Consider the following 288,358-nt stretch of genomic DNA (forward strand, 5'->3'; position numbering starts at 1 on the left):
TTACTAAAAATCGTGGTAGATCACCATCAGTGACATCGTCATGAGGCAGCATATCAGGGGGACGCAGTGTTGACTTTTTTGAATACCAAATAATGGAAAGGGAAAAGGGCAGAAGATCACCTAAGAGTAGAGGAAGAGAAAGTCACAATAGGAAAGAAGATCTAGATAACATAGGTGTGTTGAACATCCTTGAATACTTAAAAGAAATGGGAAGCCAAATTCAAAAGGTTAGTGAAGAAATGGGAAGTAAAATTCAAAATGTTAGTGCAGAAATGGAAAGTAAAATTCATGAGAAGTCAAATTAAAAACGTTAGTGTCGAAATTTAGTTGATAAGACATGAAACGAGAGAAGTGAAAAATGTGGTAGTGACGCTCCGAACAAAACTAGAACAAGAGACTGCGAAGGTCAGAAGAACCGCGAAAGAGGCGCGATTACTAGCGAGGGGCGCAAAGCGGATTGCTTTTGAAACATTAGAGAAGACAGAAAATATGACAAAGATAGGTAGAGGTTCATTAACGAAGTTGTAGAGGCGCGTCAAACAAGTAGAAATAATGCAGCTGCAAAGGTCAGAATTTGCACCAAATAGGGCATTGACCGCGGAGTTCTCCCAATTTAAACACAACAGAGAAAGCGAAATTAAGCAATTATTTCAGGAAGTCAGGTCGCAACCAAGGCAAAAATCAACTCTCAGAAAAGAAACAGTAGGCGATTTGGAAACAAAGAAACCGAAAGAGCCAGTTCAAACTCCTCACGATCATGTCCAAGACCAGACGATATTAGAATGTGCTCGAATGTAGTAGTTGCTTGTCAACTACAGACAGAAAGTGTATCTGTAGAGCAACGAAATATCGCTAGAGATATGGTCCCCGCTTCTATACAGGGCACAACTGGGTCGCAAATTCTGCATATGGAGAACAGCAGTGAGATATGTCATATGCGTAACTGTTACCCGGTAATGCGCACCATGTAACTGTTTTCCAGTGATGAAAACGTAACAGGAGTAGAAGAGAGGACGCCGAAGGCAACGGTAGACAGGAAACGGTAGCGCCAAGTGAGAATGTGATGGGCCGAGTGGGAGGAAACTCTAATGAAATTTTCGATTTTAAGCATTTTATCTCAGAACGAAAATTTCACCATTACAAAGATGAGGGTAATGTTTTACACCCGAAAACCTTTATTGGTCAATTTCATTCATCATTACCTCCCCACTGGCCTCTGATGTACAAACTGGACTTCGTATGTTCACATATCGAGGGAATAGCGGCCGAATGCATGCGGAACATTGCAGAAACGTGCACGTCATACGAAGAGTTTCGTGACGCATTTTTAAACAAATGCTAGTCCAAGGAGACACAGGATAGGATCAAGCAGGAAATAAAGACGAGAACAGACTTGGAGAGTTCAAGGTTCTGAAGTCTGTTGAAGTTGTTTTTCGAAAACTTGACTAAGAAAAATCAGTATTTGGACGACCCATGTACATTGGCTGAGATCATAAGATTAAGTTACATGAAGTTGCCAATTTCCTACTAGCAAATGCTCGTTGGCCTATGTGGAAGTGATATAGAAGGGTTCAAAGGTATCCTTGAGAATTGGGGTACACCTTCAATGAGCAGCAGGCGTGAGAAAAACGTAGGCAGAGAGACATGCAAGGTGAAGGAAGGGAGAACAACGGAGGAAATAATAGAGGCCATAATTGGCAAAACAATGTAAATCGTCCACCTCACCAAAACATGGACCACAGAGATCGTAGTGGGAATAATGGACAGTGGAGGAACTATGGTAGAGAATATAGGCAACAAAATGACTGGAGATGGGAGCCACAAAATAATGGCGGATCATGGGACGACAATAGAGAAACTAGTCAATGGTCAGATCAAGGATGGGGTGGAATGAATAGCAACAGGAATCAGGAACAATCAGTTGTAATTAGACCACCCAACCCTGGGAGAGTATGGCAAAATAGTGTAGAATAAGGAGGAAGAATTAAAAGTGAGTTGGTATGGCGACAGTACAGTATATTGTATCTAGTTAGCAATTCAGTTAAGTATTACACTGAAGGGATCTGTAGATTTATCAAATTTTCTATAATATTATCATGTTAAAAGAGGTACTACAGTACATAAAAGGGCAGGATGTCGTGGGTAAGAAAATTTGAGTATGTTTCTTGGTAGGTTACAACTACGTTCACAGCAAGCTGAGCGAACAATTTTAGAAGGTGTTTAGAGTTCAAGATGTGCTATCTGTCCTTGAAGGAATAAAGTGAAATTGAGAGACGTGTGGTACTGCAAAAATGTTGTAAAGATGTGTGAATAGATAAAAAAATTGTTAACCAATTGGTGTGGAATGTATTAGGAGAGAACATCAGTAAAAAAAATTTTAGAAGTTAGTGTCTATTTTATATGTATAGCAATAGGATCATAAATGAGTGAATTGCTAATATGGTTTGCGGTGATATATAGGTGTGTCGCCAAAGTATGATTTGTCTCCATTCAGAGAAATGGGAGTTCAGTAGGTGGCTAGCTCCACGTGTCTATGCGAGAGCGCTCCGTTATTTGTATGGGAAAGTTGTATTTATATTGTCCACAGAGACGGAATAATTGTGTATATGGTGGCCAGTTCTGCGGAATTCCGTATGAACGCACCGAAATATTATTTGAGTGTTAGAGGGACATGAAATGGAAGTGTAATAAGGGGATATAGACACTTAAAACGTAATAAGGAAAAGGTATGAAGCTTTACATTCAAATCACAGGGCACAGAGGGTAATACATAACGACATGGCAGTTGTGTTGATGAGCAGTGATCTTTATATTTCCAGGTACCGCTAATAGACTAATATGTAACTTTATTAAGATGAAAAGAAGAGACCACAAGAGGAAGGTAACAGCAGCAGATCCGAAATAGGGGGACAGAGAAGAGAGGGTTTTACTGAGTAAAACCATGAGAAAAGGTCGTGAAAGTGAGATTAACATAAAAGATCAGTAAATGCACTAAATTTGCTATGTAGTATGATTGTCCACAGGAAGCACGTCATGAGCATGAAATGAAGAAGAGGCCCACCTAATCATTCATTTGTGTATGCTGTGTGTCCAGATGTGTACTTTATTGTTCACTGATATTCACGATGACAGCCATGACGGAACCAAGAGCCATGAGATTGGACGCTCTTGTGATACTCATGACAGCGTAGTAGTTATGCTAGTATAAACATCCTACTGACCAGTAGTTTAACAACTAGTTAACAGTAGTTTAACAAGTAGTTAACAAATAGTTTAATAAGTAGTATTTGCAACTATTATCATTGGGATTTGATGAGTTATTGTATGAACAACTAACGAACCTGTATTTTTATAGGTATGCAGATGCTGACAGGTATTTAATAATTCACTGACATAGATAGAGGTGTATTACTTTATAATTAACATTAACTTTCTACATTAAATCTTTATTATAATAATAATAGTAAATACGTGTCTTGGGTGGTTGTACAACTCAAACAATAATGAATGTAAAGGTAAATGACCTCACTAGTGAATGCATCTTAAAATTTTATATTTCATAAATGTCAATAAATTGTGTTATGTATTACATAGTACTTGTAAATCGGAAACTAATTGTGCGCATTAGTGCACACAGGATGCGCAAAAAAAAAACTTTTCGAGACACACTGGAAGCAACAACACGGTGTGTGGATGGAACAGTCCAGTTCCAAGGGGCGCCGTCAGTCATGTTGCGGCGGATATGGGCGGACATGGACATGGGCTATTCATCGGCTGCCTGAAGACCTCGGCCGAGTGGCAGACAATGGCACCAGGTAATGTGGCCAGCACAGAAGAGTGGTGTTTAAATGACCACTAATGGCTTGTCTCCACTGTTGTACTACATGATGGTGACGAGATAAATCAATTGCACACATAATACAGTCAGTTAAGCCTACAGCAGAACTCCTAATAGCTGTTCGGAATGTGAATAATATTTGCTTTTATTCTGCGGTCCTCCACCAGACAGAGTCTGATAACATCAAAGCTGTAGGAGTCAGTCACCTGGCACTGACTTCTGAGGAATCTGAGTCACACACAATGACTCAAGTTCCATGTATAGTGTCACCAAACAGATAACCTACCTGTTCACAATTACCGATATCCTTATCCAAAATACAATATTTATATCAAGAGCAAGAACCGACATGAAGAACAGAAGAGTAGGAACACAAACATAGTAAAAGATGAAACATGAAGAACTGAAGACTAGGCACAATTACACTTCTCTTAGCCGACGCAGAAGAATTCTACGTGACCTATAACAATCCTAGCAGACTCTACCTCCCTCATACTGTGTGCAAATTCGACGAAAACTTGGTCGTTTCAAACATACACCCATGTGGCTGTATAATCCGAGGATCCGTCCACATCATCAATTCTGCGAGAGACTGGTAAACTGAAGAGACAAACAATCGACTGAGGGTCCAAAGACTGACCTGTAAAGGCAACAGTCCCATCTCAAATGATCTTTGCATCCTAAATTTCACAAAAAAAAACTGTAGCTTCCATCCCGGTACACAAATGAAGACGAAAGTGTGTTGTGAAATCCGAATCAGTGTGTGACTCTTGATAAAAAAAGGTGTATAATGTAGAGAACACTGAACAGTTATCCACAAACTAACAGTTTCCAATATCTATCATTGTGTAAACATTTTGTACTTATTTTTCAGAGTAGTCTTAAAAAAAATATTTGTGTATGTATTTATGTAAAATTATTGTTTGTAATTTTCTTTGTTAATGATGCTATGTCCTTCACTGTTTTTATATATTTGCGTTTTTCCAGAATTTTATTTGTGTATGTATTTATGTAAAATTCTTGTTTGTCATTTTCTTTTTTAATGATGCTATGGGTTTTTAATGTTTTTATGTTTTACATGTTACACACTGTGAACAAACACATTAGTTAAAATTGGTGGTCGATCTGACCTCTTATTACAAATATTAATTGTCACAGTAAATGTAAATACAGTTTGTCAAAGAACGGTTTGGAACATAAGATTTTGGAAATGTTTAAATGGTATACACGTTAAGGAAAAACCTGTCTTGGTCAATCAGTTTGTGAAATGATGTTTCTTTTGTAATGTAAGCCAAGAACATAAATATGACCAAGTGAAATTATGTAGCATGTTTCACAGAATTTTATATAATTGTATAATGACCAATAGATAACCTCTTGAATAATTGATGTAATTGCATGTTTTGCATATCAATAGCTAAATTAATCACATGTAATTTATTGGACGACCACTTTGGAAAGATTAGGATACTTTACTTTAATATTTCTTGCCTGAACCTACGTCTTAGCGATGGATGAATGACAGACAGCGTGGGCTGTTAAGCCTAAAGAATAATGGGAACTCCCATTTTTTTTTTTTTTTGAAAGAGACTAAAAATTTTGTAATGTTAGTTAAATTTCATTTAATATTGTATATTCCAATTGTCATGTCTCCAAACATAATGGGTAGACAGATTATAATAAATATGTAATAAGTAAATTTATAGCAGTAAACCCATGAATGAATGCGGAATGATGTAGAAGAACATATCATGATTCAAGTGCTCATCTGCCCTTGTATTCTTACTAATTCGCTTGCACAGACATTTGATGGTTATATGATATTGTACTGCATGAGATAATGCTATAATAATTATTCCATCCTACTACAATACAGTTCGTTAGATGGGGGCATTGTAAGGTGGCTATAATTTCGCACCTTACTAGCACTCATCCACGTACTTTGCCATGAACTACAACCACAATTCGATATCATTTGCTAGGTTGGACATTGTATATATGAATATTTAAAGGAGACTGACATTGTCATGTACGCCTTGTAAATAATTGTTAACGCTTATTCCATGAAAGGTGACAGAGTGTCTTTATTATATAAACAGTGTAATGAATGATTGCCTATACTAGTAGAGGTTGGAATGCCAGTGGAGATGAAATGACAGGCAGAACTCAGGCTCTGGGTGGAAAGCCTGCACAGGTGTAGTGGTTCAACTCCACACAGGAAGTGCCAAGACGGACAGTCTGGACACCTGAGAGCGAAGACACAATACAGGGGCGGCCGGCCGCTATTGTAGTAGAGCCGGAAGGATAACTTCCGAACTTTGCAAATCTTGGATGCAGGTGAGAGAAACGAAGAAACAGCACCTCGCAAACCACACAGGCTGGGTTATTTCCAAGGATTTTTACTCAGAAGCGTACCATTGTATGAGTATAGGTACTTCCTCGCAAACTTTCTGCACTGTATGACAAAAGGCAAATATGGTTGGTCAGCATTCAGAAGAATCTGTAGAGTAGGAGAATATTCCGTGGTTTCGGGAATATGATTCGTTTTCGGAATTACGATGATGGGGAGCTGGGCCTTGCTGGTAGGTCAGCAGTGGAGAGACGAGGTCTTCCGTTGTGATCGCCCGTGTGTGACAGTCACTCGATATCAGCTTTGCTGGTACAGATGGACTTGCTGTCTTTGCTCTCAGGAGAGTTTATAGTCAGAACAGTTAGGCACTGTACTGTTGCGAACCTATACGATTCTGGACCTCGCCCCCGGGTTGGAATTCGTCGTTGAATATGCAGTGTTCGTAATTGAGAGCACTTCCTCTGTCTATACTTACGTTGAGACGTTATCTGAACTCCGTCCTTGTGGCTGGGAGTTCGCGTTTCTCGTCTGTAGAACTCAGAGAGGTGAGGACAGTATTAGAGTATATTAGTCAAAGGACCTCCTTCTGCCGTCCTAGTGTTTGAAATTTTTATGTTGTGGCTGCTGTTCTTTCATCGACACAGACGTTTACAAGAACTAGAACACCGACGCACCAGATGCAGTACATACGGTGATATCGCAAATTGCTTGGGCCTATTAGGGCTATAAAGCTAAACAGCTGTGATAATGTTAGTGTTCTCCCACTGAGGTTCCACACAAGCGTAGACCATCTTTGAACGTAGTGTCTTCTAGCGTTTGGTATGTGGATGATGTCAGTCATTTCGCATTATTGATATTAGATCGTGCAGTCACAATAAAGGGCAGAGTTGGGGAATTGATTAGTAATTTTACTTAGGAAATGCAAACTTTGCAATATAATGTTTTTTTTAATCTACAGAAAATATGTAAGCAGAGACAATGTTTATCATTTAGTGTGATTAGTTTCCTTCATCATTCATTTATGTTTAGATTGTAATTTATAGAATAAATAGATCCTAAGATCTGCTTCAGGGGGGTAGTCAGATAGAGCCAAATCTTCATTTTAGCGTTTATTATTTTCTGTTGCACACATTCATTTTACATCTGCCTGGAGTAGCATATTGGAAAGTGAATAACTTACAGACATAAGAATAAGAGCCTAGAACCTATGTGGGCCGTTTATAAACATAATGGTTAGATTTGAAAAATCTTATAAATTCTTACAGTTTCTTTATTTTTTCTTAAATTTAAGAAAATTTTTAAAAATCATTTAAAAGGGGAGTGGGAAATAGCCCCAGCAAAGACACCAAGGAACGGGAGGTAAGGGGTAGAGGGCTGATGAACCAGGCTATTCACTTAAGTAATGAAAGTTGGCCAAAATGGCCTTATGCCTTAACTCAGTTTGAGAATCTAATGTTTGCTTTTAAGAATTTCTTAATGCACACAATATCTCCAGCTCATCCAAAATATTAAGAATGTTACCCTTTGCATTCTGTATGCAAAATTGTAGGATCAGATGTAATCGAGAACCTGAGTGACAGTTGCAGATATATGCAAGCTTAAGGCTGAATTGGAGTCTGATCCCGAAACATGTTCCTTAAACCAAACTACAAAGGACCTTTCAGGTTTGGACTGGTGTTCTTAGACTAGTAATATTCACCAGTGATGATGTAATTACTTGACGACTTGTGGGGCTCCTGTTTTGCCCTCTCCCTGTGTTTAAACCTCAGACCATTATTCTTAAGAATGAAATATGCAAGTCATCAGGTGCTTACAGCTTCACCTCTGAAGATTGGCAGTCTAAGTATATAGGACGAACTGGAAGGTCCTCTGAAGTTAGGTTTAAGGGACATATTTCAGGTTTGGGTTCCAGTTCTAGCTTCAGTTCTCATTTACCTGAAATGGGTCACTCAGTTTCTTGTATTACATCTTGTCTCACAATTTTGCATACGGAATGCAAGGGTAACTTTCTTAATATCTTGGAAGAGCTGGAAATCTTTCCTGTGTTAAAAGAACCTTCAAACCAAACACTAAATTCTCGATCTGATTTTTGGCATCAAGTCATTTTGGCCAATTGTGATTGCTTAAGTGAAAAGCTTGGTTCATCTTCCTTATCTCCATGCCTTCTCTTCATTGGTGCCTTTACTATGGCCATTCCCCCATTTTACATTTTCTTATAAACTTTTCTTAAGTTTAAAAAAATTAAAAATATTGCAACAATTTTTAAGAGATTTTAATTCTAAATGTTATGTTTATAAATGTCCCACAACAGGTTCTAGGCTTTTATCCTTATATCTATTAGTTATTTACTTGACAGTCGCTATTTTTATTAGTACATTTATTTTTGTGCACCAGTTCCCAACCATTTCCTTAAAGATTAATGGAGGTTACTTCCACTGCCACACATGCACCGCTTCCCTCAGGGCCTATGGTTTGATAGCCAGTCTGTCCGTTTATGGCAGTCTAAACATTTCTCGATGTGGCTTTTGCTGTGGTACTGTTCACCCTCCACATGTTTCTCCATTCCCTCCCCCATCTTCTCGGTGCGTTTTGTAATCTTTTCTCCGGTCCCATGGTTGCCAACTCTCCGGTATTATGTGGGAACTCCCGTATTCTTCTGTATTTTTAAATCTACTCACATCTCCCATTTTTCTTTTATACAGGATATACAATCTCCCGTATTTGAGAAAAGGACACAAAAATGGTTCAAATGGCTCTGAGCACTATGGGACTTAACTTCTGAGGTCATCAGTCCCCTAGAACATCCATGCCCGAGGCAGCATTCGAATCTGCGATCATACCGGTCGCGCGGTTCCAAACTGTAGCGGCTAGAACCGTTCGGCCATGCTGGCCGGCAAAAGGGCACAGATTAAGGTTTAAACCTGCCGCATATTTTCCAAATCTCGTTGCTGGACGATCGTTACAACATCGATATGACATAGTGTTATGGATATTGTTACTACATCGATATGTAGAGAACATAAAACGTAACACGGTGTTGCGAGTCACACTGCGATTATCTTGTTTCTTTGTCGTTCCGCCTAATCCGAGTTGCACGAAAAGGAAGAATCCAAAAATCTGTTCAAAAGGGGAGGTTCAAATGGTTCAAAAGGCTCTGAGCACTATGGGACTGAGGTCATCAGTCCCCTAGAACTTAGAACTACTTAAACCTAACTAACCTAAGGACATCACACACATCCATGCCCGAGGCAGGATTCGAACCTGCGACCGTAGCGGTCGCTCGGTTCCAGACTGAAGCCCCTAGAACCGTTCGGCCACACCGGCCGGCTCAAAAGGGGAGGAAAGTACTTCAGTACATATCGGAAGAATTGGGAAGAAACTCATTTATGGGTTAATCCTGTAAAAGGAAACAATTCTAAAGGGTATTGCACCCTTTCCAAGCGTGAATTCAGCGTAGCGCTTGGTGGTAATACTGACCGTCAGCAGTATGTCAACACCAAAGGACACAAAAGCAGAGTTAGAGGAAGTAACACATCTAAGATATCAAGCTATTTTCAGTGCCTAAGTGGTAGTCCCACTAGTGGTGAATCTGACAACGTTGCAGTGGGTGAGTTATCGTTTGCGTATCATATAGTGAAACCCAACCTAAGTTATATTAGCATGGACTGTGTGAATAAACTTGAAAAGAACGTATTTATGGATTCGGATGTGCCCAAAAAAAATACGGACTAAAGCAGAGTCTATTGCAAACAACGTATTAGCACCAAGAAGTGTAAGTGATTTCCTAGATGTGCTAAATGACCCAGATTAGTGTAGCACCTTTTTTCTGTGGCTTAAGATGCGTCGAATTTCAGGTACAGGAAAATGTTTGCTGTACTAATCGGGTACTTTGAACTATTAGATTTAGTGGAACGAGCAGATGAGAGTGCTAGTGGTATTCATGCTTTGATAGAAAACAGTCTTGAATCTCATTCATTAAATGTAAATAACATTTCGTCATCAATTATAGCAAAAATAAATCCATGATGAAATTGGTGAGTGAGAAAAATAATAAAATATTTAAAGTAAACTGCACAAATCACATAATCCCTAATGGCAGAAAATATGTTTCTGATGTCTTAGATGTGGACATAGAAATGATAGTTGTTAAGATTTATGGACACTCTTCAGTGTCAGCAAAACGCAGGTAAGCATTAAGACCTTTTTTAAAATTTTGGTGGCACTGATTGGTGTGAAATTTTAAGGCGTGTGCCTACTAGGTGGCTGTCTCTCACACCAGCTGTTGATAGGCTAATAAAGAACTGGGAGACAATAATAAGTTACTTTGAAAGCACAAATGAAACACCTAAAGTTTTGGAATTTTATTTTAGTGATGAGGATCCAAGCAAAATCTTAATTCTTGAAGTATATCTTCAATTTTTTTCTTACATTGGAAATATTATTTTAGAAACCTCTAAATATGTAGACATTTCAGATTTAACTACAATGGAGTCCTGTAGTGCCATTGAAGATTTGTCAAAGAACATTTAGCAAAGAAAGGATGACGTGTTTCTTGGAAGCAATAGACACAAGATTTTAAATAGCTTAGATCCTGTCAGTCAGAAGAGAATTCAAAATAATCTTGTTGAATTTTATTATACCTTTCATACTTACATTGTAAAAAATTTATGTATTTCTAACAATGCTACAAGTCAGTCCTTGCTCCCACTGTCACTAAATAATTCGGTTAAAGTTAATGATTTGCTGAACATTATTCAGATAGACGTAAATCAGGATAACATTTACAATGAATTTTGTTCTTTGAAAAATATAATGAATACAAAAATTGCCACCAATGGTAGCACAGTTGAAAAGTGGCTATCCGTGATGATTGAGGGAAAGGCCAAAGGAATTAAAGCCAAGGAGATAAATAAGATTCTTGGCTTTGTTCTCAGTAGACCTGTATCTAATGCTCACACTGAAAGAATTTTTTCTTTGATGAACAGGAAATGGTCTGATGATAGGAACCATTGCAATGTAGATGTAATAAAAGCTGAATTACAAATAAGTGTTTATTTTTGTTACATATATGATGACTTTGTCGTTTGTAAAGAATGATCACAAACTTCAGACTGCCGCCAAAAATGTAAACAAATAAAGTAAAAAATTCTGTAAACCTTCAGCTTACAGTTGTTATGAAGAAGTTTTTTGCTTGGTCTACGCAATAAACCTGTTTTAAGATTTAAATAAATTGCGTTAGGTCTATTAATTTTCCTGGTCGAAGTCTCCCTTCTTCTGACAAAGAAAGTTGGCAACACTATGTCCCATTTGTTCAAAGGTTAAAGTTTCATGCCACGTTTTTAAATCCATGACTATCACTTTTTGCAATACTTCCCAAAATTATCAACAAAGAGTTGGTATCAAACTGTAACAGTGGCATGACAGCTTAATGTGATTACTCGGTCTTACGATCACTTTTCGTCACTGTCATGTGGTCTTTGCACAAATTGTTTATAGTTTTTCTTTTTTATTCAGATTTGCACCTGATGATGTAATTTAAAATTACGAAACCGGTAGTGGCTTTAATAAAAGATTTACAACAGCTGCAACAGTTAATATTCAAGAAGCAAAATAATATTGTGTAGTTTTCAGTGTTATATACTCCCAGACAACAATCTGAAAACACAATACACAAGTCCAGTGAAAAATGTTAAGAGACGTTTCCTTAATTTTACATAAATACTGGACTTGTCCAAAGATTAAATGCTCCTTAAGAATTAACTATAGACTTCAAATTTAAGCCAAAACATTAGTGAAAAAGGTGGTTTTATGTTACATGCTATGAATATCCTCAGGGCACTTTCATCCATAAGTTTAAATAGTGGAATGTTTGTTTTAGATTTCTGAGAAATCATAAATTTGAATGTGCCCAGTTTTTGTAATAATTACCTCAATTGAAAGGCACCAATCGATTCACCTTTCATGTAATTTTGTGCTACTATAATTCGGTATTTTTATCAAATTCCATAGAGTGTTTTTTCTCCGCCTAATTTTCTCACATTTTTCCATGCCAGAGACGAAGATCACGCTGGGAACCAAAATGGAGTGTGTTTTATTCTAATTTTTATTACGTTTGATATGCAGCAGACCCTGCCTGTATAACCACCTGTCCTAAACGTGGATGATTGCTGGATTGAATGAATGTAGGTTTAATTGCAAGCGCATGTAATTAGGTGAATTCAGTGGGATTTCCTCAATTTAGCAGCAGAGGCTTGGAAAATCAGTTGTGTTCAACTTTCGAAGCTTCCTTCTGGCGCCACTCAGGCAGCCTATCGTGCTGTTACCTGTATGGATTTTAGTATTGGACGTCCGTACAACTGGCTCTCTTGGGGCCAAGTGCAAGGGATGCATTTGTTCAAATTTCAGATCTTGAACAGATGGAAAATGTTTGGAAACTAATAAACAGTCGTCGTTCCTCCTATCCTCTGCTTGAAGGAGATGGCTGGTACTACTAAAGGAATCGTTTTGTTGATTGGTCAGTTCGCCACCTCCAGGTTTTTTCGCTCTCTGTACTCGGAGGCGAGGCAGACTTGTTTTTTCTGAGAGGTCAGGAAGTTGCGAAAGAGTCGGGTTGCAGATGACTCAGTGTGCTGGTTAGTATTATGTGTCACTTTTGTGAACACTGAAGCGTTTATTTTGGGTGTGAATTAGTTCAGAGTTTTCGAGTGTGGAGTTATGCGTGACTTCGGTCATTTGTTAGAAGCACTATGGAGTGTTCGTGAGTAGCAATTTTGATATCATTCAACTATATTCAAATTGGGCGGAACTTGCTCTCTACCTGGTCATGATTCACTTCAGAAACTCGCGAATTTGGTTACATGGCATGTTTTATTTCCACTGTGATGCAAAAGCCAGTTTGACGACTCAACATTGGCGAGAAAATGTGCATCCATGTTGCACCACATGACCCAAGCAGTCCTCTCTGAATAATAATGATTAATACTATTTATTGTAACGGAATCATAGTGTTTGGATTTTATATGTATTGTATGTTTAATGCGGTTGAGCAGTACACTTTAAATTGTAAATAAATTTCCTCCCAATTTCAATTTAGTTCATTAAACTTTACCCTATTGTGCGCAATCACAAGCTATCCTTCTTCCCTGTGATCACAGACTTCCTATACCCTACAATTACTAGGAAGCACTTAATGAAATTGAATACCTGATCGGTCAATTTGAAGTCTGGTAATTAGATTTTCGTTGCACGTCCTTTCCTTGGGATAGGAGCTATGGGTAAAGTTAATTAATCTTTTTCTGGCTTCAGATGAATAGCACTCAGGGTAAGGTAGAGAATGTTAAGCACAGTAATTCTTCAGTAGGTACCCATGGCTATGCAAGTCCCTGTTATAGCGTGAAAGATCGTCCAGCCAAAGAATTAATAACCAATATTGTGTTTGGGGGTAGGGTCAGACTACAATTGTCCTATTGTGGGTGGAGACACCCCCAAACTTCAGTCACTGCTGATCTTTAAATAAGCTCAAACAGATGAATGAAGAAGAATTGCATGTACTTTGGCAGGCAATGGACTGTCAACAATCTACTGAGACTAATAATAATGACAGTAGGGAGGGCTGTGCCTCAGTTAAAACAAACGAAGGATGAAGAGGAAGAATTTGAGGAATTAGCAATGTCAGTTACCAGGACAGTCAGCGTTTAATAAGGCGAACAATGCAACAGCCACAATTGTTTCTGATGAGAACGAGACACACTGCCATTTTGTGCTGGTACAATAGTACCATCTTTTTCCTGACCTGACAACTGATGCACGTCTCGTTATGTGGCTCATGTAATTCGATGGTGCTCTGACAATGTTGTTGAACCACCTGCTGCAAATGAACAGTGTGTGTGGACATTTACACGATAAGAAAACCATGAGGATGTGTGTTCTTATGAACGACTGTCAGATATGTTCAGACTTTAAACACGCTTTTTTATACAAGTTATGGTCACCAAAGAGAATAAAAGTGAGCATTCTAATGTTAAAGCTGTACAGCACTTCTTCAGTGGGAGATAGTGATTGTCAGTTGGTATTTGGATGACATACACATGTTCCCGTCCTTACTTCAGCAGCTGGGGTGCAGTCACGGCAAAGGGGCAAAAGCACCTGCCACACCACAGGGTATTGTTATGCAACCAGAAAACCGTTCTGATGAACGACCGAAATGGTAACTACATCACCTACACAGAGAAATGAGAACAGGTGGCAATGTAATAACCAGACAAGTCGTTTGTCTCCACAGGGCAGTAGCAGTGGGAGACGAAAACCTTCCCTTTACCCCTTATGAGAACTGGGAGAGGTACAGTGCGCCCATAGAACTTCTGGAGGTATGTACTGTGAACTCAAGGGACAATGGTCCGAGTACAAGTGAAGGCAGTAGCAGAAACTGACTAGGGGATAGTGGGACAGGTAGCGTGGCAAATAGTGAGGAGCCCCCATACATTAATTTTGAAGAACTGAGAGAAACTCTTCTGAGAAAAGAGGATACCTCAGAGATCGCAGGTTATCCTGTACTTAGGATAAAGGTTAACGATAATGTAGTTTACTGTCTCCTCAACACCAGTATTCCAGTGAAGGCTATTAACGAATGTGTTTATGAAGAATGTTTAAAAGAGAGAGTGTCCCAAATTCCCCATGCAGAAAACTAAGGTGAAGGTAGCAGCTACCCAAGAGACAGTAGATTTGAAGAGGCAAGTGAGAATAGATTTTAATAGATTTTATGAGTGAGTCATATGAAAATGGAGGAATTTTCTGCTTGTACCATCCCTCATAGTAGATGTAATTCTTGGTCTCGATTTTATTAATTATTATAAAATGTCTATGGGCTTTGAGTCAAGACTGATCATAGTTAAAACCAGTAATGAAACCTTAAGCTTAAAATTTGTAGACTGGGTTGAAAATGGCACATCTGAGAAAGATTGCTCTGTAGGGTTCATAGATTTGTTTCTCATAGGATGTGTCAACCACCAAGTAGAACATGCTGAAATGGATGTGAATCAGTTGATAAATGATAAGGTAGGACATCTGGAGCCAACCAGAGAGACAGGATAGTTTCTGGAAATTTTAACTTCATATCATGAGGTATTCTCCAAGGCACTCAGCAAAATTAAGAATATTGTGTACCACTCGAAAGTTAAAACTGTATAAGGAGATTTTCATGTGATCATATTCAATCCTGCTAAAGTATAAGAAGCAAGTGAGGGAGGAGTTACGACTAATGGTCACACAAAGGACTATCGAAATCGCAACCAACTCCTACAATAGCCAAAGTGTGTATCTCTAAAAAGTATGGCTCCATTCAGCTGGAGCTCTGTCGTCCTGACGCTCTGGAAGAGTTACTACGTTTCCAAGGGATAGAAGTGCTCGGCTCTGCTTACTCAAAGAAAAAGTTTTGGCAGATAGCATTACATCCTGAGTGCCGCCCCTGCACTGCCTTACTATTCTTTGGCCACTGTTTCTCATTCAGGAAGTTGCTGTTTGGCTTCAACATCTCATTGCCTGCATTTATTAGAGGTCCGAATGATGTCTTTCTGGAAGATCTACGCAAAAGATTAACATTGTACGTTGATGACATGCTAATTGCAGAGAAAACTTGGGATGATTACAATTGTTACAACTACTTAGAGACCACAACTTAATGGTAGACCTTATCAAATCTGAATTTGGTCACAAGCAAGTTAACTTCCAATTTCTCAGTGGGGAATTCAGTTAGACTCTGAGAAACTTCAAGCAACGAGGGATTATAATGTATATAAGAAGGGCAGAAGGACGGATCCTGAAAATTACAGACCAATATCCTTAACATCGGTTTGTTGCAGGATTCTCGAACATATTCTCAGTTCGAATGTAATGAATTTTCTTGAGACAGAAAAGTTGCTGTCCATGCATCAGCACGGCTTTAGAAAGCATCGCTCCTGCGCAACGCCACTCGCCCTTTTCTCACATGATATCTTGCAAACCATGGATGAAGGGTATCAGACGGATGCCATATTCCTTTACTTCCGGAAAGCTTTTGAATCGGTGCCCCACTGCAGACTCCTAACTAAGGTATGAGCATATGGGATTGGTTCCCATGTATGTGAGTGGCTCAAAGACTTCTTAAGTAATAGAACCCAGTACATTTTCCTTGATGGTGAGTGTTCATCGGAGGTGAGGGTATCATCTGAAGTGCCCCAGGGAAGTGTGGTAGGTCCGCTGTTGTTTTCTATCTACATAAATGATCTTTTGGATAGGGTGGATAGCAATGTGCAGCTGGTTGCTGATGATGCTGTGGTGTACGGGAAGGTGTCGTCGTTGAGTGGCACTCGCATGATGATCCAACCTACCAGTAACAAATATAGCAGCCTGCCTCTGAATTGCTTCTATGTCCTCCCTCAATCCGACCTGATAGGGATCCCAAACGCTCGAGCAGTACTCAAGAATAGGTCGTATTAGTGTTTTATAAGCGGTCTCCTTTACAGATGAACCACATCTTCCCAAAATTCTACCAATGAACCGAAGACGACTATCCACCTTCCCCACAACTGCCATTACATGCTTGTCCCACTTCATATCGCTCTGCAATGTTATGCCCAAATATTTAATCGACGTGACTGTGTCAAGCGTTACACTAATGGAGTATTCAAACATTACGGGATTCTTTTTCCGCTTCATCTCCATTAATTTACATTTATCTATATTTAGAGTTAGCTGCCATTCTTTACACCAATTACAAATCCTGTCCAAGTCATCAGGACAAGGATATGATATTATGGAATATAAATACCAGGTGAATAGACAGGAATGAGGCAATGATTAGCAGATACTACCTCAAAATGAATGGGATACTATTCAGCAAGAAATTCAACTTTCAATAATTAGCTGCTGTGCATACTGGAAGAGTTCATTAACAAATTAATATGGCATGTGGACATTAGTTATGCACATTCTGGTATGAAGAAGTGCTTCACAAAACATAGGAAGTAAGCATATTTCTGCAACACAGAGAGAAGAATTCAGAAGGTTTTAGAGAAACTTCCTAATAGATTAAAACTGTGTGCCAGACCGAGACTCGAACTCAGGACCTTTGCCTTTCGCGGGGAAGTGCTCTACCAACTGAGCTACTCAAGCACGACTCACGCCCCATCCTCGCAGCTTCACTTCTGCCAGTACCTCGTCTCCTACCTTCCAAACTTTACAGAAGCTCTCCTGCGAACCTTGCAGAACTAGCACTCCTGAAAGAAAGGATATTGCGGAGACATGGCTTAGCCACACCCTGGGGGATGTTTCCAGAATGAGATTTTCACTGTGCAGCGGAGTGTACGCTGATATGAAAGTTCCTGGCAGATTAAAACACAGATTTAATCTGCCACTCTGCTGCAGAGTGAAAATCTCATTCAGGTTTTAGAGAGTTACAAAGAACGCCAACACGTAAATCCAGCAACGATATCAAAGATTTAATCTGTGCAGCAACAAGATTATGTTGAAGTCATTAATATGAATTTCTGATGTACAGTCGTAACACATCGACTGCACACTGAACAGTGCAGCGTCGCATAACGGCATCAAGAGGGCATTGACTCATGCCAATGGAAAGAGTGGGCAGCGCCACACCTCCAGGAAGACAGAGTTCAGTGCCACCTGTCAACACTGACTTAAGCAGTCGCCAATTGCTGGTTGGCACCAGTTCGGTTGCAGACTTTGGGAGCATAAGTACTAAGTAATAAGAAGACAATACTTAGCCTGCGTTCTGTAAGTAGTAATAATGTATAAAAATTAATTGCACATAGGAGGCACAGGAAGCCACTTCATAATAAGAAGTTAAGTTCTGTTTCTTTCCATTTTAGAAATAAAGTGTTCTATTAATCTGCATTGTACACATCATTTTGGATTCCTGCCACCGGCCATCTCAGCTTCTCTCCATCTTTGGAGAGAAGTAGGCGACACATCTGGTGACGAGGATTCCATAAACAGCTAGGCCTTCGCTCTTTGCCACTCCAACACAGTGTGTCACTAATATTTATCTCTTTTCTTTCAGAGGAGCAGTGTTACTAATTGTGTTCTCCCTTGCAAATTAGTAGCAACGCTTCCGTTATTTCTGTATTTGCATTGCTTATTATAAAAAGTTGCAGCACTCGTATCATTAATATGGACTTTAATCGCCTCCTACACCACCTGCTACTCCACCTCCGGATGCTGATGGCTTTGGTCTAATACAGTTTATTCAGTTTCAAAACCACCAAATGCCAATGCACAAGCCGCTGCTGCATCCACTCCGCCACAATGGTCAGCCACATCCATGGCACTGCCTTCTTGCATTCCACTGCTTTTAGTAAACAACAAGACGGATGGAGTGAGTGATATGTTCAGTTCAACGTTAATTGTACTACACATCAGGTGCAAGGAAGTATGAAACTTCCTTATTTTTTGTCAACTGCCGGCAAAGGAGTTTACCGCCTCACTCAGAACTTATTCCCAACTAGTGGGCTAGAGCTGCTGGTTTTTGAAGATTTGGTTTCTGCCCTCACTAAGTATTACGAGGATCAGGTATACGTTGTTGCAGCTCAAAAAATGGTTCAAATGGCTCTGAGCACTATGCGACTTAACTTCTGAGGTCATCAGTCGCCTAGAACTTAGAACTAATTAAACCTAACTAACCTAAGAACATCACACACAAACAAACTGTCACTGGGTCATTGAACTTAAGGGTTTGACACGATAGTGTCGTTCTCAATGTAGCTGTGGACAGTACTATAGAGACCAAATGACTCGTGATGTAATTATGTACAGTATGCCAGACAGTGGAACTAAGCAGGATCGATTTCCTGTAAATAATGTTCTTGTTTTTGCTTGCAGCCTGTTATTATGAGAAGTGACCATGTTGCTTCAAGCTTGTCTCTATCAAGTTCAACTCCCTAGTTTTCTTCGTGAAACGGGTAGTATCTTTGGCGCGGTAAGTCATGGACTGCCACTTCGTTTTTCAAATAATCGTCATCGAAATTTGTGTTCCATGATTGCGTTCAAAACAAGTGTAGTATATGCGTAATGCTGGAAGGAGTGTAATGTATTGCATATATCAGGGCTGTGGTCAGTGACAAACGAAATCGTATAAAAACGCATAATAAGTTACATAATGTTTCCTCAGTTTAGTTCTTAATAAATTCTCCAGATTTTTTTTCTCAGAGAAGTGAGTTGTCACAAAAGTATATTTCACAGTGCCTAAACTACTTAAACAAAGTCCGCAGTAAGAGATAGGTAACACGCTTTCTGATATGTATCGGTCCACATATACATGCATTAGCGCGTACAGCCTGGACAGTGATAGGCGTTATAATCGACCATATTTCATTTTTTTGTCTTTATGTGTTTCGTGCTACTGTCATAGGATGAGCCAAAATGTTGGAGACGTCCACGTGCCCCAATTCTGAATCTACGCATATCAACTACCGACAGAAAGCACGAGATTGTCCATCTGATGTTAATATAAATGGAAGAAGATCTCTGACATACAATTCTATGGTTTTTTAGCTACTATAGCTTTCACGCAAACTGGTAAAATTTCAGAACTTACACTTTATCGTGTCCTGTAGACATCTACCTTCAGATGTGTCGTGGTGTGTCTTTGAGACAGGGGAAGACAGCACCTGTCCTATGTGCGCAGCTGATATAATTTCTTTCCTCATCAGTTCTTCGAACTTAGGTCCATGTTTTATGTATCGTGTTGTTAGCGATTTTGTATTATTTTTACATTTTGGAATATTGCGTGATTTTGTGGATGTTTGATGATTCTCTTTATTGGTGTTCTTGTATTTTATATTTGTTGTGACACCATTTTGTGACACCTGTGTTTCAGCTAACAGTGACACACTCACATATTTAGGTATCATATATATATATATATATATATATATATATATATATATATATATATATATATATATATATATATATATATATATATAAGTATGTGTGGCCTGAGTGAGAGTTGATTTTTGAGGAACTCTCATGTTTCAATGAATAATGTTAAAAAAATAGTATTATTACTTGAGAAAACTTACACTTTTGATGGCATTTGCATAATTTAGAGGGTAATTAAGGAAATATTCAAGTGGGTCACACTTGCTTAGGGTTCCCTCCCGTGATCTGTACACCAAGAATTAGATGGCGCAAGGAAGGCATTAAATATGAAAAAAAATCTGTTGGTCCCATCATAGCATTTTAATAACAAGTCCAGTGTGATTTTTCTAACCTGCTATGAAAGGTGGATGTCGATATACCTTTCATGTGATTTTGTGCTTTTAAAATTCGGTGGTTTGTCAATTACTGCAGAGTGTCTATTATCTGTCTGTATTTTCTCATGTGTTTCCATGCCAAGGAGGAAGATCACGCTGGGAACCGAAATGGAGTGTGTATTTCCTCATTTTTATCACATCTGATATTCAGCACACCATGCACCAGTAGCCATCTCTTCTAAGGGTGGATAATTGCTAGATTGAATGAATTTCGGCGTAATTGGAAGCTGGGTGAATTCAGGTGGACTTCTTTGGTTCAGATTTGTGGCTTAAGCCTGGAAACACAAGCTGAGCTCAACTTTCAACTCTGGCTTACAGTACTACTCAAGCAGCATGTCGTGACGTTATCGGTAAAGTTTTTCTTCACAGACGCTCTTGCAATTGCCTCTCTTAGAGCCATGTGAGAGGGACAGGTTTGTTCAAATTTCAGATGTTGAACTGATGGAAATTTTTTAGAACGAGTAAACAGGTGTCGTCCCTCCTGTCATCTGATTGGAGGAGACACCTGGTACTGGTATAGGATTCGTCTTGTTGAGTTTTTCAATTCTCCCCCTGCAGGTTTTTTTTCGGTCTCTGTGCACAGACGTGAGGCAGATTGTTGTTTAGTGAGAATTCATGGGGTCACAGGAGAGTCAGGCTATAGAAGCGTCGCTGTGCTGATGAGTGTAATCTGTTGCTTCTGTGCACACTTAGACTAAGTTTAAAATAATTTGTTAGAAGCACTATGGGCTTCTTGTGAGTGATGATATTGTCATCATTCAACTAAATTCAGATGCATAAGATCTTGCTCTTTAGCTGGTTACGATTCACTTCATACATCATGATTCTTGCTACGTTTTCTGCTTTCTTTCCACTGTAATCCATAAGTCAATTCTTTCAGTTCCAAACTGGCTTATTAAACTTTACACCAATGTGCATACCCACACACCATCCTTCCTCCTGTGATCACTGACGTCATGAAACCAGTTTAGAGAGAATTTCTAGGAGTCATTTTGTGGAATTCAATCCCTGATTGGTTTCTGTTGCACCTTTTTTCCTTAGAATAGGAGCTAGGGCTAAAGTCCATTAATATTTCTTGGACTTAAGATGATTTGGCACTTAGAGCATGGTAGAAAATATTAAGTACTGTATTTCTTCCACAGGAAGCTTGTGACTATACAATCCCTGTTATAAGGTGAAAGAGCGTTCCACTAAAAAGTTAATAACCATTATATAGACGTTATGGGTAGTCGAGAAATAGGGAGCATCTTTTAAAATGCCCAAATTCCACATATTAACCATACCTTTGCATTCATCCCAGTAACTGATGCACAAATTTCAAACTAATAAAACAGTAGACAGTCAGACATTCATCTGGATTAGATGGTCTTGCATTACATTTCATAAATGAATGTAGGGAAAGCATACTAATACCTTTAACACATGTGCTGAATGTCGCAACAAAGGAAGGTATAGTTCCAGATTCACTAAATTCAGTAAAAGTAAAGACAGCATTTAAGAAAGGAAATACAGGCTAATTACGAAACTGCAGGTCAGTGTCACTGATCTCCACGTTCGCAAAGACATATGAAATGTAAATAAAGAATATAACTGTAAGTTTTATAAGCAAAATTAAAATAATACATTTGTCTAAATATCGTTTCAGAAAATTGAAATCAACAATAACAATATTAACAGAGTTTCTCGAATATTGTTAGTTTATTCGACAGGCAACAGAGGACTCGCAAGGTCTACAAGGAACTGTCTAAAGATTTTGACTGCATGAGACATTCCAAGCCAATGCAGAAACTCTGTCAGTAAGGAATTTGGGGGAAACATTATGACATGGTCATATTGTATAGTATGAATAGGAAACAGTTCACAAAAGTCAGACATACTAGTGGGGGAAAAATAATTTAGTTAAGATCTGAATTACAAGCTGTCAGACATGGTGTGCCACAAAGTTCTGTGCTTGAGCCAAAACTATTCGTTCTCTGTGGAAATGCTGTCCTGGAATATATAAAGTAGAAATTTAAAATTACGCGAAAAGCACTACAATTATAAGTATAGTTGAGACAACGGAGGAGCTTGAAAACAAAGCACTTCTAAATACTGAAACTGCAAATAAGTAGCTAGTACAGAATAATCTTTTTATAGAATGAGATTTTCACCCTGCAGCGGAGTGTGCGCTGATATGAAACTTCCTGGCAGATTGAAACTGTGTGCCGGACCGAGACTCGAACTCATGACCTTTGCCTTTGATGGGCAAGTGCTATAGCATCTGAGCTACCCCAGCACGACTCACGACTTGTCCTCACACCTTCAATTCTGCTAGTACCTCGTCTCCTACTTTCCAAACTTTACAGAAGCTCTTCTGCGAAACTTGGAGAACTAGCACTCCTGGGAGAAAGGATATTGCAGAGACATGGCTTAGCCACAGCCTGGGGGATGATTCCAGAATGAGATTTTCACTGTGCAGCGGAGTGTGCGCTGATATGGAACTTGCTGGCATATTAAAACTGTGTGCTGGACCGTACTCGAACTCGGGACCTTTGCCATTCACGATAAAGTGCTCTACAATCTGAGCTACCTAAGCACGACTCACGAAACGTCCTCACAGCTTCAGTTCTGCCAGTTTCATATCAGCGCACACTCCGCTGCAGAGCTCATTCTGGAACATCCCCCAGGCTGTGGCTAAGCCATGTCTCTGCAGTATCCTTTCTTCCAGGAGTGCTAGTTGTGCAAGGTTCGCAGAAAATCTTCTGTGAAGTTTGGAAAGTAGGAGACAAGGTACTGGCAGAACTGAAGCTCTGAGGACCTTGTACCTCACAAGAAACGTGTATACACTATGAGTGAGTTTTAAATATCAAATTAAGTATTAGATGTTATATTGTAACAGAAAATATATAGTAACCTCATATGTGCCTCTAAGAAGTAGCCCTGTTTTCTTTATTGTCCATATATTATACACACATTTAATTAAACCTTGTTGTAAAGTAACATGGCAAATGCAGTCAGAACACCGATAGTCATCTGTCTTAGTCCATGTACCTACAAAATTGTATGCCACACACTATAGTCTCAGCTGAGTTATCAGCTAGAGTCTTTGAGTAAGAAAATGTTTAAATGTGTGTGAATTCCTAAGGGACCAAACTGCTGAGGTCATCTAAGCGCTACAGTCTGAAACCGCGCGACCGCTACGGTCGCAGGTTCGAATCCTGCCTCGGGCATGGATGTGTGTGATGGCCTTAGGTTAGTTAGGTTTAAGTAGTTCCAAGTTCTAGGGGACTGATGACCTCAGAAGTTAAGTCCCATAGCGCTCAGAGCCATTTTACTGAGGTCGTCGATCCCTAAACTTACACACTACTTAGACTAACTTATGCCAATAACACACACAGCCATGCCCAAGGGAGGACTCGAACCTTCTGTGGGAGGGGCCCTGCAATCCATGACATTGTGCCTCAAACTGCGTGGCCACTCCATGAAGATCTATGGGTAAAGAATAAATAAATAAATAAACCATGACTTCCTTATAAAATACTTTTTCCTACATTTTTGTTGTTCATAAGAGTTGTATTCAATTTTGAACATGATGTTGTGTGGGGTACTATTCAGCTTTGTATTGTATAGGGCACTGCACACATGTATTCTTTTTATACTATGTATTTTCTGACGAATTTTATACAATGCATATTGTCTCTGAATGAATAAACTACTATTGCTGTTGTCGGTTTTACGTTCTTCTCATCCCACTTTGTAGTACATGTCTTTTAAGGACATTGTATTATTATAATTCCAATTGCACTGCTAGGTTTGATTGCTTTTGTTTTGGCCAAATTGCCATCATCAGGTTATTTGTAAGTAATGGTACATAATTTTGGCACATCATTTCTAATTTTGTAGGTAATTATTAAATCGATTTCATTATTAGCTGCTAAGATGTGTGCTATGTTTGCCTGCTCTCATATCACTTGCTTATTCTGATTTTACTTATTTTTTTGTTGTTTCTCGTTTTTGGCTCTGTTGTTTTATACATGCTGCTGGAATTACTTATTTCTTATATAGTGTATGCTGTTAAAGAGATGAATATGATATGCAGTTTAAAGAGGATGTAAGTTTTGATAGTTATTTGGAAGATGAAGAGGATTGCACAGGATAGAGTAGTGTGGAGAGCTGCTTCATATCAGTCTTTGAACTGAAGATAACAACAACAGTATTATTATGATGATGACTGTCACTGTTTAAATAGTCTGCTATTCATCGCTCATTGCAGTAGTTTTAAGAAACGAGAGTCTCCATACTGTAAATACACAGTTAAGGTAGAATACCTAAACTCTTAAACAGTGTCTTACAGATGTCTTTAGGTTTACTTTCTTCTTTATTCTAATAGTTTTTCTTCTATTCTGAAAACTTGCTTAGCTGCTGAAAATTAACCCTAAAATATGACCCTGTATTGAAGGTGGGAAAGAAAGTAGGCAACTAGGTATTCTTAATTGTTTTTTCACATAACATACATATTTTCATATTGGAGCTGATACTATTTTCATTTTCCATCACAAACTCAGTGATAGAGTCAATAAGTATGCTCAGTCAGATAGCTAGTTATATACCTCAAACTCAAACTGATCTAGTAAGCACACAAATACTAGGTATATAATAAGGTGTTAAAAGTGATTTCATCCTTCACAAATTAGACAACTTTGTAAGTGAAAAACAACTGCTTACATGTTATACTCTCCTCTGCTAACATTTTCCTTTTTTTAATAGTCTCTGTAGAAACTATACTGCACACTAACCGTATACATGTGGCAAAAAAAGAAAAGAAAAGAAAAATGGAGCTAGCAAACGCATATTTAATACCATAGATGACTGAGCAATACAGGCTACCCTTTTCACTGATTTGCAACATGAATTCTGTTACAACTGTTCACTAAAAAAATGCTTTATCCCAAAAGCAGCAAAAGTTGGCCAAGTCATTATCAGAAACATGTGATGTGGAAAGACATGACCCTACATTTTGTAGTGGACAGGATAAATCTTAATAGTTTCAGCGTCGCTGGGATGAAGATGCCGGTGATGTACCTTTATCAGTGATACAAAGATGCCTAGAAAAATATGAGAATTTGGTGTCCTACACCAAGTACTAGCAGAGAAGTTTTTATGTAGTTTGAAGGTCTTTTACTTGACTTAGACGAACAGTTATCACACATTACAGTAATTTATGGGTATAGAGTGGTAATTACATTTAAAGTATCTGTATAAATGTATTTAAAGTAATCCTCAATGTGTCAATAGCAAATGTATGGCCTTGTTTTATTGATTCTGTGGGAAAAACTTCAATACCACAGCACATTTCTCAATATTTAACGCACAATGATATTAACTTGACAAGGTAAGTTACAACAAATGTTGATTACTCTTAAACATGAGTGTACTTGTACAAAGGGGTCATACACATGTTTTATAAAAATGGCAACCACAGCTGATATCTAATTGACACCATGTTTTTTCTGTCTGTAGGAGTCGGCCATTTTAGTACACTTGCAAATTTGTTTAGTGCATATAGATAACTGATTGATCAAAAGAAGGAGAGATTCATGAAATTTATAGCTACAATCATTTTCCACACAATAATAGAGTTCCATGTCAGCTGTTCATCTGCATTGCAGCCAGGGGTGTATAGAAGCTAATCACTTGATGCTGGTTTCCTGTCCGAAACGTCAATGCAGGCTGGCGTTTTACCAGTGCGAGACACTCCCTTATCATTTGCTGTTATGTAGGTAATGCTCTTTGCCACTTTTATACTTTTTCTTTTTCTGTGTGTTATTTGTTCATCTCTATATTTTCTTTTTCGTAACTGTAAGTATTTTTTTAATTTTGGTATTATTTACAATTTTTGCTCTCCTATTTCCTTAGTTATTACTTATTTTACTTATTATTAGCATGTCTATATGACATCGCTGGATACTGGTCCATTTGACATTGCTGGATGCTGTCATTGTAATCTACTTTCGTAGACATGTTTAGTTCTATGTAATTGTATGTATTCAATTACAAAAGGGATTAAACATTTCTTTCTAATTATTTTTGTGCTATACATTCATAAGTGCGTCTTTCTATCTGCTTGTTGATACGTTTTCCAGCGATTCTGTATGGTTACGGTATTGTTTGTTCTAATGTACATCTTGTTGTGAATTTGTGTATATATCTTCTGTCGTTGTCTCGTATTATATGATTTAAATATCCATCCGATGTCCTGATGGATAATTTTAATAAAGTGTTTCAGATCGATTTGTTCATTTAGTATTTTCTGCACGTATAGATTCCCATCTCTTCCAGAATATTCGTTAGTAGTCCTTCAGGTGTTATGTGTAATATTTTGATAGCTTCTTCTATATCCACTGTTTTCTTTTCGACCTTTAGCTGCTGGAAGAAAAGTAGATGGATTGTTGTTGGTTCGTACCATGTAAACAGAGCCGAGAGCCAGTTCGCCGGCACTATCCGAGAGTGGGGTGGGATCTGACTGTCAGACAATTGCGCTCTGTGAGCTAGACCTTTCAGGTAGACCGCAATCTCCATCTCTCGACAGCTGCCCGCTGTAGCTATCAAATAAGGAAAGGCTATATCGGCATTTTCGAGACAGGTGAGAGTTCTCACTGAGTGATAACGGCAATATTGTGTTCCGGATTTTTGCTTTCAAAATGGTTCAAATGGCTCTGAGCACTATGGGACTCAACTGCTGTGGTCATAAGTCCCCTAGAACTTAGAACTACTTAAACCTAACTAACCTAAGGACAGCACACAACACCCAGCCATCACGAGGCAGAGAAAATCCCTGACCCCGTCGGGAATCGAACCCGGGAACCCGGGCGTGGGAAGCGAGAACGCTACCGCACGACCACGAGATGCGGGCGGATTTTTGCTTTAATTAACAGGTTTTACACAACCACATATTGGCATATATTTTGCAGTTCTCATGCACAAATTAAATGAAAGTATTCATAGAAATGTCTGTTTTGAGCCATAATATGTGGTCTTGGCATGATTCGAGCGAAGAAATCGCCCATTTTACTTTCTACAAGAACAGCACTAGTAGTTAGCCTATTTAGAAAATTCTAGACTTAAACAGTGCAACGCAGCAAAAACTTCATAGACATAATTATACAGAGTTAATAAACGAAAAAATTCTCACTGAGGACATTCGATCCTATGATAATATTAATAAGGGACTAGCGCGTTATCCATTGTTCAGTGTAGACACAGCAACGAACTGTTTTGCAAACGTGTACCAGCATTGTCAGAACAGTTGACACTATTGTCAGAACAGTTAACACTACTGTAGCTATGGTTACTCACGGTGAAGTAAATGTCAGCAATGAGTAGGCAAAATAGGTGACGATGAAAGTTACCGGGAAGTGGATTCAGGGTGAAGTTTTGGATTCAGTTACTTTTTATGAGTAAAGGCTAACATTAAGGAATGCACAGGTACTCAACTACAGGAACTGAGAAAGATGCATAGTTTGTGGGCTGAAATGGCTGAATTTTTTAACACCTCTACAGAAGATATTCATCTGAATGTCCTCAACTTAAGTAATCAGGGAAAGTAGTTTTGCAACATAGATTAATTAACACAGGGAAACAAGTGAAGGAACATTTGAAAGTAACCGTTTTGGAACTCGGAAAATTGTCATTTAACAGCTGTATATACAGGGTGAAGCGAAATTCACGCACTTGGGCTTCACAGTGCAACTCCTCACATGCCAGCAGTAAACAAATGTCTCTCACAAAATTTCGTCCTGCGACTACATTCGGCGATTTCCGTAAGAGTTTGGGCAACCTGTGCGCATTCGCACAGACGAAGGTCAATGGCTGGGTAGCCTTCAACTATCTATACGAAGACAGTAACTTATTCTCGAAAGAACAGTTACTGTTGATGACCGTGCAGCTTTTCCCTGGAATAAATGATGACTAACTGACAACCTGTCGGCAGCTGAGGTTGTCAGTTAGTCATCATTTATTCCAGGGAAAAGCTGCACGGTCATCAACAGTAACTGTTTTTTCGAGAACAAGTTACTGTCTTCATATATATAGTTGAAGGCTACCCAGCCATTGACCTTCGTCTGTGCGAATGCGCACAGGTTGCCCAAACTCTTACGGGAATCGACAAAGCGTGCGCGAGTAATGAGTGAGTGGGCAAATGTCTATAATGTACAATACATATGTAGAATTGTGGACAGTTGGGAATGTGAGTCTCACGGGAAGCGTGCAAGGGATAAGTCCCTGCAGTCGCACTATTCATCTGTGTCCTCGGTGGCTCAGATGGATACAGCATCTGCCATGTAAGCAGGAGATCCCGGGTTCGAGTCCCGATCGGGGCACACATTTTCAGCTGTCCACATCGAGGTATAACAACAACACCTGTCAGCAGCTGAGGTTGTCAGTTAGTCATCATTTACATAAGGTCTTGTTGGCAACATTGACTGAAGAAGTCTTCCACAGCTTCCTCACCACATACTGGTCCAACCTTCGCAGTGGGACCATTTCAGGGAAAACACTGCAAAGGCACAAGCATCAAACTCTGATAGACCTTCTTTATCTGGTGCAATGTGTCCAGTCTGGGCGCATATGCTCGTCAACCAGAGTCCAGGTTTGACCCAAGGCACCATTGGAGCCTATTGGGGGCATCAGCTGTTTGAGGTCACAGCCAGTCATAAGTTCCTGACACATCACCAAAATCATCAAAACTCTCAATCAACTACCCCATCTCTGTCATCTCTCCTGACCCAGGGACCTGACAACCCACAACCATCTGCTGTGCATCTAGCCATAACCTGGTGGTGGCTACTCAGGCATACAACCTGTGCCCTTGTAACCCTTCTCCTAACTGAACAAATATTAGGGCCACTGTGTGGGAGTCCGTGTCCACAGAGCTACTCCCATTGCACAAGTTTTTTCTAGTCCTGTTTGTACCAGCACAGCACTTTGCCTTCAGTTTGCTGCCATTCCAGTGCCCCCTCAGTGCCAAGCCAGGCCATCTCAGTTGCCCAGTCAAGATGAGGATATGCCGCTCAGTTCCTCGATGGAGAGCTCAGCCACGTCTCCTACCTTTCGCTGCCAACAACTCACAAACATGGTAATTTTCGAATCCACATGTCGATTTCAGAGGGACGGTTTAATATCCCTGCCTACAGGGGCTCACAGCGACAATTGCCACTAGTAGTCACTAGTCAAAAATCAGAAGCAGTGTCATGTTGGCCACACCTCTCACACAGAGCTAGGGCAGCTGTGTGGTCAGTGTTCCATTGTGCCATACTGTATGAAGCACTCAGTGTATCATAATATCGCTATTACTACAATGGCATTGCTTTTTTCTGGACTGTCTTGGTTTCTATATCAATGTATACCTAGTGCTCAGCTTACGATATCTATTGCTCTGTTTATGGTTTAGGCTTTTGCATATCGACAGAAAAGTAAGGAAATCGTTTGGCCTAATTAACGTCACATACTGCAAATATGGTAAATAACAGAATTATGCTATACACATAGGTGCAGATTCACTTTCAGTTATATTATCTAGTTTTTCATTTACATGACCGAAAAGACTGTGTGCAGCTTTCTTCGACAAATGAAATGTGGTTGTAAATTCCGAGTCGATTCATTTTTCGTAATAACTGCATGAACGTTTTGTCTTTTTGCTCCTTTTGGCAGCTGACCCGAGTTTGTAGAGTCTCCTGAGTGAACTGAAAAAGTCTCAGTGCAGTTTTGTAACAACTTGTGTCTCAGTAAGAATTTAAGTTTTGGAGTGGAATTGCCTATCAGTGAAAAATATAATCTTCTTAGATACTGAACTGAGAAAATAAAACCAAGAAAACGAGTCTTTCGGTTTGCATACGAAACAAATGTGCCATTTGCATCCAGTCTTAATACCTTTATATATTTTTAATCTTCATCCAGCTATGACAAACTATCGCTAACTGTCTCCAATGAGAGATATATTTTATGTCTTTTGATTAACAGATTCCTACTACACTGCCGGAAAAAAATTAGCACAGCTGGAAAGACGACGTCGATTTTGATCCTGTGGCAACATGTGCCATGTGGAGTAGAGTAGGTTTACTGAGAATTGTTTCAGCATCGCCTGCCAACAGATAGTGTAGTGGCATAGCTACTCCAGATTGTGCCAGCACGGCATTCTGCCTTCAGTGTACTGCCAATCCAGTGCTCCCTCAATGTCAAGCCAGGCCATCTCAGCAGGTTTTGTAACATGTGTGTCTACCCTTTAATAGGGAATGCTCACAGTCAGAAGGCTCATTCTGGTGAATACATGTGAAGGAAGCAAGCAGCCATGCCACAGAGATGCACTCGTGCTTCCTAGACCCAACTGAGCAAGTTTGAAAGGTGTCAAATTGTGGCCTTCCGGAGAACTGCCACAAAAATTTGATGTGCTAAGTCATTTGTGTAACGATGATGGCATTAGGGGTCTCTTGAACATTTTCACACCGCTAGACGAGATCCTGGACGTCGACGCAGCACAGACGCCCGCCAGGATCGTCGTATTGTAAGGGCAGCAGTGTGAGTCCAGACGTGTCTACAGGAACTGTTGTGAAATGGTTATTAGCGGTGGGACTGGAGCCATGCACATCTCTAGCCCATCTTCCACTCACGCCATAGCATCGACCACTTATAAACTAAATTTTTTCTCAGTGGGAACAGAAAAGTAGCACTATTTTTACTATGTGTGCTCATTCATGCTATATCTAATATAGTTAAGTTGGCAGGAAAGTCTTTAGTTTGATAAAAGTATCTGTTTTCTCATTTATATTAAATAGATTAAGCTTATCTCCTACGTTTTATTTAGATGATATGTTGATATTTGTCAAAACAGTGCCTACATCTGTGATAATGCAGACTTGCTCACAATCAGCTGAACTACTTGTCATGCAACCCAACTGTCAGCTGCAGTACTCGCATATACAATGTGGTCCATTGATCGTGACCGGGCGAAATATCTCACGAAATAACCGTCAAACGAAAAAACTACAAAGAACGAAACTTGTCTAGCTTGAAGGGGAAAACCAGCTGGCGCCATGGTTGGCCCGCTAGATGGCTTTGCCATAGGTCAAACGGATATTAACTGCGTTTTTTAAAATAGGAACCCCCATTTTTTATTACATATTCGTGAAGTACGTAAAGAAATATGAATGTTTTAGTTGGACCACTTTTTTCGCTTTATGATAGATGGCGCTGTAATAGTCACAAACATATTGCTCACAATTTTAGACGAACTGCTGGTAACTGATAGGTTTTTTAAATTAAAATGCAGAACGTAGGTACGTTTGAACATTTTATTTCGGTTGTTCCAATGTGATACATGTATCTTTGTGTACTTATCATTTCTGAGAACGCATGCTGTTACAGCGTGATTACCTGTAAATACCACATTAATGCAATAAATGCTAAAAATGATGTCCGTCAACCTCAATGCATTTGCCAATACGTGTAACGACATTCCTCTCAACAGCGAGTAGTTAGCCTTCCGTAATGTTCACACATGCATTGACAATGCACTGCACGCATTGACAATGCACTGACGCATGTTGTCAGGCGTTGTCGGTGGATCACGATAGCAAATATCCTTCAACTTTCTCCACAGAAAGAAATCCGGGGACGTCAGATCCGGTGAACGTGTGGGCCATGGTATGGCGCTTCGATGACCAATCCACCTGTCATGAAATATGCTATTCAGTACGGTTTCAACCGCACGCGAGCTATGTGCCAGACATCCATCATGTTGGAAGTACATCGCCCTTCTGTCATGCAGTGAAACATCTTGTAGTAACATCGGTAGAACATTACGTAGGAAATCTACATACATTGCACCATTTAGATTACCATCGATAAAATGGGGGACAATTATCCTTCCTCCCATAATGCCACATCATACATTAACCCGCCAAGTTCGCTGATGTTCTACTTGTCGTAGCCATCGTGGATTTTCCGTTGCCCAATAGTGCATATTATGCCGGTTTACGTTACCGCTGTTGGTGAATGACGCTTCGTCGCTAAATAGAACGCGTGTAAACAATCTGTTCAAAAATGGTTCAAATGGCTCTGAGCACTATGGGACTCAACTGCTGTGGTCATAAGTCCCCTAGAACTTAGAACTACTTAAACCTAACTAACCTAAGGACAGCACACAACACCCAGCCATCACGAGGCAGAGAAAATCTCTGACCCCGCCGGGAATCGAACCCGGGAACCCGGGCGTGGGAAGCGAGTACGCTACCGCACGACCACGAGATGCGGGCAACAAACAATCTGTCGTCGTCCCGTAATTTCTCTTGTGCCCAGTGGCAGAACTGTACACGACGTTCAAAGTCGTCGCCATGCAATTCCTGGTGCATAGAAATATGGTACGGGTGCAATCTATGTTGATGTAGCATTCTCAACACTGACGTTTTTGAGATTCCCGATTCTCGCGCAATTTTTCTGCTACTGATGTGCGGATTAGCCGCGACAGCAGCTAAAACACCTACTTGGGCATCATCATTTGTTGCAGGTCGTGGTTGACGTTTCACATGCGGTTGAACACTTCCTGTTTCCTTAAATAACGTAACTATCCGGCGAACGGTCCGGACACTTTGATGATGTCGTCCAGAATACCGAGCAGTATACATAGCACACGCCCGTTGGGGATTTTGATCACAATAGTCATACATCAATAACCTTTTCCGCAATTAGTAAACGGTCCATTTTAACATGGGTAATGTATCACGAAGCAAATACCGTCAATACTGGCGGAATGTTACGTGATACCACGTACTTATACGTTTGTGACTATTACAGTGCCATCTATCACAAAGCGAAAAAAGTGGTCCAACTAAAACATTCATATTTCTTTACATATTACACGAATATGTAATAAAAAATGGGGGTTCATATTTTAAAAACGCAGTCGATATACGTTTGACCTATGGCAGCACCATCTAGCGGGCCAACCATAGTGCCATCTGGTTTCCCTCTTCAAGCTAGATGGGTTTTGTTTTTTGTAGTTTTTTCGTTTGATGCTTGTTTTGTGAGATATTTGGCCCGGTCACTATCAATGGACCACCCTGTATATAATCACATAATTTATAAAAGGAGTGGATAATTTGGTATGTTTTCAATTTCATGTGTCGAGAGATTACATGTAACTTGCAGAAAACAATCTGTTGCACTGAATGTGAAAATTCCTTACATGGTGTATTACAAAGTGAAAATGAACTCCTGACTAGAGAGAATATGGGAAGTGAACATATTAGAAACACTAAACCCACGGAAAATAATCGTACCGCATATATAAAATCAATTTTGTTTTAATATTTCAAGATTAGAAACCACCATTTGACAAAGATTGTTACAGAAATGGACCTGGAAGGATGTGTAAGGAGATTGTTTGAAAACCAATATTATTTAAGGGGCAGTAAATGGACGGTGCTTCATGTTTGTTGCCTACTAACAAAATATTTGTTCACTGCCGAGTATATTGTAAATACTGTATTATCTTGCAAAATAAAGTTTTCAGAAAAAATTAAGTGACTTGCCTTTGTCATTCCTAGTATGGTTACAGATTGCCTTCGGCAATTATTTGAATGAGAAGGGAACATTAACTGCTTAACACTCCACTTTTTTCTATCCTGCTCCAGTACAATAGAGCGGAGCAAAAGTTACAGCTGGAATTTTACAGTTTCTCAAGTCACAGTTCATGGATTTAGTACAAATTACTGACAGATAGAAATTCATAGCTTATGGATATAAGCTATTCAAACAATGAAAGGGCCTTCAATTAAAAGTACTTTCGATTTCGTGGGAGAAGGAAACAGTTGAATTCATTATGCGAAGAGAACAGATACATTGCAAGTTTCCTTGTTTATGCTGATTAGTGTGATCATGAAGTCTAAATATTGTCTATCGATTTATAACCAACATATTTCCAAACCAAGACTCTACAATATACATTTTATACAGTGCACAATGCGTATCCTAAATTGAGAATGCATCTCGTAATTGGTAATACAGAAATATTCATGGCTAATGTATTGTGGGCTTTATCACTAAGGAAACAAGCACGAGCTGACCACTGAAAGTGTTTTTGCTGTTTGCAAAGTCCATAGAAAAGTAACTGTTGTAAAACTAAATTTGTACATAGTTTAAACATTACTGTTTTCACTACTAGTTATGTGTAAATGAACTGCATTTACCATCATAAAGTTAGCAGGAGTTTATTGAGAAATACTGGAAAAGAAATCGGAAAGCAGGGAGCTGCCTTGAGCTGCTGGCCAACATGTTAGAACCATGCCAAGTGTACAGCTACTGTACTACTTTCCCAGTCTATTAATATCTACGTTTGAAGGGCGTAGGTGGGTCATGCATCATGTTGGTACTACATAGAATGCCTGTTATCCACATATTGAAGACCACTTATCTCAGTCAGTTGTGGATTTCGTACTGCCCAGTAGTACATATTGTGAAGACCTTTCACCCCATGAATTTTAAACGATATTTCATCCATGTTGTACTCCCTAAGTAAGTTTTACAGCCAATATAAAAGTAGTAGGAAGCGAACTTTTATGTACAAAAATGATGAAGAGGATCGATAAAACAATAAAATTCACAAAAAGTAGTTGCTATGTTGAGGTGGCATAGTTGCATGCGGCCACTGACTTGTCACAGAACAAAATTAGACTTAAAAATGTCGGCAGCACAATGGGTACCAATGAAAAATCATGTATTAACAGCAAATCCATTTAAATACTAAGCCTTGTGTGGTGATGATGTAAAGGCGTGGCACTGATATTGAAGTTATGAACACTGGTCTACACAATACGCAGTGAACAATGACTAACTAATACAATATTATGTTGAGCCTGGCTCTGCTGTTGGTGCCAATATCTAAGTCCTGGCTCTGCTAATAACATATTATGCGACACTCAGTGGATACTGCAACACTGTATGATGACTGTGACAACTGCTCAGTGATAACTGAGCGCCAGTAATAACTTGCAACAGTTTGTAACTGACAGTAACTGTGGCAGCTGACTGAGTGACACCGTGTGTCTGCATAAATCCATGGTTGGTGGATGAATGTTCATTTCTGAATTATACGTTTGGCATCAGGTGCAAGCAGGATAATGTATGTGACTGGACAATGTGTTATGCACAGTTTCACAACTTCCGAAAATTCTTAAAAATATACATGCTTTTATTCATGTATATATCTATGGCAATTTGGAGCAAACGATTTTTGTGTGAATGTACTACTACTGAAACTGAATCATTTGTTTTTAAAGAGCCACTTGTCTACAGGAATCAACTTTACAGGAGAGACAAAAACCAGAATACAATTGACATACAACTACTTTTACATTTTATTTTATTTTATTCTGTTTAGAGTATGGTACACTTTTGCAATAATATACATACAAACATAAATATTTTTCTTCGCAATCAAGGGGATTTAAGTCAGTGGATAAGTGTTCTTTAAAAATAATCGAAATTATTTTTCTATATAGAACACAAAAGAGCTCCTACTAGAATCCATGTTCATCATGTTCACAATCAGCTATGGGCCTCGCCAGAATGTCCTTGTAAAATTCTTCATTCTTGTGAGGGTTATATTTCATCACCTTGCTGATGTCTTGCAGTTTCTTTGAATTGATAGGTGTTCCTTAGGTGCCCATCGATGTACATGCATGACACTACAGTTCCTAGGGCTTTTTGGCTGTACATAAATTGTGAAAATTGGCTGAGTGCAAAAGATTGTTCTCCCAAAGCCTCTACAGAAAGTGCATTTGTTTTATAATATTTTGTCCATCATCGTTTATAATCTTTGATATCATCAGTCTACATCAGCGTTACAATCGTTTTATCAGATTTACTTGATTCTGCAGTTTTCTAACATATTCTTCTGATGTGTAGACTTGGTCGATTTTTCACAAAGCTGTTTTTATGACACCAAAATCTCTATCACATGGAAGGAACATGTATCCCCTAATAGGAAGAAAACAGATTCACAGATTCAGATCTGCCAATAACTGTTTGAGCAGTAAACAAACGAGTGATTACAGTTTTGTTCAAACTCCCATCTGGAAAAAAACGTAAAGATGTCTTATTCTGTTTGGAATATAATCATTTATATACTGTTGAATGAAGGTACATACTTCATTTGGGCCTTTCTGGGCATGTCCTTCATGACACACAGATATTGCAGTCTTTTCTGTCTTGAGGTTATTTATTCCAAATGTGTTCACCCACATCTGCCGATAATAAAATATTTCCTGAACTGGAAAATGTGGTAATCCCAAATTTTGCATATAATCCACAACTGTTCCACATGCATAATTGGTATTAGAACAGAGTTCGTTAATTTCTTTGATTTTGGAATGGAACTTTCGAGCACTCTTCTTATGAACTGGTAGTTCAGCTATACTGGTTATCCTAGCCCTTTCATTCAATGAAGCATTTTTCAGTCTTACACTTATTCCTTCACATTCCAAACAAACGTCAGATTGTGGTCTCCCAAACCGGTATACATAGTTACCTTTGAAATACTTGTAGTAGAGGGCATAAGTTACTCTTACATCTGGATGTTGTGACAAAAATAGTTTATGCATTGTTGTGACAGTTAGTTAAGCATCAAGGTATCTCATATGTCAGCGACCATAGTGGATGTCTTTCACTACAAAGGATTCAGTGTGATCTTTCACAGGCTCACAGATTTCACTAGACACTGCATGACTTTTGACAGTCTTAAGTCATTCAGAGATGTACTATGAAGCCAGAGACCAAACAATCAATGAGGTATTTTTGTAGACACATTATAGCTTGTTTACACGCTTGAAATCTACGCCATTTCCTGGAGAGTTAATTTAAGAAAATTAGAAGACCTAGGTTTATGTAATTCCTCGTACGTTTCTTGAAGTGAACATTTTTGATACACCATTTCAATTTCAACTATACTTCGCAGAAATATGTCTTATTCGTCTTTGTAGTCAGGTCTTAGAAATAAGAAAACATTTGCAATCTTTCATCACCACTGAACTGTTTCAAGCAGTGTTTGTTAAATCGGCAAAGAAGAAACGTAAAATGTAATGTACAACAGTTTTATTTTCCGTACGACCCTGAAAACTGTACTGATTATAAATACTACTATCCACAAGTATTCCTTGGTATCTTCTCTGTTACACGTTTTCCTCTGTGACTGACGTACTCTACACCACATAATCTTGGTTTCTTCACAACATTTCCCATATAGGACTCTTCATTTCTAACACCATGTTCCCTTTTCCTTAAAGATTTGCATCTATGCTGCATTATGCCTAAAGGTGAATAATCTTTAGCTTCAATGCAGTCTGCCATGTTGCAAACGTTGCTTCTAGTGGCAGTATCAGGAACTATTCTATCATTCGTTTGTTTTTAAAACGGCACAAATGCGTAAGAGGTGCCCTTTTAAAAACAAACTGTGTTTCACTGTCGTTCACAAACACAGAAGGGATGCTGGTAGAAGTACCATTTCTTTGTAGAACGTGTATTTGAGGATAAAATGCGTGCTGAGCGTAATAACTCAATTTTGCAAAATTGTGAACAAGCGCCCCTTTAAAAGCAAACAATTCAATTGTATAAAGCGCAAATTTAGATTAGTACTGATACCATGACATAGAATACGTTTTTTTCACGGCACTTAATGTTTGGAAATACGCCAAATATTACTACTCACACACGAGTTTTGATACAGTTTTACTTGAAAACTTAGGACCTAGGTTTTTGAAACGAATATAAATAGTGATTTTTCTCAGACACAAAGGAAATACCAGAACATGGCTTATATATGTAAATGAAAGTTAGTTGGTTTTGTCACACCACCTACAATTGTGTGTCGAAGGTTAAAATCTTACTGTCAGTATATCTCACAAAAAGCAAAGTAAATGGTGGAACATAACAAGACACAAATTCCGCATGAAGCAGCTAACAATACAAGTATTGGGCTTCTATGTGCCTTCTAAAAATACAAATCAAAACACAAAGTATACAACTTTGTTGCTGCATTTTGATACAAACATATTTCTACTATAGGTTTTTCTTCATGTGCATCTGTCAACTTCAAGTACACAGAATACTGCTGAAGTGAGCCATGAAAAGCAATTATAGAGTGGAGTCGGTGAAATGATATATGTGAAATGATGTGAGTAGTATTGGTGACCAAACATACATATGTATGAGGTTGATAAAAAAAGTAACATTGTGAAGGAGGTGTTGGTGTTATTAGAATTTGTAATATGATTCCATCTACTTCTATATAACTTGGAAATGGAATATATTTCTCTAAATGATCATAAGAGAAATGAACTTTGTTTAATGCACACAATGAAGTACAAGCACTTGCATCTTCTGCTATCATTCCAATACATGTGCGAATGATGTAACATCATATTTGTAAAGCAGGCAGAATTAGATTCTCAATAAAGTTTGCTGGTGAATGAGATAGGATTTAGCCAATAAAAAAACGCATGTACATAGGTATTTATAAACAGTGCTTTTCTGAGTATTCATGATAGAGTTTATGAACTTCTAAAGCTTTCCTCAATTTTGTGCTCTAAAAATAACAGATCATAAGCAAGTGTGATACTTCAGACGGATTTTTTTAACTTAATAGAATGCTTAAAATATTTTTGCTTGGAGACTAATGAGAATTTACACCTTGAATTTCATGTGGTAAACTCTAGGTTTATTTAAAATTATAAGACCAAATTTCAATGTTTGCCTCACTAAGACAATATTTTTGCATCACTTTAATATTGAGAGATTTATTTACCTGTAAAGGAGTAAAACTGCATTATCTGTACAGGTCAAACAGGTTCACGAAAACAAATCAAAATAATAAAACAAATATAAGAAGTAACAAACATATGAAATTCATTACTATAACATGAGTGAGCACGTGGAAAATAGGTTAAAAATGCTTCCACACTATCATATTTTCTGTTCAACTTTGCACATGCCCTTAAATTTCCAGCAGCCCAGTTACGGATACAAATTTGTGCATGCATGAGTTTCACTAAATGAAGGTTCAGTGGGAATCTCTTGCGCTGCTTGGCAGGCAATAGGCAGCTGGGACGATGTGTATTTCGCTGTGATGTATGTTGAGGTTATGCTGCAAGGTGATTTATGAACAATTATGTTTGTTGACTCCAAAGAAAGCACGCTGAAATGAATGCCACCTCTATATATTGAGGCTAATTCACATTGGCCTAAACGTCACATCCATACCCGTCAAAATATTCTGCAATGCATGGCATGCACATTGGTCATTCCATCACATCACATCACACCATGGCATCGTCAAGGTTTCTGTGGAGGAAAGTTTCGATGACTGATGTCATCTGTCCATTACTGATCACTTGACTCACAAGCTCATTTACTCCCAATACATGGCCATTTGCGGATCTCAAATTTTCGTTTCGTTGTGGTTTTTGCCGTTGATTTCAGTTGTTTGTTGTTCGCTATTTGACATAAATTGATGCATTTCGTTATTTCTTTTGTTAAAATTTATAATAAGTGATGAGAGATTAATTGAAGCCGTGAAACAGCAGCCTGAATTGTACGACATGGGTGTACTAATTTGCTTGTCCTCTACTACATTTATAAAGTGGGTTTTTATACATACTGGTACCATATTTAATACTTTAGAATGAAATGGATTGCAACATGGGTGCAATTTGAATTAAAAAAGTACAGTGGGTAGAATCAGATTGATTAGTTGGTGGAATTTATTTGTATGTTGCCAGGCATTTGTGGTGATACATAAAAAATGCACTGAAACCTTCAGACACTGAAAGTTGTTTGTTTAAATATGTATTTGTGGCAGGCCTATCTATTGTTAAGTAGCTCTCTGAATTGTGTGTGAAACTATTTTGCAAGCATCAGTGGTCAATATTTGTGTGGTTTCACTAGCTGACCCCAGTAAAAATAAGGCACTTGAACCATTAACAGCCACATACAATATGTAAAGGAAATCTATATTTTTAAGGGAAAGGTACTGAGGGAAATACGACTATTGCACAAAAATTTGCAGTAGTCTACAAACTAATGTTAACATTAGAACAAAGCCAATTTTCATGAGAAGAGCCTGAATTGTACGACATGAGTGTACTAAATTGCTTGTCCTCTACTACATTTATCAAGTGGATTTTTGTACATACTGGTACCATATTTAATACTTTAGAATGAAATGGATTGCAACATGGCTGCAATTTAAATAAAAAAGTAGAGTGGGTAGACTCAGATTAATTAGCTGGTGGAATTTATTTGTATGTTGCCAGGCATTTGTGGTGATACATAAAAAATGCACTGAAACCTTCAGACACTGAAAGTTGTTTGTTTAAATATGTATTTGTGGCAGAGATATTTATTGTTAAGTAGCTCTCTGAATTGTGTGTGAAACTATTTTGCAAGTATCAGTGGTCAATATTTGTCTGGTTTCACTAGCTAACCCCAGTAAAAATAAGGCACTTGAACCATTAACAGCCACATACTATATTTTTAAGGGAAAGGTACTGGGGGAAATATGACTATTGCACAAAAATTTGCAGTAGTCTACAAACAAATGTTAACATTAAAACAAAATCAATTTTCATGAGAAGAGCCTGAATTGTACGACATGAGTGTACTAAATTGCTTGTCCTCTACTACATTTATGAAGTGGATTTTTGTACAAACTGGTACCATATTTAATACTTTACAATGAAATGGATTGCAACATGGCTGCAATTTAAATAAAAAAAGTAGAGTGGGTAGACTCAGATTGATTAGCTTGTGGAATTTATTTGTATGGCGTCAGGCATTTGTGGTGATACATTTGACCCCCCATTGGGTCCCATTTGACATAACAAATGAAAAAATGGATGCTTCGACTTTCCAAAATATAAAATGCAGATTCCTCTTCCCCAAACTCCTTGTATGGTGTGTGAAACTCCCCTTCTCTACTATGTAATGACATTCTTTTCGGACCCACGCACTTTCCTTGTACTGTTTTGCACTTCTGTCTCCCTTCTCTAATATACAAGCTATTCCTTCAAGGTGCAAACCATTAGAGTCCAATAAATGTCAATTTCGTACAAATGTGGACTCCAGCTAACATTCCACATTTGTTGTTTCCGTATTTACACTTGCATCTTATGAAGATACTCAGCTTTAGTGACATACTGTATCAAAGATCTCCTCAAAACGCGCCATTTTTTAGTACAGTTTGTTCTCCTGAAGTATCGGTAGAGCTACGCAAATGTGAAATGTGCACTGAATTGAAGTTTCAGTTTAGCATTGAACGTATGTAGGTTGATACTCTATACTGGCTTCTCATTACAATTGAGGAGTAAATTTAAAAGCAGAACACCAATTACTGACGACCAACATAACCTGAAGGAAGAGTAAGATTAATGCTCTTGTCAATAGCAACTAGAAACATATGCATTTTTGTCTGTTTTACGTTTCAGAAGCTGCTATATATGACATCTGCTATATATGACATATGCAGTGACATATGCGAAGCATTTCAAGAATTTTATTAAAGTACTTATGTGAAAGATAGTATCAATAACGTATTATTAATGTAATAAAAATTTACATGCGACCTGTGCTATAGGTTACTTGATAAAACTTGCAGTATAGTGCATTAGAGGGCAGACAGCGTGATACAGAGTAAATCATTTTTACTTATCATAAAAAACTTTCAACATAAAAGTGATACATCAGCAATGTAATTCCAGACAGCTTGAACATGCGCAACGGGTCTTTTGTATATTTTTAATTATAATCTACATAATAAATACACTCCTGGAAATGGAAAAAAGAACACATTGACACCGGTGTGTCAGACCCACCATACTTGCTCCGGACACTGCGAGAGGGCTGTACCAGCAATGATCACACGCACGGCACAGCGGACACACCAGGAACCGCGGTGTTGGCCGTCGAATGGCACTAGCTGCGCAGCATTTGTGCACCGCCGCCGTCAGTGTCAGCCAGTTTGCCGTGGCATACGGAGCTCCATCGCAGTCTTTAACACTGGTAGCATGCCGCGACAGCGTGGACGTGAACCGTATGTGCAGTTGACGGACTTTGAGCGAGGGCGTATAGTGGGCATGCGGGAGGCCGGGTGGACGTACCGCCGAATTGCTCAACACGTGGGGCGTGAGGTCTCCACAGTATATCGATGTTGTCGCCAGTGGTCGGCGGAAGGTGCACGTGCCCGTCGACCTGGGACCGGACCGCGGCGACGCACGGATGCACGCCAAGACCGTAGGATCCTACGCAGTGCCGTAGGGGACCGCACCGCCACTTCCCAGCAAATTAGGGACACTGTTGCTCCTGGGGTATCGGCGAGGACCATTCGCAACCGTCTCCATGAAGCTGGGCTACGGTCCCGCACACCGTTAGGCCGTCTTCCGCTCACGCCCCAACATCGTGCAGCCCGCCTCCAGTGGTGTCCCGACAGGCGTGAATGGAGGGACGAATGGAGACGTGTCATCTTCAGCGATGAGAGTCGCTTCTGCCTTGGTGCCAATGATGGTCGTATGCGTGTTTGGCGCCGTGCAGGTGAGCGCCACAATCAGGACTGCATACGACCGAGGCACACAGGGCCAACACCCGGCATCATGGTGTGGGGAGCGATCTCCTACACTGGCCGTACACCACTGGTGATCGTCGAGGGGACACTGAATAGTGCACGGTACATCCAAACCGTCATCGAACCCATCGTTCTACCATTCCTAGACCAGCAAGGGAACTTGCTGTTCCAACAGGTCAATGCACGTCCGCATGTATCCCGTGCCACCTAACGTGCTCTAGAAGGTGTAAGTCAACTACCATGGCCAGCAAGATCTCCGGATCTGTCCCCCATTGAGCATGTTTGGGACTGGATGAAGCGTCGTCTCACGCGGTCTGTACGTCCAGCACGAACGCTGGTCCAACTGAGGCGCCAGGTGGAAATGGCGTGGCAAGCCGTTCCACAGCACTACATCCAGCATCTCTACGATCGTCTCCATGGGAGAATAGCAGCCTGCATTGCTGCGAAAGGTGGATATACACTGTACTAGTGCCGACATTGTGCATGCTCTGTTGCCTGTGTCTATGTGCCTGTGGTTCTGTCAGTGTGATCATGTGATGTATCTGACCCCAGGAATGTGTCAATAAAGTTTCCCGTTCCTGGGACAATGAATTCACGGTGTTCTTATTTCAATTTCCAGGAGTGTATGTATCTGGACTTGTTTACTTTCTTGGAAACTTATTGTGGTTTTCCTTTTTGAGAAAAGCTAGTGCTTTTTAAGTTCGCTTCTGCTTGGTGCAAGCCTCTATAATGAAATTGATCGTCTTTCGTATACGTCCCCAATAGCACCAAGTTGCAGCGAGCGAAATACACTCCTGGAAATGGAAAAAAGAACACATTGACACCGGTGTGTCAGACCCACCATACTTGCTCCGGACACTGCGAGAGGGCTGTACAAGCAATGATCACACGCACGGCACAGCGGACACACCAGAAACCGAGTGTTGGCCGTCGAATGGCGCTAGCTGCGCAGCATTTGTGCACCGCCGCCGTCAGTGTCAGCCAGTTTGCCATGGCATACGGAGCTCCATCGCAGTCTTTAACACTGGTAGCATGCCGCGACAGCGTGGACGTGAACCGTATGTGCAGTTGACGGACTTTGAGCGAGGGCGTATAGTGGGCATGCGGGAGGCCGGGTGGACGTACCGCCGAATTGCTCAACACGTGGGGCGTGAGGTCTCCACAGTACATCGATGTTGTCGCCAGTGGTCGGCGGAAGGTGCACGTGCCCGTCGACCTGGGACCGGACCGCAACGACGCACGGATGCACGCCAAGACCGTAGGATCCTATGCAGTGCCGTAGGGGACCGCACCGCCACTTCCCAGCAAATTAGGGACACTGTTGCTCCTGGGGTATCGGCGAGGACCATTCGCAACCGTCTCCATGAAGCTGGGCTACGGTCCCGCACACCGTTAGGCCGTCTTCCGCTCACGCCCCAACATCGTGCAGCCCGCCTCCAGTGGTGTCGCGACAGGCGTGAATGGAGGGACGAATGGAGACGTGTCGTCTTCAGCGATGAGAGTCGCTTCTGCCTTGGTGCCAATGATGGTCGTATGCGTGTTTGGCGCCGTGCAGGTGAGCGCCACAATCAGGACTGCATACGACCGAGGCACACAGGGCCAACACCCGGCATCATGGTGTGGGGAGCGATCTCCTACACTGGCCGTACACCACTGGTGATCGTCGAGGGGACACTGAATAGTGCACGGTACATCCAAACCGTCATCGAACCCATCGTTCTACCATTCCTAGAGCGGCAAGGGAACTTGCTGTTCCAACAGGACAATGCACGTCCGCATGTATCCCGTGCCACCCAACGTGCTCTAGAAGGTGTAAGTCAACTACCCTGGCCAGCAAGATCTCCGGATCTGTCCCCCATTGAGCATGTTTGGGACTGGATGAAGCGTCGTCTCACGCGGTCTGTACGTCCAGCACGAACGCTGGTCCAACTGAGGCGCCAGGTGGAAATGGCATGGCAAGCCGTTCCACAGGACTACATCCAGCATCTCTACGATCGTCTCCATGGGAGAATAGCAGCCTGCATTGCTGCGAAAAGTTTCCCCTTCCTGGGACAATGAATTCACGGTGTTCTTATTTCAATTTCCAGGAGTGTATTTAGCTCTTGCGTCTGTTATTTCCGAGGGACCACACAGATACTGGTCAAGATTGTGTCAGTGGCACGCTCAGCTTACTCGAAATGTGCTGCTGGACACGTACGCATAATTTTAATGTCACTTCCGAGTGTACCGTCTGGAGATGAGCAGGCTTTTAATCTCATGCAACTACAACACCGCCACAACTTTCTTCCTGAGAAACCAAGACGGCGACATGACGTGACGGTCAGGTTCGGTACGTTGTCGGCCTATCTGAACGCCGCATCTGAAATGCACTGTGGAATGTTTTGACGTGATGTGGAGGAAAGGATGAACTGGCCTTTATTGCACACAAAATCATATATAATCTGTTTTGTCAGCAATTCGATTATAACATGTTACAAGTATGCGATGAAAATATCAGTAATCAAGATTTTGTACCCAAGATAATGGTAGATTACATAATTCAATGTATACTTTTCTCATGCTGTTTGAATAAGGTGATTTAAAAATGAAGAAGTTAGTTTATTTGTCCTGCTTCCATTCACTAATGAGTTATGGAATCATCTTTTGGGGAAACTCCTCTCACATAGAGTACATTTTCAAAATTCAGAAACGAGTCATTAGAATCATATCTGGTGTCAGTCCTAGATCATCATGCAGAGACCTCTTTAAGAAACTTGGTATTCTAACAACTACTTCTCAGTACATATACTCATTGATGTTCTTTGCTATTTCCAACATGTGTCTTTTTATACAAAATTGTGCAAAACATGATTATAATATCAGAACCAAAAACAATCTGTATACGGACTATAAAAGCTTAACATTAATACAAAAAGGAGTCAACTACATGAGTACTCATATATTCAATAACTTAACAGAGCATATCAAAGGTCTTGTAAGTGATAAAGATCGGTTTCGGAGTGAATTAAAGAACTTCCTGTTGGCCAACTCCTTCTACTCCAAGGATGAATATCTTCACAAGGATTATAGCTCATAACTCTGTCTGCATTAGAACTGTACAATAACTTTTGACTCTTTCCACATCCCAGACACCTCTCAAAGGGATCCATGGGAAAAATATAAATGTAATGTAAGTCCTTAATCTTCTATTAATAATAATGTAAACATAATATGTGCTTAGTTTTGTTGTAAATTTCGATACTCAATCGTACCCAATGATTCATTCACGGTAGTATGTGGGGTGCCGTGATTCATCCCACCACAACGTGTGTTATATGTATGAAGTATTCCAGAGATATACTTTAAGGAGGCCGCTCATCTATGGAAACAGCAGAAGTTCTGGAATGAGGGGTGGGTTTGGATGTTTGACAGTTGTGTGTGGTGCATCGTGGTACTGTGAAGCGTTGCGAGTAATGTGATGATTGTGTGTTTTGTATCGTAAAATTAACATTTTGTTTGCTTTTTGTATACAACCTGAAGATGTTGTCACCGGAAGAGGTAACAATAAATCCAGGTCCTTTTTCTTCGGCCTCAGACACAAGTGTGCCAGTTATAGTACAAAGAGAGGACGCCCCGTTGATAAGCAGGAGGAAATTTTTCTGGAAATGGCCAAGCGCAGCAAATCCGTTCTCCAAGAACAGCAATAACAATAATAATAATAACAACAACAATGGCAGAACTTTAGGAACCTTTGCAGGAGTCTTCAGTCCTGTGGCTTTGTCTATGTTCAGTGCACTGCTCTTTCTTCGAGTGGGTAAGAAATGATAATTATTAATGTTTCTTATAAGCCTTTAGGTTTAGAACGTATTTCTCGATATTAAGACCTTTTACTTTCCTTTCTTCTACCACTCAAAATCCTAAATGACTTTGAACACTGAAAATAATTATGCCAGGTGGCAATACTGTTCTTTGAGCTGTCAGGATGAACAGGTGTTCTGTTTGTCAGTTGTCTCCTCTCTTTTCTTACTGGTTTTCTTTCTAATTAGCTATCAATGAGAGAAACCTGCTACATTTAAAACCTGAGAATGTTGAGTCTATTTTAAGAAAATTTTTGTGTTTTTAGTTTTATCTGTCTTGTAATTAAATTTGTTTTTAGTTTCCTTAGTGTCAAATTGATTCGTTTACATTGCAGTAGGCTACAAATGTAGTGGGAGTTTCTCATTGTAATAAAATATGTTTGAACTCTTCTTTCAGAGTTTGTTAAATAATAGTTTATTTTATTTTATTAACAGGTTTCATTGTTGGAAATGCTGGCTTGGCAGAAACAATATTACAGTTTGTCATAGCGTATGGAATACTGCTATTTACAGTTGTATCAGTGTGTGCTGTGTCTACAAATGGAGCTGTTGAAGGAGGTGGAGCATATTGTATCCTTTAGTCTTTGCTGTATTTCTGTCCAAAACCCACAAATATTAAAAATTTGAATGTTTAGATGCTTTTGTTTCTTTGTATTAAATTTATCATATAAAGGTAATGGTATTTATAATATTTATCTTACAAGAAAAGATGAAAAAGAATATGAAATATCTTTAGAGCATCACGTTTTGGTCTGCTTGTGGTACAGTGTTGCTGAAGTGCACCTTTTCATCGCCCTGTAATATTCACTTAACGCGGCAATACTTCCTTTTCTTTTATATCTTTTCCGAAGCAGTGAAATATACAGGTGAAAGCACCAAATTGCAGCCGTTCATAAGAGTTGATCAATCTTTCACAAATGCTTTCAAATTTCCTGTGTTGGAGTTTTCCACAAAACCATTTGAAAAATTCTTATAGAATTGTCTTGCTATTTTTTTTCATTGTCCTCTTGCAATTATTTGAACTGAGTGTCTTCAAAAGGTTCTTTGGTCTATTGACCAGTGAACAGACTTGCTTTCGGGTTTTTGGAACTTACTGGGAGGATGTTTAGATGTAAATAAGTGAATGCTCAGCAATTTACATTTAAGACTTTTGCAAAATTCTTCATAATCTACTACTTTTAGTTAGTGACTTAAGCAAAGGTGTGGTTAAATCTGTCAGAGTTTTGTGCACAATTTACTAATTTATTTATTTTTCCCTTCCTTTCCTTACCAGTAGTTAATGAGTCTCTCTTCATCCAAATTTTCTGCAAATAGTGTTTGTCCCTAGCACAGCTGTGTCACTAACACAGGAAACAACAGTACTTGATGTAGCTGTATTGCAGTCATAATGTCCACAGACATTCCACTTATATCTTGCATAGTCCCTTCCTGTCGTGATGTTTATCATATTTGAATATATTTACTTTCTGTTAATAGCGTGTACCACATGAAGGAAGGAAAATTGTTACCATTGTGCAAAAGTACTGTTTTTTAAGACTCATCTTCGAAGTGTCGTCATTGAGTTGCCATTCATTATGACTGTGCATCACATTCAGTGCATTCATCTGACTATATATGTCTTTGCAGTACCTGAGATAACCTTCCGTTTAAAGAATTGGTCCAATTCTTTAGTCTTATTATGAAATGTGAACATTTTGAAGGAATCCTATAGATACTTCCACTCTTTTAAATGTGACCCCAAACATTCTCTTTTATTTTTCCACTCTTCTTGGGTGTCATCTTGTGGTTTGAAGAGGACATGCTTGGAGGGCAGTTTTCTTCCTTCAAACTGGGTGGTTTTTTCCATCTTCAATTGAGTATTCATTAGAACTAACAAAAACTGTTTCTGGAGGTGCAAGAACAGGAAATTCTTGATGTGGTGCAGAGTGAAGTGCAGAGCATATATAATACTGTGTACAATTTTTGGTTGTGTTCTTCACGTAGACGCCGAAATAACAGCCATTAGCGTGATTTATGGGCTCCCTCCAAATCATCGGCAGTACAAATTCCATAAAACTTGTTTTTCCACCCATCAATAGGTTGGACGTGGAGAACACACTGTTCAGGATACATGTGATGTCCATCTATTTCCTCTATTTCCTGGTATCATATATTACAAAAAAAGGCATTTTTTATAGGTGGTATAATTGAATACTTAATCTAAGCAAATGAAACTTCGCCGCTAATATAGCAACCATTACCTTCGTGCATTAGTCTATGTCTAAAATTCCCCACAATTACTTTTGTTACTAAATTAACATGCCACATGATGTGTCCTACCTTCCTAGTCACCCACTCTCCCTTTATGACATAAAGTTCTTTTCTCTACAATTCAGTTCTTACCACATAATTAATAACACAATCAATCTAACAAATCTTCTGCACTTTTTTTGTTACATCACATTCCAAAAACAACTGTTCTCTCATCTATACTGCTTATTGTCCACGATTCACTTCCATATAAAACAACACTATAGACAAATACTTTCAGAAAAAGCTTGGCCTCACTTAACTTTACTGTTTCATTTACTAATGCATTTCCTGATTTAATTCTGCTATATGCCATTACCCATGTTTTACTGTAGCAATTTTCGTCATATTTCCTCCATTAATTCCATTCAACTGATCATCCATGTCCTTTGTCATCTTTGATAGAACTACAAAGTGTTCAGCAAACCCAAATGCTTATTAAACATTTTGTTTTATTCCTTCTCCTTGAATTTATTTCCGGTTTTCCAAAGTCTTGTAGTTTCCTGACTGTTTGTGTAGTGCACGGTTTGAATAATGTTGGGGATAGTCTATATACCATATCTCTGAAGTACTGCCTCCTTTTCATGTCCTCTGTTTCTTACTACAGTAGTCCTGGTTGTGTACAAGTTGTAGGTTACTATTTACTGCAAGTAGTTATCCCTACCACCTTTAGCATCCAAAGAAGTGTATCCCAGTCAACATTATTAAAAGCTATGTCTAAATCAGCAAATGCTATAAATGTAGGTTTGTATTTCTTTGACCTGGCTTCTAATACTAGTCATAGGGTGAGTTTTGCCTTGTGTGTTCCCACATCTCTAAGGAACGTAAGTTAACCTCCTTCCTGGTCAGCATCTATCAATTGTCACATTCTTCTGTAGATAATCTGTGTTAATATTTTGCAACCATGGCTAAACTGTTGATTTAGTAATACTGTCACATGTAGGCAAAGCCCAAGGATCTTAATATTTTTGAGGGAATGTCATCCACTTCATTTGCCTTTCAGTGCTCTGTCAAATTCTTGTCACAGTGTTGTATCTCCTATCCCATCTTCATGTACTTTCTCATCCCTTTCCATGATATTGTCTTCAAGTGTGTTTTCTTTATAGCCCATCAGTATATACTCTACACATTTCAACTTTCCCTTCTTAGTACTGGCTTGCAATCTGATCTGACGTTCATACAGCTGCTTCTCTTTTCTCCAAAGGTTTAATTTTCATATTTATGTCATCTGTATGCCCTTTCCTTCTTTTTAATTTTGCACTTTCAGTCAGTATAATTTTTTCAGAATTCTGTAGCCTATTCCTTTTTTCTTCTTAATTTGATATATTTTGCAAACCTTTCATTAATTAAATTTAATTATATTGCATGTTATCCAAGAAGCCCTACTGGCTCTTGTCTTTTCTGTGTTGTTGTTTCTCTCCTGCCTTCACTCTTACGTCTCTCAAAGTTACTCTTCTGCTGTAATTATTTCCCACATTGTGGTATGAAGCTCATGATCACCAAAACTTGCTCCACTGCCCTGTATTAAATGCCAGATCACTTAACATTGGAATGAATGAATGTGACGCTGTCGATGGTGATCACTCTGTGACAGTAAACTGTGAGAGCAAAGTTAAAATGTTGAGGAAATACGGAAGCGTCCGATCCCACCCGTCGGCTTTGACCCATGACGTCACAAATATGGCGGAAACGACCATAAACGACAATTCCAATATGGCGGATATAAAATCGTTGCATACGTATCATAAAGACGAAAATACATCGAAAAACAAACACACACACACGTTTCACAAGAAGCCTAATGACTCTAACGGGACAAGCGTGGGAAATTGGGGGTTTTGGGTGGGGAGAAACTAAATATAAACAAATTTAGCCACCCACCCCCATACAAAACCACGCAAGACGACGAAAAAAATCGATATCACAAAACTCACCAAATACCACAAAACACATTATTATCTGGAATCGGACACTTCCCTTGACCTATATAGATCTACAGTAGCTCCCGATCCCATAAACTGGGATCGAACACTTCCCTTGACTTATAAGCTCAACAGCAGCTCCCGATCCCATCTCCCAATACAAAAATCAAAATACACCTCAAAACATTACGAACAAACACTTCTCTTCACCTACATATATCTACAGCAGCTCCCGATCCCATAAATTGGGATCGAACACTTCCCTTGACCTATATAGCTCAACAGCAGCTCCCGATCCCATCTCCCATTACAAAAACCAACATACTCCACCAAACATTGAGATTGAACACTTCCCTCCAACTATATAGCTCAACAGCAGCTCCCAATCCCATAAATTAGGATCGACCACTACCCTTGACCTATGTAACTCAAAAACATCTCCCAATACGAATACCAATAACAACCTTCACAGCCACAAATTTCAATGAAACACTTCCCTATACCCCAATACACAACACATACGCCAAAAACAAAAAAATGAGAACTTACCACAAGAAAGTTCCAGCCCCACAAACTAGATTGGCCACCACAATCACACACAAATGCACACGCAAACACACACACACACACACACACACACACACACACACACACACACACACACAAACCAACGAAAAAAATACTGAACCAAAAGAAAAACCCAACCCACGCACACCTCAACCCCCTCCCCCCCCCCCAACCTCAAAATAAAAAACCCACAAACAAAAACCAAATGCAACATAAAACACATCTCAATCACACACTACAACTCAACAAAAACTTCAACAAAATAGATCCTCTACAACTAAAACAAAAAACAAACACACTCCCCCTCCCTCCCCCCCCCCCCACCTTAACAAACACTATACAACAAAATAAACCACCCACCCCACCCTGAACTGCAGCACTCACCCTCCTACCCAGCCCACCCTAACTAACCACTTTTGGCCTATACATTTTACCCACAGCCCTTAAGAAAACCCGAACAATACAATAGCCCTCTGGGACACTCTTCCGCCAACAGTACTCATCTAAACGAGGCTGAAGGTTGGAAGAGCGCCTCTCCCCCCTCTCAGGAACTGACTTAACCGCCCCCCACATCCCCTCTATTGTATTAGTACAAGCCCCTGTCTCATAATTCTTAAACTCTAAACTATGGTTCACTACTAAATGATTAAATCCCCTCTCACCCAACCCCCTATAAGAAGAAAAAGCATCAGAAACTATTGTGGACCCCGGCTCTATATATTCCTCAATTAACCCCACTAATTCAGCCTTCGACCTCCCTTCCACAACCCTAAAAACACATTCGGAACCCCCACCCCCCGGAACAACAGCCCCCCACACCCAAAGACCAGCCACAGACTTCCCCCTCCCATACTTCCTTTTCCCAAACTGTGACTCGTCCACCTCCACAACCACCCCATGCCCCCCCCCCCCCCAACTTACCCCTGTACTTAATAAATTCCAAACACACTTCACGACAAAAGGAATACCAATCTAAAACAGTCCTCTCACTCACACCAGTCTCATGCGCGCAAAAACTCTGTGGGGATCTATAACAAAAATAATATGTAACAAGCACAATCTCACGCATGCCCAACCTAGACTTCTCGAACCAGGTACCGCGCCGTATGGAACGCCATATGTCATCTTTGCGACAGCGCCACATGTAACCGTCCCTGGTCCGAGAGGCCGGAACTTTAACCAATTTCATTGGTTCACGGCACACACCGCACTTCACGACCTCAGCAATTAAGCCAAATAGCTGTAGGAATTTAATCAGCTCTAAAGCTGTGTCCCCCATCATAGCCCTCAACCGAGAACTATTAATCTTGTCTTTCATATCCATTCCTGAACAAAAAACCACAACCGATTACACTTAATAACAAACCCACCCGACGTACAGCAATCATCACTACATTAACCATCACACAAAACCGTTAACTCACTGATACAAATTCCGCTTCAAAAATACGCACGCAGCACTCACCACTGAGCAACAGCAAACTGAGCCCAACACACCAAACAAACGAAAACCATGAACATACCACCAGAGGGCACAACAAACAACAACACGATGACATCTACAAACACGCCACACTCACAAACCAAACTCCGCGCCGTAATGACGTCACACACCACAACACCCTTACGTCACGGGTCAAAGCCGACGCGTGAGATCGGACGTTTCTGTCGACCCAATGTTGAAAGAACCAGAGGTTGTTGAATTTCAAGGAGAGTGGTAGCCATTGACTGACAGAAATGGGGAAGAAATAGAGTAGAAGAGAACTGGGTATACAGAATGAGATTTTCACTCTGCAGTGGAGTGTGCACTGATATGAAACTTCCTGGCAGATTAAAACTGTGTGCTGGGCCGAGACTTGAACTCGGGACCTTTGCCTTTCGCGGGCAAGTGCTCTACCAACTGAGCTACCCAAGCACGACTCACGCCCCGCCCTCACAAGGTTCATATCAGCGCACACTCCGCTGCAGAGTGAAAATCTCATTCTGGAAACATCCCCTAGGCTGTGGCTAAGCCATGTCTCCGCAATATCCTTTCTTTCAGGAGTGCTAGTTCTGCAAGGATCACAGGAGAGCTTCTGTAAAGTTTGGAAGGTAGGAGATGAGGTACTGGCAGATGTAAAGCTGTGAGGATGGTGCGTGAGCCGTGCTTGGGTAGCTCAGATGTAGAGCACTTGCCCGCGAAAGGCAAAGGTCCCAAGTTCGAGTCTCGGCCCGGCACACAGTTTTAATCTACCAACTGGGTATCTTTGAAAGGTGAAATAGTGAAGGAAGCAGAGGAACAAACAGGTGGAAATGCAAGACTGAGTAGAAATCCGTGCCTAACACACAAGATATGAAATTCAGCTAACAAAAGGAGGAAATATAAAAATACAGCAAATAGAGCAGGCAAAGGAATACAGTTTTTTTAAAAAAAAGGAGATTGGCAAAAAGTGGCAAATGGCAAAGCAGGAATTGGTAGAGGGCAAATACAAGGGTGTAGAAGCATGCACGACTGTGGGGAAGCTACATGCTACTACCTATAGAAACTTTAAAGAAATGCTTGGAGAAAAAAGTGTGATTACTGGAACAGCATTGCAACAGGTAGGACATTATTTGGTGCTGTTACTTGTGTAGAATGCACATGACACTCGTCTTACAAAGTTTCTCTCTGCATTGTAAGGGCCTGTTGAGGGACCTCCAAGTAGCAGTATGACTCCTAAATTTGTTCCAAGTGTTTGTTATGGATTTTATGTTTGGGTATAAATCTGATTGTTCCATGCACTGTGTTGTTTATTACTGAGGATATATGCATGTTGATCTCTACATGGTTGCACATTGTCATCTTGTAAGATGACATTAACTTTTTCACTGCCACAAAGTATTATAGAAGCTTTAATGATGCCATCTCTATAGATGTGTGCAGGCACAGTTCCATATGGGAGTATCTATCTACATCTTCACCTATACTCTGCAAACCACTGTGAGGTGCATGGCAAAGGGCATGTCTCATTGTACCAGTTTCTTCCTGTCCCATTCACGTATGGAGCATGGGAAGAATGATTGTTTGAATGTCTCTGTGCATGCAGTAATTATTCTAATCTTATTTTCACAATCCCTATGTGAGCAATACCTAGGGGGTTGTTGTTTATCCCTAGAGTAATCATTTAAAGCCAGTTCTTGAAACTTTGTTAATAGACTTTCTTGGGATAGGTTACATGTGTCTTCAAGAGTCCACTAGTTTAGTTCCTTCAGTATCTATGTGACACACTCCTACATATTAAACAAACTTGTGACCATTCATGCTGCCCTTCTCGGTATACATTCAATATCCCCTGTTAGTCCTATCTTGTACAGGTCCCACTCATACGAGCAATATTCTAGAACCAGTCTCGTGAGCGATTTGTAAGCAATCTCTTTTGTAGAGCAATTGTACTTCCCCAGTATTCTGCCAATAAACCGAGGTCTACCACCTGTTTATCCATGACTGAACCTATGTCATCATTCCATTTCATATCCCTACAAAGTGTTACAGCCGGGTATTTGTACGAGTTGGCCGATTCCAACAGTGACTCATTGATATTATATTCATAGAGTACTACATTTTTTAATTTTGTGAAGTGCAAAATTTTACATTTCTGAACATTTAGAGCAAGTTGGCAATCGATGCACCACTTTGAAATCTTTCAAGATCTGACTGAATATTTATGCAGCTTCTTTCACATAGTACTTCATTATAGATGACTGCATCATCTGCAAAAAGCCTGATTTTGCTATTAATATTGTCTGCAATGTCATTAATATATTTCACAGGTAACAATGAGTTGTGGCTGTTCTGATCCCACTTTGTCTATGGTGAAAATTATCCTTTGTTGATCCACAGTCCAGTGTACAATTAGTGCTCTCACTGCAAATATATTCACATGCTAAGAGCAGTGAGAATGGACATGTGGCTGGTCACTTTGAATAATACAATCCTTACGAATCCTTAGACACACTGCTTTCAACATCAGTTAATTTTCCGGCGACATAATGTAGTAAAATCTTAACTCGAATGGGTTTAAATCATTTTGAGGTATAGCCATTGCCCATCACTGGATAAACCACCTGCCCCAATTTAGGTTGGAAATTGTTATCCGAGGAAGCTACACATAAAAAATACCATCAGATATTGTTACCATAGTTTATGAATAACAGTAGAGTGAATGTTAAATGAAGCAGGTGGTTCAAAAATTTATCACTCCACAAGAGACATCATGCAGTGAACAGCACATCTAGTCTTGGCCTCAGTTCGGTTATCAGGAGTGTTTACATATTTCTTTAACTATGCCATATCTAGTTGAAACCATTCATGGATGATTGTATCATTTAGAGCTACTAAATTCTGATGATTTGGATTCTACATTTCAGCCATAATTCAAAATAGTCCCAGAAATTTTTGTTTAAGATAAGCTGATTTAACAGACCGGGAAAAATTGCATGCAGGCCTGTGAACATGGCTGTAGTCATCTTGGAAGACAAGAGGGTCCACATCTTACTCATCGTGGAGATGTAATATGTGTAATACTTGGTCACCACAAATGTTTAAATAAAATAAATATTGCTTTGTGATCACAGTACCTGAAAGATTGGACCGAGGTTGTAGTACAAAATGCCCCCCACAAAGAAAAGAAGAAGAAGAAGATAGAGAAAGATCCCACACTGAAAGTCTCCAGTCAGCTGCTACCCAGTTTATATGTTGTATGACCCATTGGTGATTTGCCGCTGTAAGTTAACATACTCTTAATGTGCATTGCATGGAGTTCCCTACATAACATGATGGGGAATCTTTTTTATGACACTATTTGTACTGTGTTACACGGCTGTGAGTGGTACACCATTCCATGTAGACATGTAGAACAGCCTGTGGTGATACACCAGGAAATCAGGCAACTTCATTCACATTGTGATCTACATCTACATCTACACCCATACTCCGCAAGCCACCTGACAGCGTGTGGCGGAGGGTACCCTGAGTACCTCTATCGGTTCTCCCTTCTATTCCAGTCTCGTATTGTTCGTGGAAAGGAGGATTGTCGGTATGCTTCTGTGTGGGCTCTAATCTCTCTGATTTTGTCCTCGTGGTCTCTTTGCGAGATATACGTAGCAGGGAGCAATATATTGCTTGACTCCTCGGTGAAGGTATGTTCTAGAAACTTCAACAAAAGCCCGTACCGAGCTACTGAGCATCTCTCCTGCAGAGTCTTCCACTGGAGTTTATCTATCATCTCCGTAATGCTTTCGCGATTATTAAATGATCCTGTAACGAAGCACGCTGCTCTCCGTTGGATCTTCTCTATCTCTTCTATCAATCCTATCTGGTACGGATCCCACACTGTTGAGCAGTATTCAAGCAGTTGGCGAACAAGCGTACTGTAACCTACTTCCTTTGTTTTCGGATTGCATTTCCTTAGGATTCTTCCAATGAATCTGTCTGGCATCTGCTTTACCGACGATCAACTTTATATGATCATTCCATTTTAAATCACTCCTAATGCGTACTCCCAGATAATTTATGGAATTAACTGCTTCCAGTTGCTGACCTGCTATTTTGTAGTTAAATAAGGGAACTATCTTTCTATGTATTCGCAGCACATTACACTTGTCTACATTGAGATTCAATTGCCATTCCCTGCACCATGCGTCTATTCGCTGCAGATCCTCCTGCATTTCAGTACAATTTTCCATTGTTACAACCTCTCAATACACCACAGCATCATCTGCAAAAACCCTCAGTGGACTTCCGATGTCATCCACAAGGTCATTTATGTATATTGTGAATAGCAACGGTCCTATGACACTCCCCTGCGGCACACCTGAAATCACTCTTACTTCGGAAGACTTCTCTCCATTGACAATGACATGCTGTGTTCTGTTATCTAGGAACTCTTCAATCCAATCACACAATTGGTCTGATAGTCCGTATGCTCTTACTTTGTTCATTAAACGACTGTGGGGAACTGTATCGAACGCCTTGCGGAAGTCAAGAAACACGGCATATACCTGTGAACCCTTGTCTATGACTCTCTGAGTCTCGTGGACGAATAGCACGAGCTGGGTTTCACACGACCATCTTTTTCGAAACCCATGCTGATTCGTACAGAGTAGATTTCTAGTCTCGAGAAAAGTCATTATACTCGAACATAATACGTGTTCCAAAATTCTACAACTGATCGACGTTAGAGATATAGGTCTATAGTTCTGCACATCTGTTCGACGTCCCTTCTTGAAAACGGGGATGACCTGTGCCCTTTTCCAATCCTTTGGAATGCTACGCTCTTCTAGAGACCTACGGTACACCGCTGCAAGAAGAGGGGCAAGTTCCTTCGCGTACTCTGTGTAAAATCGAACCATCAGGTCCAGCGGCCTTTCCTCTTTTGATAGATTTTAATTGTTTCTCTATCCCTCTGTTGTCTATTTCGATATCTACCATTTTGTCATCTGTGCGACAATCTAGAGAAGGAACTACAGTGCAGTCTTCCTCTGTGAAACAGCTTTGGAAAAAGACATTTAGTATTTCGGCCTTTAGTCTGTCATCCTCTGTATCAGTACCATTTTGGTCACAGAGTGTCTGGACATTTTGTTTTGAGCCACATACCGCTTGGACATAAGACCAAAATTTCTTAGGATTTTCTGCCAAGTCAGTACATAGAACTTTACTTTCGAATTCATTGAACGCCTCTCGCATAGCCCTCCTCACACTACATTTCGCTTCGCGTAATTTTTGTTTGTCTGCAAGGCTTTGGCTATGTTTATGTTTGCTGTGAAGTTCCCTTTGCTTCCGCAGCAGTTTCCTAACTCGGTTGTTGTACCACAGTGGCTCTTTTCCATCTCTTACGATCTTGCTTGGCACATACTCATCTAACGCATATTGTACGATGGTTTTGAACTTTGTCCACTGATCCTCAACACTATCTGTACTTGAGACAAAACTTTTGTGTTGAGCCGTCAGGTACTCTGCAATCTGCCTTTTGTCACTTTTGCTAAACAGAAAAATCTTCCTACCTTTTTTAATATTTCTATTTACGGCTGAAATCATCGATGCAGTAACCGCTTTATGATCGCTGATTCCCTGTTCTGCGTTAACTGTTTCAAATAGTTCGGGTCTGTTTGTCACCAGAAGGTCTAATATGTTATCGCCACGAGTCGGTTCTCTGTTTAACTGCTCAAGGTAGTTTTCAGATAAAGCACTTAAAAAAATTTCACTGGATTCTTTGTCCCTGCCACCCGTTATGAACGTTTGAGTCTCCCAATCTATATCCGGCAAATTAAAATCTCCACCCAGAACTATAACATGGTGGGGAAATCTACTCGAAATATTATCCAAATTATCCTTCAGGTGCTCAGCCACAACAGCTGCTGAGCCAGGGGGCCTATAGAGACATCGAATTACCATGTCTGGGCCTGCTTTAACCGTGACCGTCACCCAAATTATTTCACATTTCGGATCTCCGTCAATTTCCTTCGATACTATTGCACTTCTTATCGCTATAAACATGCCCCCCCCCCCCTTCACTGTCCAGCCTGTCTCTGCGGTATACATTCCAATCTGAGTTTAGGATTTCATTACTGTTTACGTCTGGTTTCAGCCAACTTTCTGTCCCTAGTACTATATGGGCACTCCTGTACATGATAGCTCCTCTCTGCCATTTTTTCACGTCTCCATGTTGACTTGTCTTACTGTGCTGATTCCAAACAATGAGCTTGCTATGATTTAACGTAAACAGTGGAGAGTCACATCACCACGAGGTACCAGTTTTACATTATGTACAGCATTCCAAAGTGATCAATGTGCTCTTTTAAGAGGGATGACTAATATTTTGTTTTTTAGCTTTCTTTAGTTTGTTTTAATACCAAATTGCATCAAAGGGAAGGGAGCATGTAAGTACGGTAAGGGTCTGTGTGGTATTTGATAATCCTCTTTTGCTCCCGCATCATGCTAAATGGGCTGCACCTCAGGGAACTTTGTTGGTTTTGGCTGTGTATGAGTCTGGGGAATGTTGATTTCTGAGCTGCAGACTGTAACCATAAATTCTGTGCATACTTCATTGACCACTGTACAGCATGGTGATGGAGTGTTGTATGCCACGAGGAATGTGAATATTAGCTTAATATCCTGGATTATTAGGATGTTACGAACTGCTCTTGTGAGATGTCCATGAAGTGTACAAGAACCAGTAAAAGCACTGCCAGCAGTTCAGCTGGGCTGTTGAATATTGCTAACATCCAACCTATTAAGGGAAGCTGTGACTTCTAACCCTTCTGATCACACACATAGTGAGATCAGATAACAGAAGTAGAGTTCATATCAAGTGTTAGAAAATTTTTCTAATCATTGAGAGATGAGAAGGTCTAGTAGAAAAGTTGTCATGTTTCTCCATTCAGGAAGCTGTGTGTGGAAAAACAGGATCCCTGAATTTGGTGAAGGACTCCAAAATAGGACATAGCTTGTGGAAACTGCTACTCCACATCAAGCAACAATGGTGCTGAATGTGAAATAATGTAGTGAGTACCCAGTCATCATGGAGCTGCACAGCACCCTAAATTTGAAAAAAAAAAGAAAGTGTTGTGAATTCTAGGAACATAATATAGATTCCTACTTACTGTAAAGAAGACATGTCAAGTTGTAGACAGGCACAATTAAGACACTTGCATAAAGCTTTCGGCCACAGCCTGTGTCAGTAAGAGTGAGTTTCCTACCTGGAGTTTCCACTGTTTGAAGGACATAACATACATAGATACTAGAAAATTAAAGGAAGAATGGTACTCTAATGGCATGACTGTGTGTAATGTCATCAAAAATGTCAGTGGAGAGCTGCAGAAGACACCTGCAGTTGTTCTGATTTCTACTAGTGTGTGTACTGTATTTTAATCTTTACTGTCATCGTGAAATGCTAAGCAGACATAAAATGCAGAGAACATAAAAAGACAGTGTCCAAAGTCATTGGCCTCTCAGCCCTAGTTTTATCTGACAACACGTACACACTCGCTGTGGGTTCTGAAGTGTGTCTGACAGAACCACATAGCCTCTCATCCAATACACCATCAGTTTTAAATTCCCTAATTTGCTGGAACGATAAGGGAAATACAAATGCTCATTTCACCCCTGAGATGGCTTGTGTATTGTAGTGGAACATTGTTTCTCGATGCAAGTGGAGGAACTGAAGCTCCTAGCCCATGTAAGATCCTTGTGCTTATATTTTAATCACCTGGTGCTAGAGATCTATATCATCCACTGCAAGGATGACCTTACTGGAAATATGAACAGGACCAAAAGAGGGATGACTTTGTCTCTCATACCATTGTGGAGTGAACTACCCTGTGGTCCAGTGCAGGTGCATGTTTTGGTTTAAATACTTACTGGTGACAGAAAACCTCACAGCCTTTAGAACAGGAAGGGAAAAAACTGCATAAAAAAGAGGTGGCATAGGTGTCTACAGACAACACCTTGGAACATTGCACAGACAATGGCTGCTGAATGCCAGCCAGAATCCACTATTCTGTCACTGCCTTGTAACCATGGAGACAGTGGGCCCCGGATACAATAATTCTGGTTCATCTAACTGTTCTTTCTCTATTTACGAGCCTCAGTTGGTACTGTCTGACGCTCATAATACTGCGCGTGGACATGACCAAAACCAATACAGCATGAATGGTCGACCATTGCTTGGTCTGAACTTGAGAAACTACTACTACTACTACTACTACTACTACTACTACTACGAGTTTAATGTAATCAGCCAACCTCATGTTCCTGTGTTATTATTTTCTTCTTCTTCTTCTTCTTCTTCTTCTTCTGTTATCCTTGTTTTGGAACATTTGAGGAAATTTATGGTATTTTACAGCTTCTGTCTCTGCTGTCTGTTCTTCTCTCCAGTTAGTAATATTGCTCTCCATCTCAGTTCGTCTGGTAAATGACGATTTGATTTCATGTGACAGTTAATTGTAATACTCTCTGACATAAAGTTGTCTGCTTTGTTAGAATGAGGGTCAGGAATTTTTACGTGCCTTGAGATGACTGGGTGTTTGTGTTGTCTTCATCATTTCATCATCATTCTTGCACATGCCAAAATTGGACTGAGAAAAGATTGGGAATTTGTACGGGTGCTGATAACTGTGCAGTTGAGTGCCCCACAATCCAAACTTCATCATCATTGTTATAATGAAGCACATAGATTGTAGCATCATGGTTTGTATGTTGTTGCTTTGTTATCCTGAGTCATAGCAGTTTTTCATAAAGGTATTAACTGTTATTAAGGATTATTGAAATTTCTATCTGTAAACAGCACAAGGACTTCACTGGAGGTACTGGAGGCAGCCTTCACCAGACTGTCATTACATAAATGGTTATTTATATTGTCTTTAGGACACAAATGTGAAATTACATAGTTTTTACTATCATCTAAATACTGGTTAATAAGGTGACTATTTTTATGAAAGTTCTTTGATTGTACACTATTTAGGGGTCTTGTTTGTTAATTCCATCACAAATGTGCAGTCATAAAGTAAGCAGGAAGAGTTTGTAGGTTAAATATTTTTATTTATTTATTTCATGTAATCAGTTGTCTGTAAATGATTATTTCATGTTCGATGTGATAAATGAAAGATAGTGTGTGATGCAGGGATAGTAGAGTGAACCAAATCATATTGATCAGTAATACATTCTTGCTCATATAATTAAAGACCAAGCTTTCTTCTTAACAGAAATTAAGTTATGATCAGCAGGACACTGGGACCAGAATTTGGAGGTGCTATTGGCACTCTAATGTTCTTTGCAAACATTGTTAGCAGTGCTCTTTACATTACTGGTTGTGCGGAGGGATTGGTTGAAATCTTCGGTCCTTCAGGTAAGTGCCCAAATTCCAGTTCTATTCCCTTTTTATTCTGTGTTGTACCTGCCAGTAAAGGCACCCAATATAATTCTGTACTAATAGATAAAAAGACTGATGACTTAACAAGAAATATATTGATTATTCATTGTGGAGGTCAGCATCCTGATGACTACTGGCGCAGGATATGTATGTGTGTCTACAAAAGACACATTATAAAGTTTGTGATACCCTTGTGCCAAGGGGTTACAGCCACCACGAAAAGGACGTCATCTGCAGGGCAAAATCTAAAAGAGGAGCAGCATTTGCAGTGTCAGTGTCTGGGAATCATAGTGTTGAATTTTAATTCCTATTTGTCATCTCCCCCCAGACCCCTTGAGCCAGTTGTCTAAGAAGCTATCAATAACTTCATATCACAGTCCCACACACTTTCCTACACTGGGAGGATTTTAATGTTTATCATTAGTTACAGGGCACCACTACCCATCTACCTGTGGGATCAAGCTATTGACAGACTTTTGCATGCTATGATCTAGATCTTTCAAACATGGGGCAGAACATGCACTTCAGCACTGCAGTGGGGCCATTCTCTGCCATTGATCTTTCATTATGCTTCCCTGACCTCCTATGCGCTACTCGCAAGAGCAAGGCCTCAGACTTGGCCAACTGATTTGGCTCTTGTTTGCTAGGTCAGTGGTGTATCACTTAATGGTCTTATTACTCCCCTCGTCGCCCCTTTGCCCCCTCCAGTTTCGAGTAAACCACCCATAAAGTTCATGATCCACCATCTACTCAAAGTTGATGGGGTCAGTAGATAATTGAACCCTGAGTATTTTTTGTGAACACTGAGTATTTTTCATAATCACACATGTGGTGTACAAATGCTAATTTTGCGAGGACGCAAGAAAATAAATTCGTGTGACTACCACCTATGTCTCCATAAGGATTATGCCCTTGAATGAAGGTGTTGCTAGGTGAGCCTCTCCATCAGATGGTTTTCTTGGTGCTGACCTCGGTTGGATCTGGTTTGCGATTGGGCCTTAAGTTTTCACCTCTGGTATATTCTCCAACTCTGCATTAAATAAACACATGGTCCCCATTGTTGGGTTTGACCTGCCACCAATTTTCAAAACTTACCAGAGGTGCAGATAGTGCAGGGAAGGTCACCCAGTGTGGTACCTTTGTGCCTTTCCATCTGTGCACCCTTCCATTTAATAAGGTAATATACCCAAAACACATCACAGTAGCCATCCCATTGTGCGGGGGAGGGAGGGGGGGGGGGCTTTTAGTACCTGCGCAGTGGTAGCGCCCTGACCACATGGGGATCACACTTCTGGTGCCTGACCTGAAAACTCCCCATGTATACCAGAGAGTATGTGCCCATTGTGACGGGGGCATGGGGACTCTGAACAATGGATTACTGGCCAGGTAGCTGTTGTTGAGGTCAAGTGGCACCCATGGGGAGAGCAGATGAAGTTATCTTCTGCTGGTGGCTATATGGCCCCAGCACTCTCTATGAAAGGACAGTCCTCTTTCAGTACAGGGAGGTATGACCCAAAAATGTTTCCTTCCCTTGTGATGCAGTGGGAGAAACATAGGGCTAAACGGGAAGCAGAGTAATACTGGTAACACCTCCCTTCAAGGGAGAAGCAGCAGCACAAGCCCAATAATGAGGCTTCCCCGCCATCCTGGGTGGCTTTGTCCCCTCCTGCTCACTCAGTCAGACCCAGTTTTTATGGATGTCACCCCATCCTTGTCAGTGATGGCCACTGACCCAGTGACATGACCTACCCTCAGCTTCTTTATGTCTGATGTGGACCCTCACCTCATGATAATCCAGTGGAATTGCAATGGATATCTCTGTCACCTACTGGAAATACAACAGGTTGTTTCCTCTCCATCTGTGTTCTTTCTTGCTCTTCAAGAAACACACTTCCATGATGACCACTGTTCAATGTTTCATGGTTATTGGGCATTCTGTCAGAACCATGACGGCCCCGAGATAGCATTTGGAGGGGACTGCACTTTGTCTTCCACTGGTGTCATTAGTGACTGGATCCCCATTCGTACCAACCTTGAAGCAAAAGTGGTATGAGTGTGAACGACCCCAGCATTCACCATTTGCAATGTCTCTCCCCCTCCAGGTAGGCCACTTCCTTGTGTTCAACTGCCTACCTTAATACAGCAACTCCTGACCTCATATCTCCTCCTAGGGGACTTCAATGCACATTACCCCCTGTGTGTGAGTGCCACTTTGACAGGTAGGGGCCTTCTAACTGACCAACTTATTACAGACTTTGATTTGTGTCTCCTCGATGATGGTTGTCATACCCATTTCAATGCCACTCATGGCATGCTCTCATCTAAGTCCTTGAAGGAAATGTCCTCCCAGCAAAAGTTAGTTATGGTGTATAGGTGTTCATATTCTGAGGAAAGAAAAAGAAAAATATGAATGCCTGCATCCTGTTGACATGGTGACCAATCATCCAGAAGTCACTGCTGTCACCTCCTCCTGCCTAACTCAGTTTTTTCCAAACCAGTTCTACCATTACTCCTACTCTGTTGGTTCCTGCAACACCATCATTGCGAACCATTTCCCATACCTGGGCAGAGAAGCAGCTTTCTACTTTGGTGTCTACCAGTAACAGGCCTCCCTCTTAGGGCTCCTCTCCCTGGAAACCCACAAATCAGAGGCCCGACACCAGATAATGGCTGAAAAAGCCATGGCTCTTCATCCATCTCCACACCTACAGTGGATAAGCCCACACAAGAATCTGATGATGATGATGATGATGATGATGCGGCGGCTATTCTGGTGGCCCTGGAGGTGCCTGTCTCCACATGCCATCAGATTCTGAGCCACTGTTCATTGACATTGTCCCATCTTAACTGGGACATGACTAGTCTTCCTGGCCCCTTCACACCTTTAGGCCACCCTCAACATGATGATCCAGTGGATTCATAATGTATACTGCTGTCACCTGCTGGAACTGCAACAACTAATTTCTTCTTATTCTGCAGTCTGTATTGCCCTACAAGAAGCTTACTTCACTGATGACCATTCCCCAAAGCCTTATGGTTACCATGCATTCCGTTGGAATTTTTCTGGCCGCCGGAGGGCAACTTGTTGGATCTGTGCATTGGCTCACACAGATGTTGTTAGTGACTAAATTACTCTCCTTACCAAGCCGTTAGCAATAACATTTTGAGTGCAGATTATTCCAGTGATCACCATTTGTAACATTTATCTCCAGGCAGGGCACTGACTTCTCTTGATATGACCACCTTAATCAAACAGTTCTCCCCTGCTTTACTGCTTGGAGATTTTAGTGCTCACCACCCACTGTGAGGAAGTAATAATTTTTATGGTAGGGGTCAACTGATCAAACAGCTTCTTTTTGATATCGATCTATGCCTCCTTGACTATTCCTACCCACTTAAGTGCCACTCTTGACACCATTTTGGCTATCGTTGTTACGATCTATTCCCCAATCTTGGTGGTGATCCTTATGACAGTGACTGCTTCCCAATGACCCTGACCCTTCCTTGTCACCACTTGACTGACTATTTACCATGATTGGATCTTTGAAGAGCCAAGTAGCAGTTATATACCTCTGCTGTCACTTTCACCCATTCTCTGTCAGATTGCATCTGGGCAATCACCTGTGTGCCTCGGGTACTGCTATTCCTCTTTCTACAAGGGACACTGCACTGCCGGTCAGTCCTGTTATGGACCAAAGATTTTTCAGTAGCTATTCTGGATTATCATAGTGTCCTGCAGTGTCTCAAGCAGCATCCTTAACAGGCTGCTCTTCTCACTTTTAAGTGACTTCGTGCTAAGTCTTTCTATGAGAAGGAATGCTGGGTGCTCTATGTCTCCTCCTTGGGAATGTATGACTTTCCTTCCCATGTGTGGTCCAAGCTCCATAGTCTTCTGGGCCATGAAAGATCAACCTTTCAGGGTTGTCTTTGTACTGAGGTGTTAGCTTTTGCTGAACACCTTGTGACCCACTTTGTGACAGTCTCAATGCTCTCCACTTTTCTAACACAGAAAGGACAATTTGAAGAAATTCCTGTATGTTTCACCTCCTGCCAAGCGAATTTATATAATGAACCTTTCACTGACCAAGAACTGCTTCATGTTCTTGTCTCATCTTGTGAGACAATCCTAGGCCCCAATTCAATTCGTAATTAGATGGTCCAACATCTGAATTTTTCTCAAAGGTTACAGTTTCTCAGGGTCTTGAACTGTATTTGGCTTGAAGATGTCTTCCCTCCGAAATGGCAAGATAGTATCATTTTCGTAATCCTTAAGCCAGGCAAAAACCCAATGTCTATTGACAGCTTCCAACCAATTAGCCTCTCCAACATGCTTTGCAAACGGCTTGGAAGGATGATTGTTCACTGCTTATGCAGGACCTTTTGCCCCCTATCAGTGTGGTTTCTGGAAGAAACAATCCTTAACAGACTATCTGGTTAGGTTGGAAACAGCAGTCTGACAGGCTTTTTCTAGATGCTAACACCTCATTGCAGTCTTTTTCGACATATATAAGGCAAAATCACATTTTACTTATCTTCTATGACTGGTGCTTTCGAGGCTCCTTACTGAATTTTATTAGTCAGTTCTTATTCCACCAGGTGTTTCAGATTAAAGTTGGTACTTCACTCAGCTCTCCACAGGTTCAAGAGAATGGCATCACATAGGGCTCTGTGTTGATTGTCACACACTTCCTCATTTCCATCAATGGGTTAGTGACCTCTGTTGGGCCGCAGGTCACACCTGCACTGTATGTTGACGACTTTTGAATTTGGTACAGCTCCAACTTGGTAGCCTCATCTGAATACCAGCTCCAAGGCTCCACCTAAAGAGCCTGCACTTGGACCCTGCCCATGCTTTCCAATACCTGCCTACAAAAACATGGGTGAAGCACTTCTGTCGCCATAACATGGTCCATTCTGACCCAGAACTGTACTTGGGTTCCCAGCACTTGGACATTGTTGCACATTCCTGATTTTTGTACTGCATCTTTGATAAAAAGGTAACTTGGCTACCCCATATTTATCAACTTAATCCTAGCTGTGTGCTGAAGCTTAAAATTCTCTGCTTTCTAGCCCACACTCCTAGGGATGCAGATCATGCTAGTGTTCTTGGTATCTACTGGGCCCTGGTCTCTTTCCAAATAGACTATGGTTGCCAGGTTGGTGGCTTGGTGGCATCTTCGGCTTTGAAAGTGTTAGACCCAATTCGTCATTGCAGCATTCGATGGGACACTGGCACCTTCCGAAATGGTCCCCTAGACAGTCTCCTTGTTGAAGTGGGAATCTTACTGTTTCAGCTCCCATGGTACTAACTGTTACTTATGCAATCACCATGTACATCTACATATGTATTCTAGAAGCCACTGTATGGTGGGTGGCAGAGGGTATGTTGTACCCTTACTACATTTTGCACCATTTAGAAGTTGCTACTATTCATCACAACTACTTGAAATTTTGTCAAAGTCATCTTATATATTTTTACAGTCACTTAACAATGACACTTTCCTGTACACCACTGCATCATTAGCAAACATCCACAGATTGCTGCTCACACTGTCTGTCAGATCATTTACATATGTAGAGAATAAGAACAGTCCTATTGCACTTCCCTGGGGCACTCCTGATGATACCCTTGCCTCTGATAATCACTCACTGTCGAGGACAACATATTAGGTTGTATTGCTTATGAAGTTTTTGAGTCAATCACATATCTGGGTATTGACTCCATATGCTTGTACCTTTGTTTGGAATCTGCCTGTTGCCCTTTATCCGTGGTTCACAGGATAGCATGTAAAAAAAGGGCAAGCAGAGTTTCTCACAAGCGATGCTTTCTAAATCTGTGCTGATATGTGGAGAAAAGCTTTTCCACCTCAAGGAAATTTATTATATTTGAACTGAGAATATGTTCAAGAATTCTATAGCACACCTACATGTTCCTCATCCTCCAACTTACCACATTCTTTTTGCATACTAGAGGCACCAACCATCAGACACATGCCCTTGGGTGGAATTACTAGCTGGGATGCACCTCACTGCCCTCTACTGGGAACTTTACCTTACCTCTTTAGAATGTATTCACCTGTTTTCGGACGCACCCCTCATTGGTTAGTAACCAGGCTATGAATTAGGACCAATCTATTCCATGGCCCTAAAGTTTCAGTTACTCCCATGACCTTTTGGTGCCTGTTCCTTTCAGTTCTATGAGCTTATCTGTTGATACCATCATTTACACTGACAGCTTGTAAGCTATGGCTAGGATGGAGTATGCTTTCATGTCTCCTGTCAGATAGGAACAACATTGGTTACTGGAAACGTTTAGTGTTTCTATGGCAGAGCTGATAGCCATTAATAAAGCCCTGCATTTTATTAAACAAGCCTCCAAAGACTCCCTTGACCATGTTGTGATTTTCTGTGACTCAATAACAGTTTCCAGGCCGTTGAACATTCTTATTCTTTTCACCCTGTGATATCTGCTACTCATGACCTTCTCTCTGACTGCAGTCATATTGCCTGCTCAGTTATCTTTCTGTGGACTCCATGCCATGTCCATATCCCTGGGAATGAACTGGCCAACTGTTTGGCTAGAGAAGCAATTATTCACCCTACATTTGTTTTGGTGATCCCAGGTGCAGATCTGCAAGTGTAAATAAGGTCTCTTCTCAGTCAGAGATGGAAAAACATATGGTGGGCTACTACCCCCTCTAATGAACTCATCTCTGTCAAGGAGATCACTGCTGCTTGGCACCACTCCTTTCGTTCCTCCCAGAAGCAGTTGACCATCCTGTGTCACCTCTACATCAGTTGCACTAGGCTCACGCATAGTTTTGGTTTATGTAATGAGCCACCCCACATCACAGATGCAGAGTCTTACAAGCAAAGCAGAGTCTTACAAGCAGTCACTCCTTCTGGGCCTTCATGCTAACCATGGTCTTCCAAATTAGTTTTTTCTAAAATTAGTGACCATTTATGGACAGCTGAACTGGTTCTCCAATTTATCCCTGAAAGTGGTTTTTATTTGTAGATTAAGGTTTTAAACTACCTTCAGGATGGGGCGGTTGGGGTTGGGGCTTCTACCCCTGCATACAGGTTCTGGGGGATCCTTGGCTCCTACCTCCTGTGCCAACTGCCACTTTCAACCCTCTTTTACTCCATTTTTATTGCTTTTAGATGCAGTTTCTCTTTTTGTGCTGCACCCTGTTTCCATTTTCTGTTGAATAGTGGGTTCCCTTTAATGCCTTGGCTATGATGGATCAGGGATAGGATGGCTGTGGACGGAACGTCTCCCATCACATGCAGAGCTCCGCAGACTCCCATCTGCTGCCTTACCTATTTCTCATCTTGTTTTCATTATTAATGGTCCAGCTGATGTCCATTACATTTTTAGCCTTTTCACTTTTACATTTCTGAATCTCCATATTATAATGCATTCTTTGCTCTGTAACTGTTTTCATCCTTATTTGGACTGGTGGGGGTTGGATGCGGGTGGAGTTTTGATCACCATGGATGAGCCTTAGGAGATCCCTTGTCTGCTCCGACTGATCTACCTGCTTGATGAATATAATTCTCCATAAATTATTTCTCCTCTTTGCCATCAGAGTTGCCTTTAATACCTTGATTTTACTGCTCCTACATACTTTCATCATTTCATCAACTGAACACATCACTAACTCCAGATAAACTACCCCTGGACTGAGGAACTGATAACCTTGCTGTTTAGTCCCTTAACCCCCCATCAACCAACCAACTGGTCCTTTCTTCACTAGCTTCTTAAGAAAAATGTGTATTATTCTGCTGGCTATCAGTTCACACTGGAATTCTGGGAAATGAGCAGGCAGATACAGCAACCAAGGAGATCTACAATGAACATAATGTAACACAAGTGGTGTACCCCCGCAGTGTGTCATCTTTGTATAGAATCGAAGAGTTATACAACTGTTGGGTGAGGAGTGGCTGGTGATGTAGGATAATAGGCAGTGGTTGGTGAAGCCAGCTGTGATGCATCTCATATGAGCTACTAAGTTCTCTTGACATGTGCATAAATTGGGTATAGTCCATTAATGCTTTCAGCTCTGATTTTTTTTTTAACTGCACAAATTTCGAGTAGTAATTTGTTTTACAGTCTACAATTACACCAAGAAAAATTCTAAAAAAAAGTGTTTTTACTAAGTATATGAAAAAAATGACCCACATGATCATGTGGATTGGGGTTTATTAATAAAATATGTGCAGTATGCTTCACAAGTACACAGGACTATGAGTGACAGATGAACGGCATATTTATCTTGTCCTAATATAATTACATACTTATTATTCATCTACATGTCTCCTGGAATACAAATTTAAAAAAAAGTAAGTTAGAGGTTGTCATTAAAAATCATTCTTACTTATGTAATATACTAAGAGAATATTGCTTCTCTGTGTGATACTGCTCGAAACATTGTTATTCATTCATGTGTAAACTAGAACATAAATTTAAGTTATTAATTAATGCCATTGGAAAGCAACACTTGAAAGATCACTAATAATAACAAAAAAGAATGTGATCACATTACTTCTGTCTGTGAAATTGCTAGAAACAATCTTTATACTTCAAAAGACATTAATATGCGGTATACTTTTCACAACAAATTTTCAATTCAATTCAATTTATTGCTCGTAACACATAATTTTACATGCATGTGCGTTTTCAACTAAGTATGAAGTTTTTACCATTACAGTTTTCTTAGTTTACATTATTTCTTATTACATTGTAGTTCATGATAAATTCAAGTTATAAGGGCATTTTTGGATAAGCCACTGTTTGACTTGCTTCTTAAAATTATCCCCTGTCAATATCTTAACTTCATTAGGTAACAAGTTATTAAAAACAGCTCCTTGGACATCTTCTGTTAACCATATGAAAATCTTTTCTATGCCTTGTTTCGCAGTTGTGAATATCCATGTTTCTTTTTTGTTACCTTAGTGTCTTCTTTCACTAGCATTATAGTTTCTAGCATATACATGGCATAAACTATACATGGCATAAACTGTTGTGGTTGGCAGGAGAGCCAACACCGTGTTACTAGAGGAGGCCGAAAGGCACGCGTTTTAGCTCACGCAGGCTGGCGTGAGGTCTGGAACAGGACAAGGAAATTAGAATTTAGAAAAACAGACATAGCTGGTGGAATACTTAACTTTAATCCATTACTGGTGAACGTCGCTCTTGACGATACATGATTCACAATATCAATAGTAACTGAACATGGCGCCTTGCTAGGTCATAGCAAATGACGTAGCTGAAGGCTATGCTAAACTATCGGCTCGGCAAATGAGAGCGTATTTAGTCAGTGAACCATCGCTAGCAAAGTCGGCTGTACAACTGGGGCGAGTGCTAGGAAGTCTCTCTAGACCTGCCGTGTGGCGGCGCTCGGTCTGCAATCACTGATAGTGGCGACACGCGGGTCCGACATATACTAACGGACCGCGGCCGATTTAAAGGCTACCACCTAGCAAGTGTGGTGTCTGGCGGTGACACCACATAAACTGTGAGAATATTGTGTCTAATGAATAGGGATTTGCAAGAAGTTCCTGGTTTTTCTTTTGCTATGATCTTCAAGGCTCGCTTCTGCAGTATGAAAACTCACCCCACTATACCATTACATAAGACAAGAAAAGATACACTGATCCATAATATACAGTCCTTACGGATTCAGAATTAAGATATGGTAATAACCTTCTTAATACATATAGACTGGGTGTTATTTTTTTTTTACAGACAAAATCAGCTTGCTGCTTCCATGAAAGTCGATCATCTACGCATAAACCTAAGAATTTACAGCCTGTATAGGTTTTTGATAGAATTTCATCAATCTCAGTATTTTGTGTGTTTGGACCACTTGGTTTAAAATGAATAATATTAGTTTTTTCTATGTTTAATTTTAGATTCCCTCCTTCAACATGAGCTCTTGCCTTTTCAATAAAGTTACGTATCTCTTTAACTAGGCTGGGCTCATTGTCTGCATACATAGTGATCAAGAGAACTTGAGAAATCATTTACATAGCATATGTATAGGACTGGACCTAAAATAGAGCCCTGAAGAATACCAAAATGTATATTTCTTGTACTTGACCTTCTCCTCTCCAGTATTTCTCCATTAGAGTACATAATCTCCGTGCACTGTTGTCTACCCTTTAAATAGGTTTCTAGCAATTGCATTAGTTTTACAGTGACATCATGATGTACTCTTATCAAAAGCCCTTGAGAGGTCCAGTAATACTCCTGCGGCTTGGGATTTTTCATTTATTTTTTCAAGTACATTATGGACAAATTGCACTGCTGCTGACGTGGTACTTCGACCTCTTCTGAACCATGCTGGAAATCACTTAATATGTCAACATTGTTGTAATGTTCCAAGATTTTTTAAATGTTATTTTCACTATCAGTTTGCTGAAAGTTGGGATTAGGGCAATGGATTTGTAGTTCTGTACACGCTTTATTTTCCCCTTTCTGTGTATTGGTTTCATTACAGACAGTTTCAACTTGTCAGGGAACACACTGTCTTCGAGAACACAGTTTATTAGGTGAACTAGTGGTTTCATTAGTTCATGTATACATTTCTTCAATGGATATAGAGAAATTTCATCTAATCCTGCCGATTTTTTGTTTCTGAGGTTATTAATAAGCTGCAGAATGTCATATGTGCTTACTGTGGGTAGTGTACTGCAGTTCTGTTTGTTACAGGACTCAAATGAGTGCTGTGTATCCTGTTTCATAGAGACATAATTTTCAACAGTATCTGTGACATAATTATTAAAAATATTACTGACTAGAAGAGGATCAGAAATATCTTCATTATTCACACTTAATTGTACATTATTAATTTTAGTTTCGGTTTCATTGTTTCTGATTTGATTTACAATTGACCAGCAAGTCTTTGAAATGTTATCTGAACCTCATATCTGTTGGCTGATTCTTTCTGATTTTAATCTCTTGACTTCTTTGCAGTACTTATATTTGTACTGCTTGTAGAGTTCTCTATATAATTTAGTCAGTCAGTCTGTGTAAGCTACACCTGTTTTTCATTTTTTCTTTCATATCTTTTGTTTTAAAATCTAATGGCACAGGTTTTGATTTTGAAGGTTGATTATTCTGTATGCTCACTTTTTTAATTGTATAGCTCTATTTAAGTGCTCAGTCATAATTTCTGTGAACATATTCCATTTATTGTTGACTCCAAGGATAGTCATATGATTCCCATGATTCCTCGCTTAAACTTAGTGTAACAATGTTGTTTGCAGACAATATTCGCCTGTGCTTGTACATTTTTCTTGGTTTGAATTTGGTATTACATTTTAGCTCCAGTGTTTGATCTAAATGGTCTGAGAGGTGACCATTTATTATGTCTGTTGAGATTATATGGTCATAATTTGTGATAACATGATCAATTGAACTACTATGTGTGTTAGCTATTGTGGTGTGTACTAGGCCAAGAAGATCTTTAGCCATATAATACAGGATACAGTCTGTAAAACGTTTGCTTCCCTTACCATCATGTAAATGTTCAGATCTCCCAGTATGACAAGATTTACACTTCTACAGCCTGACACTAATTTACTTAAAACTCCATCAAGTGATTTCAGAAAAGTATCAAACTTTCCTCAGGGGGATCTATATACACCTATGAGATAGTAAGGAACACTGCAAAATGTGATTTTAAGAATTGCAATTTCGAAATCTTTGTCAACACAGAAATTGTTCCCCATAGCACTTTTTCTGTGGTAGTTATGAAGTTACATTTTCTTGGGTAGATGGCAACACCATCACCTTTATTGTGTGTTCTGCAGTAGAATGTAGCTAGGTTGTAGCCTTCTAATTTGCAATATTGAATGTTGTTCACTGTTCACTGGTGTTCTGTAACTATTATTACATGTAGAGATAGTCCTGTGATAAATGATTCAAAAGCATAAATTATTCTCGTGTGAACTGACATCTGCTTTAGGCACTTACGAAACACACAAACTTGCATCTGGTGTTGCACTGGTGGAAGGTGTTATTGTCTTTAAAAAAAAAAAACATCGCTCTTGTTCTGCCAATATATCGTTTTACTGACCTGGCATTTCGTGGTTGATTCTCCCAAGTATTCATAATTTTTGTCCTTGAGAGATATGGCCTCTGTAGCACAACACTGCACATTCAATTTGCTGTTCACTATTTCTTGGATCCGTTTTATAACTAAGTCCTTTCCTAGTCTGTTGAGATGTAAGCCATGGGATGTATGGAACCTTCTTCCTACACAGCTTATGTCCACAAATGTAACATTTTTGAATCTCGTGCATCTATTTAGGATCTATTTATTTGCGCTTCACACTTTATTAACACACAACCAGATTGGCAAGTCATGTCGATGTGGCTCTTCTCTAACATTATGTTAATCTACACTGGAAAAATCGGGCTATCAATGGCTGAGAAATGATCATAACCATCTACTCTCTTTGTTATTACAAGGAATAGGATGTGGGAGGATTGCAATGTTTTGATCTTTTACCATCCTTTGACTCAGTTTCAGCCCTGGGTATTTCCGTCTCTGGTCTTTCCGTCACAGGAGCTGCAACCAAAGATTCAGCAATTTCCAATCAAAATTTCATCAAGTTCTTTTCCGTGGAATTTCAATTTTTAGCTATTGTGTATTCCATCCAACTATTCACAGTAGTTACGCAAGTGCAGAATGATCTTCAAAGTCCAACACCTTACTTAAACAAAGTGCGGTAGTCCTCCATTTGTTGATAATACCCATTGACTGGTTATATTTGTATGCAAGAGCAGGATATTGCAACTCAGAATTTTTTCCTCTTTTTGGACAAGTGCTCCACCTTGTGTTATATGTGAATTCCAGAACATGTAGATGCAATTGCAACCTGCTTGCAGTCTTTCTGTTGTACTAAAACTATCTTGCCATCACTTGAAACAGTTTGTAATGAATCCTCTGATTTTATTTTGGAAGTATCATGGAAGTTTATCTTGATCATCATAATTGTTCCTCTTCCATGAGACTCCACATCAGCTAATTTCTCCAACATGGAAATTTTAGTGAAATATCTGTCAAAATACAAGCAGTACCTAGGAGGAATGGTCTGTGACAGCTGAAGAACCATGACTAGCCCAAGTCCCAGCTCCATCGAGATTGCTTGAAGCACCTCAGTGTATTTCAAGTTCTGTTGAAAGACCTGAAGTTGGTGAAATCACAAAATTTTTCAAACCTGCAGGACTCTGTTTATTTTTGGCAAGCTGTTTAAAGAAACACTTCTGAAAAAGAAATCATCTGTTCACCAATAGAATAGGATTTACAATTTATAGGAAGGCTAGCTAAGTACCCTTGCTAGGGTATGTATTTATTCCACTCTTCTATTAACCCATCTCCTTCTTCCTCTGTGTCTGTTCACTTCGTCCACCTGTACTTTGTCCATCTGCTCCTCCCCCCCCCACCCCCCCCCCCTCTCTCTCTCTCTCTCTCTCTCTCTCTCTCTCTCTCTCTCTCTCTCCACCTCTTCCCCCCTTCCTTCCTCCCTCCCTCCCTCCCTCCCTCTACCCAATACCCAATATGAAGTTGCTGGTTCTTATCCCCAAATCATTTCTTTCGGGTTATAGCCCAATTAAAATTATTTTACAATTGAGATCTGTCACTTGCTGCTACAGTGTTGCCACATCTACTGCCAGCTGTCACTCAGTTATGGGTGACACACAAACATGTCAGGTCAGTTTACAAATTCTCTTTATGAGTAACACAGAGCAGTGCTGGAAGTGGCCATCACAAGGTATGATGGAAATGGAAAATACCCTGTTGAAAGCTGATTTTAAGTGACCAATGATTGAACTGTGGCAAATGATGAGTTTTGTAGCCCTGAATTTAAACTTGTGTCCTAACCTAACTACAACCTCATCTGCATCTGAACTAAAATCATGATTGCTTTGTTCACAGTGTTTAAGGCTAAGCCGTATGAGCAAACTTTGGACAGAAAAAATTTGTAATATGTTTGTTTTTGTGCCCATCTTCTGCAGTAAAATTTCAGTTTTAGTGGTAAAAGCAAATTGAGTTATTTCTCGCTGTCTTTGGTTATCTGTAATTATTCTCATGCTGGCTACACAGCTGATGAGCAGTCCTAGTGGATGCTTGGTTGCAGGTTATGGATTATACAAGCAGATTCCAAACAAAAAATAATGATTGGAAGAAAAATAAGAGTGAATAAAAAGTCAATATGATGATGAAAATGATGCTACAAAGTATTAGAAATCAAAAAATTAAATTAATTGTACAAGAAAGATACTCAAAGTCCTTTGACTAGACTTACAAAAACAAAAGATTTCATTATATTTGATGAACTTTGAACTTTTGACCTTTTGCACATCAGGTTTATACACTAACCATTATGCTTTGCTATTACACTGCAAAACATTATTGTATTTATGACTCTGGTGTTCCAGTCACAATTATTGACAGTCTTCAAAAATTTGGCTTCACACAATGTCATATGAAGCTCATCTACTGTAGACCGATCTGTGATTATAACAACTATATAAATGACAGTTGAATCACGCCTTGTGTGGAAGGTGGTTAGTGCTGTGTATGGAATGTGTGTATTTCATTACCATTGTGTGTGTGTGTGTGTGTGTGTGTGTGTGTGTGTGTTTGGTGTTGTTGCCACCCTGTTACTTCCCAAGGTGGTATATGTGTACCTTAACTATCTGTAAGAAGTATTAATCATATGAAAATGTGTGAAAGGTTTATAAATATTTATGAATCTGAAGGTGTTTCTTTAATTTCACTCACTGTCAATTGTAACAGACTTTCAACATAGCTTTGTTGTCATCAGACAAATCACTGATGTCACTTGTTCAGTTTAAAATACTAAACATTTATCACTCTCAGGCACAATACATTTTCCAGTTAGCATTTGAGAAGCAATTCCCATGGCAATAAATAATTTTTAACGGGAAGGTGAATTTTAATTAACATTTTTTCATTTCTTAGCTCCTGAGCATGATAATGCTGGTCGATGGTATAAAATTCAAACAAAATGCGGTACTTATGCACATGATAGCTGTTTTTTGTTACACATTAAACAACATAATTTGAAAAAGTGAAGAATGGCTTACAGTTTGGATAATTACATCTTTATTGATAAGAAAAATTAATATTGTTATTTATTTAAGCAATATAATGAAGAAGAAGAATAAAAAAACTTACCTTGCTGTTGTGACAACACTTGCTGACCTGTTGAACTTTCCTTGTAGAGCAGTATGCCACCAACAGTTTGAACCTGAAATGCAATCAAACCAGCAATTGTAGACCTGCATGACCGATGTGAGGTGATGTGAGCCAGTGGAACAAACAAAGAAAATATTTTTACAAACTGAAGTGTTAACATATGGCTTCATAATTATTATTTTGGCAAGAGGAGGTGCTGATGTTTGTGCTCATGGTGTGTGAATCACTGTACGTCACATTTTAATGAAGTGCATCTTTTATTCATACAAGAGGGCAGATTCTGACTTAAGTGGGAAGTTGTCCTCTGTTTGAACTGATGACAACCCTAAACTTTTAGGCTGGAGGCTGTAGTGTGTTTGTAGGCCAGTAATCAGTCACCTTTTTGTGGTATTGTTTCTTATGTTTCTACATTCTATCAGTTTTTATTGCGTGAGTCAGAACTGAGCCATCGTATTATTCTAATGGTTCATCTATCTGCCACATTATAATGGTGTGCATTTTTAATTCTATAAAATTTCCACCAGAACTAAATTATGATATTTACCAAAAACCATGCATTTTTCTGTGTATGTGGTGGGATACATACATAATGTTTTAGGAATATATTGTAAATTAGCTCCAGTGGAATTTCTTTTAACCACAGGCGTGTCCAAATACATTTTTTAGTGTGGAAAATAAAGACCTTACTGTTGTGTATGCAAACATATGCTGCCGCCGCCACCACCACCACCACATTGTATTTTTAAACTCCTCAGTTTTCCTTGAAATCCAAATCACACATATTAATACCAATGTTGTTGATTTGGCTCTTCGGATGCATGTTCAGGAGCGTAACAGCAGATGAATTTCCAATTGACTTTAAATCAACTGTTTACATAGTATTAATTCATCAGAAGGCAGAAAATAGTGCAACAAGCCAGTAAATTAAACCAAGAATTTTAAATGATAGAAGCAGTAAAGGTAACAACACACCTTATAGCTGAGGTACTGAGTCATCGTTCAGGACTACCCATCACATCCAAACCATAAGTGTTTATATAAAACTGTTCTGCCAACATCTCTGATGAACAAAGTAATAGAACAAAACATGAAAACAATTATGAGAGTCAAACATAGGTGATTGGAAACACTGTAGTGACTAGCAGTGAAGATAAATCCTTAGCAAATATGTGAGGGCTATCAAGAAAGTAACCTCTGCAAAGATATAAATAAAATACTATTGCAGTTCAAGTTAATTTCTTTAAAATATTTTAAAACTACTTCTTTTTATTACTTCTCTATATAATCACTATGATATTTAAGCATGTATCATCTCTCTTAATGAGATGACAAATTCCCTCTGCATGGATTTCTGCTGCCTGGGATTGCAGGTAGCCCATGACGGCGTCCTGAACTTCTTCAGTTTGCTGTTAAGCAGTAACTGATTGCCACTTATGTAATTAGATCATCATATTCCAAAGAGCAGTTGTATGATGAAAGCTTCAAAAATGGTTGCTTAACAAGACTCACTGGACACTGCACATGCAACTAGCTGTATTTGAACAAAGGAATGTTTTCATGGACATGGTAGAATGTATCAGAAGTGATTTTCATTCTCATGTGGTACTGTCTGTCTGAAGTATGTGTACACCACATATAGATGGTAACTTTGTTGAATAAGTTGTGCAAATTGACAGTAAAGAATAGGTGATCCACCCTGTTGCAGTTTGAATGCATGCCTTGCAACAGTTTCACTGTGATGACAAAATACCAGAGACTGTGATCAGACAGTGGTAGAACTCTCCAAATGGTAATAATCATTCTTTTTGAATTGCAAGATTATAGGAGACTGGTAGAGTATAAGCAAATATAGCGCTACTGGACCAAGTTACTAAAAATAACTATAAGAGATAGAACACAAAATATTCTGGATTACTGGTCGTTTCAGCATAACATTTCCAGATAGCTGTAAAGTGTTTGCCAGACTGGTACCTAAACATAAGTCCCTGCATTTCATGGGCAATGTGGTGGCTGACAGCAATCCAGACATTAGTTTTTGTCCCACCAAAAATCACTCTTTTTAGTTCCTATTTCTGAAAGGCTTAAGTGATGTCTCAGAATGAGATTGTTCTGTGGTTAGGATACTACTTTCAACTTTGACAGAAGCAGCAAAACATGTTGGAAGTGTTGTGTGGCAATGGAACAAGTCAGTATATGCTTGGGTTGCAATACTATAGCTTGAATGTGGCCAACTACTCCATCTTCTTGTGGAAATTAGGCTATTGCTGTATCTGTACTTCGCGATAAGATGCTTGAATGAAATCTTGTATGTTATGTGGTAAGCTCTTATTCCACAGTCAAAGAATACTTCTGTACTTTTGTTCTCTAATTACATCTGAAAGGCTTAAGTGATGTCTCAGAATGAGATTGCTCTGTGGTTAGGATACTACTTTCAACTTTGACAGAAGCAGACTTTGTATCCCTGCTTTGCCACTCCGATTTTGATTTCCTATGGATATCTTTTAGTTGACTGCCAAGATAGTACAGTGCTTCACAGCTTCCTTCAACTGAGTTCATAACCCCTCTCTAATGACCATGGCAGTACTCAAACCTGTCTTTAGCAGTTTTATGATAGAACTTAAACCTTTCTTGAGCAGTTTTGTGAAGGATGTATTTGACTGTGGCATAAGTAAGGATGCACAGAATTTGTATCAGAACATAACTGATACTCTAGATTGGATTTTCACTCTGCAGCAGAATGTGTGCTGATTTGAAACTTCCTGGCAGATTAAAACTTTGTGCTGGACCAGGACTCAAACCTGGGACGTATGTCATTCACATGCAAGTGCTCTGATCTGCCTGTCACATGAGGATCATACACAGGATCATATTAAAATATTTCCATGACAACTCTGAATGCTGAAGCTCAGAATTAAGCCCTTGTCTTCTAGAAATTAATTATGCTACTATAAATTTCAAATAATTGGTAAACTTGTTGACCCTATTTTTGATTATAAGTTGAACTGGTTACTTTTCATGAGAAACTTGAAAGTGGAAATAAAACCTCAACAGTGTTTCAGTATGTTAACATATATTTGCATCTGGTGATGAAGAACAGCTTTTTTATGACTCAGGCTTTATTAGAGATGTGCAATGTATTGGTTCCAAAGACTTACATGTTTGAAAAGCTCTTGGTGCAATTAGCCATGAAGAAACTGTACTGTATATTGTTGCTCTGAGAACTAGTCTTGTGTTCAAAGCTTGTGCTGAGGTCAGTGCATTTCATTTTGTTAATATGGCAGCTTCTTATGGTGTGACACGTCTCAACCAGTTTCTCTCTTCTCTACATACCTTCATTTACTTTACATGCTCTTTTGAATGAGTTTTTCATCAAAACAGGTCTCTTAAAACTGTGACACCCACATTAAATTTAATCATATGTAGTATCACCATATTGTATACTTAGGAGAGAGGACGATTTTTCGAATTATATAATAATAAAAAAATATAAAAAATGCACTCAGTGCAATTACTGACTAAATTTGTAAGTCGTCATTGTGATAAACTTCAGACTGGGAATTTACTTTAGGTGCAAAGGAGACAAAGTATTCGAGGTAAGATGTCTCTGTGTGTAACAAATGGAACATTATTGTGCTGTTAATGACAAGGTAAGAGTGTGATCTTAATATGTTCATTATGTATGTACTCTGTGTATACAAAACCATGGTAATTTATGTTTTGGCAGGATATCTGGTGCACGATGTGCTTCCAGATGGTCGCTGGTGGAGGTTTTTGTACTGCTCTGGTCTTAATGTCCTCAACTTGCTGGTGTGCTTGGTTGGAGCAAGCATGTTTGCAAAGACAAGTGTCCTAGTGTTTGGCATTGTTTGCATTTGCCTGATTTCAGTGATTGTCAGCTTCCTGTCTGTTGGACCTATGCAGGTAAATACTTTCTCTGTAAATTCCTAAATCTACTAACTTATAATTAAAGTATAAAAATATTTTATGTTTACAGGTGTTCTCCTTTCCTTGCAGTTGAAATAATAATTGATCATAGTTTTTTACTCTTTCATTTACATATTTTCATATGATTGTGAAATGCTTTGCTCTGACTCACTCCTGTCATTTGACAAGCCTAGCCCGTCACACTACCATGAGGCTGTTGTATTGTTGGAAGTATGCAGTTATAGCACTGTGTGTAGATCAAAGTAGAGTGATCATAGGACTACAAATGGTTCTTGGATGCTCTGCAGAACACTCTGCATTTCTTTCTCAGCTCGTGAAAAAACTTCTTGGCAGTATCAGTTTTGTCATGAGGAGAAAGTTGCAAATCTTATAAGCGATGTTTGAAAGAGCAATACTCAATTTAGTGATAATTTATATGATGGTAGCTATTTTTCTCCAAAAGTCTGAGAGAGTGATCATGAGACTAGTAATGGAAATTGTGAAACAGATATGACAGTACACGTATTTACTGCCTATGTTGTGCACTATAAACTCACAGGTCATAAAAAGAAAACATTCATAGACGTTAAGATAAACATCGCAGAGCAGTTATTACAATCAGTACAGATCCCTGGAATGTCTAACAGGAGATTTACAGACATTAACCTCCATTCCTTTGCATTTACAAAGAAAAGACTGAGCCCATTTTTTGATAAACAATTTGGCAGTGAAAAAGAAGAAGAACTGAATAAAAATGCATAGTGTGCTGCAACAGAGGGAAATGAAATGAAACTGTTTGGCAATGTAAAAATTAAAATTAATAAAAATAGTGTCCCTCTGCACTTACCAGAATGTTTAGAAATCTATCACAGCTAAGTATCATTCTAAACCTACTTAGACAGAACTCTAAGAATACTTAACGTTTCTGCACTTTTGCCAGCTGAATGTCCATTTAAATCCAACTCCTAGGGTACCTGCACCACATTTAAAATGGATATGAATTGATTAAAAAACTGGAAAGCACATTGCTGAATTCGTAGTATGCTATATCCTGTGTTTGCAAGTAATGTTAGAGTAATTTACTACATTGTAGAAAAATGAAATGTTTGTTGTAAAAAATAATGTGCAGTGTGTGTGTGTGTGTGTGTGTGTGTGTGTGTGTGTGTGTGTGTGTGTGTGTGGTCAGAAACAGTTTGAAAAAGCTTGTAAGGTTGTTGGTGCTGAGAAATAATTGTTAGGCAAAAATTCGGTACATTTTGCAGTTTCCAAGTTCATTAGGATTTAAGTTAGCCAATCAGCACAGCCAGCGATGGTGTCGTCAAATGTATTCTTTGTTCTTTTTCATAAAATTGAACAAGACAGTGATACAAAAAGTGGACATGGGATGATAATAAGGACTGAACATGAGCCAAAGATTGAACAGTCTCGTACACTAACATCCATGGTATGAGAACAGGATCTGTGCATGCAATTGCCTGATTGACTAACTTCATGCTAATTAACTCCGAAATAGTGCAGTGCATCAATTTTTTTCTTAACAATTATTTCTCAGCACAGTCCACCCTGCAACACCTTTACAAGCTTTTCAGACTGCTGCTGACCACCCTGTATGTATAAATAGTCACATACTCAAGGAATGAGCACCAGCACTTTTGGCAATATTGTAGTGGAGGTGGTTTGCTGTTGCCTTTCTCCAACTTGTTATGAAGTGTCAAGTATGTATCAGTGTTGTGTGGATGACTGTGACGAGTGCTTCTACAGTGTAGAGTTGGATTTGTGTTGATATGGATGAAGGGGATGGAGAGGATAGAACTCAGTGCCGGCCTACATCTCTCAATAAGTTCCAAGTGCGCTGCGGAGCCTAAAATCCCCATCCAATGGATGTGAACACGGTACCACGTGCCCTCACTTCATGAGGTACTGTGGAAAGGTCTGGAATTTAATCCAGGACATTGGCGCAAGGACTGGTGATCAGAAACTTTATGCCACTTCCTCTTCTCCCCTTGACAACCAAATATTGGCAGTGAAAATTTCATCCAATACCAGGATTCGAACCGGCTTACTCCAGAGTCGAGTGTCACTGCAAAGGCCTGCGTTAGTGACCTTGGCTCAGTATTGAAAATGGTGTGTTGTTGGTTAATAGGTAAGTAACAAGTTAGGTTCATGTTCAGTCCTGGTCAACATTGTATAGATAAACCCGTGGGAAATGAACTGTGCATGCGGAAGTTAATAATTTTGTAATGCTCTGAAAGTGATAATTCACAGATGCTTACATCTGTATACTAAGAGACATTGTAAGTAATGTATGTGGAGGAAGGTGGGAGAGTAAAAGAGTAAAGGAGCTAGGCTGACCTTGTCTCTGCCTTATGTGGTCACCATATTGCCCTTTTTGATATGCTTGCACTAAGGCCCTCTGTTTTATAACTTGCCCAGCTTTTCATCCATGTCTGTTATTATTATTATTGTTGTCTCTGTCACAGACCTTGAATACCACTGCACTGAAACAGATGAGTATATCTTCCACTTGTACCTCCTTAGGTACGAAGGGAAGATTGGTTGATATTGAGCCATTTTCAAATAGTGCAAATGATATATCGATAGAACAAAAGTTCGATATGTTGATAGATTGATAGAAGGGCAGATCGGTAGGTCAGAAGACAGATACATAGGTAGAACAATAGATCGATTGACATATCGGTCAATTGTTCTATCGACATAAGGATACATTGATCGACCGACCAATAGCTATACCGATCGATCGGTTGATAGACCAATCTACACATCGATCGAAAGATATATAAACCGAACGATATATCCACAGATCAACATGTCAGTCAATCGATAGGTCGAACAGATGGAAGACCGATCAGTCGATACATCAGTATACACTTACACCGATATATCTTTATTGATACCACGACATATCCATATATAAACATAAATTAATCGATAGATTGGTCTATATACTGACCAATAGAGTTATCAACTTAATAATATGTCGACATATCAATATATCGATAAATCAGTATATGGATGTATTGATCAGGGGTGTGTGGATGTATCGATACATAGGTATATTGATATCTATAAATCGATTGATCAGTCCATCTACATATCGACGGCGATTGACCGATAGACCATCGATCTATAAACAGACATACCGACTTGTCAATTTATCGATATATTGATCTACAGGTATCTTGATCTACCGGCACAGCGATCAATCGATGTATCGATCTAACTACGTATTGGTCTCCAAACGTATCGATCTACCGATCTAATGGTCTGTTGTGTGCACTAGTTGAAAATGGCTCACTATCAACCAATCTTCCCTTCCTACCTGAGGGGGAATACAAGTGGAAGATATACTCATCTGTTTCTGTGCGGTTGTTTTCAAGGTCTATGACAAAGACAACAATAATAATAATAATAATAATAATAATAATAATAATAATAATAATAATCCCCGTGGAGGCCCGGGAAAAGAATAGGCCTCCGGTATGTTCTGCCAGTCATAAAAGGCGACGAAAAGAATAAACCACTAATAGGGCTAACCCCCCTTTTAGTGTGATGAGTTGGTTCAGGACAGAACTAAAGAAGCCTCGGACAAGCGCCGTCATGGTCGGTGACGACGCTTGAACCCTATGCCCGCCCACAATGGTAACGACGACACTGCTAGCCAACTGGAAAATGATTTAAATCCAAATGGAGGTGTTTTGCAGGATATGCTTCCTACAACCACCCTAGAAGGAAAACAAAGGCAGAGGATGAGATGGTCAGATGAAGTTAATCGACACCTCATGTTCTGTTATTACCAAGCAACAAACCTAGGAACCAACACAACTGGATACAGATCAGAAGTATACACAACATTTATTACCAGATACCCAGAATTAAAATTTTTAACAGAACAACGACTAGCTGATCAGACCCGTGTAATAATCAAAAATAACAGGATACCCCAGTCAGAATTAGAAAACATCAAACAACAAGTACAACAAATACTGGAACAAAATAATGTGCAAACAGAAGAAGAAGAAAATAGAGTAATGGACTCAAACATCCTAGACCAAACAAACAAAGAACAACACGCATCAATTAAACAATCAGAGGAAAACGAAATCTTGCGACAGCCACCAGAACAAGCACAAATAGAACACGAAGTGACACACATGTTAGATATAGAAGAAAAATTTCAGCTGACATATATAGAATACAAAGACACAAATACAGACATTAGACCATTCTTGCATAGACTGCCAAGTAACCCACAAGTCGAAACAACAATAAAAACTATCAACACAATCATACACAACAAAATAAATGAATATACAACTATGGAAGAGTTACAACTACTGGTTTATATAGGAGCACTCACTACACTAAATATACACACTAGGCAGAGATCAGAACCAACCAACACACAGAATAAACCCACAAAACCAGCATGGCAACACAGGCTACAGATCAGAATAGAAAAACTGAGAAAGGACATCGGACAGCTAACACAATTTATAAGAAATGAAATGTCAGAAAAAAAACGAAAAAGGTTAGGTAAAATCTCACAAGAAGAAGCGATAGAGCAATTAGATGAGAAGAAGCAGAAATTACAAGCATTGGCCAAACGACTTAGGAGATACAAATAATTGACCTACTCATTTGGAGTAGTGAAATGGAGTAACACAGACCTAGAAGCACTCAATACACTTACACGATCACAATGCCACAAATATAGAATACATCACATACATTCAGCAACAGAAAGATTCACATTAAGCAGAAAGGAAGGAGGAAGGGGATTTATCGACATAAAAAACCTACATTATGGACAGGTGGACAATTTAAGAAAATTCTTTATAGAACGAGCAGAAATCAGCAAAATACACAAAGCAATCACTCATATAAATACATCTGCTACACCACTGCAATTTCATAACCACTTCTACAACCCTTTAGATCACATAACATCAACAGATACGAAGAAAGTAAATTGGGAAAAGAAAACACTACATGGCAAGCACCCGTATCATCTAACACAGCCACACATCGATCAAGACGCATCCAACACATGGCTAAGAAAAGGCAATATATGCAGTGAGACGGAAGGATTCATGATTGCAATACAGGATCAAACAATAAACACCAGGTATTACAGCAAGCATATTATTAAAGATCCCAATACCACAACAGATAAATGCAGACTTTGCAAACAACAAATAGAAACAGTAGATCAGATCACAAGCGGATGTACAATACTAACAAATACAGAATACCCCAGAAGACATGACAATGTTGCAAAAATAATTCATCAACAGCTTGCCTTACAACATAAACTTATAAAACAACGCGTTCCCACATAAAAGTATGCACCACAAAATGTACAGGAGAATGATGAATACAAATTATACTGGAACAGAACCATTATAACAGATAAAACAACGCCACATAACAAACCTGACATCATACTCACCAATAAAAAGAAGAAATTAACACAACTAATCGAAATATCCATACCCAATACAACAAATATACAAAAGAAACAGGTGAAAAAATTGAACAATACATCCAACTGGCTGAGGAAGTCAAGGGCATGTGGCATCAGGATAAAGTTGACATTATACCAATTATACTATCAACTACAGGAGTCATACCACACAATATCCACCAGTACATCAACGCAATACAGCTACATCCAAACATATATATACAACTACAGAAATCCGTAATTATTGATACATGTTCAATTACCCGAAAGTTCCTAAACGCAATGTAACATATACCGTACAGTTAAAAGGAAGTCACGCTTGATCAAGGTCCGCGTCACTTTCATTTCGAACCAGACCTAAGGTCTGAGAAAGGAAAGAAATAATAATAATAATAATAATAATAATAATAATAATAATAATAACAGACATGGATGAAAAACTGGGCAAGTTATAAAACAGAGGGCCTTAGTGCAAGCATATCATAAAGGTCTATATGGTGATGTCATCACCTATTCAGTGTATGTATCGTCTGTGTTCGAATTGTTGTGTAAATTGTTTCTATGTTGGTAACTGAAAAATGGCATGGTGGGGTAAATCTGACCGCTAAATGGTGGGGTAAATCCGATGGCATATTTTTTATCGTTTATCTTTATGGAATTATTTATTTATGTAAACAAAGTGAATTTTTGTTTATTTTTAGGAAAATGGTACGACATTACAAATGAGAAACAACAAAGCGCAATCAAAACGATATTCGCTGAGCAGTTGCTGCAATGCTAATAGGAATGATTTTACGAGCTGTTCCTCGTGATTTTAACATTCCGAGATCGACACTGCTGTTTCACTGCTGTGCAATGAAATCATCTGTTTTCAATTGCAATTTACATTCATTTAACTTTCATATATGTATCGATTGAGCGATGAATTGTGGCCTTCAGTTTCTTGTCTAGAGCAGTACTTTACTTCACTGTGCACACTGTCTTTCCTCTCTAGCATGTGTTCATGAACTGGTGCACTCATATTCCAGTATAATTTCAGCATGAATTTTTTAGAAGAAGCTGTTGAAACTTTTTTATTTGCAAGAGATGGTATATTGTTGCCATTCTGTGAATTGTCTTTTGGATTGTAGATCATGACAATTGAACACAGATGTTCTTTCCATTGTACTAGATACGGGAAATTTTCTGCCTTATGTGTCATAATGCAGTAAACTTGCCTAATACAAGACAGACTTGAAATTTGTTTCATTACTCATCTGCTTAGCATTCAATGAAATAATGGTACATTATGGATAATGCAGGGGGTAGGATTAGATCTTACGTTCATTGCCTTAGCAACAGAGACCATTGAAATCATGGTTCTTTACATGATCTGTAATTTTCATGTTATGGCTACCTATGAATTATCTGAAAGCCAATCGTAATAAGTCAATGTTTGGCTTTCTTCAAAACACTACCGTATTTACTCGAATCTAAGCCGCACCTGAAAAATGAGACTCGAAATAAAGGAAAAAAAAAATTCCCGAATGTAAGCCGCACCTGAAATTTGAGATTCGAAATTCAAGGAGAGAGAAAAGTTTTAGGCCGCACCTCAAAATCGAAACAAAGTTGGTACATTGTAATATGAGACACAATTTAGGTCGAATGAATGACGATACAGCTACAGTAGTTTGGTTCGAGTCGTAAGCTTAGCAGTTAAGCTTTACCAGGTAGCCATTGCTATGCGTCAGGCGCTCCGTACGTATTTATACGGGTACCCTTCCTTTTTGACGTGCTTCGTCTGATTTGAATCGATTACTTATTTTGCTTTGATCTGATAAGTGCCGTTTTCTTTGTTATAGGTGTTTACGTCACTCTAAGCTGAAAATGCATTACTGTGCTGTCATGCATTGTTTGTCGCATTCTGATAGTGCTTGTTTACGGCCTGTCGCCACTCGCAAGAGACTGAATTTGTTGTTACTTACACTGCTGCTTTCTTTGATAATGATCAACAAGAACCAAATAATAGAGTGCGTATGATAGAACATGTTCTGAACGAGAGTTAGGAGAAAATTTTTCTCCGTTTGAAAATCTTTGTGGCCGCTATTTTAGTACATCAAATTCTGCACAGAAATTAGTCATCTTAGATTTAAAAATCTAGTCAGTTGCCGTGCTTCATTTCTGACTGTATCACTATTAGGCATAAGAATAATACGAATATAAACATGACACGATACGTATATTCTTCCGCGTTTGCTGTTGTCTCACTCTAGTTTCGTAGTTTATTATGCAGACAGGATTTAAATGAGATAGCAGCAAATGCAGTGGTCGAAACTCGGGGCGGAGCAAAAAAGCTCGTCTCCCACCTTTCTTTTTTTTTTTTAATTTATTTACTGATGCAGAAGTTTTGGCGCCAGTATTTATCTTTGTGCCTACAAAGCATGCCTGTGCAGCGCTACATGTATTCGACGGCAGAAGTTAGTTGTGGCGGCACCTACCAACATTTTTCCGAACTTCCGCTTCCTTTGCACTCGATTCTAAGCCGCAGGCGGTTTTTTGGATTACAAAAACCGGAAAGAAAGTGCGGCTTAGATTCGAGTAAATACGGTATATCCCATAGTAAATTTTCCTATCACTTAGATAGCTTCCACTATATCACCAGATTATTTTTCTGTAACTCTCACTTTTTTACTTTCTCAAATGACAGAAACTTTAATCAAATGCTGCTCTGCTACAATGTAAATTTGCAGTGACATATATGTTTCTTTTTGTTTCAGTTTGTTCTTTGTTAGGTGCTTGTGCAGTTTGTTTTTGGCTTATAAATGCATTTTTGCAGTGTAGAAGTCCAAATAAAGTATTTGAAATCCTGTTAAATATTGTAGTGTGTTGCTTTTGCTTAAGGAACTATGTCTATAATCATAATATTTGTTAAATGTAGCATATTCCATTTATTGCTACATGTTTCATGTTTATGGTGAGGATGTTGTTAAATATATATATATTATAGTGGTGGTCTGTTAGTGGTGATATGGCAAAGTTAAGATTTAGGACTTGTGGCACCACTGTGCACTTTGATGAGTTGTTTCAACATGGTGCCCAACAATGCTTTAGGGGTAATGTTTAATGAATTGATAAGTGGCTAGAAATATCATCAGTGATGGTTGGCATAGCGTACATTGAGCTGGGACTTATCCACAGTCTTTGTAGTTGTTATATGTGAATTTATGAACAAAAAAGCAGATAAGCAGCATTATAATGATATAAAATTTTCAATGAGCTATGATTAGTAAATAGGTGCATTGTGAAAGGGATGGTACTGGATTATCTGACCATCAGACACAAGTCTTAGTACAAGATAGTATTAAAACACAAACAAAGAGATTACAGACATGCAAGAAATTCAGAATCCCATCCTACTTGCAGTATAATCATTCACACAACTAATAAAGTGCAGTCTTTGTGAAGAGGTGTACAATGCACATACTGTGATTGATAAGTATAATGTGTTTCTACTCAGATTTATCATGTTTTGTGAAGGAATCTTCCTATTGATCTAAACACCTGATGATTGTGTTATTGATGGGTTGTCTGTGCAGATTACAAAAGTTTTCAGTGTGATATGCAGCACCTTATTACAGACAATACAGTCATGTTCTAAGAAAGGTTATGAAAGAAGTTATACTGATTGGACGTAACAATCAAATTTGTATAGCATGTGGATGTCATGAGTTCAGTGTCATTGCAGTAGAGAAAAGGGTTAGCTATCAAATCACTGAAATGAGGACGCTAAAAATGTCAGTTAAGTTAAACAAAAATTGAAAATCTTCTGTGGTAATTTCTTGTTCATTGCATATAAAATGAATCAATTTCTCTCACATGATCTAGTATGTAGATTTCTATGGATGAAGATGGATCTGTAGTGGACAAATAGTAAAGGAAGCAAGCAACTGTTAAATCACTAAAGTGTAAGGACTTCTATAAATTGGATGGGATATGAAATAGGATATTAAAAGTTTGAGGTACATACGTCACAAGAAAAGGCGTGGTGAGGGAGAGTAGATAAAATGAACAAAGACACACAATTATCTTATTAGTTATGTGCTACAATTTTTTTGAAAAGGCAATTTACAATAGAGTACATATTTATTTCGGGAAGCGTAACTTATTAACAGACCCACATTTCAGCATTGGGAATGGGTCATATGCCAAGACATGTTACTACTTTTTAGATGAAACATTTGAAGATTTTGATTTAAAAAAATGTGCCCATTGGCTACCTAACTGTGATTTTACAGAGGCTTTTGTTTGACTGGGCTACAATATACTGCTGAATGAATTACAATAATATGGAAATAAGGGAAACTAATATAATTCACTTAACTCTTAATGAAGTGAAGTGGCAGGAAGTAGAAAGCTGGTTTACATTTTACAGAACAGAAAGTGAGTTTGTGTCTGAATGGGCCACAGTAACTTCTGTTGTTCACGGATTTCCACGTGGGAACCACTTACTTTTCTAACACACATTAATGACTTACCACTGAATGTACCAGATAGGACCACAACTTTTTCAGTTGCAAATGATATAAACACATTGTTACACAGATGAACTAGGAACTGAATAATACCATAAAATAATCTATTGGAATGAATCAGTTCTTAATCTACAACTTGTAAACTAAGTGAATGCAAACAATAAAACTTGATACACTTTTCTCACAGGCAATTTTATTAGGTGTGACATTCTACTCCCTTATTGGTAACAATATTAGTGAAATGAAGACCGTTTAACTTTTTTGGGTCCTCTCATGGAAGGCACACAGTCATGAAACCCAGCAAAAAGTTAAATGATCCTATGCATACATATTATCGTAATGTTGTCGACCATCAATACGTATGATGCATGTAATATGTTAGGACAATTGTAACAGGCGTATTCTCTATTCACTGTTTGTATATCTCAATTTACGTTGTATAGAAATTGTTCTAAAGAGTTTTTTTTCATTAAATGTATTCAGTCATTAGTTACTAAATGTAGTGTGTTCCGTGATCATGTGCCAGTGACAGAGATTTTATGCAATAAAGAAGTACAATAACAAACAAATAAAAATAGATTTCAGCTTGGAGCTCCTGGAGGTTTGGTAAGCCGCCTATTTTAGTTTATGTATTTTCACGTCACTCTCCCAGTCTAAATTAATTAAATAAAAATGAATACTGTATGTGAATATTGAAGAGTGAAAAAGGAGGTATTTTGAAATGTTTTATAACAACAGTGTCAGAAGATGCTTATTTGCTTCTGTTTCCTCTGTCTTTTTTTCGCAGATTCCATTTCCCGAGGCCAATCATCTTGTCAAGAATGCATCAGAACGAATTGGAATGTACACAGGCTTGTCAGCAAGTGTCCTCCATGAAAACTTGTTTGAAAATTATGGTAAAGATTATACAAGAGAAGGGGAAATAGTGACCTTTGCATCATTGTTTGGTGTGCTTTTCAGTGGTGTAACTGGAATAATGGCAGGAGCAAATATGTCAGGTAAATACCTTGTGTGTGTGTGTGTGTGTGTGTGTGTGTGTCTCTCTCTTCATTCCAGGAGGAGTTGGATTTTAATTCCTCCTGCATACATATAATTTCTTAAATTACATTGGTGGGAACATCACAGAAATTCAAGCTCATGTGGAAGCTTACCAACAATCACAACAATCATTCTCGCCTGTTATTTGTGAATGAATAGCAAAAGGGGGGGGGGGGGGGAGTGGTAGTTATATCCAAAGTACCCTTTGCCACATGCCATAAATGGACTTGAAGAGCTTAGCTGTAGATGTAAATGTATTATGCACCTTTGAAACCAGATTTCAAAATATTTTTCATCTTTACTGAAACACGTTTTGTATTTATTGTGTAGCTGAGCAACAGTTTTGTGCATGTATTGGTGAAAAATTATTATGTTTGTGTCTAAGATATCTAATATACCTTGAACTTGTCTTACAAATTGAGAAGTGTATGTAACAAATGCATCCCGGTAGTCTTAAGTTAAATCACAGATTTTGATGGTCTCTCATGGCTTGTCAAAAATAGACCAAATCAGGTCCTGTTTATTAAAGATAAATATAGAGAAAATCAAGTATGACTTGAAAACGTTAATAAGCATCTCATAGAAGGCCTCAGATTGGATTGTTTCACAAATGAATCTCACATCATTAAGTCTACTGAAACAGAAGGCACATGTGTTTAAATAAAGCTGAACAATCTCAGCAGCAAGGATGCTGTGTTCAGCATGGAATAATGCAGCCCATTTATGGGCAATTCCGTATCTATTCAACACTGAAAAGTAACATTTTCAACCTGACCATCTCAGATTACTTTCGAATTTGGTGCATCCAGTGATCCAAATAAGAGATAGAAAACTACCAGTGTGCAGAGGTATATGTCAATTGTGAAGAAAGTTACAGGTCTGCACAAAGTTTGGAAATTGTGTGAAATTTGCATGCTTCTTTTCAACATAAACGACTATAATTCTAGTTTTAATGTGGATACAAGAATGTAACTTGTATCATTGAGAAACTGATGAATAGAGATTTACATTGATATGCAACATGGTGGGTTTCTCAGAAGTTTCGTATTCGAGGTCACTGACCTTAATGTTTGTCCTCGAATATCTCAAAACACCCTACCTTCAGTTTTTCTGGAAAACAAACCCCTACTGTATTGCTCCAGTATGCTACTATAAACATGGTAAATATAAAGATGGCACACCAAAGGTATCGTGCAAAAAAAATTATTTTGCCAGCCTCAGTGCACTATCAAAATTCAGAAGGTAGCACATTAATATGAAATACTAGTTATTAAAAAATACAATTCCTATGTAAGGTTGTACAAGAACATGGTTTATATCATTGCAGATGTATTACGAACCATTTACTGTGTAGCTTCAATGAAAGGCAATAAAAAGTGGTTATGTCTTGTTTCACAAGACCCCAATAAAATTGTTAGTGCCACTAGAGCTCTGCAGTGAGAATGTATGTCGTTCCAGTGGGTATCACTGCATCCAGTCGTGTGAGATGTCGCACAAATGTCTGGTACGGCAGGAAACAAAAATGATGGAGGTGGTACATGAGGACACAAAAAGCTGACCTGTATTTCATTTGTTTCTTCATAAGTTTGTAAGAAATGTGCAACCTACCAGTGATTGTCATACATATAGAAAACAAATCCATGTATGTTGTCTCTTAACAGAAGCAGTGTATGTTTTATTATATCTTCGTTAATAGGTATTACACAATGAAGCTTGTGGGTACCTTGAATTGTACTTGCATTCTTGAAATGTTTCTTCAACTTGGCTATGTCTCAATTGTGATAGGAAGCCAATGTATAGTCGAAGACATATGAAAGAATATTGTCTTTGCATCACTGAAATAACTGTCATGGCGTCAAAATATGGTTTTCATGAGGACGCTTGAGGCTGTCATACGTGGCTAATCTCTTTACAGCCCCTACAACTGCAGTACAAGGTGCTTTACCCTGTCCTGTAGTAGTAGTATAAAAAAAAAACCATTACAAATCTTCTTGATTGTAGGACACATTTATTGTTGTTATGGGCAGCACATCCACCTGAAAAGTGATAAACGTGCTTTGGAGTTGGAAAGTGATATTTTAAGAAACTGATGAAATTGTACTGGAAGGCATGCACATACATTGTATCATGCTGAAGACAGTAAGATATTTTGATATATTAGACTTGATGTATTTCATTAGTATGTGTGTCTCTGTAGTAAGCTACAAACAGGTGAACTGTAACCTGTGAATTATTCCAGTGAAATTCTTGTACTTCATCCAGTGTGGTGAAGGAGCAGTTCTCTGCAGAATCACAAACAATAGTATATTCATTTACTTTGTGTTCTTCTTTAATAATCTTAAAGATCTGTGACTTCTGTTAAATGGTACATGTGTGTGGTAAGACTGGTTGTAAACTTGATGCGAAAACCCTCATTGAAATTGTTGACTGATTTTGTTATGGTCTCGAAGTACCCTGCCTGTGGTTAACAAACACTTGTATGTAATTTTGTCTATCCAAACTTCACAAACCTATAACTTTCTTCACAGTTGTTATATACCTCTGCAAACTTGTAGTTTTCCATCTCTTATCTGGATCATTGAATGCAACAAATTTGAAAGAAATCTGAAAGGATTGGGTTGAGTGCTGCATTGAATTGACATGCAGTTACCCTTGCACTGAATCTTACAGTATATAAACTTTACACTTTTGCATTCTATGTATTTTTTAATTTTCAACTCGGTGATTCTATTTGGATTTTAGTCAGTTTGCTAGAAAACTATGCTGAAATATTTGGACTTTAAAATCTTAGTATATGCGACAAATATATATATAATTTCATTCCAAATTTGAAAAGGATTTGGTTGTAATTGTAATTGGGATATGTTTGGCAGAAAAGTGAATTAACATCTTGTGTAACAGTTGACTGTAGTAGTAAAATCAACCCTAAATGTGAAATAACAAGAAACTGCTGAGTGGAGTGTAACAGGAAACTGATTAGTGAAGTGATGCGATAAAAGGCCTCAGTGGTAAAACCACTGCAGCTGGATGAGTTCAGTTCTCACCCTAACTGCCCTAATTTAGGTTTTCTGTAATTCCTCTAATTAATTTCAGGTGGCTTTCAATATAATTATAGTTAAGAGTTCAAGACTATAAATTACCCGACACCATGGCCGAGGTCACTAATACATGCTTGTGCAGTGGCACTCGACTTGGATGGTAGTTGGTTCGAATCCTGGTGGTGGAAAAATTTTCATAACCAGTATTTAGCTGGCAATGGGAGAGGTGGTGGTTTAATATTCCTGAACACCAGACTTTACACCAATGTCTTGGTTTAAATATCAAACCTGTCCACATTGTCTCATGAAGCAAGAACGCCGGAGACTATTGATGGTGATCTGTCTGTCTGGATGGGGTGATTAAGCTTGGTGACTCCCTTGGGGCTATTCTTGAGGAGTAAGCTATGAGCTGCCACAGGGTTTTCCCTTCTCCCTTCTATCATCATAATCATCATAATACAACACAAATAATACAATCCATGCACGCTCCCCTCCCCCCCCCCCCCCCCACACACACACACACCACAAATACAATGTAATATTACAAATAATGTGTAAAGCAATGTAATGGAGCTTTTTGTAAACATATAAACAAAAAACAAATAAGACTAAACTATTTTAGTGACGAGAATTCATCAGCAACTGAAGTCTGCACTGTTGAAATGCATTTGCACAGGTGGACTTGCAGTAAACTCTGTGGTCTCCCCCACGCTCCGGAAAATGTCATAGAAAAGTGTACATCACTAGCTGCATGTCCATTCCTACAGGCAGACATAGCACAGTTATAGAATATTTCACAAATTGTCAAATTCCCACAATTTTCCCAGAAGGAAGAATGCAAAGCAAAGAACAAAAAAAATTTTTTTTTTAAAAAAAGGGAAAGGCTATCAATCTGCACTTTACTGGTCTTGAGTGATGATTCTGAGGAAAGTTCTGATTACTTCATGGTATTGGTGCTTCGCTGTATAAGTGAGCGAGCACTCTTGTGCAGTTACTCGTTCGATGAGATACCTCACTGCCATGTGCATTGTGTGTTTCGATCAACCAACTATTTACAAGACTGTCTTAGATGCTGAGACTGACCATAATATGAATGTTGAATTTGCTAAGGTTATTGATGTTTTACACACAGAGTGGGTTCTCACAGTGGACTCACATTCCTGAGGATGATGGTTCAAACCTGCGTCCAGCCATCCTGATTTAGGTTTCCTATGATTTTCCTAGATTGCTTAAGGCAGATGCTGTTGGTCCCTTCAAAAGGGCATGACCACTTCCCTTCTCTGTCCTTATCTAATCCAAGCTTGTGCTCTGTCTCTAATGACCTCATTGTCGATGGGGTGTTAAACAGTAATCTCCTCCTACTCAAGGTTGTATTTGGTCCTTCTGTGTCTCATGGTGGACGTATTGATTTTGCTTTAACTAATGTTGAGGTTGGAGTTAGCCAAGCATGGCTGATCGTTGCTGTTGTTCAGATTGATTATTCATTTCATTCATTGACAATGAACCTGTAGAATTTTCCTCCACGTAACCTTATCACATGCAGGATATTTATGATAACTCAGGCTTATGCTTCTGTGAGAACTGGCATGACTTAAGTGTTGAAATCTACTACTGCAAATAACTCCATTTCTGTTGTATCATCTTCAGCTCGACAGAAAGATAAAGGGATAGGTAAAATAAAACCTCACTGGTAAGAAGGATCCCGTTTTACCTCCTAATGTAAACAGAATTTGGCTACACTCCAAGGGTGTAACATTTACAAAAAATACATTCTAGGTTATGAAATGCTTCTATGATGTGAGGTTATGCCCTCCAAGGATGTGGGGGTAGGGGGAATGTAAAGGAAGAGTAAACATCTTGGTAGATTATGCCTACTCCTCCTTTCCTCGCACCCCCAGCACCAATAGTTGTTGTAACAGTGCAACTGCATCAGAAGATAACTGTATGTTCTCCTGTTTTCCATGTCGTGAACAAAGTGACCCAGGTGTTGTCACTAATCTCATCATACTGATGTCTTCCATTCCTTTTCTCATCTGTGGAGATGTTAACACACACATTGCATTTTGGGGCCATGTTACCTTCTGGTACAAGGGCACAGGTGTTTGTGTATTCTGAACATGAGCCACAAAACCCACTTCATAAGTGCCACAGGCCCATTCTCTGACTTTTGTTACATTTATTCAAAAAGATTTCGGGCTTGCAGCCGGTCGTCGTTAGCTTCCATCCACGGTATTTCGACTGGACAATTGCCAGCCATCCTCAGGTGAGCCACTGAAGACTGACAAAGACGCCATCCATTCCGTAATATATAGCGTGCAGCGAGTATTCTGCGCATGAGTCAAAATCATATGGAGAGACAAACCACACCGCCCGTCAGCAGCGCCCTTGCTGGTGGAACTGCAGAACTCAGCTGTCTTCGGCGTTGTCAATTGCCGCGGCCATCGGAGTACTCTGACTTCTTCGTCTGGAGCAGATCTTAGAGATGACGGGGTTCCACGCATTATCTAGCTGGTAGCCATTGTCACAGTTGATAAGATTGTCTGTCATGCGAATTTCCAGTGATTCTGTCGGTATTGAGTAAGGGTTTGAACTTTGCACCTACACCTAGAGCACCACCTTTGGTAAGTTTTGTGAGTGGTGTTGAAGAAGCCGTATGACGTCTTCCTATGGAAACTGCAGAGGAATTAAGGAGGGAAACTTGCCATGCTCTTCTGAAGGCTCCTCCTCAACACAGTAACATTACCTCCCCAGAAAGGGCTGCACTGCGAAATCTCCGAGAAGATCCAGACGTTGTGGTACTGAAGGCTGATAAAGGCAATTTAACTGTACTGTTACCTCGCAGTTTGTATGTGGATAAGATGTATGGTCTCCTAAATGATTCTGCCTACAGGAAAATTGATAATGATCCTACAGGGCGTGTGCAACGGAAGACATCTACACTCCTGAATTCTTCCTCGTTGCCTCCAGAGACGATCAAGCACTTAAGACCTCATGGCAGCGTACCTCCAAGACTGTATGGCCTTCCGAAGGTACATAAAGACGGACTACCCTTATGGCCAATAGTTAGTAATATTGGGGCCCCCACTTACGATTTAGCCAAACATCTTGCATCCTTGCTGAGGCCATTTTTGGGCAAATGTCCACATCACATACGTAACTCAGCCGATTTTATCAACAGACTGGGGGCTCTCCGCTTAAGTACTTCTGATCTTTTAGTTAGTTTTAACGTGGTGTCTCTTTTTACAAAGGTACCTCTTGCAGACTCCTTGGCACTGATTGGCACTAAGTTTCAGGTGTGAATCACTGCTTTGTTTTGCCACGCTCTCTCCTCAACATATTTTATGTTCAACCAAGAATATTTTGAACAGATTGACGGCGTCACCATGGGTAGCCCCTTGTCTTCCTTGGAGGCCAACCTTTTTATTGAGGATTTTGAGGAGAGAGCACTTGAATCAGCAGCCCCCAAACCAACTGTTTTTTGGAGGTACACTTTCGTAGTGTGGCCTCGTGGAGAAGAAAAATTAATGGATTTTTTAGATCACCTCAACTCCATTCATGAGAACATTTGGTTTACCATGGAATTAGAGAAAAATGGTTGCCTCCCTTTCTTGGATGTGCTAGTTAGACGGAAGAGTGATGGCTCTCTGGGGCATTCAGTTTATTGTAAGCCCACACGTACTGATTTGTATTTAAATTCATCCAGCTGCCATCACCCATCGCAAACAATGAGTGTACTTAAAACACTTGTACACAGAGCTCATGTAGTGTCAGATGCAGATAGTTTGCCTGAAGAGCTTGCCCATCTGAAGAGGGTTTTCAGAGAGAATGGATATTCTACCCAGCAAATTAGCAAGGTACTTGCAATTAAGCCAAAGAAACAGGGAGTGGAGAAAGAATAGAGCACGCCTACTAAATCTTTAGCTTTTCTTCCCTTTGTTGGCAACATTTCCTTCAAAATTGCAAGAATCCTCCACGGTTTCGAAGTGAAAGTAATTTTCCGTCCACCATCAAAGGTCACCAGACCCAACACCTTGGGCAGGTGTGTGTGTGTGTGTGTGTGTGTGTGTGATGCCTACAGAGGATGAGAGTATTTCGATGCAGTTGCCCGGCTGAAAGCCCAAGAAGATTTTTATCAGAATGAGAAGTGCCAAAAAGTAAGGTGCTCAGATGGCTGCTCATTCAAGCTAACAGGACACAACTTATTATGTTTTGAGCCCAGATGCAGTTGTCAATATTGGATGCATGACACAGCCAGTGCAATCCACCATGCCTCTATAGCGTCCATGATAAAACTCTTCAGGAGAGATTAGAAGGCAGCGTGTTCTTGCTGCAATGGTGTTGCTCAGCAATTAGGGGCATGAGGGTGACTGTGGAAATTAAAATACTGACAAATGATTGCAAAACTTAATGCCATGAGGGATAAAAGCTTTGTTCTGTAAAAGATCAAGAAAAATTGTGGTAGGAATATTTGAATGCACTGAAATATTTTGCATAATGTAAATGGTTTTGCAGAGAAACAGGAGGATTTTTGGAGAGATCATAGGCTTGCTGTTAGTAATCTTGACCTTGTTGAGTACCACAGCTGAATTCACACTGATTTTAATGATTAATGAAAATCACCTCAGCTGTATTATTATACATTTACAGTGTTGCAGTAAATGTGTAATAATACAGCTAAGGTGATGTCATTAATCATCAAAATCTTGCCATTAGTGCTGTGGTGAGGAATGGGAGGGATTCTCCACACCAGCAAGAGACTTTACACGGACTGTATTAGAACACTTTGTAAGAATCACTGTTACCAATACTCAGGATTTAACCTTCTGCCACTGCGAAATGAACACCAAAAGGAGCAGCTGGAAATTCAGTTCTACAAATGAAAAACTTGTTAAAACTAAATTTTTCGTAGGGTGGAAGCTGGATTTGACCTTGTTATCAGAACAGGGAATGCACCAAGTCATGAAAACATCCTGCACATAATGTTGGAACACCTCACAAAATACTAAAATCTCCTGTAATCTATTTAAATTCTTGTATGAAGGCAGGGCAATTCCTTGACTTGTGGAAAGAAGTTCCTTCAGTTCTCCTTTTTAGGAGCAGGAGGTACTGCACCTGCTGAAGTAGCTATCATAATGCTGTCCTCACCAGCTGTGTGGAGAAAAAACATTGGCATGAGTGGTAAACTTCTCATTTGTGTGAATTTTACAATGCAGGCAGTTTCATAGTCTCTTTTAGTGTGCGTTCAGGAGATATCATTCCACCACTGATAAACTGACACAGCTGGAGGTGATTTACAATGAGCTTTCCTGTTCAGCCTTGAGCTAATTTTAGAGTAAGGGGCACAATTTTACATTTAAGAAAGTAATGTTCTCTGTGTTTAACAAGCCATGTACATGCATCTTGATGAGGTGTGGAAAATAATGACCACCTCAGGGAGCTCAGCATTGGTTGGGTTTGGATTTGACACCCAGATTTTTTGAGCAGGGGATTAGTGAGCACTACCAACCTTTTGTAACTGTACACTCTGGACATGTTTAAGCAACAACCATGTGGCATGACAGTGACATGTTGTGTGTCACAAGGAATGGGGATCTTGGCTTAACCACTCAGATTGCAAGGATCATACAAACCTCAATAAAAATGACTCATTATCAAGGTATGCTGTGTACTGATGTGATGAATGGCTGTTGAGGTGAAACTGTCATTAATGGGCAACCTCTGTGGAACTTGACACAACTCAGTTGTACAAGGCTTACCAGGCAAGCAAGGCCCTGTTGGGGTGGACACCTGTGTCCCTAGCTGCTTGTGGAAAGTCAATGGAGTGTATGAAATTAATTTTCTTTAGAAAACTCTCTCAGTAGATCAGGTGGGCCTGTGGTGATAAGTTATGAGGATAGCTCTTCTGAACATACTCCTACAAATATAAGGAACAGTTTCACTAACAGGACACAGTTATGTCAAAATAATTTCATGATTATTAAAAGGGAAGAGGGCACATTTTGTAAGGTATCTCCAGCTTCAGTTAAAAAAAGGTCTAGATGGTATTACAAGCAACCCAAAATCAATCAAGAGACTCCAAAAATAGTACATTGTTGATCGAAGCTGCTTAAATCTAAGAAAGCTTATAAATACCCGATTGTAGGTAGAATGTGTGGGGTGAAGTTGTGAAGAACTAATAAACAAAGATATACTATAAAAATAATGGACAGAGAAAGGTGTTATGGATGTACAGAGCAAGATGAAAACAGTGAATGGAGACTTTGAAGGAACTCCTACATTAATTTGAACTTTCATTTTGTCAGTATTACTCATTCAGATTAAGTTGGTTTCTTATGCTTACATGTTTATCCAAGTATGCCGAAACCATGTTGATGCTTGAAATACCTCACCACAGTCACATATCATGGTCATGTTACATGAGGGAACTGTGGCCAAGCATACCATGAGCCAGGTGTAGGATGCACATTTCCACCAATGTGTGTTAACTGCTCCAACAAACATTGAGTTTGGATCAGTGTGTGACCAGTCTACAGGGAAGAAAAAATATGACAAATCCAAGTTACAAAATGTATTCCATATGCTGAAACAAAGAAATTATTTAAAGTCATGCAGCCTCCATAATTCATTACCTCATTTGTGTCAGTCATGAAACAGCCCACAGTAAAAGTTAATGAGTCAGTACAAACACGAGCAATAAATGCCATTTGTAACACCTGCTTACATTACTGCACATGCTATATTACAGGCTCCAGTAAACATATATCTTCCAGACAGTCAATTCCAAAGACTTCTGGCATTGTGCTGCCAACACCCCCAAAAGAAAAGATCTCACCAGCAACAGTTAATCCACTTAATCAATCTTCCTATATTTCTACCAAAAAAGGAAAAGTTAACACAAAGAATAAGTAAAAGTGCTGTAGAATCGAGACTGAAGCAACACTGGTAAATCAATAGCCTCACATGACACTGGAGGTTTGGAAATGGAAGTGACCACTTCAAAGTGAGAAATCATTTGGAATAACTGAAGCTCCTAGCACAGGATAGTTCTGTGTGTATATACCTACAAGAAACACATCGCAAGGCTTCTGATACCCCTTTGTTATGGGGCCATCACCTACATAGAAAGGATGACCTAAGTGGTGAAAGGACTAAGGGATAACAGTCCATGTTCATCACTGACAGACTACTGCTCACCTGTCACCCTCATTACCAAACTACAGCCAGCTGCCATCACTGCGAGTGTTTATCATTCTAGGTAACAAAATGTTCTATTTATCTCCTGCCACAGAAATCTCTAGATACTAAGGCATTTGTTGAACTCACCAACCAGTTCCCCACCATTCCTCCTGCTACAAGATTTTAATGCACTTTGATCCATCTCCCTGAGGCACTGAGTGGGTGAAAATAAATTAAGATCAGAAAACGTGCCTCCTGAACGTGCGAAAAAATGACACACATTTGCACAGCAATAGATTGTTATTCCCCAATGATCTCATAAGTTTGTTATCCCACTCTTCCAGATTCTGCACAGTGAGTAGTAGATGATGACCTCAACTCCGGGGGCCACTTTTCAGTTTCTGTCCACCTTGTATAGACAACAGAGCCAGAAAGACAACCACCGAAGTGAATGTTCGCCAAGGCAAACTGTAGACTGTTCAGCCAGTTAACTATTATTGAGCACTGACACAGTGTCCACATTATAAATGTGATCCACTGTCTTACTGATGTGTGTGTATATCAAAATCTTCAGGCCGTTGTAGAAAGGACTCAGTAAGGGAGAATTCTGGGAAAAGAATTTCATTTTCATTACCTGCCATATAGAGCAATGGAGTCCTTGAAAGTCACACAAGTGGTTATAGCCCAGACCATAGACGACAAATATAATGCTTTCCTTAACACATTTCTCATGCTCTTTGAGAGTTGTTTTGGATTGGAACATTCTAAATGGGGTATTAGCAGTAAAAGGCAGCCTGGGTGGCTGACTAGTGGGATAAGGATATCATACAGAACAAAATGGGAATTATATCAAAATGTTAGAAGTAGTCACAATCAAGCTACAGTAGCCCATTACAAACGATATTGTAAGGTGCTTAAAAATGTTATTAGGAAGGCGAGAGCATGTGGTACGCAAATAGAATAGCTAATTTACAGGATAAAATTAAAACCATATGGTCAGTTGTGAAAGAAGTGTCTGGTCTGCAGCACAAGGTCGATGACATAAAGTCAGTTCATAGTAAAAATATTTCTGTTCCTGATAAATCAAATATATGTACAGTATTTAACAATTATTTTCTGAGCATTGCTGGTGAATTAAATAAAAATTAAGTTTCTACAGGGAATCATATAACGCGTTTGGCAAATGCCTTTCCGAGATTGAAGTCTGAAATACTACTCTGTGATACAGACAAGGGAGAGATTGAGTCAATAATTAAATCACTGAAGACTAAGGACTCTCATGTATATGATGGGTAGTGCCTAGCAGAATATTAAAGTACAGTGCTGCACATGTTAGTCCTGTATCTAGCCGTATTTGTAATTTTTCCTTTAGGAATGGTCAGTTTCCTTAGTGATTAAAGTACTCAGTAGTAAAGCTGCTTTATAAAAAGGGAGAAAGGGATAATGTAGACAATTTTAAAACTATTTCTATGCCATCAGTGTTTGCTGAAGTTATTGAAAAGGCTACATATGTAAGGATAATTGATCATTTTATATCACATAATTTGCTATCAAATGTACAGTTCAGCTTTAGAAACCGTTTAATCACTGGAAGTGCTATATTCTCTTTTCTCTGTGAGGTACTGGAAATGTAAATGTAAATGAAGTCCCATGCTTCTTGACAGAGCATAGGGGAATGATGTGGGAGACCCGAACTACTGTACTAGGAAAGGTCCTTATGGAAGTGGTTTGCTGTCACCTTCCTCTGACCATAATATTTCTGTTCGCTGATGACACTAGCTTGGCAATAAAGGATGTTGTGTGCAACATTGGCTCTGTTTCAAATAGTGCAGTTCATGACATAAGTTCATGGCTTGTAGAAAATAAACTAATGCTAAATTACGTAAGACTCAGTTTTTACGGTTTCTAACACAGCAGTCAACAAAACCCGACATTTTACTTTCACAGAATGGGCATATTGTTAGTGAAACTTAACAGTTCAAATTTCTGTGTGTTCAGATAGATAGTAAACTGTCATGCGAAGTCCACATTCAGGATCTTGTTCAAAGACTTAATGCTGCCATTTTTACTATTCAAACAGTATCTGAAGTGATCATTCGACAATTAAATTAATCTACTTTGTGTACTTTCATTCTATTATGTCGTGTGGTATTATATTTTGGAGTAACTCTTCCCATTGTAAAACAGTATTTTTGCCTCAGAAATGGGCAGTTTGGATAGTAATTGATTTAAGTCCGCGAATCTCTTGTCGACCTCCATCCACTAGTCTGGGTATTTTGACATTGGCCTCTCAATATATATATTCTTTACTGTCATTTCTTGTTAACAATATCAGCTTATTCTCAAGAATGAACAGCTTTCACTCAGTTAATACCTGGCAGAAATCCAGCCTGCATTTGGATCGGACTTCCTTAACTCTTGTTCAGAAAGGTGTGCAGTATACTGCTGCATCCATTTTCAATAACCTACCACAAGAATTCAAAAATATTAGCAGGAATCCATACACTTTCAAATTGAAACTGAAGATTTTCCTCATTGGTCACTCCTCCTATTCTGTCTTGGAGTTACTTGAAAAATTATGCTGATTCTTATGTTATATTGTTGACTGCATTTACTTAAACTTATGGCTTGACTTTTTTTTTTTTGGGTTCATAAACCTTTAAGCTTTACCTGCTAGTATTTTTATGTTGTAATTTCATGTACTGATACATTCCATTCCTCCTCAATTTGGTCCTGTGGAACTTGATGTGTAAGTAAATAAATAAATAACCATATCACAGCACTTTTACAACATGTCTTCATCCATGGGTCCAGTCCAAATTTCCAGACGTTTCAAGAAGCCAGGGGGAGAGGATGTTTTGAACATAGCAATGTTAATAAATTGTGTTGAATATCTTAATGCTTTCAATTCTTTTCAGTTTTTTAATTTTATCAATTCCTTAAATCATAAATTACATAACAAAATTGTATATAGTTAAATAATAAATGATGCATTATATGCATTTAATTCAAAAATTCCTTTAAAATGTTAGTTATCACAAAATTTCACCTGCTATAGCCTGCACCACAGTTTCAGCCCAGGGGTCTGTAGATATTAAATATGGTCCTGCTTAGAACAGCTTCACAGAAATCGCCCTTGAGGGACAAAACCATTGAGTATATGAGCAAAATAGCTCTTAATTGCTCTAGATGTGGCTTGGATAAACACACTGATGTAAGGTTGGAGCAGTGCACTACAGTGGTTGTTAATGAAGCCCAGGATTATTTTAAACTTGACAGAGCATAACAAACAGTTCATTCAAGTCTATGTTTTTAAGAACAAATTATTCACCTTGTAAATGAGCACAATAGTTCTCACGTAGTATAGTGATGGCTCCAAACAGAGGACACTACTGGTTGTTCTATACTACTGTGTCATCAGGATTTGTCTTCTCAGTGAGTGTAATGTATTTCATGCAGTATTCTATGCCATTCAGAAAGTTGTGTGTCTTATGAGAGGTGATTGAAATTCCTAATCTGCTTCAGTTAGTGTTCTGCAGACCATCTTACATGTGTGTCCAGCAGCTGAAACTGTCCAGATTATTCAGGATGCCCTTCTTCAGCTTCAAAGACAGGATAAGGAGGTATTATTCCTCTGGGTACCAGGATATGTAGGAATTCATGGGAATGAGTTAGCTCATAGTGCAGTCAAGGAAGCATGTATTGTAACAAATGTAATCCAATGACGTAACCCTTTGCATATTGTAACATCATGGCAGAGGTATGTAATGGGTCTTTGGGAAGAAGAGTGGCTGGTCATGATGGATAACAAGCTGAGATCAATACAAGGGATTGTATGGCTGTGGTACATCTCCTTCCAGCTACTTAGAAGTGGTGAAGTCTACTTAAAAGTTTTTGAAGATGGCACAGCACCCTAACACATGGCTTCTTTTCTCAGAAGTGAAGACCTGTTGGTTTGTGATGTTTGTGGTATACTTACCACTTATATGGGTGTAGTTTATATCATGACAAGAGGGCAGAATGTGATTTATTAGCCAGCCTCTTCTCAATTTTAAGTGACAGTGGAATGAATGTGGCATGTGTCTTAAGATTTTTGTGTTTTGTTTGGCATACCTAAGCTGTTGGTTAGAAGTTTTCATTGTGTGCAGATGATACTTGACTCGTCTAATTATTATGTAAGAGATAGCTAACCACCATTTATTTTGTGTGTGTGTGTGTGTGTGTGTGTGTGTGTGTGTGTGTGTGAGAGAGAGAGAGAGAGAGAGAGAGAGAGAGAGAGAGAGAGCAAATGTGGTGTTAGGTGGCTTTTTGCATATTTACATTTTATATATTTTAACCACATTTATCTCATTTAGGACTTGTAAGGGCACTGATACCATGTGTTGAGTGCCTCACACAAACAACAACAACAACAATAACATCATCATTTTAAATATAATACTTAATTTCTGGTCATAATTTTTAGTGATATGGTGAAACAGTTGTCACACAAGGGCCTGTGAAAGCAAAATCTCCTAGAGTTCCTAGTATTTGTATGTGGCACTAAACAGGGAACAGTCAGAACTTGGTTGCTGCAGTTTTATGGCTTCTTTCTACTATCCTGATTCAATTACAGTTGCATGGTTTATGAACCCATATTACCATAAAACACTTTATGCTGTCTGCTACAATCAGATTAAGATAGTCACAGATATTTTGTTAAGACCTGCTCCATTCCCAGTCTCAGCTCAGGGGCTAGTAAACCAGTATGGCCCATCAGATATCAGACTCCCTGTGAATGGGCAGATCTATAAAATCTACAGTATCTGTGTCACTCCAACACATTACTGTTGCTTGCTCCTTTCCCTTAGCCCCATCATTGCCGCATCATTGCTCTGGGTAGAGATCTGTGATGTGAATGTCTGTCTGTTGTTGTTTACATGTAGTGATTTGTGAAGATGGAAAACATTAATATTTGAGCAGTGATCGCAAGTACTTTGTAAAGAAAGATATGCACTATGAAGCCTATCTGAAGTAACCACTGAGTTGCTCATCCATTACACAACTTGACAGAAGAATAAGAGGAAAGACTAGAAGTATGCTGACTATTGTAATGGCCCACTTACTGTAGAGGAACACTAATGAGTTTAGGTTAAACTCTTGGCATAGGGAAAATCACCATGTTTGTGTTTTAAGGAAATGCTTCAAGTCACTGACACTCCTGTGCTAAGATCATAAGGGCGATCTTAATGGGGAAAGTGCCAAGGAGGGATAGCTGTATTTGTAGAAAACACTTATCACATCTCCACTGTCCATCTGATTACAGGCTTTTAAGCAGTCACTGCTACAATTTATGTCCCATACATGATTATATTATGCACAAGAGGTTTGAGGCTAAAATTCTGTCGGTTACCTTCTAATAGAACTATTCCTCCTGCAGGGGACTTAAATTCAGCAAAATGATATGGCACACAATATTTGTTGCTTTAGGGACTGAGTTTAGGCACTCACAGTAGATAGAGCTTCAACACTAGCAACAACACCCACTTCATCACTGCTACAGTGTGAGAGTTCCCCAGTGACCTTACATTCTAAGGTCCTCTAGTCTCATTCAGAGGAAGGCCATCACTAGGTACAGCAGTGAGTATCACTTGACAACTTGGGCAGTCATGTGACATGGTTCAAAGTCTTATAAACAGTTAAAGTTAGGTTGATGGACCTGTCCAAGTTAGTCTGTCTTGTGTAAGTTGCACCCTACACCCATTTGAGTTGTCTTATATATTGACTTCATGCTCTTCCTTCACAATTTTTCATCTCCTACACTTCCCTCCATAACAAAATAAACTATTCTTTGATGTGTCAGGATGTGTCCACCAATGTATCCATACATCCTGTCAAGTTGTGGCATTTTGCCTTACCATACAGTTGATTTTGACATTGAAACCATTTAAATTCCTTGCATAACACAACTTAGTGGCATTTGGTGTGTGATCAATCTCAACTGTAGAAACTTGATGCCGACTACCACTCTTGTCAGTGAGATAATCCAGAGTTGTTTTATACATATGAAAATTCAAATGATACTGTACTCAGTGAAATGTACTTAAATCATTATTTTGTTAACTTTGGCTGCATTCACATACAGATTTGAGCAGGGAATTGTCTTGGTTTTTATAAGTGATCTATTGTGTTTAATGTGTAAGTATGTGCGACTAGAAAGACACTGGAGTAGATGAGATATATATTTGCTTTGAAATTTCTCATCTAATTGGACTCCCTGAGTGCTTTTTAAGCTTTCAGAAGAGGTGTACATATCACATAAAAAAGTTTGCACAATGCATGGCACCCTTACCTGCCTACAAGTGGGAGAGAATGAGTGAGATTTTAACTGAGTTTGTACAGTGTTGTTCAAGTTTTACTTATTTGAACTGTGTTCATATCAAAGTACTTATTAAAGGGTGCTAATAAGCTTAGCATTGATATGACTGATCTGGATGAGTGAGAGTTTTACTTGATTTTCATTTTCAGATTTTGTATGGCAAATAGTGTTATGCAGAACAAAATCAATACAATAATCTGATGAATAATGGCAGTTTCATTATTTCATCAAAGAAAATACTTTCTTCTCTTTCATGAAAATCATTTCACTTGATAAAAATTGAATATTGACTATGCTACACTGAATGGAGTGAAGTTTATTTTGAATGAAAATACATTATCATTTCTATTTTTTTTTCCAGGGGAGTTGAAAAACCCAGCTCGGAACATTCCACAAGGAACCTTGTCTGCTGTTGGTTTTACTTTTATATGCTATATTGTGGTTTCATTACTCACAGCTGCTACCTGCAGTGGAAAATTATTGCAAAATAATTATTTATTCATGATGCCAATAAATTGGTGGCCACCATTTGTTGCCATTGGTATCATAACAGCTACATTTTCTGCAAGCTTAAGCAACCTTATTGGAACAAGTAGAGTGTTGGAGGCATTGGCAAAGGACAATGTCTTTGGTAAGTGACATTAATTATTTAGGTCACATGTTTAATACATAATGGAGTGTTTATTTGAATGTGATAAATATAATTAATGGCTCATAGAAAAGATGTATCAATCCTGCAACTATCATAGTTATGTTTGCCGCGGTGGGCAAGAACTGAAAAGAATCTGTCTTTCTCTTTAAGGACCAAATGAAAAAGTGAGAGAAGACTTAAGAGAGAGTTATTTAAGAAATACACTAGCTACTCAAAACTCTGGATAAGATATGAGAGATCTGAGTGTGAGAAAATAATCAATGAATTTACAATAATAAATGAAAGCCAGGTGTATTAAACTTTCAGTCGAAATTATACAAATATGGCACACTTGAATTTGTAAGAAGTGTTCAGTGGTTAGTAAACTGGATTCGTACTTGGCAGGAGTGTGTTTCAACTCCCTGTCCTGTGTTCCTGATGTATGTTGTATGTAGTTTTGCTAAATCGCTTACAGCAAAAGGATGGGGTGGTTCCTTTGAAAAGCCCTTGGCCAATGTCCTCCTTCTTTCTTGTCTGTTCTGAGCTTTAGCTCAATCTCTAATAATGTAGTTATCAGTATGACCTTAACCCAAATCTTCCTCCTTTTGACTTACTTCACAACCATACTACAACAGAAGCCAATTTATGTGAAAAGTTAAAACTGTACTGTTCCAGGGATTAAAACTAGGATCCCTACCTTTTATGGGTCGTGTTCTGCCAATGATGCCATCCAAACATGTAGTCCTGGGCCAACTCAAAGCTTCAGAATGTCATGGTCTCCAATTGTAACTTGTCACATTGATCATAATGGCAAAATTCTGCTTAAGGCAATAAAATAACTAATTTTTGAATATGAGTTGTTTTAAAGAATCCCCCAAAGTTATCAATATATGTAAAATTGTTTATTGCAGTAAATGTGTGCATATTTTTAGTTGATTCATAGTGACTCTGTTATCAAAACTTCAAATTGTCAATCTGATGGGCATGTTTTAGTATGGCAAATATCATGTGGTGATTGATTGACAGAGTGTATGATTCCTGTTGTGAAATTTGGTAGAGGAGGGATTATGGCAGCTACCTATTCTTTGTGCCATGGTATTGGTGCACCATAGCTATTTTTTCTTGAAACATGAATCCCAAAATATAAAAGACAGTGGTGTAAAGCTCTCTGTTATCCATGTTGTGTCAACATTTTGGAACTACCCCTTATTAGTTTCAGCATTATGAAAAACATTGATTGTAATAATTGATTTGATCGAATGTGAGAAAACTAAATCATGATACCTAATATCAAAACATTTTATCATATGTGGGTTATGTTGTCGCCTCTGTAAACAGCCATGATAAACTGTTTCAAAACGGCAACAGCACTGATAGCTATATTGCAAGACCAGTGGAAGAAAATAGCTGTAAGCTCCTACTGCAACTGAGGAAAGTACTCTGAAAGGTAGCGGTTCAGATTACATTCATTCAGAACACTAATGCAAGTAATAGAAAGCTGAAGAATCAGAAAACAACTAATGGTACTAAAGGCAGAAGCTAATGTAAAGATCTAGTATGATTTATCTTTGAGTGCTAGTATTGATTCTCTCTCATTTACAACTTTATCATGTGGCTTATACTGTAAACAAATAATTGGAAAGGAAAGATCCACTAACCACGCATTTTCCTCTGTAACATGATCATCTGAAAAAATCCTAATTGTGTAGTAAAGTACTCTTCACATTCCTTCTAATTATCATTTTTATCTTGTTTTGTGTTTTTATCTGCCGATTTCTGGAAGATACTTGTTTTTCATCAGTTGGTGACTATGGCTTTTTGTACTGGCCTTTTGTGTATGTGTGATTATATAAAAATTGTTATTATTTTTGTTTATGATATTCGTTTGACCAGCTGTGTTTTTATTGCTAATTGACTTAATTTTATAGACACTGTTTTATATATATAGAGGGAAACACTCCACGCGGGAAAAATACATCTAAAAACAAAGATGATGTGACTTACCGAACGAAAGCGCTGGCAGGTCGATAGACACACAAACACACACACAAAATTCAAGCTTTCGCAACAAACTGTTGCCTCATCAGCAAAGAGGGGAAGGAGAGGGAAAGACGAAAGGATGTGGGTTTTAAGGGAGAGAGTAAGGAGTCATTCCAATCCCGGGAGCAGAAAGACTTACCTTAGGGGGAAAAAGGACAGGTATACACTCGCACACACACACATATCCATCCACACATACACAGACCAAGCAGACATATTTAAAGACAAAGAGTTTGGCCCAAACTCTTTGTCTTTAAATATGTCTGCTTGGTCTGTATATGTGTGGATGGATATGTGTGTGTGTGCGCGCGAGTGTATGCCTGTCCTTTTTTCCCCCTAAGGTAAGTCTTTCCACTCCCAGGATTGGAATGACTCCTTACCCTCTCCCTTAAAACCCACATCCTTTTGTCTTTCCTTCTCCTTCCCCTCTTTCCTGATGAGGCAACAGTTTGTTGCGAAAGCTTGAATTTTGTGTGTGTGTTTGTGTTTGTGTTTGTTTGTGTGTCTATCGACCTGCCAGCGCTTTCGTTCGGTAAGTCACATCATCTTTGTTTTTAGATGTATTTTTCCCGCGTGGAGTGTTTATATATATATATATATATATATATATAAAGATGATGTGACTTACCAAATGGAAGTGCTGGCAGGTCGATAGACACACAAACATACACACAAAATTCTAGCTTTCGCAACCGACGGTTGCTTCGTCAGGAAAGAGGGAAGGAGAGGGAAAGACCACCGTCTCCTTCCCTCTTTCCTGACGAAGCAACCGTCGATTGTGTTTGTTTGTGTGTCTATCGACCTGCCAGCGCTTTCGTTTGGTAAGTCACATCATCTTTGTTTTTAGATATATTTTTCCCACGTGGAATGTTTCCCTCTATTTTTATATATGAGAGAGATTATAGGAATTCACGTTAGCTAATGAATATTTAAAGAATATTTTGCTGAGAATCAATAAAATAAATGATTGTGACTGTAGAACATTTATTGCACTTTTTTGTGTCGCCATATAGCTGCATAGATTATCCAGGAAGTAATTATTGTATTTCATTGCTTTTTTGAATGTTTGTAGGTCGTCTGCTCTATTTCATAGTTCGAGGTTCTTGGAATGGAAATCCTGTTGTTGCTGTCCTGATGTCATGGTTCTTAGTTCAATTAGTGCTGTTAATTGGCTCACTCAACACAATTGCACAGATTAATTCCGTCCTGTTTCTTCTTTCATACTGTGCAACAAATCTGGCTTGTCTTGGTTTAGAACTTGCTGCAGCACCAAACTTCAGGTAAATTTGTACTTAATGGTTTTTTTTTTTTTCAATTCCCTTAAGATAGTTGATAGTTACAGTTTGTCTTTTATTCCAGTATTACAGCACAGCACATAAAGAAGTAATGATAATGCAATTTAGTTAATTCTTAGCAGTAAGCATACTTTCCAACTGCACTTAAACTTAAAATGAGGTAAAGTTTGCATATATGAATTGTATACAGTAGAGAATACCCAATTTAAAGCCTTGGAAAGAAGACTGAAATGAAAGACATGTTAAATTCCATATTTTATGGTGTCATAAATATGCTACATTTTGTACAGTAGAAGGAGAGCAGTTCAATTTTAATTTGCAAGTCTTCTGATAGAAATTCATGTTGCGGTGCTCTTTCTTTCCGTCTTTGAAATTTCAGAGTTTTGAGTTTTCCAGTATGTATGTGTGTATTCATTTAATGCATATTACACTTTAGGGACAGTAATACTTCTTTAGCAGTGAATGTGAAATGTAATATATTACAGTGATTATTAGTTGTTGTATCAGGATAATTACAGTGTTGAAGAAAGATGGTCAAAGTACTGTGAGCTACGAGAGGTTGTACATAATTTTCAGAAATGCATCTTTGATAATTGGAATCCTCACTCTATGGACCAAGTAGTAAAAGTGGAAATTTTTCTTACTCATGAGAGGGTGAAGGATGTTGGTGAAGCATTTTTAGCGTTGTGTAAGAAATAAATAACAGAATAAGAATGGTAATGAGAAAGACTTGGATAATGTGTAAAACTAAATCCAAAAGTAGGTTAAAATTTCCATCTCTGAGAGATTGATAGGAGTTTGCTGGGGGGATGAAAAGTGTCACACCTTGGGTCCCCTGTCCTGTGCTGAATAACTTTGTCAGACAAAGAAAGGTTAAGAGCCACAGGTTATTCACATTACGTTATGATTTTTAAGTAGGTGACTGACTCAACATTTTTTAAACAAACCTTTCACCACATCTCACATGTACGTGCATTATTGTTTCGTCAGATTTGTTTCTGAATTATACAAATGAGTACACTATTAGGTCTTATCAGTATTTATAAGCATACAAATGAAAATGCTACTGAAGACATGTTTTAAAAATTACCCACTATACTGATTTCCCTTGCTGCCGCCTAGAACAAAATGAGGCTGACATGTGGGAAACAAAGAGCTTGGGTTGGTTTCTCTCTATCTTAAGTGTACTGCAAATTGAAAAGGGCATTCATCAGACAAACTCTGCTTCTGTTGACAAAACATAAGCAGCAGTCATATTGCAATCTTTGCAGGTAGATAATAGTTTTCATTCTTTTGATTACTGTAGTCTGAGTGACAGTTTTGCTGCAGGATGATGTCTAGGTATTACTATCAATGTTTTGTGTTTCTTTTTACATGTTTTGAGGATAACAGCTTCTTTCATGTTAGTGATTGCTGAAACTGAACTTGGACAACACAGACCTGCTGGTTTCATTTCTTCACAGCGTTTTGAACCTGCTTTGTCAGTCATTGTACATGATTTCCTTGCTCAGTTTACTTTCTTGATTTGAAACTTTGATATTTGTAGGATAGGGAATTTCTCTGTGGATGTTCACATTTTCCTATCAGTGCAGTGTTTGAAATGTAGAAAGGCACGATTACCCATTTCCTGTCATAATACTCCTTTTAATTATTCTGTTCCTTATCATTCAGTTGGTGATACTTATATGGTGTATAGATATTCCATGTATACATGAAATGATAAAGTTCGTATTTATGTAGTGTTGTATGTAGTCTCTTTACTCAATCAGAATTTTCTAACTGCTGATACTAATAATGTATATAGTTTTGTTTCAGACCTTTTTAATTAAGAGAAATTGATATGTGAAGTCATAACAACAACACATTTTATGTGAGATAATAAACAGATTTGAAAGGATTGGCACCATTCATTAGAAAGCCCTGATTTCATTCCTTCTGGTGACTTGTTTCATTTTTCCAAAAAACTAACTATAGTAACTTAAATAATATTTGGAATTAAAGTTTGACTACACCCAAATTTACTTTTGACATTTAAGCCATGATGGTTGTTAGATTTCAGGATTTGGCATTCTTTTGTTGCCCTAATTTTTCGGAACCAGGTAACACACTTCATTTTTCATATATGCCCCTAATTAAGAATCTGCACAAATTAGAAAAGTTTTGAGCATGACAACTTTACATGGAAGTAGGGAATTCTCTGCAGAGGGGTACAGCGTGCTAATCAGATAGTACTATAAACTTTTATGCTTTTCTAACCGTTATTGTTGGAACTTATAGGTGATTTACGTTACTAAATTTTCACCCTGCAGTTTTATAAACTGATATATACTCACTGAGATCACAGAATATCAGTACACCAGAATAAATGACACGTCCCCTAACAGGCCTCCCCACACCCAAATCCTCACTCTGCACTTGACAATCAGTTAATCAGTTAACATATGGTCATTTTGCACAATAACATTATGTAGTACCTGGCTACACAGTCAACTTTGCAATAAAAATTAACACCCACTTGATTTGTACTAAGTAGTGAAGTGTATAAAAGCCTGTGGGCCGTATTCATACGAGTAACCTCTATGTACGTAAAAAGTACAGGCTTATCAACCTGCACAATTGTACTATACAGTAATTTTTTGTGACATGTATGAATGTAAACTATTGATGTGGTGTTATTTTTGATCAACTACGTTGTGAATGAACCAATAGGCTCCCTGTCATTAATTGCTGAACTTTGGTTAGTGGACAGTCAGTTGGAGTGTGTTGAGATTGAGCTACATGAATTATAGAGCAGTGTTCTATGTACATGGACTTAATAATGACAAAATTAAGGAACTACTTATATGACCTACCACTCAGTGTGATTTTTGTTTCTAATTTTAAGATATGAGAGTACTGTATTTGATAAATTATATATAGGTCATATAAACAACTGAAATGGTGCAGATAGTCAGTTTACAGGATATGTTTACATCATGTAAAAATAAGGTGCTATGATGTCCATGGACACCACATATTATTCTTACTGCTCACTTTTGTGCGGTCAATACTTTATTTGTAAGTGGTGAGTTACCCACAGAAAATTATTCCACAAGACATTCTTGAATGGAAATATCAAAATATCTCCGAAGCTTAATGCGTTTGTTTCCAAGATTAGCAATTACACAAAGAGCAAAAGCAGCTGAACTTAGTTTTTGAAAAGCTCAGTAATATACTTCTTACAGTTCAAGATTTCATCAGTATGTACACTCAAAAATTTGGAGCATTCTGCCATACTTACTGACTCTTATTCAAGAGCTACATCAGTTGTTGATACGACTCTATTTGTTGTATGGAACTGAATAAGTGTGTTTTCCAAAATTTTGGGAGAGACCATTTTCTGAGATCAATTTAATAATTCTATGGAAAAAATTATTTACAATCTCTTCTGTTGCATTCTCTGTAATGGAATTCATTGTAACACTAGTATTGTCTGCAAAAAGGACCAATTCTGCTTGTTGAATGTGAAGTGGAAGGTCATTTACATATGCAAGGAATAGAAGTTGACTCAAAATTGAACCATGTGGGACTCCCTTTATCGATTTCTCCCCAGTCACTAAAATTTTCTACCCTTTAAACATTGTTTGAATTATTCAGCACAACTTTTTGCATTCTGTCAGTTAAGTTTTGTACAAACTGGCTGTGTGTAAAGCCGTCAGTTCCATAAAAGTTGAGTTTTTCTGAGAGAGTAATGTTACGTACACAGTCAAACTTCCTGGAAAGATAAAAAAATACCATATTCTGGTATATTATGATTTGAGACTTGTACTATTTGACGAGTGAGTGTATAAACAGCATCCTCAGTTAGGCAACCCTTCTTGTTTCGAAACTGTGTTAACGCTAAGTAAGTTGTTTCTACTTAAGTGTGAGACTACTCTTGAGTACATTACTTTTTTGAATATTTTTCTAAAAGATGTCAGTAAGAAAATGGGGTGATAATTGTTTGTCTTTCTTGTCACCTTTCTTTTGAAGAGATTTAACAACTCCATATTTCAACTTGTCTGCAAAAATTCCATGTGCAAGTGATGCATTACGTATATCATAGGACATTGCTTATTAAGTTGGAACAACTTTTCAGAACTTGATTTGAAATTCCATTAACACTACATGAGCTTTTGATTTTTAGAATTATTATTATTCTATTAATTTTGGTGATAGATCTTGGTGCTAATTGTAGTTGCTTAAAGTTTTGTGGAATGACGTTTTTAATATATCCTCTTGCTTCTTCAACTGAACCATTTAATCCTCTTTTTGCTGCTACATTTAGAAACTAGAAAACTGAGTTGGAAAATTCGCTATTGAAATTATATTGATACAGCCAAATAATGATTTTTAGTTCATTTTTCCTGTCTGTATCTTTCAAGAAATCTACATTGAAATCTCTATAAACTACTATCTGTTTCTTCTGGTCTAACTGGTAGCTTAATAATACATCTAGATTTCTCATAAATAGCTAAAAGTTTCGTAGAGGGGATCAGTAGACCATTACAGTTATCAGAGAAGTATTTCATAGCAAAAACCTACATGTGCACACTTCTAGGTTCTGATCAAGACGGAAGCTATTTGTTTCAATATTTTTGACCTTGTGTCTAGCTTTTACAAATGTTGTAACTCCTCCTCCTTCCATGTTAATGAGAATGATGCTGGCCTGTAATTCCTGTTATTTAACTTCTCCATCCTTGTAGTTACATGGTGTTCAGAGAGGCACAGAATATCTATTGCTTCAGAATTTTCCACATCTTATAGGCATGCAAGATGCTCATCTGTCTTGTTTTTCTACTCCCAAATGTTGTGGTGATGAAATAAATTAATTTTATTTTTCTGGAAACTATTACATATACTATGGTCCTGTTCTGGTATGAGAGCTATTGTTACAGACTGATCATTGATTGATAGTTTGCTAAGGAAAATAAATGTGCATATTAGTGAAACTGAAAACCCATGGTGTTTCATTCATTATTGTTGAATGTAGTGTCGAAAATCCAAATGATTTCTCAGTTTGAGACTATGAACTTATGGTGATACTGAGGAAGAACAGACTACAACCAAGTAAGTCCACTATAATGTTATGTTTTCATTCATGTGTTGAGGTAGTGCCAGTGAAAGTATTATTAAGAAAAACTGGTTGTAAATCTGTGACAATCAGAACAACAGAGACTGTTAGCTACTCATTATGTTCACTGAATAATTGCTGGTGAAACTAAGAAAAGCGATTCATGTCTGCTGAGTGAGTTTTTCAATTTGCAGTTATGGTATACTCAAGAAACAGATTTGCCATGCAAACATTCTTGCTGCAGCTAGTGTCATTGAGACTTGGCAACATCACAGTGTGTGTTTGACAACTCTTTGATCACTGGCTTTCTTCCTTGGGGGGCACAGTATTATCAAGTTAAAATCACTTTGTTTTCTTATGATTATATATTCTAAATGATTCTCACTTAAAATGTGACCTTGAGGTAATAAATGTTTTTGAATCCAGATGGGTCTTTCCGTGTATTAGCTACAACTGCTCTTGTATTTTACATTGGGTGAATTATTTGCCTTAGTCATCATTGTGGGAATGGGGAAGTGTTGGATGCAGCAGTGGCTCACTAGCTCAGTGGTAATGGGTATGCTGTGTGAAGTGCAGGCTGCATTAACTGTTGGTTCCAGTTGTGTTGGACACCTAGTATACTTTCTCAGCTTTTTACCTTTTTCTGCAGTGAGCTACAAACAGCTGTATCGAAAATCTGTAAGAACACCTCTTCTCACAACCTTGACTCATTACCCTACAATAAAACACACACACACACACACACCCACCCACACACACACACACACACACACACACACACACACACACACACACACCTGTATTGAGGTCAAAAGTGTGTAATATGTTTACTAATTTGTATAGTTTTGGGCAAGCTCTTTATTATAGGTAGTTTTGTTTGATTAAAATAGACTTATGTCCTAAAATTGTCATAATCAGTTGTAATTCACAGTTGTAATTCATTTGTAAAGTGCATATTTGTAGAGTTTTTCCCATTATCTTGTATAGAACATAGTAGGTAAACATTAGAGCTAAATGACTCTCTCTCTCTCTCTCTCTCTCTCTCTTTCTCTTTCTAAGTGTTTATTCCATCATATAGGGTCCACTGTGTTTGGGATTTGGAAAATTTAAATTATTTTAACTTTGTGTTTGGACTCTCTTCCTGTCACCAGTTACCCTAACGGAGCCCGTCTGGTTAGCCATGTGGTCTAACGCACTGCTTTCTGGACAAGAAGGTGTGCCGGTCCCCGGGACAAATCCGCCCGGCGGATTAGTGTCTAGGTCCGGTGTGCCAGCCAGTCTGTGGATGGTTTTTAATGTGGTCTTCCATCTGCCTCAGTGAATGCTGGCTGGTTCCCCTTATTCCGCCTCAGTTAAACTATGTTGGCAATTGCTGTGCAAACAATGTCTCCACGTATGCGTACTCCATAATTACTCTACCACGCAAACATTTGGGGTTACACTCGTGGTGTGAGAGGTTCCTGGGGGAGTCCACTGGAGGCTGAACTGCACAATAACCCTTGGCTTGTTGTGGGGCGGCGGTGGGGTGAGTGGACTGCTGTAGCCTGTTGTGGGGTTGTGAACCACTGAGGGCTACAGGAAGGACAAAGCCTCTCCATCATTTCTGGGTCCCCAGTTTCATACAATACAATACAGTGCCCTAATGGAGGGATCACATTTGCGCCATCTGTCAATGAATACCTAAATTTGTTCTTTGTATGATCGTATTTTAACTGTTTATGTATCATATCTTCTGAGGCAGAAGTTCATGACCAGCCCATCATTTTCCTAAGTGAGTCTGGGACACTAGTTAAAAACCACTGCCACACTAGTTGGTGTACCAGACCAATGGAAGTTAATTTGCTTCACAGATTTGATACAGGTCTGGCTCATCTCCCTGTCCTGCAAGCTAATGGACTGTGGTTTAAGCTGTACCAGCAGGTCACATGATATAAACTGACCATTAACAATATATTCTGTCACATCATATTAAGTAGTTTGACCAAGGTTTGATGTTATTTGAATTCTGCAACCTGCATGCCAATAAGCCCACCAAAACACAATGAACTACCTTCCTTTTTACGTCTTATTTCTGTTATCCTCCTTTTTCTTAAGGGAAATTTTAACTTTGATGGCAGTTTATGTTCTTAAATATTCCTCACGTAATCTTTTGCATTTGTGGTTGTCACACCTCTGTTTTTACAGCATGGTCTTCACTTGGTTTATTGAAGATATTTCACATGGAAACTCACACTACAGTAGCGAATAATTTTATGCTTTCCAAACTGAGTACAGTAACATGCACTGTATATCATAGGTGCAAGTGCGATGCATCACAATTACCTGAGTAGATTCCCCATCGCTGTCAGGCGGCTGGTGACCAGCATCCACTGCATTGAGGGCAAGCTTTTGAGCAGAAAGCGTTCGGAGTTGGACATATAGCCATGGAGTCCTTCACAAAAAGTTTTTGAAACCTTTTACTGTTCCTGGTAGGTCATAAAGTAGTGAAAAAAACCAAATTTGTGGTTTCATTCGACGGATACTTTAAGCTCACAGATGAAATGCTGTTTAAAATATCAAGGAGGATAAGCTCAAACTCGTGATGTTGTATTTGCACTGCACGGTGTTTATCACTAGACCGAAGCAGAGACAGCACCAGAACAGCTCAAGTGGAAGACAAAATTTTCTTCAGAAATGCCCATACTGTACAATGTTGCCAGTGCCTGCAAATGGCGAGACATATAATTATGAGGGGCATCTTAGTTTATTGCTGCTTAAATTGAATGATTAGGACTTATACTGTGTGCCAGCTAGCCAGTGGCCAGGTTTTATGTCAAAGACTGTACATTTTATTCAAAAGAGCTATCAAGTGCTACCACCCTTTGTATATTTGTTGTTTTTAATATCTTGGTGTTATTGACAGTGATTAAAGTATTTACTCCAATCTAATTGGTGAATTAAAATTGCTAAATGTAGAATAGTGTATGTAATTGTGGACTGGATACTTGTGGTATGTATTTTCAGTTGTTATTGTTGTTAATATTTTTCAGCTGTTAGTTTCACTGTCTTGCATGAAACATTAATAAAGAAAAGCATTTGTAACAATAATATTGAGACCAATAAGATTATCATTGTTAGAGAAGAAAGACAAACATGTTTTTGTGTTTTTTTGTTACAGACCTTCCTTCAAGTACTTCACATGGCATACTGCTCTGTTTGGTCTAATTGGAACTATGGTTATGATGTTCGTGATAGATACTATTTATGCATCATGCAGCATTATCTTGTGTTTGCTGCTAGTTACAGCACTACATTTGTTTTCCCCGTCTCGTGGTTCTAGATGGGGATCTATAACACAAGCTCTTATATTTCATCAGGTTTGTGAACACCAAACATACTTTCTGTATTATCCCAGTGTACGTAAGCATAGAGTGAAATGAATGACATGATTGTCCATATCACAGATAAGTATAGTTCTAACCATGTTAGAGACTTATGTCTTAAAATCCATAGTTCTCGTTACATTTTTATTTCTCTTCTAAATGAAACTCTTACAATCTCGTAACAGCAGAGGATGATAGTGAAATAAATTTTTTTGCCTGCACTTAAGATTCGAAGACTACGTGAAATACTGACATTACAGAGGTGAGAGAAGAGAAAAAAGAATAATAGTGTTGATAGGAGAGTGCTGGTACACACATCTAGAACAAAGCTCTATTAAACACTTAAGATGTGGAAGTATTCTGCACATATACAGCAGAAAAAAGAAAAGCATTCTACTTATGTGGAGGAGTTGCTGTGGACTTACGCTGCAGAATTTGACAATCAATTATAAAGTTGTTGATATAAGAGCAAGTCTGGTGTCAGATTTACGTAAGTGAACTTGTAGATGACCAACAACTGACTATCATTGTGGTATATTTTTATAACAGAATGACGTGCGAGAAGCATTTTAAACCTAAGAACCATATTAAGAAATAACCATGTAACCAAGAAGAGACAAATGAAAGTATGAAGGTTGTTACAATGGAAAGTGCTAGCATTGTTTGCTGTTTAAGCAAAAGTAATTAATACTATATCACTGCTTTCAGCTCTGTTCAGATGTTCTAGACAGCTGTTCGAAAGTAACGGGCAGAACGAATAAAGTGATAAAGACTGACTGAAGTTACAAGTTGACTTTGTTAATTAAAATTGCACAAATGTTACTATTGCTGCACGTGTAAAAGTATATAGTACTAAACTGCTTAAAAATGTGCTCATTTGCAATACTTGGTTTGTATTGGAATAACATGTGTGTACAAATAATGTCTAAAGAAGTTGTGAAACTATAATGAGTGTAGGTTGTGGTCAGCTCTTACAAGACCAATAATTCTGTCTTTCATGTGCTGGATTTAGACACTCATATTTAGTTGTCAGACGTGTCATTGATGTGACCACACACAAGTAAATATTCATGGATAACACAACCAAATAATTGACTCTGTAACCGAAACACATTCGTGCAGGTGGATTTCCATACAAGGAAATCTAACCCATTGAAATGTTCCTTTCCTTTGTAAGGTTGAAGAAGAGATCTCGGATACCATCATCTATGCGGTGTGTGTGTGTGTGTGTGTGTGTGTGTGTGTGTGTGTGTGTGTGTGTGTGTGTGTTGGTTGGATGTCAATGTAACATAGTTACACACACACACACACACACACACACACACACACACACACACACACACACACACACACACACTTACTTTCACTCACTTTTTTGTTGTACGTATAATTTTTACTTATGTTATAAGATCTTAAATTTATTATTTACCTTTGCTTTGTCATATTTGTGCATGATTGCAACAATATTAACCTTGTAGTACTCTTTTGCTGCCTAGAAAACCCAATAGATTTGACCACTAGATATCATTTTACACAAGTCTGCTGCTAAAACTTCTCACACAGTTGGGCTGAACCCAATATAGTCCTTTCAGATGCTCACTCCGCATTAGCTGCCCATGAAAATAATTGTCACAGCAATTTTGTTTCATAGCAGCTTCGTGGCCACTCAGTGCTTTTGAATTGCAATTCCACTTCTGTTTTTGTACCACAACCATAATTTTCAAAACCCACTAAACCACTAAGATACTATTGTCACTGTTCCATGCCTTGAGGGTACACAAGAAACTCGCAAAATAGCTCTATGCAGGTCATTTTTCAACTCCTTCCAAAATACATACCAACATGACTGCAACAAATAGTTGCTCAATCCAGCTTTTCAGTCAGTGTGTGTTTAGGAAGAAGCCAACCCAGTAATTCCCCCCAGTTCAAAGTATGAGCATTGGAAACATACCTGAACCCAACAATTACAAACTTTGGAAATCTACAGCGTATAAGTTAATTGTTGCCAATAAAGGGAGCATCTCATTTAGAGAGACTCCAGTCACATATTCTAGAAATGTAGCAGATGCCCCCCGCCCCCCCCTCCCCCCCCCCCCCCCGCCCTCCCCCCATCATTTGAGTGATGCAAAACTTCCACGCACATGAAACTTCCTAGCAGATTAAAACTGTGTGCCAGACCGAGACTCGAACTCGGGACCTTTGCCTTTCGCAGGAAAGCACTCTACCACTGAGCTACCCAAGCATGACTCACGCCCTGTCCTCACAGCCTTACATCTGCCAGTACCTCTCAGTGGTAGAGCACTTGCCCACGAAAGGCAAAGGTCCAAGTTCGAGTCTTGGTCCGGCACACAGTTTTAATCTGCTAGGAAGTTTTATGTCAGTGCACACTCCGCTGCAGAGTGAAAATCTCATTCTGATTCCACACAAGGTATGGTGGTCTGTCACGTTGTCTCCAAGAGGGCGGCGGCAGCTTCTGTACCCTATAGCGAGGTGGTGATTGTGGATTGTATTGCTGCTCATCAATTATTATTGTCAAGCATCATACTGCTAAGTGATTTGCCACACTATGACCCATGTGTCCACTGTTGTAAGCTGTGGTACTCGGTGGCAACCCCTGTTACCAAAACATTGCTGCTTTTAGCAATGGTGGCAGTTTTCCTTGAATTAGGGACTCATGGTATGCCCATGACAGAGATACAGTGTCCCATGTGTCAAGAGCCCACTGTCTGGCCATGTTAAAATGCACTAATGTCACAAATTTTGCTCAGCCTCTGTATAAACATTATGCCAATGGGGCCAGTACTGTTTCTGACTTCGTACCTGGTGGCACTGTTTTAGCATTGATTGTTGAGTTAGAAGCCTCCATATTGAGAACTCCCTATTTTTAGACAGAAGCTGGAACTACATGAATACAAAAGCAGGATTACAGTGTATCAGAGGTTGAATGGTAACTCATTGAGGGTATCCTGGTTGATGCCTCCTTTTATTATGTTAAACAACTTGCTACATTGTGGAATTTTACTTAACTGTTCATTAGCAAGTTAGAAACAAGTGAAGTCACAGAGATTCGAACAGTGTGTGACAGACACATTGTTAAATTTTTTTATTCCAGTCTTTTACCACAATATCAATTCTTTTGACGATGACCGGTTTCAGTCCGTAATGACCATCCTCAGATCTACAATATAAAAATATACACACCTAGTGAGCAGTGTGTCTTTCAACACAATACAGCATTATGTATCACAATATACTATCATACAACCAGGGAAATGTACAGATAAAATACAGTAAAAGATGCCTTTTCTACACGATGTCCTAAAGTAATAAGGCCGTAATGGCATTGTCCAAACATACAAATATACTCAGCACAGCATTGTCACATAGATCTAAAATAAGGTGTAGAATAGGCCACTTCATCCACACAGTCACTTTTGCAACTGGCTACTGAAGTAGAGTAGCTACCAGAAATATGTTTTCCTACATTCTACATAGATGTCACTGCTGTGGGCTTAGATGTAGTCATCATTTTTGTGGCTTAGATGTAGTCATCATTTATGTAAGAAACATAATCTGATAAAAACACATTAGGTCAAATACATGTAGCAGACTTTTGAATATTGATAACTATTATAGAAACCAATTGTGATTCAGTAAAAGACAAATACAATTACCCATATAAAATTATTGAAAGGAAATATATAAAGATAATAGGCCTGATACTTTTATGGTGAATTAAGTTGAAAATTAATATATGTGGTACATTGCCTATGGCCACCTATAAATTATCAATGAAACATAAAAGTCTATATGACAGCTGAAGACAGACAGATTAATGATCTGCACCCTCTGTTGGGTCAGTCGCCAGGACATTATTTAGGCATGCAATGATCATAAGAACTTAACCACTAGAGGACTTTACATACATCATGATATGTCTCCCACAGTAAATGTTTAAACAACATATTAACAGTGAATAAATAAAATTATCTGGTCTGGTCATACAATCCATGAATAGGTAGGGCATGATCAGTTACATGATTAGAATGATGAATGTATGGAAGTAAGGCAAATGCCTACTGTTCTCAACATAAACCATTAAGCAAGGCTGGGTATAAATATGTGAGGCATTATTTGGTTATCGTAGTACATTATCAAAGAAAGCAAAGTAGGCGTTGGACACAAAATCGCTTTGTCCATTGAGTACCCTAGTGGGCTCACACTTTTTGGCCTTGTAAATCTCCAACTCCTCCAACAAGTCAAAAGCGCGACCTTTCTCTGCCCTGTATAGAATACGTATACAACTGTCAATATTGCTTACAGTGTGGCCGGTCTGCCAGATGCATTCCCAATGCAGTTTTGTTATGTGCCTGCAAATGCTCCCTGAATCTTATTTTAAAAGAACAGCCAGTTTGGCTGATATAAAATTTGTCGCCACTACTACAAACGATCTTGTAAACCCTAGATCTGTCCAATTTATCAGAATCATTACTCAAACTATGTTTTACACTGAGTTTCAGAGTATTGTTAACTTAAAAATCACATCTAACCTTAGATTTACTCATACACTTTTCTATTTGTTGGGACATTTTTCCATAAAATTTCATTGGAATAGTTTTCAGATTTCCTTTATTATTTCCTTTTTCTTGATGATTGTGGGTCTGCCTACTATTTACTTTCTGTTTTTTTTTTATCCTATTGTGCGGTCACATAACATCATTTGCTGAGAAACTGTTGGCTACTGCAATTTGCTGTAATATACTAAATTCTTGGCGTATTTCATTGTCGGCTAACGGTAATCGAAAAAGTTGGTGGGTCATACAGGTGAAAAAGGCCCTTTTATATCGTGGCAGATGGCATGAACTGGCTCCAATAATAGTATCTGTACATGTAAGCTTTCTGAAAATTGAAAATTTCTGTCTGTTAACAACCTTCTTAATGGTGAGGTCTAAATAGTTAATGGAGCTCGCTTCTTCTATTTCTGTAGTAAACAGTATTTTTTGGTGCATGCTGCCTATGGCTTGAGCAAATGCGGTAACTTCATTCTTGTCCCCCTCTAACAGTAACAAGATGTCATTGACATAACGCTTATAATATATAGTCTTGTCTTTGTCGTGGAAACATAACAAAGAACTTACATTCTAAGTCATTCATGAAAATGTCTGCTAATGTACCAGCCAAACTGTTACTCATCCAAATACCATATTTTTGTTGATATATTTTGCCATTGAAGGTAAAATAGTTATAAGTTAATGCATATTCTAAAAGTTCTATTAATTCTGTGTATTCTGCAGTATTAATCTTGTTATGATATAGCAGATTACGTTTAATGATCTGAATTTTTTCCTTTATTGGGACACTACTGTAGATGTTTTTTACATCTAGGGAAGCTAGTGTCACATTATTTGGAATATATATAAATAACTGTTTTTCACCTCAGAATTGGTAGAGAAAGTGTACACTGCTTTAAGTTTGTTGTTAAGAAACTTTAGTTTAGAACATGGTGATGACAAATTACTAACAATTGGATGGACTGGGTTTCCCTTCTTATGTACCTTAACCTGTGATCTCAGTTGGGGGAGCTTAGGATTCATCATTTTTAGCGATTTCTTTTCGTAATTGTTAAGCAGACATTGGGAGCTGTCTATCTTTTTCCATAGATCTATCTGGAACTTCTGCGTTGGGTCTCTGTGAACTTCTGTTATCTCATTTTCAAAGAAGAATTCCCCCGTTTTCTTAATATAGTCCTCTTCATATATAAGGACTGCAGTATTACCCTTGTCTGCATGGATAACCATTGCCTTCTCTTTTTCTGACTTTGTATTAAGATTTTTTAGGATACGATTCTCATGATTGAGGGCATTAGAAGAGTTACACTGGCTGGATACAGCTTTATTAACTTTAATGGCTGTGTCCACAACTTCTAGTTTCATTATCTTAGCTGCTTCACACGCCATTTTAGTTTCGACTATGACTCTTGTAATGGTTCGATTATTAGGATTTGGAGTGATGATATATTGTAAACCTTTCTTCAACAGAGTATTTTCATCCCCATTAAATTCAATATTTGTCAAGTTAGCTAATCTATCATAAAAGCAATGTTGTCCAACACCCTCCCTACTTTATACAACATTAGCCTTCTGACGCTTTAGCAGTACAGCTAACTTTTTGTTATGCCTCTTTTCTATTCTTTCAACATTAATCCTTACTCTGTTCGAAATTTCTTGCCAAACAAATTGAAACTGAGTACTAGACAGTTAATTACTTAATTGAAAATGTAAATCAAAAGCTTCTGTACTTAGCAACTCTTTATGTTTATACGATTCACGTAATTGGGCCCTAATCCAGTTCCTCTCACTTTTGGCTTTAATTAACAAGGGGAGGGCTGACCGTTGTTTAATGTTCACTTTCGCATATTTCGGTGTGACACCTGCTGCAAGACACTGCTTATTGAATCTAATATTCATTACTACAGTACTGATTTTCTCCTTCAGTTTACAGAGCCTTTTGTCTCTGTCATGAGCCAGACATGGCACTAGTTTCACCAGTTGCGACATAGTCGTGTATATGAACAGTGATCTAATACTGTCAAATGTTTTTTATTCCAGTCTTTGATCACAATATCAATTCTTTTGACAATGACCGGTTTCGGTCAGTAATGGCCATCCTCAGATTTACCATATAAAAATATATACACCTGGTGAGCAGTGTGTCTTTCAACACAATACAGCATTACGTATCACAATATACTATCATAAACCAGCGAAATGTTGGAGGAGTTGGAGATTTACAAGGCCAAAAAGCATGAGCATACTAGGGTACTCAATGGACAAAGTGATTTTGTGCCCAACGCCTACTTTGCTTTGTTTGATAACGTACTACGATAACCAAATAATGCCTCACATGTTTATACCTAGCCTTGCTTGATGATTGTTGAGAACAGTAGGCATTTGCCTTACTTCAATACATTCGTCGCTCTAATCGTGTAACTGATTATGTCCTACCTATTCATGGATTGTATGACCAGACCAGATAATTTTATTTATTCACTGTTAATATGTTGTTTAAACATTTGCTGTGGGATACATATGTAGATGTAGATGTATGTAAAGCCCTCTAGTGGTTAAGTTCTTAAAATCGGTGCGCACCTACATAATGTCCTGGCGACCGACCCAACAGAGGGTGCAGATCATTAATCTGTCTTTTATTCAGCTGTCATATATACTTTTTATCTTTCATAGGTAATTTATAGGTTGCTACAGGCAATGTATTACATGTGTCAGTTTTTGACTGTAAATTCACCATAACAGTATCAGACCTATTATCTTTATATATTTCCTTTTTAATAATTTTATATGGGTAACTGTATTCGTCTTTCACTGTTTCACAATTGGTTTCTATAATAGTTATCAATATTAAAAGTCTGCTACATGTATTTGACCTATTGTGTTTTTATCAGATTATGTTTCTTATGTAAATGATGATTACTTCTAAGCCCACAGTAGCGACATCTATGTAGAATGTAGGAAAACATATTTCTGGTAGCTACTGCACTTCAGTAGCCAGTTGCAAAAATGACTGTGTGGACGAAGTGGCCTATTCTACACCTTATTTTAGATCTATGTGACGATGCTGTGCTGAGTATATTTATATGTTTTAACGATGCTATTAAGGCCTTATCACTTTAGGACATGTGTAGAAAAGGTACCTTTTACCATATTTTATCTGTACGTTTCCCTGGTTGTATGATAGTATATTGTGATACGTAATGCTGTATTGTGTTGAAAGACACACTGCTCACTAGGTGTATATATTTTTATATTGTAAATCTGAGGATAGTCATTACTGACTGAATCTGTTTATCGTCAAAAGAATTGATGTTGTGATCAAAGACTGGAATAAAAATCATTTGACAGTATTGGATCACTGCGTCACAGCTGATGAGACACATTGTTGTAAATACAATATGAAAACTATGAATTCCAGCAAATCTATGTTGAAACATCTTATTTTACACTACAGGACACCTTGAATTTAGTGTTCAGAAGGAAAGTTATGTTGCATCAGTAATCTGTGTTTCACCATCCATCATATTCTGAAGAATAAGTTTTGTGATCTGTTTTACATTGTTGCTGCCACATATTACAATGAATGGAAGTAGTGGTTATGAGTATCTGAAAGTCTCTTTGTTATTTAGTATGATTACTCTAGAATCAGAAAACATAATTTTCTTTATTTTGTAACAGTGAAAGTACATAAACAGAATTGAAGTTGTCTGTGAACTGCTATTACAACTTACCTTGTTTTTCTAGAAGCACTTGATGCCATATTAAATTGTTTATTTACTGTTCAGAAGAAGGTAAATGCATGCCATGCCAAGTAAAATGGTGAGGTGTTCAAACTAACCATTAGGTATATGACTGTTTTATTTTCTTATTTATGGTTGTGTATATGCGTGTTCTTTTTGTGGTTCACACATTCATTGTGCTTTCATCCTTAAATGCAAAAATACTATTTTATGGTATGGAATAAATACTATTTATGTCTCTATGGTATAATTGAAGTTGCCGTCTTTTGATGTGCTCATTCACAGTTTATGGTTATGGCAGCGTGGTAATAGTTTGAGCCAATACATTTGGAAGGAAGATTTAAGGAATGTAAAAGAAAATATTTTTAGAAATAGCTTTTGTAGTTTTTTGTAAAGCACATTTTTATATTAATGAAATGTATAATTTTATTTAAACTTTCAGTATGTAAAAATTGTACCATTTAGTTTATCTGTTTAGTGTAAAGCTGATAGGTAACATCCAACAGACCTTCATAAATGGCAGAATTTCCAACATTTGTTATAGGTGCGCAAATATTTGTTGTTGCTGGATTCGAGAAAGGACCATGTAAAATTCTGGCGACCACAGATGTTACTTTTAGTAAGTAACCCAAGAACATCTTGTCCATTGATTCACTTTGTGAATGATTTGAAGAAAAGTGGCCTGTATGTTTTGGGCCATGTTAAAATTGGAGATTTCCGTGACCATGATCGTGATGTCACTGCTTATGAATACACACATTGGCTGGAATTAGTTGACCATTTGAAGGTAAGTTACTAATGTGAATATTTGGTTTACTACATTTATTCATGTATTAAGTATAATGAAAGTTTATTAGGGCATTGTTTTCAGTAAGCAAACTCTGTCGCCACCTGAGGAGATTTCTTCTTCTTCTTCTTCTTCTTCTTCTTCTTCTTCTTCTTGCATTACAGCCTTTGTAGGACCATGGGTAGCCCCTTCGTGGACTATGTTTTCCTCTTCTTCTATCAGAACCTCTTCATTCTCTCTCTTCTTCTCTCTCGCTCTTTTTCCGGGGTCTTAAGTGTCCTTTTTTCTTGTCGGCTCCACTGGTGACACTCTAATCTTTTCCTGTATTCTTCTCTGTCGTTGATCTCTGGCATATTGGCCGGTGTATATTTGTTCCTCCAATTTTCCTTTCCTTCGACCTTGATCCCCAATTCCAACCAGTCCTTCCGAAGTTAAACAACCTACTTGGTTCCTGTCTTTCCCCTTGTCCTCCTTTTGTTTGCTACACTCTTTTCATCATCCTGTCCATACTCATCCTAATTACATGTCCATCAAATCTTGCCCTTTTAAGTCTGATTTTCCCGGATAGTGTTCTCATGTTCTGGTACAGTTCTTCCCTAGGTCTTCGCAACCATCTCCCTCCACTTCTTTTGGGACCTTGTATTTTTCTCTCTTTTTTGTGTCTAGTTGTTCTGCTCCGTTTCTTCCTAGTGTCATCATCTCGGCAGCATATAATACTGCATTCCTCACCGTTGCCTTGTAGTCTCTTATCTTTGCCTGTGTGTATATATTCTTTTTATTGTATATCTCTCTTGCCGTACAGAAGGCTGATCTCATTTCTTTATCCTCTCTGTTATTCTCTCCTTGATCCTTTTCCTTCCTGTTATAAATTCTCCCAGGTATTTAAATTTATTCACCATTTGCAGAGTGCCTTCCGGTATTTCCCTGTCTGCAGTGGTATTTAATGTCGTCTTGTTATAGGCGATCCTCAGTCCTACCTTTATGGCTACCTTACTTAAGTTGTCGAGTTGTATCTTTGCGTCTTCTTCCATCTCACTTACTATTGCTATGTCGTCTGCAGAGGCTAGGCAGTCCACTTGAGCCATGTTGTCTTTATGTCCCCCACATGGGTCTTTGGTATTCCCATTTCCTCGTTTATTGCTCTCCACTACCTGATCACTTCATCCTGTGCTATATTGAACAACAATGGTGACAATCCATCTCCCTGTTTAACACCAGTCTTGATCTCAAATTCTTCTGACAGTGCTCCTCTGAATCTCACCCTTGCTTTTGTGTCTGTCAGAATTTTTTTTATGAGTCCTTGGGTAGTTCCATAATGTCCTCTGTTCTTCAGGATCCTAACAAGATTCTGTATGTCGCTGGAGTCATATGCTTTGTGAAGTCCACAAAGGTTATTACTCTCTTTTTGTTTTTTAATTCCCTATGTTCTATCAGTTGCTTCAGGATGAATAACTGTTCCATACATCCTCTTCCCGTCCTGAAGCCCGCATGGTAGTCGCCAGCTGTACTTTATACCTGTTCTTTTACACTCTTGAGCAATAGTTTTGACAGCAACTTGTATCTGACCTGTAGTAGCAATATTCCTCTGTAGTTGTTTGCATCTCTCTTGTTCCCCTTTGTATGTATTGGTACCACAATTGCATTCTTCCATCCTTCTGGTAACTTATTAGTTCTCCAGATCTGGTGGATTATGTTGGTCATGTTGTCTATTGCTTTGTTGCCTCCCCACTTTATCATCTTGGCTGCTATACCATCTTCTCCAGTTGCCCTGTTATTCTTTAGATCACTCATGGCATGTGCGACTTCATCCCTGGTTGGAGGGCGTGGGTATCTCTCTTCTGTGTCAGTCCCCAGTTCCAGTTAGTCTTCAGGTAGTTCACAGTTCAACAGGTCATGAAAGTACTCTGCAAAAATCCTACACTTCTCCTTTGCACTAACAGCCAGCTCCCCTTTCTTATCTCTTATAAACAGTTCTCTACCCTTGTATCCAATCAGACTGTTTTTGAATTTCCCAAAAAAGGTGTGTGCTGTTGTTTTTCCTGAAGTTAGTCTGAATCTCGTCCAGTTCCTGCTTCATCTTCTGTCTTCTGGTCCATCTTATTGTTTGGGCTGCTTCCTTTCTTGCTCCCAAGAAAACTTCCCATATTTCTGAGTCCTTCGTGCTGCTGCAGTCACTCCAGGGTTTCCTGTGAGTCTCTACTGCTTCCTCACATTCCTTGTTCTGCCACCAGTGCTGCCGTTTCTTTTCTTCCTTTCCCCATAGTTCGGCCTGTTTCACCATATTTCGCTTCATGTCATCCCATTCATCGAATGATTCAATTCCTTCCTCATATCTGGATCGATTGTGTCTTAATTTGTCTCGTCTACCTTTATGTTTTTGGTGCTTCTATTCGTCTGTGGCAGTCTGTCCCTGTTTGGAATCCAAAGGCACTTAAATTCTGTAAGATAATGATCCATTTCCATTCTTGTATTCTTCCTGACCTTTGTGTTCATGATCTCTTTAGTGTTTGTCCAGCTGATTACTGCGTGGTCAATTTGGAATTCCTCAAGGCGGGTGCATGGATTTGCCCATGTCTTTTTCTTACTTGGTTTGGCCCTGAAATGTGTTGTTATCAATCTCATTCTGTGTTCTTGATAAAGTTCAATCTCACAAATTGACCAAGTTAGTAACACTTTGGTCCACCTCTGGCCGTTATGCAAGCAGTTGTTTGACTTGTCATTGATTGATAGAGTTGTTGGATGCCCTTCTGAGGGATATTGTGCCAATTTCTGTCCTATTGGTGCATTACATCATCAAAATCCTGAGCTGGTTGGAGGCCCCTGCCCATAATGCTCTAAACCTTCTCAATTGGGCAGAGATACGACCACCTTGCTGGCCAAGATAGGGTTTGGTAAGCATGAAGACGAGGAGTAGAAACTCTCAGCCTGTGTGTGTGGGCATTAACTTGCTGAAATGCAAGTACAGGATGGCTTGCCATGACGAATAACAAAATGAGACTTGGAATATCATTGATGTACGGTGCCACACATAACAACCAAAGGGCTCTGCTATGAAATGAAATTTCAACCCATACCGTAACTCCAGGTTGTTGGGCCATGGGGCAGATGACTGTCTGGTTCGTATGCTACCGCTGTCTGGGGCATCTCTAGACACGTCTTCATTGGTCATTGGGGCTCAGTGCAAAGCAGAACTCATCACTGAAGACAATTCTACCCTACTCAATGAGATTCCAGGCCAAATACATCCAACACCAATGCAGATAGGCTTCTCCATGTACAGGGGTCACTGGTAATCGGCGCGAGGGGTGCCGTTTCATGATCCACTTATTAATGGTCCTTGGGGTCACTGAAGTACCAGTTGCATGTCAGTTTATTGATAATGATGAATCTGGGGCTCTGAGTGCAGTCTGATGATTTGCTCAGTCGTTACATTGTCGTTTCTCTAGGTCAACCGTTTCCTTCTTGACACTGTGTTTGGCCGTCGTTTCTCTAGGTCAACCGTTTCCTTCTTGACACTGTGTTTGGCCGTGGTTCAACCATTCCTGCCAGTTTTGTTGAATAGTGGCATCGCTCCTATTCAAATGTCGAGTGATTAGCTGGTTACTCTGATAAGCTTCTTAAAGCCCAAATACACGTCCTCTCTGAAACACTGACATCTGCATATGCTGTTCATGCGCCTGTCTACTGACCAGCTGAGTACATGGAATGAAATTTGCGAAGACTTTATGCCCTGATATCGACATGTCCCATTTACTGTCTGTGCCAGCTGCATGGTGGAATTGCCCTGCAGTATCACACATTCATCAGATGGCCACCAAAGTTAGCATTTTTTGTCAATACATGTATACCGTATTTACTCGAATATAAGCCGCACTCGAATCTAAGCCGCACCTGAAAAATGAGACTCGAAATCAAGGAAAAAAAATTTCCCGAATCTAAGCCGCACCTGAAATTTGAGACTCGAAATTCAAGGGGAGAGAAGAGGTTTAGGGCGCACCTCCAAATCGAAACAAAGTTGGTCCATTGTAATATGAGACACAATTTAGGTCGAATGAATGACGATACAGCTACAGTAGTTTGGTTCGAGTCGTAAGCTTAGCAGTTAAGCTTTACCAGGTAGCCATTGCTATGCGTCAGGCGCTCCGTCCGTATTTATACGGGTACCCTTCCTTTTTCACGTGCTTCGTCTGGTTTGAATCTATTGCTTATTTTGCTTCGATCTGATAAGTGCCGTTTTCTTTGTTATAGGTGTTTACGTCACTCTAAGCTGAAAATACATTACTGTACTGTGTCATGCATTGTTTGTCGCATTCTGATAGTGCGTGTTTACGGACTGTCGCCGCTCGCGGCATGGCTTGCTTTTGTGCGCGCTACTGCCGCTAACAATAATAAAAAAAAAAGAGAGAGAGAGGAATCGTCTCATTAGCGAAACAATGGCAAGAGACTGCTATTTGTTGTTACTTACACTGCTGTTTCTTTGATAATGATCAACAAGAACCAAATAATAGACTGCGTATGATAGGACATGTTCTGAACGAGAGTTTAGCGAAAATTTTTCTCCGTTTGAAAATCTTTGCGGCTGCTTCTTTAGTACATCAAATTCTGCACAGAAATTAGAGTCATCTTAGATTTGAAAATCTAGTCAGTTGCCGTGCTTCATTTCTGACTGTATCACTTAATACGAATATAAACATGACACGATACATATATTCTTCCGCGTTTGCTGTTGTCTCACTCTAGTTTCGTAGTTTATTAGGCAGGCAAGATTTAAATGAGATAGCAGCAAACACAAAAGAAAACATGGCAAAATGTTTATATTCGTATTATTCTTATGGTGAAGAGAATACTGCATGTGATTCACAATTCATAAAAGTTCCTATTAGCAACCATCTCTTCTCACAGATAGGAAAAATTTCAGAACGTAGAGTTGACCATATTGACAAAAACCCCTAACAGTCTTGCCAGTCGGATTTTCGTAGTACATTGAAATTCTGCTACATTCGAAGATGAACAATACGGAGTTTGTATTTACTTCGTTTGATAATATATGAAAATGCAGTGGTCGAAACTCGGGACGGAGAAAAAAAAGCTCGTCTTCCACCTTTTTTTTAAAAAAAATTTATTTACTGACGCAGAGGTTTTGGCGCCAGTATTTATCTTTGTGCCTACAAACCATGCCTGTGTAGCGCTACATATATTCGACAGTAGAAGTTCGTTGTGGCGGCACCTACCAACATTTTTCAGAACTCCCGCTTGCTTTGCACTCGATTCTAAGCCGCAGGCGGTTTTTTGGATTACAAAAACCGGAAAAAAAGTGCGGCTTAGATTCGAGTAAATACGGTAAATATCAATTTGTGACCAGTTTGCATAACTGCTCTGTGGTGCATAGGTTTTATTTATATTTTATTTTTTACAGTTTGACTTGTGAAATGAAGGATGATCAAGTGGAATGTGTGTGTCAGTTTTATCCCTGTTACCAGAGTGTATACTCTTACTTGTTCTGATGTACATGTAGTGGACAGTTTTGTTTACACTTCCATGTTATTCCAGTGGCTGTGAAGTATAGATGGAGTTTTGATTTCTGAAGCACTTGATAATTACCACATGCTGAAACCACCTATGGGCCACAAGTGAATAATGAAATAGAGAGAGAGAGAGAGAGTCATTTCAAAAATTTTTAACTGCTAGGCAAAATTCGTTTAACCTTAAAAAAAATTACACTGTTGACTTTGTTCCTTTGACAGTCTTTTCTCTTGCAAAGAAACATCACCAACTTGACCTCGTATTTCAAGGAGAAAAAAGCACAAATGCAAAATATCATCCCCAGCAATAGATCCTGCACAAAAACTTGATTCATAATTCTGATAGAATGCTGTTATGACCTCCTGAAGGTACAGATTTTAAACTTTGGTGTGCAGCATTTGTTTGTCACATGCTCCGCCCCACTGCAGCTGCTTAATGCTCAAGGATGAAGTACTGTAGATTACAGTGATGACCACAGTTCCTCTGTTTGTGGGATGCTGAAGACGAGGGAAGAGGAGGTGGACACACATGCCCAACGTGTTTCGAACTCTTGTTCGGGAACACACATTAGTCTACATGAAAAATAGTAATTAGTATGAGTATGTAATACATTACAAGGAAAAAATGCAACACACTCAAGTACAAGGTCATTTTATTGACATGAGGTGACAGGTTTTTGATCATTGTAGGAATATATGATAAGAAAAATCAGACCAAATGAAACACATGTCACAGTAAACAGTATCTAAACAGCAACATCGAAGTATGGTATCCCCATTGGGCAGCAATGCAGGCATTTATCCTCACGTACAAATTATCATAAAGGTGTGGAATGGCATCCTGTGATAGACTGCCCCAAACATCTTGTCCCTATTTCTGCAATTTGGCAATGGCACTTGCAGGCCCTAGAGAATTAGCAAGTTCCCACTTCATAGTGTCCCATACATGTTCAGTTGGTGAGAGAGATCTGGTGATCTTGCTGGCTATGGCAGTTGTTGTACACCATGAAGAGCTTCTTGCATCACAGCAGGTGTAAGTGGATGTGTATTTTGCTGTTGAAAAAGCACATCACTTTCCTATCAAAGAAATGGCATTATCATGGGGGTAACAGCCTGTGTAATTTAGTGGGCACTGGTTACTTCACCCTGCAGAAACACCAAATGTTACTGTGAGTTGTAACTAATATGGTACCATCACAACTATACAATTTACTGGAAATGAATGAAAATTTATTCCAGACCAGGAATCAAAACCAGATTTCCTGCTTTACACAAGTGGTTGCCTTGACTGCTCAGGCTATCTGAGCATGCTTGAAACTAAATAAGTCTCTCCCTGTGTGGGACTTGTATAGTTTTGCGAGCTCTATGGGAAACAGACATTGGGATATATGGAAGTTTGGATTTGTTCATGAAGTGTGCTCGGATAGCTGAAGCAGCTGCAGTTATGGTGACCACTTGCATAAAGCCGGAAATCCAGGGTGAGTCCCACTCTGGCACAAATTTTTATTTGTTTCTAGTAAATAGTACAGCTGTGGTGGTACCGTATTCACAATTAATGAATACATTTCATGATTTATTCAGTGCTTGTGCTTTTGTTTATGATTTGTTTTGGTTTATGGCTAAATTATAAAAAAATGAAGATCACAATGTACTTCATGTGGACTTTGCAAACATTTTATTTTCTTGCTTGTAGGTGAAAGCATTTATTGAGCTTACAGTTGCTAAGACTGTCAGAGAAGGTATGCATCATATGATCCGAATGTCGGGATTGGGAGCAATGAAGCCCAATACAATTGTCTTGGGGTTTTATGACGACTCAACACCCAAGGACTTCTTAGAGAGGTAAGCTGTCATAGGAAGAAGATGCTTGTAAAAAGAGATCATCCATGCTTATAATGTATTTGAAAATGTTATTCATTCTTCCAAGATACTGTATGAGCACTACTATTTCCTTACACTGTTTGAGAATATACTTGAAGAATTAGATAACTAAAAAACCCTCTGGAGCACAATCTTCAAGGTGCATGTTCCCATCTAGTTCCAATTCCATCAATGATCCAGAAGATTTATTTCACATGTGTTCAGTCTGTGTAACATCTGTACTGTTAAAACACTGGCTTCAATTTTGTGTGTTGTACATATTTATCATTACTCAAGACCTAATAAAACCCTCTATTTTTTATTTTCTTGCAGTTCTGATTCAGGCTACCATACTAACACATTCAGTGGAATATTGGCATGTGATGGAATTCCGCTTTTTAAACTACGCAGAGATTCTGAAGAGAAGCATATAAATAGAACTGAGTTTGTGGGAATGATGGTAGATGTTTTGAAGATGAAAAAAAACCTTTGTGTATGTCGCCATTTCCAAACACTTGATAAAGTTCGTGTTGCCAGGTAAGTAAACTCTTACACTTTATAATGTGCTGGAGATTTAGTTTTCTTGTTAAACATTTTTAAATGTCAGTTGTTACAAATGAAATGCAGGCATAATTATTTGTTGTGTCTGTGTAAAATCTATATTTAGATTTTTCAGTTAATTGAGCTCCTGTAATTTTCTTCTTAGTTTTTAAAAGTGAAAGAGTCACTCTGTGCATTGTGCCCCAGGGGCATTGTGTTTCCCTCATGCTTTGGCTGGGGATTCTAGTCATATTTGGGATTTTCTCTCAGTTATCTATCAGGAAACAGTTAGTTAATCCCTTAATTTTTCTGTGATACTTTGTTGTAATCCACTGTGATGTGGAATTAATATGTTAAAGAAATATGTTGTTTAATCTCAGTCACTGCAATTACTGAAAATAGAAACCATTCTTTGGGGAGGAGGGGGGTTAATATTTACAAGCCATCTGCCTTCACAACAGACTCTCTGGTAGAAACTGTTCTCGTCTCAGTCTCTGGTATTCCTATCCATACAAAAGTCTCTGCCCCTGCATAGTCTCCTGCTCTCGCATTTGTTCTGAACTTATTCTTTTCTGCCACCTAGCTAGCTTCACTCATTCATCTGCACCATACCTGTAGCTGTAGTTTTAATCTCACAAGAGATGACCAGAATTTTTTGGTCATGAATTGGTATGATATTTCACACACATCCTTGTCACTGGGAAAAAGTGCTTGATATATTTTGGCTTTTTGTGTGACACTAAATAATTTTTGAGAAAATTAATAGAGGATTTCTATGTCGTCTTAGTCGTAGTGACTAAACAGTTAAATATCTGGTATGTTGGGCCAGTGGTGAACGTGTTGTGCTCAAAATTGGTGGATTTGAGTTTAATTCAATCTACCTCTTTTAGAAGTAGCTTCGTTCTTCTGTGTAGCCCACTGCCCCTCCCCCCCCCCCCCCCCCCCCCCCGCCCAATGGGAAGCTGTGTGTGTAAATGTTACAGGCACTGTTATTATCTTATAGAATTTTATTTCATGTCCTTTCTAGTCTAACTCTTCAGTGTTCGGTGTAATTTACCACATATATATTAAACTCTGTGCATTTACTCTTTTGTGTCATAGTGTGTGTTAGATTCTAGGTTGGTGGAGTGTAATATCTGTTCTGTCAACATGACCTTTTTTCTAATTGTATGTATTCTTTTGAGAACCATTACTTTTGTCTTTTGTTCCGATTTTTTTTATATCATATTTCTTACACACTAGGCTCAGTTGATGGAGTGCTCTGTGGGAGTTGGCATTTTTATCAATAATAATTTGATCTTCAGCAAACACCAAGGTGTTGATATATCTGCTCTGATTTAGTTGAATGCCCTGTCTTCCCTTAAAGTTCATTTATTTGAGAACATCATCAATTTAAGTGTTAAATAATGTAGGAGAAAAGCTACAACTTGGCTTCAGATCTTGACTAGGCTGCAGTGCCAGCAACTTGCATTTGTCAAGTGGTGTTTTAATGTTTGTGGAAACACTTAAGTCTTCTGGCAGAGCATTTTAAGTGCGGTGAAATGTCTCACACTTTCATTATAGATCACAGCACCTTGCTAACTATCCTGTCAAATGCCTCTGCAAAATTGTCAAAGGCAATTAAACTCTCTCTCTCTCTCTCTCCTTGCAATTTGGTCCAGCATAAAAACATTACTTGTACAAGATCATTCTTTTCTGGACCATTTTGTTCATTAGATAAAATGTCAGCTATTAATTCCTCAAACCTGAGGTGGAGCTGTTCAGTGCTGCTGGTCCTCTATTACCAAAACCTCTGAGCCGGCCTTAACAATGACACGTGGGTTTCACAGTGAATCATCTATCCTTTGTACATGTAAATAGGTTGAAACCAAAATTCAAATAGTGTCCATAGAGGGTTAACATGTAACAATAATGTTCAGAAAGAAAAAAAATAAAACCCACTGAAGATAGCACAGAAAATACCAAAACATATTTGGGTAAAACAAAACTAATGAAACAGTGTCTTGCATGAGGCAGTCAGCCATTTCATCGAAGTTTTTCATCAGTAATCTTAACATAGACTGCATATGTTGCCCAATAGCCTATGTATTTGTTAGTTTTCACAGTTAATTATTTTTGAACAGTGAATTATTAGAGTAGGTTCTCATTTTTCAGGGACTATATTAGTTGTTTGGATACAGAAAACTTAAGTGGAAGGTGTTATTTCTATATTGTAGAAGTTTTGTATTAATGTTGTAATACTTTTCATAAAATAGCCAGCATTTCAATACTATATATTGAATTTATTTGATAAGGAAGAAATTGTAACTGTTAACAAAATACACATTTTTTGATTAGCAGTTAATATTTATTATAAAAAATATGACTTAACACACCATAAAATCATAAACTGCATTATTGTATGACAGTAACCTTAATTTGGGTTTTATGTTCTGCAATTTGTAAGTATTCAAGTGGAACTTTTTGTAAAAACAATGAAAAAAACTTGGCCATATACAGAAAATGAGTGACACTATTCAACTGACAGGTCTTCCATATCAGATGCATAATACTTTGTGGGAAAGTTACATAACATTTACTAGGAAATACACTGAATTAAGCACAAGTAAAATTCCATTATTGTGCTGTACTCAGAGTGCATGGTGATTATTTGCTCTTTTATTCAATTAATCCAAGTGTCTTTTTCAGGTCATCTGCAATAAAATATATAGATGTTTGGCCAATCAATTTCTTTAACCCAAATGATTTGGATCACTTTGATACAACGAGCTTATTCATGATGCAGTTAGCCTGCATAATAAACATGGTATGTGTTAGTTTCATTGCACTAGTCTTGTTATGAGGAAAGTGTATAGATCAATACTTTCTATTTGTTTTATGTTTATATTAGTCAACAGTTACGCAATTTTAAAAGCTTGAGTTGGTCTTGCCCTTAAATAATGAGGAATAGAGCTCTTAGAACAGAACACAAAAGTTTTCAAATTAAGTAATTGTTTCAAAGAAGTTACGTGTTAGGACTGTCTTACATGGTGGAGGTTTATGCTCACTGCATCCACAACATTCAGTATATTAAGTCTGTCCCTTGATCATGTCCTTAGGGAGGACCACAAAGAAACTGGCCAGTTAGGTTAGGTACTGTATATGAGTTTGGCAAATGAGGGGTTTCTGAAGTGGGCACTGTTCAGTACTGCTGGTCCTCTGTTACCATAACCTTTGAGCATGCTGTAATTGTGACAGTTGGCTTTGTCACTGTTACATTGTGTGTCACAGGGAGCAGGAATTTTGGTGTAACCAACCAGATTTGAAGGATGGGACATACCTGTATAAAAACCGTTCATACTCAAGGAGTATGCTGTGGATTGGGGGTGGATGACTGTTAACATAAAACATGTCGTCAGTGGACCTCTGGGACACTTGCTTCAGCCTAACTGTATTAGACGTCGCCAGATATGGAGGTCTCTACATTAGAGAGGGCAGACTCATTTGTCTTTGGGAAATAGTTCACTTGTTGTCATTCATTTTTTGGATCCATTCATTTGTACTCATTCCCTGTTTCTTTTTCCTAATTGTGCATGTTATAAGGATTTTAGATAAATTTCGAGAAAAAATATCAGTATGCACAAGTATTACTTATACTTGATAAATTCATTGAGTACCCGATGTGGACAGGTTGTTGACTTCAATTTCCTTATCTGAATGCATTCAGAAAGTGTCACATTAGTTGGCTAACATTATTGGCTAGTGACTGCAAGGCAGCTAGTGTGAGGTCAGAGCAGGCTGAATGAAAGTTCAGATTACAGAACCAATTTACAACCCAGTGGGACCACCCTAGTAATTGTAGTTATAGCAAGTACAATATTTTCATTTTCAGTACATTCACAGAAAGTAGTATACATGTGCCCGGACATTACTAGCTTGAAATGACCGGAGGTAAACTGTCATCTGTCAAACCAACATTAATAGTTATTTAAAATAATTTGCTGGTGTGCAAATTAACAGTGCATCAAAGTGTCATACTGACTGTGTAGTAAGTGAAGATTTATTTGCAAAAGTTACAACTTCTGAAGAAGGACCTGAGAAACAGTACACTAAAATTAGAAAGTTTGTATCAGCAATGGTGACAACTACATAAATATTCTGGGAGACTGTCAGAACTTCATACACGAAAAGAAATGAGACTTCTTTTTCCAAAACCTTGATGACACAGCACACACCATTGCTTTGAAGAGATCTGTAATTGAAAAAGATTACCAGTTTTTAATTGGTGTACATTTGAAAAGAGCTACTTGGTTCATGCATGGAATTGATGATCAGTTTCTTGAAAGAGAAAACTTCTGAGCATACACAGGTAGCCATTAACTGACTAAAGTGAAATGAATATGAGATTCAACAGTTCAGTAACTTATGTATTAATGTATTTAAATATAAATTTTACATACAAATGTATTTGAAAAGAAATGAAAAACCCACTAATGGTTCAGTGCTGATCATTTCATGCATATCTTGGTTGTTTAACTTACTGCGGAAAAGGGCAGGAAAAATTGTTCACGAAACCCTAGCTGAAAGGCTTTCTAGTTAAATCATTGGTGTCTGTTGCAAGACCATAAACTCAACAACTTTTAGACAAATGTGTCTTCTGATTGAAAACGCTTTGGAAAAAAGATGTGTTCTATTTACCATGCAGGAATAAGATTTAGGAGAGGATTGTATTGATATTTTTTTAATGAACTGTGAACTGTCCTTGACGAGTCTGCAGCTCATGGTTTAGTGGCTGGTGTTGCTACCTCTGGATCACGGGGTCCCGTGTTAGATTCCCGACCGGGTTGGGGATTTTCTATGCCTGGGGACTTGGTGTTTGTTAAAATCACACACCTACTGCCAATGGAAAACACCAACTTCCAGAAACCATTTACCATGAGAGAGTTGAACAATGGCATAAATACCATGAAGAATGGGAAAGCTGCTGGGTTTGATGATATTTGCATGGAACAGATTAAAAACTTCGGCCTTGGCGCCAGGGACTGGATACTTGGACTCTTTAACGTGTGCCGTGAAACTTTTCAAGTCCCGAAACTGTGGAGGAAGTCAAAAGTGGTGGCTCTCCTTAAACCCGGGAAGGACCCAGAGTCTCCGAAGAGCTATCGACCCATAACCCTTCTCTGCCACCTGTTTAAGCTCTATGAAAGATTGATCCTCAACAGAATAGAGAAGATCATTGACTCGAAGCTAATTCCACACCAAGCAGGTTTTAGACCTGGAAAGTCCTGTACCAGTCAAATTCTGGCTTTGACGGAACATATCGAGGATGGGTTTGAGAATAAACTAATCACTGGGCTGGCACTAGTCGACCTAAGTTCTGCCTATGATACAGTAGATCACCGGACGCTACTGCATAAAACCTACGAGATGCTGAAAGACTACCACCTAGTCAAGATAATTGAATCCCTGCTCCAAAATAGACAGTTCTTTGTAATGCCCCCATGCGGGTTCGGGGGTTAGAATAGGCCCGCTGTATTCCTGCCTGTCGTAAGAGGCGACTAAAAGGAGTCTCAAATGTTTCGGCCTTATGTGATGGTCCCCTCTCGGGTTTGACCTCCATCTTTCTAAATTATTCTGAAGAGCGAGCCAATTGGGGAAGGGCGCCTTACATGGTGCACTGTATCCGTCGTGCATTGAGACCTTTAGCCGGCTTTTTCGTCGTTGCAATGGTGTCCCGCTCGTTTTCCATCTCTTGGGGGCGAGGATACGTCCCTGGGTGCGATTACCACGCTGCACTCTGCAGTGTTGCTTTTAACTGCGATGACGACCTTGGACATTTTTGCACCTAAGATCCAGCACGGTAGCCAGTCCGTTGTGGTGGGGCCGCCATGTACCCTGTTGGTTGTAGCCCCCTGACAACACAGGGATCGCTCTACTGATGCCTGCGCTGTTAACTTCCCACGTATTCCAAGGAGTAGATGCCCATCTCCCTGGGGCATCAGGACTCCTGGCAATGGCCATCCTGCCAGGTGGCTATTGCTGCGGCTGGGTGGCACCCGTGGGGAGGGCCCTTGGTCTGAGTAGGTGGCATCAGGGCAGATGACCCGCAATGAAGCGTGGTACATCATCTCTCGCTGGCGGCCAGCCACCAGCAGTCTCTAAGCATTTGAGGGCTCATTTTAAAGCTAACGTTTATGACCCCAAATCGTTCCCATCCCTGGCCACACCATGGGAGGAACGAAAGGCAATGAATGACAGTGGTGTGTATTCGCCCAGGTATCTCGTCTGTACCAGAGCTGATGGTGACTCGTTTCTATCCGTGAAGCCTCAGTCCTTTGTAGAGCATTTAGAGGACAAGTTTGGGGAGGTGGAGGGCTTGTCCAAAATGCGCTCTGGGTCAGTTTTGATAAAAACGGCATCCTCTGCCCAGTCATGCAGGTTACTTGCTTGTGACAAGTTGGGGGATGTTCACGTTACCATCACCCCACATAAGAGTTTAAATATTGTCCAGGGTGTTATTTTCCATAGGGACCTCCTTTTGCAGTATGATGACGAGCTGCGCGCCAATTTAGAGCGCCGAGGTGTACATTGCGTCCGGCGTGTTCATCGGGGTCCGAGGGACAATCAGGTAGCTACCGGTGCCTTCATTTTGGCCTTCGAAGGTGATACCTTACCAGAGAAGGTCAAGGTGATGGTCTACCGGTGTGACGTCAAACCCTATATCCCTCCCCCGATGCGGTGCTTTAAGTGCTGGAAGTTAGGTAACATGTCCTCTCGCTGTACTTCTAGCCTCACATGTCGAGATTGTGGACGCCCATCTCATCCCGATACTCCATGTGCTCCGCCTCCCGTCTGTGTCAACTGTGGAGAGCCTCATTCCCCTTGCTCGCCGGACTGCAGTATCTTACAGAAATAACGCAAAATCATGGAATATAAGACCCTGGACCGACTGACTTACACTGAGGCTAAGTGGAAATTTGAACGGTTACATCCCGTGCGCATGATGTCATCTTATGCCTCCACTGTCACTCCTGCTCCAGCTCCTTCAGCTGCAAGATATACAGTCAGCTCTCAGAGTCAGAGGACCTCACCTGCCCCCTTGATGATGGGGGCGCCTTCTCTCGCTGTTGCTCCTACACCATCTACCTCGGGAGCAGCACCCACTAAACCACCGGGGACACCAGTCCCCACTTCTAAGCCGGAGAAGCGTAAGTCTTCTTCGGCTTCTCTCGCTCGGAAGGGATCCCTTGGGTCACTCCCTTCCCAGGTTCCTACCAGCGGCACAGCAGACACCAACCAGTGGCTGAAGAAGCCACAGGTCGCTGGTCGACGGGCTTCGCAATCCTCTTCGGTCCCGGAGACTGACTCCGATAAGCCCTCTCAGCACCAGCAACCAAAGGAACAGTGAGAGAAAACGACTTTGAAGACCCGTAAGTCCAAGACACCTGCGGTGGCACCTACTCCACCGCTACCTAAAAGCTCTGCGTCTGAGGATGAGGTGGAGATCCTTGCGTCCGCTGAGTACCTCGATCTCGCCGATCCCTCAGACGCAATGGATAGCACTTGCACGGATGCTCCATCGGAGGCAGCAGGTGACCCAGCGGCGTAATCTGCCTTCCCAGTCCCGTCACTCCTTTCTCCGCAATGGACAATACCATCTTCCAGTGGAACTGCAGCGGTTTCTTCCACTATCTAGCTGAGCTCCGCCAACTTATCAGCCTTCACCCTTTCTTCTGCATTGCTCTTCAGGAAACTTGGTTTCCAGCAATGCGAACCCCCGCCCTCCGTGGCTATCGGGGTTATTATAAGAACCGGGCAGCATATGAAAGGGTGTCTGGTGGCGTCTGCCTCTATGTCCTTCACACTCTGCACAGCGCGTCTGTCCCTCTCCAAACACCTTTAGAGGCTGTCGCTGTTCGGGTGTGGATGCCACAGGCTGTTACCGTCTGCAGTCTTTACCTTCCACCGGATGGTGATGTCTCGCAGCATGTCCTGGCTGCGCTGATAGCCCAATTGCCGCCACCTTTCTTGCTATTGGGCGACTTCACCGCCCATAACCCTCTGTGGGGTGGGTCAGTGGCAACAGGTCGAGGTGCCACCATTGAGCGTTTATTGTCGCAGCTCGATCTCTCGATTTTAAATGATGGTGCCTTCACACACTTCATTGTGGCGCATGGCACATACTCCGCCATTGACCTTTCAAACTGTAGCCCTAGCCTCTTACCTTCTGTCCAATGGAGTGTGCATGACGACCTGTGTGGTAGTGACCACTTTCCGATCTTTCTGTCACTACCACAGCGTCACTCTTCTGGGCGCCCTAGCAGATGGGCTATGAATAAGGCTGACTGGGACTTGTTCTCCTCCACTGCCGCTATTGAGCCTCTCTCTAATGATGACATTGATGTGGAGGTTCAATTGGTCACCACCGGCATCGTTACTGCTGCCAAATCTGCCATTCCCCGTTCCTCTGGGTCCCCTCGGCGCCGGACTGTGCCTTGGTGGTCGCCTGAGATCGCTGCAGCGATTAAAGATCGCCGGCGGGTGCTACAGCGTCACAAGCGACATCGCTGCATTGAACACCTCATCACCTTCAAACGGCTGCGTGCGCGGGCCCGCCGCTTTATCCGCCAAAGCAAGCCAGAGTGCTGGGAGCGGTATGTGTCCACCATTGGCCTCCATGTATCTCCATCGCAGGTCTGGGCCAAGATCCGACGCCTCTATGGCTATCGGACCCCTGTCAGCGTCCCTGCGCTCTCACTGAATGGAGCAGTTTGTACAGACTCTGGCGAAATTGCCAACAGCTTGGCAGAGCATTTTGCTCTTAGTTCCGCTTCTTCTAATTACCCACTGGCCTTCCGCTCCATTAAAGAGCGGATGGAACGTCGAAGCCTTTCGTTTCGCACCCACCACCCAGAATCTTACAATGCTCCATTCAGTGAGTGGGAATTTCGCAGTGCCCTAGCCGCTTTCCCTGTTACCGCTCCTGGGCCAGATGACATCCACTGTCAGATGCTGAAACACCTTTCAGTGGACTGCCAGTGGCGCCTCCTCGATCTTTACAACCGTCTTTGGGTCGAGGGGGAGTTTCCGTCGCAATGGCGGGAAAGCATTGTCATGCCCGTTTTGAAACCTGGAAAGAACCCTCTGGAGGTGGACAGCTACCGTCCCATTAGCCTCACCAACGTTCTTTCCAAGTTGCTAGAACGGATGGTGAGCCGGCGCTTGAATTGGGTACTCGAGTCTCGGGGCCTTCTGGCTCCTTCTCAGGGTGGGTTCCGTAAAGGCCGCTCCGCCACCGACAATCTGGTGAGCCTGGAGTCTGCCATCCGTACTGCCTTTGCCCGCTGTCAGCACCTAGTCGCTGTCTTTTTCGACATGCGGAAGGCGTACGATACGACATGGCATCATCACATCCTTTCTACACTTCATGGATGGGGTCTTCGGGGTCCTCTGCCGATTTTTATCCGCAATTTTCTGTCGTATCGTACCTTCCGCGTGCAAGTCGCGGCCTCGTATAGTTCCTCCCACGTCCAGGAGAACGGTGTGCCACAGGGTTCTGTTTTAAGTGTCTGCCTGTTTTTAATAGCCATTAATGGTCTCGCTGCGGCCGTGGGAAATTCTGTCTCCGCTTCCCTGTATGCTGACGACTTCAGCCTTTACTACAGCTCTACTGGCATTGCAGCTGTTGAACGTCAGCTACAGGGCGCTATCCGCAAGGCGCAGTCTTGGGCTGTAGCGCATCGTTTTCAGTTTTTGGCTGCCAAGACCCATGTTATGCATTTCTTCCGGTGCCGAACAGTCCATCCTGATCCACGGCTTTATCTTGCCGACGAACTCCTTGCTGTGGTGGAGACCCACAGGTTTTTCGGTGTAGTTTTTGATGCCCAGCTGACTTGGCTGCCTCAGATTCGGCAGCTTAAACAGGCGTGTTGGCGGCATCTAAATGCTCTGAGATGCTTGAGCCACACCCGCTGGGGCGCCGACCAATCTACCCTGATACGGCTCTACCAGGTGTTAATTCAGTCTCGTGTGGATTATGGGAGTCTGGCTTATGGCTCTGCTTCCCCATCTGCGCTGCGGATACTGGACCCAATCCTACACAGCGGCATAAGGCTTGCCACTGGTGCTTTCCGCACCAGCCCTGTGGACAGCATGCTAGTGGAGGCAGGTGTCCCTCCCCTGCGGTTACGGCGCCAACGTTTGCTGGCCGCATATGCTGCCCATGTTTTAAGCTTGCCCGGGCATCCAAACTATCGTCTCCTGTTCCCGCGATCGGTCGTCCATCTGCTAGAACGTCGGCCCCGGTCTGGTTGTAATATCGCAGTCCGCGTCAAAGAGCTTCTCTCCGGGCTTCGGGTTTTCACTGTTCCACCTCCTTTCTGGGCCACTTTGCATACACCCTCATGGTGTGTTCCTCGCCCTTGCCTTCGGCTCGACTTGGCACAGGTCCCGAAGGACTCAGTCCCTCCAGAGGCCTTCCGCCGCCGCTTTTATTCCATCCTGGCCATGTATCAGGGCTCTGGCATTGTTTACACTGACGGTTCGATGGTTGCTGGTCGTGTCGGGTATGCACTCACTCTAGGGGACCATTCCGAACAACGTTTCTTGCAGGATGGCTGCAGCGTTTACACTGCTGAGCTGGTCGCCATCTTTCGTGCCCTAGAGTATATCCGCTCCTGCTCAGGTGAGTCCTTCGTTATCTGTAGCGATTCCCTGAGCGGTTTATGAGCTCTCGACAAGTGTTTCCCTCGTTCTCGTTTGGTGATGGCTATCCAAGAGTCTCTGCATACTCTTGCCCGTTGCGGCCGCTCTGTGGTCTTTGTGTGGACCCCCGGTCATGTCGGTATCCCGGGCAATGAACATGTTGACCGCCTGGCGAAAGAGGCCACGAGTAAACCATCTCTGGATGTTGGCCTCCCAGAGACTGATTTGCGGGCAGTCCTCCGCCGAAAAGTTTTTGCGCTTTGGGACGCTGAATGGCGTGATCGGATCACGCCAATAAAGTCCGTGCCATTAAGGGGACAACGACTGTGTGGTGGTCATCCATGCGAGCCAACCGCAGGGACTCAGTCGTCCTTTGTCGGCTCCGCATTGGCCACTCCCGGCTGACACACAGTTATTTACTGCACCGGGAGGACCCTCCTCTATGTCACTGTGGGGCGACTTTGACAGTGGCCCACATTTTGTTGGCCTGCCCCCTTTTAGCTGTGGTCAGGCAGACATTTGCACTGCCTGATACGCTCCCTGCCCTTTTATCTGATGACCATGTTATGGCTGGCTTAGTTTTACGTTTTATTCGGGCAGGGGGTTTTTATCGTTTACTCTGAGTGTTTGTTCTGTTCTTTTGTGTTGATTCTGGCCATTGGCCTACGATTTTACGCTGAGTTTTTAATGTGTTCTCGGTGGTTGGCTTTTCCTTTTTATCTCTATGGTTGGCCAACCACCGTCACACTCTTTTTTATTCTCTTTGGGTGGTTTTAATTTTTTGGAAAAAGGGACCGATGACTGTCGCAGTCTGGTCCCTTTAATCCCCCAAACCAACCAACCTTCGTAATGCTTGACGAGGAAAAAAGAGTCGATGGCAGAATCAGAAAAATGGGCTCACCCAAGGGAGCGTGTTGGCGCCAATCCTATTCAACATATATACAAATGACCAACCAACTCCAGACAAAACCAAAACTTTTGTATATGCAGATGGTCTGGCAATAACAGTTCAAGGCAACAGGTTTGAAGCCATCGAGGAGAAACTAGAAACCGCCCTTTCTACAATGTCAACCTACTACAAAAAGAATTCTCTAAAACCCAGTCCCTCCAAAACTCAAGTGAGTGCATTCCATCTGAACTCGAGGCAGGCAAAGTACAGGCTCAATGTTACCTGGGATGGGACACTACTAGAACACACAGATACTCCCACCTACCTTGGCGTCGTGCTGGACAGGACATTGACATACAAATATCATTGCGAAAAAACATGCAAAAAAGTAGAAGCATGAAATTCCCTAATAAGAAACATGTCCAATAGCAAATGGGGTGCCAAACCTACCGTGGTCAGAACTTTAGCCCAAGCTTTGTGCTTCTCAACTGCCGAATATGCCTGCCCAGTATGGTGCAGATCCGCCCATGCAAAAAAGGTAGATATTAGCTTGAATGAAACATGCAGGATAGTGACAGGCTGCATGAAACCAAGCCCCATAGAAAATCTTCACAGGGCCGCAGGTTTCACAAACCCTGACTCACGTAGGAAAGCCCATGAACATACCGAGAAGCTAAAACAAACCTTTGGTGCCCGTCACTCAATATTTGTCCTAGAGTGTGGCCCCAGCAGACTCAGATCCAGACGCCATTTCCTAAGTTGCGCCTTAGATGAGCTGCCCCCATCTACTATCCACTAAGAGAGGACCCACCAAGCGGCGTTTCTGGTGATTGGAAAACCTGGAGAATGCTTAACCGCATCAGAACTGGGGTGGCTCCTGTGAAATCTAATCTGATCAAATGGGGTTTGTTGGACAAAAATGACGACAAATGCGACTGCAGCACTCGACAGGACATGGAACATCTTCTACAATGCCCTGCCTGTCCCCACAGATGCACCCTCGACAATCTATGACTGGCTAAAGAAGAAGCATTGGACATTGCCCAGTACTGGGCAAACAAATTGTTGTTTCCGGACACGAAAAAGTAAAGTAAGGTGTTTGTGTTGTCCTCCTCATTCCATAGCCATTCGTGAAAGTGGCTAGATTGGACTGTGTACAAGTTGGGAATTTGTACGGACGCTGATGACTATTCAGTTGAGCACCCCACAAACTAACCACCACCACCACCACCTCCTTTAAGAACCATCTTGTGGAGTATCTTTCTGTGCTCCAGGGGATCCATAATTCAAGGTGGATGGGGAGAGCTGTGTGTGTGTGTGTGGGGGGGGGGGGGGGTGTCTTCAGTCCAGAGACTGGTTTGATGCAGCTCTCCATGAGAGCCATTTATTATAGAAAAAGTTTATTCTGTGATGAAGTTGAACTATGACCTCAAGAACACGCTGCAGTTTGTTCTAATTGTATTTTCCCTAAGTCTACTTATGTACTTAAGTACATAGAACTGTGATCTTGTGTTGCACCAGAAGCCAAAGCACCTTATTTGGATTTCAGAATTCTTTCAAAACTGATATCCCGTATGTGGCTTTACAAAAACTGAAAAATCATTTATGGTTCCTGTCCCCTGTTCTGTTGCCTTGATCTTCAGAATCAAAAATGAAAACATTCATTGCAATGAATTCCGAAGCAGAACTGTCACATGAAAAGGATTCTAGTAGAAATTGATCAAATCTGAAAAATTATGCCTAATGGAATTAAACAGCTCATTTTTCCTTGAAATAAGAGTATCTTTAAACAGATTTTATTTGAGTTTGTTCTTTAAGATGAGTTCCTCACACAGACATGAAAATGAAGATGTCGCTAACATTCTGCTAGTTACTCAACTAAAAGTTGTAAATACCCAGTTGAGACAGACGTCAAGCCCATCGAATACAGTAATAAATAAAGAACAAACAAAGAAAGGATTGTGTCTTGAGTATTCCTATAAAAAAAAAAGGCTTTATTGAAGAATAAGTATGTTTAAAAGAAAGTATGGTTTTCTCATCATATTTGCCTCACACACTTAGTAAATAGTAGATTTTTAGGTTATATTATTTAAGTTAGTGCAGCAATACAGCATTAATAATTAAGTTGAAAGTGATAATGTTTTTAATTAAAAACTAATTTTGAACAATATTTTTTGAGGTAAAAAGCAAATACAATTTTATGCCATCCAATGATTTTTCAAATGGTGAGACATCCCTTTACCTTTTCTTACTGAGCCATAATCGCTTACAACTCACGTTTTTGTGTAAGAAAACCAAAATGTGTGGTACAACAAAGAAAGAACCGAACTTGAAAAATAAGTGTCTCCCAAAGTATCATGTTTCATTTTTGGAAAAAATGCGAAAATCGCAAGTCTTACTTTAACTTTCTTACACCACAGTTAAAAATGATCAAAAATTATCTTTAAATGTAGTCATTAAATCAGGCAGATGAGTCCTTAAAAAAATCATTCCTTATGATTAGTATGTGTTCAACAGTTCATCAAATTGATGAAGAGAGAAACAGATTTCTCTTTTTGTTGACTGAAAAAAAGTGTGTATTACATACAACTTAAGTTTTATAGAAGTTATATAATTACAAAAAAGTTGAACTGGAATGAGGAACAGCTGACTATTACAAAAAGAATGAGACCAGCTGCATGAGACCTAGTTGGGAATGAGGAACGAGAATACCAAATGAGACTAAGACTGATAAAGACTGGCCACGACCAAACTGAACAGTGAATGACTGTTCCAGAAACAAGACAGACTGCAACCAAAGTGAACTGTGACTGTTTGTTCCTTAGAAATTGTTCATTGGTCCTCCCGTTCACTTTAATGAATCATTCCTTTGGACTTGTTTGTTTGTGAATGATCCACCTGTACTCTGTGTGGGGAAGCTTTGTTTTCTCTGCCTTTTTGTGAATCACAAATGGAACCCATAGGTCAATCCTGACACACTCATAATTGTTTGGGTGTACTGTGGTCGAGTATTAACACCCACTTCGTTAAGATGCTATAAAAGGTTCAATCTGACAAGCTGTTGGCAAAACAAAAAATAAAAATTAGTAACAGAACACATTTACATTTTCAAAATGAGTTTTTGATTGTCAAAAGCGATGGCAAAACACTAAGCAAAGCATTTCTGTTGTATATATTCAAATATTTACAAGGACTGGCTGGATTATTCATATTTATGAAGTGACTCCATAATGCAGGCTGTTGAAACTCTGCTCCCATGGTGAATAGGTGCCTGCAAGCACACAGTTACTGTAGCTCGCCAACCAATCAAGTGCAGGTGAGGAGGATATCTGCCACATAGCCTTATTGTACTGTGTGCAATGAAGTTAATGAATTTGAAATATTTTTCATTTTAAAAATAGGTTTTTCGTCACTAGAACACCTCCACACATATTTCACAGTTTATTAACAAAACATTGTGTAGCTTCATCAGAGTATTGACATAAGGGAATGAATGTAAATTATTTAGCACTCTGTTTTGAGTAGCATCACATAGGTTACCTTTGGAAACACATAAATGATAAATTTACAAAATTGCATTCTGCTCAAGTACAGGTATTCCAACAGAAAAAATTTGTTACACAGAAGTGCAGCTGACATAAAGTCTGTGGTCAACATTTTGTTGTGAATAGCTATTTTGTTTCATGAAAATGACAAAAACTGCAGAATGAACTTTGTATCCCAACTCTATGCTGTATCTTGCAGCAACATGGCGTGTGATACAAAATATTTCATTAGCTGTGAATAAAAAATAATTGTAATATATATAAGAAACAAAGATGCTGTAACTTACCAAACGAGAAAGCGATGGTATGTTGATAGACACAATAAAAAACACACAAGTTTCAAGCTTTCGCAACCCAAGGTTGCTTCATCAGGAAAGAGGGAAGGAGAGGGAAAGACGAAAGGATGTGGGTTTTAAGGGAGAGGGTAAGGAGTCATTCCAATCCCGGGAGCGGAAAAACTTACCTTAGGGGGAAAAAAGGACATGTATACTCTCTCTCTCTCTCTCTCTCTCTCTCTCTCTCTCTCTCTCTCTCGCGCGCGCGCACACACCCCCATCCGCACATATACAGACACAGGCAGACATGTGTAAATGCAAAGAGGTTGGGCAGAGATGTCAGCTGAGGCGGTAGTACAGAGGCAAAGATGTTGTTCAATGACAGGTGCGGTACAAGGGGCGGCAACTTGAAATTAGCAGAGGTTGAGGCCTGGTGGGTAACGGGAAGAGAGAATATATTGAAGGGCAAGTTCCCATCTCTGGAGTTCTGATAGGTTGTTGTCAGTGGGAAGTATCCAGATAACCCGGACGGTGTAACACTGTGCCAAGATGTGCTGGCCGTGCACCAAGGCCTGTTTAGCCACAGGGTGATCCTCATTACCAACAAACACTGTCTGCCTGTGTCCGTTCATGCGAATGGACAGTTTGTTGCTGGTCATTCCCACATAGAAGGCTTCACAGTGTAGGCATGTCAGTTGGTAAATCACGTGGGTGCTTTCACACGTGGCTCTGCCTTTGATTGTGTATACCTTCCGGGTTACAGGACTGGAGTAGGTGGTGGTGGGAGGGTGCATGGGACAGGTTTTACACCAGGGGCAGTTACAAGGGTAGGAGCCAGAGGGTAGGGAAGGTGTTTTGGGGATTTCATGGGGATGAACCAAGAGGTTACGAAGGTTATGTGGACGGCGGAAAGACATTCTTGGTGGAGTGGGGAGGATTTCATGAAGGATGGATGTCATTTCAGGGCAGGATTTGAGGAAGTCGTATCCCTGCTGGAGAGCCACATTCAGAGTCTGATCCAGTCCAGGAAAGTATCCTGTCACAAGTGGGGCACTTTTGGGGTTCTTCTGTGGGAGGTTCTGGGTTTGAGGGGATGTGGAATTGGCTCCAGCTATTTGCTTCTGTACCAGGTCAGGAGGGTAGTTGCGGGATGCGAAAGCTGTTTTCAGGTTATTGGTGTAATGGTTCAGGGATTCAGGACTGGAGCAGATTCGTTTGCCACGAAGACCTAAGCTGTTGGGAAGGGACCGTTTGATATGGAATGGGTGGCAGCTGTCAAAATCGAGGTACTGTTGCTTGTTAGTGGGTTTGATGTGGATGGGTGTGCGAAGCTGGCCATTGAACAGATGGGGGTCAACGTCAAGGAAAGTGGCATGGGATTTGGAGTAGGACCAGGTGAACCTGATGGAAGTGGCATCAATTGTTACAAGGATTTGCATTCCCATGAGAGAGAGAGAGAGAGAGAGAGAGAGAGAGAGAGAGAGAGAGAGAGAATGAACAAAAGATTATGCACAAACTGAGTTGTCAACTAGTGAATGCCACATGGGACTGGATACACAACAGCAAAACTAATTTGTGTTTTGGTAAAGTTGGAAAGTGTTATTTACAAACAGTATTCCAAAAATTGTGTAGAGTTGGTGTGCACTTCTCATCAACCAATGGCAATGCAGATGAAACAAGATTTTTGAAAGCTAATTGTAAGTGAACACAAATATAGTCATGAACTTTTTCTCACAACAAAATTACATTTAGGTGTACAGTGATGTGTTGCCCTAAAGTGATGTGATGCCCTTCCAACCAAACTGATATTAACATCATTTAGCTGCGGGTCACAAGCTACCAATATCTGATGCTGTCCGAAGGGTTCTACAAAACATAGTAATGTAGGAAACTTAAGGTAGTGACAGCAACAGTCAAAACCTTGTTTGAGGCCTAATTTTCATAGAATAATTACCACTTAAAACATGTTCACATTTTAATGAAGATGACCCACTGATGGCGGCACAAAGGTGCTCAAACATGTTGGGTCTATATGAAAAAATGGTATTTGCATAACAGGTGGACCTTATATCCAGCTAACAGTATTGGCAGATAATATTTTTATGGTTGCTGCCAAATTATTGAAAATTGATTTTGATGAATAGGGGACACCCTTCAGGACCAAAGTAAGTCATTTTAAATCTTTGTATTTTTATTCTTATTTCTAATATTGATTCTGTGAACTGACAAGGTGGTTTGAAAAATAAATATATCATTTGTGACACATTTCATATAGGAATAAATAAATATATTGGGAAGAAGTGGTTAGTATCCCCAGTGCCTTGAACGGTCCTCTAGAAGCGATTCTTGATTTCGAATCACAAATAATTAATGTTACACATTTTTGGACTCTTAAAAATTTAGTATGGTGTGATGAGTTATCCCAGAAAATGATCCTGTATAACAATATGGAATGAAAATAAGTGAAATATTGTAACTTTTTTATTCGTATGTCAGCTGTATCTGTCAACATCCACATTTATAACCAATATTGTGTCTTGTCATATTTTAGACTTATACCTGGAGTAAAGCATGTACAAATTCTAAACTGCATGTAGTATCTCTTTCCAAGCAACAGAGAATTGGCTAGAAATCATTTGCACTCTTTCTAGAACTATTCTTGATCTGCCATTTGTTGCATTATTTCTATCATTTGAAATCAAAACAAAGTTGGCATCTAGCAATGTTATTGATGTAGAGTCATTAGTATGTAGAAGGGAAACTGCCCTGAGATGGCATTTGTGAAACACTACATTTAATTAGTTTAGAGTTAGATGATAACTGATAATTTAATACAGGATGAGTCTTTTACAATGTGTACCATTTTGCAGTATTTCCTATTACACCATAATATTCTAATTTAATTGAAACAATATTGTTATTCCAATAATCTAATGCCTTTGACAGACTACAGAATATACCAGTAGCCTGTAACTTATTGTCTATTGAATTAAGTATTCTCCCTGTGTGTGTAAATAGCCTTCATAATGTTGGAACCCTTTAGGGCGACTTTGATAGTGTATTACTTATGGTCAGATGTTTAACAAGCCGCCTGTATATTACCTTTCCTAAAATTTTTAAGAATGCTTGCAAAAGTGAAATTAGATGGGAGTTTGATGGTATTTCTTTTTCGTCTCCCATATACGGAGGCTTAAGTCGGCATATTTTGGCCAATCTTTAAGTGTCCCATTGAAAAATGACTGGTTACACAAATAACTTAATATTTTTCTGTACTCAGAACATTCTTCAGTTTAATTTATTTCATAAGCTATCATAAACTCCAGGGGTTTATTTTAAAGATTATATAGTGCACATTACATCTTCTGTTGTAGTGAGGGTCATATTGTCATTACTAAAGTTGTTTGTAATTACTGCTCTGACTTATTCCATGGCAGAATCTATGAAACCTCATAACCCCATAATTTCATTAACAGTTACAAAATGCTTATTAAAAAGTTTTTCAACACTGCACACACGTTTTACCAGTTTTTTATTTACCCTTAAAGCTATTGGCACCACCTCAGCTGTGATTCTGCCTGTCTTCTCCTTCGCTATATCCCATGCTGCCTTATTTTATTGCCTGACATGACTGTATTTTTCTTGTAATGTGTCTTTCTTGATGTCGGTATTACTATCTTCAGTATTTAGCTGTATGCATTGAAATGAGCAGTACCAGTAACATGAAAGCTGTTTTTAAGGGACAGATAGTTTTCTTTTTGTTTTACAAGGCACTTCTTTTCCTTGAGTTATCCACGGCTTTTTTGTAGCCTTTGGTGTAAACTGTGGTACTTTAGGGGAAAATAGATTTCAAACAAGGTAAGGACTTCATTAATGAGATTTTGGCATACTGACGTTCCTTCTGAACTGATTTAGTGCATTTTATATTAATTTTTGACATAAGGGACTACATGTCTTCCTCAATGAGGCCTGTTGGAGGACTATTGGTTTTGTAATATAATTTTGTTCATTAGACTTCCCAATAAAGATATTATTAGTGAAAGTTTTTGAGCAATTAACTACCCTAGTTGGGAAGATTGTAGTAGGACTTACATTAAATAATAGCCTTACTGACTGCAATCAATTCTACTGGAAGCATTTCTAAGGAAATCTTTATTAAAATCATCAGTAACCATTATTTTGTTGTTTTTCTTTTTGTTAAATAGATCAGTAGAGCTCAAAGCTGATGTATGGACAGATTAAAATGTCCTGGAGGTGCAAGTTGAATTAATAGAGGAGATAGATAAAATTCAAAGGTAGATTTTGTGCTTCATTGAGGGTTTGTTTAGTTGAGGTGAGAATGGCACAAAAATTCTCAACCAAAAAAATGCTAAAACAAGGGTGCTGTGTGTTGCAGAGAGCATTGCACTTGAACTTCTGAGATCCTACCATATTTTACAGACTATAAGATGTTACAACACACTATAAGATGTTACAACACACTATAAGAAGCACCTAAATTTTTCAACACTTTAAAAAAAATAACATTTGTACCATTTTTATTATTAGATTGCAAAACCAGACCAAAAAATCGTAGATTATAAAACTGAACTGACTTTTAAAATCCCTGAAAATCGTCATCTGAACCTTCTTCTTCTTCTTCTTCACCCTCCTCTTCATTGTCATCGTTGTCCTTTTCATGTATAAGATGGTCTTCACTGCCATTGTGACCATTACTTATACCGCACTTCTTGACGTATTTAACAATAATGTCTTCTCTCACTCTAGACCATGACTGTTTTATCCACTGACACATTTGCTTGATTGTAGGGAATTCCTCCCTTCAGCATGAATTCATGTTGGGTTTCATCCGTCATCCATTTATTCCATTGCTCTCTCATATACACTTTAAATGGTTTATTTATCGAGACATCAAGAGGTTGCAATTGTGAAGTCAGTCCTCCTGGAATAACAGCAAGCTCTTTATTTCCCTGTCTCAAATTTCTCTTTCACAGAATTTTTAAAATGACTACTAAACTGCTCTAGCACATGAAGAGAACTCTTCTTCAGTAAAGCACCTTTCCATCTGTCCCACAGTCTGTTAATCCAGGATTTCATACCAGTCTTGTCCATCTAACCCTTGTCATGTGTGTGAACACTACCACCTGGCGGTATTTCAGAAAGATTTGGCATTGTTTTATGTTTGAAAATGTTCATTATATTAAGTTTAGTACCGTCAGCACAACATGAAAAGACAACAGTGTAGTGCATTTTTTCATGTCCACTTGTTTTTATAGTTACAGTTTTAGCACCTTTCATGGCAACAGTCCTGTTACTTGGCACATCAAATGTCGGAGGAGTTTCATCCCTATTCACTCCTTAGCTTGGTTCCACACAGTTTTTCTTTGGATTTTGAATAATAAAGCAATGGAAAGATAATATTTTCTCTTCATACTAGTGTGAAATTTTCTTTCTCTCTTCATACTGGTGTGAAATTTTCTGAGGTATTTTGGTTTTGGAGCACGTGCTAAGTCCATGATGCTTCATAAACCTGTAGCACCAACCAACTCCACCCTTCAAGTCTCTTAAGTTCCACTGTAGCACTAGCTTAAGAGTGTGTATTCGAATAATTTTTGTATTAATTCCAATGCCATTTTGATGGAGTTCTTGAATCCATTTTAATCCGTGATCTTCTAGTTTTGGCCATTTTGTATTCAGTTTTCTATTGGCAAATTTAGTTTTCCTCATTTTTTTCAGTTCTTCTGTACTAACTTGCCAATCGCGAATGGTTTTTTCTATTAGTGGAGGTCCAAAATGCCACTCCGCTGCTCTGTTTCCATGTTCTTCTGCATATGCTATTACTTTCAATTTGTAGCCTGCATAATATGAATACCTTTTATTTTTTTCCATTACAAAACTGGCCACAAACAAAAATATGGTACAGTTACTGATAACACAGATCTTATCAATTCAGATTCACTGGCATTGTAGACTGCAATGAGGCATCATAGGCTAGACAGTGTTCTGGGATTGGGATGGCGGGGACGGAGGGAGATGATGATAGCAAGCTTGTGAATCACTGCAACTCATGTTCATCGCATCGGTGCACTGCTGCTATTGAATCCAATGTTGCCAGTTGGAGACATGTTTCCCATGGCATCAGATATATGGTCGTTTTTAAGACTAATGGGAATTTTAAATCAAACATTGGACATTTTTGTATTGATTTTGAGTATAAGAGGCACCTGAATACTGGAGGCAATTTTTTGAAGTAAAAAGTATGTCTTATTTTCTGTAAAATTCTTTATGTCCCACTACAAGTCAGAAACAGATTAATCTCCCAGTTGATATCTCTGTAATGACAGTAAGTGAAAAATCAGAAAAAATTAGCTTTATGTAGTGGGAGCCAACAATCTTTGTTCCCATGCACCTTCCATACGTGGAACTGGAGTAGGGGGTGGGGATGGGAGACTGATTCTAGCAGCCCCTCTCTCTCTCTCTCTCTCTCTCTCTCTCTCTCTCTCTCTCTCTCTCTCACTCACTTTTTTTTGTATATAAACAGTTTTTTTATCTTTATTCTGCAACTTTGTCATTATAAATTTGCACATCTGTTTACTTAGCTTCCTCCATTCTTGGCTTATGCTGTTCTTTCCTATTCTTTGTAATACTCGTATTTGATATGCTGGTCGACAGTCCAGAAAATCATGTCTAATGTAACTTGCCATCTTATTTGCATTTCTTTCTGTCCAGTTTATATAGATGTTTCCAGTAGTTATATCAGTTATATATGTATGCTTACCTTTAGAGTTTGAGTGTAGCTTTTTGCAGGCTTCTCATTTCAAATTATGACCAAAGTTCACTTTAATTAAAGAAAGATGTTAGAGGTAATATTTGCATTTTTAGCGTCAGGGAGTCTCTTTCATGTGAACAGTACATTCAACCCTTTTTATTCCCTAGACAAGTATTATATCTGTATGAAAAGTGCTTCATAAGTATGTCAAGCTCATAGTTTTAAGTAACCTACAACTAATATAATGTTGAAAAAAAACAATATTTGTAATATTGTGATTGTATACAACCAAATGTAAAATCCATCAAAATGTAAAAATTATTAATACAAACAAATCTTTAGTTTGTAATTTATAAACTGGCGTATTCAGAAGAATAATCTCTATGATGTCCTGAAACAGTATTATTTCTAGGGATTTTATTTGATTATTTGATGTTGAATAAATAATAATAATATTATTATTGTTGTTATTATTATTATTATTATTATTATTATTATTATTATTATTATATGTTGATTGGTTTTTGATATTTTTCCAGGTTCCTGGCTGGAAAAAACTTCACCTCAGAGTTTTTCTTTGTGAAACTGGCGATCAGCAACTAGCAAATTTATCTTCATCTCTTGACTCTGCAGATACATCGGCAACTCCACTTAAGGGTGAACAGCGTTTGCGTGAATTGTTGCAGATGCTTCGTATTGCTGCCACAATACATTTGGTACTGCATTTTATAATAATATTAATTTTAAGTGTACCTTTAGGAATTTGAATATTGGACATGGTAAAAAAAAAATTGTGGCATCTCGGTGCATTCTTAAATAACATTCTTAGATCAGAAATGAAGAATCAGAACAGCTTACACTGTCAGTTTACAAACTTTTTGGAGGCCATTGTTTCTCATTGTTCAAGTTGCATAAATTCAAATAAAATACTCGAGCTTTTGATGGCTATCTGCGCCGCCAGCGGCAAAAGTAAAAACCAGGCTGCGGAGGTTGTTATGGTCCTCTCTGATTGGTTCCAGAGGCTGCAATCGTGCCTATGTAAGTAGAATACAGTACCAGCCCTGGCAGTCAGTGTTTTTTTTTTTTTTACTCCTGAGTGGTTTTTACTCCTGAGGACGATGGTGGAGACAGCTGTCAAAAGCTTGAATATTTTATTCAAATTGATGTGGCTTGAAAACTAAGATGATTTTATTTAGACATGTCACTGTGAAAGACTCGAATGATGCCACTGTTAAAGTGTATCAGAATTTTAAATATGCTATCTTTGTATTTATGGACCTTCATAGGCTTTGTGGTGAATAATCTTGACTCATTCAGAAAGACCTGCGGCAATTTCTCAGTTAAGACTACAGTAGGCTCATGGACTGTGATAGGCCTTGTAGACAAAGAATATTTTTTTAAAGCTCAGAAGCTGTTTGTGTCTGTTTTCTTCAGAGTGATATTAACTTAGTTGTTTCAAACTCATCTCTCTGTTCACAACTGTTGGGCAAACTCAAATCAACTCCTCTGAATGGTGCTGCCGAGAAATTGAACACTAAATGCTAACTTTTGTCCAACTTTTGTTGAACACACAATATTGTAGATTGAAGTACTGTTTCTTTTCTTTTCTTTTCTTTTTTTCTTTTTATTACATTGCTCGTAAGGTAAAGAAATGTCAGCAACTTGTCACTTACCACCACCAGAACCCATTTCAAGAAGCGTAGCAGTTTCATTAATTCTCAAAATAACTTTCTGTAACCATTTATAGTTTGCATTTACAATTTTCAAAACACATGGCAGAGAAAGACCTTAGTTTGTTCACCTTACTATAGATAGAGAAATGATATGCTCTTGAACAACACTATCTTTAACCATTCGAGTGTCAGAAGTGTAAACTTTCCTTCAGGTCCCATTTTCAATAAGCATTCACCAGAACTGGAAAATGAGAGTCCTAGATTTTTCACATTTAAGTTCAAAATTTTTTTTTGTGGTGCCACTCCTTCTATTCTGTGCAAGAGTGCCTCAGAATAGTTTAGAATCTCTCACTGTTTTATATTACTTATTTGTAGGGACAGGAAAATTTTGCGAAAACAATAATGCAACAAATTAGCAGTTTTGTGCCAGATAATGTGAAATCACTGAATTTTATATGTTGTAAAATTTGAAATTTTGGCACAAAAAAAAAAGGTATAAATCTTGTAAATCACTGAAGAGCAAAGACGAAGTGGTGCAAGGTGCACACAACCTGTACCATGTGGTCTGGCCAGTCTACTTCTAAACTGTTCTGTACCACATCTTGTGGCAGCTCAATGCATTGTCAGTTTACAAACTTTGTGGAGGTCATTGTTTAAAGGTATCAGAATTTTAAATCTGCCAGCCCTGTATTTGTAGTCCCTTACAGCCTACGTGGTTAATAATATTTGTGTGTGAAAAAAAAAAAAAAAAAAAAAGCCATCTTGTTTCAAATGCGAAGAATGGATAATAGTTATGATATGGATTTCAGTTACTTGTTGTGGGTGTTCAGATTATTTTGTCGAGCGCTTGTGAATTCTGTCTAGTGCTTTGTTTGATGAACAGTCACAATGTCAGTTTCACTGATTTCATGAAAGCCATTCATACAATTTTGAAGTTTCAGTTAGTGACAGAACATATTTATGAGAGGGCGTCAAATGAAAACTTTTAGAGTATAATTAAAAATCAATATTTTGCCCTATTGTTCTGCAAATTGGCAGTACTGTTACCAGTTATATAAGGAATGCCCTACAGGTGGCAGCATACTACAGGTAAAGTAACTGTGGCAACAACGCCAGTTCAGAATGGCTGCCCCACTTGTGACACACACTAAGGAAGAACAGCTTTCTGTCATAACGTGAGCAGTGAAGGTACAAAACATGTCGAAATTCATTGGCGAATGCAGGTATTGTAATGCATTTCTATCACTGTAGCAAGTGTATGAGTGGCGTAGAAAGTTGGAAAATGTGACAGGCACTCTGCCTCCAGATCAGGCACACCACATTGTGGCACCGTAGTCTACTGCAGCAGTTGACACCACTGTGATGGAATATCTCTGTGTGATGGTATATGAAATAGTCACAAACTGAACATTAGTCATGGCTCAGGACCCGAATTATTCATGAAGTGCGTAAGTTTTGTAAAGTTATAACACTAACATGCTGTGAAACACGCTAATGTTACCCTCTGAAAGGAGTTTGAAGTTTGACCGCATGTGTGTCTAATGGACAAGGATATCGGATTATCATTATGAATTTGGTGAAATAATAGAAAAACCAAACTGGCCTTAGTCGTGGGAGTTAATGAAAGTGGTAAAATCACAAATGAATGGAAAAAAAAAATGAATGGTTGCCAGCCTAATTAGGCACATTAATTTGGAAATATATGTTTGAGAAAATTGAATATTAGTTATTGAAGTTACTTTGGTTGAGATTTCCTTTTGAATAGCAAACAGAATACAAACTGACACAGTGCACTCTGTACTGCGTGTAGCAGCAGTTACCAATAAAACACACACACACACACACACACACACACACCAGTAAATTATGGAGAGTGAATTTGCACAGAGCTCATACTAATGACAGCCACACTCAAGAGCATTACTTAATTAAATACTGAAACATCAGTGCCTGAATTGCAGAACTAATTTTGGACACGAGGGGTTTCTATCTTGACTAACATGAGAAAAAAGAAAAAAAGAAAAACACAAATAAAGATTAATAACATCTTAAATACACTGTTCAAGCATCTCTACATAAAGCAGGTTTCTTTAGTAACAGTAATAGTTCAATTTTTTCTTAATAGATGGAGAATATGATGTGGACCCATAAACTAGTATTGTTTCACTAGTCAAAGCGTTTTGATTATTACCATAGTAAAGACTAACTCTAAAAGCTATTCGTTCACTTCAATTACTTTGCAAGACAATAAAATACAACACTGGGCTCAGTTAACTTAAAAAAAGGAACCTTTCATGATGGGTACCAAAACTACACCTCCTTTGAAAATATGCATAATTTTACTTCTAACAGAACTACCATAAATCTGTTCATTAAAGATTTATATGTACTTGAAATTTAGTTACCTGTGAAACAGGTTTTCATTTCAATAATCTTGCACTGTAATCTTACAAAACTATATTTCATAATAAACTAAGGATATTTTAACGAAGGCCTATCCACCTTCACTTTTAATTGATCTTTGAATTTTTGTACTTAAACTCCCTACCTTAACAATTTCATTTGGAGTAGTTCATTAACAAAGCATCCAAATGTTACTCTTACTTTAACTTTTACCACTCCTTTTACTTCAGACAAAAAATCACTTTTAAACACATGAATGCAAGAATTGTTCATTTAAATCAAGATACTCGGTTTTAATAGTACTTGGGTGTGGACCCTGTGTAGGTTCTTGATCAGGATTGAAAATATGGTTCCAGAGATGAATTTATATTTTATGTGATTATTACTGAAACAACACACAAATTAACTGGTCCATGCCCATATACATTACTTAACTGAATGTATGAACTTTTTAAAGCAGTGGCGAAGATTGGTGGCAAGCCTAATGGCGGCTAACTGTAATCATGGCTCTTGATGTTCGAATGCTCTATAGATTCTCTTCTTGGCGTCGAATTTTCAGCATATTAGAGCCATTCTATTATTCCGTGAATACCAAATAATAGCCAGATCCACATCCTAGGCAGATCCCTTATAATGCAGCTTCCAATTGCCTGTCTTAGCACCATCGAAGTGTACCATGCTAGGGCTAGCCACATAATGTGTGTCATTCACATGAAGTAGCCGCTCAGTTCACCTGCCAAACCCACCTTTTACATTGTGCCATGCCACTTCCATTGCGGAGGGACTTCCCTACCATGTTTACATGTTACAAATACAAGTACCCTAAGTATGAACCAGCTTTTAATAAACATACTGTTTTTCTCTAAACTTATTCATATTATAATAATTTAAAATTTCAACATATTCTTTTGCTTTTTTCGTATACACATTATAGTCTGTCTGTAAACTGAAGAGCGAGCAGCACTTTTGATGGGGGAAGTGGCCTTTCCTGGAAGAACGCTGCCAGCGGCCTACAGGGGCACCCAAAATCTGTTGCCCATTACCTGTCTAGCGGTGTAGATCGGCGTGCGGTGATATACGTCGTTTCTGTTCGTCGCATCTTAGTTAACAGTGTCAGACAGTTAACTTTGTATACCTACTGATATGCTTCGATATCCGGAGGTGATGGATAATCGTCTAGCATTGCAAGAAAATGTGTAGAATACGAAGAAGAGGAGGTATTTGCGGAGTAACAAGTGTTCAGTCGTCTCTAATGTTATTACAGTGTGTTTTAAAGAGGCGACCCAAAAAGAACTATAACTATAATAATATTACCAGTCCCAATCAAAGGGTGGCAATTTATGCCAACGTCAGCCTCGCGTAATAGGACACATCAGGAAGGAACATGAAAATAAGCCGCATGATTTACTGGAATTGCCATGAAGGAAAACTAAGAATTCTGGGAGAAAACTCATCGTTATAGACAGTTTGAAAATCATGTAAAACCTTTGATGCTTATGGAACACTAAATCTCGATCTCGGTCACTATTCACCTGATTCTAAGACAAATTGCTTAAAACATGTGCCCAATAGCTATTCCAAACACTGCTGAAATTTTTTTCAAAACGTGCACACTTCTAAGCAAAAAGCTTGACCTACGAGGTGCGTTCACATATTAAATTTTGTTTTTTGGAAGAACTTTGTTAATCTACAACAATGTTATCCTCTTCAAAATATTCCTCATTACATACTGTACACTTATGCCAGTGCTTTTTCCAATTCCCGAAACACTTTACAAACTGTTTCTTCGGGATAGCTTATAAGTCTCTTAACTGTGCATTTTTAATCTCATCCATGCTCTTAAAACCGCTGTCCTTTAAGGCTTGCTTTGAAATGTTTGTACCACTTGTATGCCCTTGGTTTACTCATAACAGGTTCACCAAAAGCAATATTTAACATTTCTAAAAATTTCATACACTTTATTCCATTCTTATGACAAAATTTAATGCAGGTTCCCTAATCTATTTTTATACAAAACAGATATTCGTTGGTGCTACCACAACACATGTAACCTTGTTGTCAGCTGACAACAATATGCAAAACATTGTACACTTACTTTTGAGTCATGTTTAAAAGACAGTGATAAAGAAGTAGTGCAAATCGGACTAATACGACACACAAAAATATAAATTTCTGCTTACCTTTTAAACACTCTTTGTGTTGCAAGAATTGTTAAGTTTCAATGCAGTTGGGTTGGGGTTGGGTTGTTTGGGGGAGGAGACCAGACAGCGAGGTCATCGGTCTCATCGGATTAGGGAAGGATGGGGAAGGAAGTCGGCTGTGCCTTTTCACAGGAACCATCCCGGCATTTGCCTGGAGCGATTTAGGGAAATCACGGAAAACCCAAATCAGGATGGCCGGACGCGGGATTGAACCGTCGTCCTCCCGAATGCGAGTCCAGTGTGCTAGCCACTGTGCCATCTCGCTCAGTTTCGATACAGTCCCTCAAAGAAAACTTCTACCTTTTAGTAGAAACGCAAAGTAGGAACAAACCTTAAATTCTACATATTGATCGCTTTATATGGGGTTCGTTTTACGAATAGCAATAGAGGAACATACATTCACATGAACAGCTATTCGGTCCTATGTTTGTAGTAGTAACCTGACTTCCGTTCTTATGTTAATATTATTTACTCTATAATGTTGTGTTTCAAAAGAAGCTATCATTTTTTGTATTCCTTATGGTCTTAATGCATTTGTCTAAAAATAAATGCAGCCGCGACGTATATGTACATGGTGTCGTCACAGATTTAAAGCGTGCACCGCGGCAGGGCCGGTACTACGTTGTGAAACAGCCTGTAGGAAGCGCCTTGTGAGGTAGCTGGGATGGCAGAGTGGGGACTCGCTCACTCGCTCTCTCTTCAGTTTACTGACAGACTATACAAAACTATAATTTTCGTGCCATACATCAAATAGTTTAAACAACACAGAATACATACTTCATAAATTGTAAATACACAGTTACATAAAATAAACCTAGTCCTAATCGATATAAGTGTTACAAAGTGTCTGCAGGATGGGTGCCTTGGCAACTCGCACCAGAAGTGAAAGAGCAACACATTCATGTCTGTGAAGAACTTCTGTGGTGCTTTGAAGCAGAAGGTGATGGCGTCTTTGCGAGAATAATTAAAGGAGACAAAATCTGATTACAGTACCACCAACACGAAACAGGGAACAAGCAAGGAATGGTGCCATTTCTTATTAGCAAAACCCAGTAAGTTCCAGATGCAGCCATCTACAGGGAAAGGTTTGCCGACACACTTTTGGGATGAATGAGGAATTGTCTTGGAACACTATACAACTGGGGGAACCACCATCACAAGTGTGTCATATTCCAATATGTTAAAAAATCTGCTTTGGCGTGCAGTGAGATCAAAGCAATATGACCTTCTGACTACAGGTGTCATTTAGCATGATGGAAATGATTGGCCTCATACTGCCAGTGCAACACTTGCAACCATCGATGACGTGCACATTGATAATCTGCCACATTCGCTATACTCAGCAAACCTCACACCAAGTGATTACTCCATGTTTGGACCACACCTAGAGTTCATGGGAGGAAAGAAAATTTGGTTCTGATGAAGAGGTGCAGCAAGCGGGCATGAGTGGTTGTGCACAAAAAAAAAAGCTTTTTCAGAGGAATCCATGCATTTCCTGTGCACTGGAGGAAGTGTTTTGAACAACAGGGAAACTGCATCGAGAAATGACACACTTGTGTTCCACTTTTGTTCATTAAATGAAAATTTAAAAAATATATATGTAAGATTTTCATTTGACTCTTAACTTGTACATTGGAGCTGTTATTAATATTGCCTCCAATAATAAAATCGCCTAAAGACGATGTGAATACTGCTTGTAATACTAGCTTTTGTACAACATTTTTCTGTAATGGATGAATCAATCCATCGTAGTATGCCAGTGCACTTCATTCACTAGGGAAGATGAATTTTGATGACAGTAAGTCTTTATTTCTCCAGAGAATTCGTGCTCATGGTGGTAGCTCAAAAGTTAAGTAAAAAGAGTAAATCTATTGTCAACCTATGGATGGTTGAACTTTATAGAGTGCTTCACTAGGTATATACTTACTGTAACTGGTTTGCACTTCCCTATTTTTTCACATACATCAACCAAAGTAAGAAGTGAAAGTTATTCTCTGTTTTAGGAAAACATTCTAGTTAACAGCCTCTGTGTCCCCTTTCACCTCAGAGTTCTTCATTGATGTATGCCTAAGAGCTACAAGGGTGGATTAAATATAAATGGGGTTTTATTTTTTATTTAAATTCATTTATTGAAAAACTCAAGGCAATTATAATTTATTTTTCCACATAGTCTCCTGCTTTGGAAATGCATTTGACCCAGTGTATGGGCAGCTTTTTAATGCTCTCATCATAAAAAGAACTGGGTCATGTCATCAGCCAGTTGCACACGAAGTCTTCCACACTCTCGTCATCTTCAAATCGTCACCCTCCTAGAGCTTCTTTAAGCGGTCTGAATAAATGGAAATCGCAGGACGATAAGTCCGGGCTGTAAGGAGGATGATAAAGTGTAGTTCAGTGCATTTTCTTTAGCTTGCGGACAGTTAGAGATGCAGTATGGGGTTGCGCTTTGTTGTGGAGGAGGATGACCTGTCGAGTCAATTGGTCTCGTCTTTTGCAGCGATATGCAATCCTCGCCTTGTTCAACAGTTCGCAGTAGTAAGCAGCATTGATTGTGCATCGCTCATGAAAAAATCAATCAGCAAATGCCTCGCTGATCGAAAAAAATGGTTGAAAGAACTTGGCCAGCTGACAGTCAAGTCTTGGCTTTCACTGGTGCTGCCTCCCCTTTCCTCCCCCAAACTGTACTGGCTTGTTTGGATAATGGAGTGTAGTGGTGAACCCATGTTTTGTCACAGGTGACAATCTGACTCAAAAATGCATCACATTCTTCTGCAAACCTTGCTTGTAAGCATTTTCGGTCTAAAGTTTAGGGACCCATCTGGAACACACTTTATGGAACTGTAGGTTGCTTGTGATGATTGCTTGACAGCTCCCAAAACTGATTCCAACTTTTTGTGCAATTTCTGATACTATTGCTCATAAATTGTCGTCAATAATGTCTTTAACTGCACAAATGTTTTTGTCTGTAGTGCTGGTCCAAGGATGGCGATCATGTTGCTAATTTTCCACACTTTTTATGCCATGCAAACACACGTGTCCCTGGTAATGATTTATCACTTAACTGTGCAGTCAATCTTTGGCAAATTTCCACCACTGTAACTCCTTCTTGAGCAAGAAATCTGATAATTATGATTGCGCAATGGAGGGGTGCACCTGTTGCTCAGAGATCATGAGTGTTACTGATGAAACGGTGGGAAATATCTAACAGCATGATCTCCTCACTTCTAAAGGTCCCACCTAAGCATAGCAGAAGCGTGGGGCCAGTCCTATGAACTGTTGATGTCAGGAACAAAAATATCTCTTATATTTGATCCCCCCTCATATGAAAGCTACCACCCTCCTCTGCCCGACAGACATTTTGCTTTTCCTCCTTCAGTTTATTAATTTGTTTCTTTTCTCTTGCCAACACTGAAGTGAGCACATTTGCTGACAACATTGCTTACATTTTCTGATACATTTTTACAATGCTTATTTCTCTTGCTGCATTGATGATATGCATGGGGATGTGCACGCTTCCTGTGCACACTACCAAAGAGAACCCAAACTAAAAATATCAACAAATGTATGCTAATGGATTCTTGACACAGAGCAAGTGAATCTCAAATAAATATTTCTGGTTACTGAGTGCCCTTGTAAGTATTTAACTGCATCAAAGTAAGTTACACTCTGCTTTTCAGTTTACTGCTTTCGTAATTTGGGTGTTGTTCATGCCAGCTAATAAAACACACACACACACACACACACACACACACACACACACACACACACACACCCCTATCCCTACCCCTACCTACCTACCTACCTACCTACCTACCTACGGCTTTTATTGTCGTATTCTGTCATTTGTAAGGAAAATGGTGGAATGTTTAGTTCCACCTTCTAAAGACTTTGTAAATTGTATTTAGGTTGTTTCACACGATGTGCGATTGTGAGAGACTGCTAGCAGTGTGTGCTATTTGAAATGATAATGTACGTGTTTATGGTATGCTGAAATTTCATTCACCTAATGTTTAGTAAACGTCTTTTACACAGGAATCAATGTTACTAATAAAGTACTTACCTTTTGTCTCTGCCAAAATATGTATAATCAGTTGAGGTAAAGGAACATACCAATGGAGGTCTGTGAATTTATTTGGTTGGAAAACTGACTGTACATTGAAAGGCAGTTTTTATACAGTTTGTTTGTGAAAGACATTAGTGTTCATTAGAGGAGGAGTATGTTAAACAGCTTTTAGGTAAACACACCTAATCCAAAAATTTGTATTATTTGATGCATTATTGCATTTTTCTGTTTTTTGTTTTTCTAAACTTGTGTGCTTCCCAATACAAGACAGTAATATATCTTTAGGTCTGCAGTTTGTATTAACTGTACACTAATTGTTATTCACAGATACCATCTTACTCAGAATTGTACGTTACGTGGAGAAGCACGTCTGGCAGTGGATATCAATCAGCATCAGAAAGCAGTGCCACTGAGTATAATTCTCATAGAGCAAATCTGCAATATTTGCAAAGGTAAATATCTTTTCGTGCGCAAGTTATGAAAGTTGTGAATTCTACCCTGACATTTTAGATGTGCTGATTGCTACACAACACATTACTGACTTATTTGTGCAATCATTTAGTACATTTAAAACACTTGTAAATTAAGATCTACATTGCCTATGATAATAAGAAAAGCATGCCTTAATTTAGAACATAAAAATACACACACACACACACACACACACACACACACACACACACACACACTAGTGTTTTCACTTTTAAATACTTGTTTGTAGTACTCATAGTCTGCCTCATGAAGCTGCCACGTCTGTTTGTAGTTTTATTGTCAAATGAAATTTCTTGTTGATGCAGTTAGTGAAATGTGTAAGTTGTGGTCTACATAGTCTGACAATAAAGAAAAGTAATGATTTTTCAAAATTTAAGAGTTTTATCAAGTTGTATCTTACTTCATGCAGAAACATTGCAAATTTTATGTTTTTTGAGTGAAATGTGCTATACATTTTACCAATTTCAACTTTTTTGTTTTTGTTCAGTGTTAATCAGATCATAAACCAGAATTCATCAGAGACAGCTGCAACATTTATCTACCTTCCACCTCCTCCATCTTCAGTAACAGTTGAAGAAAGTGAAGTATATCCAAAATATTTAGAACTGTTGACAACATTGACTGAAAACCTTCCACCAACAGTATTGGTGCATGGGGTGCATGCTGTCACATCAACTGCCTTCTGAAAACTTTCTATAAGAAGAAAAAAATGTGATATCATGTGTATTTGTTTTAATTTATGATCATTATATTTAATCGGAACCAGCTAATATATTTTGGATAATGCAATGTACAGAAAACACATATTTATACCTGTGTGGATAACCACAAAAACGATTTTATCTAGATTATACAAACACAATTGTTTTGGTTGAATTTTATAAGATATTAGCTACTGCAAAATACTGACACCTACTCATATGCAATGATCAACACTGGAAAAAAAAATTGCATGAACCATGTGAAAAATGTGCTAATGTGGGTGAAAGAGCAGAGACTCAAAAACAAGGTAGAAATCTAAGTAATTTTATCCTGTTAAAGAAAGCACACAAAGATGTATATGGTAGTCAATCATTGTTAAATAAATGGTAGTAATGTGGTCATGCTTCATACCACTGTAGAATGTGAAAGGCTAATTATTTGAAGATGGATGTGTGGCTGAAAAGTGGTTTACACTTAATTATTTTGTTTTCCCATAAAATCTCCTCTTCAGCTGCTCTGTGGCAACTTTTTTGACCCTCAGTGTCAGAACACTCTGCTATATTAACAGTTTACTTTATTATCAATTTTGAGAAATTTATAAGTAATATTTTTCTGTGGCTTGTGCTGGAGTGTCTGTGGAATGTGCTGTTTGTTGTAGTTTCCTCCAGTTATAAAGTAATTCCAAATTTCTAAACACTGAGCATTGAGCATATTAAAATATTTGTGTGTGCTGCTTATCATTAGTCAACTTAGAGACGGTTATGCTGAATGAGGGAACATAAATATTGTAAGAAGCATTTTGTGAATCGAGAGAAGCTGAAAATGGTGCTAAAACTTAAGCATACAGTGGATTTCCAGTGATGTTTTAGCAGAACTCAAGCTCTACTGTCAGTTGGTTCCTTTGATGTGAAGGCTAGTTGAGTAAAGTAATATTTTTTGGAAGAAAAATGCTAAAGGTGTCGTTCTTATATTGAAGGTCTTTATGGATGTAGGCCTATAGTTGTATCAGTTCTGTTGACTGGGATAGTAACAACAATATTTATCATGTGGAATACCCAGAAGAGAATATAAATTTGAAATATGATCTGTATAAGGCCAGCTTAATGGCTAAGTGTACTGGAGATCCATTGGTATAGTAGAGAATTCATGGTTATATAAAAAAAAAGCAATTTTCCTACTTGATGTGCCCTGTGTTTGTGCCAAGATGCTTGACGAAGTTTTGTTATCAGTATTCTCTGGCTTTACTTCAGTCATATAGGCGATGCATTATAATCATCGTTGTTGAGGCAGTTTTTGAAATTGTAGCAGCTTATAAATTATAGAAGCATTGTAGCTCTACCAATACTCCTTTGCTAACATGCAGAATTCTGCATCCTTGTAATTAGCTGGAACCTGTGTTGGGAACTTCAGCAATGTCGTGCAGCAATGGCTATCATTACAGTCGTGACTTTTTCCACCATAATATTTTATATGCAGTCAAAATACTATTAATTTTTTTTTATCTAGTCTCAGTGGTGGTAATTTTTAAAATTCCATGACAAGACACAACTCGCATATACTTAATGACCAGATTTAATGATACTTGAATGTTGGTGTTCACAAAATATTTTAATGCTTTCTTTCCAAACTTAAAAGAAAAATTCATCTTAGGCATTAAGTCTGTTTTTATGCTGGCTGTCCACATTGATTAAAAGTAATATTTGTTTATTCCAGTTCAAATGACTATAGTGTTACTGCCACATAAAAACAATAAGAAAAGTTTTTGGCTTGTACATGTGACTTCTATATCAGTTGATCAAGTCATTAGCATTGTTCTAAATTCAGTCTTAACTGTTGACTTTTGGTTGATAGTGAAACCATAATATTCATTGCCTTCCATTCATTTTCTGGCTCTTCTTATTTTCTTTCTCAATTTGTACTTTTGTCTATGTATCAGATCCAGGTCCATCCAGGATCACAGTGCCTTTCCTTGTAGGTTTAATGTGAGAAAAAGGTCCAGTGCACACTGAATGTTGGAATATTGCTAATAAAGCCTTAAGAGGTCATGTTTTCAGTGTTGCCATTTGTAGAATAAACATGACATCATTTATCATCTATATCATTGCTGATTATTGCTAATATGACGTGGGTGTCCCAAAAGTAAGTGTAAATAAACTTTTGAGAGGCTTATGATTAAAAAAAAAAAACACGAATGTGTCTGAGACCACCTGTGGAATGTCATTGAGATTTTGCAGATCCTGTCAGCCAGCACAGGGTATGTGTGCTCTCTCTAATGAGGGTAGACATGTAAAACCAAAGAGTTTATACAGAGTATGAGAATAATATCTGATATTATATACCATGTTGTAGTATTTTACAAATTTTTTTATATGTGAAGTCTATTTTTACAGTGTAATTTGGTGTATGTATTTAATATTTTTGTCCTATAATTTTTGCTTATATGCAGATAATAAAAAGGGTGCTCCAGAGGAATCTGTGGGCTAAGTTGGAAACAACCTGTATTACAGGGATCAAAATGTAAACTGAAGATGCAGTTATTATTTTTATGCACGTGGTCCAAGAAAAACAGAGGAAGAATTTGTATGACATTTAGATAAGTTTTTTTGAGATGCATGTAGTATCTTCAATCATGCCAGTCTTCTCTCACAGCTTTTTTTTGTGTGTGAGAATTGTCATGTAAGATACTGTTTTGTTTGGCTTTAAGTTTGAAGAGTTGAAACTGGTGTTAAATATTTTCAGATTACTGTGACAATGTCTTAATTGAACAAATTACTTCAGTTTGGAAAAAGTGGCATGCCTTAAAGAATTTTTGTCATATTCATTTATGTCTTCCTTAGAGCAATAAATTTTTGAAATAAGAAAGTTGAATTATATAACTGTAGGTAGTCCTTACAAAATATATCTGTTGTGCCTCATATATGCAGCTTTTTAAAACTTGTTAAGATGCTGCCTAATGGTATGGTGTTCATTCTGTTCAAGAGCTTTCCAGTGCCAATTAAAGTGTTACTCATTTAGTGTCCCTAGAATTATTATACAATCCTATTGGGTCAATAACTACTATTCTGCATCATATAAATGAGTGGGAGACCACCCTTCTTTCATGATTGTTTGATTGGCAGCCAACAAGCACTCACCATGAAGTGGCAACACACTGATTATTGACCATCTTGCCACGCTGTAAAATACATGAAGGTAACTTTAAAAAGCTTTTACTATTCTACATTAACAGTGTGTTGTTTGGACTTAAAGATACATGTATATCAATAAGAATACATCCTACGGTGCACTGCCGATGGGTCAGTTGTACAAGTAAGGAAGCTCCTTAATGTAAAATGCTTTACAAGTACTCAGTTACTATCTATCTCCACACAGCATTGAATTATGGGAAATGGGTGAAAAGCTTTCTCATCTTCTGTGAATTTTGTAAATGAATATTTGACTATGACTGTTGGTACTCCTGAGAGTGGTTTTATAATATCAGTTCCAGTCCCATACTAAATTCCAACCTTCAATTCCAAATTAACTAGAAAAAATATATAGTCTGTTCTCGCAAACTGTTAAAATTTGTTTACGGTTTTATTATCTTGAAGGGTATCATTTTCTCTGAGAGAATACTTAAATATCCTCTAGATGCTGGCAATTAGCAGCTAGCAGTGTGGTTGGGGACCCACTACACCTATGGACTTGACACTTGTCGCTGGCTATACTATGCTGCTCAGTTTTCTGGATACCTCAAACAGATAAGACAGCAAACAATATTAACACAATTGTATAATATGTGACAACATTATAACAAGCAGGCCAGATTTTCACTTATATTTAAGGTAGGGTTATTATGTACACACACATGAAAATACACCTTTCATGGGAAGAAAACCACACATCCAGAGTTTTATTCACATGCACATGACGTACCAATACACATGCTGGCCTTCTAAACGAATAAGCCATAATGACTATGGTTCTGCTCGAACAATTGATGCACAAATACTGTAGCAAATAAAATTATGAAATATTGTGTGATATGTACAGACACAATCTTCGTGCGTACGTGTGCACAACTTTCTCACCATGAAGTATTTTTCAACACAGTTATGTACAGATTTTTCACAATAATTTTAAATTGCACCATCCCTTAGAAAGATAAAGTTTGTGTCACAAGTTCATCAGTTCTTTATGCTAGACCATTTTGTATAAATTTAATATTTGTAACAATGCCAAGTTAGTGCTTCTTTTTTTATTTCTTTGTTGAGATAGATCTCTGTACAAACTTGACATCTCAAGGAGCTGTAATATGGGCTTAAATTTTTACTGATTCAACCTGAATCTCATATGTTAATTATAAACACTAAGTTAAGGCTCCTAACTGTCTTCAGCACAGGGTTTCTGCTGTTTATGGTTGACAGTTTACATGTATAAATTATAAACTGAGTATAAAGTTCAACAAGTTGAAACCTTATCCCACCATTTTTTTTGGACACAAAACCACCTCCAGGGTAAGGCCAAATTGTGGCACAGATACTGTCTTAAACTGAAAAGCCTTCGTACTTAAAGAACTTTAATCTGATATGGTGTGTCACCATTGCACCTCATCTGCAGGAACATCAGACATTTTTCTTCATGTGTGTTTCAAAAGTTTGAATGAGTTGTTTGATCTCACCGTGTGATTGGTGATGTAAAGGAGGAGACGGCAGGTGTGGAATGCTGTTTGTTCAGCAGAACTCACCAAAAACCTGGAAGTAAAATTGTGGTTCATTGTCTGACACCCTTGTGAGAGGAAATCTTTCAACAGCAAAAATTCTGCTGAGTGCAGTGACCACAGCCACTGTACGCATGAACCAACCATTTAGAAACTTTGAGTATGCATCGAGGCCAATCAGCCAAGTAGTATTCAGCAAAGGACTCGCAAAGTCGACATGAACCCACTCCCATGGGTGTAAGGGCATCGGACAGGATGAGAATGTTTGGCAGGGAACTGCTTGCTGCTGTTCACACTGCTGACAGTTGCAGACAAGGTATTTCAGCCTACCGGTCTAAGCCCAGCCAGTTCAAAAGGTGGTGGGCGAGAAGTTTAATTTGTGAGATGCCCCAGTGTCCTTGGTACAAGAGCCATAAGATCGTCAGATGCAGACTTTGTGGCGGGACTACCGGGAGACCAATGACCTATGGTTAGTAGGATAACTCCGTCCACCAGGATGAACTCCATCCACCAGTATGAGCCAGTGGTGGAGGTGGAAGTAATGCTACAATGGGTTGAAATCCTGTCCGGTAATGCGGTCTGGCCAGCCCTGTTGTATGTACCACCAGGTCTGTTAAAACATGGTGTCTGTTGTGTCTAGGAACCCTGCATACTTGGTTCGCTAGACAAACCACCGAACAACTCTTATTAATGAGTTTTATTACAACAAGACAAGTACAAATACTTAACTTTGATAGACATGTCACAAGCAAAGGGTGATATAAAAAATAATCAGTCTTCTTCAGAATAGACAAACACAAGTCTCTGGTATGTAGAGATATCTAATGATAAAAGGCTAAGATGCGTCATCTAACAAAGTTTGAAGCTGTTGTCGAAGTGGGCCGCTGCTGTCATGTTGTTGTCCTGGAAGGAGGTCGGTCAACGTGCGATTGGCTGACCTCTTCTCACAGCCTCCTCTTCCCTATTGTTCCCGACTGGCATGCTGGCGTTGACTTTACGCCATAACAGTGTCCTTGGCCATGGCTGCGGCCACATGGGCACCTGTGATGGGAAGTGTCCCTCTCCTGTTTAGCCTCTTTGTCCAAGTGGAAGCACAAGATCTTGCCTGGGCCGCATTCTGAGCTCGGGTCCATTGGGAGATAGAATGGGATGACTATGTTGATGTGTTGAGAGGTATTGTGTAAGTGAATTTCGTAATTGTACCTGATGAGAAAGTGCGTCCAGCACTATAGTCAGTGGGCAGTCCTATTGGGTAGCTTTGCTACAGGAGCGAAGAGGGAGATCAATGACTTATGATCTGTAATGAGGTGTAACTTTGTTCAGGACAGGAATACATGAAATTTCTTCAGCACAAAAATGATCACGAGGGCCTCTTTCTTGATTTGTGAATACCTCTTTTGTGTGGCATTGGGAATTTTTGACGTAAATGCAATTGGATGTTCAGAGCCCTCTGCTTGTGTGTGCCAGGATCTCTCTCGGACCCCATTCTGAGACGTCTGCTGCCACCATTAGCTGTTTGCCTGGTTGAAATGTGGTGAGACATGGTGCTGATAGCAGGGCCTGCTTGAGAGTCTCAAATGACTGTTCACATGCCTCTGGCCATACAAAAGGCACACCCTTCTTTCGTAGGTTGTTGAGTGAGTGGGTAATCGATGCCACGCCTAGGTTACATTTTCTGTAATACATTACTTTTCCCTAGGAGGCCGGAGCTCCTTTAAATTTTTGGGACGAGGAAGCATGATGATGACTTCAACCAGCTGCTGCATGAGCTTAATACCTTCTCGAGAGATGATGTGTTCTAGATATTCCACTGATGATTGAAAAAAAAAGAGATTTTTTCAAGACTGCGTTTGAGGGCTGCAGACTGAGGGTATGGAACAGTCGCCACTAGTTTCCTAAGTGTTCTTCTATTGTGGCTCCCATCACCACAATGTCATGTAGACAATTTATGCAGCTTGGAACATCGTGCAGCAGTTGCTTGAGGAAACTGTGAAAGATTGCTCGGGCACTGACCACCCAGGAAACTAAGTGTCTGAAATGATATAATCCATGTGGCTTGTTGACTAACATGACTTTTTGTGATTCCTCATGGAATGGTAGTTGTAAGCAAACTTTGTAGAGATCGTCCTTTAAAAAATACTGAGCCAAGCAAGTACAGAGAGAAGCTTGTCTGGTTTCAGAATGGAATACATATTGATCTCTGACTTTGAATTGACTGTAACCTTAAAGTCTCCAAACAGGCAGTTTCCATGACGGCTTTTTCAGAACAACCAAAGGAGTTGCCACTCACTTGGAGACACAATTTCAGTGACATCCAAGGCTGTCAATCTATCTAGCTCATTCTTGATGGCATCCTGCTGTGTGAGGGGTACTGGTCATACAAATAACAAGCAAGGGTATGCCAATTTCTTTAATGTAAGGTGTACTGTAAAGTTCTTCATATTTTCCCAGACACCCAGAGAAAATGCCAGGCTACTCCTTACTGAGGATGTCTAATTTCTGAAATGGTGCTTGGTCCACCTGGTGTCAGAACAAGTCACTGAAAAATCCGAAAGCTGAAAAGGCATCAGGGTCAAAGAGACCACAAAGAAAGTAAGATGATGTACGACATTTTTGTACATTGCCATGATTGTGGGTTGTCTTTTGAGTGGAATGCATTTTATTATATGCCGCAAAGTGGCAAGCTGTGGATTGAAGGGGCTGCGCTCACAGCTGGAGATAAAATTGAGTGTTTAATGAAGACACAGAGGCACTGGTGTCAACCTATAGCCAAACTTCTTTATTGCTCAAAGTGAGCATGATGAAAAGTAGGTGATGTCATTGTGGTGTGAGACTCCACCAAAATCACACTAATGCCCATTAGTTTCTGTTGAGGTGTGTGTGTTTAGTCCAGAACATGGCAGACAGATGTGAGAAGTCCTTTCTTCTGGCATGCCTCACACTCTGCCCCCATTGGGGAAGTCTTCTCTGACGTGTTCAAAAATAATCCAGGCACGATGGAAGCGAGCACCATTCTGTTGCCAAAGTTGGATCCCTCTCTCAGGTCTGACACGACAGTCACAATGTTGCCCCAGAATTCTGGTTGATGGCCCACAGCCTGGGAAACTTTGAAGGATTGGGCCATTTTCAAAATGTTCTCCAAGTAAGGTCCTCAAAATCTGTGGCTTACTGACGCACACCTCCTTATCCATAGCTGCCTGAATTATCACGTCCCTTATCATTTCCCCTGCATACAGTTCCTTATTTGCTGGAGTCACAAAATGGCATTTCAGCCGTCCATGTGTGGTAAGATTGATTTGGCTGTTTACACTACTAATAAAATTCCACACGGGATGCAATGACATGACAGTGTCAGTGGAAGTTGATAGTTAATAGAGCGCACATTTCATCAAAAGCCCAGGTGTGCTAGTTCCATGAGAGGGACCATTTTCACAAAACCTGGTATGTACTGGATGAAATCCATGACAGGAAAAGTGATTTTACCATGGCTGGATATGTCACCAGGAATGCAACAAAGTTCTACCAGAGGCACTTCTCACATGCTTCCCACTCTGCCACCATCTTGTCGTTAGGCAGGAATGGTGACAGATTTTTAGGGAGAGCATGCAGACAACATGGCTTCCTGACGTTTCATGAAACGTGAAAAATGCCTACAATCGTCACCAATTGTGTTGTAACTCACAACATAAAAAACCAAGAGACAGTACCTCCAGAACAAGTATATGTAATGCTCTCGCAGGACAATAGCTCACAACGGATACAGTGTGTGATGTAGCTATGTGGCAAGACAGGTACAGTACAACTCTAGCTAGCGTAGAAAATAGAACGATGAGCTAGTGAAGAGAGGACAATAGCTGGGGTGGTGATCGCATATGCGTATGTAGACGGCATGTTGCAGGTCACTCAGCTGTGGTGCCCCCCCCCCCCCCCTGCCCCTTCCTCTCCCTGATGGCCGTACTTCGCAATACTGGGCGTGAAGTGACTGTCATGTTGTTTGTGCCGATCGTGCCATGATGGCCAACGTTGTTGGAGACATCGGCTCATGCCCAGTGAGTTACCACAGTAACAAAAGTATAGAGTCGAATTTTGGAATCTTAACAGTGGTTCTGATGAAAACTGTGATGCAAAATGGAACTGCTTATGAACTTAAAGTTTAATTATTGTATAAAATAATTAGTAAATAATTAGTTTTAGATGACAAAATCTCCTACCTGCACTAGTTCTATGTACTCGGACACAGGGTTGTTGCTTCCTAGCCATTAGCTTTAATGTCCTTTCACTATCTTTGGTGATTAGGTTGTAGGAAAAATGTGGGGAATCACATTATCTTCACTTAAAGAGTGGAGATCAAATAACAAAGTAAAACTAGTGTCATTCATTTGTTCTGAATGCTGCTCCCACTTCTTGCGTTGCAGTTACTTTTTCTGCCGTTACTACTCCAGTCACATCACCTTTTTCTGCCTTCACTAGTGGGGTGTGGTGCTGTATTTCACCCTCCTCATACACTCCGGAATTTATTAGTGCCCTTTATGCAACCATAAGATGATCGCTTCATAACCATTAGTGCTGATGCATGTTTCTGTGTACTACAGTCATCTCTGAACTCAAATGAACAGCTCATTGTTCACTGTCTACCATTAAGGGATTTAATCCACACACAAAATATTATCATGTCTATTGTCCATTTTCAAAGAGAAATTATCAATTCATTTGAAATTTTGATAATAAAAATTCTGTCTGCCCTTATGATGCCAGTTGGTCCTAAACCTTTTCACATCTTGGATGCTGCATAATCCCTTCAGTTTCTCAGGCATTATGTCCTCCTATAACAATATTTTTGAATGGGATACTGCTTGTATCATGCATGGACTTTCATGTGAGGTTGAAACTTTCTGTCTGAATTAGTCTATAAGTACATTGGACAAAAAGTTAGCAACCCCCCCCAGGAGAAGATATGCTAGTACTACGTAATGATGCCTCTAGCCTTGATACTGCCTTAAATATGGTGATGAAAAGAGTTCTTGAGTTTGTTCAAATATGCCATATCCAACTGAAGCCACTCATTAGTGATTAGATCCTGTAGACCTACTAAATTACAGGATTTTCAATTACCATGTTTCACCCACTGTTCCTAAAAGTCTCAGACATTTTCTATGGAATTATTTAGTGGGTTAGTTGAGGTGCAATAGAGTGCTTGAGTGTTCATCAGCCAAGGAATGTATGCAAATAGTTCTGTAAATGTGGCTGTTATTAAATATGAATTCACTTTCACTGATCCCCCGCCCACACACACACACACACACACACACACACACACACACACACACACACACACACAAAAAGGACTGAATACTTCACTCCTTTCTGTGCCCCACACTAAGACTGAATGATGGGTAATGTAAGTCATTTCTCCTTCTTGTATTATATTTGTGAATGTTACAATTGTTTTTGAATTATGACTGTCATCAATAAACCATGAGGGTGTTAATATAATGTGGGGTTTAATCACTATGTCTAACTACAGAGAAGTGCACACGAGGTTGTAAAGTGGATTTATTATAATGTGCTACTCTGCAACAGAAATTTTCTTCCTCTGTGGTGAGTTATCCTACAATATGGATGCCACAAGACATTAGTGAATCCAAGAAGAAAAAATAAGTCAATTTTTCTGACATTTTCTTCCTCTAAATCCACTATTCTCTCTGTAATGCAAAAGTTGCAGAACTTTTGAAGATGATCTGTAACATGTGACTTCCCACTCAGGTTTTTATTGACACCCAAGCATTTAGAATATCCTGTTTCAATTTATTTGTCTACCCTCATGCATTATTTCTAATGGTGTGACCAGGCCTTGTGCAGTACAGAGTTGCACATATTTTGTTTCATCTGATTTCAGTGACAGTCCATTTGCAGAAGACCAGCTATTAATTTAAAGAGAGTTTTATTTACATTGTCAAATACTGATGTTTCTTCATTAGGCTTGATTATAATACTTGCGTTTTCACAAAAGAGAACTGTTCTGCTTCTTGGATATGTAATGGCAGATAATTTATACGAGGGTTGGAATTTTAATAGTGGCATATATTTATTTACAGCTCGTACAAAATAGATATGTGTTTCAAAGTTTTACTGACCTTCAAAGTAGTCACCAGCATTGTGTATAACCTGTTGCTAGCGATGTGGAAGTCTTAGGATACTCTTACCAGTGCCAATTGTGTTGACAGTTCGGGTGGCGCGGTCTATTGCCCAACGAATTTGAAGCAGTTCTGAAGTGATTGCTGTGAAGTGCTCCCTTCAGTTTAGAAATTGAGTTGAACTTACGAGGGCTTAAGCGAGAGGAGTGCAGTAGGTGGTATAGCACGTAGCAGCCCCATCAGTCAAACAAATCAGTAACAGCTTGCACTGTACGTGCTTGAGCATTGCCCTGCAAAATGATGGTCAGGTCCTGCAGAAAGTGTCATCATTTCTGTCTCTATGCTGTTCATTTTTGGAACACAACCTGCGACCAGCTTAGAGACAGCAGTGATGACACTTTCTATGTAGAAAAGTAGCTGGAAGCTGCAGCAAACTGTTGCAAATAAAACATTTTTTATTTTAACAGTGATTTCCATTTTGCGACTGATCGGAGCGTACTTTCCGAATAACCCTTGTAAGTCCTGCTATCTGCACAGTCTGGCAATACTGTAGGATGTGGAAATGTCTGAAGGAAATGTTCTCTTCTGCTTAAGGTGTTACAGTGTTGTGCCTACAAGTGGTCTAGTGATAAACATCAAACAGTATAAACACACAGTGCGAGTTCAAGTATACTCCTTCCGTTATTTTTTAAATTGTATTTCTACTGTCTGCTGAGGTATCAGTCTGATGGAACCTCAAAGTTAATTTGCTTCACTTTCTGATCCACCAAAAATAGCAAAAACTTCCAGAAACATTTCCGTAAAAGAGCTCATGGCTGTGTCAAGATCAGAATAGTTTATGCTCAAGAGTTTCCTCACCCTACAGCACCCAACCACAGGCCACCTGACGCCAGCTGTTATCGAACCAATGGAACGTGGTGTGGCACACCATGGGCACGTTTCTGCTCTCTATTCGTAAGCATAAAATTGTTTCTTATCATAATTTGATTTTGCTAGGAAAACAAACTGAGTGAGCACCATGCACTAACAACATCTGTGGGTTGGTATGAGTGTAGTTATTATTGTTTTCTTAATTTAAGTTCTAATATTTGTCTTGAAGTTCCACATTGGATTCTGCATATTTGAAATTCTGAAAATCGCTTTAAAATAGAGTAACAAGTAGAAAAATATCTAACATTTAAGACATATTGTTCACTTTGGGTTTAATAGAGGCATTTAGGCACCAAAGCGAGCTGAAAGCATTTATATCGTATGGGTAGAGTACTGTTGGACAAATCACACCAGAAATGGATTTTCTTGTTTCAAAAAAGATAGTTCTGGCATGAATGACTTTCCACATCAAGGAGGCCTCGATGATTGACATATTTGGGTCGCTCTAAAGAAACAACCCCAGAGGCTGTGAAATGAAACCTGTTGAAGCGGTCATAATGCCATTGCCAATGGGAGAAGGTGTGGTCACTATAAGAGTGTGTAGGTACCAAACTCACTAATAGTAGGACATGGGTGCATCCCAATGTGATAACAGGATGAGCATATACACAAGTTGAATGCCACTGCACTCTGTAGTGTTGAAATCTGAGAAATGCAGGCTTCAATAGATGAGCAAATGGGTGTAGTGAGTTTTCAAACAGTAGGAGTAGTGTGGTATAATGGAAAGTCATTGAAGAATGGCACAAGTGCATGGAGAGCACAGAACATCTGTTGCAGTTCCGATGCTCAATCTGACCTCTGGAGCAATGATTAGCACAAGAACTCACCAGTCTTCAATAATGAGGGCATCCATCTGTTGGAAAATGGAATCAGTAATACAGTGTGGTGCTCCAAAACGTGTGTCATTGGCCTGCGACATCCGTTCTTCCTTGAATTGCTTGTATTGTACCCTGATGATAGCAATGGACATGCAGTGTTTTTTTTGTATAATTGTGCCATTCTCTGATGAATTTCTGTTCCCAACATTCCTTCCACCATCTGGAAATGCCATACACCCTTTTGCTCTTAATCTGAAGCATCCATTTCTCTGTTTTCAGTACAACTGTGTGCGTTGGATGGTCGATGGCTTGCATGTTCTTGCTCCCTCGTCACATGGGTCCCTGTAGTGGTGAGTTTGGGACCTCAGCATTCCTACAGGGACAGCTCCTTCTTCCATAGGCAAGGGCATTATGATCCCTTCAGCAGATACTCTTTTACAGCCTCCAGCTTGTTTCATTTTGAATGGTCCTAACATGTATTGTTGTTGTTGTGGTGGTCTCCAGTCTGAAGCCACATTTCTACATCTACATCTACATGGTTACTCTGCAATTCACACTTAAGTGCCTGCCAGAGGGTTCATCGAACCATTTTCATACTACTTCTCTACCATTCCACTCTCGAATGGCGCATGGGAAAAAGCAACACCTAAATCTTTCCGTTCAAGCTCTGATTTCTCTTATTTTATTATGATCATCATTTCTCCCTACGTAGGTGGGTTTCAACAAAATATTTACGCACTTGGAAGAGAAAGTTGGTGATTGAAGTTTCGTAAATAGATCTTGCCGCAAAGAAAACCATCTTTGTTTCAGTGACTGCCACCCCAACTTGCACATCGTATCAGTGACACTCTCACCCCTATTGCGTGATAACATGAAACGAGCTGCCCTTCTGTGCACATTTTCGATCTCTTCTGTCAGTCCTACCTGGTAAGGATCCCACACCTCGCAGCATTATTCCAGCAGAGGACAGACAAGTGTAATGTAGGCTGTCTCCTTAGTGGGTTTGTCGCATCTTCTAAGTGTTCTTATCAACAAAGCACAGTCTTTGTTTCACCTTCCCCATAATATTATCTATGTGGTCTGTCCAATTTAAGTTGCTCGTAATTGTGATTCCTAGGTATTTAGTCGAATGGACAGCCCTTAGATTTGTGCGATGTATCGTATACCCAAAATTTATCGTGTTTCTTTTAGTGCCCATGTGGATGACCTCGCACTTTTCTTTGTTTAGTGCCAGTTGCCACTTTTCGCACCATACAGAAATTCTCACTAGATCATTTTGTAATTGTAATTGATTGTCTGATGATTTTACTAGACGGTGAATTACAGGATCATCTGCAAACAATCTAAGGGGGATGCTCAGATTATCACCCAGATCATTTACGTAAATCGGGAACAGCAGAGAACCTATGACACTACCATGCGGAACGCCAGATATCACTTCTGTTCTACTCGATGATTTACCGTCTATCACTACGAACTGTGACCTCTCTGGGAGGAAATCACGAATCCAGTCACACAACTGAGATGGTACTCCATATGCACGCAATTTGATGTAGCTCTCCATGTTACTCTTATCTTGTGCAAGCTCCTTTGTCGCCGAATAACTACTGCAACCTACATCCTTCTGAACCAGTGTAGTGTATTCATCTCTTGGTCTCCCTCTACAATTTTTACCACTGACACTTCCTTCCAGTACTAAATAGGTGATCTCTTGATGTCTCAGAATGTGTCCTATCAACCAATTTCTTCTTTTAGTCAAATTGTATGACAAATTTTGTCTCTCTCCAATTCTGTTCAGTGCCTCCTAATTAGTTATGCGATCTACCCATCTCTTCAGCATTCTTCTGTACTAACACATTTCAAAAGATTCTATCCTCTTCTTCTCTAAACTGCTTATCATCTATGTTTCATTTCTGTACATGGCTACACTCCAGACGAATACCTCCAAAAACACTTCCAAACACTTAAATCTATAATTAATCTAAAGAAATTTCTTTTCTTCAGAAATGATTTTCTTGCCATTGCCAGTCTACATTTTATATCCTCTCTTCTTTGGCCATCATCAATTATTTTGCTGCCCAAATAACGAAACTCGTCTACTACTTCAAGTGTCTCATTTCCTAATCTAATTCCCTTAACATCATATGATTTAATTCATGAACATTCCATTATCCTTGTTTTGCTTTTGTTGACATTTATCCTGCATCCTGCTTTCAAGACATCATCCATTCCATTTAACTACTCTTCCAAGTACTTTGCTGTCTCTGACAGAATTACAATATCATCAGCAAACCTCAAAGTTTTGTTTCCTCTTCCTGAACTTTAATTCCTACTCCAAATTTTGCTTTGGTATCCATTACTACTTGCTCAGTGTACAGACTGAATAACATTGGGATAGGCTACAACCTAGTCTCACTCCATTCTCAGACACTCTTTCCCTTTCACACCCCTTCACTCATATAACTGCCATTTGGTTTCTGCAAAAGTTGTAAATAGCCTTTCGCTACCTGTATTTTACCCCTGCTACTTTCAGAATTTTGAAGAGAGTAGTCTAGTCAACATTGCCAAAAGATTTCTCTGAGTCTACATATGCTATAATCATAAGTTTGCCTTTCCTTAACCTATATTCTAAGAGAAGTCATGGAGTCAGTATTGCCTTGTCTTTTCCTACATTTCTCCAAAATCCAAACTGGTCTTCCTCAAGGTTGGCTTCTACCAGTTTTTCCATTTTTTTCTGTTAAGAATTGGTGTTACTATTTTGCAACCATGGCCTGTTAAAGAGATAGTTCAGCAATTTTCATACCTGTCATCAACTGCTTTCTTTGGAATTGGAATTATTACATTCTTCTTGAAGTCTGAGGATATTTCGCCCACATCACGCATCTTGCACATGAGGTGGAAGAGTTACGTCATGGCTGGCTCTCCCAAGGACATCAGCAGTTCTGAGGGACTGTCGTATACTCCAGGGGCCTTTTTTCAGCGTGGGTCTTTCAGTGCTCTTTCAAATTCTTCTTGCAGTATCACATCTCTCATCTCATCTTCATCTATTTTCTCTTTCCTTTTTATAATATTGCTTTCAAGTTCATTTCACATGTACAGCCCTTCTACATATTCTTTCCGTCTTTCTGGTTTCCTTTCTTTGCTTACTATTGGTTTTCCACTTGAGCTCTTGATATTCACACAACTGCTTCTCTTTTCTCCAAAAGCCTCTTTAATTTCCCTGTAGGAGGTATTTATCTTTCCCATAGTGATACAAGCTTCTGTAGATTTACATTTTTCCTTTAGGTATTCCTGCTTCCCCATTTTGCATATCCTGTCAATCTATTTTTTTTTTTTTTTTTTGCCGTGCAGGGTAGCCGCGCAGTCTGATGCGCCTTGCCACGGTCTGCATGGCTCCCCCCTGTTGGTCATTTTTTAGATATCTGTATTCCCTGTCACCGCCTTATTTGTTGCAGTTTTATATTTTCTCCTTTCATCGGTTAAATTCAGTATCTCCTGTGATATCCAAGGATATCTACTAGGCCTTGTCTCTCTTCCTATTTGACCCTCTGCTGCCTTCACTATTTCATCTCTCAAAGCTAACCACTTGTCATATATTGTATTCCTTTCCCCTTTTGTAGTCAATCACTCCTTGAATAATGATAACAAAACCAACAGCTGTATTGGAATCCAACATTGTTTATTCTTTTCTACTCATGCTGCCAGTTTCAACACCAAATAGTGATAGATGAGTATGGGAGCACAGACAACATAAATCATAGCTTGTGACAAAAATTCAGCACCTAACTAGTTTGCATTTTTTTTTTTTTTATGCAGTGGAAATATACATCAGTGATGTAATGGACCTGAGGGGAATCCACACGTGGAACAAGTTACACCAGCAAAGCAATTGAAGCCAAATACATCCCTCACCAGAACACCTACAAATATGAGATATACCAATAACAAAAAATGAAACAAACTAATAACATAATACCAAATGGCTGTAGTGGACAAATGGAACACAAACCTAATTAACTCCACTGGAAAATGCAAACCCACTAACATAATAAAATATACTCTAATGACCTCAAAAACATGAACAATGTAAAACACAGTCAAAATCTGGGTTTGTATTTTCCAGCGAACATTTCTTCATTAGGTTTGTGTTGCATTTGTTCACTCAAACCATTCAGTATAATGTTATTAGTTTGTTTCATTTTTCTGTGTTTGTATATCTCATATTTATAGGTGTTCTAGTGAGGGATATCTGTGACTTCAATTGCTTTGCTGGTTTAACTCGTTGTATATGTGGGTTCCCTCCGGCCCATTACATCATTGGTTAGATGCTTAATCTTTTTTTTTTTTTGGGTAACAATAGTATATTTTTATTATGTAATTTTGTGATGTGATTTGTCCCCCTTTTTAGTTATAAACTATGATTTATGCTCTCTGTGCTCTCATACTCTTCTATAATATTATGTGTGTTTCCATATACAGGGACCTGAAAATGACAACATTTGCTGTGAGAAAAAGAATGAAAACAACATTAAATTCCAATACAGCAGTTGGTTTTGTTATCATTAATCAAGTACTTCATGTCTGGCTGCTGTTCTGCTTTCCTTGATGGATTGCCAGAGACCCAACACTTATTTAGGTCCAATCTCTTTAATTTCCCACCATTTTACAATTTCTTGAGTTTTAATCTTCACTTCATAACAAATAAATTGTGGTCAGAGTCCACATCTTCCCCTGGAAATCTCTTACTATTTAAAATCTGATACTGAAGCATCTGTCTTACTGTATACAGGGTGATTCAAAAAGAATACCACAACTTTAAAAATGTGTATTTAATGAAAGAAACATAATATAACCTTCTGTTATACATCATTACAAAGAGTATTTAAAAAGGTTTTTTTTTTCACTCAAAAACAAGTTCAGAAATGTTCAATATGGCCCCCTCCAGACACACGAGCAATATCAACCCGATACTCCAACTCGTTCCACACTCTCTGTAGCATATCAGGCGTAACAGTTTGGATAGCTGCTGTTATTTCTCGTTTCAAATCATCAATGGTGGCTGGGAGAGGTGGCCGAAACACCATATCCTTAACATACCCCCATAAGAAAAAATCGCAGAGGGTAAGATCAGGGCTTCTTGGAGGCCAGTGATGAAGTGCTCTGTCACGGGCTGCCTGGCGGCCGATCCATCACCTCGGGTAGTTGACGTTCAGGTTTCATAACTAACCTTTTTCGTAGGACTCTCCATACAGTTGATTGTGGAATTTGCAGCTCTCTGCTAGCTCTGCGAGTCGATTTTCCTGGGCTGCGAACAAATGCTTGCTGGATGCGTGCTACATTTTCATCACTCGTTCTCGGCCGTCTAGAACTTTTCCCTTTGCACAAACACCCATTATCTGTAAACTGTTTATACCAACGTTTAATACACCACCTATCAGGAGGTTTAACACCATACTTCGTTCGAAATGCACGCTGAACAACTGTCGTCGATTCACTTCTGCCGTACTCAATAACATAAAAAGCTTTCTGTTGAGCGGTCGCCATCTTAGCATCAACTGACGCTGACGCCTAGTCAACAGCGCCTCAAGTGAACAAATGTACAACTAAATGAAACTTTATAGCTCCCTTAATTCACCGACAGATAGTGCTTAGCTCTGCCTTTTGTCGTTGCAGAGTTTTAAATTCCTAAAGTTGTGGTATTCTTTTTGAATCACCCTGTATAATCAATCTGAAACCTTTCAGTGTCTTCAGGTCTCTAGCATGTATACAGCCTTATTTCATGATTCTTAAACCAAGTATTAGCGATGATTAAATTATGCTCTGTCCAAAAATCTACCAGGCAGCTTCCTCTTTCATTTCTTTCCCTCACTCCATATTCACTCACTATTTTTCTTTCTCTTCCTTTGCCTATTTTCAAATCCAGTCCCTCCCCCCACCATAATTACATTTCCGTCTCCCTTAACTATCTGAATAATTTCTTTTATCTCATCATACATTTCTTCTATCTCTTCATCATCTGGGGAGCTAATTGGAAAATAAACTTGTACTATTGTAGTAGGTGTGGACTTGGTTTCTGTCTTTGCTTTGATACTGCGTTCACTATGCTGGTCATTGTAGCTTACCTGCATTCCTATTTTCTTACTCATTATTAGACCTATTCCTGCATTACCCCTATTTTCGTTTGTATACATAAACCTGTAGTCACATGACCAGAAGTCCTGTTCCTCCTGCCACTGAACTTCACTAATTCTCACTATATCTAATTTCAACCTAACAATTTCAGTTTTTAAATTTTATAACCTACCTGCCCAATTAAGAGTACTAACAAGCCACAATTCAATCTACAGAACGCCAGTTTTGTTTCTCCTAATGACAACATCCTTGTGAGTAGTTCCCACCTGGAGGTCCAAATGGCAGACTGTTTTACCTCCAGAATATTTTATCAAGAGGATACATCATCATCATCATCATCATCGTTTAACCATACAATAGAGCTACAGCTGTAGTTTTTCCTTGCTTTCTACAGTTTTCAGTACCAGCACAGCAAGGCCATTTTGGTAAATGTTACAAGGTCAGTTGAACCAATTGTCCAGACGGTTACTCCTGCAACTACTTTTAAGGCTACTGCCTTCTTCAGGAATGACATGTTTGTCTTGCCTCCCAACAGATACCTCTCCATTGTGGTTGCACCTACGGTATGCCTACCTATATCACTGAGACACACAAGCCACCCCACCAATGGCAAGATCTGTGGTTTGTGGGGGGAATATGTAATGTACTGTGACCATTTAACATTCTTCCAATATTTACATTCAACAGGCAAGGTTCAGAAGTTTTGTATAGGAATACTGCATGGTCTCATTCAAAGCAACAAACATCAAAGAGGTCACTACTAAATACATTTTTGCTTGACCATCATTAGTTCACTCATCGTGCATTCTTACACAACATTGTTGCTGGTGATAAATTATACCTTTATGTTAACTACTTAAGAAGAAATTAATGGCTGAGTTCTAATAAGACATCTTGAGCAAATGATACTGTGAACAGATATTATTTTGAATCTGGTGCAAAAAAAAAGAAAGAAAAAAAAGGGTGTTTTTGCACTAGTGACGACTACCCAGAGTGGTATCAAGTGTTGCTACTACACAATGATGCACTCTACCGATTTCATAAACAAAACTATCCAGGGAAAGTCATTCCTCACACACTTGTTCTGCTGATCGCACGCTAAAATGTTTATCTTCCCCACTTCTTAATGGACAAATGTCAAGAAATTTCCTTTTCAGATAAAAAAAAAAAAGCACTTCAAACCTGGCATGATGACAGTTACCATCGACTCCAGTTCGGAAAAAGAAACCGGTTATAAGGAGCACTTGTCGTAAAATGATGCTGAATGTATGAAGTGCTGCAGTGTTGAAAAAAAAAATTACTGTTACATCCGATTTGGCAGTCTTCCCCCAGAGCTGCGACGTACACTGGGAAGAGACTGTGTAATATTGTGAAAGTTAGAGAGAATTTGCCAGGAATCGACCAGACGTATGCCCAGGAACGCTAGGCAAAAAGAGGTTAGTTTCAATTATAATCCTATTAGAGAATATTTCTAAATACCGGTAACTCCACATTTGGTTGTAATTAATTTAAAATGTGTACTCTTTTACTGACAGAGCCAGTAGAAAGACAGATGCTTATAGTGATGACTAGTCGTACACCCATTTCTGACAATATTCGAATGCAATTTCAGTTCGTAAAAAAGCGTTTTATTCTCTTCAAATTAGGAGAAAAAGCAGGGAAACTGAAGCAGTTTTTGACGACTTCAACAAACGAGTCATCAGGGACACAATAGAAGAGTTTTGCACTGTGCAAAAGGTTGTGCCCACTGTGCAAAAACTTCTGCCAGTTCTTGGTCAGAAGACTGGTTGGAGATGGAGTACCACCTCTCTCAGAAAAGTGTTAAAGTCCATTGGTTTCGTGTGGAGAAAGGTTGAAAACAAGAGAACTTTACTATCGGAATGTGGCGACATTGTGCATTGGCAGTCCCAGTTCCCCGCTGGGTTGAAAAATATCAGGGAGGCTGGTGCAGAAAGTTTTTATTTGGACGAATCCTGGATGGACAGTAACGTAACACGCGGGAAAAAAAAAGGCGTGTTGCTGCGTGGGGAAGCATCTCCAGAAGACGTATAGTTGGAAGTGCGGGTTCTAAAAGCGGATTCGTTAGGCAGGCAGAGCTAAAGTTCTGGGCCAAATCAGCCTAAGGAGATTACCACGGGCAGATGAATTCCGCTAATTTCGTAAAATGGTTCGAAGAACTTGTACTCCCAAATTATCCTCCACACTCTGTGTTAATCATGGACAATGCACCTTATCACAGCACACAACTCAACAAATACGATAGGGAAGTATCTATGATACAGTGGCTGCAGAATAGAAAAATCCAATGTGATGAGAGTATGAGAAAGGAGGCTATGTACTCCCGCATCCGGGAGAATAGGGCAGCGAAGTCGTATGCAGTTGACATAGTGGCAACAAGAAAGGGCCACGAGGTAATTCACTTGTCGCCATAAAATTTAGATTTGAATGCCATTGAGCTAGCGTAGGCAAAAATAAAAAGACTCTCTCTGTAGCACAACATTACAGGTGGCATCTCATCTGAAAATTTGCTGACTCTTGCAAGCGCTTGTTTTCAGGCTGTTACTGAGGAAGACTGGAAAGGTTACAGCAAAACGTTACAACAGCTTGAGCAGGAGTACTGGAAGCATGATGGTGTAATGGAAATAGTCATTGACAACCTCATTGTCGACGTCGGCACATCACATACCAGTGACGAGTCAAAAAAAGATTAAGTGCGAAAGTGATACTGTCAGTGCATCGGAATTATCAGAAGCTTCAGCATAATTGGCATGTTTCATTCTTGTTTTATTATACATTTGTGTTGGATGTTGTTATAGCTTTTCTGCAATGTGTGGCATCCAGTAAATTTAAAAAATAAACGGTAGGTTATCTTCCATTCCCTGTGTCGTACATTGTTCTTTTACCTACTTCTAATTCCTCAGTTGTTTTGATACAGTAACTGATCACGTAGGACGTTAATGTCTTTATTTAATATGTCAGTACACACAGTGATCTCAATTTCGATAACACGAAGTGTTTAATTGATGGTTAACTCTGTCCTGCACCTGGCTGCTTTTGTGGAAGTTTAAGAAACACGTTTGTGTTGCCTGCACTGCGTGCTTCCTGTATATGGAGGTGGAGCTTGTCCCCCTCCTAAACCCGCCTCTACCATCAGCAGCCTAAGTGCAATGATGGAAATAAAGAAAGGTTCAAGAGTGGAATTAAAATTCAGGGTGAAAGGATATCAGTGTTAAGAATTGCGGATGATGTTGCTATCTACAGTGAAAGTGAAGAAGAATACAGAACCTGCTGAATGGAATAAAGCCTTGTGAGTACAGAATATGATCTGAGAGTAAATCGAAGAAAGACGAAAGTAATGAGAAGTAGCAGAAATGAGAAAGCAAGAAATTTCATGTTAGAATTGGTGATCATGAAGTACACTACTGGCCATTAAAATTGCTACACCACGAAGATTACGTGTTGCAGACGCGAAATTTAACCGACAGGAAGAAGATGCTGTGATACGCAAATGATTAGCTTCTCACAAGGGAACCTCCCCATCGCACACACCCCCCCCCCCTCAGATTTAGTTATAAGTTGGCACAGTGGATAGGCCTTGAAAAACTGAACACAGATCAATCGAGAAAACAGGATGAAGTTGTGTGGAACTATGAAAAAACTAAGCAAAATATACAAACTGAGTAGTCCATGTGCAAGATAGGCAACGTCTAGGAGAGTCCGAGTTCAGGAGCGCCGTGGTCCCGTGGTTAGCGTGAGCAACTGCGGAACGAGATGTCCTTGGTTCAAATCTTCCCTAGAGTGAAAAGTTTACTTTATTTTTGCAAAGTTATGATCTGTCCGTTCGTTCATTGACGTCTCTGTTCAGTGTAATAAGTTTAGTGTCTGTGTTTTGCGACCGCACCGCAAAACCGTGCCATTAGTAGCCGAAAGGACGTGCCTGTCCAATGGAAACCGGAAACATTTGATTGCAAGGTCATAGGTCAACCGATTCCTCCACAGGAAAACACGTCTGATATATTCTACACGACACTGGTGACGGCATGTGCGTCACATGACAGGAATATGTTGTCCACCCACCTAACTTGTACACTTGGTGAATGGGTAAAAAGATTCTTCTACCTTGCCCATTTAGGTTTTCTTGTGGATGTGATAATCACTCCCAAAAAAGTGTGACAACATAAGAGTTTGTCACATAAACTGCAACAAATGAATGCAACAGTTTCACAGTCGCACAGTTTTGTCTGTGCTCTGTCAAAACATATGTTTTTAACGTTTTCAAATTTTTCCGTGTGTAGACCGTCGAATCCTGCATATGTCCAAGCAAATCTGAACATGTTCTGGAATTTTGGAGAGCGAAGTTGATTATATGTGAGTGCCTGAACTTTAATAATTGTCTGAAAATAAAAAATTAAAATTTTCCCCCGAGGGAAGACTTGAAGCAAACACCTATCGTTCCCCAGCTGCACACGCTAACCACGAAACCACGGCGCTCATAGGCCTATACTCACCTGGATGTTGCCTATCTTCCACATAGACTACTCAGTTTGTATATTTTGCTTATTTTTTCATAGTTCCACATAACTTCTTCCTGTTTTCTCGATTGATCTGTGTTCATTTTTTCAAGGCCTATCCACTGTACCAACTTATAACTAATTCTGAGGCCGGGGGGGGGGGGGGGGTGCGATGGGGAGGTTCCTTTGTCAGTGCATTCACACAAGGTTGGCGCCGGTGGCGACACCTACAACGTGCTGACATGAGGAAAGTTTCCAACCGATTTCTCATACCCAAACAGTAGTTGACCGGCGTTGCCTGGTGAAACGTTGTTGTGATGCCTCGTTTAAGGAGGAGAAACGCGTACCATCACGATTCCGACTTTGATAAAGGTCGGATTGTAGCCTATCGCGATTGCGGTTTATCGTATCGCGACATTGCTGCTCGCATTGGTCGAGATACAATGACTGTTAGCAGAATATGGAATCGGTGGGTTCAGGGGGGTAATACGGAACGCCGTGGTGGACCCCACGGCTTCGTATCACTAGCATTCGAGATGACAGGCATCTTATCTGCATGGCTGTAACGGATCGTGCAGCCACGTCTCGATCCCTGAGTCAACAGATGGAGACGTTTGCAAGACAACAACCATCTGCACGAACAGTTCGACGTCGTTTGCAGCAAAAAAATGGCTCTGAGCACTATGGGACTCAACATCTTAGGTCATAAGTCCCCTAGAACTTAGAACTACTTAAACCTAACTAACCTAAGGACATCACAAACACCCATGCCCGAGGCAGGATTCGAACCTGCGACCGTAGCAGTCCCGCGGTTCCGGACTGCAGCGCCAGAACCGCTAGACCACCGCGGCCGGCGTCGTTTGCAGCAGCATGGACTATTGGATACCATGGCTGCGGTTACCCTTGACACTGCATCACAGACAGGAGCGCCTGCGATGGTGTACTCAACGACGAACCTGGGTGCACGAATGGAAAAACGTCATTTTTTCGGATGAATCCAGCTTATGTTTACAGCATCATGATGGTCGCATCCGTGTTTGGCGACATCACGGTGAACGCACATTGGAAGCGTGTATTCGTCATCACCATACTGGCGTATCACCCGGCGTGATGGAATGGGGTGCCACTGGTTACGTATCTCGGTCACCTCTTGTTCGCATTGATGGCACTGTGAACAGTGGACGTTACATTTCAGATGTGTTACAACCCGTGGATCTACCCTTCATTCGATCCCTGCAAAACACTACATTTCAGCAGGATAATGCACGACCGCATGGTGCAGGTCCTGTATGGGCCTTTCTGGATACAGAAAATGTTCAACTGCTGTCCTGGCGAGCACATTCTCCAGATCTCTCACCAATTGAAAACGTCTGGTCAATGGTGGCCGAGCAACTGGCTCGTCACAATACGCCAGTCACTACTCTTGATGAACTGTGGTAGCATGTTGAAGCTGCATGAGTAGCTGTACCAGTACACGCCACCCAAGTTCTGTTTGACTCTATGCCCAGGCGTGTCAAGGCCGTTATTACGGCCAAAGGTGGTTGTTCTGGGTACTGATTTCTCAGGATCTGTGCACCCAAATTGCGTGAAAGTGTAATCACATTGTCCAATGAATACCCATTTATCATCTGGATTTTTCCTTGGTGTAGCAATTTTAATGGCCAGTAGTGTAGATGAAGTTAAGGAATTCAGTTGCCTAGGCAGCAGAATAACCCATGACAGGCAGGGCAAGGAGGACATACAAGGCAGACTAGCACTGGAAAAAGGGAATTCCTGACCAAGAGAAATCTAACAGTATCAAAAATAGTTCTTAATTTGAGGACGAAATGTTTGAGAATGTACGTCTGGAGCACAACATTGCATGGTAGTGAAATGTGGACTGTGAGAAAACCAGTAAAGAAGAGAATCAAAGTAATAAAGCTGTGGTGCTATAGAAGAATATTGAAAATTAGGTGGACTGATATGGTAAGGAATGAGGAAGTTCTCCAGAGAATCAGCGAGGAAAAGAGTATATGGAAAACACTGACAAGAAGAAGGCACAGGATGGCAGGACATCTGTTAAGACATCAGGGAATAACTTCCATGGTACTAGAGGGAGCTGCAGAAGGCAAAAACTGTAGAGGAAGATGGAGATTGGAATACATACAGCTGAGGAAGTAGTTTTCAAGTGCTACTCTGAGGTGAAGAGGATGGAACAGGAGAAGAATTCGTGGTGGGCCACATCAAACCAGTCAGAAGATTGATGAAAAAAAAATTGTGGAACGACATCCCTGGACTCAAAACTATTATTTGATAACCTAGTATCAAATGGATTTAGTAGGATATTTCCGTGCAATCCAGGAAGTAACTTGACAACCATAAAGTTGCTAAAAATATTCTGCATTGTTGCCAAGTTTAAGTTATACTACCAGGAGGAAGAATTCATTTCACCAGTCGATGTATTCCTGGAGCAGGCTGAGAAGTGACCTCCCAGCTTCTGTTTCAAATACCTGCCAAAAACTGGAATACAAAAAGTATATGTTAGTGAGTTTTATTCCTTTTCTGTAACTAGGTTTAGAGACTACAGCATAGTTATGAATAACACTCAAGTGTACAAACTGCAAACTAAACATCATAAATCGGCGTCACACAATTATTTTTGTTTTTCGGTCTTCAGTGTACTGAAAATTGAAAAGCGTACTCACCAGGAGCGATTCATATTTTTAGAGCATCTCCAATGGTTATACTGTAAACGTCGTGGGTAGGCAACACGTATTTCGATCATTATAGACTTGAAAATGTTTTTCTTAAGAGCGCTTTCATTGACACTGTCGCCAAAACAAAGGAACGCAACCAACAAACAACAACACAGCACTGATTGCAAAACATGAACATCGACTGATAGACTTTGTAAGCTACTCATAACAATATTCCAAATAAAGAAAATCTGCTATGGAACAGAACCATAAAAAAAGTCGCGAAGAAAATGAAACAAGCGAATGTGTGATGTGCACCCTCGACTCCAGCTTCTCTTAATATGGAAGGAGAAGTCACTGTCGTCAGAACATGGAACAAGAAACACAAAATGCTGACAGTAGGCCTAATGTCTAGAATGTGTCATCTCTAAGAAAAACTGTTATTCAGTCTATAAATACTGAAAGAACAGGTATCATCTACTCTTTTTGATTGCAATATATATCCACTGCTGATGTAGAATGGAGGACTGGAACGCGCTATCAGAAGAATTGCTTACCATCCTTATGGCCAGTATGAGAGCCTGTTGCAAAGCATGCATTGCTATCCATGATGATCAGATACCATATTAAGAACCATTTCTTGCCTTTTGCAATGTCCAGGGGAGAGTAGTGGGACAAAGCCGTCGCTGGCACAATTTTGATACCAAATTGATATCAAATTAATCACACAAATTAATTAATTGATTAATTAATTACCCCTACCCATGATGATGTCCTGGATTTTCCCCAGCTGGCTCGTGGGTCCACCTGAGGGAACTAACAGCCCCTGCTCCTTCCATGACATAATCCAAGATGGCGGTCTGGGAAAAAATGGCAGGAAATTCACTTAGTCTCTGTCAAACTGCTGGACTGGGAGGACCTTTTGACGGTAGGCTAATGTAGTGTGCATAAGAATATTAAACGATTTGTTTAATAATATTGTTTATTCATTCCTGAAATCGCTATACACCTTGAAATTGATGCTGGCGTTAAAGCAGTTTAGATGATGATAAACAATTCTAAGTCTACGCTACATAGAAAGTACAAACAAAGTGATTATCACTGATGCTGATATCAAAGTCCCTAATCTTGAAGCTGCTATTAAACTGGAACATCACCAGTTGGTTGTGGCCCTTATGTTCTCTTCACATAGGGGCCGCTGCTGTCATGTTGTTGTCCTGAAGGAAGGTCTGGTCAGCATGTGATTGGCTGACTTCTTCTCACAGCCTTCTCTTCCCTGTCACTCCTGACTGGCATGCCAGTGCTTGACTTTATGCTGTAACATTCCTCGTTCTCAAAGCGACGGACCCTCATCATACGTGAAGCATGTCAATGGGAGGGGAGGCAGAAGCATGGACGGTCTGATGGACTGGAAGCTGTGGCTGCCAGGGGATGTCAGACTTCCAGTCGTATCCCACCATTCGGCCTTCACTCTGGTGGAAACGCCCCCCGGAAAATGCCCATATGGACATGCATCCACCTACTGCAGCCCATACCATGATGAATAAGGCATCGGCTGCTGCAGTGTGTGTGGGTACAGCTCCATCGGTAGGACAAGAGGAGGTGGAGGAGGCGAAGGCTCCATCTCCATGGGGTCATCCCGCATTATTGTGATGACACCCTCTGGCAGCTGTTATGGCCGCGCTGTCCTTGGGATGCGTGAATCTGGAGGCAGAGATACCGAAAGATCACCATGCACATGACAGTGGTGAATTTGATTGTGATGTTGGCACTGCAATCCGTCTGGGCCTGAAATGAGATACATCCATGTGCTAAGTCGACGAAGGATCTCACCTCACACCCACCGTCTGCTGCCGCTAAAAACCCTAAAAAACACAATATCATGTAGCGTGTAGCGATACTTGTGGCCTTCCTTCGGCGCTAGATACTGAGGAGGGTGGAGCAGCTGCAGCAGTGTCAGATGGCGACGGCTGTGAAGCAATTCCACCAGCTATGGTCCATCACATGGATACGAACGATAGGAGGCATGAAACAGTTGCAGTTCTTGATACCTCGTGTGTGCTGTGCGAAGTTTGGCCATCTGCTGCTTGAAGATTCTGACAAAACGTTCCGCTTCGCTGTTTGACTGGGATGGACGTTGCACTAGTTAGATGCTGTATGCCATTGCATTCACAGAATGTTACAAATTCATTTGATGTGAATTGAGGTCTGTTGTCTGACACTATGGCTTCAGGCAAGCCTTCGAGGCAAAAAATAGAGGATAATGCCTGAACTGTGCTACGTGATGTTTTTGAGTTCATTGGCACAGCAAAAGGAAACTTGCTATAAGAGTCTACCACAATCAACCAACGAGTGTTCCAAAAAGGTCCCGCAAAGTCCATGTGCACATGTTGCCATGGTGATTGCAACTTAGACCAAGTAGAGAATTTTTGTGGCAGAGCAGACTGATTTTCCGCACATGCATGACATTGTGACGTCATCTGTTCTATTTTCGGTGTCCATACCCAGCCAAGTACAGTGTCGACGCGCTAACTGTTTCGTACGAACAATCCCCCTGTGTCCTTGGTGAAGTATCTGTGACACTTCTTTTTGCAAAGCTTTGGGGATCAATACACTTGACTGTCCACTGTCATTGTGAACCTTGCTGTTTGGTGAGGCTATGCCAATGTACAAAGTATTGGCACACTGAGCAATTTTCCTACAGTCCAGAGGGAAGGATTGAATCAATTCATAAGCTTGAGCATCGATGTGACAAAAGATGCAGAAGAAGCGTCAAAGTCCGTCAGGACCAATCGGAAGACGCCGGCCGTGGTGGCCGAGCGGTTCTAGGCGCTTCAGTCTGGAGCCGTGCGACCGCTACGGTCGCAGTTTCGAATTCTGCCTTGGGCATGAATGTGTGTGATGTCCTTAGGTTAGTTAGGTATAAGTAGTTCTAAGTTCTAGGGGACTGATGACCTCAGATGTTAAGTCCCATAGTCCTCAGAGCCATTTGAACCATTTTTGAATCGGAAGACGTGAAAGTGCGTCTGCATTATTATGTTGAGATGTACGACAATACACAATCTCGTACTGGTATTGAGACAACAACAAAGCCAATCGTTGCACTTTACGGGCATTTCGTACAGGAACCGGCTTCATCGGAAGAAACAAGGACTGCAATGGCTTGTGATCTGTTACTAAGTAGAATTTTATGCTATATAAATAGGGCTGGAATTTGGTGACACCATACACAATAGCCAATGCCTTTTTCACTGTTTGTGAACAGTTACACTGAGCTGTGGACAACAGTTTTGATGTAAAAGCAATAGGCCTGTCTTTATCACCAGTTCTGTGAGAAAGCACCGCATTGATTCCATAAGAAGTGGCAATGGATAAGTATCAATCACAGTTTGTAGGTTGACTGTAGACTGTAGTCAACACAGAGGGGAATGCGACCTGAAGGTTTGGGGAGCAAAACCGGTGAACTTGCCCACTGACTAGCTTGTATGGGTGCAATAGCTCTGCTACCTTGCAATTCTTTCAGCTCAGCTGTTACTTTGTCCCATAATGCAATGGGAACAGTTCTGGCCCCGCAAAATTTCGGCTGAGCATTGTCTTTCATAGTAATATGTGCGACAAAATTGTTAGCCTTGCCTAAACTTTCAGAAAAGAGTACCGGGAATTCTTTCAGCAAGCTAGTTACACTGTCTTTAGTATTTAATGCAGTCACTGACAACACATTGTCCTGAATTTGAAAGCCAAACAATTCAAACGAATCAAAGCCAAATATGTTCTCACAATCGCATGATTGTAGCACAGTGAAAATCAAAATTCGCGTATGCGAGTGATGCATGGCAGGCAAAGTACATTTTCTGAGAACGGGAATGTCTTGTCCATTATTAGAAGTTAGGCGCGTGCTAGTTTTAGACAGGGATGGGGAGCCTAACAGTTCATATGTGTTACGATTCAGCAATGTAAAAGAGGCACCTATGTCCAACTAAAATTTCACACGTTTTCCACTAAGATGCAAATAAACAAAAAGTTTGTTGGACTGACGTAGCACTGAAGAAACTGTTTGCTCGCTTTTTGCTAATGCCTGCAGCAGGCTTTTGATACCCTACATTGACTACATGGGCCATGCGACTAAATTTTTGTGAGTCGGCAGAGTTCTGATGTTTATTCTGTTGCGAAAATACGGATTGTACGTGGCCTTTCTTACCACAAGTGCAACACTGTGTTTGTATGGACGGGCAGTCTTGACGTTTGTGCCGTGAATACCACCGAGGACATGACAATTCTGTTCACCTGTTTAGAGAACTGTTTACGCAGCTTGGCGCGTGTGTGCTGTTGCCTACTGGGCCAGTCATGAGCAAGGGACGACTCAACCCAACGAATTGGTGGCTGTTCATCTTTATCGGCTGCTGCAGCACCTGAATCATACTGATCTAAAATTTGCACTAATTCTAAAATGATGGGGCTGATTGTTACAAAATCTGTTCTCTAAGTCTGACGTCAGTGACATTGTACACGATCGCATCATGCAACATAACATCTGAACATAAAGCACCACAAGCACATTCGATAAGTTTGTTCTGACCTTTTTTTGCAATGAAAAAATTGGCACATAGCTGCCACCACATTCACTTGTTGGTCATAATAGTTAGAGAATCGAGAACCTGATCATAGGAAAGTTCACTCGGAGTTGCATTAGGAAACAATTTCTGAATGAGGCAAAAGACTGCACTTCCTACCATTGACAAAAAGTAATGTAGTTTCACAGTACCTGACCCTTTGTGAGCAATGATGTGGGCTTCATACTGTTGCAACCACTCGAGACATTCCTCTTCTTTTTCGTTAAACTAGCGAAAAGGCGGTATGGTACTCACAGTTACAGTTGTTGCTTGTTGCGCAGCGTTCGTGTGGTTCACGAGTAACTGCTGTAACGTATCGAGGAGCAATGCAATCTGCTACATCTGAAACTGAAACATCCGTGTTAGCTGCGCTGCAGCTATCACTTGCAGCTGAGGTGCCTGAACAGGGGGTGGGAGAGGCGCGTTGCTCATTTTGGAATAGCCAAATGCAATAAAACTTATTTTGCAAGCAAGAAAAATAAGCGAACAAGCAAAGAAAATTTCTGCAACGTCCACCTAAAAGCATTGAATAGGAAAAGCACTATAAGACTCTGTTAAACCATGTAAACATACCCCTGCAAAGAAAAGGCAAGGTAGAATTAAGGCACCAGCAAAACACAAAAGCCCACAACAATCCTAAACTGTGGCAGCAGGTTGCACTGGGTTCATACTCATGGCCAAATATGTAGTGTCTAGGAAGCCTGCATACTCGGTTTGCTATACAAACAATTAAACAAGTCGTATTAATGAGTTTTATTACAATAATAAAAGAAACAATACTTAACTTTGGCGATTACACAGATGTGTTGCAAGCAAAGGGCGACATACAAAATAATCTTATATGGATATGGTGTCAGTTCTTTCGGACATGTCCGAAAGAACTGACATCATATCCATATAAGTATATAGTTCTGGCAATACCGGCCATGACCTTCTTCTTCTGTGCGGATGCACACATATTCCCCGAACTCTTACGGGACTTAGAATGTCTTCCACGAGTAATGAGTGTGTTGGGGTGGGACACTACGAATGTAGTGTGTGGACATCAAGGTGAGAATGTGAGTCTCTCGGGAGGCATGCGCGAGATAGTTCCTGCAGTCGCACTATCATCTGTGCCCTCGGTGGCTCAGCTGGATAGAGCGTCTGCCATGTAAGCAGGAGATCCGGGGTTCGAGTTCCGGTCTGGGCACACATTTTCACCTGTCCCCGTTGGTCTATATCAACGCCCGTGCGCAGCTGCCGGTATTAATATAATTCTAATTTCGTTCTACAAAATAATCAGTCTTTTTCAATATAGACAATCCCAAGTCTGTGGTACATAGAGAGTACAAGTGAAGTGAGTAGTGTTGACGCTGCTATCGAAGTCCCTAATCTTGAAGCTGCTATTGAACTGGGGCATCACCAGTCGGTCGCAGCGCTTATGTCAAAGGGGCCATTGCTGTAGCGTTGTCGTACTGGTGGGAGGTCCTGTCAGCCTTCACTTCCCTGTTGTTCCCGGCTGTCGTGCTGGCTCTTGACTTTACGCCGTAACAATAGATACCACAGCAAATACCACTACAAGACAGAGTCCACTGCAATGTACTGAGATGCACTAAACATGACACACTTAAACCACGATCCAGTCCACATCAAATAGTTCTGAGTACTATGGGACTTAACAGCTATGGTCATCAGTCCCCTAGAACTTAGAACTACTTAAACCTAATTAACCTGAGGACAGCACACAACACTCAGTCATCACGAGGCAGAGAAAATCCCTGACCCCGCCGGGAATCGAACCCGGGAACCTGGGCGTGGGAAGCGATAACGCTACCGCACGACCACGAGCTGCGGACCCAGTCCACATCACTAGTTGTGACAGCTAGATGTTAGAGTGTTAGAGATCACTGAAACACTTGTATATCCTACATGATCATCGATGCCCATATACCGAGCGTCATTCCCTCATACACTGCCAGCGTCAATGCGTCAATGGAAAAAAAAAACACCTACTGCCGCGACCGATTCAGTTTTCCATCCAGAATACATGCAACACACGTGATCACGGAGATAGTCCAATGCATACTACGTATCAGTTCACTATTCAGCAGTCCAGAAAGTGCCCCTGTTGGGACCTACAGCTGCGGGCAAGAACCGACTAGCCTGCTGACCAGAACTTTCCTTTGCACCCGCCGCTCGCGACAGTCTTAATCCGGAAATGCCCATTCGTTCTGGCCACATGCTACCTTCGTCACACGCCAAATGGTGTCGTCCTAGGAAACCAGCCACATATGTATCACTGTAATTGCAATGAAATATTACGATTGCAGCCCCCAATTTCTTGACATTCGACAATGAGCGAAGTATTGGAAGTATCTCCTCCAGACTGCTGTGGCTTTGGAAATATCAATATCTATATTGCTCTTATGGCTGGACATAACTTTCCACGTAAAATCCTTTATCCCCCTTACAGCTATCAGTGCGCCTAAATCGCAGTCTCCCACGTCAAATCCGTACCTCCCTTACGGCTGGACATAGCCATTTTTTTGCACATGTCGGAACAATGACCACAGTAACTTTACTCCCCAACACAAACTTTATAAGCCTGACGAAATCTATGGAACAACCCCTACTAAGTGTAATACTTCGTCAATAATTGAATGCTGCTGGAACCAACAATACTGGGCGAAAATCCGTGATGGACGGACATGTCTTATTTGTTTTTCTTGCGAATAGTACCAGTGTCGCTTAGGAAGAGAGAGGTAATCTTCTTGTATGCCATCAGATGTTAAAAACACGATTGCAACGACCGTCTTACCCTCACCATGTATAAAAAGAGAAGTTTACGTTCATAGGGAAGCATATACATAATGTTTTCCCTAGCTTTTTTTTTCGAGTGAAATAGGAAAGGGAATGCCTGTTAGTGGCACAGGATACCCTCCGCCACACATCGTACAATGGCCTGCGAATAGGCACATAGATGTAAATGAAAACTTGGTCTACCTACTAAGATGTCAGTCCATCCATTTACGAGGGTCAGTCAAAAAGTAATGCCTCCTATTTTTTTTTCTACATTTAATTGTCAGGAAATTTAAATGCAATTACATAGGTTGAAAACCACAACATTGAGGATCATTTTGTCATTTTTCAATGTAATCTCCGCCCATCTCTACAGTTTTGGTCCATCTTTGAACAAGGGCATGTATCCCAGCACGGTAAAAATCACAGCTCTGCTTCCTAAGCCATTGACGCACGGATGTTTTGACGGCCTCGTCATCTTCAAAATGAATCCCACGATGAGCTTCTTTTAGTGGCCCGAACAGATGGAAGTCTGATGGTGCCAGGTCAGGGCTGTATGGGGGATGAGGCAAAACTTCCCATCCAATTTTGACAATCTCGTCAGAGGTGTGACGACTGGTGTGTGGTCTTGCATTGTCATGCAAAAGAAGAACATCTGCCATTGATTTTGTTGGGCGAACTCGCTGAAGACGTGCTTTAAGTTTTTTGAGGGTTGTGACGTATTGAACAGAATTTATTGTGCATCCCTGCTCCAAAAAATCAACCAGAATCACACCCTCTGTATCCCAGAAAACTGTTGCCATAACTTTCCCTGCCGATCGCACAGTTTTGAATTTTTTCTTCCTCGGCGAGCTTGTGTGACGCCACTCCATTGACTGCCTCTTTGATTCGGGTTCAAAAAAATGCACCCATGTTTCGTCCCCGGTCACAATTTTTTTCAGAAACTCATCTCCCTCCAAACGGAAGCGCTGCAAGTGTTGGGAGGCTATTGTTTTCCTTGCCTCTTTATTCTGATCGGTTAACATTCTTGGAACCCACCGTGCACAAACTTTTGAGTACCCCAATTGTTTAATAATCGTGATCACACTGCCTTTACTAAGAGAAATAATGCGACACACTTCATCTGCAGTCACCCGACGGTCACCACGAATGATGTCATCAACTTGCTGAATGTTGTGTGGAGTCACTGCACTCACCGGCCTGCCGCTCCGCTTTTCGTCAGTCAACGGTGTTTGCCCTTCAGCTTCCTTACAACGACGAACCCATCGTCTAACAGTGCTGACATCCACTGTCACAACACCATACACCTTCTTCAGTCTTTCATGAATGCGTATGGGCGTTTCACCTTCTGCATTCAAGAATTCAATCACACAACGCTGTCTCAAACGAACATCGATGTCGGCCATCTTACAAACTTCTGCTGTGCTGCCACCTGTTGACACAGAAAGTTACTACTGCAGTGGATTGCAGAAGAAGGTTTGAGGAATGGCGCCAAATTCAAATTTTTCACTTAACTTAATTTCTTTAAGTAGAAAAAAAATGGGAGGCATTACTTTTTGACCGACCCTCGTATATATACAAGAAACTCATAGAAGAATATTATCTTTAATTTATTGAAAAAAATAACAAAGACAGAATTTCTGCTGCCGATTCTCTCTCTCTCTCTCTCTCTCTCTCTCTCGCTCTCTCTGCTGAAATCTTCGCATTAGCTCCTATTTTTCTCATTGCAGTCACTTTGTTAGATGTATGGGAGAGATTGTAACATGTTTGCACACAATACTTAGAAAAAACAGTTTAGAGGTCACCTCTCAACTTCCCTTTCGTCACAGTATCGCTTATCAACCGCATTCTCCAGCCTTCGATAAATAGCAATTGACTCTGCCTGATTTCGACAAATATACGTGGTCTGCACGCAGATATTCAGTAGCATAACATCTGCAATTCATAGATATCGAGTGATGCTCTATAAACATCACTCTGCACATGTGCTAATCGTTTTTATCCTGTTCCTATGATAACAGTGCTAGGAATACGGCCGTGTACTGGTGATCGACTCGTCGTTGGCAGCACAGTGTCCCTCTGTGCTGGCATACGGCTTTCCCAGCACACCAGTCAGCACTAGAAAACATTATATAGCAGACGCTAAACTAAGTGCGCCTATGACAAGAGAAGACCGAGACACACCCCCAGGGTATGACCCAATAACGCCCCTAGGCAGCGCGCATATAGGCCGCCGTCGCCGACAGAGCTGTCTCAGTTTCTCAATCTGAGTACATGAGTACGTCACATCGGGACTCAGTTCGCATTGCGCCTCAGTACTGCGCTCTAGTCTTCCATGGTGATAGTCGTTGCCTCGCACCTTAGCTAGTTGTGTGGGAATGTTACTCATTGTATATAGTTGTTTGTATATAGTTGTGATATGGACATGGACAATATTCAAGAGTTAGTACATTTGATTGAGGTTAACAACAGAACTTCAGACTGGGCATAATTGAAGTTAAGTACTCAATTGGTTCCTGGAATAAAGAGTATTTTAGTCACACATGCATTTCGTGTTGTAGTGAGAGAAAACTGGCCACACACCTATCATACAACCCTCTCCTCATTCAGCCACGAACCACAAAACGTTAGAAGAGGGTATAGCGACAACACTGTCTCCCTCCCTTCGTTATATTTGCAACATCCAACGAAGTAAAACTATGAAGTATAAAACTTCACTAATGTCAACTGGTAGAGAGCTCAATAAGATTTTACCCCATTTCTCTCTTCCAATATATTGGGAAACAAATATGGTCTGCGTGTTGACATTGACCATATGTGGTGATCCCATTAAACATGAATGTATTGGCCCACTGGAGCAGGTGAACAGTGATTAAGGTCACTTTCATAGGTCTGTGTAAAGTTTTGTTGCCTGTACTGGAGCAGGACCATATCGACTACCAGTCACAAGGAGAGGGTTCTTGTGTTGTTGTTTGATACATTTGCTTTTTTCTGTAACACATAGTAGCAGTGTATGTCTGAAGCTGTGTACACAGCCATACATTTTGTTTTTCTACCATGACTTCGGGGAGCCGGCCACTGTGGTCGAGCGGTTCTAGGCGCTTCAGTCCGGAGCCTCGCTGCTGCTACGGTCGGAGGTTCGAATCCTGCCTCGGGCACGGATGTGTGTGATGTCTTTAGGTTAGTTAGGTTTAAGTAGTCTAGGGGACTGATGACCTCAGACGTTAAGTCCCATGGTGCTTAGAGCCATTTGAACCATTTTGATTTCGAGGTTGGTGTCAGGAGCTAAACTGACATTAACACGTTTCGAACCATTGGCTCTGACGGAAAGCTGGAAATCATATGGTATAAATTATGGTGCTGCTGTTGTCACAACCCACTGGATGATTGAAATAAAATACAGAGACTGTGATTCTTATTGACAAAAAATGTATAAGACATTGCAACATATGGAAACTGGAAGAGTTTGCAGCATTGTGGAGCGCCTCCAAACAGCTTTCCAAAGGTGATCACCTCTACATTTAATCTCATCTTCCACAGAGATGGGGTAGCAGATGTCTCAGTGCTCCATTTCGATTGTGTCCTCATACTGCAGTCATGTACGCGATCACTGTTTCGGTGTTGGCCATCTGAGGAAAGCGTTGATCTCACCAAATCTCCCTCATCTCAAACAAGTGATGTCAGTTGGTTGATTTGGGGGGAGGAGACCAAACTGCGAGGTCATCGGTCTCATCGGATTAGGGAAGGATGGGGAAGGAAGTCGGCCGTGCCCTTTCACAGGAACCATCCCGGCATTTGCCTGAAGCGATTTAGGGAAATCACGGAAAACCGAAATCAGGATGGCCGGACGCGGGATTGAACCGTCGTCCTCCCGAATGAGAATCCAGTGTGCTAACCACTGCGCCACCTCGCTCGGTGATGTCAGTCATTATGTGATAATCAACAGCGTATCAGTGGACGGATGGGATGCAAGAGACACCATCAATACGGGGAGATGTACTGTAATAAGCACCATGGTTCATAGTGTGATAGATTTTAGCAATTTTACTAGCTTTCCCATAATTTAAACACCAACCCATGAAATGGCTACATAATTCCCAATTTCTATATCATTGCTAATAAATCCCTCCACCACTTTGCGCATACCATATACTAGATTGCAAATGTAGAAAGATGAATATGCACTACATCCATTCATTGTTGATTCTCAGACATAAACACTCAAGTATACCAGACAGCGTCCTGTACCAATGCCGTTAGTTATCTACATATTCCTGGCACTTCGATCGTTGCGTAGAATTTACAATTACGAGTGACCATCTTTCCCTGTGTGGATGGAAGTCACAGAGTATTCTCACATTCATAGCATAATGTCGAATATTGAAATCTCTCCCAACATTGTCTTTGACTAATATCCCCACAACACTGTCCTCAATTTAATTTACAACAGACCAGAAGTAGGAGGGTACTATACCCTCTAGATTCCATGTCTTGTGAAGGAACAGAGAGAGATGAGTCCGTAACTGTTCTTCAACAATTACCATTCCGCACCAATCTTACTCACATCATGCATCCAAGTGCACAACATCTCTATCCAGATAGATACCTGTTGAGGAGGTTAGCAACCCTTATTGGTGTATAGTGGGCATGGGAATGTTATGGTGATATAACAGATGGTTATGAAAAATCATGTGGTGTGATGGAGCTCCAGATGGACGGAGTTTAAAGCATTATACGTAAAGCAAATGTGATATCAGTTCTGAAGTATTGTATTAGTGACTGGGGTCAGAAATAAGAAATAACTGGCAAGGCGTTGCTGTGGTGTTTGACATGCGAAATTACAAGCTATGCTGCACCAACTCCATGAACAGAACACAGTTTCTTCCACACACAACAGCGTCTTGGAGATGTGCACACAGAATTTGCTGTACCTCACAATTCCCTGTCACTGACTTACAGTTAGAATCACTGCAGTTATGAAACTGAAGACTCAGTTTATTCAAGGGGCACACTGTAAATCTATGTATTCTGTAGTTCTCATGGTTGAATGTCGGAGACCACAGAGATTGTGGAAACACATCTGCAGGTCGATAGCACACCTGACCAGTTCGGGGCAGTCCAGCAGCATTAATCCAGAAATGCCCACTCATTCAGACTGCACCACGTCGCAAGTCGTGGCCAATGAGCATGTTAACGAATCAACTGAACTTCCCTTGTATCGTCATATTTAATATAAGCGGTGATCACCTTCATTCGACACTCGTCATCAATCATTCCACATTGACCATTATTGCGGTCCTGAGTCGTCGCACTTTAAACTATTGTTCAAACCTCATATTATTATAACGATTCCAAATTCGCTTACGATGTACGAATGTACGATTCTAACAATATTTCTCATGATCCCAGAGGCTGATTTGGCCACTGACTGTAAGACATACCAGTTTTCTTAATAATTATGCCCCTGCAACATAGAACGAAGTGTCTCAGAAACTCAGTGACTCAGCAGTGTCCCTTCTAATGTCGCGGAATGATCTGACAGGACAACATGGAACAAATGTCAATACAGTTGTACGTAAGTAATTGAATTTACACGTTAAGCCCGTCTCAGGCGCCTTGTCACGGTCCTCGCCGCTTCCCCCGTCGTAGGTTCGAGTCCTCCATCGGGCATGGGTGTGTGTGTTGTCCTTAGCGTAAATTAGATTAACTTATATTAAGTAGTGCGAAAGCTTAGGGACCGATTACTTCAGCAGCAGTTTGGTCCCACAAGACCTTACCACAAATTTCCAAATTTCTGTTAAACCCGTGTGAATATAAACCATTACCTTTAATACTACACAGATAACCTATGCAATTAACAGTAATCTAAAACCACTTCTCTGAAGACTTATGCCCCCTCAACGTAGGAGGAAGTGTCTCTCAAACTTAATCCTAGGTGGCCATAAGTCCCTTATACAAAAATACTCAGAGCATACCCCTAAGCAGCCTTCGAAATTTTGTGGGTAGAGGTCCGGTTCACTAAGTGTACATCGAAGTTTGTCAATAAAACCGCTTTACAGTTAGTATTCCAACGTATAACTACCTGCAATTGTTATTAACAGTAAATGCTGGGATCTTCCAACTATGTTTAAAGCAATATGTGAAACTTGCTTGTACATCTGCAATAGCTTCTTCTTTTTTCCAGTTGCGGTTTTATATTCGCCCTATATGGCTTTTGTTTTCACTAAATAGCCAAGTTTTCGTTTCTTGACTTCGACCTCATCCATTTCTTGTTTTCTTTTTGCGTTTATTTGTAGGGCAGACAATTTGTTTAATGGGTGATAATGAGGAACAACGTCATAACATGGGAAAAATATGTTTCTCCTGCTTTATTGTAGCACTTACATTGTCTTTGTTGGAGCCAGTGTTAAAAATTTCCACATAGTTTACTGGCTAACACTGTATGCAGACAGAAAATAGTTTATAAGTTTTTCTGACTCAGGTGATGATTGATGGTTCGCACTGCTATCATTCCTTTCTACCACATCTATAAAGGGTAGTTGGTAGTCCTTTTCAACCTCCTTAGTAAATTTTTATGCAAGGGTCGCAGGAGGTGACTGCTGATTCACTCTATGAGAGTACTGTTTGTAAAGTGACTAGAAAGAATACACATTCTAAGTTGGAAAGTCGATGTTCTGTCTCTTACGAAACTGCAGGATTTTATACATCTCTTAAGTCGGGAATGTACACACCAACAATCACATATCACGTGTCGACCGTGCTTAGTAGTAGTAATGGTAGGAATAGTAAGGTTTGTTTTGATGAATCTCACTCTGCTCTTCTAGTAAATAGAGCAATGGAATACGATAGTGACATAAAACATGTATTTTCGATCTAGAGATCGGCTAGGAAGAATCCAAGCAATTGCTTCAGATTCCATATTAAAGGTATATGGGGGCCAGACCTCAATACAAGTGTCCATTTGCCTATTTTCTTTTATATACATAACATTTACCTTCTACTACTAAGACACTCGTACAGCTGGGTTAACTTAAGGATACCACTAAAATCACAATGCCGCTGGGATTATAGAGAAACATATCATTACCATCAATGAACTGTTTGACAGAGTGAGAGCCGAATCGATACAGCATCTCTCAGTGTTCAGTTCTACAGATTTTACTGCAAGTACTGTAAAATAAATGCGGAAATTACGGTAAAATAGTAATTCTTACTCATTGCTCAATTCTGTAATCTTGCACATGACCTGAACATATCTTCACTTACGATTTAATCTACATCAGTTTTGTTGTCATTATTCTAATGTGTTAGCCCCAATACATACTTTGATTTATATACATAGCAATTTGCTCACATTACAGATTATATATATATATATATATATATATATATATATATATATATATATATATATAAGAAACTAGAGAAGACAGACTCTTCTGTTGAGGCCTTGCATCCATATACCTTTAATATATATAATAAAAAATAATAATAGTAACTTAAACATAATGTGTGCTACAAGTGGGAGGTAATGGTTCAAATGGCTCTGAGCACTAGAACTTAGAACTACTTAAACCTAACGACATCACACACATCCATGCCCGAGGCAGGATTCGAACCTACGACCGTAGCGGTCGCGCGGTTCCAGACTGTAGCGCCTAGAACCGCTCGGCCACTCCGGTGGCGCTCAGCCACTCTGGCCGGCTGCGAGGTAATGTTTACAGTAATATATATATATATATATATATATATATATATATATATATATATATATATATATATATATATATACTCCTGGAAACTGAAATAAGAACACCGTGAATTCATTGTCCCAGGAAGGGGAAACTTTATTGACACATTCCTGGGGTCAGATACATCACATGATCACACTGACAGAACCACAGGCACATAGACACAGGCAACAGAGCATGCACAATGTCGGCACTAGTACAGTGTATATCCACCTTTCGCAGCAATGCAGGCTGCTATTCTCCCATGGAGACGATCGTAGAGATGCTGGATGTAGTCCTGTGGAACGGCTTGCCATGCCATTTCCACCTGGCGCCTCAGTTGGACCAGCGTTCGTGCTGGACGTGCAGACCGCGTGAGACGACGCTTCATCCAGTCCCAAACATGCTCAATGGGGGACAGATCCGGAGATCTTGCTGGCCAGGGTAGTTGACTTACACCTTCTAGAGCACGTTGGGTGGCACGGGATACATGCGGACGTGCATTGTCCTGTTGGAACAGCAAGTTCCCTTGCCGGTCTAGGAATGGTAGAACGATGGGTTCGATGACGGTTTGGATGTACCGTGCACTATTCAGTGTCCCCTCGACGATCACCAGTGGTGTACGGCCAGTGTAGGAGATCGCTCCCCACACCATGATGCCGGGTGTTGGCCCTGTGTGCCTCGGTCGTATGCAGTCCTGATTGTGGCGCTCACCTGCACGGCGCCAAACACGCATACGACCATCATTGGCACGAAGGCAGAAGCGACTCTCATCGCTGAAGACGACACGTCTCCATTCGTCCCTCCATTCACGCCTGTCGCGACACCACTGGAGGCGGGCTGCACGATGTTGGGGCGTGAGCGGAAGACGGCCTAACGGTGCGCGGGACCGTAGCCCAGCTTCATGGAGACGGTTGCGAATGGTCCTCGCCGATACCCCAGGAGCAACAGTGTCCCTAATTTGCTGGGAAGTGGCGGTGCGGTCCCCTACGGCACTGCGTAGGATCCTACGGTCTTGGCGTGCATCCGTGCGTCGCTGCGGTCCGGTCCCAGGTCGACGGGCACGTGCACCTTCCGCCGACCACTGGCGACAACATCGATGTACTGTGGAGACCTCACGCCCCACGTGTTGAGCAATTCGGCGGTACGTCCACCCGGCCTCCCGCATGCCCACTATACGCCCTCGCCCAAAGTCCGTCAACTGCACATACGGTTCACGTCCACGCTGTCGCGGCATGCTACCAGTGTTAAAGACTGCGATGGAGCTCCGTATGCCACGGCAAACTGGCTGACACTGACGGCGGCGGTGCACAAATGCTGCGCAGCTAGCGCCATTCGACGGCCAACACCGCGGTTCCTGGTGTGTCCGCTGTGCCGTGCGTGTGATCATTGCTTGTACAGCCCTCTCGCAGTGTCCGGAGCAAGTATGGTGGGTCTGACACACCGGTGTCAATGTGTTCTTTTTTCCATTTCCAGGAGTGTATGTTCAGGTCACACGCAAGATTATGGAATTGAGCAATGAATATGAATCACTATTTTACCGTAATTTCAGCATTTGTTTTACTGTACTTGGGATAAAATCTGTAGTAGCCGAACATTGAGAAACGTTACCTCGACTTGGCTCTTACTCTATGAAACAAGTTAATGATGATAATGATAAGTTTCTCTATAATTGTGTGGGTTTGTGATTTCAATAGCTAACCGTAGACACATGGGGGATTGAGTGGTGTAGTCCATATGTATCAGCTGTTTCTCTTAAAGTGTTTTCATTTCTTTATTATGTACAAAATCGATTGTGTTTGTAGTGAAGTATCGAAAAAATTTCATTCCATGTATTTAGGAAAAAACCGTTGAAATTGTGAAACAGTCGTAGAAAGGAATATACATAATGTGCAGACATATAGGTGCAGCATTCAAAATGTAATGCAGTGGTGTAGTTCATATACTCAACCATTTATCTGCTACGAGGACAGATTACTCTACAACTGACCAACCGAGATTAAGTCTTTAGAGTGCAAACAGCCTCCATTGTTTTAGACGATTGCTGTGTAGCCAATGTGTGTAAAAATACAGTAGAGCACAAAGTAAAGAGGGCCAGTTGAGGATGTAAATGTATTCGATTCCACTCTTTTGACACATGTTCTGTTTTAATCACTGTTTGCTGTAGATGTGAAATGTCATTACCTTCCACTTGTACCACACATAATGTTTAAGTTACTATTATTATTTTTTATTACTGTAATTCGCAGTGGAGGTACAGCTTGAAGAAGAAGAAACAACACCCCAGGGGCATATCATTATCAATGATGATGGAGGTGCTGCTGCGGCTGACAATGACGATGATGATGATGGTGATGATGTAAGCACAGTATATCAACTGATATGTGCCGAATAATGTTAATAAAATTATTTTACGCTAGACATGTTTTCTTGCTTTAGGCCCAACCAAACAGATCCTTTGCAATACACAATAAATGAAAGAAAATAGAGCTGATGGGAACTTGTGTTGAAGTCTGGCTCCCATATACCTTTAATCTGTAATGTGAGCAAATTGTTTTGATATCAAACCAGCCGATGTCTTGATCGAAAATACGGGTGTTATGTGACTATCGTTATTCATTGCTCTGTTTACTAGTAGAGCAGGGTGACATTCGACAAAACCAACCCCCACTACTACTACTACTACTAACAAAGCACGGTCGACTCGGGATATGTTTGTTGGTGTGTACATTCCCGTCTTAAAATATGTATAAAATCCTGCAGTTTCGTAAGAGACGGAACATTAACTTTCCGACTTAGAAAGTGAATTCGTTCTAGTCGCTTTACAAACACTACTCTCACAGTGTGAATCAGCTGTCACCTCCTAAGTCACTCGCATAAAAATTTACTAAGGAGGTTGAAAAGGACTAGCAACTACCCTTTCTAGATGTGTTGGTTACAAGGAATTAAACTATTTTCTGTCTGCATACAGTTTTAACCTGTAAACTACATGCAGGGTCTTAACACTGGCTCCAACAAAGACGATATAAGTGCTGCAATAAAGCAGGAGAAACATATTTTTCCTATGCTAGGACGTTGTTCCCCATAATCCCATAAATGGTCTATCCTTTAAATGGACCCAAAGAGAAAACAAGGAATGGATGAGGTCGAAGTCAAGAAACGAAAACTTGGCTTTTAGTGAAAACAACATTAATAAACGGTGAATATAAACCGGCAACTGGCAAAAGCAGAAGATATTGCAGATGAACAAGCGAGGTTCACATATTGCTTTAAACAGAGTTGTAAGATAAAGGTATTTACTAATAATAACAATTGTAGGTGATTATACGTGGGAATACTTACTGTAAAGCGGTTTAACTGATAAACTTTGATGAATACACGGTGAACCATAACTCTACCGACATAATTTCGGAGGCTATTCAGGGATGTGCTCGGAGTATTTTCGCATAAGGGAGTTGTGGCCTCCTATAGACTGCCGGCCGCGGTGGTCTCGCGGTTCTAGGCGCGCAGTCCGGAACCGTGCGACTGCTACGGTCGCAGGTTCGAATCCTGCCTCGGGCATGGATGTGTGTGATGTCCTTAGGTTAGTTAGGTTTAAGTAGTTCTAAGTTCTAGGGGACTGATGACCACAGCAGTTGAGTCCCATAGTGCTCAGAGCCATTTGAACCTCCTATAGACTGAGTTTGAGAGACACTTCCGACTACGTTGAGGGGCGTAATTATTAAGAGAATTGGTTTTAGATTACTGCTAATTGCATAGGTTATCTGTGTAGTTTTAGAGGTAATGGTTTATATTCACACGGGTTTAACGGAAATTTGGAAATTTGTGGTAGTGTCTTATGGGACCAAACTGCCGAGGTCATCGGTCCCTAAGATTACGTACTACTTAATCTAAGTTAAACTAATTTACGCTAAGGACAACAGACACACACACCTATGCTCTAAGGACGGGGGAAGCAGCGCGGACCGTGAAAAGGCGCCTCAGACGTGTTTAACGTGTAAATTCAATTACTTACGTACAACTATACTGACACTTGTTCCATGTTGTCCTGTCAGATCATTTCGCGACATTAGGAGGGACACTGCTGAGTTATTGAGTTTGTGAGACACTTTGTTCTATGTGGTGGGGGCATAATTATTAAGTAAACTGGTATGTCTTACAGTCAGTGGCCAAATCAGCCTCTGGGATCATGAGAAATATTGTTAGAATCGTACATCGTATGCAAATTTGGAATCGTAATAATAATATGAGTTTTGAACAATAGTTTAAAGTGTGACGTCTCAGGGCCGCAATGATGGTCAATGTGGAATGATTGATGGTGAGTGTCAAATGAAGGTGATAACCACTTACATTAAATATGACGATAGAGGGAAAGTTTGGTTGATTTATTGACATACTCGTTGGCCATGACTTGCGGCGGGTAGTGCAGTCTGAATGACTGGGCATTTCTGGATTAATGCTCACGCCACTGCTGGACTGCGCGGAACTGATCAGGTGGGACGTGAGTGTGCTGTCGACATGCAGATGTGTTTCCACAATCTCTGTGGTCTCAGTGATTCTAAGTCAGTTACAGGGAATTGTGAGGTACTGCAAATCGTATGAACGCATCCGGAAGACATTGTTGTGTGTGGAAGAAACGTCAAACACCACAGCAACGCTATGCCAATTACTTCTTATTGCTGGCCCCAGTCACTAATACAATACTTCAGAACTGATAGCACTTTTGATGTATGTTTAATGCTTTAAACTCCATCGTTCTGGAGCTCCGTCATGCATAAACCACATGATTTTTTATAACCGTCTGTTATATCACCACAACACTCCCATGTCTACTATACACCAATAAGGGTTGCTAACCTCCTCAACAGGTATCTATCTGGATAGAGATGTTGTGCACTTGGATGGATGATGTGAGTAAGATTGATGCGGAATAGTCATCGTTGAAGGGCAGTTACGGACTCATCTCACTCTGTTCCTTCACAAGGCGTGGAACATAGAGGGTATAGTACCCTCCTACTTCTGGTATGTTGTAAATTAAATTGAGGACAGTGTTCTGGGGATATTGGTCAAAGACAATGTGGGGAGGGATTTCAATATTCGACATTATGCTATGAATGTAAGAAAACTCTGTGACTTCCATCCACAGAGGGAAAGATGGTCACTCGTAATTGTAAATTGTACACAACGATCGAGGTGCCAGGAATATGTAGATAACTAACAGCATTCGTATAGGACGCTGTCTGGTATACTTGAGTGTTTATGTTTGAGAATTAATAATGAATGGATGTATTTCATATTCATCTTTTTATGTTTACAAACTAGTATATGGTATGCGCAAATTTGGTGGAGGGATTTATTAGCAATGATGTAGAAATTGGGAAGCATGTAGCCATTTTATGGGCTGGTGTTGAAATTGTGGAAAAGCTGGTAAAATTGCTAAAATCGATCGCACTATCAGCTATGGTGCTTATTACAGTACATCACCCCGTATTGATGGTGTCTCCTCCATCCCATCCATCCACTGATACTCTGTTGATTACCATATGGTGACTGACATCACTTTTTTGAGATGTGGGGAGATCTGGTGAGATCAACACTTTCCACGGATGGCCAACACCGAAACAGTGATCGCGTTCAATATGAGGACACAATCGAAATGGAGCCCTGAGACATCTGCTAAACCATCACTGTGGAAGATGAGATTAAATGTAGAGGTGATCGCCTTTGAAAATCTGTTTCGAAGCGCTCCACAATGCTGCAAACTCTTCCAGGTTCCATATTTTGCCATGGCTTCCATATTTTTTGTCAATAAGAAACACAGCCTCTGTCTTTTATTTCAATCACCCAGTGGGTTGTGACAGCAGCAGCACCATAATTTACTCCATGTGATGTCCAGCTTTCAGTCAGTGCTAATGGATCGAAACGTGTTAATGACAGTTTAGCATCTGACACAGACCTCGAAGTCACCGTAGAAAAAAGAAATGTATGGATGTGTATACAGCTGCAGTCATACACTGCTTCTATGTATTATAGCAAAAAGCAGATGTATGAAACAACAACACAAGAACCCTCTCCTTGTGACTGATTGTCGATATGGTCGCCCTGCAGTACAAGTGACAAAACTTTACACAGGTCCGTGGAAGCTATTTCGATCACTGGTCGCCTTCTCCATTGGACCAATAAATTTATGTTTAATGGGATCACCACATACGGTCAATGTCAATACGCTGACCATATTTGTTCCCTGATATATCAGAAGAGAGAGTTCCTGCAAAACCTTATTGAGTTCTCTACCAGTTAAGGTTAGCGAAGTTTTTATATTTTGTTATTTTTCTTCATTGGATGTTAGAAAAATAACAATGGGAGGGAGAAACACTGTGGTGTCAACGACATAAGAATAAGATAAAGCAGATTAGGATATGTACGGGCTTGCAGGCTACGCCCATTTGCTCAACCAGAGCAGAATATCATATCCGCCATTTCATCTGTCGAGTAGTAGGCTTCAGTTGTTAACAAGTGATGGAAGAGTACTTACAAGCAGCGCAATAACGATAAACACAAAAATGAATCCGCATTTGGAAGAACGTAAAACACCGTGATACGTACCCACAGTTGACAATACTGTAGAATAAGGCACACAAGCACGACGAAAACTAACGTAGCGTACAACACGACACTAACCACACAACTGACTGCAGACTACCTAATGGTAGGTAGAGTACAGTGAGTAAGACATAATACCCTGCCGACACATTTGACGGAGTGCCAGTGCACCGATTGTGCTACTATTTGCAACCAAGCGTCGCGCAGCCCTTCCTATAAGCATGTGTTTATCTCAGAAAGTATGCGTTTGCGGACCCATGTTTATTGGGCTTATTTTTCTTGTTTCGTTGAGTACTACCACCTCTCAAAGTCCTCGACATTTCTACACCTTGTAGATGTAAATGGGACGAAAAGTGGATTGAGCTCTTATATTATATTTTGAGGTCTACTTATAATCTATATCGCTTGACAATATTATACGTATGAACTCAGGCACCTCATTCGTGATATACGTGTATGCAGGATCGCACTGGCGTCCCCTAGGCTGAACATGTGGTGCAAGCCTTACAGGGGGAAATTTTGTGTTGACTAAGCTGCAAAAATTGCATTTTATGGCGGTTTTTAAATTAAAAACCCATAATTATTCTATAATACAGCGTGAGCATAGAGTTTTAAAAGAAATAAAGTGACTCTAACATATTTTTTAAGAACATGCATCGGCCAGTGATATGTAGTCTATATTCAAAGAAAGAAAATTTTGACTGGAAATACAAAAAAAAGGTAATTTGATGAACAAATCAGTTATTTAAATTTCGTTCTGAAGACGGAGCTTCTGTTACCTCTACCATTTAACCCCCATCCCTGTCCTCTTCTCGTATGACACGTTGAAAGAACGGTTGTTGGTAAACCTTTGTCTTAGCTATAATTCCTCAGGTTCTTGTTGCAGTCATTCATTTCACGAGACGTATATGGGAGGAAGTAATATTTTGCTCGGAACGTACTCTCCCGGATGTTTTCAGTAGTAAACCTCTCCATGATACACAACGCCTATCCTGTAGCTTTTACCACTGGAGTTAGTTCAGTATCTCCGTAACGCTCTTGCGCCAGTAAATGATCACGTGCGTGCTCCTCTGTTGGATCTCGTCTAGTTCTTCTATTAATGTGAGCTGGTAATGAACGGAGATTGATGAGCAGCATTCGAAAATTAGGGATACAAGTGTTTTGTAGGCCACATCTTTAGTTGATGAATTTCTCTAAGATTCCTGCAGTGCATCTTAGTTTGGCATCTGCTTTTCACTTCAATTGGTTTTATGTGGCCGCTCCACTTTAGGTCGCTCCATATGGTTACTTCCCGGTATTTTATGATTGTTATTGTTCCTAGTGATTTGTTGTCAATAGTCTAATTACACAGTACTGGATTTCTAGGCTTATTTATGCACGCTACTTTACATTTACTTACATTTAGTATCTTGTGGCGTTGCTTCCTTCTTATAGACAACCACATTATCTCTGATCATCCTCATGGAGCTCCTAACGTTATCCAGTGGATCATTTATATTGATGCAGGTGCATACTGGTCAGCCACAACCAATCAGTCAATCACTCACATAGCACGATTCTATCAGAAGGATGTGCTTCTTCTGTATTTTTCTACTGCTAGAGGACAGTTGAGTTATAACACTAGTGTCACTTGTGTCTTGTACTCGAACTTGCATAAATAATAATACAAATATTTTTATTTTGACACTAGATCGAATATTTTTTGTTCGCGATCAGGGATCTGTTATCATACTTTTCTGTTATGGTAAGCTACCTGCGTGTGTTCTGTAGACGTACCATTACTCTCCACCCCAAAACACCTTCTTAGGGATGAAATTTAATGGTGTATAGTTATTGAACTGACATCATCTCCCACTTCTATTGTAGCTTCACAGCTATAGTGCATCCTTGTGCGGTTAAGTGATACCTATTACAAAGCTCTATGTATTTGCGACGTTTTTGATGATTGTAATTCGACATGTTCATGAGAAAATCACATGCCATCCAGCCAGGCGCTTCAGTATCACCAGTTCAACATCATCTGTGAGCAAATACACTTTCTAAAAAAGAAATAGGCTAATACAAATGGTTCAAATGGCTCTGAGCACTATGGGACTTAACTTCTAAGGTCATCAGTCCCCTAGAACTTAGAACTACTTAAACCTAACTAACCTAAGGACAGCACACACACCATGCCCGAGGCAGGATTCGAACCTGCGACCGTATCGGTCGCGCGGTTCCAGACTATTGCGCCTAGAACCGCTCGGCCACCCCGGCCGGCAGGGTAATACAGACGTATTTAAAAATCGTGCATTTTCCATTGCATTGTAGATTCCAGGCAAATGTAGCAACGCAGTTCTAAATTACAACTGCTATAGTACTGTATGACAGAATCCTATGGTCTTCGAACCAAAATTTTACTGCCAGAATTTAGGAGACTTATATTGTCAGACAGATAATGAAAAGTGTACCGCAGCGCGATACCACTGTTGTAAGCATTTATACACATGGACAGTCTTCCACAGAGTTACGGAAATGCCAGCCGTCGGCACTTCTTTATCCCCTACTGAGTAATATTGTCAAGACATTTAAGGCGAGTACTACACAGTTCAGTATTATCTGTAAAGAAATGCCTTGCAATATAGAAAAGTTCAATTGCGTATGAGTTACAGCTCGCTAATACTGAGGGAGAATATTACAGCATTCAGAATTCAGTTAAAGCATATCTGAAAGAGCCAACTTACACACGACAGATCACACTTCTCTGACATCTGTAATAAAGAAACTTGAGGGAACAGGGCATGTGGCAATTTGTTATATTTTTCCTGCAAAATGGTGATGTATAAGGCGAAGTGTCATGTAGCCTTCAGTGTGCAATAATATAAATTAGCAGAAGATGGCAAAACGCTTTATAGTGCAAGATTTTTTTTTACCCTAGCTTGTAGATCACAGTAATGTATGGCAGACATTGATATCGGTTTGATCCTAACTGAGAGGAGTTTTTGACAAACAATGTAGAGAGACTGGACGCGAGAATAACCCTATTCTACTTTGCTACAAATTATTATTTATTTATTCGTATAGCTCACATGCAGCGTAAAAAACATGGGTATATAACATTGGTCTATGTATATCCAGCAGATCAAAACTGGATTTCCTTGATAAAAACATGTAGACAAATCAAAATGCCTTTGCTACAAAGATCAATCTGTACTCCCCGGAAAGTGTACGTTAAGGAGAAAGTTATATCAGCAATAGTGTTGTGTTTGTTTAGTAACGTTACACAAGAAATCTTTATGTATTTTGATAAATAATAAAGACAATTTTTGATTTCTTTAATGTGCGATTTGGTACAATAAAACACAATTTAGAGCGCGACTGGGAATCAAAACCGACATGAATCGTTATTATTGCGAACACACATAGCTATGTTAAAACTAAAAATCATTTTTCACCAGTAGTTAGGCGTGAGGGCCAGGATTCGAAGCCAGATACGCGTCTTCCGCGGAGACATTGAAGAGCTTTGAATCGTGGGTGAAACAAAGAAATGATGGAACTGTATCGTCTCGAGCGGATCAAATCTTGTGAAAAGAGAGATCCAAGGTCGAATCCCAGTCCAGCACCAAAATTTTAAACACCCCACGTTCAAATAAAATAAGAAAGAAGTGCCCTGTGACCGCACATGATGACTGATTTATTTAAAAAAAATCTAGTGTAAGAGTGATTACTGGTGTCAAGAGTTTCTAAGTGCTGCCACTTCTGCCTCTGTCATAGCCCAAACTAAACCACCTCTGTCCCAGCCGGTAATGAAGGGACGGAGTGTATAATGTGGATTCCGAACCACAGTGCATCTTAATGTTTTTCACTTGAAATTAACAGAGGCGAAGGAGACCTGTTCGAGTCTGATGAAAATGTTCGTCTTAAGTTGAAATTTGTCCCAAACAATGCATATAGTAATACAGCATCAATCCACCAGACTACTGAAGCCCATATTTCGCTGGGTCATGATTTTATCATAACGAAAGTTGCGCTGCACTGTACGAGAATTTTCACTCCATGATTTTCTGGAGGTGGATTCCAGCCTGTTCAATATATTCATTTTCTGGATGTGTCGTAATCTTGTTCCCTGGGGTCTCCATTAACCAGCTTCTTTGGTGATTCAATGTGTACTTTCGGCTTGATTTTATAATCACTGAAACGACCATCGACACGTACTGGCGACACAGTCGAGTGTTGAAGCTCCTGCAGGAAATGTTCATCTACATGTACAGGGTGTTACAAAAAGATACGGCCAAACTTTCAGGAAATATTCCTCACACACAAATAAAGAAAAGATGTTATGTGGACATGTGTCCGGAAACGCTTAATTCCCATGTTAGAGCTCATTTTAGTTTCGTCCACCTACGCTCAATGGTGCACGTTATCATGATTTCATACGAGATACTCTACCTGTGCTGCTAGAACATGTGCCTTTACAAGTACGACACAACATGTGGTTCATGCACGATGGAGCTCCTGCACATTTCAGTCGAAGTGTTCGTACGCTTCTCAACAACAGATTCGGTGACCGATGGATTGGTAGAGGCGGACCAATTCCATGGCCTCCACGCTCTCCTGACCTCAACCCTCTTGACTTTCATTTATGGGGGCATTTGAAAGCTCTTGTCTACGCAACCCCGGTACCAAATGTAGAGACTCTTCGTGCTTGTATTGTGGACGGCTGTGATACAATACGCCATCCTCCAGGACTGCATCAGCGCATCAGGGATTGCATGCGACGGAGGGTGGATGCATGTATCCTCGCTAACGGATGACGTTTTGAACATTTCCTGTAACAAAGTGTTTGAAGTCACGCTGGTACGTTCTGTTGCTGTGTGTTTCCATTCCATGATTAATGTGATTTGAACAGAAGTAATGAAATGAGCTCTAACATGGAATGTAAGCGTTACCGGACACATGTCCACATAACATATTTTCTTTCTTTGTGTGTGAGGAATGTTTCCTGAAAGTTTGGTCGTACCTTTTTGTAAAACCCTGTATAGTCAGCAAGCTACAGTACGGTTCGTGGCGGAAGGTTCCCTATACCATTACCAGGCATTTCCTTTCACGTATTGCTATAGGAACTTGCAGCCTTGCATTTAGTAACATTTTAACTTGAACAGAACTCGGAGATGTTGCTCGCGTAGGCACGCTGCTTCGTTCGCACGGCGAACACCACCATCTCGCACTAGGACAACAGATTGGACCTGTTCACGTTTACAGTCTGCGGAAACTGGACAAGGTGATTTCCTATTAGCCGCCTGAAGTGGGCGCGTTGTTGACAGCTAGCGAGGGGAACAGCACAACTGTTTAATTATTTGAATGCATGGTGTCTGTTCCTTCGAAAGAACCGACACCATGCAGGTTCCGCAACTGTGAAACATTCTATGTAAATTGAAAGGGAATGGTTGCCATCAGTTGCAGCGGGACATTAAGCAGAATCAGCAGCGACGAGCGAAAATGTGTGTCGGACCGGGATTCGAACACGGGATCCCCTGCTTACTAGCAGGTGTGGTAACCACTGCTTCATCCGGGACACAGCGTTATCGCAACTGCACGGACTATCTCGGTAAACTAGTATCATGTGAGTAAGGCCAGGGAAACAGTAGTTCACAAAATGAGGGGCAGTAAGAGCACTCATTTCTGATAGAAACTGTAGCTGATGTGTAATAAGAGTAAGATCCTGAGAATGGGTTCTGGCTGAATCTCCAGGAAACTATGTGACTCTATATGTATGACAAGGGATAGTTGATCGGACGTCTCATGTAAATGTGTTTGGAGATAAATAAATCTGTTTAAAGAAGATCTGTGTAGACCTCAAGCATCGACTGCACGCCAGCAGCGCAGTCCCGCAAAACGGCATAAAGAAGGCGCTGACCCATGCGCCACACCTCCAGGAAGACATAGTTCAGCGCCCTATGTCAACGCCGATTTAACCAGCCATCCATCGCTGGTAGCCCCAGTTTGGTTGCAGTCTTCGAGAGCATCCGCGTGTACGGATAGTGACTAATGATGAGGATGAGGTCCCATATTCCGAGGAGCGTAGGGGACGATGCGCGAGACCCGCACCGCTGTACTAGGCAAAGTCCTAGTGGAAGTGGTTTGCCATTGCCTTTCTCCGACCGTAATGGGGATGAATGATGATGAAGACGACACACCAACACCCAGTCACCTCGAGGCAGGTAAAATCCCTGACCCCGCCGGGACTCGAACCCGGGACCCCGTGTGCGGGAAGCGAGAACGCTACCGCAGGACTACTGTGGACCTAGTGGCTAAAGTACTTGCAAATAGGAGGCACAAGTAGCCAATTTATAAAGAGAAGTCATACAGGGTGTTTCAAAAATGACCGGTATATTTGACACGGCAATAAAAACTAAACGAGCAGCGATAGAAATACACCGTTTGTTGCAATATGCTTGGGACAACAGTACATTTTCAGGCAGACAAACTTTCGAAATTACTGTAGTTACAATTTTCAACAACAGATGGCGCTGCGGTCTGGGAAACTCTATAGTACGATATTTTCCACATATCCACCATGCGTAGCAATAATATGGCGTAGTCTCTGAGTGAAATTACCCGAAACCTTTGACAACGTGTCTGGCGGAATGGCTTCACATGCAGATGAGATGTACTGCTTCAGCTGTTCAATTGTTTCTGGATTCTGGCGGTACACCTGGTCTTTCAAGTGTCCCCACAGAAAGAAGTCACAGGGGTTCAGGTCTGGCGAATAGGGAGGCCAATCCACGCCGCCTCCTGTATGTTTCGGATAGCCCAAAGCAATCACACGATCATCGAAATATTCATTCAGGAAATTAAAGACGTCGGCCGTGCGATGTGGCCAGGCACCATCTTGCATAAACCACGAGGTGTTCGCAGTGTCGTTTAAGGCAGTTTGTACCGCCACAAATGCACGAAGAATGTCCAGATAGCGTGAATCAGTAATCGTTTCGGATCTGAAAAATGGGCCAATGATTCCTTTGGAAGAAATGGCGGCCCAGACCAGTACTTTTTGAGGATGCAGGGACGATGGGACTGCAACATGGGGCTTTTCGGTTCCCCATATGCGCCAGTTCTGTTTATTGACGAAGCCGTCCAGGTAAAAATAAGCTTCGTCAGTAAACCAAATGCTGCCCACATGCATATCGCCGTCATCAATCCTGTGCAATATATCGTTAGCGAATGTCTCTCGTGCAGCAATGGTAGCGGCGCTGAGGGGTTGCCGCGTTTGAATTTTGTATGGATAGAGGTGTAAACTCTGGCGCATGAGACGATACGTGGACGTTGGCGTCATTTGGACCGCAGCTGCAACACGGCGAACGGAAACCCGAGGCCGCTGTTGGATCACCTGCTGCACTAGCTGCGCGTTGCCCTCTGTGGTTGCCGTACGCGGTCGCCCTACCTTTCCAGCACGTTCATCCGTCACGTTCCCAGTCCGTTGAAATTTTTCAAACAGATCCTTTATTGTATCGCTTTTCGGTCCTTTGGTTACATTAAACCTCCGTTGAAAACTTCGTCTTGTTGCAACAACACTGTGTTCTAGGCGGTGGAATTCCAACACCAGAAAAATCCTCTGTTCTAAGGAATAAACCATGTTGTCTACAGCACACTTGCACGTTGTGAACAGCACACGCTTACAGCAGAAAGACGACGTACAGAATGGCGCACCCACAGACTGCGTTGTCTTCTATATCTTTCACATCACTTGCAGCGCCATCTGTTGTTGAAAATTGTAACTACTGTAATTTCGAAAGTTTGTCTGCCTGAAAATGTACTGTTGTCCCAAGCATATTGCAACAAACGGTGTATTTCTATCGCTGCTCGTTTAGTTTTTATTGCCGTTTCAAATATACCGGTCATTTTTGAAACACCCTGTATTTATTTTCTTCTTAGAAATAAAGTGTCCTTTTTTATTTTCTTTTTAGAAATGAAGTCTCCTTCTAACTAGAAAATGTTTTGTGTAGATTATTTGGATTCCTGCCACCGGACATCGCAACTTCTCTCCTTCCGTTTTTGTGTCAGTGCTGAGCCCCACAGTAGCCGATACATCTGGCACCGCGGATTGCACAACCAACGCTGCATTCGCTCTACGCGGCTCCGTCACAGCGCGTCACGAACATTCTTCTCTTTCCGTTCAGAGGCGCATTGCTACTAATTGTTCTTTCTTTTGCCTTGCTTCTACCTATAATTTGTTGCGGCGCTCCTCTCATTAAAATGGTATCCAACCCGTCTCCCAGACCACCTGCACATATTGCGCCGGCTGCTGCTCTCTTTGATCTAATGCAGTTAATTCAATTTCAGAACCAACAAATGTCGCAGTTGATGACATCAGTCCAGTCCTGGGTGTAAACATGTCGCCAGAGCAGTATTTAAAGGATCCAAGTAAAGTACCGAAGGAACTACCGCCGGAATTGGGGTTGGTTTTAGAATCTGAGCACAAAAACTTACCTTTTTATTTCAAGGTAGCCAGAATATCGGTGAAGACTGATGGAGGGAAAGTTTATATTTCCGCTTCTCTACCAGTAGCAGGGAAGCAAGAACGTTACGAGTGCTACATAGTTCATGCATATCCTATAAAGTGGGGGATGTTGAAGAAATTTGTAAGAGTAAAAATGCAGTGACTATTATTAATCGCAAAAGGTAAGGGAAGATATGTAGAAATGGCGGAAACAAAGTTACAAAAATGATACAACGGGGAAATCACAGATTGTCCCAGTATGGCAATAATACAGGGGCAGGATTCCTGCGCAGTGAAATTGTTGATAGGACAAAAGGAGATAAGAAAATGCAATAACGAAGTGATCGAGCAGGAATTGTACTTTCAGCAGGTCCAGGCGCATTGGTTGTACTCTACCTTTGACAAGATGGTAGTAGTGGCTAGTTGTTTCACGGAGGGGAAACTTACATCAGCGAAGAGGCTAGGATTAAACGGGAGTGGTTTGTTATTAAGTGGAGCAGCGGGGAGATAATGGGTACTACTTTCCATCTTCGCGCTGTGATTTCAGGGACGATTCACCTAAATATTTCGCAGTCTCTTTTGTATCGTTCAGACGAGCCCATAAAGTGCTACCTGCCGCAAACATTACCAGCTTAAATCAAACTCTAGGTCGAGAATTAATGCAGTCTATAAAGACGCTTCTGAACCAACAAGGCGGACGAATCTACCTGGAAACCCTATTAAAGCATGTAAATTTATATCTGGAAAATCAGCATACCATCCACGGTTTTTTTTATTAAAAAAATGTGTGCAGTCTATAAACACGCTTCTGAATCAATAGGGCGGACGAATCTACCTGAAAACCCTACTAAATCTTGTAAATTTATATCTGGAAAATCAGCATACCAACCACCGTAGCGGCACTTGTTCTGCTGAGCATAGTCTTTGTTTTGGTAGGTAAAAGACAAAGCAGAAGACTGAGTTCAGACCCTGTCATCACTCAGATTCCAGTGCATTCAGATTCCCCCAGCACAAAAGCAGTAGAAGGTAGATGAACGCACAGGGGGTAGTATTAAAGATAATAGGTTAATTAAAGCTTGTAAGTTTGGAGTAGAAGGTTAGAAGTTATTGTGCAAGAAGCCTAATAATGAAATAAATTCCACGGTGTTTGAGTTAAGGAGCAGGGCAAGGGGCCTGTAGAAATGTGTAAGATTAAATGATGGGGATAAGGAAACCAATTGTTAGAATAATTCTTAAAAGGCGAACCAAGCCAAAAGTGCCGGCCGCCAGGAACTCTAGTGTAAAGGATAATCTAGTTTGGTCGACACCAGGGAACGTGTCTTGATAAAAAGGAGGGCGATGTAGTGTATCCGAAGAGAGTTGCAACAACGCCAGCCAAAAGACAGGCAAGAGTGTTATGCATTGCCAAGAAAAAAGTGGCCAGCAGGCGTTTCGAAGCAGAGCCAGTTGGGCGTGGTGTAGCAACAATCGACACTGTAATATGCTAGTGGAAGGAGGGAAGCCTTTCCTCACTTGCCCCCATGGAACTGTTTAGAATACATGTCTTAAGCCCTAAACGAACATAATCTGGAACATATAACTATTCAGCCATTCGTGTACCAAAATATTCACGTCTCAGTATCACAGCCTGCACCACAAGCCTGTGACATTAGGAGTGACATGCTGGAATGCAGTACGGGGCACATTGTTCGACCATGGAACAGAGCAACCTGCTCTGAGTGACGAAAGCCGCCGGCAGAGCAGAGTAGGCTACTCGCTGGAGGGACGTCATGGCCGCCTTCGCAGATTTGTCAGGCGCGCTGCAGTGCTGTCAAAATGGTCGCAGGCAGAGATATCGCTGACAGTGGAATTCAAGTGACACCTCTCTCGACCCCGCTCTCTGCGCTATCAATAATGCCGGATGTCTATTGTTTAGTGTGACAGGCAACTGGATCCCTCCACCAAGCTGTTCGTGATGTACTACGGCAAATGGCTAGAATAAAGAAGTTAATTAAACAAATCTACTGTCATCATGACGTCTCATTTCACTCTCCATGAGTGAAAATCCACGGGTCATCTAACAAGAGAGAGCTTCGTTCAAATTCCTCCCGCTAGATGCTGGCACATAGCAGTCCCAGCCATCCTGCGATGCTCTTTTCCTGCTGTGTCGCAGATATTTGCAGTTTGGTTTTGCAATATGTAGCTGGAGCTGAACAAATACTGCTCATCGGTCTTTGCTGACTTTGATATTTTTTTCGGCTGGGGATAGTGTATACTTTTAGTTGGGAATTGTGCACGTAGCCTATACCAAAACGGCCTTGCTGTGCTGGTACTGCGAACGGCTGAAAGCAAGGGGAAAATACAGCCGTAATTTTTCCCGAGGGCATGCAGCTTTACTGTATGGTTAAATGATGATGGCGTCCTCTTGGGTAAAATATTCCAGAGGTAAAATACACTCCTGGAAATTGAAATAAGAACACCGTGAATTCATTGTCCCAGGAAGGGGAAACTTTATTGACACATTCCTGGGCTCAGATACATCACATGATCACACTGACAGAACCACAGGCACATAGACACAGGCAACAGAGCATGCACAATGTCGGCACTAGTACAGTGTATATCCACCTTTCGCAGCAATGCAGGCTGCTATTCTCCCATGGAGACGATCGTAGAGATGCTGGATGTAGTCCTGTGGAACGGCTTGCCATGCCATTTCCACCTGGCGCCTCAGTTGGACCAGCGTTCGTGCCGGACGTGCAGACCGCGTGAGACGACGCTTCATCCAGTCCCAAACATGCTCAATGGGGGACAGATCCGGAGATCTTGCTGGCCAGGGTAGTTGACTTACACCTTCTAGAGCACGTTGGGTGGCACGGGATACATGTGGACGTGCATTGTCCTGTTGGAACAGCAAGTTCCCTTGCCAGTCTAGGAATGGTAGAACGATGGGTTCGATGACGGTTTGGATGTACCGTGCACTATTCAGTGTCCCCTCGACGATCACCAGTGGTGTACGGCCAGTGTAGGAGATCGCTCCCCACACCATGATGCCGGGTGTTGGCCCCGTGTGCCTCGGTCGTATGCAGTCCTGATTGTGGCGCTCACCTGCACGGCGCCAAATACGCATACGACCATCATTGGCACCAAGGCAGAAGCGACTCTCATCGCTGAAGACGACACGTCTCCATTCGTCCCTCCATTCACGCCTGTCGCGACACCACTGGAGGCGGGCTGCACGATGTTGGGGCGTGAGCGGAAGACGGCCTAACGGTGTGCGGGACCGTAGCCCAGCTTCATGGAGACGGTTGCGAATGGTCCTCGCCGATACCCCAGGAGCAACAGTGTCCCTAATTTGCTGGGAAGTGGCGGTGCGGTCCCCTACGGCACTGCGTAGGATCCTACGGTCTTGGCGTGCATCCGTGCGTCGCTGCGGTCCGGTCCCAGGTCGACGGGCACGTGCACCTTCCGCCGACCACTGGCGACAAATCGATGTACTGTGGAGACCTCACGCCCCACGTGTTGAGCAATTCGGCGGTACGTCCACCCGGCCTCCCGCATGCCCACTATACGCCCTCGCTCAAAGTCCGTCAACTGCACATACGGTTCACGTCCACGCTGTCGCGGCATGCTACCAGTGTTAAAGACTGCGATGGAGCTCCGTATGCCACGGCAAACTGGCTGACACTGACGGCGGCGGTGCACAAATGCTGCGCAGCTAGCGCCATTCGACGGCCAACACCGCGGTTCCTGGTGTGTCCGCTGTGCCGTGCGTGTGATCATTGCTTGTACAGCCCTCTCGCAGTGTCCGGAGCAAGTATGATGGGTCTGACACACCGGTGTCAATGTGTTCTTTTTTCCATTTCCAGGAGTGTAGTCCCCCATTCGGATCTCCGGGCGGGGACTACTCAAGAAGACGTCCTTACCAGGAGAAAGAAAACTGGCGTTCTACAGATCGGAGCGTGGAATGTCAGATCCCTTAATCGGGCAGGTAGGTTAGATAATTTAAAAAGGGAAATGGATAGGTTAAAGTTAGATATAGTGGGAATTAGTGACGTTCGGTGGCAGGAGGAACAAGACTTTTGGTCAGGTGATTACAGGGTTATAAATACAAAATCAAATAGGGGTAATGCAGGAGTAGGTTTAATAATGAATAAAAAAATAGGAATGCGGGTAAGCTACTACAAACAGCATAGTGAACGCATTATTGTGGCCAAGATAGAAACGAAGCCCACACCTACAGTAGTACAAGTTTATATGCCAACTAGCTCTGCAGATGATGAAGAAATTGATGAAATGTATGATGAGATAAAATATATTATTCAGGTAGTGAAGAGAGAATTTAATAGTCATGGGTGATTGGAATTTTAGAGTAGGAAAAGGGAGAGAAGGAAACATAGAAGGTGAATATGGATTGGGGGTAAGAAATGAAAGATGAGGCCGTCTGGTAGAACTTTGCACAGAGCATAACTTAATCATAGCTAACACTTGGTTCAAGAATCGTAAAAGAAGGTTGTATACATGGAAGAATCCTGGAGATACTAGATGGTATCAGATAGATTATATGATGCTAAGACAGAGATTTAGGAACCAGGTTTTAAATTGCAAGACATTTCCAGGGGCAGATGTGGACTCTGACCACAATCTATTGGTTATGAACTGTAGATTAAAACTGAAGAAACTGCAAAAAAGTGGGAATTTAAGGAGATGGGACCTGGATAAACTGACTAAACCAGAGGTTGTACAGAGTTTCAGGGAGAGCATAAGGGAACAATTGACGGGAATCGGGTAAAGAAATACAGTAGAAGAAGAATGGGTACCTTTGAGGGATAAAGTAGTGAAGGCAGCAGATGATCAAGTAGGTAAAACGACAAGGGCTAGTAGAAATCCTTGGGTAACAGAAGAAATATTGAATTTAATTGATGAAAGGCGAAAATATAAAAATGCAGTAAATGAAGCAGGCAAAAAGGAATACAAACGTCTCAAAACTGAGTTCGACAGGAAGTGCAAAATGACTAAGCAGGGATGGCTAGAGGACAAATGTAAGGATGTAGAGGCTTATCTCACTAGAGGTAAGATAGATACTGCCTACAGAAAAATGAAAGAGACCTTTGGAGAAAAGAGATCCACTTGTATGAATATCAAGAGCTCGGATGGAAACCCAGTTCTAAGCAAAGAAGGGAAAGCAGAAAGGCGGAAGGAGTATATAGAAGGTCTATACAAGGGCAATGTACGTGAGGACAATATTATGGAAATGGAAGAGGATGTAGATGAAGATGAAATGGGAGATACGATACTGAGTGAAGAGTTTGACAGAGCACTGAAAGACCTGAGTCGAAACAAGGCCCCGGGAGTAGACAACATTCCATTAGAACTACTGACGGCCTTGGGAGAGCCATTCCTGACAAAACTCTACCATCTGGTGAGCAAGATGTATGAGACAGGCGAAATACTCTCAGATTTCAAGAAGAATATAATAATTCCAATCCAAAAGAAAGCAGGTGTTGACAGATGTGAAAATTACCGAACTATCAGTTTTATAAGTCACAGCTGCAAAATACTAACACGAATTCTTTACAGATGAATGGAAAAACTAGTAGAAGCCGACCTCGGGGAAGATCAGTTTGGATTCCGTAGAAATATTGGAACACGTGAGGCAATACTGAACTTACGACTTATCTTAGAAGAAAGATTAAGGAAATGCAAACCTACGTTTCTTGCATTTGTAGACTTAGAGAAAGCTTTTGACAATGTTGACTGGAATACTCTCTTTCAAATTCTAAAGATGGCAGGGGTAAAATACAGGGAGCGAAAGGCTATTTACAATTTGTACAGAAACCAGATGGCAGTTATAAGAGTCGAGGGGCATGAAAGGGAAGCAGTGGTTGGGAAGGGAGTGAGACAGGGTTGTAGCCTCTCCCCGATGTTATTCAATCTGTATATTGAGCAAGCAGTAAAGGAAACAAAAGAAAAATTCGGAGTAGGTATTAAAATCCATGGAGAAGAAATAAAAACTTTGAGGTTCGCCTATGACATTGTAATTCTGTCAGAGACAGGAAAGGACTTGGAAGAGCAGTTGAACGGAATGGACAGTGTCTTGAAAGGAGGGTATAAGATGAACATCAACAAAAGCAAAACGAGGATAATTGAATGTAGTCGAATTTAGTCGAGTGATGCGGAGGGAATTAGATTAGGAAATGAGACACTTAAAGTAGTAAAGGAGTTTTGCTATTTGGGGACCAAAATAACTGATGATGGTCGAAGTAGAGAGGATATAATATGTAGACTGGCAATGGCAAGGAAAGCGTTTCTGAAGAAGAGAAATTTGTTAACATCGAGTATAGATTTAAGTGTCAGGAAGTCGTTTCTGAAAGTATTTGTATGGAGTGTAGCCATGTATGGACGTGAAACATGGACAATAACTAGTTTGGACAAGAAGAGAATAGAAGCTTTTGAAATGTGGTGCTACAGAAGAATGCTGAAGATTAGATGGGTAGATCACATAACTAATGAGCAGGTATTGAATAGAATTGGGGAGAAGAGGAATTTGTGGGACAAATTGACAAGAAGAAGGGACCGGTTGGTAGGACATGTTTTGAGCATCAAGGAATCACAGATTTAGCATTGTAGGGTAGCGTGGAGGGTAACAATTGTAGAGGGAGACCAAGAGATGAATACACTAAGCAGATTCAGAAGGATGTAGGTTGCAGTAAGTACTGTGAGATAAAGAAGCTTGCACAGGATAGAGTAGCATGGAGAGCTGCATCAAACCAGTCTCAGGCTGAAGAGCACAACAACAACAACATCCTACGGCTTGTGTAGTGTACATGTGTAAACTTACGCCTCTTTTATACGTCCATGATTTAACCTCCATATTCGTTCAATCCACGAATGATTCGTGAGAAGAATGATTGCCGGGAAAAAAGCCTCCGTATTAGCTCTAATTCTTCAGATTTTCTCGTCAGTAGCTTATGAAACTTAATCTAACATCCTGGTGTATCCAGGAACGTGCTCTGTCGGTTTTCGTCAACAGTAAAAACCTCTCCGATATGTATATCGTTTGTTCAGCACCCCGATGACAATCCAGTGACGAAACGTGCAACACTTCGTTAGATATTGTATACCTTCTCTTTTAATGCAAGATGCTAAGGCTCCAAGACTGACTGGGACGGAGTTGGTTTAGGTTGGGCCATGACACAGGCGGAAGTCGTGACACGTAGAATCTCTGTAGGAGTAAATCTTCTTACACAAGAAATATTTTTAAATGAATCAGTCACTATGTATGGTCAACAGGCACTTATATCTTATTTTATTTCAACTTGTAATATTGAAAATTTTGCTGCTGAACTGAGATGCAAACTCGGATCTCTCCTTTCAAGGGATATGTTCACCTCGAGATGATACAGTTCCACCAGTTCTTTGTTTTTTCCACCTACATCTGCGTTTGCATGATTACCCTGCAACTCACACTTGTGTATGTTGCATAAAGTCTTTGAAAATGGCTTCACGCTGGAACGCATAAGGTGTACCAAAATCAATAAAAACCATAGTCAAGACAAAAGTGCTACTATAGTTTCACACTTACATACTTGTGTTACGATTTAAACATGTCTGAAGGAACAGGCACTGATGCGACTGTCAGCTGTATGAAATACAAGAATCATATACGCATTTACAAATATAGTGAAACTCCATCTGCATAATATATTGGTGACAAAATATGTGCTATACTGGGGCTCGAACCCGGATTTCCGACATGATGCGAGTGGTCACCTTAAGCGCTTCGGCTGTCTGAGCGTGCTCTCCAGACACACCTAAACTTCCATAAGTCACCATTTTCTCTACATTCCATACTCGCTCAGATACTATGATTCCTGTACAGGGAGAGACGTATGACTGAAGTTGTGGTCTTGCTTTTGGGCATCAAGTACGATAGTGTAGTGCCTGTGTGTTTCGATGTACTCTGTACTGCCCTTCAGACACGCATGCATCATGAGTACAGTGATATTACTACTAATATTCTGTTGATGTTGAGACTCCCATCGAGTCCTTGACACTGTTAATCACTATTTTTCTAACTGGTTTGTTTATTAACCAGACAATGCAAAAGCAATACTCAAGTGTACGACAGTTAACATGTAGTTGGAAATCCTTTTAGAGAGCAGTAACACTTCAAATTGTTATACTGTAGAACTTCTGCCGTCCAGATTTTCTAGTAAAATCTCTTATTCACAAAAAATGTTTAGTTTCATCTAAATACTACTACATTATGTGTGTGTTAGAGATCGGATACTAGTTGTCTAAGATTGCAACAACATTTTTGAATTCCCACTTATTGTAATAAATTTGAGTTTACGAGTAATAGGACTGTTTCATCTCCAATAACGTGTTTCCTGATATTAATAATATCGTGGTATTAATTTACAACTCAACTGATTGCCATGCAGAGCAGTGTTCTCCATAGGTCCATCCATTTTGTATCGTCAAAGAACTGCGTTGAAGAGCAGTCAGAGGACTTGTTCGAAAGTTACGTTATGCAGGCTGCATAAAACTTAAACAGAACGCAGTTCAGGTAGTTTGGATACTTCTGAGCAAGACAGTACTAGATTAAGAGATAATAAACTATTTTTCTCAGAACAGCTGTGGTGGAAGTACACTACAAAAAGATGAGTTTGTTTCACGAGGCTGTTCAGTAGAAATACATCTTTTATTAGTCATAGTTCCAGCGGCTCCAGGAGGAAGATTTCTTTCCTTTGAATGTATCTTATATTCTAAGCATCTTCAGCTATTTTAGGGCATGATTTTAAGAAAAAATCCACTGTTAGCCGGTAAAATTGTTTTAATGACAAAACTGGTTTCGCAGCCTAAAGCCACATCATCAGGCGCAACCTACATGATAAAGAATAATAAACAATATACCAACTTTGTGAATTATTCAAATTAATAAAGGTAATGTCCAAAACATATTCATAACGTTAAAAGTTTGTAGGTATGCTCATCGCTCCTAGTCAAGATATATTATTCATGTGTGTTGTCTACATTACATTGGCGAACGAAGGGTGACAAAGACGTGATCCATTAATTTTACAGAGATTGCTGGTGCTTGGATTACGTAGTTAGAGACACTTCAGTCAAGATTTGCCTGCATCTAAAAGAAGAAAAAATATATTATAGTGAGACGATACTAAACTGGATTGGCTATAAAATAATCACTATTATCGTGATTATTTGGGACACGATGTAAGTTACCGTGTGGAATAGTATAAGGTGCCACTTTGTTACTGGTGCGACGGCAGGGAAATCCTGATGTTGCAAAGAGGAGAAGCGGTCTGTACAAATGACTACGACCGACTAACAGACTGGCGGAATGGAAACTATCTTCTATCTTGTGGGGGTGTGACGCCACGTAATCAGGACTAGGAATACTGTATCGCTCCCTTTAGAAGCCAGTTTAATACTGAATTTTCTTACGTACAAATACTTAATAGTATAAACAATCAAAATCAGCTAGTATGCCATGGTGCTTTAATTCTAGTTGATTATTCAATGTGAACTGTGCATTCCCTGTTTTATAACTAAAAATTTCTGATTCCTCTAACACATTTAAAATATGACTAGTTTTTTTATGAAATATTTTCGAATTTTCTGAAGGGCTTATGATACTGTGCCCCACTTCACGTAAGTGCGTTGTTAATTAGCGTCGGGGATTACTAAAGTTACGATGTCCTTGAAATCTTTTGCGTAATGACCTACCGGTTACAAGATTTCTGGATTTACTGTAAATACTAATGGAAAGTGTTTGCCCATTGGTGTGCTTGCAGAAAAAAATGATGGATTCTGGATTATTTACTACGTTAGGGGATACATGAAAAATCTGTTGATATACGTCCATTCTCATTTGCATCATTTGGATCTGCTTACAAAAGGATGTTCATATTGTATCAACATGTGGTGGTGTGGACATGGTGTATCTGAGGTCTTGAGGAAAAAAGTACCATAAACTGCCACTTTTCCCACCAAATAATGTTATGCCACAGTTCTTAAGGAAATATCGAATAGACGAAGGCTGATTCCTATTAAAGAAATTACGTCTGTAAGCGCTGTTAATGTGGAAAGCTTTGCCACAAAAGAAAAACTATAAACTGCTACCTGAATAAGAACAGACCACTACTGATGTATAAGCAAGTCTTACAAATTACTTTAAACAGAGTACGTGGAAAAAATCTGGATAGAAGAGGGGAGGGCCTGAATTTATTGGAAATACTTATGGAAAGTGGTCATATGTTGGTGCATTTGCAGAAAAAATGAAGGATTTGAGGGTGTTTTCTACATACATTAGTGGATATGCGAGAAAATCTTTTAAAAACCTCTATTCTCGTTATTTATATCTATAATGGATGTAGCACTTTTTTGTTACAGTGAGGCACTGCAGCTCAACATTCTATATCGGGACAAATAATACTTAGATAACTCTTTCTTCGAAAAAATTGGCCGACATTAAAGAAACATGAGATTAGCACCAAAATCTAGAATTGTTGGATAAGACCCTTACAGTACAGCCATCTGTTACATGGATGATCTTTCATAATGTTAATAACACCATTTTACTCTAACAGATTACTATTGTTCAGACATTTGGGCCTGCATTACACAGTTCCATTTCAACTGTTAACAAGTGCTTTGCGATGTGAGTATGGTACACCATTCATTATCCAATTACAGCAAGGCAAGTTGTAACTGTAGCTAATTTAATAACGACTCGAGTCTGCAGTGGGAAGTATACCATTTAAAATATTCGATTCTGCTACAACACAAATCCTCTGTAATATGCCTGCACTCATATGTCACAGTCCTTTAGAAGTAATAACCTATTAGACACATTTATAGACATACTTACAAAAAGTAAGGAAGTAACTGGAATTTGTGAGAAAGTCTGTGGGGCTTTAATGTAGACACTAGATACTAGAGGAAGATGTAGCCACATACATTCTAGGAGGATTGGGTCAAGATGAAACTACCAGTTCTGCTACACGGTAGTAGTTACGCGACGTTAAAATGGCTTTTCCAATGGACCAACTGCCTGGACCACTGTAACTGCTTTGGGCAGACGACAAAATTTTTCTGGGATTTCTAACAAAAGGAAGAAGTGTGACTACCTAATGCAAAACCAAGAATTCTATCTGCAGGAAGACTACCGAGGAAATGGCTCTGTTATTGAAAATAACGATTAGACAACCAGAAAAGATTGGCTAATGTGACGTGGTCCAGTTGCAGAGCAAAGATATATAAAAATTTGTACCGTATGTCAGATCACAAGCCCAGGAATGAACAATGAGATAGGTAACCATCTTATCAATTTTATAAACTGCCCTGCTATGCATTTGTGAGAAACTTTCAGAGTTTCCTTGATGGAAGAACAAAGTACTACCAGACTAAAAGCTACGATCTGTAACGATGGAATGGACGACGTGTTTGATCGTGTGTAAAACTGTGTAAGTGAATTAAATGCCAACAACAAATGTTAAGAATCGTGTGCCAATTACTTCTGTTTGATGTAAGTTATCAGCTGAACCTTCCAGAACACGTACAAGTCGCAGATGTCACTTTTTATGTTTTTAAATTTTCAAAACTAGAAAGTCTTTTGCAATTACGTGAGCTTTTGGTATCTACTAAAGGCGAAGTTCCATCTTAGTGGGAAGTACAGGGGTTGGACAAATATACAGAAACACAACGGGGAATGAATTCTTGATCATAAATATAGAAACTAGCCAAGCCTGCGGGTTGTGCTGTTGTATTTCATAATGAACGGCATCAGTGAAATGTCCTCAAAGCATTGCAAGTGTCACTAAATGTCAGCACAGTATTCTGTGTAATTGTGTATCCATTATGTCGAAGCTAATTGAAATCGACTGTCGGCAAATTGTTAGTGGATTATTCTGTAAACAAGGTAGCCGAAGAGTTTGGTGTTTCACGATGTGCCATATCGCGGATTTATTCCACATACAGGGAAAGCAGAAAAACACCATCTGCCTAACCACAACGCGGAAGAAAGGATGTGTTGAGTGATCGTACTGAACGGTCATGAAGAGGGCTGTGATGAAAAATAATGGGACAGCACCTGAAAAAGTCGCTGCAGTACTGAATGTCACACTCATGAACCCTGTCAGCACTAAAACAACACAAAGGGAACTCTATAAGCAGGGAACTGCAGGGCGAACTGGAATTCTAAAACCACTCATCAGTAATACAAATGCCCATTGCAGGAAAATGTAGCACCAAAGTCATTAAACCCGCACTATGAAGCAAGGACAGAATATCATTTGGTCGGATGAGTTTTATTCCACACTGATTCCAACTTTCTGGCCAAGTTTACATTCCAAGGGTGAAAAATGGAGGGGGGGGGGGTTGGTGATGATTTGGGCAGTTTTATCGTGGTATTCCATGGGTTCCATGGTTAACAATTTTGGCTGATTAGGTCCATCTTATGGTACAATATTTGTTGTCCAGTGATGACGCTGTGTTGCTAGACGACAGGAGTGGATGGATATTGTCAGTGCTGTCTCAGGCCTGGGCCTACCGAGAATACATGTCTACTAATGCTGGTCCCCGAACACTCGCCCCCATGGGGGCTATCCCAGTCTAATTTATTTATTAAATTTAACCAAACCGAATAATTCGATAAAAGAAATCAGGATAATTATATACAGAGTGGTCCATTGACCGTGACCAGGCCAAATATCTCACGAAATAAGCGTCAAGCCGGCCGAGTGGCAGAGCGGTTCTAGGCGCTTCAGTCTGGAACCCCGCGACCGCTACGGTCGCAGGTTCAAGTCCTGCCTGGGGCATGGATGTGTGTGTTGTTAGGTATAAGTAGTTCTAAGTTCTAGGGGACTGATGACCTCAGATGTTCAGTCCCATAGTGCTCAGAGCCATTTGAACCAGTTAAGCGTCAAACGAAAAAACTCTACAAAGAACGAAAATTGTCCAGCTTGAAGGGGGAAACCAGATGGCGCTATGGTTGGCCCGCTACATGGCGCTGCCATAGGTCAAACGGATATCAACTGCTTTTTTTAAAATAGGAACCCCCATTTTTTATTATATATTCGTGTAATACGTAAAGAAATATGAATGTTTTAGTTGGATCACTTTTTTCGCTTTGTAATAGATGGCGCTTGTAATAGTCACAAACATATGGCTCACAATTTTAGACGAACAGTTGGTAACAGGTAGGTTTTTAAATTAAAATACAGAACGTAGGTATGTTTGAACATTTTATTTCGGTTGATCCAATGTGATACACGTACATTTGTGAACTTATCATTTCTGATAACGCATGCTGTTACAGCGTGATTACCCGTAAATACCACATTAGTGCAATAAATGCTAAAATGATGTCCGTCACCCTCAATGCATTTGGAATACGTATAACGACATTCCTCTCAACAGCGAGTAGTTCGCCTTTCGCAATGTTCGCACATGCATTGACAATGCGCTGACGCATGTTTTCAGGCGTTGTCGGTGGATCACGATAGCAAATATCCTTCAGTTTTCCCCACAGAAAGAAATCCGGGGACGTCAGATCCGGTGAACGTGCGGGCCATGGTATGGTGCCTCCACGACCAATCCACCTGTCATGAAATATGCTATTCAGTACCGCTTCAACCGCACGCGAGCTATGTGCCGGACATCCATCATGTTGGAAGTACATCGCCATTCTGCCATGCAGTGAAACATCTTCTAGTAACATCGGTAGAACATTACTTAGGAAATCAGAATACATTACATCATTTAGATTGCCATCTATAAAATGGGGGCCAATTATCATTCCTTCCATAATGCCGCACCATACATTAACCCACCAAGGTCGCTGATGTTCCACTTGTTGCAGCCACCGTGGATTTTCCGTTGCCCAATAGTGAATATTATGCCGGTTTACGTTACCGCTGCTGGTGAATGACACTTCGTCGCTAAACAGAATGCGTGCAAAAAATCTGTCATCGTCCCGTAATTTCTCTTGTGCCCAGTGGCAGAACTGTACACGACGTTCAAAGTCGTCACCATGCAATTCCTGGTGCATAGAAATATGGTACGGATGCAAACGATGTTGATGTAGCAATCTCAACACCGACGCTTTTGAGATTCCCGATTCTCGCGCAATTTGTCTGCTACTGATATGCGGATTAGCCACGACAGCAGCTAAAACACCTACTGGGCATCATCATTTGTCGCAGTCGTGGTTGACGTTTCACATGTGGCTGAACACTTCCTGTTTCCTTCAATGACGTAACTATCCGGCGAACGGTCTAGACATTTGGATGATGTCGTCCAGGATACAGAGCAGCATACATAGCACACGCCCGTTCGGTATTTTGATCACAATAGCCTAATGTATCACGAAGCAAATACCGTACGCAGTGGCGGAATGTTACGTGATACCACGTACTTATGCGTTTGTCACTGTTACAGCGCCATCTATAACAAAGCGAAAAAAGTGGTCCAACTAAAACATTCATATCTCTTTACGTACTACACGAATATGTAATAAAAATGGGGGTTCCTATTTAAAAAAAAAAACAGCAGTTGACATCCGTTTGACCTTCAAGCTAGACGAGTTTCGTTCTTTGTAGTTTTTTCGTTTGATGCTTATTTCGTGAGATATTTGTCCCGGTCACTATCAATGTACCACCCTGTATTATAACTGATTATAAAAAAACTCATGAATGAAAGAATTTCGATTTGAAAATAAAGGGATAAAAAATATGTACTCATAAATCGCGTTTATTGTATTCCACAATTTTTTTTGTTAAAAAATAAAAATCTAATGTTTTTCCCATATAAATAACTACACAATTAAAAAGATTTAGCCGGCCGTGGTGGCCGAGCGGTTCTAGGCCCTACAGTCCGGAACCGCGCGACTACTACGGTCGCTGGTTCGAATCCAGCCTTGGGCATGGATGTGTGTGATGTCCTTAGGCTAGTTAGGTTTAAGTAGTTCTAAGTTCTAGGGGACTGATGACCTCAGATGTTAAGTCCCATAGTGCTCAGTGCCATTTGAACCATTTTTGAAAAAGTTTTATGAGGTTTGAGAATATTTTAAAAGAAAATTCTCTATGGTTGGCTTTCGAGAATATTGTAAATTAAATTATTTAAAAGAGATTTATAAATTAAATGAAGATAATTTGATTATTTTAACTGTTAAATATTTAATATGATGCGAAATAAAGGAAGATTTGGAAACGATTACATTATTATAAAATAGAAAATAGTGATGATGTTTCTAAAAATAATGAGAGAAAACCATTAAGAAGAATATTTCCATTGTCCACCAATGTATTTTGAAAGTAAGAGAGTCAACCTTTTGAAAAAATATTCCTATTTTCGACCAATGTGTTTGGGAAACAAAAAAATAATGAAGAAATTCCTTTTAAAAGAATATTTCCATTTTCTACCAGTATGTATGGGAAAGAAAGAAATAGAAATACAGTTAATCAGTATTTAGCTGGTACAGCATTTGGTGAAAAAAGATTACAAGCAATAAATTTTGAAAATAATATAGGATCGAAATCATTTCTTAAATGTAGCAAAACCGAAAATTACAAAAACAGCTAAAGAAAAACTTACATTATTTAACGTTTGGAAAATTAATTTTAATTTACCTAGTGAGTGCAGAATGCAGAGAAATAATCAAATTTTGGAATATGGATAGAAAATGATACAAATAAAAAGTTTATGAATGTGAAAAAAGCTTATTGGATTACAAGTAGCAATTAAGAAAAATGAACCTTTAATGGGTTTGCCTTACACTGAATTGCCAAAAAAATAAAAGATAAAAGCTTGTGTTAATGTAAAAAATAATGATCAAAAATGCTTTGTATGGGTAGTAGCTTCTGCATGAAAACCAGTACATATACGTAAATGAAAAAATCCCAACAGAACGAGTAATTATAAAGATTTTGTGAAAGAGCTTGAAGAAAAATACTGGATATTTCGTTCCTTGTTGAAATTAATGATATCCCAAGAACCGAGACTTAAAATCAATGAATCTAGTAATAATTAATCCTTTGAAGAAAAGTTCCTCTAACAAAAAATATTGTAATACAACAATCTCTGGTAACGAAAAACATATTACTCACTACTGTTGGTTAATAAATTTATCTCAATGTGTTTCTACTAAAATTAATAAAAATGAGCAATAAAAATTTGTTTAATGTTTGTTTTTATTACATTTTAATAACAAATAAAAATTAGATACTATATGGAAAATTGTTTACTTAATAAATCAGTAAATGTAGAACCAGCAAAAAAGATAAATACATACAATTTAAAAATTGGTTCATTTTGTTATTTATGCATATTTTGAGAGTTTATTATTGAAAATGGATAATTACCAGGATGATTCAGAAAATTCTTTAACTATAAAATATCAAAACCACAAACCAAGCAATTTTTGTTATTATATTAAATGTATAAATGTAGATTATTAACATGGAGTTGCATGTAGAGGACCCAATTGCCATAAAAATTTGTAGAATTTATGAAACAAGAAGTTGAAGAAAATGTGGAAACATATTCTGGAATTGAAACAAAGAACCATTAATGTCTGAAGAACAATCATACATACTAAACCTAAATTTGTTATTTATGTAATAATTATTACAGAAAAGATAATAAAAATTTATCATCATGGCCCATTGACTGGAAAATATATGAAACCAGCATGTAATAATTGTATTTTACAATTAAAATATCCTATTGATCTACCAATTTATTTATGTAATTTATCAGGATATGATTCTCATTTATTTGCAGAAGAGCTTGGTTATATTGAAAAATGAATATATTTCATACCAAGTAATGAAGATAGATGTATTAGTTTTGTCAAAAAACATAAAATTTGTGAATGAGAGTTTTGAAACATTCAAATTTATGGCATTAAGCCCTGAAAACGTTCTTCAAATTTAAGCAAGAATGAAATGAAAAATATTAGAAAATGTTTTCCAGAAAAAAATCTAAAAGATTTAATAACTCAAAAATAAGTTTGTAGTTGGGAAAAATTTGAAGAAACAAAATTTCGAGCAAGAAATGGAATTTTACAACAAACTCTGTGGGCTTTCAAACAACTATGCACCCTCTGACTCAACGTTGCAATATTAAAAGTTTTGGCTGGTTTAGTTGTCTAGGGGCTGGGATATGTAGTTGCCGCATTGCAGGCCAAATGTTGCTGAGTCTACAGTATACAATAAGAATACACACATGAATCGAATGGTCGAAGGTTCCTATCATTCGACAACTGCGAATTATGAATGTAACATACACATTTATAAATGAAAGATTGCAATTAAATAAAATCTGCAGGTACTATCTTAATGACTTTAAACGATGAGTACGATAATAGAAGTACTTTTGAGAATGCGGTATTTTTCTGCAAAACACTTATTTGTGTCGATGGTCCAGCAATTAAATAAAATATAAGTTGAATAACAGGGAAACAATAGATTCCTGCAGCACACAATTAGTTATAAACAACAACACAGCTCTAGAGATATTCACTTCTAAATGCAAACTATGTCTTCACTGTCAAAGCCTCGGAAATCTCACAAGTTCACAAGTCAGCACTCCAAAGTATTTCTATGATCCGCAACCATGTGCAAACTGCTCCACTGTCCAAGTCTTTCCGCCGATTGTGCGTCCGTCGCGCCGTCCTATTACGGGCGCTCCATGACCTGTCCCATCCTGCCCAGAACTACCTCGTGTCCTCTCCAGAAACCATGCTCTCCCCTCACTTCCATCCAGTGTCCCCATTCATGAGCGCTGTGATTGGTTAGAGCGCTCTCGCCACATCTTCATGCCAACGCATAGTCACAAACAGAATGAAACACATTCGAAATACTGCCGGCCGCAGTAGCCGAGCGGTTCTAGGCGCGCAGTCCGGAACCGCGTGACTGCTACGGTCGCAGGTTCGAATTCTGCCTCGGGCATGGATGTGTGTGATGTCTTTAGGTTAGTTAGGTTTAAGTAGTTCTAAGTTCTAGGGGACTGATGACCACAGCTGTTAAGTCCCATAGTGCTCAGAGCCATTTGAACATTCGAAATACTGGATTTACAGTTAAATACTTGAAATTAAATAAATATTCCTGGACCATAAACACGCTCTAACACACATTATTAAATACATAAACAATTAAATAGACATATATCAAAAGAAAAGAAGCAAAAGGTAGGCATGGAGCCTAATGTCTCTGTGCTTTCCAACAGACAGTAAATATTTAACCAATTTCTTCATTAATAGTATATATCTGATATAAACAAAGACATAGACGAATAAATATATTTATAAGCATGCTGCTGCCGTTTTCTCATGTCACTGTGGAGTAGTTATTGCCTGACGCAATCAATAGTAATCGGCCATTTTGACCTCCAATAACTCATATACTATTCAAGTTACATGCCTGTAATTCATAACAATTTAGGTTTACACTAATAGCTTTGTAAATACACGACGATCGACGAAATCGGATGAATCGTTTATATTTTGGAAATTCGTTGCTACAAATTACTTGTGTAATTTACAGTCAGGCACTAAACTTTAAACTGATAAAGATATTGAAAATCTGATTACACCATCAGAACTGTCATGCAAATAATACTAATGTACATGTTTCTTTTTGAGGTATCATGATTCATCTGGCTACTATTAATTTCTATACGAACTGTGAAATGTCTGCCATGATGGTTTCACAAAGTCCGCCATCTCTGGCACCCCAGTGTGTCTCCTTCATCAACACAAAGCACCACGCTCATCGCAGCGGAATTCACAGCCACGCGGCTGGACCAGCTGTTGTGTGGCATCACACAGTTGCTAAGCTAACGTTTAGCACAACGTGGTCACTGGTGGGCCGCAGCTATGATGAGCCTCCTGTGCTTCCGCCCCAAACTCCGAACATATAATATTTCCAGGGCGCCACCACTCGGCCATTAACTCACAACTCAAAGAGTACAAAATAAGTAACAAAGATTGTAATCATGCTAAATTAATTTGGAAAAAATTAATACAAAAAATCTTGCTTTATATCATGATTTATACTTAAAAACTGATGTTTTATTATCAGCTGATGTTTTGTGATGAAGCAAACAAATTTGATTTAATGAAGATAAGTTAAATTTCAGATATTTCTAAAACTGGTTATATTTTTTAAGTAGATTTGGAATAACGAAAAAGTTTACGTGATTTACATAAAGACTTACCATGAGCGCCTGAAAATAACATTGTTGCAGAACTAAGGAAAAATATAAATACGTAAAACAGCAATCAGTCACTTTTTTGAATGGTTAGTTATTACGCCATGAACCGGTTTTCGAACCTTTTCAGGTTCATCTTCAGATGGTTTTCTGGAATTTACATATCTATTTTTAGCATAATACTGGGTGCTGGCTGTGTGACAAGAAGATGGAATATGCTTTTCAGTATCACCATGAGTATTTTTTATCTGTTGATATGGACACAAACTTTAGTTTTATACTTACTGCAACAGTGTGGGTGGCTTGTTTCTGCTAGTGTACATCTGTCTGCTTTCATTGTGATGGCCACTTTGTACATCACTTCACACACTTTTACACAATATGTATGCATTTACATTGTGACAGCGAAATTTTGCCAGCATCAAGCATGTGCTATACAATTGTTGCTTGTTACAAAGATCGTGATGCAGAGATATTACATAGGCCTACATTGCTCGGAGATGTTATCTGTTTTTATTTTTTCCATATATTAAAGTCGATACATGGGCAAATAATTTAATAAAAACGGGCGTTAACATAAGAGCTCAAAATAAAATAAATAAACGAATTCCTACATAAACAAACTTCAAGTGATCTAATGTCTTATTTGATGCACATCGGGCATTATGTGACATAAACAGTTAACTTCCAACTGAGCATGCCCTTATTGGCAGAGCAGACAAGGGCAGCACAGCTATTTTCATATGTGAATCAGATGGCTTTTACAAATGTTGTGAATTCTTCATAAATAATAACACAAGAGATATAGCTTATGACCCCACTACAAAATTCCAAGATAAAATTAGAAACTTACTTAAAAACTGCAACATCCTGTTGACACAAGCTGAAGCAAAGCACTGCATATTGATGAACCCATCAGTACCAAAACTCAAATTATAATCTAAAATCCATAAACCAGAATGTCCAATACATCCCATTGTGAACTCCATAAACAGTCCAAGTTATAAAATCACTAGGAAACTTAATGACATTATCCACAAGGCATATGTACTTGAAAATAATTTGCCCATCAAAGACAGTGATGAGCTCATGAGTAACATAAAGAATATCCCCACCCCAGTTACAGCTAGGTTTTCATCTCTTGACATACTCAACTTATATATGAACGGACCTGTTAAGGAAACAATCATTATAACAAGAAATAATTTACTCAAACATGAAACAGTGGGTAGAGCGGAAATCTACAAACTCACAGAGATCCTGAAGGTTATATCATCTCACACCTATTTCCAGTTCAACAACAAGTTTTACATTCCGGAAGATGAATTGGCAATGGGTAGTAGTCTTGGAGGCCTGCAAGCAGGTATATATATTAACAATTTTGAAAACAATTTTTAGATCCCAAACCCAACAAAAAAGTAAGCTGCTTTATTATGCACTATGCTGATGACTCTCTCAGTCTGCTCAATGGAACAACATAAGAAATAGAAAAAATTAGCCAAGGAATTTAATAAATTACATCATAAACTTCAATTCACTGTAGAACATTGAACACTAGAAGCCATTAACCATATTGATTTAAAAATCAAATGCATAAATTTCAAATTTTCAGAAAGCCAACAACCTCCAGTATTATGTTACATAGCTGCTATTGCCATCCAGACCAATATAAAGAAGCATTCTTCAGAACAATGGTTAATCACATGCTCAAAATCCCAATGGACACAAGTGAAAGAGAAAAAGAAACAAAAATTATTAAATCAGTTGCCTCCAGCAATGGGTAGAATTCTGCTATAATAAACTAATCACACAACAAAATTAAATCCACCAACTGCTTAACAGCCATCCACAAACAAGAGGGCCTTATTTATAAGCCTGCCTGTCCTAGGGACAATCTCATTTGCAACTCATGTCCAAGCTTTTACATTGGACAAACTATTAGAAACTTCACAACAAGATTTAAAGAACACATGGATGCACTCCCTCTTAACAACCTGAACAAATCCACATTTACCTCACATCCTGCCCAACACAATCATTCTGCAAAAAAACATAGAACAAAACCTCCAAATACTCCATTTGATACTTGACTCTCTTGAAGAAACTGAGATCTTTATCAACACAAATACAGCAACTTACTAGTTACTCAATTACCAAACTGAAACTAGGAAACAAATTATTCCTTCAGCACTTTGGAGAGTTACTAGTTCAAAACAACTAATCAATCAACCAACCCTACACTGCCTCCCAAACCCCCTCCACCAAAATTGTCCTCCTATAACCTCCCCTATCCGACTCCCTGCATTCTAACACACTGGTGTCAATGTAAATATCCTACCACAGAATAAAATCTGTACTATATTTATAAATGCGAAGCTCTCTACTGTCGAGATAAAAAAGTGCTTTTGTACATATTACCTCTAGCTGAAATAAACAGAATCTGCCTTTACTAGTGTTATACATCATCTTAATGCAGAAACAGAAATAAGTGAGCAGTTCATTTGAAACTTTGGTCTTTTTTTAAATTTAAAGCTATTCCTCATATAAACAGCTGCAGTTCATTACAAATAGTATAACTTTGACACATATTGCCTGTAGCTGAAATGTTAATGTAAGAACAGATGTAAGTCAACAGTTCATTTGGACTTTTGTTCTTGGTTTTAAATATAAAGTTCATGGTCATACAAAAAGCTGCATTTCAATGCAAATACTAAAACTCTGTATTTTCTCTTCCTGGGAATTCATGTTAATGCCAATCTTGATTAAAGTATTTACTCATAAAGTCACTGTGTTATATGTTAATATACAGTCATAAATGAGACATCAGATGACTTGAAGTTTGTTCTTGTAGTAATTCGTATATTTATTTATTTTACTTTGAGCTCTCATATTTTGCCAGTTCTCATTAAAGTATTTGCCAATATATTGATTTTAATACATGCAATAAAAGAAAAGAAAATACATATCTGAGCAAAGTAGGCCTATGTCATATGTTGGTGTAAAGATCTTTGTAAAAAGCAACATTTGTATAGCACATGCTGGATACTGGCAAAGTTTCGCTGTCACAGTGTACATGCACACATATCGTGTATAAGTGTGTGAAGTCATGTACCAACTGGTCATTACAATGGAAGCAGACAGATGGACACTAATAGAAACAAGCTGCCCACACTGTCATAGTATGTATAAAACTAAATTTTCTATCAATACCAACAGATAAACAATACTCATGGCGACATATTAAAGCATATTCCATCAACATGTTACAGTGTCAGCAGGAAGCATTATGCTACAAATAGAAATGTAACTTCTAGAAAACCATCTGAAGATGAACCTGAAAAGTTTCAAAAACCAGTTCATGGAATAATAAATAACTATTCGAAAAAGTGACTGGCTGATGCTTCATGTATTTACTTTTGAATTAACAGACACAGATTCTAAAATATCTGTAACAGACAAGCTTAATGTAGAAAAAAGATTAATAGCTTCTTTATATAATAAATATAATTATGTTATTCATTACAGAAATCTTCAATTATATTTATCCATAGGAAAGAAAGCTTTAAAAATTAAATAACCTGATTGCTTAAAAAGTATACAGATTTAAATAGAAAAATGAGGACAAAGCAAAACATGAGTTTGAAAAAGATTTCTTCAAATTGATGAATGATTCACTATCTGGAAAAACAATGGAAAATATACGAAACAGAGTCGATATAAAATTAGTCTTAGTTCCTGTGAAATGTAATAAATTAATAGCTAAACCAAATTTTAAAAAATAGAACATTGTTTTAATGAAAATATAGTAGCTATCCATATGAAAAAACAAAAATTTTATTTAATAAACCTAATTATATTGGTATGGCAATACTTGATTTATCGAAAGAAATGGTGAATGATTTTTCGCTATAATGTTATGAAACCAAAATATGCAGAAAATATTAAACTTTATTATCAAAATACTGATAGTTATATCTCTAATATACAAACTGTAGACTTTTATAAAGATACAAAATCAATGATTGATTATTTTGATACAAGTCATTATCAAGATAATAATATTTATAATATATCTGTATTAAATAAAAAAAGTATTAACAAAATGAATCATCAATGGGATAGATAAATAATAGAAAATTTTTGTTTAAGAACGAATATCTATGCTTATAAGCTATTTATTTAATAATGAAAATGTATCCTTATAAGGTTGGTGAATAGGAAGAGAAAAATTCAAAACTGTCAAGAAAAATATCGTAAAGAACAAAACATGCCTTCAGGACTACAGCGACTGTCTGTTCAACAATACTGAAAAATATTGAACAGTGAGCGTGATTCAAAGCAGAGAACAAGAAACCTATGCAGTAAAAGTAATAAAATAAGATAATACAATAGAAACACTACTACACGGACATTACAAAATAAATAATTAGATTTTAAATTCACAATTTTTCTATTAAAAAGTAAGTAGCCCGACTCCATCTGCCTTCATTCTATGACTTGTAAAAATTGTGAGGTTGAGACATTTAATTCATGGAAAGTTACAAAGGACAATTATAGAACGATGTGTAGACCTTCTTTAAATGAATGTCGTAAAAATATACTATAAAAATCAAATTTCTTATGTTTGTGGAAAAAATATTTCTAAATATTATTACAAAGAACATTTAAAATGAATTCCAACTGAAGAACACACAAACATGTTATATCTATGGAAACCATAAAAAATGATGATGAAAAGTCTTATTTGGCTGATGCGAGTTAGCAAATATTTGTAAACTGTCCAGAAATGAAGGATTTAAATTGTTTTTATCAGAAAGTTACTTGTAATGATACATATTTTAAAAATGTAAAAATTGTATTCTAGAATATAACAGCTCAGGAGAGCTTCTGTAAAGTTTGGAAAGTAGGAGACGAGGTACTGGCAGTAGTAAAGCTGTGAGGATGGGGTGTGAGTCATGCTTGGGTAGCTCAGATGGTAGAGCACTTGCCCGAAAAAGGCAAAGATCCCGAGTTCGAGTCTCGGTCCAGCACACAGTTTTAATCTGCCAGGAAGTTTCACATCAGCGCACACTCCACTGCAGAGTGAGAATATCATACTGTATACATTTAATAGTGTTTGTATCTTTCTTCAGTGACATCTAATCACGTAATAATTATAAAAATGGCTCTGAGCACTATGGGACTTAACATCTATGGTCATCAGTCCCCTAGAACTTAGAACTACTTAAACCTAACTATCCTAAGGACATCACACAACACCCAGTCATCATGAGGCAGAGAAAATCCCTGACCCCGCCGGGAATCGAACCCGGGAACCCGGGCGCGGGAAGCGAGAACGCTACCGCACGACCACGAGCTGCGGACGTAATAATTATACTCAAAGTCATTATCAAATAATTGTAGAATAACAGACAAGCAGCTACTGAAGTAGGATGCATTCTGGAGACTGCTACAACAGTCACTGCCTTCAAACTGGACTTTATTTATCAGATCAGTATCTCCAGTTGGTACAATGGCATGTGGTTGAATTTTGATAATTTGTTCTACAAGCAATTTTTCCCATCTTTTTCTGTTTTGAATTTCTTCTCTTCTTTTCTTCAGCACACACATAGCCATTTATGTAACATTTTGTTAATTGGTTCTTGTAAATTGTCATTTTTTATCGTAGTTTGTATACATTGTTTTCGAATTGAAGTCAAATTTTCTTTAGTTACCCATTTAGTAGACTTTCTGGCAAGAGGCATATTTGATTTAAATATCAGCTTGTATAGTCCGGATTCATTAATAAATAATGTGGAAGATGTAAATTTTGAAAGTGCCCTGAATCAGGGCCCTTGCTACCATCAGTAAAACACATTTTATCTTCATCACCTACATGTGTTTGTGTAATATCTCTTGGTTTCCCCTGTTCTAAAATTTCTGCTACATATTTAGCAATAAACCACAGATTATTCTCTTCATCCGTTATTACAAGAATTTTTTTACTGTTATAAACAATTCTCTTTTTATTCTCAAATTACTTATTAATGGTGGTTCTGATCTTGTGACAGTTGAAGCAAATGTACTTGGAGTTGGCTCCATTTAAAAGAAAATAAGTTTATTATGTTTTTATTTTTATTAATAAAAGTTTTGTATATAAATATAAGTTGTTATTGAAAAATTTAAGATTTTTGGTATTGATTATAATATTAATTCTGCTAATTATTTTATTAAGGAAAGTAGAGCATATTTTGATATTAAGATAAAAGTTAATAACAATGACATAAGGTTAGAATTATTTGAGAATTTTAAATCTGAGTTGATTCAATCAGATGTTTTTAATGAGTCTGGTTTATTACATGTAAAAAAATCGTTATGAATGTTATATAAAATTTAATTATGGAAAAAGTGGTTGAATTTTCACGTTTTTGATGTAAACTAATTATATCATCTATCAGTTGTTGTTGTGTATAGTCATCCAAAATGTTGTAGTAATTGTAACAACCAATAATTCTGAAAGTTTCTTTCATACTTTGGTACCAATTTATTGAATTGTTAGTCTTTACATTTCTTCCTAATTAGGGTGTCTAGCATCGATTCTGTATAACTGCCTTTGTCAGTTTTTTCGTTGTGCTCTAGTGATATAATAATTATATTTAAAGTTTTATGAAATTATTTTAAAAGAACGAATGTTGGTCTTAAATAATGGTCTTCAGGTTGTTGTGCAATATGTGGTAAAACTCTTTCTGTTTCTCTGGTTTTTCCTTGTATTATTTCCAAAGTGTTATCAATTATTCCATATAAGTTTTGTATGTGATCTTCTTGAATTTAATTTAACTTTTCCAAATGAGTTATTTGACCCCAATGAGTCTCTTTCAGATCTTTCATTAGTTCCTTTTTAATTTTATATTCCTCATGTTTATGAATTAAAGTTAAAATTTTTTCATAAAACCAGTCTTGAAAATGATCTGCTAATCTCATTTTTGATTTAATGATTATTGAGTATAGACCAGGTACATTACCGTCATAAAATTGATGTCTGGATATTTTTCTGCAACATGATCTGATATTGTCTTTCTTGTGGTTGTGAATTCTAAAAGTTCAATCATGGTTTATTGTTTTCATCAATAATTGCGAACACTTGCTCATTGTTATATGTATGGTTGTTGATGAAGTCAATGACTGACACAGTTTAATAGAATACATTATTTATTAGAATTTTTCGTGATTAAAATAATAAAGACTGGATTCTTTGATAAAATGTGTTGATTTTTGTATGAGTTTAGGTAGCGACACTTCATTAGTCTTCGAATATTTTTTTTTTAGAATCATCTAAATCTTGTTATGTTTTAAGTGTATACAAATGAAGGTAGTTGTACTGATGTTGTTTGTGAAAATAATAGTTGCAGCACCAGCTGAAGCAGGCTTAGACCAGCAGAAGGATGGAAAGAGGAAAGTACTAAAATATTTGAATTATAATGGTTACTTAGATATTCAGGATGATACAAAACTTACTCAAGTGAATGACGATGTATTTACAGAGTCTTTAATGTTATTTAAGTTAACACACCATATGAGGTAACTGGTGAATTCAGTGAAGATACTTTAAGTTTTATGAACAGACCTAGATGTCACGTAAAAGATCCATTTGTTAGCTACCACACTATTAGGTATAAAATGGACTAAGAAAAAAATGAAATGGAATTGTAAAGGGGCAAATGAAAAAGTATTAGAAGTAAAAGAGGCACCATTTCGTTTACGGCAAAAATATACTGTTATTTAGTTTGTCTGTGACAGTAATATTCTTGATATTTTAACTACAAGTAAAAGGAGAATACACACATGTGGAATTCCTGGTCACTCTTGTTTATGGGCTCTAAATGGAAAACGTTATTTATTAGGTCCAGCGTTTTTCTCAGATATGAAAAATGATCCAGTAGAAAAACATGTGGATAAAGATGAGATGTAGCACTGGAAACTGATGGTGATACACCAAAAACTAGAAAATTTCACTTCTTTATGATAAAATTTTTTTCTATATAATTGTGTGCCATCAAATCTAAAATTTGAAAATACTGTGGAGTTGAAAATTCTATCGGTTTGTTTAATTCACAGAAATATGAAAAATATGGTTGTAGTGCAATGTGTGTGGGCAAAAATGTTTCTATATATTATTATAAAAATCATTATAACGAATTCCAAGTGAAGAACATTCGAAAATTTTGTTGTCAGTGAAAAATAATAAACAACAGACTGAGATTGATATCACGTAAAAGAATGTTTTGATCGTCAAGGAATTAAAGTTTTAGATTGGTTTTACTCAAGTACATTGCGTAAAGACAAACATTCAGGTACATGTAAGAAATACACTCGAGAAAATGCGAAAAACAAGAAATCTGAGATTAGCCCATTTTAAAAGCCATTTGTAAATTTATTTTTATTAAATAGAAATGTAAAATGGAGCAGTTCAGTATTGCCCAACTTCAGGATTATTGTAGAAGAAATAATTTTACAAAGTAAAACAGATTAAGTAAATATGAATTAATTAATCTAATAATATCAAATAATTTACCTATTCCTCTAAGGACCCTCAATAATATGTTCATATCTGAACTTAAAGCTGGAGATAAAAGCATTGGTATTATAGGCTACAGTAAATTAAAGAAATCAGAATAATTAATTCAATTATTTTACAAGATTTGTCATTTCATCAAGAATTATTCCGAAAGAATGAAATGAGACGCAATCATATTGCTATAATTAATTATTTTTACTGATTTGGTGATGATGTTGCTGAAAAAACTCGACCACCGAGATAAGAAAGAATAGTGAGGCTAGATCAAAAATATCCCTTCAGTAGTAAACTATTTCATCAAGAAAAAGAAAACAAACTGTTGGAAAACGATTTATTTGAGATTAAAGAAATAAAATAGAACTTAATAAAATTTTAAAGCTTGATCTGTTGACTATAAAATTGTCTTCAACAATGCTAATATTACTAAACTTGATACCATTAGTGAGAAAACAGATTATATAATGAAAGCACTTAATTCTATGGTACAAGCAGCTAAAACTAGAACTAACTTCAGAAAAGGAGAGAAGTTTAATATTGCAATGGCAAACACCAAAATGTTTTATCCAATTTCTACAGGATATACAGCATCAAATAATTCTGAACAATCTGTTCAAGTGTTGTGCAATAATATCAGAGTTGTATCAACATCTGATGAGTCTACTGATACAGCAAATACTACATTTAAAATACAAATGTTAGCAATTCCAAGAAGTAGGAAAGATAATAAAATAATAAATTCAGCTGATAATAAAAAGGCTAAAAGATGTATTACTAGAATTAATAATAGTGAGAACTTATTTTGTCCTAGAGCAATAATAATTGTATCAACATATCACACCGAATTGGTCTTAGGCAGAGAATTAACTACTGGAGAATTTAAGAAAATTAGAAAAGGAGATAAATACAAATTACCAAAGGAGTTAATCAGGGTATTAAGTAACTCATTAGCTGAATACAAAGATGAAGGATATACTATTGATGATATTAAAAATGTTGAGCAACTGTTAGATACTGAGATAAATGGTGTGGGCACTAAAAATTTCAAATCAGCTGTCTATAATGATCCTACGAAAACAATAAAAATTAAGCTGTATAAAAATCGGAGACAGATATAATTAACAGTATGTTAGCATTATTAGGTTCATTATATTTATGTGTTAAATGTAACAAAGCACATGAAAACAAGAGCGAACATAACTGCAAAATATGAAGAAATATATGTATATTATGCAGTGCTACAGAACACAATAATGTGGAAAAAATATACACTGTGAAAACTGTAATAGACACTGTCACAATGGAGAATGCTTAAACAATCACCAAAATGTTTGTCATATATCTTATAAATGTGAAGAATGTAAAAGGATTTGTTGAGCTCCAAAGAACATAAATGCCACTTTGAAATATGTAGAAACTGTGATCTCAACTTACAAATTCAAAATCATAAATCTCATATTCAATACAAAATACAAAAAGGTGATATAATTGAAAATCATAAATCTCATATTCAATACAAAATACAAAAAGGTGATATATTTGAAAGAAAATTTAGTGAAGAACATCCTCGCCCCATCCACCTATTTGGAAATGTCGCATCTAGAACGTCTCTGGCAGCTTTTGCATTGAGTGAGGCACATCCATCATGTTGGAACCACACTGAGAAGAGTGATCCTAGAAGAGAGATCCTAGATCCTCCATGTGAAGCGCAAATGTGTGTTGAAGAAATGATGCATATAATTCTCCATTCAGTGTTCCATGGTAAGAATAGGGACCTATAATACAGCTAGCAATGATACCGCACCAAACATTGACACTCCACTGTCGTTGATGAGCAACTTGGCGAATCCAGTGAGGATTTTGCACTGACCAGTAGTGCATGTTCCACAGATTCACATTACCATGATTTGTAAATGAAGCCTCGTCCGTAAACAACGTATTGCTTAGGAATACTGGATTACCTTACAACTGCTTAAGTGCAAAACATTAGAATGAAATGCGGGATTCAACGTCATTCCCGTACAGTTCTTGGTGCAGTGAGATATGGAACGGATGAAACCCATGCCCATGTAAGACTCTGCACACACTACTATGGCTTTTTCCTCCACATCGTGCAATTTCTCGTACAACCACCTGAGGACTGTGCGCTACAGCAACCAGAACAGCAATTTCGTTTCCATTGCTATTCGCTGGAGTTGTACGTCGACATTTTGTGGGAGCCCAGCTTCCTGTTTCCTTGAGTGTCTTGCAGATGTTGCCAATGGTTCGACGTGACGGACACCGCCGATCTGGGTAGCGTTCAGCATACAGTGTCACGGCTGCGGTTGCATTTCTGTGACATACGTCATAAATTAAAATAAAATCTAGTTTTTCTTCATTACTGAAGGCCGACATATCGACTAGATGACGGCAAATGTAACAAGCCACAAGAAAACAGGTTTTAATGTGGCAACGTATACGAATTACGTTACAGTGTGAGAGTAGTTCAGTAGACCAGATTAGGACACACTTGTACACTAAAGGTAGAGCATGCCGTGGTGATATTGGTATGTTTACGGCAGGATGCAGGCGCCAGTGCAGGCAACCCCTGCAACCCCTTAAAAATTTAATCCTTGCAGATGTTAAATAAAACAACAAAAGAGAATTAACTACTTTAATCTCTTTCTCCAACCAATAATTGGAAGAAAAAATATAGCAAGCTAGTAAAGGTTTTCTTCAGTTGTGTTCAATATTTCGGTAAACTGATAGTATTTGTTTTGTGGATCGTCTGACTACAACTGAGTGAATCAAAATTTTTGTGCCATACGCGCTAGAGTGAGTTTACATTTATTAAACTGGAGATTTCATTGTTATAGTACTATTTCCACTATATGCACTGTTTCCATCACTATATTCATTTTAAAAGCGGGAGATTACACCCTTTGCACCATGTGAGGTGAGGTCTGTCGGTAATATTCGTTGTAGCAGGCATAAGACTCACATGTGGAGAATATATGGTGGTAATAATTTATGCTAAATATGGTCTGATTGAGTTTATTCAGTCACTTTTTTTAAATGAATGAGCTTAAATTGCAGCAGTTGAGCTGATAAGAACGGCAATACTTTAGCAGACACGTTCGTGTGTTACTCCACGAGGAGCAAGAGACATGTGTAAAATTCCTCCACCATCTGTACAGCACGAATGCCCCTCTTTCAACACCAACATCACTCAATGGTCGTATGTGCATATTCCTTCCAGAGCAGGTTTCAGCCACCCATGGATGTACCTAGAGCACTGTGAACAAAGCATTTTACTTAAGTGGATCTTCCTAAATAGCAGAGATGTCTGATGAGAGCAGAATAACCCATCCTTCCAACGTATATGAGAACACATACAGAAAGCTATTATTCAGTACTGTGGAGCATCTGAAATCTCTACCACACAGCCTTCCAACAGTTTACATGAAGAAGTAGAATAAACAAATGTGATGATGGATTATAACCGCATACAGCAGGGGAGGCTAGCTGGTGTGGACACTACTCTCCTCTGACTGGTGGCAGAGTGGGTGGATTAGCACACAGTGAGACTACTAGTAAAGAGATCCTTGTGTATCTCATTGGCATGGGAAGTATTATTTCAATGGTTTTCCTACATGAGACTGATTTTATTTAGCCAACGATCACTTTCATAAATTGCTGGCACATTTCTTCATCCATGACAGATACTCAGAAATTACGCTGTTTTTCCAGGGGTGGGGGCAGTTTTTCAGAGAAATACGTTTATCAACTTGCAGGAAGCATCCTTTTCTTGAGTCTTTTGTCCACCTGTGAGTGATTTCTGCAATCTGTAAAAATTATATCACTTCCAGCAGATGGAGCTCTTTGTGTGCCAACAGCGACAGGTTAGAAAAGGCCTGGAAAACCGATATCCCCACCTGTGGGGGGGGGGGGGGGGGTCGGAAGGGATGGTGAGGCAGGAGGGGAGATGAGACTGATTCTAAGCTGCTTAGTCTGTATCCACACACTGATGTGAACACTCATGCAACTGCCTCCACTCTCTCCTGGAGTCGGTTTTTGTGGTAGTTATGTTATTGTAGTGTTTTCCTCAATTCCCTGTGCAAGGATTGCATTGTGGTCCGTTGTTTGTGAGTGGTGGTTTTTTCATGACAATTTCGATGTGTAATTAGAGCAGTGAAGCGTTTTCTGTGAATAGTGATAGATAGTATTGGCCTTCCTACATTTCAGTGATAGTTTGCTGCCCTATCCCTTCTTGACATGTATCTGTGTACAAGCTATACACTTGTAGATTGATAGGAGGCAACTCTTCCTACACTTCAGTGATAGTTTGCTGTCCTATCCCTCCTTATCGTGTACCTGTGTACACGTTCCTCAGCAGCTATAGACTTGTAGATCGGTACTTCGGTAAGACGCAACTATTCCTACACTTCAATGGTAGTTTTTCTTGATGCAATAATTTACCAACAGCCGTATGATTTGTAGAAGTTTATTTTATTTTATGAACTTCTATGTGCTGCTACCAGTTTCGGCATTACATTGATACCATCTTCAGCCCCACTCGTCATAGTCGTAAAATCGCTATACACTGAAGGAGCCATATAACTGGATACAGTTCATAAAATAAAATAAACTTCTACAAATCGTACGGCTGTTGGTAAATTATTGCATCAAGAAGTTCACGCCAGCCGTCGTCCCACGATCCATAATGAATCAACGAAGATCAGTGATAGTTTGTTGCCCTATCCCTTCTTATTACATACCTGTGTTCAAGTTCTTTAGCAGTGATACCCTTGTAGATCGGTAGGATGCAATTCTCCACACACATCAGTGATCGTTTGCTGCCCTATCGTTACCATGTATCTGTGTACAAGTTTCTCAGCAGCTATACACTAGTAGATCGTAGAAAGTAATTTTTCCGGCAGCGTCTGTAGAACAGTTTCCCGCCAGTTTCGAGTGGTATTGTGGGCTATGGCACGCAGCAAGGTGAACATATATGTACACGCGATCGTAAAGGAGAAAAAACCAGCTTCAAGTGTCCTTAGTCGAGCCCCATACACCAAGGCAGGCACCTTTGTTTCATTCAGTCTGGGAAGAGGACAAAGTTATGGGTGGGACCTAGGGGTCACGTGTAGTATCATTTGATGTCCCTCTTTGAGCTTACAAACTTGTCTTACCCACTAGTTTTACCCGATGTATAGTTTTCGAGATAATCTCATCCAAAACTTGATATGGACCACCCTGTATGTTGACGTGACACAGTTTCATAGGTCAAGATGTGGGTGTATTTTCTATGCTGGATCTAATGCACAACAATAAAGTTTCTGTGGGCGAGAGGGCACTAGTACGTGTGTTTAGCAAAGTGAATTCAAGTGTGTTATCTCTAATTGTAGCTCTAGTTGTCATTTCGCTAGAATAAACATACATTTACAATTTGAAAAACGTAACTTTGGGTTGGACGTGTTACTTGTTTATTTTTGTGAATTGTGCAAACCTTTCCATTGTGTGAGCCTCTGACACAGGCAGCATGAGGTACACGCTTGAGTCTCAGGACGTGCAATAGCTGTGCACTTCATTTATTTCAAGTGTCAACTTCGCTTCACAATTTCTCGCGATGTAATCGACGTATTTCGATGCAACCAACGCCATTATTTTTGTGATTTTTCATTCTATTGATTGCATACGAAATAATAGGGGGTGTCTATTTAAAAATTCACACGTTTGTGTTGAAAATAGTATTTGTTTACGTTTTAAAATTTCACATAGTATTTGGTTTCCTAAGCCCCTGCCGTACGTTCATGCTGGTGTAAACCGTTTTTGAATATCTATTAATATTCCAGAGATATTTTAGGTGGCAGAGTTAGGTGAGACACCCTGTATAAGCATACAGTGACTGTGTAGCACTATAAACCGAGGATATTAAATGTAGCATTAAAGTGTGATTTACAGAGGCTGTGTGGGAAATGTTATGTCGTGCAATGCCATTCGTCCACACTCATATGGCGACAGACCTATCTCGTCCTCCTCCAGACATTCACGTTGTGGGTTAATACTGTCATAGATATGCACAGGGATGCAGCACTCAAGGTGAAATCAGAGCCTCCATTTACTTATGTTATTAAGTGTTATGAACTTATGTAACAGAGGTGGCGCCTTATGCATTGTGTTTGACAGACTGACTCGATGGCAGTCACATGTAAATGCTGTAATCACTGACGTTTGTTATCTGCATGAGTACCATGCATGGGCTGATGACCCAGAACAGTGTTTAAATCCATGTGTCTACATAGTGCCAAAGTTGGCTGCTATCAACCCTCATCATCATTAAATCCATAAAAGCTGAATTTGCAGATAGAATACCCAATTTTCATTGCATCTGTCTGTATGAACGCTATACAAACTGCATTTAGCGTGTATAAGAAATAATTATTTGAGAAACAGTGTAGGCCCACAGCTGTTGATGTAGTGAAGAAAAAGAACCAGTGGACTTTTTTAAAGGATAGTGAATTACTGTACCCAATGTACAATTTTTACTGATGTATCAAATCACATAATATTTTCTTACAGAATTGTTCTGTTTGTCATTCAACGTGATTTAATAGTGTGTAAAGGTGTGGAGCCACTCTAGTTCAATGAGTAAGATGTTTTCTTCCTAAACAGAAGACATTAGGCAGAGGCATTAGGACCCTCCAACCGACTTGCTAAGCTGTAGTGACTGCTCATTTTTTATGAAGAAGTTATCTTATTTGCTTCTTTTTATAGCCTTGACAATGTGGCATAACAGGAGGAGGTCCTTCAACCTGACATTGTGAATTCAAGTCATAATTTTTATAACAATATTCACACTTGTAAATAAGCACATAATCCTACTTTTATACAAGAAAGTAAATATGTTATTTAACTATACATCTCTTTTCTGTAAGTTGCATATTCTGCGACAAATTAGACTTATTAACACATGCTGAAGAAATGCTTTCTCCCAGTCATGTGAGAACTCTCAAAGGGTGAAGATGACGAAATGTGAAGCAGCAGTATAGCTCATCATCTGCAGTGAATGCAACATCTAAGTATTAACGATGATGGTGCTATTAAAATGCAGTTTAAAATTGAGAAAATCACTTATATTTCCTTCTTCTTTATGATGCTGAGATAAAGGTGTCATCATCGTCACTGCAGCCACAAGATGTGAAAATAATGTTGTTTAATAGAACGTACAGTTTAACGAACAGTGAAAGTAAATACATTAGTGTTGGCATGATATCGGATCATGAGTTCCATTCAATAGTTGTTTTCGAAAATATTCGATGTAGTGACATGAAAGTGATATTATCTATGGATGAGTGCAATTGTCAATGTAGTACTTCATGAAAATTTTCGCCTTGAGCAATGAAATAGCTCATGTACCATCGGAGATATTAGGTGACTGTATGGTTACTGTGGAGGAGTTTCTGTGAACAGTTAAACTTTTTAACAAGAGAGAGGGTGCACTTATCTGCAAGAGCATACATTTATAAACCAGTTACATGATTTGGGATGCTCTAACAAACTACTAAGCTAGCAGCCATATGTGTATAGATTGTACAAGAAGATATGGATCAATTTGCTGGAGTTATGTCGTCAAACCATTTTCGTATAGAAGGAATCATCACTCATTATCATGATGCATGTTGTGTATCAATACAGGAAAATATGTATGAATCTACCAAGCCAGCTGCAGGCATGGAAACACAATCTTACTTAAGTATGTTCATATGCCCTAATATATTTCAGAGCTTATGGAAAAAATAAAGTGTGTATGTGAAACCTAGATATGTTTTTTCTCTATATAAAATCCCATGCATGCAAATGTCAACACTTAGTCATTAACATGGCCGAGTTGGCGAAACATCCATATCACAAGAACTTCATAATAACTGACCGGTCCTGCAGTACTAGTGATAATACACATGCAATAATTGTTGGCCCATTTGACTGTGGCAAGGCGAATATTGTGTGTGTACTTTCAAACGCACTATTTCAGTCTAAATATCAGCTATTACAGGATTTACTGCTAGGTATCAATGGTGTCACATACTCAGCATTCAGTGTAAGCAGTGATACCCCACCACCTGGAAGAGTAAAGCTGAACAGTGTGTTCATGTCTGACGATGTGGCTGTGGAAAACTAGGAGCAAATACGGAAATATTTCTAATTTGGTCGGCATATTGGACGCGATATCTTTTATTTGAGCCAGAGATATTCTAGCATTTCGAAAGAGACATAATGCTAATCTTATTATCGTTTTAGAACAGGGCAGTTCGAATTGAAAACACATTTTTTAATGTATGTAGAAGCTGACATGACATTCAATTAATTTTGTAACCATATGTTGGGATTCCTGGAATCACACTCAGGATGGGCTCCTGCTTATTAAAGAAACAAGAAAATTGAATGACGGATGATACAGATGAAACTTCCAAGAGTACCTTTCAACTTAAAATGAATATATGGTAATGAATATTCACTGAAGAGCCAAAGAAACTGGTACACCTGCCTAATATCGTGTAGGGCCCCCATGAGTATGATATGGCATGGACTCGACTAATGTCTGAAGTAGTGCTGGAAGGAATTGACAACATAAATCCTGTAGGACTGACCATAAATCCAGAAGAGTGCGAGAGGCTGGAGATCTCTTCTGAACAGCACGTTGCAAGGCATCCCAGGTATGCTCAATAATGTTCATGTATGGGGAATTTGGTGGCCAGCGGAAGTGTTTAAACTCTGAAGAGTGTTCCTGAAGCCACTCTGTAGCAATTCTGTACGTGTGGGGCGTCGCATTGTCCTACTGGAATGCACAATGAACATGAATGGACGCAGGTGATCAGACAGGATGTCACCTGTCAGAGTCGTATCTAGATGTATCAGGAGTCCTATATCACTCCAACCGAACACCATTACAGAGCCTCCAGCAGCTTGAACAGCCCCCTACTGTCATGCAGGGTCCACAGAGTCATGGGGTTGTCTCCACACCTGTACTCGTCCATCCACTCGATACAATTTTGAACGAGACTCGTCCGACCAGGCAACATGTTTCCAGTTATCAACAGTCCAGTGTCAGTGATGACGGTCCCAGGCAAGGCGTAAAGCTTTGTGTCGTTCAGTCATCAAGGGTACACGAGTGGGACTTCGATTCCGAAAGCTCATGTCGATGATGTTTCGTTGAATGGTTCGCAGGCTGACACTTTTGATGGTTCAGCATTGAATATACAGCAATTTGCGGACTGGTTGCACTTCTGTCACGTCTTCAGTCGTCATTGGTCACGTTCTTGTAGGATCTTTCTCCGGCCTCAGCGATGTCGGAGGTTTGATGTTTTGCCGGATTCCTCATATCCACGGTACACTCGTGAAATGGTTGTACGGGAAAATCCTACTTCATCGCTACCTCGGAGTAGCTGTGTCCCATCGCTCGTGCGCCGACTATAACACCATGGTCAAACTCACTTAAATCTTGATAACCTACCTTTGTAGCAGCAGTAACCAACGTAACAACTGCACCAGACGCTTATTGTCCTGTATACGCGTTGCCGACAGCAACGCCACATCCTGCCTATTTAAATACCTCTGTATTTGAATAAGCATGCCTATACCAGTTTCTCTTATGCTTCAGTATAGGTAAGTACATCAGTATACTTTACTGCATGGACAAATTTAAATGTATGTCAAGCACTCAAACCAAGAGTTGGAGAGTGCGTAGACAGAACGTTAGTCCATACGTGAACGTAAACGACAGTCTTAAAAGCTGTACTGCAGAAATTGAAACTGTCAACAAAACTCTTAAACATCACACTATGGAAAGACAAATATTGAGAGGTGTCATGTACTACATGAATACAGTAACTGTAAAGCTCCAGGATATTGTGAAAACGTCAGATTAAAAAAATACCTCTTATTAACAATAATAAGGCAAGAAAAGATCGGGAAGAAACCAAAGGAACCTTTCTGAGGTTAATCAATATAATAAATGCAGATATTGACGGGACTGAGAACATTTTAGACATACGACAAGAAAACTCCATTCAGTAGCATGTACAAGTTCAAGAGACTATATAATCTGCATATTATATCGAAGTCAATTTAGAATTTAATTTTGTCGACTGCTGTCTGTTTCTTCCATGACTGTATTACTTAAATAAACAGCATTCACCTTCAGTCACAAAGTGTCACAACTGCGCATTGAAATTGTAGTGGACTGTCAAGGCAGCCAGTCCTCAGTGACGGGTAACCGAAAGGCACGCGTACACACACGCCGACTGGCGTTAAGTCTGAAACAGGATACGTGATGAAAGCTATAAAGAAAAGAACGGAGCTTCTCGTATACTTAACTTTAATTCATTGTGGTACATTTCTCTTGATAATACAAATGAGACTCTCTCCAGATATAGTTAATGCGCCTTGCTAGGTCGTAACCATGGACTTAGCTGAAGGCTATTCTGTCTCTCGGCAATTGAGAGAAAGGCTTCGTACGTGTAGTCGCTAGCAATGTCGTCCGTACAACTGGGGCGAGTGCTAGTCCATCTCGCGAGACCTGCCGTGTGGTGGCGCTCGGTCTGCGATCACTGCCAGTGGCGACACGCAGGTCCGACATGTACTAATGGACCGCGGCCGATTTAAGCTACCACCTAGCAAGTGTGGTGTCTGGCGGTGACACCACATTCCTCCCCCGCAAATCGGCGAACGGTCGTGTGATAAGGCTTCCGCCCGCCGTGGGGAGGACCCCATGTTGACTTATGCGGTGAGGTGGGGAGCCTAACAACAGGCGAGGCTGTGCCACCCGCACCCGGCCATTCGGTCCGAGTGGAGCTAGGAAACGCCTGGAAACCTAGTCCAGGGTGCACGTCAACATGCGGTGTATGCGCCCGTAGAGAGACAGGAGGGGCCGAAGGGTCGACCTCCATGCGGTCGGGGCACCCGACGGGCGAAGACGACATCTGGTCCGGAGCGGGCAATAGGTCCATGGCGGAGGACATCTGGTCACGAGAAGCGATCGGCGGCGCGTGACCCAGGGAGGCGCCAGGCGGTTGCAGCGACGCGTCCACCGCGGGCGGCGCCAGCGGGAGAACAGGCGGCGGCGCGGCGCCATGAGGCAAAATGGAAGGCAGCGTCGGTAGCACCTGGGGATGAGGCGAGCCAGTAGATGGGTCCCCAGGGCGCTGACCGGACGGCACCGTCGCTGAAAGCAGACGGGGAGCGGCAGAACCCAGGCGACGACAGAGGCGCAGCTGATTGAGATGCCGACGCACCTCACCAGAGGCCCCCAAAACCAAATACATCGCGCGGCCGAGGCAGCGAAGAATGCGCCCTGCAAGCTAACGCCGTGAACCTCGATAGGTGCGATAGAATACAACGTCGCCTGGAGCGAAAGCTGCCGCTGCACAAGAACCTGATGCGGCGGATGCAGCAAAGACATCAAGGTTCGATGAGGACGACCGTGCAACAACTCAGCTGGCGAGCGACCATCGCGGGGCTGAGAGCGATACGAGGACAAAAAGAGCAATAACGCGTCCTCCCGAGAATGCGACTCTTTCAACTTCAACATCTGTGACTTGAAAGTTCGGACCAACCGTTCAGCGGCACCGTTTGACTGAGGCGAAAACGGCGCGGATGTCAGATGTTGAATACCATTGGCCTTGCAGAATGACTGAAATTCTGCGGACATGAATTGTGGGACATTGTCGGAAACAATAGTCTGCGGAAGACCTTCAATGCAAAAAATAGCGGATAACGCTTGGATGGTGGCAGAAGACGTCGTGGAAGACATCCGGACAACAAAAGGAAAATTACTGAAAGAATCGACCACAACGAACCATCGAGCATTCCAGAATGGACCGGCAAAATCTATGTGCAAGCGTTGCCAAGGGGAAGTGGCTTTCGGCCATGCAAAGAATTTTCGCGGCGGCGCGGATTGTTGTTCGGCACACGCCATGCAAGAAGAGCACATATTCGTAATCGCAGCATCGATTCCGAACCAAGTACAGTGCTGACGAGCAAGTTGTTTCGTGCGCACTATACCCCAATGTCCTTGGTGAAGAAGCCGTAAGACAGAGGACTGTAACGAACGTGGGACCACGACTCTGGACTGGTCATTATCAGAACGCAACAGCAAAACACCACGTCGTACAAAAAGTCTCTCCTTGTGAGCAAAAAATCGGCGAACCAGCGGATCCGCGATCCGCGACTTTGACAAGGGCCATTGCGTAGCAACAAAACGCAAAACAGTAGCAAGGACAGGGTCAGCAGCTGTGGCTGTAGCTACACGACGAAAATCAATCGGAAACGATTCGACCACGTCATCGGTTTCCGAATCAATGAACATGCAAGCAAGTTCGGAAGAATCGAATGCTTTATCCTCAGCAACAGGCAAACGGGACAACGCATCAGCGTTTCCGTGCTTAGCAGTGGACCGATACAAGATATCGTGGCGGTACTGCGAGAGAAAAAGAGACCAGTGAATGAATTTCTGCGCTGTACGTGGAGGTACAGGCTTGTGCGGATGAAAAAGCGATGTCAAAGGTTTGTGGTCTGTGATGATGGTAAAGTGACGACCATACAAGAAATCATGGAACTTTGTAACACCAAACACGAGAGCCAAAGCTTCTTTCTCTATCTGTGAATAATTTCTTTGCGCAGGTGAGAGCAATTTGGACGCAAAGGCGATAGGGCGATCATACGATCCATCTTTGTGCGCAAGCACAGCACCGATCCAGAAATCCGACGCATCTACCATCAGCAAAAGGGGTTTCTGGGGATCGAATGGCGTAAGGCAAGTATTTGAAAGCAACGCCGATTTCAACTGTCGAAAGGCGCGTTCGCATGCCGTCGTCCAGACGAACGGAACACCATTACGGCGTAAGCGATGAAGCGGAGCTGAAATGGAAGAGGCATTGCGCAGAAAGCGATGATAATAATTTATTTTACCCAACACACTCTGTAGCTGCTTTAAATTCTGCGGCGAAGGTAAGTCCTGTATGGCACGGAGGTGCTCTGGACTGGGGTGTATGCCTTGGGCATTGATGACATGTCCCAGATCAACACCGACTCAAAGGAAGGCCTCGGCGCTTGTTGGTGACGTCACGTAAGCTAGGCACGGCGAACGCCAGATCTGTTGCAGGCATACTCACAATCGTGGTGTCTCCCTCTCTGACACAGGAAAATGTGAAACTATTGGCGATAGTTGACCAACACACATTGTTCTGAGAGATTTCTGCAATCAATTAATTGTGCAATTCATTACACTTTTTAACATATAGTGTACTCCTGAACTTAAATTTCCACCTGTTTTAAGGATTGACATACAAAAACAACTTCATAGTCCAGCAGCAAAAGAATTCGTGCTTCTTCACCTTATTTATAAATCTGGGGAAGTTACGTTTGTACTGGGTTACTTTTACAAGAAACTGTGAACATATTGGTGCTCTTCTTTAGGTATCTTGGTTGACTGTGGGGTGAGGAGCATTGAATGTTAATGAAATATCTTGCGATTGTACACGTTGGGGGAGTCTCTCCTTTCAGTTGCAAGAGGGGAATATTTATCTTTTCTAATGTGCATGTTTAAAAAAGTTTAAGCTCAGCAGTATTTTCGATGTATGAAGCTATTTTGTTTCCTGTTTAGAATTCCTTTCGTTGAAAACGACTGTAATCTAATGACCGGCAACAGTCGGACATTTACACATGTAAATTAGTTCACATTTCCAGTGACGATGTCAAACGAAAATAAATAAAAAAATAAAAAAAAATGGTTCAATTGGCTCTGAGCACTATGGGACTCAACATCTTAGGTCATAAGTCCCCTAGAACTTAGAACTACTTAAACCTAACTAACCTAAGGACATCACACACACCCATGCCCGAGGCAGGATTCGAACCTGCGACCGTAGCTAAAAAAAAATAAAAGAAACGGGTTAATTGTAAGGGGGTTGGGGTAAGTTTCGATAACAAAATGGATCAAGTAAATATAGTTACTTGAATGTAAAATTTCCGAAGCTTGCAATGGGGCGAAGCATCTTCTCATATTGATCTACGTTTGTTTCGACAGGATTCAGTAATACAGAACTATCATCTTCATTTGTGGCTTTACGATAGTAAGAAAATCTTTCATCTAAATAAAACTGCAGAATCCAAAACAGTACCAAACATTTTGTCCAAAAAATAAGAGATTTTTAGTCATAAGCACGCCCAGGCGTTTCTGCCTGAAACAGACCTGGCGTTCTCCGTGCCTAGCTGACGTGACGTCACCAACAAGCGCCGAGGCCTTCCTTTGAGTCGGTGTTGCCCAGATACGGTAAGGCACGAGCAAAAAACACACATTTGTCCTTCCGCAAGCGAAGACCATTCTGTCGCAAGACCTGAAATAATGTTCGTAGATTTTCTAAATGTTCGGCTGCCGTCCTTCCGGAGATCACAATATCGTCCAGATAGTTCGCAGCAGTAGGGACCGACGCACAAACAGTTTGCAGATATTGCTGAAAAAACGCAGGGGCAGATGCACACGCGAATGGCAGTCTTTTGAAGCGATACAACCCAAGATGCGTGTTAACCACCAAAACGCGCTGGGATTCTTCGTCCACTGGTATTTTTGCAAGTACGCATCTGCTAGGTCCAACTTCGAAAAGTATTTACCCGGGCACAGTTTATCAAAAAGATCTTCCGGGCGGGGCAAAGGAAAAGTTGCAATCACAAGTTGTGGATTCACAGTTGCCTTGAAGTCCACACAAAGTCTCAGTTTTCCGGAAGGTTTTGGCAAAATGACTAAGGGTGATGCCCAGAGAGAAGCCTGCACACGTTCAATTACACCTTGTGATTCTAAATCGTGTAAAGTTCTTGCGACCTCATCACGCAACGCGTGGGGAACATTGCGCGCTCTGAAAAATTTCGGTTGCGCGGTGACTTTCAGTTCCAAATGTGCTTCATAGTTCTTGGCGCAACCAAGGCCCGGTGCAAAAATGGCTGCAAATTCGTCACATAGACTAGAAACACTGGCTGAAGGCACAGTCTGATTCACTGATAGGACCTGATTGACGATAGACAAGTTAAACAATTGAAATAAATCTAAACCAAACAAGTTCACTGCCAAAGAAGAACGAAGAACGTAAAAAGACACAAGTTTTGTTTGTCCCTTGTATGTTGCAAGAAGGCTGCACTGTCCTAACACAGGGATATTCTGTCCTGAATAACTCGTGAGCTGAACATTTGCTGCACGCAACGGAGGTACGCCCAGTTGTTTGTACGTGGTGTGATTGAGCAATGAAACTGCAGCTCCGGTATCGAGCTGGAACGGTATCACTTGTCCGGCAAAGTCCAAATCTACAAAAAGTTTATTGTCCTGCTGACGACAAGAGCGACTGTTTCGTGCAACTTGAACAGACACTGGAACAGAATCACGCGCGACGTGACGGGACTTCCGTCGACGTCGACGCACACTTTTTGTGGGACGAACACAGTCACTGTTAGCGAGAGGAACACTGGGCGGAGTGGCAGTAACTACATGAATGTCCATGGGCGAAGGTTCCCGAGCCTGAGTGTCCTTGGTTCGATTCCGGCGCGAAGCAAAGGGCCTGGAATGGTTGTGATTGTCTGATCTGAGCTTTTTCTGGCAAACACTTTGAACATGTCCTTTGTTATGACAGTAAAAGCAAATAGCTTGGCGTGACGGGCAATTGTCATGCGAATGTCTAGTCGCACACCGCGGGCATCATTTCACTGCATTTGCTTGCCTACGCGGCACACGTGTGTGAGAGCTAGGCCGCAGCTGCGCGGACGTGCGCGAGGGCTGATTAGCGGTCCGTGCAGCGCGCCCGGCGGGCCGGTTAATGTGACACACAGCTGGCGAAGTTTCAAATGAGTCCTGAGCAAAGTCAAGTGTGTCTTGCCTATCCAATATGTCTATCACTTGTTGAAGGGAGGGATTAACTAGTTTCAAAATCTGTTCCCTTATGCGAACATCTGAAACGTTCTGTGCAATTGCGTCACGCACCATAGTATCTGAATAAGGGAGTCCACATTCACATTCAAAAGCACAATCCCGTGTAAGGCCTTGCAAAGTTGCAACCCACTCCCGATTAGTCTGACAGGCCGTACGTTTTGTACGAAAGAACGTATACCTTTTTGCAACGACATTTACTGTTTCCTTGAAATAGGCATCTAAAGCAGACAAAATTTCTTCGTATGACAGAGTTGCTACGTTGCGCCGGGGAAACAATTTCACTATCACACGGTAGGTGGACACACCTACACACGAAAGCAAAAACGGCTGCCGCTCATTACCTTGAATTCTATAGGCGGCGAGATGAAATCCAAATTGTCGTGACCATTCCGTCCAAGACTCCTCGTCCGCTTTATACGGGCGAAACGGTGGTGCAACTGCGTGTTGTGGCTGCGGTAGTGATGAAGCGGCGGCGGCCGCATTGGTTTGCAGCGCACGTTGACCCTGGACGAGCTGTCCAAGGGCATCCAATAACGCCTGCGTCTGCTGATTCTGCAAGCGATAAAATTCGGACAGTACATCTGGAGAATGTGGCGAAGCCATGACACAAGCAAATTAGTGCAAAGTAGAAAGAACACGTTTACACTCGTCGCCAATGTAATGGACTGTCAAGGCAGCCAGTCCACAGTGACGGGTAACCGAAAGGCACGCGTACACACACGCCGACTGGCGTTAAGTCTGAAACAGGATACGAGATGAAAGCTATAAAGAAAAGAACGGAGCTTCTCGTATACTTAACTTTAATTCATTGTGGTACATTTCTCTTGATAATACAAATGAGACTCTCTCCAGATATGGTTAATGCGCCTTGCTAGGTCGTAGCCATGGACTTAGCTGAAGGCTATTCTAACTGTCTCTCGGCAATTGAGAGAAAGGCTTCGTACGTGTAGTCGCTAGCAATGTCGTCCGTACAACTGGGGCGAGTGCTAGTCCGTCTCTCGAGACCTGCCGTGTGGTGGCGCTCGGTCTGCGATCACTGCCAGTGGCGACACGCAGGTCCGACATGTACTAATGGACCGCGGCCAATTTAAGCAACCACCTAGCAAGTGTGGTGTCTGGCGGTGACACCACAGAAATAATATCACAGCTTAGTATGTAGTAACATGTCGACAAAACGTAAAATCATCGAGGCACGTAAGAACCATATCTGCGATTGCTAAGATTAGCATACTTTTAGTAAGGTTAGTCTCTCAGAGAAATGTATAACCGAGCTACTGCATCTATTGAACAACTTGTGAAGGGGAAAAAAAAGAAATGTCTGATCAACTCTTTCGTTAACGGACACAGTGATACTAAAATACTGTAGATAAAATTTATGGTGTTGACATAGGAAGAACGTATACGTTGGGTACACTGCTATAGTGATCACTCAACAGCTGACGCCGTTCACGTCCCTTATACAGGGTGTTACAAAAAGGTACGGCCAAACTTTCAGGAAACATTCCTCACACACAAATAAAGAAAATATGTTATGTGGACATGTGTCCGGAAACGCTTACTTTTCCATGTTAGAGCTCATTTTAGTTTCGTCCACCTACGCTCAATGGAGCACGTTATCATGATTTCATACGGGTACTCTACCTGTGTTGCTAGAACATGTGCCTTTACAAGTACGACACAACATGTGGTTCATGCACGATGGAGCTTCTGCACATTTCAGTCGAAGTGTTCGTACGCTTCTCAACAACAGATTCGGTGACCGATGGATTGGTAGAGGCGGACCAATTCCATGGCCTCCACGCTCTCCTGACCTCAACCCTCTTGACTTTCATTTATGGGGACATTTGAAAGCTCTTGTCTACGCAACCCCGGTACCAAATGTAGAGACTCTTCGAGCTCGTATTGTGGACGGCTGTGATACAATAAGCCATTCTCCAGGCTGCATCAGCGCATCAGGGATTCCATGCGACGGAATTCTTCAGCGATTTGTTCTGAGTATTTTGGTGTAAGCAATCTATGGCCTCCGATGGTTTGTTAAAGAGTAAATGCATTTTGTTTGATTTCTTTCCACCATTTATCTTCCTATCTCTACTGCACTCAAAATTTCTACAAAGCAATATAAATAATAACGTTATGTGATGCGCGTCTCATTTGGAGGCGGCCTTGTTTCATTCAACTACGTATAGTAATGCCCACATTACTCATCCCCTTCAAGCATCCATTAAGTACTGCTCGGTTTGCTTTGTTTTTCTGGCATGTTAGTTGCACCGTAACAGCGATACGTGGTGGTTTGTGTAGATTTACTGATGAAGAATTGGCATTCCTTATGGGTTTACTGAGTGTAATAGAAGAGTGGAACCAAGGTGAGATACTGAGCTATTCCTGAAGTGGTGGCAACCACATCATGCACATCCATTACTTTCGTATCTTAAGGTTGTTGCATTACTCTGTGTTTTGTGTTGTACGTTTCTGTGCTTGTATATTACAGATTTTTTCACTGTTATGACGTTATTTTCTCAGAAAAAAATAATCGGGGTAACAAAGTGAATAAATCGAAATTAGTTTATTACCCTGTAAAAGTATTTGGGAACAAAATCCTAAATTTTGCGGGTAGAATTCGAATTCAGCTTGTATATTTTAATGAACTTCAGGTAACTGAGCTATTACGGAAAGTTCTGGACTCTTAGACCAGTCCAGATATCTTGCAAATGCACCGAATTTGAAACCCACACTACAACTGGCTGCTGACTGGGTGACCTCAAAGAATTAACTTCATAGTGTAAGGCGATCATTCGAGCAAGTTCCTGCATTGTAGTAGAAATCAGTACAAAATGGTGCGTCAAGCTAAAAGAGGGGCGTTTAAGGCGATTTTTTAGTCGTTGTATACCGCCTTAATCTACATTGTCCACTCTGCACCGGTGCGTATTCATTTTACTAATTGCTCAGAAATCTCAAAAAAAAAAAAATCCTCTGCCTGGTGTAGGGCGACGAATAAGTTAACTCATTCCAGAAAGGCTATAAAAAATTGAATGTACTGGGCGTGTCACTAAGCTGCTCCATATTATCTGTTAATCTGCTGTATTCTTGGTGCACACTTCAGATCTAGGCCTACTAACTAAATACACTGAGGTGCATAGCTTAAGAGAGAAAGTAACTTTTGCCGCGCGGGGTAGCCGAGCGGTCTTGGGCGTCTTGTCACGATCCGCGCGGCTTCCCCCATCGGAGGTTCGAGTCCTCCCTCGGGCATGGGTGTGTGTGTCGTCCTTGGCGTAAGTTAGTTTAAGTTATATTAAGTAGTGTGTAAGCTTAGGGACCGATGACCTCAGCAGTTTGGTCCCATAAGACCTTACCACAAATTTTCAAATTTCCAAAAGTAACTTTCGCATGTTGTGTCACTGCCAAAGTAACATAGTTCGATTAAACTTGGACCATAATTCGAAAGAGCTGCTATAGTATACTGAAAAAGGTAACTGAAGGAAATACGCAATGAGACACTTTTATTCGAAGACAATAACTACACGGAATTTACTACGATTCATGGTCTCCTGGACATTGCAAACGGCGAGACATCGTTGTTAATAGGATGTGTAATCCCCACGGGCGACAATGCATGCAACACACTCCCATGGTAGCCACAATCCATTACTCCACCAGCGCAGTTGACAACTGTCGTATGGCCGTTGGTGCATTTGGAAGTGCTGCATTGTTTCTCTCCAACGCATCCCACACGTGCTCGGTGAGATTTAGGTCGGTGGAACGCTCAGACGACACCATACTTAGAATATCCTCTCATTCCAACAGCTCCTCCACTTGTGCAGTCCGCTGTAATTCGGCATTGTCAGCCATAAAAATGAAGTCAGGGCCAAATGCACCCCTTCAGAGACGAAAATGGGGGAAGAGTACAGTGTCACAACAATACTGGTCGATGAGCGTTCCGTGTCCTAACATTTGGAGGTCAGTACGCCCATGCAACATCATGCCTCCCCACATCATAACACAAGAACCACCAAACGGATCGTTGTTCGGGAATGACAAACAAATACAGTCAGGCACCCCAAAAAGGTAGAGATACACACTTGAATTCTACCCAAGTCTCATAAACCTTACAGACACCAGACTTAAGGATGAAGAAACACAGCTGTTACAGAAAGGTTTAAAACACAATGTAAACAAAAAAGTAAATGAACATTTCATAGAAAATCTGATCAAAGAATTTGAGAACGTACTGTCTCAAGAACAGTTCCGTGAGCATAGGCCTAACCAGTGAATTAACAGGCAAAGCAATTAAAAACATCATCATAGATTCAAGACATGAACACAATAAAACAAGAGAGATAACCACATAAACCAAAACTGAAAACCCTTAGAGAAAAGCTACACAAAGACAACATAATCATAACGAAGGCCAACAAGGGGAACACAGTTATTCTTATGGATAAACCAGAATACGGGATAACAAGGGACAAGGATTCATAAAACGAAAGTGAGACCCAACAAATAGGTTCTACACAAAAATGAAAAATGTACTAAAGGCAACAGCGCACACGCATGATGACAGACAAAGAGTTCATACGACACGTATGAAGCCTAATATCTGAAAAATCTGGGACTATCCAAAGCTTCATAAAGTAAATACTCCTGTGAGACCATCGAAAATTACAGAAAAACACTCTCATACACCCTTGTCACACGTATGATAAACATATTCACACAACAGTACAAAACACAAAATGAGAAAACAGTAAAGATACAAAAGAACTAATAAACCACATAAAATGCTTATATATTACAGATACAGCTATTTTGGTCTCACTTGATGTAGAAAAAATATTGCACAGTCCAAGTCAAAGAAAAAATCAAAATAATATAACAGGACCTAGATATTTCCAATTAGTTTCCACGGGAGCACGTAACAGAGGTAACCACACTCCTAAATCTCATTACTGACCAAAATTACTTTGAATTCAACGAAACATTCTACCTAGAAGAAGAAGGATTGCCAATGGGTTCCCCAATATCAGGAAAGTTAGTAAATATCTTCATGAACAAAGTAGAAGAAAAAATGTGATCCACAGATTAAACAAATTACACCTGACAAACACAACTGGACATAATTAGTTAGATAGCAAAGAATAACGGATACCAAGAATCCCTAGTAACAAAACTGAACAAGAAAATCCAGAAAAACACGAAAATTAAAAAAGAACAACAAAAAACCAAACACCACACAAATCCTGAGATCCAAAACACACCGCAAATACACACCAAAACATCACCACCACTACACAGCAAGGGCACAACACAGACATTCAACAGACAAGCTGTTACACACTCAAATTTGGAAAAAGACTGCTGTACAGAATTGGGAATATCATCAAGAAACAAGGAATAAAAATAGCATACCAAAGCAATAACTCTACACAGACATGTCTAAAATGGAAGATCACACTGACAGCTATAAAAAATCTGTCATTTTCCAATTTTATCGTAACAGCTGTGATGGGGTTGAAGTAGGGTTGTTTGGGGGGAGACCAGACAGTGAGGTCTCATCGGATGGTGAAGGAAGTCGGTCGTGCCCTTTCAAAGGAACCATCCCAGCATTTGCCTGGAGCGATTTAGGGAAATCACGGGAAACCTAAATCAGAATGGCCGGACGCAGGATTGAACCGTCGTCCTCCCGAATGCGAGTCCAGTGTGCTAGCCACTGTGCCACTTCACCCAGTAACAGATGTGATGCTCTAGGCTTAGGAGAGACAGGCAAAACTTTTGAAATGAGGTAATAGAAACACAAAAGTGCATGGAAATATAGGCCCAACCATTCAACATTGGCAGAAAACCTTTGGTAAGAAAACAACCACGCTACAATATAAAAGGACATGAAAATAGTCAGATTCAGTAACGAGAGACGTCTCCTAAACTTAGAAGAGAACTTCCAACTTCAAAAAGCAATAATAGAGAAGAAACACATAATAAATAACCAGACAAACTTCAGCTACTAGACAGTATTTAAACCAATGAAACATATTGTAGAGAAAGAACCAACCCCGAGTCACCACAAAATAATATCAGAAACGAGGTAATGTTCCCACCCCAGATCATCCATCACCGTACCATAGTAATGCAATAATCTACACACACAGTAGTTAAGTCATGCTCCCTTTACACACACACACACACACACACACACACACACACACACACACAAGGCAACAGAAGATGTTTCCACTACTACTTCTACTACTAGTACAAAAAATAGAAAAAAACGCATTACTCAACAGCAAAACAAAACACACGAAATGAGATGACGGTGGTTCTTCACAACCTAGAAACATGAATATACACTCCTGGAAATTGAAATAAGAACACCGTGAATTCATTGTCCCAGGAAAGGGAAACTTTATTGACACATTCCTGGGGTCAGATACATCTCATGATCACACTGACAGAACTACAGGCACATAGACACAGGCAACAGAGCATGCACAATGTCGGCACTAGTACAGTGTATATCCACCTTTCGCAGCAATGCAGGCTGCTATTCTCCCATGGAGACGATCGTAGAGATGCTGGATGTAGTCCTGTGGAACGGCTTGCCATGCCATTTCCACCTGGCGCCTCAGTTGGACCAGCGTTCGTGCTGGACGTGCAGACCGCGTGAGACGACGCTTCATCCAGTCCCAAACATGCTCAATGGGGGACAGATCCGGAGATCTTGCTGGCCAGGGTAGTTGACTTACACCTTCTAGAGCACGTTGGGTGGCACGGGATACATGCGGACGTGCATTGTCCTGTTGGAACAGCAAGTTCCCTTGCCGGTCTAGGAATGGTAGAACGATGGGTTCGATGACGGTTTGGATGTACCGTGCACTATTCAGTGTCCCCTCGACGATCACCAGTGGTGTACGGCCAGTGTAGGAGATCGCTTCCCACACCATGATGCCGGGTGTTGGCCCTGTGTGCCTCGGTCGTATGCAGTCCTGATTGTGGCGCTCACCTGCACGGCGCCAAACACGCATACGACCATCATTGGCACCAAGGCAGAAGCGACTCTCATCGCTGAAGACGACACGTCTCCATTCGTCCCTCCATTCACGCCTGTCGCGACACCACTGGAGGCGGGCTGCACGATGTTGGGGCGTGAGCGGAAGACGGCCTAACGGTGTGCGGGACCGTAGCCCAGCTTCATGGAGACGGTTGCGAATGGTCCTCGCCGATACCCCAGGAGCAACAGTGTCCCTAATTTGCTGGGAAGTGGCGGTGCGGTCCCCTACGGCACTGCGTAGGATCCTACGGTCTCGGCGTGCATCCGTGCGTCGCTGCGGTCCGGTCCCAGGTCGACGGGCACGTGCACCTTCCGCCGACCACTGGCGACAACATCGATGTACTGTGGAGTCCTCACGCCCCACGTGTTGAGCAATTCGGCGGTACGTTCACCCGGCCTCCCGCATGCCCACTATACGCCCTCGCTCAAAGTCCGTCAACTGCACATACGGTTCACGTCCACGCTGTCGCGGCATGCTACCAGTGTTAAAGACTGCGATGGAGCTCCGTATGCCACGGCAAACTGGCTGACACTGACGGCGGCGGTGCACAAATGCTGCGCAGCTAGCGCCATTCGACGGCCAACACCGCGGTTCCTGGTGTGTCCGCTGTGCCGTGCGTGTGATCATTGCTTGTACAGCCCTCTCGCAGTGTCCGGAACAAGTATGGTGGGTCTGACACACCGGTGTCAATGTGTTCTTTTTTCCATTTCCAGGAGTGTAGTTAGTGCAGTGAAACTGCTGTGTGCTAAAATTCAACCATATACATCTGGAATAACAGGAAGTATGACGTAAAGAAAAAACATCATGAGTAACGATAATAGTTAACACGGTTTGTAGCAGTAAGTAAAGCATGTGAACTGTTCACGATCTCAGAAAACAAAACTGTTAAAAAAAACATATTGTTACAGTGATTACTGGAGATGCTTTAGAATAAAACGAAACGCGTTTGGTATTAATAAGACTTTCATTACAGTTGTAGAAGAGAGTATTTAACTTACACAACTTGCATATCTGCAACTGTGGGAAAAAAGAGGCCAAAAAATAAAGAATACAACGTGTGTAGTAATACATAGTTGCTGAATATGAATTTTATTTTAAATACTATTCCGCGAATCTTGAAATCCTGCAGAACAACACCATGCCCCACTGTGCATGAGGTAGACGAAATAACGCTCTCTGACATGCACAAGGTGTGTGTGACAGTGGCGGAAAACCTGTTGAGAATGCATCAGTGGTACCTCGGCTCCTGCTCAACTTCGGACGCACTCTATGCCGACAGCATACAAATGACACATCCGCTATAGGAACCTTGGGTGCTCTCGCCACACAGCTGAGGATGGGCGAGTGAGAACAGCCATACCCACCATTCCTGGCCCTCCCCGCTGTCAGCACATCTAGCCCCCACTCAGTCAGTGGCTCCAGACACGCCTCACAGAACGTAGGTTAGTACAGCGCACTCCACCTCGCCAAGCAGCACACTGAACGTAGATACCCCTTCCACAGAAAATTTTCCACGGTCCAAGGCACAACTATGCGTAAAATTTGGTGCATCAGTATGCCAACAGGGCAGTTCGGAGCTGCGCAAGGTAAAAGCGGCCTGTCTGAATGACAAAGAGAACCACTTTTGCCTTGCCCTACATCGAGCTGCCCTGCTGTCACTCTGATGCAGGCAAATTTTAAAAAAATGGAGCATGTCTTCCTTATCTTTAGCTCTACATAGTATTGATGATGTTCTCTGAATAGTAGATTTTGACTAGGTGCGGTGTGTACGCCTGTGGTCTTTTAAGGTTGTGAGTATATTTTAGACATTCCTGAAACTGTACTTTGCTTTTTACGATGTAGGTTGCACCTGATGATGTGGCTTTAAGCCGCAAAACCCACTGTGTTTTAACAAACAACAATTTACCAGCTATAAGCAGAGTTTGTAACCTCCCCCTCACTTATCGACCTTAATGACAGTGAAAAATGAAACCGCGTGTACTTAATGGAAATTTGGGAAAGCAATCGTCACCGAAGTTAATCTGTCGGTAAAGTGGGAGAAAGGGTTACATCTAAATGAAAGGAAAAATGCAAATGAAACTGGTGGAAATTAATTTTGAACAGGGGTAAAGTTAATAAAGAAGGTAAATGTGCGGCCGTTACGTCAACAATTAACTAGCGGTAATTAGATATTTGAGATTTGGGGGAAATCACGGTCGCCTGTCCTAAGGACAATTACTATAGTAACTGAAAAAGAAAGGTTATTACACATATAATTAGCACTAGAAGCGTGGCAACTGAAGGTTGACACGTGTAGTGTGAAAACTGAAAGTTTGTCAGAAGTAATAAATTTCGCTACACTCTGACTTAATTTAGCAAAAGAATTAATAAATCCGGAAAATCGAAAGTTAATTTAGTGACTGAAGTTAATAGTGAGCTTTCTTTCTGAAGCACATCGAAATCCAGCAGAATACGGTTAGCCTTGGACTACCTCAACAATCATTTCAAAAGCAACTTGACTCTACGCAATTTAGAAACAAGAGATTTAACTTTGAACTTGAATTAAATGATTCTGAATAATTAACAATAGTAAAATTTAGTACGTACCAAGCTGAGCTGCAGTCACAGGTAAGCTAAAATATGCTAACAAAACTCGCACTCTTAATTTGTGCTTGTGTAATCTAACTATTGTAGCCAGCTATGCTTTAACTGCACTTTGAAACTAAAGTAATGAAATGCAATGATAGTACTTTAATGCTGGCGTCTGAATTTCAACGACACTCGGTTTCATTTCGGAAAAGGAAGGGACCCTGCTTGGTAATGCAATTGGGACAATCAGCAACAAAGGTTCATGCTAAGTTGCTGTAATTTTGCGAGGCAAATGGAACAATGTGAAAAGCTGAGGTCTGCCATACAGTTCTGAAACTTTACGTGCTTTTAGTCTTCCTTGTTGGTTGATTGAAGGTTTGAAGCCGTCGATCGAGGAGGTGGAGACAGTCACTCATTGTCGGCCGTCGCTGTTGCAGAAGCTGGATGTTGGCGGGCCTTCTTCTCGACACGGTCACCAGGCGAAACGGGCTCTTGATGTGCGCCAGCTAATGCTTCCCGTCCGCGACACCATGTCAGAAACTATCATCGCGAGTCGAGCGCAATTACATGCTGCCAAATCCCGATAGCGCGGCAACTCGCGGGAGCGTCACACAACACACCTGCTCCACTCGCTACTCCAGCCAGACCCCGACTGCCCTGCCCGCGCTCCACGCGGCAGAGTTAACACTACCAAAGATCCTACACACTTTGATTCTTCACACGACCTATCGATGTAATCGTTCGATAGCAGTTTTCCCTAGGCAAGACCCAGCGTAAAATACAAATAATATTTACGAAACAAACCAATTATACATCGACATAAATGCATATATATATATATATATATATATATATATATATATATATATATATATATATACAAATAGTAAAACAATTACAATATATAAAGTCACAGAAATGTCATATATTCAGGTAACAAAATAAGGAAAAAACTTACAGTACAATAGATGGAAATAGGAGGATATGCATTTCCGGCGTTACACGTGCCCCACATTGTCTGAGGATGTTCGTGTAACGTAAACAGACTCAGAAAATGTCCAAAAAAATGAAACAGCGGAAATGCATATGCTCAAAACATCATCAAAATTTAGCATTCGTCTAATTAAGCATAAATCAATTTTTTAGACCATAAAAATTGAGTGGAGACAGTCCTAATCTTATTCCACTCTGTCATCTTGCACAAAATAAAACAGGTTGACAACATATTAAAATTCATAGAAAGCATAGAAAATGGTTTAGCTATTCTAAAAATCTTAATTCCTAGCAGTATCAAGAAATGGAATACTATTTACAAAATTAATCAGATTACATGGTCATAGAAAACAGGTATATCAAAATACGCAAATTAATAATTAATTACATAGAATACGTATTTTATATAAACTTTTCATAATTAATATTCTCGTCATGAGTGTGCACTTGACGCTAAACAAGAAAATAATATACAGCAGATCGACAAAAACATAAATGTTGACAACAGAATTATTTCATATCAGCTGTCCGGGAAGAAAAACAACTCCGCCTTCCGTACTCGCAAGTACAAAGAATGCCGACAGCGGCACAAGAGCCGACAGCGACCCAAGAGCCGACAGCGGCTCCACCTTGACAGTATTGTTGCGCCCGCCTGTGCGGCACGCTTGATCTCACTCGCCTGTGTAGCGGCATTTCCAGAACGTCCGTTTCACTGAATTCTTTAGGAAAACTCACTCCCGAGTAATCTCAAGGAGTCCCTTAATACTATCACAGTGGATAACTCAACACTGTCCATCATCACACGCATGTACTAGCCTGAAACTTAAAACAGCGTCTAAGTACATCGGCAATGACTAGTAAAACACACATTCATGAAATCTGACAGCTAGTTACAAAAGCATATTTACATTCCTTAATCTACTGTGACTCAACTGAAAACTTAAACTAGCAGCTTGGATTTTTCAATTGGTTAAAACGTCTAATCAAAAATTAATTACTTGTTAATTACAAGTTCTTTAATGACCTCTAGGTCAGGCAAAAGCATCGCAACATGGCACATCCTTAAATCTTACACTCTATATTACATACTGTACAAATTACCCATTCTGTGGTATTAATCAATCCTAGGTTGGTACAATTTCAAGTCTACAATATTCCGTATACCTAATCGTTTTCCAGAGCTTGGATACTCTAAGCAATACGCATTTGTGTGAGGTATACCAATGACTTTATATGGTCCATTATAAACAAACTTAAATTTAGAGATTTCATTGTCTATCTCGCTTGATTTCTCATGAGCTTTTACAAGTACTAAGTCTCCGATTGCAAACTTAGCAAAACGCGCTTTAGCGTCATGACGACGTATGCGAGCATCGGCATTTAGCTTCATTACTTCTCGCTAACGATCTTTTTTCACACCAATATTAATGTCAATCCGTGGAGGGAATTTGATTATCTCTTCCAATTCACTTTCTACACTTTTGTCAATGCCGAAATTCCTCACGTTACGGCAGTTCAAACTCATTCCTACGTCAATGTTATCCGGCCAGTTAACAATGTGTATAGGCTGGTATTGCCTATGCACACCGTCTCCTGCCTCGTCAAAACCAACTACCATTGTTTTATCTAGTGATATACATGTCAAAGTTTTGCTTTCGCAATTAATCACTGCACGGTACTTTAATAGCCAATCTAACCCGATAATTACTTCCGTAGTTAAATCTGGCACGACGACAAACTCTTGCTCAAATCGTGCCCCACATATCTCGAAGTTGACAAAAATCTGTTTTGTGACCGGTTTACTGGCCTTCCCAGTAGCACCGATAATTTTCACTCCTGTTACTGGCATAACTACGATACCAGGTCTGTCTTTCAGTAACTCAAATATTTTCCCAGATACAGCACTCAATTCTGCACCGGTGTCAATCAACACGTTTAGTTGTAGGTCGTGCATATTAACAGACACTTCTATCTGTCTACACTTGTCCTCGACTGTTTCTTTATTTTCCCACAGTAAATCCTCGTCTATATCCAGGTCATTCCAGAAAAAACCATCCGGCTTTGATCCTAAATCCGGTTTATCTGGCGGCTTTTTCAGCCTCTGTTCACATACAGTCTTAATTTCAACACGTTTGTCCTGAGGCTTAATCTGTAGCTTCGCCTCCAATACCGAAACCTTTTCCTCTAACTCGTCAACTAGTGAGTGTTGCCCTGCTATCATTTCACTAATTGTCACCTTCGTTGATTCCACTTTGGCCAGATTGATATCATCCGCCAATCTACCTGGAGGAATGTGCCCAGTAGTATCTGCAATTACTCCCTCTGGATCCGCGCAACCCACATTGCTACCGTCCGACCGTATAACGTCAGCTCTAACCTCATACACGCTGTAATCTACGTGCTTTTCTACCAATCGTGTCCGGCTATCACTAAAATTCTCGTAATCTTTCTCCTCAATACTTTCGCAATGTTTAAACTGGAGTTTTGCGTCGGATGGGTCGGTCACTTCTAACACTATAACTTTCGGTAAAGTCTGCCGGTCAGGGCCAGAACTTACCGTTACTGCTTCAACATCCAACTCCTGCGGGACGAAACACGACGAATCTTGCTCGTGCTCCCCATTAACATCAACTATTTCTAGTAAAGTCTGCCGGTTAGGGCCAGAACTTCCTATCACTTCACAAATACTATCTTCCTGTGGGACGAAACGCGGAAAATCCTGCCCGCGCTCCCCATAAACGCTTCTCCCATACAGACCCCTATAATCTCTTAGTTCGTCGTATAAGCGACCGAACTGCCTTAACCAGACCTCATCCCTCTCTGCATCCCCTCGCTCGATGACGGACGTTTTATCCGACATCTGATCTTCTCTCAACACTTGCGAATCATTCTTAAACTCAATCTCCAGTTCCGCTGTGGGTATTACAGCTACCACTTTATAATCGATTTCCGGAACACTACTTAAATTGTTCTCACTGACAGTGAATGTACTTCCTACTGCCGTGTATACAGCTGATTTACTACCTGTGGGCGCACTCCTTTCTCCTAACACTGGCACACTCTCCCGCCGTTGATTATTCCACACGGAATTTTCATAACGATGACACCTGGGTTTTCTACTGTTATTGGGCCGCCAAAATTTCTCCACGCCCGGTCGGCCCCTCACCGGCGCGGCTAATGGTTTCCCTGTCTCGTCCCAGCAGATACGCTCCCCGGATGCTGCTGAGGCGGCTGATCACACACTCTGGCGTTATTACTATTCTGCGAAGCCCGTATCACGCTAGTATGATACTGGTTTCCGTCATTCCTGTTATTATTTTCAGTGTATCGATTGTCATTACGGCCCGAACCACTATTGTTATTGCTGCCAAGATTGCGGTATGCATTATTCCCATAGTTATGATTGTTGTGGTTGCTGTGGTACCCGTTGTTGTTACCACGGCCTCTACCAGTATCGCGATTATTGAGCCAATTGTCCTCGTCCTCAACTCTTTCCAGGAAATGATTGATTGTCCTGTAATTGCTTCCTACGTAGCGTTTTGTATCATCTGGAAGCTTCTTGTAGAGTTCCCAGACTATTTCGGATTCCGTGCGGCGATCACGCAAATATTCCAACTTGCGGATCCAGCCCTCACAAAACTCCTTCATCGAGCCGCGCGAATTCGCATCGAAAGGCCTCGATACGACAAATTCGCGCCAGACACTTTGCTGTTTTTGCTCTGACCAGTATTCAGCCAGAAACAAATTTTTAAACTCGTCAAAGGTCAGGTTCGTAATGTTGAGGTTTAAGCCCCAACGCTTGGCATCACCAGCCAACACATCAATAACCGCATTAATTTTTCTCCCATTAGTCCATGATCTGGGTAAAACTCTTTCACAGTTTTTAATGAAATCCGTCGCGTGTATACCGCCTTTTTTCAAGGGGTCGAACCGCTCCTCTTTCGTCAACAATTCCGAACTATGTGCACAGATTGGCACATAGCTCTGTTTTTCTTCAAGTTTCTTTTCTAATTCCGACACTCTCGTAATCACTTGGCAAGTGGTTGTCGCAAGCGTTTCCACTTCCCTCTTTTTCTCTTCGCAGGTATTAGCCTGCTTCCTCACTTTGGTATCTACTTCGGATACTAAAACCTTTAAAGTTTCCACCTTCTGTTGATCGTCTTTTCTCACTAATTGAATTTGTTCCGTCACCTTATTCTCGATGATCGGAGCAACTGCGTCTCCTACACTTTTCTCGATTCTGCTAATTTCGGAATTAAAACGCGTATTTATGCTCGCAATTTCCGCCTGAACGCCTATCATTTCCTGTTTAAGATTACCGATTTCGGTATTAATCACAACAATATCTTCTTTGATTTTATCAACTTTTGTGTTAACAACTCCAACATTGTTGTTAACAACATTAATAGCTTTGTTCTGATTGTCTAGCTTCCTGTCAATTTTTTCAGACTGAGCTTTAATTTCTGCCGATTGAGTTTCTATCTTGCTAGACTGAGCCTTGATTTCGTTAATCAAAACATTCAATAAATCAGTTAAATTCCCGGAAACTACCGGTTTTACTTCCGTAGCGGCTTCCTTTTTAATTGTCCCCTCGTATTCGTCATCAAGGGATTCCGATTTGATTTTCACTTCCGATTCCGAAACATTTTCTAATGTTTGGAATTCCATTTCTGCTCTTTGTTGCGTCTCGGCGGTCGCGTCTTTCATGCTAGCCGCCTGCCCCTGAACAATGGGTACCGCGGTGCGTGTTTCCCACTGTTGGACCGATTGTTCCGTACCCAAGTCTACCAAATTTTGGTAATTGTTGCCTTCACTCATTTTAATAATTTTCAATATACATAACAAATCTCAAATCTAATTAAGATTCCTCAGACTAATATTCTCGCTGACGTATCGACCATTTCGTAACCAGTACTTTGTTACGAGATTTGCACAATGCAAAATTCGTGTCCAGAACAACCTCAAATTTGAAGATTGTCCTGTCACCAGGTCGCCACGTGTAACCTCCCCCTCACTTATCGACCTTAATGACAGTGAAAAATGAAACCGCGTGTACTTAATGGAAATTTGGGAAAGCAATCGTCACCGAAGTTAATCTGTCGGTAAAGTGGGAGAAAGGGTTACATCTAAATGAAAGGAAAAATGCAAATGAAACTGGTGGAAATTAATTTTGAACAGGGGTAAAGTTAATAAAGAAGGTAAATGTGCGGCCGTTACGTCAACAATTAACTAGCGGTAATTAGATATTTGAGATTTGGGGGAAATCACGGTCGCCTGTCCTAAGGACAATTACTATAGTAACTGAAAAAGAAAGGTTATTACACATATAATTAGCACTAGAAGCGTGGCAACTGAAGGTTGACACGTGTAGTGTGAAAACTGAAAGTTTGTCAGAAGTAATAA

General features: G+C 39.9%; 1 protein-coding gene and 1 non-coding gene across 2 annotated transcripts; one reads left to right on the top strand and one right to left on the bottom strand.

Annotated features, from left to right (window-relative positions):
* Positions 1–46,524: 46,524 nt before the first annotated feature.
* LOC126248713 (solute carrier family 12 member 9) lies at positions 46,525–172,955 on the top strand. The gene is made up of 15 exons (XM_049950012.1): positions 46,525–46,929; positions 47,408–47,542; positions 62,478–62,612; positions 81,600–81,796; positions 92,583–92,793; positions 109,767–110,036; positions 113,149–113,356; positions 121,621–121,819; positions 130,678–130,920; positions 138,136–138,284; positions 138,636–138,839; positions 141,531–141,648; positions 161,540–161,716; positions 171,668–171,792; positions 172,320–172,955. The coding sequence occupies exons 1-15, from the start codon at positions 46,656–46,658 to the stop codon at positions 172,516–172,518; spliced, it is 2,844 nt and encodes a 947-aa protein (XP_049805969.1). The 5' UTR covers positions 46,525–46,655; the 3' UTR covers positions 172,519–172,955.
* Positions 53,592–53,666, bottom strand: Trnas-cga (transfer RNA serine (anticodon CGA)). Its single transcript has one exon. It is a non-coding gene; the product is annotated as a tRNA-Ser (tRNA).
* Positions 172,956–288,358: the final 115,403 nt, after the last annotated feature.

This window comes from Schistocerca nitens, chromosome 3 (genome assembly GCF_023898315.1).
Source record: "Schistocerca nitens isolate TAMUIC-IGC-003100 chromosome 3, iqSchNite1.1, whole genome shotgun sequence".
Lineage (NCBI taxonomy): Eukaryota > Metazoa > Arthropoda > Insecta > Orthoptera > Acrididae > Schistocerca > Schistocerca nitens.

Bases quoted from the DNA above. Each gene is read 5' to 3' on its own strand.
- LOC126248713 (XM_049950012.1), top strand. From the start codon at position 46,656: ATGTTGTCACCGGAAGAGGTAACAATAAATCCAGGTCCTTTTTCTTCG. The intron at 62,613-81,599 runs GTAAGTGCCCAA...ATGTTTTGGCAG, and splicing joins TGAAATCTTCGGTCCTTCAG to GATATCTGGTGCACGATGTG. The intron at 130,921-138,135 runs GTAAGTTACTAA...TCTTGCTTGTAG, and splicing joins AATTAGTTGACCATTTGAAG to GTGAAAGCATTTATTGAGCT.